Source organism: Urocitellus parryii, chromosome 5 (genome assembly GCF_045843805.1).
Source record: "Urocitellus parryii isolate mUroPar1 chromosome 5, mUroPar1.hap1, whole genome shotgun sequence".
NCBI lineage: Eukaryota > Metazoa > Chordata > Mammalia > Rodentia > Sciuridae > Urocitellus > Urocitellus parryii.
In genome coordinates, this window is record NC_135535.1 from 95,067,613 (window position 1) to 95,355,970 (window position 288,358).

At 35.3% G+C, this 288,358-nt stretch overlaps 2 protein-coding genes, 1 long non-coding RNA gene, 1 other non-coding gene and 1 pseudogene across 6 annotated transcripts; 2 read left to right on the forward strand and 3 right to left on the reverse strand.

Moving 5' to 3' along the window:
- The first annotated feature begins 39,125 nt into the window (after positions 1-39,125).
- LOC113200675 (U6 spliceosomal RNA) lies at positions 39,126-39,232 on the forward strand. Its single transcript, XR_003303075.1, has one exon. It is a non-coding gene; the product is annotated as a U6 spliceosomal RNA (small nuclear RNA).
- A 1,349-nt stretch (positions 39,233-40,581) lies between these two features.
- Positions 40,582-46,494, reverse strand: LOC144254872 (uncharacterized). The gene is made up of 5 exons (XR_013343621.1): positions 46,394-46,494; positions 44,923-44,978; positions 43,127-43,270; positions 42,074-42,220; positions 40,582-40,929 (listed from the first exon to the last, which is right to left on the reverse strand). It is a non-coding gene; the product is annotated as an uncharacterized LOC144254872 (long non-coding RNA).
- On the forward strand, positions 45,332-108,188 carry Plbd1 (phospholipase B domain containing 1). The gene is made up of 11 exons (XM_026414164.2): positions 45,332-46,340; positions 59,553-59,772; positions 75,492-75,575; positions 77,450-77,588; positions 82,506-82,646; positions 83,053-83,197; positions 100,875-101,075; positions 101,186-101,326; positions 104,816-105,001; positions 105,668-105,774; positions 107,895-108,188. The coding sequence occupies exons 1-11, from the start codon at positions 46,232-46,234 to the stop codon at positions 108,075-108,077; spliced, it is 1,656 nt and encodes a 551-aa protein (XP_026269949.1). The 5' UTR covers positions 45,332-46,231; the 3' UTR covers positions 108,078-108,188.
- A 4,589-nt stretch (positions 108,189-112,777) lies between these two features.
- Atf7ip (activating transcription factor 7 interacting protein) lies at positions 112,778-217,139 on the reverse strand. Of its 3 annotated transcripts, none has more exons than XM_026414161.2 (15): positions 217,014-217,139; positions 165,776-167,301; positions 159,558-159,641; positions 158,076-158,221; positions 155,954-156,091; positions 148,879-148,944; positions 145,497-145,570; positions 144,721-144,809; positions 139,947-140,585; positions 134,784-134,848; positions 128,777-128,855; positions 126,472-126,627; positions 124,066-124,248; positions 118,786-118,898; positions 112,778-113,479 (listed from the first exon to the last, which is right to left on the reverse strand). In XM_026414161.2, the coding sequence occupies exons 2-15, from the start codon at positions 167,292-167,294 to the stop codon at positions 113,060-113,062; spliced, it is 3,771 nt and encodes a 1,256-aa protein (XP_026269946.2). In that variant the 5' UTR covers positions 167,295-167,301; positions 217,014-217,139; the 3' UTR covers positions 112,778-113,059. The 3 variants fall into 3 exon arrangements, with proteins under 3 accessions (XP_026269946.2, XP_026269947.2, XP_026269944.2); XM_026414162.2 differs by having other exon boundaries at positions 159,558-159,644; XM_026414159.2 differs by lacking the exon at positions 217,014-217,139 and adding an exon at positions 199,229-199,283 and having other exon boundaries at positions 159,558-159,644.
- Positions 217,140-253,650: 36,511 nt separating this feature from the next.
- LOC144255014 (ragulator complex protein LAMTOR5 pseudogene) lies at positions 253,651-253,929 on the reverse strand (annotated as a pseudogene).
- Positions 253,930-288,358: the final 34,429 nt, after the last annotated feature.

Consider the following 288,358-nt stretch of genomic DNA (forward strand, 5'->3'; position numbering starts at 1 on the left):
AAAAAAAAAAAAAAAAAGTAATAATCTCTAAAGCACCTGATGTTTTTCAAAATGTAATCCCTTCATTAATTGAGGCATGATGAGTGTGTGTGTGTATGTGTGTGTGTTATAAGATATGTAGGGTAGATCAGGATGTTTCAGTGTTGAATACCTGGAGTTCTAGGAGGGAAAGCAGAGATTATAAACAGAAGGAATGGACAAATTATAGGGGGAAAAATGCTCAGAAGTGAAAAGAATACACCACCTGGAGGTGGATTTAAAAACAAAACAGACATAAGTACTTATGGAGAAACTATAGAAGATCCTAAGGGTTTCTAGACAAAGAAAAATATTTCAAAGCAATAAGAATTAGATCAGCACTAGATGTTTCAGCAAGAATACTAGATGTTAAAAGAAAATTGATCAATAGCTTCATATTTCTGAAGAAACATAGTTATTAATCCAGAATTCTCTTCACATATGCAAGAGCTCAGAAAGTTTACCATGCATAAACTCTACCTGAAAGAAGAATAAGGGCTGGGGTTGTAGCTCAGTGGTAAGAGCACTTACCTAGCATGTGTGAAACCCAGGGTTTGATTTTCAGCACTGCATAAAAATAAATAAATGTATAAAAAAGGCTTCCCATCTTTTAAAAATATATTTTTTAAAAATTGCAAAAAAAAGAAAGAAGAATAAAAGAAGTACTCTGTGAATACAAGAAATAAATTCAAGAGGAAGGCATGGATACTACAATCAATCTTCATATATTTGGTTATATATGCTATTCTTAAAAACATGCAAGGTCTGACTTTAAAATATTAAAGTAATAATGATACTAAATCAATTAGACATGTGTTTCATTTGTTTAATGCCAGATATCCAGTATCAAAAAAGTAAATAAAGAGTGTATATTGAGTGTATATTGAGGCAGGAGTATAGGGTTAAAGTTTAAGTTGGTGACTGCTAAAAAAAAAAAAAGAATGGCATGTTCTGTGCTTGAGATTAGTGGCAGGAAGACCTTCCCCAACTACAGCTATTGTTTAGAACAAAAGAAGAGAAAGCATGGAAACTGCCTAAGCAGGTTTTTAAAAAAATATTTATTTTCTAGTTGTAATTGGACACAATATATTTATTTTATTCATTTATTTTTATGTGGGGCCGAGGATGGAACCCAGAGCATCACACGTGCCAGCCGAGTGCTCTACCGCTGAGCCACAACCCCAGCCCCTGACTAAGCAGATCTAACAACAATCACAGCCATTTACCCCAAAGCAACTGATGCTCATTGAAACGCATTTAAATGCTAAAAGACATGCTGTGTATTTTCAAAATGCAATATTTAGCTTTAAATGTAAAATGACTTGGGATGTTAGAAAGACAGCTGGAGGGGAGAACAGAATGAAAAGTTACAAGCAGTTAACACAGGGTGTAAAAATTCACAGCCCCTTGACTGTGAAGGAAGAGGACCAACCTGACCAACAGAAATAAATTGTATATGTGCCCAAAGGCACTCAATCCAAAGGCAATCAATCCCAGGGAGCTCCCCTGCCCCAAGAGACCAAAGGGAGTTGGGGACAACTTTAACCAGATAGGAGACAGTATAACTTAGGAGACATTCATTCAGGAAGACTGTACACCTCATAGTACTCAGTCAATGAGGATACTGGGGAAGGATCTTATGCTCTAGAGGATAGCATGCTGGTTGTACCCCATATGAGGGTGCCTGCTCCCCTAGACACATGCTCTTACAAGACTGTCATTAAAGTAAAAATCCTTGCTTTTTCCACACCTCTTAGCCCATTCTTTGGGTTTGGACAGGTAAGCATGTTTCTCACAGTGCCCAGCAGGAAGACTTAACACAATTTTAGACACATTTTTTGTGTGCACATTAGTACAGGCACAATGACAAAATGCAACATAGTTTATGAATATATTATTTTCTAACCCAAAAACATTTATATGCTCTTTACCCCTTATCTCCTTGGTTCTCTGACTATGGATCGCTATATTAATCAGTGCAGTAAATAATTCTCATCAACCCTCTCTTTGTTAACCATGTTTGATTTCTGTCCTGCAAGAGCTAAAAGAACCACTAACCTGGAAACAAAATGAGAAAGATAAGTTTTGTCCTATTTTCCTTCCTTGTAATACTTTGAAAATCAATGGAAATAACAAATTGTAAAAGAGAAAACTCCAAATAAACAACCACCAAAAAAATGCTCAGAAATTTCAACTATAAAATCTAATGCATACCTGTTCAAAACTGACCTTTGGAATAAAACAAGAGAGGAACCTCAAATCCACATTACTTCTTCAGACCTCAGAGCAAAAAAAAAAAAAAAAAAAAAGATCCTTCAAAAGTTAATTATTCTGAAAGGTTTGTCTGTTAATCTCTGAACTGAGGTGACCAGATCTAGGCCATGCGGAAGAAAAACTATGATGACATATCATTTTTAGGTCTACAACATAACATTCTACTGGAAGGAGATGCCAGCATAAAGCAAAGAAAGGAAGGGTGAGAAGGCCCTGGTCACCATAGCAACAGATATACTGCAATTTAAAGGGCTCAGCTATGAGTTACATTAACCATTCAGCGGAGCCATTCAGTGTAGTCCACTGGAAAAATAATGTGAACCATTTCTTATCTTTTAATTCTGAAAGGCTAATACATTTATAGAAAGATGAAAAGTTTTTGGTACAGATGAGATGATGTACATTAATTTCTCCCTTCTCTTCCCCTCTAACTACAACTAGAGACCCGTGATGAAATGTAGAAACAATCAAGGTAGAATTCAGAAAGGTGGAAAGAGGAAGGCAGACTGGTTAGGGACTCCAGACTGGCACAACATTACAACAGAGGGTTTCACTTTGTTCCACCCAGCAAAAGAAGGGAAACCTGTGCGATGTCCAACAAATCCACAGAATGAATCATTTTTGGAACTTTATCAAAATCAGTTGGCCCTACAACAGTGATGATACTTTTTATGCCATTGACTTATGTGTCTATGTCTTCTCTAATGCCACATAATTTTAATTACTTGTTGCTCTATAAAAAATCTTAAAATTAGGTGGAGTGCTTTTTCCCATATTATTGTTTCTTTTCCCAAAATTTTTAGCTAGTAGAGTTTCTTTTTCTTTCTATATAAATTTTTAGAATAAGCTTGTCTATGGCTATAATAAATTGCTAGGAGATTGATATCATTTGTATCAAACCAATGTATCAGTGTGGAGAGATCTGGCATCTCTATGCTGAGTCATCCAGTCCATGAGCATGATATGTCTCACCATTTGTTCAGGTTTTCTTACACATGTGTGATTCAAATGTTAACTCTTGTACTTTTAAAAAGTCAAAATAAATAGGTAAATTATTCTAATAATGTATTTCATTAAACCAGTGTATTTAAAATATTGTCACCTCAGCATAGAATTGTTAATTAGATACCTTTATTCTTTTTATGGTGTCTTTAAAAGCAGTGCATTTTTTACACTTAATTCAAACTAGCCACATTAAAAGTGCTTGAGGTCACTTATCACTAGTCATGACTAATTATTGGACAGCTCTGCTCCAGAGCTCTGCCCCCAAATTGGGAAACACTCCTTTTTCAGGGAAGGAAAAGAAAACTATGGATTGAGTGAGAAAGTAAGAGGATCTATTTACACGCTTTAAAAAATCATATATCTATATCTATATCTATATCTATCTATCTATATATATATAGATAGATAGATAGATAGATAGATAGATAGATAGATATTACATGGACACAATGCCTTTATTTTATTTATTTATTTTTATGTGGTGCTGAGGATCGAACCCAGTGCCTCACACAGGCTAGGCAAACCCTCTACCACTGAGCTACAACTCCAGCCCCCTATTTACATTCTCAAACCAGACACAGATAAAACATGAATATCGAAATTATCTGATAGCAAATTTTAGATAACTATTGTCAAAAGCTGTAAAGGAAAGAGTAAACATTGTACAAGTTAAAATGGGCAATTTTAGCATAGAATTGAAAACAATAGGAAAAAAATAACAAATGAAATTCCTACAAATAAAAACATACTAACCAGAGATGAAGGATAACTTTAATAGGCTTATCAGCAGACTTCACACAGTTAATGAAAGGATCAATGCACATGAAGATAAGACTAAAGAAATTATGCAAGCTAACAAGAGATAAAAAAGTGAATAAAGCCAAGCAAGGCTGCTGAGGGCTGTGGGAAAATATCAAAAGGTGTCACATGTATGTAGTCAGAATCCCAGAAGATAGAACAATGCAGAAAAAAATATTTGAAGAAATAATGGCTGATAATTTGCCTAATGTAATGATGCCGAACCACAGACCCAAGAACCTCAGAGAACTCCAGGCAGGATAAGTACACAAAACCACTGTCAAGCACATTATATTCAAACTGCTAGGGGAATAAAACAAAGAAAAAGTTATGAAAGCAGTCAGAGGTTGATGAAAAGACACATTGTACATGAAGAACAAATATTAAGAATCCCTGGGTATGGCGGTGCAGACCTGTGATCCCAGCTACGCTGGAGCTGAGGCAGGAGGACTTGAAGTTTGAGGCCAGCCTGGGCAACTTAGTAAGACCCTGTTTCCCCCCTGCCAAAAAAATGTGTGTGTGTATATATATATATATATATATATATATATATATATATATGTAAAAGACAATGGAATAACATATTCATATACTAATGGAAAAAAAAATGGAATTCTATGCCCAGCAAAACATATTTCAAAATGAAGAAAAAAAAAGAAATGAGAATTTATTGCTAGTGGATCTACTGTACAATAAATGATAAATGATGATCTTTAGGCAGAAGGAAGTTAATACTAGATAGAAACCTGGGTCTATACAAAGAAATGAGAATGTGTAACGGTAAAACAAACATCTGTTCTAAAATTACTTCTGGGTTTACCCTCCTTGATTTGGATTATCTATTGAATAGTACAGACTTAGAAACCATAGATTTTTATTTTTGTTTTTTGATGCTTCACCAAAGGAGATACATAAATGCAAACCGGCTTAGGTAAAAACATTCAACACCATCAGTCAGTAGTAAGATGTTATTAAAGAAAGTCACAATGAGATAACAATGCACATTTCTTAAAAGAGCCACGATACAAAATTAACAGTATCAAGTGCTGATAAGGATACAGAGCATAGATTGTTGACAGGCATTTAAAATGCCACAAAAACTTTGGAAACTAGTTTGGCAGGATTAAAAAATAGTAAGTTAAACATACAGTTGCCACAGGACCCAATAAGATCACTCCTATCTAATTACCAAGTAAGTTGGAAACTATGGTTATACAAATATAATTCATATTCTTGAATGTTTATATCATCTTCATTCATAAGAACCAAAACTGTAAACAACTGAGATTTTTTTTTAACAGGTGAATGTGTTTCAAAGCTGGGGCCTTCTGAAAAGCCCTTGCCCCTTCAAACCCCAATTCTTGCAATCAAGTCTGAAAGATTTTAGAGACATGTCAGGAATGAGTTTATTGAAGGGATAGGAAAAGGGAGAGGGGACAATATATCAAGGGAGAGAGTGGGTCCCCTCAGAGGAGAGAGGAACAATGTGCCTCTCCTGCACTCCAATTTATTTCTTTTTTTGGTGTGTGTGTGTGTGTGTGTGTGTGTGTGCGCGCGCGCACACGCGTGTGCCAGCACGCACGTGTGCGAGCGCCCAGTGCTGGAGATTGAACTCCAGGCCTTGTGCATGTGAGGCAAGCACCCTACCAACTGAGCTATATCTCCAGCCCCACCTTCAATTTTATTGGGGACCCCAGAGAAGTTTCCGGAGAGTCCCCTCCCAGGTCCACCTCTTGACTTTTGACTGACAGAAAGGTGATATCATATTTTCAAGTCCTCACGACATGACAAGTCTATGTAACGTTGGCCCATGGTGGCCAGTTCTAACTGGATTCTTAATCATTTTTCAGGTTTTATGGTTAGGAGAAATTATCCTTATCTTCCAGAATCTGATCTGTGAAAAGGGTCACAAAAGTCTCTCCCTTCAAAGTATATACCACAAAGGAAGACTTTTACCGTAAGCAAAAAACAACCAAATGTGGATGGAACATAAGATGGAATGCAGACTGTGGCGAATGAATGTAGCTTTATTATATGAAGAAAGTGATGGAAAAAGGAGCTGACTAACTTTGGAAAATAATATTTTCCAAAATAATATTTGGGTATTATAAGGTTTTGTTTATTTGTTTATTTAAAAAAAAACATGTACAAGCAGGGCATGGTGGTATACACCTGTAATCTCAGCAACTCAGAAGGCTGAGGCAGGAGAATCACAAGCTTGATACCAGCCTTAGCAATTTAGTGAGACTCTGTCTCAAAAACTAAAAAGGCTGGTGGTAGAACACCATTGGATTTAATCCCCAGTACCAAAAAAGAAAAAGAAAAAAGCACAGTACAAGCTCTAATCTAATGTTCCACAGAAAAGCATGAGTTTAAAATTCTGAAATTACAGGTTGATAAAGTAAATATATTTTAGATACAAGCAACAGATTTATTATTATAGAGAAAAAGTTATAAATAAGCAAAGAGGGAATGCTGGAATTAACTATAAAACTGGATGAGATCAGAAATATCACTATGAATCATGTTGATTTTTGAGAAAGAGAGAAAAACCTTTTTGTGTGCACACACCACTTGCTGAGAAGATAGGAGTAAGAAATGAAATGTGTTTGAAGTTATGGAAATGACCAAAGGAAGGACTGATACCATTGATAATGGAAGAGGAAAGAGAATAAAATGGGATGTATTGATACCAGCCTTAGCAACTTAGTGAGTCTCTGTTTCAAAAACTAAAAAGGCTGGTCATAGAGCACCATTGGGTTCAATCCCCAGTACCAAAAAAAAAAAAAAAAAAAAAAAGAAAGAAAGAAAAGAGAACCACTTTTTATTTACAAGTATACTCATTCTTCATTGAATAGCAGGGATACCATGCATAACGGAAGAGGAGAGAGAATAAGATGGAATGTATTGCAAGTGAGCTTACTCTTCATCTAATAGCAGGAAATAGGTCAGATAATTTCTATGCCGATACAACAAGAAAAAATAATAGAAGCATATTGTTTCAATTCATGGCAAAGCACTCAAAGCATGAATAAAAGAAAGGGACAACCCCAGAGGAATGGGAAAGAGAAGCCATTAGGTCAGGTGACTTGCTTCTCATTGTAAATGCTAATTGTATATTTTTTTACCAGATGCATTTATTACTCAGCTTATTATTACAGAAAAAATAAAATAGATTTTCCATAAGGTTAGGGATGATTGTATTTTGTAAGATGTCCAAATAAAAAAAATTTTATTTAAATATTAAATATTTCCTATGTGTACAAAATAATTATAGAAATAAAAATTAAATCATATAAATTATTTTTCATAACTTTACCTATTGCACAAATGAAGTATTCCTGTCTTCCTGGCAGCATCTTTTCAATGATCATACAGGTTTTATTTTGTGACTAAAAAAAGAACAACAATGACAAAAGTTCATTTTGTGCCTCAGTCCCATGAATTTTTATTCGACCAGCACATGGCAGGCCTACTTTTGAATGATGTGTTCTGAAAATGTCCTTGTTCTCATAGTGGTGATGAATTAAGCAGTATAGAAATAGAATATTTTCCAATCGAGAATTCTCCTTGAGAATGGTTTTGTATTTGTTTGTAGCAATAGCATTAATGTTTTCATGTTTGCTAAAAATGCTGTTATCTTTTTTCTGTTCTTTTATAAAATATGCAGGTTCTTACATATACACAGATACCACACAATCTAACTCCAGTTTTAAAAACATCTTATTCTTTCACCTTTAAACAATAGCAGTTGGCCACGGTGTAGATTATTCCAATGTCGGGTCATGTAACAGATTAACCCAACTCTAGGGTAGATGGAGTTCATGATGAAGAAATCCGTGTCCTGACTCAGATGTGTTTAATGTTTAGACACACTGGTGACTTGCTGTTTCCTTTTGCTACAAAAACCATGAGCTATCCCTTTCAGTTCTTCATTTCTCTATTAATAAACAATATCTTGTGGCTTACAAAAGTAGACATAAAAGTGGGAATTGTACCAGAGCCTCTTGCAGCTTCTCCAGAGAACCCATACGACCCCATCATTTACACAGCTCAGGAACAAGAAGAGTGTGGAGCAGTAGTTCTCAAACTCTGAGGAAAGGTATCTTTCTTTTCTTCTCCTTGCCCCACTCCTACCCATTTCAAATCGAGAACGATATTTTTAATAAACCAGAAGATCATATGCTTGGATATTGTAGCAATTCCCGACTTCCATAAAGGTTTCCAAATGCCTATTCTCACCAAGGCAGCCCAATCCACAAACAGTATGTATTCATATCAGTAAACTTTTCAGCAAACACCACAGTGGCCGCTGCTTGACATCTATGCCCTTAGGGTCTATATGCCAGAAATCTGTCCTGGAAGAACCAAATGTTTCAACCCCGTGCCCAAACATGACTGCCTCTTCACAATATGCTCTCTTACCTGCCCCCGACCCCCACCCTGCAAAGAAATTCTACTTTAAAATCCTCTTGGGAGGAAAGCATCCATGAGATATGAAAGTAGTTTCTCTCAAGGGGCTTGAATATAAGAAGGGACAGGTTGAGGAGGATGGCAGGAAACCAAGGAAGGAAAACAACGTCATCTCTAGGTTGATAAACATGGAACTCAGAACCCTATTGTCATGGCTTATAGATGCCAGAAATTTCAGAGTAGAAACAATGGGGTTATAAGATTCTTAATGTAATCATTGCATGAATCCACTTGAATGGATTAACAGTTCAAGCTGTAGGTAGGTAAGGTGTGGTTGGAGGAGGTAGGTCATTAGGGGCTTATATTCTGTCCCTGCTGAGTAGAATGCACACTCTCTTTTTCCCTTTCTCCCTCCCTTCCTCTCCCCCTTCCTCCTTCTCTCTCTTCCCCTGTATCTCCTTCTTCGTCCTTGCTAGGTCCTGAGCTGTTTTCCTCTGCCACCCTTCTACCTTAATGTTCTGCCTCACCTGAGGCCCAGGGCGATGGAGTTGGCCATCTAGGGACTGAGACCTCTGAGACCATGAGTGCCAAATCAACTCTTCCTCCCTACCTTGTTCTTTCATCACAGTGGTGGAAAAGCTGACCAAAACACCTGTGCTAATACCTTGCCACTAGTAAGATGCTGTCTGCAGGTTGTTGCCAGGGCAGGTGGAGAGAGGAGAAGATTTCTTTGAGAGGGCTTAACACCAGTACCAGCACGGTGGCTGGACTATCGAACCTGGAGGCTCTGCTCTGCTGTTGGGTTCTTGCCTGGTCCCATGCCTAAAGATTGTGAGGCCATTGTTTGGAACCTACTGCTATCATACAGCATTGGTGAGAAGCTAAAGACTGCGTACCTGGGATGGCCTGGGACATGCTAGAGTCCTAGGCCAAGGTGGGGGTTGAGCAGGGTGATGCCCCTCTTGCATCTCCAGCATATTCCCTTTTGGTTTGAGCTATTTTGTGCATACTCCTATGCCTCCCTCCCTTCCTCCCAACTATCTGGATGGTCCCTGTTTGGGATTCAGTGTAGATTCCACTTCCTCTAAGAGCCTCTCTAGATGAAACTGATGTCTTCCTCTCCTGACTCCTGGGGCACTGTTCTTATTGTTGTGAACCACTCACTCATTGGGCACTTGGCCAACCATCTGTTGAAGCACGTTTTTGTGTGTTCATGCCATAGGCCACCAAGTAGTCTGAGTTCCCAGGGAAGAAAGAAGCCCTATAGTTCTAAAAGAAAGAAAGAAAAAACCAAACCCAAACCAATAATAATAATGACCCTGCATCTCATGTCATAATATAGGTTGATAATTCTGATTCTGATACTGACGGTGGCTCTTCTTATGCTACAGACTTGCTCCCGTGTTCCTTCTTACATTTTGAAATTCAGCTCACTCATAATCTCCTCTTGAAGGACTTCTATGACCTCTCATTTCCCATCTATGCTTAGGGTCCATCCCCTGTGACCCCCAATCCCCAAAGCAAGCTCTTATCTCTATTAGCAGGGCCATGCATGTTGAGATGAGCTATTTACCTTTAGGCCCTTCCAGACCCTGAACTTCTCAAAGACAGGAACTATAATTCACTCATCTCTATATCAAACTGAGCTAGAAAAGTGAGTAAAATATAGTAGACACTTCACATATGTTTGTTTAAATGAGACTATGGTTTAATTGACTTTTTAAAACTATCCTCTCAGTTAATGTGAACTGGGCCTGAGATTCGTTAGAAGCTCAGCTGAGCTGGGAAAGAGCTGAGCTACCAGATATGATTGAATTTGTAATTAAAGCAATAAGCCAAAAGTGGAGGAGTGCCGCCTTTTATGACTATAGTAGAAAAAGAAAGAATAAAAAACTGATATTATCTAATTTGTTTTCTTATTTAAGGATACTTAAATATAGATTGTGTGGCAGACGAGAGCAGAGAATGTGACACCACTTAGGACACTCTTACAGGGATTCAAGTGAGAGCCATTGTGATTTAGCCCAGTGTCAGCCCATTGTTGTGAGAACAGTGGTCAGATTCTGGGTGTTTTGAAGGCAGATTGAATAGACCTGACAGTTAAGATGTAGAGATGAAAGATGCCAAGACTACCCTCAGGTATTTGGCCCAGACAGCTGGACCAAAGGAGCTACCATTTACTATGAGGAAGACTGAAGGAGGAGCAGGTTGGAAACTGGGACAGAATGAATAGAGGTGCATAGTGGCGCTTGATAATGAAAGGGAAAGCTGAGGTCAAATTTGGGGACGTCTTCAATTCCAGATTTATGGATTTGGTCTGTTTATTATGAAGTCATGGTAGGTCATGATCCAAGTCACACACTGAAGTCTTGTCATTTAGGAAGATAACCTGAAAACAGCATTCCAATAAAATGGTGAGAGAATAAAAGTTTCTTCTCATTTTAACACCAATTAGAAGGAAGCCAGGTATGAGAAGCTTCAAACGTGTTATGGCAGCAATGTATATTTGAAAATCCAAATAGGAAATAGAATTTAGTGACTGACTTTATAACTAGGGTATAAGGAAATGGGTGAAGTCAAATAAAACTCAAAGGTTTTGCATTTACATAAGTGAAAGAATGTGATACACCTAGTGGAACAGAGAAGTCACAAGGTGGAACCACCTCTGCAGAGATGACATTGAACATGACTATGAGCTTTTGGAAGAAGCTTTTTGGTATCATGTAGGACCCTGATCACATGGTAGGAAACCAAAGTGTGTGTTAAATATTTTTTGAAGGATGAATAAATGAATTGGCAATGGTTGAATACACACACGAAAGTGTTCGACAGAAATGATATCAAGAGTCTTAATGTAGATTTAGAACTAATACATGCACGTAAGGCTGTGTCTCTCAAGCACATGTCCCATCAGCCCAGAAGATGGGCTTCTCACATAGCTCTGCCTGATCCCATGGTCACCTACTTTACAGAGATAAGGATCCCTTTGGGCTGAGCTCAGATATGGGACCCAGAAGGGTCTGCGCAGGGAGTGTCTCACAACTTTTTAAAACTTGGGTGCCTCATCTAAACCACAGAATGCAGCAAATTATTTGAGTGACTATTTTCTCAAACTCCCCATCTAACCCGTTTTTGATGAATGAAAGAGAACTCATTACATAGAAAGGATGCTTTGAGGCATTGGAGTGTAATCTTCATAAGAAACTGAGGGAGACCAACCTTACACGTGACTGAGTCACACTCCCCGGCTGGGTGCTGAGGCACTCAGGCACAGAAATATGGCAGAGCTTTCCCTACCCTTCTTGGGTTGGAGGGTCGGTGTCTGGGTGCATGGCTGTATCTTCCTACAGCCCCATGGGTGAAGCTACGCTCACCTGTTCCTTTGTAATAAAACCCCTTGCCCTGTTTAGGATAGAATCTTCCATGGAAGTGCCCTGTGTGTGTCCCCTTCTCTTACTGTGCCCTTGGGTGTGGCCTACCCAGGTGTCAATCAACCTGCTGACAGTGGACATCATGAAGATAGACTCAGCCCCCTGAAACCTGACCCCTTGCCTCATTTGAATAGCTTCTCCTCAATAAAAGGGGTCAGTGTGTGCTCTCGCTCTCTCTCTCTTCCTGTGGACCCTTAAGGTCAGAGGAGCCATCACAGTGACCTCAAATAAAAAGGTATTTGTGTCTCTTTTGTGTGGTTATTTTGCACAGCCCAGTCAGCCAAGTTCATCTGGAGTAACCCCTGAGCCTTTTAGTCGCAATCAGAAACCCAGCAAGAAACCTAGTTAAGAAAGACTGGAATATATCCAGGACAAAGCCTTACTCCTACTAGATAGATTTCTGTCTTAGTCCATCTTATGCTGCTATAACAGAATACCAGAAACTGAGTTATTTATTTATTTATTTTTGTACTGGGGGTTGAACCTAGGGGCACTTAACCATCGAGCCACATCCCCAGCCCTTTTTGCATTTTATTTAGAGACAGGGTCTCACTGAGTTGCTTATGATCCTGCTAAGTTACTGAAACTGAGGCTTGCTTTGAACTCATGATCCTCCTGCCTCAGCCTCCCTAGGCACTGGGATCACCGTGCCTGGCTGAAACTGAGTAATAATTATAAAGAACAGAAATTTATTTCTCATAGTCCTGGAGGCTGAAAAAAAAAAAAAAACAAGATCAAGGTATTGGCAGGTTTTGGTGTTTGATAATGGACAGATCTCTGCTTCCAATATGGCCTAAATGCTGCATCTTCCAGAGTGGAGAAATACTATTCTTCCTCCTTACATGGCAGAAAAATAGAAGAAAGAGAATTCACTCCCTGACAGTGGAATAAATCCCACAAGCCCCTTTTATAGTGGCATTAATTCATTTAAGGAGTTGAAGACTTAAAAAACCCCACCTCCCAACACTGTTGCTTTAGGGATTAAGTTCACAAGTATTGGAAGGGACAAAAATATTTGAACCATAGCAACTTTTAAATTCATTAAAAGTGAGTCCTGGCCTGGCTTGGTGGTGCATGCCTGTAATCCCAGAGGCTGAGGCAGGAGGATCAGGAGTTCAAAGCCAGCCTCAGCAAAAGCAAGATGCTAAGCAATTCAAGTTAGACCCTGTCTCTAAATAAAATACAAATTAGGGCTGGGAAGAATGTGGTTCACTGGTCGAGTGCCCCTGAGTTTAACCTCCGGTTACCCCTGACACCCACCAAAAAAAAAAAAGTGAGTCCTAAGACAGGATTCATTTATCCCATTCTGAGATCCAATGAAAACCTAATAGTCACACAATTGTTATAGAACTTCTACAGAAATTCAAAACTATCATTCTTTAATTAGCCAATGCAACTTCATTTTTCATTTAACAAAATTATAATAGTGCATACTATTATATATTTCTATAAATAATGTAGAAAATACAAATGATAAGGTCTAAATAAAATATGTGGCACACCTTGGCAGATCCTCTCTACAACTTCCCTGAGGGAAACTTGTGTGTAGATAATGAATGGCAGTATTCTGCAAGTTATGAGAAGCAGTATTTTCAGTATCACTGAGTTCTAAGTATGTTAAATTTGCTTTTGACTTCTTCTATCATCTATGAATTTTTTAGATGTGCAGACTTTTTATTTTAAAATGTTTGGGGGAGGAATTAGTTACATTTTTGCTATTTATTCTGATTTTATCGCATTATGATCTACATGTAGTCAATCTCTGGAGGTAGTAGATATCATTTATAACCTAGAACATGCTCAATTTTCATCAAGATTTTTCTGGTATAAATATTTTCAAGGCTGGCAATAGCAACGGGAGGGGCATTTAAACTATTAAAAATAGCTTCTTCCTATTTTAAGTACAAACTGAAAATAAATTTTTCTGTAAAGTATCTTGGCTCTTCCTATACTCCTCTAAACTGTCCCTTCGTCTGCTCTGCCCCAGAGTATTTCCTATCAGTCTTAACTTTTCATGTCCAACAATCATTCAGACTAAATTGCTAATAGTTATTCTAGTGTATGTGGGTGGCATTTAGTCTTTTTTCCTCTGATGTTAATTTTCCCTAACTTTATCTTAATTATATAACTGGCACGTCTTAATTACATTAAAATTTGAAGTCACAGATGGAGCAAAAAGAAAATCAGGCCAGGTGCAGTGGCTCACTCCTGTAATCCCAGCAGCTCGGCAGCTGAGGCAGGAGAATTGAGAGTTCAAAGCCAGCCTCAGCAATTTAGCAAGGCCCTAAGCAATTTAGCAAGACCCTGTCTCTAAGTAAAATATAAAAAGGGCTGGGGATGTAGCTCAGTGGTGGGGATGTAGCTCAGTGGTTAAGCACTGCTGGGGTTCAATCCCTAGGTAAAGAGAGAGAGAGAGAGAGAGAGAGAGAGAGAGAGAGAGAGAGAGAGAGAGAGAGAGAAGAAAAGAAAAAGAAAAAAAAATCAGAAACACATGTGCTCTCCTTAAGAGGAAAAACCACTGGATATTTTGTATACAATTTCATAGCTTTTCCTATGTATATACATGGGACTATATTACACAAATGAATAACGTACATAATCCTCTTAATTTATCTTAATGAAACTAGCTCTCAAACCTCCAGAGTTATCCTGCCTCCACAGCATGTGGTGCGTTAGCCTTTTGGCAGTTGCATATTCTCACGCTAATTTCTTTCCCCAGATGACTTAACACGGTCTTAGCTGCCTCAGCAAGTATTACTTGTATCTATTCCAGAACGTATTCTCATTAGATGCTTATTAGACTAAGACCTACCCTTGGTTTCAGATCTCATCTTTCAGTTAACCACAATAATGAGAATTCTGAAGCTTCTAAAATCACATAGATTGAGATTTTTGAAGAATCACAGCAGGAAATTGAGCCTCTGTTGCTCAGATCCTTGTCTGAACCAGAAAGCTGCTAACTCCTTTTGTTCTGGTTTCAGGATCCCAAGGCTCTATTAAATACACCTATGTGTAGCTAATTTACCAATTAGGATGTAACAGTGGTCTACTTTATGCTTTGGGTCTAGCCCTCGATGCTATGCCATTACAACTTATTTTTAAAATGAACATGTTTCTCTCTCTCTCTCTTCCTCCCATATCTCTTCCCCTGCCTAATCTCGGGGAGAAACAGGACCACCTTTCTTCCCCATCCTAGGCATAATTATCTGTCCTTGAGCATACCACCACAGGATCAAAGTAATTCAGACTTGGGGATGGCACCAGAAGATCTCAGAAATTATTATCTCCCATATTAACAAGCGAATTACAATTTCAACAGAGAACATGTGGAATGTAGCCTTTGAATCACCTCTTTAAAAGCCTGCTGATGGACAGAGTCACAGCCTCTGGGACAGGAGTTCCCTGTGTTTTTCCTTTCGCTAGCAAAGCAATAAGCCTTTTTCCTTTTTCTCAAAACTGTGCCCTGGTTATTGGATTGGCATCGGGGACAAGGACCTTGCATAAATTTTATAGTTATTATAAGTGAATGCACTGAAACTTATATAAACTCATTTCTTGCTTTTGATTGGTTGGTTGGTTGGTTGGTTTTGTGGTGCTGGGAATTGAACTCACACCTGAGCCTCACACATGTTAGGCAAGCACTCTGCCAGCGTGCTACATCTCTAAAGCTCATCTCCTATTTTTAAACTGATCAGTCCTCAAAATATGAGCCATCACAGAAGCGGGGCTGGGAGGAAGAGAGAGAGAGAGAGACAGATTAGCCATTTCTTACTACCTATCAACTTCCTGTACCATTCAAAGCCAAGGAGCAAAATCCTGGATCATGGTGACATTATAGGGAATTTCATCATTGGTACTAGTCTTACCTGGGCTCCCAGCCACCAGGTTCCTTAAAATATATTGTGTCACTCTGCCTACAGCAATTCCTGCTAGGTTCCACTCCCAGTGAAGAAAGATTTGCTTTATTCTTGTATCATCATGTAGTACCTTGTTCTTTACATATTCAAATAGGCCAATGGGCTTCAAGTATCTTTTTAGGACAATAATTTTTTTTTTTTAGATAAATAAAGCAGGTACTTTCAGTGCCTTTAAGTTAAACTATGTGGGGAGATAAACTGTAGTTTTCACTGTGGGCCTCCTCTCTCTGTTAATACCTACCCTCCTTAATAATCAGCTCCAGCTTCACCTGAACCAGGAAGACATCTTCAATATACTTCACACCAAACCACATGCTTCCTTCTTCGAACTCCCTAAATACTCTCTGCTTGTCAATCAGTGCCCCTACCACACAGCACTATAATTGCATGCTTCAGCCTTGACAGTCTTAAGACTGTGAGATCACTGAGCACAGAATTTCATTTTCTTCTTTGTATCCCTAATGCCTACCAAAGTTTCTGATACACTTTTTCTGAGTGAAAAAGTGAATGAGTGAATGCTCTGTCTAAAGCACTAGTCAAAGTTATAGATCAAAGAAAATTTTGAATACGTATGTTTCCATAGTTGGTGGAGCAAGCCTGCCCATATGACAAAATAATTGTGATTAGAAATATAAGACATAATATTAGACATATATCATAATGATTTTATATCTATCAATTTTTTATCCTCAAAACCACATTGTAAGATAACTTTAGTTATTTCATATTTCCAAATAAAGGAAGATCCTTGCCAAGACCACATTGTTTATATTACATAGTTCACCAAGACTAGGCAAGCATATCTTATGCATCAGCTGTGGCACCCAATCCCTTGGGTTAAACCTGGCCCCAAAGCCCAGGTACACTGTGGTGGTCTGCAGCTATCCCATGTTTTCTTCAAGCTTGTTTATTTCTCTGTGTGCACTTATGCATCCATATTAATTATCTCTATTTTTCCCCACAAAATCCCAGACTTATGACTTGAGAAATTAGATTGAACGAGAGGAAAGAAATGTAGCCATCGCCAGAAAGTAAAAAGAATTTTGCTTTTAATGTTACAACTCAATATGTATATATATTTTGAAAAGGAGAAGAGTAAAAAGAAAGGCCAACGATAGAAAACAAAAAAATAGACACTCGAAGGCATAAAACTGAATTAAGAGTAAAAAAGCTAAAAAAGAATTGAGGACCAGAAGTAAGCTAAGGGATGAATCTAGACCATGACAATAATAATATATCTCCTTCACCATAACAGACTGGAATGAAGAGATCATAAGTTCAAGTTCTTGAAGTCCTTGCACAAAGTTGATAGGGGGAAGTTGAGGGAGTCCCCACACTACGACTTCTGCTTTCTTTCTGTAGTGGAGGTGGGACATCTGCTCAGAACAAGAGCAATGATAAGGGAAGTTTGAAGACAGTGAAAAGAATTTGAAGAAGTCTTTATGGAAGTGAAAATGTGGCTGACCAAAGAAATATAAAAGCAGGCCAAGGGGAAGTTGAGGGTCTGTTTGAGACTGAGTCTTGAGAATATTTAATGGCACCAGACTTTTCTGCTTATTAGTTTCCTCCATCAGAGCTCCGGTAATGAATGAGGCACAGACAAAGCACTTACCTAAATTCATCTAAGCATTTTGTTGGCTGGGTTAAACTGATCATTACGATGCCATTATGAATGGCCTAGGTAGGTCCACAGTAGTTCCAATATTGTTGAAGCTCTAGAAACTCAAAGATATTGGTTCTGTCATATTTCAAAACAAGGCTTTTAATGTAAAGATGCTTATTTAGGAAAGTGTGAACATAAAAATGGAACCATAGTGAGCCTTCACTGAATTAAACATCACAGACAAAAAGACCTAGTTAACTTTGACATGTGTATTTTAACTTTAATTGAGACACATATGTGCTTTTATTTATCTGTAATTTATATAAAAATCTGAAACTGTCATGCTCACCAATATATCTCTATAGTTATCAGCATAGTAACTGACATGTTAAGTGTTTTAGTATTTTATAAATGGATGTTATAATAATCCATGCTTTTGCAATAATGAAAGTGTTCTTGGGAACTGTGTTCTTGCATAAAATGACTCAGCATCATAAAAATATTAACTTCCCTAAATTAACATAGCATAATCTCAATAAAAGATCAACCAAAGTTTTATGGAATTAAACCAGATTTTATTAAAATTTACAGAGAAAAAGAAATATGCAAGAATATGTAGGAAAATCCTAAAACAAATAAAAACAAAGAGAAATAGACTTGCCAAATATTAAAATACATTATAAAGCTGCAATAATTAAAACACCATGATAGGATAGTGGAATAAAACAGATAAGAAATAGATCCAAGTACCTATAGAAATTTGGATATGATAAGGATGGCATTTCAAGTCATTTGGGGAAAAGATGAACTTTTATAACAAATATGCCAGGACAACTAGTTAGCAATTTGGAAAAAAATTATATACCAGACTCATACTATACAGTAAATTCAAGTGTATTTGGAATCTAAATGTAAAAAAGGGAGCTATGCAAGTATTTGTAAAGCTTCCCAAAAGGCCAAAGACAACTATAAACTTGTTTTTTAAAAAAAGATTTGCAACACAGATAAAGATAAAATACTCCTAATGTATAACAAAATGACTAAAAATGTAATAGAAAATGGGGGGAAGATATGAATGGATAATAATTCAAACTCAGGGAAATATAAATTAAAGCAATTCTGAGATACCAATTTTCACCAATTAGATTGGCATACATTCTATTGGTAAGACATTGAGGAAGCAAGTTATTTCATACATGACAGTACACATACAAGCTGGTGCAATGCTTTTGGAAAGAAATTTTGCAAACAAGTTAGTACAACTAAACTGTATATATACTTGCCTTTTGTGTTACTTGGTTTTTCTTCACTGTGACCAAAATACCCCACAAGAACAACTTAGAGGATGAAAAGTTTATTTGGGAGGTTCACAGTTTCAGAGGTTCAGCCTATAATCAACTGGCTCCAAGGCAGAAACATCATGGTGGAAGAGCATAGTGGAGGAAGGCTGTTCTCGGCTCATGAAAGCTGGGAAAGAAGAGAGAGAGAGAGAGAGGAAAGGAGGGAGGAAGAAGCCAGGAGATATAATTTAAGATCATTACTCTAGTGACCTACTTCCTGCAGCATGGCCTCCTGTCTAATCTTAACACCCAGTAATACATGCAAATTATTAATCCATCAAATGGATTGATGCACTGATGAGTTTAAACTCATAACATAATCACTTCACCTCTCAACATTCCAGCATTGCCAAATACATGCGCTTTTTGGAAGATACCTCAAATCCAACCCGCAACACCTTTTTACCCAGAAATCCTACTTCTAGGAATTTACCTGAAGATATACTTTTAACAACATATAAAACTACACACACACGTTGCAGTTTTGTTTGTAATTGTAAAACACTGGAAACAATGCTCATACCTTGAAGAATGTTTTAAAAAATTATAAAAATCCACAAAATGCTGTAAGAAATAATGTTCTCTATGAATTTCTGTGGATATATTTTAAGAGGAAAAAAGTAGTATGAGGCCTTTTATTTAGTAAGAAAGAATGACAAACTGAAAAAGAAACAGGAAGGGAAAGAGGGCATGGGGGAAATATTGGTGGAAGGGTAGCTAATTACATTAAGGAAAATAAGGAAATAAAGAGACCTATTAGGCAACATGGTAACTCTAATTAATGCTGATGTAGTCTTGAAAAAAGAAATAGGGAAGATAAATTCAAACATAATAAGATTGGTTACCTATGTGAGGTGGGAACTGATGTGAACAGAATGTGGGAATTGAGATAGGATAAAAGAGGTGGGAATGCTTCTCTGAGTAGAACTTTTTGTGAAGTTCCAACTTTTAGAACCATGTTAGTGTTTCACTTACTCATTATTTATCTATATATCTTTTTATCTACTTACCTACCTATGTAATTGAAAGCAACCAGAATTCAAGTGGAGACTCAAAACAAAATCATGATAGAAATAAATGAAATGTGTTACAAATAAATGGCATTGTCTTTGTGTCCTCTATTCTGTACCATTGGTCTACAAGTCTATTTTGGTGCCAATACCATGCCATTTTTGTTACTATTGCTCTGTAGTATAGTTTAAGGTCTGTTATAGTGATGCCACCTGCTTCACTCTTCCTGCTAAGGGTTGCTTTGGCTATTCTGGGTGTCTTGTTTTTTCCCAGATGACTGCTTTTTCTATTTCTATAAGGAATATCATTGGGATTTTGATTGGAACTGCATTAAATCTGTATAGTGCTTTTGGCAGTATGTCATTTTGACAATATTAATTCTGCCTATCCAAGAACAAGGGAGACCTTTCCATCTTCTAAGGTCCTCTTTAATTTCTTTCTTTAGTGTTCTGTAATTTTTCATTGTAGAGATCTTTCACCTCTTTTATTAAGTTGATTCCCAGGTGTGGTTTTTTTTTTTTTTTTGAGGCTAATAAATGGGGTAGTTTTCTTAGTTTCTCTTTCAGAGATTTTTGTCATATACTCTTCAGTAGATGAATGGATAAAGAAACTGTGGTATATATACACAATTGAATATTACTCAGCATTAACAGAGAATAAAATCATAGCATTTGCAGGAAAATGGATGGAATTAAAGAATACTATGCTAAGTGAAGAAGTAAGCCAATCCCAAAAAACCAAATGCCGAATGTTTTCTCTGATATGAGGATGCTGATCCATAATGGGGACTAAGTGGGGGGAACGTGGGAGGAAACTTAAGATAGGGCAAAGGAGAGGGAGGGCAAGGGAGGGGGCAGAGGGGTAGAAGAGACTGTGGAATGAGGTGGACATCATTATTCTAAGTACATGTATGAAGACACAAATGGTATGACTCTACTTTGTGTACAACCAGACATGAAAAATTCTGCTCTATATGTGTACTATGAATTGAAATGCATTCTGCTGTCCTATATAACAAATTAGAATAAAGAAATACATTTTTTAAAAATGGCATAACCAACTGAAGTCATTAAAAAAGAAGAAAAAATTAACACACAAATGAGGGAGGAAGGAAGATAGAAAGAAAAAACATCCACCAATGTCTTGTATCACATACAAAAATTCAAAATGGTTCACAGATCTAAATGTTTAAAACTTCTAGATGAAAACTTTGAACCTCATCAAAATTAAGACCTTCCTCTCTGGTCCTTGAAAGACACTGTTAATTTAAGACAAAACTGCAGACTCAATATCTAGTTAACACCTAGGTTATATAAGGAACTCTCAAAAGTCAGTAAGTATCAACACTTAAGGATTTCAGTGTGAAGACAAAATAAAAATATCTGATCCTATTTCCACCTAGGAATACACCAATTCGGCAACAATACACAGACCATTTCCCTTCATGAGAAATTCAGAAACCACCACATGTGAATGTAAAACCTGTTACAACAGAGTAGGTAGAAAGATTTGAGACACCCACTTGCCATAATCTCTCCCTGTGCACAGCACCACACAATCAGGAGAAAACTTCAGTTCCCTTTCTAGGGAGGAAAAGACTGGACAATATATCCAATATTCAGGGCTGGGGTTGTAGCTCAGTGGGAGAGCACTTATCCTGCACATGTGAGGCACTGGGTTCAATTCTCAACACAAGGACAGACAGAGAGAGAGAGAGAGAGAGAGAGAGAGAGAGAGAGAGAGAGAGAAAATATTGTGTCCATGTACAACTAAAAAAAAAAAATCCAATATTCTGACTTTTCTGTAGGCGACTTGAGAGTCTGGTTTCTGTCTCGTTTGAATATGAACAGTGACATCAAAGAGCCCTGAGAGAGAGAACAAAGGCAACTTAGGACAAGCACAGACATTCACTATAAAGCCCTCTCCCTAGTTAATTGCCAAGTGAATAGGCAGAAACCGTCATATTCCAGCTTCTTCCTGGAGAGGGAAGCAGTTGAACTATGTAGTCATTCTTGCTGATTTTCAAGGGACTGCTGGCAGAACTGGCTTTTGTCCCAGAGTATTGGTGGGACCAGCATTCTCTAGATGCCTAGGGGCCTCTTGCAGACAAAAAGGAAAGAATTAGGGCCTAAGGCTCCAGAAAATGCAGTCAGCAAGCAGAATACCAGAGAGAAAGATATGAATTCCTGAAACAGAGAAACCACTTATCCCTCTGATCAGGAATTTGTATGCACAAGCCCAGAGAAAACACAGGTTTTGTTTTTTTGAGAAGGTTTGAGAAATTTCCTAGAATATCTGGCTTGGCTTATGGTCAGGGTCTTCTCCTGCATGAGGCCAGTCTTTGAAGAATAGAGATGTGGCAATTTTTCCTAATGCACATATTGCAACACAAAGAGTCAAGGAAAATGAAGAAATGGGGAAAGCACAGCTCAAACAAGGAAACAAGATGAATTACCAGAACAAAACTCAATAAAAAAGATCTCTATGAATAACATGATATAGAATTTTAAATAACCATTATAAAAATGCTCAAAGGTCCAGAATGAGTGAAGTTAGAATTTCTGTAACAAAGATTGAATTTTTTTAAAAGAATGAAACAAAAATCTTGGAGCTGAAGAATATAATAACTGAATTGAAAAATTCAATAGAAGGGTCAAATAACCAACTAGAGTGAGCAGAAAAAATACCAATAAATACAAAGGTAGGTTATTTGAAATTATTTAGTAGGGGAGAAAAAGGGGAAAAAATTTTAAATGAAATAAAGCTTAAGGGATTCTAATGGACACCATCAAGTGAAAAAACATCCATTATAGAGTCATAGAAAGAAAAGAGAAAAATCAGATCACAAAACTTATTCAAAGATATAATAGATAAAAACTTCCAAAATCTGGAAAGGAAATTGGACACCCAGATCCAGGAAGTCCAAAGGGCATTCATTAGGATGAATCAAAAGAAATGCACAAGAAAATACTTTATAATAAAATTATCAACAGTTAATGACAAAGGGTTTCAAAAACAACAAGAGAAGAGCAATTTGTCACATACAGTGGCAGAGAAAATCTCCACCAGACTCTAAGTGTATTTATTAGCAGAAACCTTGAAGGCCAGAAGAGAGTAAATGATATATACCAATGTGCTAAAAGATAACCCCAAATACTCTATATGATAAAACTATTCATCAAAAGGAAGGAGATATAAAACAAACAAAGGTTGAGGAAATTCATCATCAGCAGACTTGCCTTAGAAGAAATGCTTAAGGGAGTTCTTCAACTTGAAATGAAGACACTAAACAGCTGCTTAAGTACATAAGAGAGTATAAAACTCAATAAAGATAAATATGAGGTCAGTCCTCATATTTATCACATTACTATAACAATGTTAGTTAAAATACTTTTAATTCTTATCCTAAAGTTAAATGACAAAGGTATTAAAAATAACATAAGAAAATGTTGATGGGTACACCATATAAATAGACATAAATTGTGACATCAATAATGTACAGTGGGGGATAGAGAAATAAAAGCATAGAATTTTTGTAAGGTACTGAATTAAGATGTTATCAGTGAAACAAGAAGGAAGACAGTAAAAGATAAAAGAGTGATGAACAGGCTATAACACAGACAGAAAATAATTAATAAAATGTCAATAGTCAACCCTGCCCTATTAATAATACTCTAAATATGTTTTAACTCACCTGTGAAACGGCATAGAGTAGCTGGATGAAATAAAAACAAAATACAACTTTATGTTATCTGCAAGACTCTTTTTACATTTAAGGACACAAGGAGGTAAAAGTGAAGGGATAGAAAAATATATTTCGGAGAAACAGTAAACAAAAGAAAGCCAAGGTAGTTATCCTTTCAGATAAAAGTGTCAAAAGAGACAAAGGAGGACATTATATAATAATACAAGAGTAGATTAAACAGGAAGAAGTTGCACTCATAAATTATTTATGCATCCAACATCAGAGCACCTAAATATATAAAGCAAACATTGACAGAACTAAAGGTAGACATAGATAGTGATAGTAAAAAGAAAGCTTTAATACCCTGCTTTCCAAAAAAAGGAACCAACCAGACAGAAAATCAACAACAACAAAAAAAACCCATCAGATTTGAACAACACTGTAAAACAAATAAATCTAACAGACAAATATAGAACATTCACTCAATAGTAGCAGAATATACATTCTCCTGAATATATAGTCTGTTAGGTCACAAAACAAGTCTAAATAAATTTTAGAAATTTGAAATTGCACCAACTATTTTTTCCAACCACAATGAAATTTAATTAGAAACAATAGCACACAAAAAAACTGAATATTGCACAAATATGTTGAAATTAAACAACACACTGTTGAACACCAATGAGTTGAATAAAAAATAAGGAAATTAGATAATTTTTGAGACAAAAGACAAACTACCAAATTTACAGTATGTTGCAAAAGCAGTGAGAAGGAAGTTTATAGATAAATTAGAAAATAAAGATCTCAAACCTTCTCATTTTTCATTGTAGACTAGAACAATAAGATCAAACCATACAAGATTAGCAGACATGAGGAAATAATAAAGATTAGAGCAGGAATAAATGAAGTAATTTTAAACAATTTTAAAAATAAATGAAACTGACAGTTTTTCTAAAAGAGCAGCCAAATTGGTAAACATCTTCTAGACTAAGAAAAAGAGAAAATGCAAATAAAATCATAAATGAGGAGAAATTACAATTTATGGCACAGAAATAAAAAGAACTACTATGAACATTTATATATCAAAAAACTGAAAACCATAGAGGAAAAAGATAAATTCTTAGAAATATACAACCCACTCAGACTGAATCATAAAGACACAGAAAGCATGAACAGACCCATCTATAACTATGAGATTGAGTCGATCATAAAACTCTCCCAACAATCAAAAGCCCAGATCAGATAGCTTCACTGTTGAATTCTATTGAACATTTAAATGATTAACACTAAGGCTTCTTAAACACTTATCAAAGAAAATATCAAAGAAAACACTGTTAAACATTTTCGTAAAACCAGAATTATTCTGATATTAAAACAATAAAAAAGACACTATACAAGACAAAAAGAAAACTGAAGGCCAATATATCTGATAAACATAAATGCAAACAATTTGAACTGAATGTTAGCAAATTGGGATGGAGATATAGTCAATTGTAGAGCACACTTGCCTAGCATGGACAAGGCCCTAGGTTTGATTTCCAACACTTAAAAAAATAAATAAATAACAAGTCAAATTCAACAATATATTAAAAGAATTATATGCTGTGACCAAGTGGGTTTACCCCTAGGATGTGAGGATGGTTCAGTTTGTTAAAATCAGTTCATGCAATATACCATTGTACATCAAAAAGGACTGAAATCACATGATTATTTTAATAGACACTGAAAAGTGTTTAAAAAATATGACACTCTTCATGATAGAAATACTTATCAAACAAACAATAAAAAGAAAATATTTCAACATAATGAAGATACCATATAAAAACCCATAGATAATACTATATTAAATAGAGAAAAAGTGAAAGTATTGCCTCTAAGAGCAAGAACAAAGCCAGGGTATACACTTTTGGCACCTCTCTTCAACATAATATTGGAAATCCTAGCAAGGGCAATTAGACAAGAAAAAATAAATAAATAAATAAATTACATTTGAATCAGAAAAGGAGAATTAGAATGATCTCAGTTCATAGGTGATATGATCGTATATGTAGAACACCCCAATAATTCCATCAAAAGCTTGTTAGTACTAATAAATTCAGTGAAACTGCAAAATACAGAATCATTACACCAAAATCAGATGCATTTCTATACATTAGCAACAAGCCACCTGAAAAAAAAATTAAGAGAACAATCCTATATATAGTATCATCAAATGAATAAATTTTTTAGAAATAAACTAACTTAGGAAGAAAAGGACTTGTACATTGAAAAATGCAAAACATCGATGAAACAAATTAAAGAAGACACAAATAAATGTGGAGATGGCCCATGTCTGTAGATTAGAAGACTTAACATTGTTAAAATGTTGCTATAGTTTGAATCTGGAATGCTCCCCAAAGGCACGTACTTTAAAGGCTTGGTCTCCAGTTTGGTGACAACCGTAAGGTGTGGGGCCTAGTGGCTCGTCTTTAGGCCTCTCCCCATCCCCTCCTCTGCCTCTCTTTTGCTCCCTGGTCATGAGGTGAGCAGTTTTGCTCACCAAATGCTTCCCTACGATGTGCTTCTCTTGCCACAGACACAAAACAAAAGGGCCAATTAATCGTGGGCTAAAACCTCTAAAGCTATAATCCAAAAGAAACCTTTTCTCTTTACAAATCGATTAACTCTGGTATTTGTTAAAGTGGCAGAAAGCCAACAAAAACAAATGTTCCTATTACTCAAAGCATTCTGTAATTTTTTTTTTTAAGTTTTCCACTCTGCTCCTTTTTGCTACTTATTCTCACTGTAAATTAGGTTAAAAGCAGCCAATAATACTCATGCCACAGCCTGAAGGCTTTGCTCCTTGAAATCCTCTCCACTAAGTAAACCAGTCCATCATTTTTAAGTTCAGCCTCTCACCAAGTATCAGGGCATGGACAAAATACAGCCAAATTCTTTACCACAGTGTGACAGACATGATCTCTAGTCTAATTCCCAGGAAAGCCCTTATTTCCATCAGAAATCCCATCAGGGGGCTGGGGTTGTGGCTCAGTGGTAGAGCACTTGCCTAGAATGTGTGAGGCACTGGGTTCAATTCTCAGCACCACATGCAAATAAATGAATAAAATAAAGGTCCATCAACATCTAAAAAAAAAGAAAAAAGAAACCTCATCAGTATGGCCTACACATTTCTGTCTACATTTCTGTCAGCATAAGGTGTTCTAAGCCACTATCAGAATCTATGAAGCTACATTTACAACAGTTCAGCTTTATCTAGCCTCTCCAAACCTTTCCACACTCCTCTTGTAAACCACTGATGCATTCAAAGGCTCAAGAACCATAGCAGTCTCTATGCTGCACACCTATAATCTCAGCTACTCAGGGGGCTGAGGCTGGATGATCACAAGTTTGAGGCCAGCCACAGCCACCTAGCAAGAAGCCCCACCCCATCTATATAAATCACAAAGACTGAAGAACCTGAAGTCTGATAATATTCAAGGGTAAGGACAGCCACAGAGTAACACACCACGTATGATGGGAGAGCAAGTGCAAGAGAACTAGTTCCCCCTTCCTCCACTTTTTTTTAAATTATTATTCCATCTGGGCCTCTAGCCTGTTGGATGAGGCTGCATACATTCAGGGCAGGTCATCCCCACACTTCATTTAGTGACCCATACACCAATCTTCTCTGGAAACACCCTCACAGACACACCCCAATTGTGCATGACCAATTTTCTAAGTATCCCTTAATCCAGTCACGTTGACACCCACAATTAACCATCACAAAGATCTTTTCCTGATTTCAAACCATGTTACACATCTACAGTAATCAAAATAGCATGGTACTGGCATGGAGACAGAAGTACGCCAATGGAACAGATTAGAGAGCTCAGAAATAAGCTCTTCAGTACATGGTCAAATGATTACAAGGGTTCCAAGACCCTTGGAACAGTGCGTTCAACAAATGCTGTTGGGAATACGCAAAAGAATGAAGTTGAACCCTTACACCATAGGCAAAAATAATAAAATTGATTAAATAGCTAGATGAAATATCTAAAACTATAAAATTCCTAAAAGAAACCATTGGGGGGGGAAATGTCATAAAATTGGATTTGGCAATTAGTTTTTGTATATAACATTAAGAGCACAAGTAACAAAAGCAAAAAATAAACAACTGGAACTACATCAAACTTTAAAACTTCTGCACAACAAAATAACCAACAGAGTGAAAACGATAACTTAAAAAACGTGAGAAAATCATTACAAATTGTATACCTGATAAGGGATCAGTATCTAAAATATAAAAAGAACTCAACAACAACAAAACAAGCAAACCCAATTGGTATTGTTAGGTTAGTTAGCTATGAACAGGCAGGTTGAAGGGAAGGACAATGAAGGACAGACATTAGGCCCAGGTACCAAGAAGAATCCAGGAGCCCTAAAACTGAAGCTGGAGGCAAACTTGTCTCATCAGGCAAACATTAGGAAATGAGATGTGGAATGCCTAACCTTCCCCAGGCTGCAGGAGGACCATAATCCCTTGAGGAAATTATTACTTAACATCCTGAGACCCTCACTAAGATAGATAAGTATCAGAAAAGTGGAGTCTGGTACCTCAAGACCCCCCAGCTATAGCTCAAGGGACACTACAGCCTTCAGGTAAGTATCATCATTATCTCTTGCAACCAACGATGTCACAACCACCCTGTCAACCAGAATATTCAGGTCCTCACAGAGGAAGTTGCTGGGGGCTATGCAAAGGATAATAGACCAATTTAGGGGAGACAGGGCATGAACAAAATACAGCCAAATTCAAAGCAAGAACAAAGGACTCCGTCTCCTTAAAAACTGTGAGCACCCCACTGTCCTCTCTTCTGGGTGGTCCGTGTAGTCCCTGTGTTGTGCATAACCCTCTCCTTCCACTGTTTAAACTTTCACTTGCTACTCTGTGTTTTGCTCCAGTTCTTTCTGGTGAAGTCACAAGACCGGCACCGGAAGACTGTGGTGGCTGCCCCAGCTCAACCGGGTAGGCCCTCAGCTCAGTAATATTATGTGTGAATATTTGTGTCTCCCCAATATTTATATGTTGAAATCCAACCCAAAAGTGATGGTATTAGGAGCTGATCAAGTCCTAAGAGAGGCCTCCTGAATGGGATGAGTGCCCTTATAAAAGAAGCCTGAGAGACTTTCTCCCATCTGCCATGAGAGGATATAGTGAAAAGACAACTGTGCACCAACCAGGAAGCAGGCCACCACACCAAGCACTGAATTTTCTCACACTTGATTTTGGACCTCCCTGCCTCCAGAACTGTGAAACATGAACATCTGTTGTTTATAAGCCATTCTGCTTGAGGTATTTTGTTATAGTATCCCAAACAAACTAAGACACCAATTTGAAAATGGGCAAAAAAAAACACATGAATATATATTTCTCCAAATAAGACCTACCCATGGCCAACAAGCATATGAAAATACACTCAACATCAATAGTAGAGTACGGTTAAGTCAAAAACATATGATAGTACTTTACTTCCTTAAGGGTACTTTTATTTTTTAAAAAACTACACTCTCACCACACAAAAAATAACAAGTGTTGTGATACTGAACAAGAATAAATTTGGGCTAGGCATGGTGGTGCATGCCTGTAATCCCAGCACCTTGGGAGGCTCAGGCAGGAGGATCAGGTGTTCAAAGCCAGCCTCAATAAAAGCAAGGTGCTAAGCAACTCAGAGAGACCCTGTCTCTAAGTAAAATACAGAATAAACCTGGGGATGTGGCTCAGTGGTCAAGTATCCCTGAGTTCAATCCCCAGTACCCACTCTAAATAAATAAATAAATAAAGTTGGGACACTTGCACTTACAATTTCAAGACTTACTGTAAGACTACAATAATCAAGAAAGCACAATGGTGGTGGAAAAAATACAGAAATGTATCAATGGAACAGAATAGAGAGTCTAGTAATAGGCCAACATAAATATAGTCAACTGACGAGGAGCAAAAGCAATACAATGGCACAAAGACAGCACTTTTAAAAAATGGTGCAGGAACAACCGAACATTCATACATTCTATGGTTTGGATCTGGACCTGCCTCCCAAAGGCTCATGTGTTGGACACTTGGTCTCCAGTGCAGCAGTGCTCAGAGGTGGGACTTTGGGAAATAATTGAATCGTAAGGGCTCTGATTTCATTAACAGATGAATCCACGGATGGATTACAATTTTATGGCATTATTGGGAGGTCGCTGAAACTATAGGAGCTGGGAGTCTAGGTGGAGGAAGTAGGTGGCTGAGGACATGCTCTGGAAGGGTATATCCTGGGCCCCTTGCTCAGTCTTTTTCTCCCTCTGCTTTCTGCTTGCCATGAGATGAGCATCTTTCCTCTGCCTAGCCTTTATGTCATGATATTCTGTCTTGCTTCAACCTCAAAGGAACAAATCCAGACAACTACGGACTGAAACATCTCAAATTATAAGACAAAATAATTTTTTTCTTCATTGAATTGTTTTTATCATGTATTTTGTCACAGTTATGGAAAACTGACACACAAGGAAAATAATAAGACATAGACCTTACACCCTTTACAAAAATTAACTCAAAATTGATTAGGATTCTAAATGTAAAATGCAAACATATAAAATTTCTAGAAAAGAATAAGGAGAAACAAAGAAACTTTGGACATGACAATGACTTTTGAGACACATCACCAAATGTATCCAATGACTTTTGGACACATCAGTCCATTAAAAAATAATAATAATAATAATTGATGAAGTGGACTTCATTGAAACCAAAGCATCTGTGCCATTAAAAAAAATACAAAAGAGTAAAAGAAATTATCCACAGTTTGGAGAAAACATTGGTAAAAAACAACACTAATAAATTATTATCAAAATATTAATAAAGAACTCTTAAAACTCAATATAAAGAAACAACCCAATTAAAAATTGGGCCAAAGACTTTAATAGACACTCACTGAAGAAGATACACAGATGGCAAATAAGTAAATAAAAAGATGCTTCACACAATTCTAAGCAGGAAGAGTGAAACAGGTGGTATAGCGATACCACATTTTAAACTATACTACAGAGCAATAGTAACAAAAACAGCATGGCACTGGTACCAAAACAGGCAGGTGGACTAATGGTACAGAATAGAGGACACAGAGACTAATCCACAAAATTACAACTACCTTATATTAGACAAAGGTGCTAAAAGCATGCAATGGAGAAAGGATAGCATCTTCAACAAATGGTGCTGGGAGAACTGGAAATCCATATGCAACAAAATGAAATTGAATCCCTTTCTCTCACCATGAACAAAAGTTAACTCAAAATGGATCAAGGAGCTAGGAATCAGACCAGAGACTCTGCATCTAATAGAAGAAAAAGTTGGCCCTAATCTCCATCTTGTGGGGTCGGGCTCCAAATTCCTTAATAGTACGCTTATATAGCACAAGAGTTAAAATCAAGAATCAACAAATGGGACATATTCAAACTAAAAAGTTTTTTCTCAGCAAGAGAAATAATAAGTGAGGTAAATAGGGAACCTACATCCTGGGAACAAAATTTTACCCCTCACACTTCAGATAATCTCCAAAGTATACAAAGAACTCAAAAAGTTAAACAACAAAAAAACTAATAACCCAATCAACAAATGGGCCAAAGATCTAAACAGACACTTCACAGAGGAGGATATACAATCAATCAACAAGTACACAAAAAAATGCTCACCATTTCTAGCAATCAGAGAAATGCAAATTAAAACAACTCTAAGATACCATCTCACTCCAGTAAGAATGTTATGAAGTCAACCAATAAAAAGTGCTGGTGAGGATGTGGGGGAAAAGGTACACTTGTACGTTGCTGGTGGGACTGCAAATTGGTGCAGCCAATTTGGAGGGCAGTATGGAGATTCCTTGGAAAGCTGGGAATGGAACCACCATTTGACCCAGCTATTCCCCTTCTAAAAAAGAGCATACTACAGGGACACAGCTATATCAATGTTCATAGCAGCACAATTCACAATAGCTAGATTGTGGAACCAAACTAGGTGCCCTTCAACAGATGAATGGATAAAAAAAATGTTGCATTTATACACAATGGAATATTACTCAGCACTAAAAAATAACAAAATCATGGCATTTGCAGGGAAATGGATGGCACTAGAGCAGATTATGCTAAGTGAAGTTAGCCAATCTCTAAAAAACAAATGCTGAATGTCTTCTCTGATATAAGGGGGGGGTGACTCAAAATGGGATAGAGAGGAAGAGCATGAGAAGAAGATTACCACAAAACAAGGAAAAGAGGTGGGAGGGAACGGGAGGGAGAAAGGGAATTGCACGAAAGATGGAAGGAGACCCTCATGGGTTCACAAAATACATATACGATGGTGTGAGGGGGAAGGGAAGAAAAAAACAGAGAGAAAGAGAGATAAGTGTCACAGTAGAATGGGTAGAGAATAGTGATGGGAGGGGAGGGGAGGGGAAGGGAGGGCAGCAGAATACAACTGACACTAGGATTGCTGTATGTATACACATGGATGGATAAACAATGTGATCCTGCAATCTGTACATGTGGAAAAATGAGAATTCATACCCCATTTGAATCAAATGTATAATATGTCAAGATCATTGTGTTGTCTTGAGCAACTAATAAATAAAAGATGCTTCACATCATGTGTTATAAGGGAAACAAATTAAAACAATGAGATATCACTATAAACCCATTAAAATGGCTAAAATTAGAGACTGATCATAATAAGTGTTGACAAGAATATGGAGTAACTAACACTCATACCCTGCTGGGGGCAGGTTCATAAAACAAATTAATATATTTATGATATAACTGTGAAAATTTACTCCCAGATGTTTTTATAAGAAAAATGAGAGCAAATGTCCATATGAAGACATATACAAATGCTCATAGGAACTCTATTGGTGAGAGCCAAAAACTAGAAACAGTTCTACTGTAGATAAATAGATAAATTGTGGTAAATTGATCCAATGGGATATTAATCAGCAATAAAAAAAACAACATGGATGAATTTAAAGTAATTATGCTTAATGAAAGTGACCAGATGAAAAGAATACATATGGAGGAAAATTTTTCCCCTAGTACTGAAGATTGAAACCAGGGGCATTCTACCATTGAGCTATATCTTCAATCCTTTCATTTTATTTTGTGACAGGGACTTGATATATCCCCCAGGCTGGGCTTGAACTTGCTATCCTCCTGCCTCAGCTTCCTGAGTTTCTGAGATTATAGGCATGGGTCTCCACATCTAGTTAAGAATAGATAATGGGGGTTGGGGAGTAGAGCTCAGTGGTAGAATGCTTACCTAGCATGCACAAGGCCCTAGCACTGTAAAAACAAATAAACAAAACAAAAAACATAATGTATTAATCTATTTACATAAAATTCTAGAAAGTGCAAATTAATCTCAGGAAAAGAAAGCCAATTAGTAATCCAGAGTGGGAAGTGTGATGCAGTGAGAGGGAAGGATTTCTAAGGGAAAGTTAAGGTAATAGATTTTTATCTTGATTGTGGTTTCATGTTTATGCATGTATTTAAAAGCATATCAAGCGGAATGGTTTAAATGTATGCAGTTTTTTGTATCCCATACCTTAGCTTTATTTAAACAAATAAATAAATGGTGTCTCCAAGAAATAATAAGGGAGAAAAAGAGAATATAAGAATTGATAGGTTAAAATTACATAACACGTTAATGAAATATTTCATATAGACTATTTGGATCAGATAAAAAAATCTATGAGATAATTGGAGAAATTTGGAAATTGATATTAAGAAATTATCTTTTTTCATTTGTTCTAATTAGTTATACATGACAGAAGAATGCACTTTGATACATCATACGTACATGAAGTATAATTTTTCATTCTTCTGGGTGTACATGATGTAGAATCCCACTGGTGGTATAGTTATATATGCACATTCCTCTTATTGTGAATTAGCATTTGCATATCAGAGAAAACATTCAGACTTTGGTTTTAGGGGATTGGCTTATTTCACTTAGCATGGTATTCTCCAGCTCCATCCACAATTTCATTCTTCTTTAAGGCTGAGTAATATTCCCTCGTGTGTGTGTGTGTGTGTGTGTGTTTGTGTGTGTGTGTTCATTTTCTTATCCATTCATCTGTTGAAGGTCATCTACGTTGGTTCCATAATTTAGGTATTATGAATTGAGTTGTTGTAAACATTGATGTAGCTGCGTCTCTGTAATTTGCTGATTTTAAGTATCATTTTTTTACATATCATAATGGTAATTGTTATTTTAATTTCAAAAAAGAGTCTATCATTTAGAAGGAAGAAGATATGAAGTATAGATGAATATTGGCCAAATTATTGAAACTAGTGATGGGTATATGTGGTTTTTATTCCACTCGTTTAGGATTAAAACTTTCCATACTTGAAAGCTGAGCATTGTACACCTGTAATACCAACTACCTGGGAGGCTGAGGCAGGAGGGTCTTAAACTCAAAGGCCAGCTTTGGCAACTTAGATCCTGTCTTGAAATTAAAAAATAAGGGAATGGGAACGTAGCTGAGAGGTAGAATGCCGCTGGGTTTCATCCCTGGTATCACAAAAAGGAAAAAAAAATGCCTTAAGAATTTTAAATTTAGAAAAATTAACTGTTAGATTTATAAACTGTATTTTCCTTTGTTACATTTGTTTGCAATCTGAAATACAATAAAGTCACCAAAATTAAAAGTGAAAAGATGTTTTCCTAATATGATCATCAATATCAAGAACTCCTACAAAGTACGATCTCAGCAAAAAGTATGATTTACCCTCAGAAAGAGTCTTGCAAGCTTTTATGTGCACAAAATTTTGTAGAAATCAGAAATAGAAAGCCCTTTAAAAAGGTGGTGGGGGGGTAACATTTATTTAGCACATATCATATATTGCAAAATTATATAATATTTGTTATGATCATAGGTTCTTCAGATGGCCAGACACAACACAATGGTATCTGAAGAGACAAAAGATAGACTTTTTATTTCTTACAGCTCCAAACCAGAGGAGGCTGCTATGCAAAGCCACATGGGGGCATGCTTCAGGGGACAGAATAACAGCAAGCTGGAGCTGTAGGGGGAGTTTATATATGGTGGGGAGGCGGGGTGGGTAGCTTGGCTTGGCGGTTTCCTGGGGTGGAGGCTTTGAATGATTCCACAGGCCCACAGAGAAGGAGGCCAGCCGAGGGTGCTGCTCCCCGGAGGGCTCTGGCCGTTGCCTGTTGGATCTGGTAACTCAAGTTTATAACCAGAACCTGAACCTGGCAAGGGAAGTAGCTTCAGGGCAGGGCTTAGCCAACCACCCCCAAAAAGGAACTGAGAGTTTTTTTAGCTGTGACTTCAAAACCAGGTCAAGTCAGCCCTTGTGCAACAGTGCACACACACACACGGTTCACATCTCCTGAATTCTGTTCACTCACAGCACTTATATAACACCTAGGAAATGGCACCGTGATCCAGGTCAGGAACAAAGGCAGCAACACACGTCGTTACTTACTCAGGGAGCGACAAAGTGAAGATTTGAAACCACATGATTCAGTCCCAGAAACCACGAATCTTAACCACCATTTTTCACTGATCAAAATGAGGGGGTGGGGGGGGGCAAATAGGGAAATAAAAATAAACGCTCTCCTAGGCCATTAAGTCCTAGTGTCAATAAAGGGCTTTGTGTGGACAGTATAGAGAGTTCAAAGGCAGAACTCCACTGTCATCCTCCTGAGGGAACCAGGACTTCCATGGGGGAAGCTAATGAAACAAGTGATGGAGGAGGAGGGGGAGGGTCCTGGAGGTCAGAGGGCAACTCTGCTGCTTTGATTTGGTTTCATGTTTATGTGAAAAGGCCCAGTGAGCCTCTTTATTGGAGGGTGGGGTGTTTAAAGTCATCCCCCTGGAGGAGCCAGCGTAGAACAACCATCACTCAGGCTGGTGCCTAATCCCGCTGAGCTGAAAGCCAACTGCATACACCTCAGAGCCTCCACTGTTCTGGGCCGCTCTAGGGGAAGACAGTATTCATTTAACACTATCCTGATTTTCAAGGATCCAAATACCCAACTGCTGTTTTTAATCACGGAGAAGCTTTGCAGGAAAAAAAAAAAAATACAACTACAAAAATATGTTGTAACCAAACTATTTATTCAAAGTGAAAAGGCTGGCTTTGAAATGGATTTTTTTGTTTCAAACTGTACAATCACCTATTGAAAACCCCTTTTTCTAGTTATAGTCTAATTAAGTCTATTATAAGGATTTATACAATCAGAACACTTTCAAATATTTTGGTTTTGATATGTAAAATGAAATTTCCTACAGATATTCTAAAATTAAAGGTAAAAAATTTAAATGAGAAACTATCATATTATGGTCATAAAATTTTTGAAAAATATTGATGTGAGGAAAAAAAGTCATCCAAACCTCATAATACAGAGACATAATGCAGAGACATCTGATGTAATATGCTCTCACTCTTCTTTCTTTCACACAGTAAAACAAATTGGTAATAATACCCATCATTGGCTCCTATCCTCCCTTCAGCCACTATTTTTATTTCATTAACCTTGTGAAAATGTGCCCTTCCTCTTAGACTATTTACATTTTGGACTCCTATCATATGATGGGGTTTTACTGCATGCACACATTTTATCTTTACTGTATCAAAGCCATGTGGCCCTCCCTGCGGTTGTTGCTGAGTGGGAGCTATGATGACCTGGAAGGGATGGCTCTCTTCCCTGCTCCACAAGCCCTGCTGTCATCAGATGTCAGAACCATGCTCTCATGTTCCCAGGTCTAAAAACCCCTTCTTGAAATCTGCCCTTTCTCCCTCTGCCCAAATCCCCTTTTCTCTTTCAGGAACTCAAGTCACTGGGCAGGCATCTTATATGGGAAACATCATGCTTTTCTTCCCATTCTTTCCTCCATCTCGCACCCATTTTGCTTTCTCCTCAGTGCTCATACGTGAGCCTACTTCCCATGTCCTTCTTCAGTATAAATCAACTTGGATGGATACATGTGGACTCATGCATTCACCAGACACGTCCAAACATGAATCTTTAGTTCAGCCAAATATCCCATGCTCCCTTCATATCAAGGATAATACCACAGAAGGCAGGCACTAGGGAGATGGGCTTCATGACTATTAAAACAGCCATTGCTTGGTACTCACAGGGGATTAGTTCTGAATTGCCCCCAAAACAAAAATCTGCCGATGCCGAGTCCCTTCTATAAAATGGCATGGTATTTATTTATCCCCTGTGCACATTCTCCTGTATACTTTATCTCTAGATTACTTATAATACCTAATACAATGTAAATATTGTGTATATACTTGTTATACTATGTTGTTCAGGGAATAAAGACAAAGTATACATGTTCAGTAGGAATACAATTTTTGTTTTTCCCATATTTTTGATTTGAAGTTGATTGAAACCCTAGATGTGCAACCCACAAATATGAAGGGCCAACTGTATAGCATTCCTGAGTCATTTGTTTTTCCTAGATCCAGTTTTTAAAAACATGACTCATGATTCGATAGGAGTTGTCAGGATTGTACCAAACCATTGCTCAATTTATTTGGCAATAAAAATGGCCCTTATGGTTTTTATGTAACTTTGATTCTGTTATGTAATTCTTATTGACAGAGTGTTCCAACCCAGTAACTTGATAGTGATATATAGTAAAGTACCTGTTTAAGTGTTTTACCTGATCATCAACCAAAGCCAGGAGTTAATCTGAGCCTGTGGTGAAGGGTGTAGACTAAGAAATACACTTTGTATCAGCAGACAAAATGAAAGCAGAAGAAAAATATAGCCTGCTAATAGAAGCACGGAGGAGAGCAAGCTCTTCCTAGCTGCATAAGCTACCAGAGAATGTGAAACCAACTTGATTCCTGAATTTGGGGTCCAGAATTTCTAAACTGCATGAAAGATTCCCCTTTACATTTTTACATGATTTCCCTGCTCCTCAGGTCTACTTTGGGCTTGTCAGTTGATGTGTATCAAAGTAATTCTTTTACAAATGATTCTTAGAAATTTTTTGGTGTATTTTTGGTGGCTTTGAAACTTTGCCTTCACATAGAAACTAAAATTAAATGAATATAAAATTTCACATTCACAACCTTTTCCCCTGAGAAAGTCTACAGATGGAATTCCAACATCTCCTGGCATTTCACAGTGCAGAGTAGTCAAAGTCAATCTGATGTGTAGTGTTCTGCAGGTAATCCACATTCCTCCACTTCCTGTCCTCTGGAACATTCACAGTATTTCTCTTCTTCTTTGTGTAGGTGCCAATTCCAAACCTACTATTTTCTTTGTAGAAGAAACTCTATTATCCCTAAGAAGAGGCCCACCTTTGTTGAGAGAGGACTTTCAAAAGCAGCAGGTGAACTGATAGGCTTGGAAGAGCTGGGATAAGGGAACGGATATGCTGGCTGCTGAGGGGCACAGGAAGAGGCACTGAGAGCTTAGATAGCCATGGTAACTTGGAAAGGGAGATTCTGGACAAGAGGAAAGTAACCTGGGAAGCCAACGAGCTACTATCCATTAAAAGCTGCCCCCTTAAACAGTGTGGAGGGTTCTCAAAAAACTAAAAATAGAACTACCGTATGATCCAGCAATCCCAATACTAGATAAATATCCAAAGGAAATGAAATCAGTTGATTAAAGAGATAAGTGCGGGGATGTGACTCAAGTGGTAACGCGCTCGCCTGGCATTCGCAGGGCGCTGGGTTCGATCCTCAGCACCACATAAAATTAAATAAAGATGTTGTGTCCACCAAAATCTGAAAAATAAATATTAAAAAGTTCTCTCTCTCTCTCTTTAAAAAAAAAAGAGATAAGTGCACTCCCATGTTTACTGTAGTAGTTATTGTATTCACAATAGCTAAGAAATGAAATTATTATATGTCAATAAAAATATCTCTTGATGGAAAATAAAAACTATCCCCTTAAAGTTAAAAATAATTGTTGAAAGGATTAGTGTTTTTTATTGTTTTTTTTTCCATATTTATTTTCCTTCTGTCCAGCAATGCATACATTTACTTTTACCAAACCATTTGAAAACTGCAGAAATCATTACCACTTCACAAGAGCATGTGTCTTCCATGAAGACCAGGACATTCTTCTGTACCTCCCGAAAATACTATATATATTTAAAACTTTTAAATATATAATAAATACCATCTTGTACAATGTCCTTATTCGTTTAAATGTATTCAAATAACTGAGCATACTGGTGCAGTTGCATAATCCCAGAGACTTGGGAGGCTAAGGGAGGAAGAGCCAAGTTCAAGGCCAGCCTCAGCAACTTAGCAAGGTCCTGTCTCAAAAAATGAAAAGGGGTGGGGATATAGCTCAGTAGTAAAGCAACCCCAAGTTCAAACCCCAGTACCAAAATAAATAAATAATGTCTTCAAATATTCCCCAGAAAAAAAATCTCCTTCATATCACACTCTATACACACCCTACTCAGTATTTAATTAAATATCACATTGTTTCTCTTTAGTTGCCTTTAACCTAGAGAGTGCAGTGTGTGTGTGTGTGTGTGTGTGTGTGTGTGTGTGTGTGCGTGTGTGTGTGTGTTTTATGGGGAGGAGTACCCATTAAATAATGATATTTTAAAAGAATATAGAGTGCTCGCTTCGGCAGCACATATACTAAAATTGGAACGATACAGAGAAGATTAGCATGGCCCCTGCGCAAGGATGACACGCAAATTCGTGAAGCGTTCCATATTTAAAAAAAATAAAAATAAAAAAATAAAAAAAAATAAAAGAATATAGACCTGTTGCCCTGTAGAATGTCTTACGATTTGGATTTGCCAGATTCCAGAACATCTGCATAATTCGCAAGACCTACTGCAAAATGAAAAGCCACTTTGCTAAAAATTTAAGAATTTCAAGATGGTCACAGCAGACATCAAATTGAGCACAGATCCCTTCAAAGCTTGTCACATACCCATGAGTTGACCCAGCCCACTTTTGTCCTCCTGACTTGATGCAAGTTGAATGTGTTTTGCCAAGACTACCACATAGGTGACGTGTGCACCTCCCATCACAACCGTCAGGGAGAAGCACTTAGATCTGTTTCTTCAGCTTGGGAAAATTTTCTTTATAGGGTTTTGAGAGGTGCTTCTATTCTAATTAGTTCATTTCATCTCCAGGAACACATTATTCTTACATTGAATTATAATCTTTGGTATCTCTCTCTTTTTTTTTTTTTTCATCTTTAAAAAGTCTTACCCTCCTACTTTTTGGAAGATTTCAACAATCTGTCCTTCAAATTACTTCATTTTCAACATGTCAATTTCTCTTCTTAGCGATGTTAATTCTACTGCTAAACTCTTTGTTTTCTATCAACTTTCTTCTTGTCCTATCCCCATCTCCCTTTTCATTTCATGCATTTTCTTTTTAATCTTTTTCTCTTTATTATTATATTTATTATTATTTTCTACACATAACATTACCATGATCTTGGCAATTCATACATTTGTATCATTGGGGTATGATTTCTCATTTTTCTAATTGTACACAATCTGTTTCTCTTTATAAATGGTCTTTCTTAGTGAATAGAGGCCATGTTTTCTCATATGCTATGGAAGATGACTAAACGTCTTCTAAACTTTGTTTTGATCCCTAAGATTGGAAATGTTTAGAAATTAGAGATTTCAGTATTATGCCCCCTTTCTGTCATTTTGCAGTATTTTTCAGACTCCTGTCATCTGGTTCTTGTTTCTTAACACTCATCTTAAAGTTGAAAGAGCTAGCAGACAGCATGTTGCTCAACAGACGGAATGTTCAAACGCTCTTGGCCGTACACCAGACTTCCTTCTCAGATTACAATTGTGTGGAAGATTGATATGCACAGTTTCTAACTCAATTCCTCATATCCAGGAGATATTCATCTAGTTTACACAACTAGACTGAAACATAAACTTGTCCAAGAAAGAAATCTGGAGTTTTGGCCCTGGATTGCCTATAAAGGTTCATTTTTAGCCATTTTCCAAGAAATAAGTGCCCAAGATTTTTCTTCTTGTTGTCTTCATTAAATCAAGACCAGCCAGATTCATCAAATATTTATCAAGCACCTTTTATTTATTCGTTGTTATTCCAATATCATCAAGGCTTAAATTCTTTCTTAAAACCTAAAAGAACCTGGGCATAGTAGCACACACCTGTAATACCAGAGGTTTGGGAGGCTGAAGCAGGAGAATGTCAAATTCAAAGCCAGGCCCTAAGCAACCATAGCAAGTCCCTGTCTCTAAATAAAAATAAAAAGGGCTGGGGATGTGGCTCAGTGGTTAAGCACCGCTGGGTTCAATCCCTGTTACAAACAAAAATTGGAAGAAGAGCTGTGAGCATTTAACAGAGCAATATGTTGGACAGGCAAAAAGCCCAAGCCCAGGATTTCTGAGGAGTGTTCATCCTTTCTTTGGTTCTGTAGCAATACACCAAATGGTTTATTTAATTACCAATACAACTATATACACAATAAGGGGGGAAAAAAAGAACAGAAAAGGAAAAATTAATTACAGAAGTAAATATACGTAAGACTACTTAGATAGTAGTCTAAAATATTACCTAATGCATTTTTCTTCTGAAAATTTCTTGTTTAACTTAGAAACTCCCATTATTAGATTCCTTCCAAGAGGCTAAGGTATTAACTCAAAGAAGAATACTAAAATATTGGAAAATAAAAGATTAAGATGTGTGGCTTTTTGCAGAGGGACACAGAGATACTAGGGATTGAACCCAGAGTATTTATTTTTTTGTTGTTGTTGTTTTGAAGATCTAAGTTGTTTAGGGTCTTGCTAACTTGCTGAGGCTAGCCTCGAACTTGCTATCTTCCTGCCTCAGTCTCTTGAGTCATCGGAATAACAAGGGTGTGCCACCACGCCTGGCTGATTTGTGGCTTTTTGAGGTCTTATATTATAGAGACACTAGTCTTCGACAGGCACTAAAATGTACGATCCATACAATTGAGAGAAAAAAAATGTTTTAAAATATTCAAAAGCTTGGTTTGAAAAATGGAAAGACAGACTGAGATAAGATGGTATACAGTATGTTGAAGAACCATAAATTGGAATAAGAAGGTATGCTAATATTGAATTTGTTCTTATCCACAGAAGTAAAAAAGTCTAAAAAACTGGTAAGAGATGCACAGAGGATCCGTGAGAAAGCCCAGCACCAACCATCCTCTAGGGGAAGAGTCACCTACTGATGGGTGGGGCAGGGTGTGGAAATATTTAGTAATAGAAATGCCAAGTAGGTCTAGAATTATGGGAGCAGAGAAGATGATAGTTAAACCTCCCCCAGTGTAGCTCATGAACTTGCAAGTCCTTGAAAAAGAGCCCTGTGTCCCCATGGCACCAGGTGTTTAAAATGGCCAGGGGAGGTGTTTAGGGAGATGACACTTCAGGCAGACTTACTGATTGATGATCACTAGGCCAGAGTAACTTTAAGCCCCCTACTGCCACTATTTCAGGGTTCAGGAAGGGTATGAAGGTGAACCAAAAGCCCAAATAGGATCTAAGTCAGGATGGAGAGGTTGCCCAATGTGCCAGAAACGGCTAGCTGCTTACCCAAGATGTGTTCTCTTGTTCTCTTCTGTATTGAGAGGTGACATCCCAGGTGTGACAATATGTTCCGTTCTTACCGATGGAAGGTGAGTGGAATTGATTAAGAAGCAGGTGTGTTTGCTCTTTCCATACTCTTTGCCTTCTCTGTGGCTGAAAGAAAAGATTTCAAGGCCAATGGTCATGGTTCCTACATACAATTTGGCAACCACAGTGAATTCACAGAGGGTATCTAAGAATCCATCAAATATTCATAGAAAACAATAATAGCAGAACATATTACAATGAACCAAAAGGGCTCTTTGGGATACTTTTAACTTTCTCAGGGAAACACAGCTGTCTGTTGGGCACTGATCAAATCACTGCTATTAAAGTTTTTGGCCCTCAGTTTGGGAACTTCTGCCTTGGTGCCTTGGTGTATGGTGAAGCCGCAGATGAAAGGACATTGAGTTCCTAGATATCCACATGGAAGAAAGCCACTTACCAAGAAGAATGCCCACACTGCATTGCATAAACCCATTGGACACACAGAGTTCACTTATCACCGGGGATGGGGGATGGCGTTACCCTAATTAATACACAGAGCACGTGGGAATCTTAACCTTAGGTCATGGTGGTGCCGCAGACATCAACAGCAGATAACTGTGCATTGTAATTCCTGACAGCTGGAGGAGACAAACCACATCTTAGTGGAGACCAAAAGGTCAAAAGAATAATTCACTGAGCCCCTTACTTAAAACCATGTTAGTACATAAACCGCCTGAGGAAGGGGAGGAGATGGAAGAGATAAAGGATGGTAAAGATTTCCCAAGTAAGATAGAATACCCTTAAATTTGGCATGCCTTTTTTTTTTTTTAACCACCAATGGATCGTTGTTTGAATCTAAGTTAACTATACTCTTTTGGGAAAGAAACAGGTTTACATTTGGCATAGTACATAATGGAACTCTAAAAATTTCAATTCACCATATGTATGTTACAGCAAGGCAAGAAATATAGAAGCCAATGAAGTCCACTGTCCCAATTTCTACATGGTCACTTGGCTATAGATGATACTTACGACTTCTCTTTTCCACTTTCTTTCCACCTTCCCTTGCTTTGGGCGGGCATCTCAGCTGCTTGGGGTTCTTTGCTCATTGCGGTAAGGAGCCGGATTCCCCAGCAGAGCTGCCTGGGTGAGGTTTCAGCACTTCCATTACTGTTCCTAGTATATGATGACACAAGGGACTCCCCTGAATTCCCTCTAGGCTTCAGCTCCAGCTATGCAGCAGTGCTATTTATTGATAGCCAAGCTAGATTACTCTAACCAACACTAGAATCCTTTTCTTACCCATTTTTTTTTCCAGAAGAACTCAAAAAAGGATCGTGTTTTCAAATTCCAATTCAGGACACTGTATTGTGTATCATGGTGGGACCATACCTCCGTCTTTGCTCACTAAAACCTCTAAACCAGTAGAGTCCAGATTTATGAAAAGTTGGTACCAAAACTAAAGTAATGGATGACGAGTAGCCCCAAACCAGGAAGTTCATTATAGAAGTATGAGAACATTTCATAGCTGACACATTCTTTGGTCCCCTTCACCTTAGATTTAAAATGAGTGACTTTTGCTGCTCATTTCTCTCCCAGATATATAAAACGAGCACACTTTAAAGTAAAGATTTGTCATCACGACGTAATTTAGTGGTTCTCAGCTAGGGCATTTTTGCACCATAAGGGAACATTTGACAATGTCTGGAGACATTTTCAGGGGTCACAAATGGTGGGGAGTGCTACTGTCATCCAGTGGGTGAAGGGTACACAGGGAAATCCCCCAACAACAAAGACTTGTCTGATCCCAAACTGCAATGGCTTTGAAGTTGAAAGCCTCTTGATCCAGTTCATTTGTTATCTAAGTAATTGCTCCCCCTGTTGGAAGCAAGGTCTGTGACGGCATCTCTGTGCCTGGATCATGGTAGGCAACAAACATTGAATGGCTAAATAATTGATGGATGAATGCCACATAGTTGACATCAGACATGTTTATATATATATATATATATATATATATATATATATATATATATATATATATATAATTTCATCAGAATACGTTGCTCCTTGGATAATAAGGGTTAGTAGGATGAGGAGGGTGAAACATGGCACCATGGCTGAAGTATTTGGGGTGGCACAACTTCCTCAAATGTCCCAATGTAGTTCTCTTCCCTACGTGACACAACCAAAATGTTCATAATTTTCCTTCTTGTTTATTTGCTAACTTGAAGGAAAGTGTGCAATTGCTACGATGTCCTCAATTCCTTCCTTCATTACATGAATGTCAACATGATAGCAAAATTGTAACTTGCAATTTGAACAGGGATTTGATGTTCTTTTACTTGTTCTATGTTTTTCTAACAATTACAAATGTAGTTCCTTTTCTAGAAAAAGTGCTGCCTGTTGTCTCTTCCCATGATCCCTTGAATCCTCAATGAAGTTTAGAAGAAAGGCCAAGTCAAAAGTGGAGGTTGAGTGGTGGCTTGTCACCTTCTAACCGTCCCTGCTCACTCTCTCTTTTTGGTGATTAAGAGGGGTCCACTTTATGCTTTGAATGTAGCCCTTGTTGCTCTGCCACTTTGATTTATTTTTAAAATGGACATGTTTCTTTCTCTTCCTCTCTCCTTAATCTCTCAGGGAAAATAGGATTACCTTTCTTCTCCATCCTAGGCAGATTTATCTGCCCTTGAGTGCACACCTGCCATAGGAACGGAGTAATTCAGACTTTGGGGATGGTACCAAAGATGTCAGAAATGACTACTCCCAAATTAACAGGTGAATTACAGCTTCAACAGAGAACACCTGGAATGTAGCCTTTGAATTACCTTTTTAAGAGCCCCCTGTTCCTGCTGATGGAGGAGTCCCCTGTGTTTCTCCTTTGCTGGCAAAGCAATAAACCTTCTTTTTCCTTTTTCTCAAAACCATGTCTTTGTTATTGGATTGGTATGGGGACAAGGACTAAGCTTTTGTACTGGAGATTGAACCCAGGAGAGCTCACCACTGACATACACCCCCATCCCTTTCTTTTCTTTCTTTTTTTTTCCCCCTCATTTTTTCCCCATTTTATTTTGATACAGAGTGTCACTAAATTGCCCAGGCTTGTCTTGAACTTGTAATCCTCCTGCTTCAGTCTCCAGAGTTTCTGGGATCACAGCCCTGCCCACCATATCTGGCTGTCCCCACTTTCCTTTAATCATAGCTCTATTTACAGAATTAGTGGCAACTTTCACCTACCAGTTTATTCACAGGGCTTTGTCCCTTCTAGGTCTGTGGGAGGAGTTGCTCTTAACTGTCTTTGTAGCACTGGTACCAGAAGCATAAGATGGGCTCAATCAATGCTATTGAGTGAATAAAATGCCTTTTGCCTACTTCACAATGTCACCTAGGGCACCCTTTGCCAGTGTCACCCAAGACATAATTTTGCCTACTTCACAATGTCACTTTCAACTAGCCATGCAGAGAAATGGGGACACCACAGGGGATCAGGGGGTATCTAGTTTCAACCCTGCGTGAATCACACTCCAGTGGTGGCTCCAACCAAAAAAGAGAAACAAACGATCCAAAGTTTCTAGCAGCAGCAAATAATTTAGGTTAAATCGCCTGGGGCACGGGGTGCTGATCCCTGAGGAATCCCAGAACGGCAAAGCAGGAGAAGCGCGTGTGGGCAGAGTATGAGCTCTACCATGACTCTGGATGCCTCCTCCTCTGCTGGTAGCGTGGCCATCTCGGAAGCAGAGACCAGTGGCACTGTGAACTGATTCCTTCAAGCCCTGGGCCGCCAAACTGCCCGACTAGTCCTGAAAAAGCAGGGCGCAGCCTGCACGTTCCCCAGAAGTGCCGCTGAGGAACTTTCCCAGCCCTGCCCACAGGTTGCTGGAGGGTCAGACGAAAGGGATCCGCCTTCCCCAGATTGGGGCCCAGTAGGGCGAAGGTTGTTCTCAAAGCCACGTGAAGCTTTCCTCGCCCCTAAAAAGCCCCAAATAGGCAGGGCTAATGGGAGAGGAAAGTTAAGAACTCCCCAACTTCTAAGACGCAGCGCCCGCCTGCCACCCCGAGAGCTGCTCTGGCAACAGCTGCCACCGCGCGCCCCAGCGGTGCCTAGACCAGCCGAGAGGAGGTCGCGGCCGCCAAGCCATGTCCCGCCGAAGCCTCGGGCTGCGGGCGCTGCCACTGCCCCCGCCGCCGCTGCAGTTGCTGCCGCTGTTGCTGCTATTGTCGCCTTTGGCTGCCGCGCGCCAACCAGGTGAGCAGAGCCCCCCGTGCGTCCCCGCACCCCGCTGCGGATTCCCCCTGAACCTGCTTCCAGCGGGTGTCTTGTGTAGGGGTGGACGCCGAGGGAAGCAGTGCAGGGAGACTGGCGAGTATTGCTCCAGCTCTGCTGTGGCTCAGTGACGGCACTGGAGAAGGGCAGGACTTGGAGTGTGGTCTGCGAACTTGAAAAGTTTTGGCAAGATTTCTTGGCAGACAATCCGTTGGCTCCCGCGCCAACTCTTGACCCACAGAGCCTTGGCTCCTCCCGAAAACTCCAGCCAAAGGACATCTAAATATATTTATCCAGATCATAGGGAAGTATGATTCCAGGCTGTCATTTGTTTTGTTAAAAAAAAAAAAAAGACAGTGACTTTGACTTAAGAGAGTGATTACAGACTGGTATTGGCAGCTTAATACTTTGCCAGACAGCGTGCTAAAGGGTGCCGCCTTTTCACATAATGCTCACCATAATCTTAAGCAGAATTATAATGCCCTTTCTACAGATGAGAAAACTGAGACTGGGAGGAAGTCAGTAATTTGCATAAAAGATAACAGCTAGTGAAGACAGCTGGGATGTCAGAAAGTATTACCTTAACTATTTCTTTCTTAGTAAAACAGGTTTTATTCCTACAGGTATTGATGTTAATCTATATCCTTTGGGGGTGGGGGGGGGGGAAAGGCCTTGAATTCATTACTTCCATTCCCAATATGACCAAGATAGTGAAGTACAGGGACTTGAAAGACTTCAAAAATAAAGTTTAAAAAGGGTTAATTTTGTTTTATTATCTAATCCCTTTTCCATGCAGACCTTGTGCAAGAACAGGGTGGGACACACCCCAGAGGGTCCCCTTCCCAAATATCTGTTCTGATTCTTATTACACCACTTTTCCTGTAACAAGTATCTGTAGTCACCAGATTTTAAGGACTTTGCTTTCAAAACTTGCCCAATTACCACTCCTCAATATTAAATCTTTCCAGTCCACCGGGAAGTGATGCATCCAAAGACTCCTTATTCGTGATTTAGCTTTGTGGCTAAATCAGCTGAATTATGCCCCACTTTAGTACAGTGCTCATTCAGACATCCCTGGAAGACATTAGAGAAGGTCCTGGAAATGGAAATGGCTTTGTGTCTACAGAGCTGGTTGAGTCCGTCCCCCCCCCCCACCTCCCATCCCTATGGTCTGCTGAGATTAAATGCAGCTAGAGGGGCAGGTTAAGGAGTGAGGTGGAGATTTTATGAAGATGGAGCATTGTTTACTCAACAAGAAACTACATCATAAGTTGAACTGCCCAAGCAGGAGGCTGAGTTCAAGCCTGGAGGTCTGGACCAAAGCAGAAAGCGAGGGCATGTCTGCTGCAAAGTGATGATCCCAATAGCACCATGCCCAGCAATCCCAAGAGGCTTTTTATGATGGAGCTGGAAGACATCCTGTGATGCCTGCACTGGCTATTTCAAGCAGATGTGATCTCTGTTTCCTTTGTTCCACTCTTAGTTTTCCACTGCAGATTTCTGGATCTTTGTCTTAACCTTCTAGTACACTGCCAAGAGCTTGAGAATTGAGAGTAAAGAAAAGGGACTTCATTATATCTTGCTTGTCACATGTTCCCTGAAGTATCCAGTTCAGTTCTCTGAGCTTGGTAGGGACTTGATAAACACCAAAGGGACTGCATCTTCATCTCTCCAGAATGAAGTTCATATCCTCAAACATGCCTCTATTTTCCAGAAACAACTTCTTTAATTTTGAAAACCCACTTGGCAGGTTTTTTAAATTTCAGAAATTAGGAAATAATTGTATATTCATCCTGGCTGTGTCTTTCAAGCATTATACACTTTAGACATTTAATCATGTGACACTTATCTTTCTAGAATGAAAAGCCCCATACATATTTTTTGGACTCTTATTGCATAATTATATGCTTGGCACCAAGGCTCAAACCCAGGGAGGGTGTCATGCTTGCTAAGTCCATGCTGTATCACTGAGCTATATCCCCAGACTTCCTTGTATTTTTCTAAGTGGTATATATAGCGAAGTCAGGTTGTCACTGGGGGAAAAGATAGGTTGGCTACTCTGAGATGCATTGCATATACCTTGGTAAAACTGGTTCTGAATCTGGCAGTTCGTCTTGCCAGGCTAGATGACAGTCATTCATCTTCCCAGTGCTACAGATCTGCTCAGGTCCAAGGAAGCTGATTCACCCTGATATACACCCAAATCTATTCACCAGACTCATTCATTATTAATTATTCATTAGAAATATAACTGTCAAGCAGACTGGATATTTATGTAGACTGCTCCAGGCGCTTTGTCACTGTGATCCAAACTCAGGACGGTAGATAATACCAAGGATTCTAAGGCTGGAAACCTGATTCATCCGTCTATCAGTAGGCCCTGGACACTTGAATAAGCCAATAGAGTACCTGCCCCTCTGCTGGACAGTGCCAGGCTGTCACAGCTGGCCTGATGTCTGAGGCTGTCTTTTTACACTTCTGTAGCTCATCAGTGCTGGCTTGAGACTTAACAGATTTCCTCTCTAGATAGGTTGTCCCTCTAGTTGTTGAAGGGTTCACTGTCCTGGGAAGTCAATTTGATCTAATATGGCGAGGCAGACCAGTGGTTTGGACCAATCTCAGTTATTCTTTTAGCTCTGAGTGTTTTCTTATTTCCAAATTTGCTTGAGATAGGGTCTCACAGTACTTTGGGTTCATTTTATATATCTATGTATTTTATTTTTATGTGGTGCTAAGGATCAAATCCAGTGCCTCTCATGTGCCAGGCGAGCACTCTACCACTGAGCCACACTCCCAGCTCCTGGGTTCATTCTTTATATGCAAGTTATTTATTTTTGGACATAAAGTATTAGAAAAAGGTAGCATAAATTAAAAAAAAACAACAATAACAACAACAACAAAAAAAACATGGAAACTGACTACTTGTGTTCGAATCCTGACTTCAACACTTACGTGTGACCTTTGGTCAGTTATGTCATCTGTCTGTGCCTCAGGTTTCTTACCTGCAAAATGGGTATTATGCTAGTGTATACGGCACAGAGCTCGGGGTGCTGTGAGGAACGGTGCCTGGCATAGAGTGTGTGTTATATAACTGAAGGTCCATTGTTATTGGTATTGAAACAGACTGGATTTAGGGGCTCTCCTGAAATTAGGAAAACCGGATTTAGGACCCAAGAAGTCCTATCTCCTTTTGATGTGATAAGGAAGTCTCCAGGGAATCAAAACATGTTAAATACCTGAAGGAAGTGAAGGGCTGTGAACCCCACCCAACCCTGACAGGTGCCAGAGAAGCTGGGAGCAAGATTTCCCCTTGTCTCAGGCCTGACACGAGCTGGCCAAAAAAAGTCCTGCATGTATATGTCTGGATTTTGTTCTATTTCCCTGCTCACCTTCAGGGATTTTGGAGATGGAACTTTTGAAACAATGAAGTGCCTTCCATCTTCCTTCAAAGCTGCTTTCATTAAAACCTCTTTTCCTACCATTTTGACCCTGAATTTCTGGAGCATTGAGTGTTATGGCCCAACCCCTTTCCTCCCAAGGCATCTCCTAGTAACAGCATTAGAGTTGCTTCTACATGTGTTATTTGTGTCTCCCAGTAACAGTATCAGAGCTACTTTTCTCTGGAAAGGCATGGTGGATCTCTTGATGAGGCAATCAGAATTGCAGATCTCTATGCTCCCAAGTAATAACTTGTTATAAAAGCAGGATGTTTGCTTAATCATGGCCCAATATTTCAGGATTTGGGGTACACACCAGCCCATTAAGCAAATATTTCAGAAAACAGTGAGCAATACCTTAGATCACTTTCCTTGGTTATAACTGACTGAAATAACCTTTATTATTTTTTTCCTAAATGCATCTTTTCTTAAATATGCTTGCTTTAGAATTTTCCAACTCTTTTCTCTTTTCCAGAACCCAAGTCTTCCTCTCCATTATGGTAGTGTATCAGACCTGATGAAGTCAGTGCTCCCTATACTCTTGAACATTTCTGTGCTCTCCCTAGATCATTTTGTGTATAAAAATGTATATAAGTTCCAGAACAATTCCTGGCAAAAGTATCCATTTATCATTATTATTAAACTTGGTTTTCTGGTCCTTCTGGAAAACATGACTCTAGTAGAAAAGATCAAAATCTTTCTTTAGAAAACAAATTATAAAGATCCATCTTCAGCATTTAAATTGATGTCCAACGATATGTTTTTTAAAATTTTATGGAGACTTATTTTCATAATATATAAACTGAACTTTGTTTTGAAAATTTGTTCTGACATGTAGAACATAATATTTTTTTCAGACTTCCTTAGGAATTAATTTTACATCATCACTTGTTATATTTTGTTTTTGTAAAGCATTAACTATTGATCAAACAGACTGAAATTAAGAGCCCCTCTAAAATTGAGGACAATTTCCTCGTACTGAGAGTAAAAGCTGAAGAGCTGTCCTGCTGGTTTAGGGAACTTCAAGGAAGCTGTAAGTGACAGCCCCAGCCCTGGCCTGTCTATCCCAGCTAACTTAAACTATATATGTTACACATGTATATTTCCTGACTTTTGCTCCATTTTGCCACCTCTTTTAAAAGCTTTCTTTGCCCCCAAAGCTTTCTGAAGATGGTAATTCACATGAAAAAAAAGTAGTTTCTTCTTTCTTGAAAGTTGGCTTTGAATAAAACCTATTTCCCTTCCAATCTGACTCAACATTTGTGAAACTCCTGAGCTTGCAGCCTAACCTATTCCCTGGAGGTAAAAGTACCACCAGGCAACACTCACAGCAAAAGAGATCATCAGCAGCATTCATGAAATGAATCTCAAGGGATTTATTTTCTTCAACATTTTTAGCTCCTTTCATGCGCTCAAGCTTTTTTTTTTTTTTTAAATTCAGTTGCTCCTACAATTTATATTTCACAATCTTTTGAAAATTTAGTTTTAGCTAGGTGCAGTGGTGCACACCTGTAATTCCAGCAATTTGAGAGGTTGAGGCAGAAGGATTGCAAGATCAAGGCCAGCTAGGGCAACTTTGCAAGGCCCTGTCTCAAAATTTAAAAAAAAAAAAAAAATTCTTTTAAAGGGCCAGGGATATAGTTCAGTGGTAGACTTCCCTGGGTCAGTATCCCCAGTGCCAAAAAAGAAAAAGAAAGCAAATTTGGCTTTAAAATGTGGCTAGGAAATTTATCAATATTATTATGTAGCTTCTTTGTACTACTGAAAAAAAAAGGAATTTACTTAATGTGGGGAAAATGAAATAGAGGTAGTGAAATTATGAGGAAATTTTGGTGTAGAAATCGAAACTCTATGTCCACACAGACAACAGGTGTCGTGTTACAATTAAAATTGTGGAAGTCTCTTGAGAGATTTGAAAACAGAATGAGCAAATCACTGAAAGAAACCGACTTGCTCTGAAATCTATTAGCCTTGTAAATACCACATAATTGCAGCATACGTAGTATTGAGTTAATCAAGCCTGCATTCTTTTCTTTGGGATCATTTGCAAACCCAAGATATCAAAATTTTAATTCAAAATTAGAAATCAAGAATCAACACACTATGAACTTGATAGGTTTCTGCTACGCAGTGTGACCTTCCCAGCCAGTGTGAGGGTTTGGGATTTCAGTTGTCATGTGATCAATAAAGTGTTGTGCTGGGTCAAGGGAGTGGGCCCAAGGAAATATGAGATGTCACTTCTCATCCTTAAGAAGCTAAAATGTCAAGTTCATTGGACAAAGTGCACACATATAAATATGTCTAATTAGCAAGCGATAGGGATGAGGATTAAGCTAACAGTGCCCAAATCAGAGTGAGGTGAAGTTGATGTTCTGTTGTCAGAACTGTGGCAAGAATGGAGAATAGCTGGCAGTGAAGAATAGGGGTATTTCAAAGAATAGAGGAAAGGGATCATTCCAGATCCAAGCAAATCTCCAGCATTTTTCCACATGAGTGTTTCGTTGCTTTAAAGCTATTTTCGAGAGTTCTCTCTCTTTCTGCTGACCTGGTACAGCCATACATTGTGCATCCCGCCTTACATTCTTACATCCCCTTGCTTGCCTTTTATTCCAGCTTCATGCAAGTGTAACATGAGGTGCACCACCTCAGCAGCACTGTGCAGGTTTCTTGATTTCTACCTCAGAGCATCTCTGAAATTGCAATCACTTAGCACTGAAACACATGTAAACCCGGCAGTGAGGATTTCACATTCCACAGGGCAACTTTGGGCCTGTGCAGAAGGAGCAGATAAATGCTCCCTTTTCCATCCTAGGGGGTGGAGACTTTGGAAGCTCATTCCACACATCTTTTTAGGAGGTCCCATGGGAACAATGTCCAGTGTCCATGATGGAGATTCTTGAATTGAATTTCTCTCCCAGTCCCAGTTCCTCACTCTAGTTTCCTGAGAGCACTTGGTCAAAAGAATCTCCCTTTCAGCAAGAAAATTAGGCTTTATTTAGTCTTTGGAGAGAGTCGACCTGAAGCATCACCTTATAATTCTGTTGCCTCAAGATTATTTAATTCATGAATCATTTATTTGCTTAGCGCCTGATGAAGAGTCAAAGCAAATCTAAAAACCAGATAGCAATTTACCAAGAGTGCTTTCAAGAAGTGAAGCACAATGCCAAGGTGCACAGACAGAAATACCAGAGACTTGCTCAGTGAGCACAGGAAGGCAATTCAGAGATCAGAATCAGTGAATCATTAACTCTACCCCATCTGAATAGATGGTTTCAATTATATTTTTTTCTGTTTTTGCTCACATATTCTACCTGCCCTGTCTCATTTTTTTGTCTCCCTCTAACTTATGAATATAGTAGGCCATCAGTATATTGCTTAGGGTTGACAAGTACTTACTCTTTCATAAAATGAGATGCTAGGAAAATCAGTTTCCACATCAACTTGGGAGGCTGAGGCAGGAGGATCAAAAGTTCAAGGCCAAGCCTGAGAAACTTAGGGAGACTCTCTCAAAATAAAAAGTGAAAAGGACCAGGGATGTATTTCAGTGGTAGAGCCCCTGGATTCCATCCCTGGGGCGGGGAGGGGAGAAGGAAAGATTTCAAATATGAGAATATGTGAAAGAGTGATTTAAGGCACTAAAATAATGTTAGGAATTTTTTTCCAACCTAAAACAATAAACTCATAGAAAATATTAAGCATGCAAGTGCATATAAGAAATTTAATTTGGGTGTTTGATGTTTTACATAGAGATAAATATAAAAATAATTTAGAGACTATTTATAGAAGAAAAATACTTTTTAAAAATAGTGTTCCTATCTACTTAACAATATTTGTCAAGCAAGTCCATTTTGAGGACATTGCCACTAAGTGATGTTTAAATCTGATTTTTCATTTTCATAACTCCAGAGAGGCTATTGACCCATGGCACGGGCCTCTCTCGCTGACCAGATCTGAGCTGAGAGTTGGAACCCTCCTATAGGTCTGTTATCAAGCTTGTAGGCTTAATCACACGAGTTATTTTTGACAATAACTTCTGTGAATTAATGTATTGATAAACTTGCCTTTTATTGAAAGAACAACACACATTAAACTAGAGTCATCAAAGTAACATTATTTTCTCAGTACAGCGTTTTTGGACATAAAGTGGAAAGCAGACAGACCCTGTTCTCATAGAGCTTGGGTATAACTAGGTTACAATTAGAATAATGTTTTTCTACATTTTCACTATTTTACTTTTCCTACCATTTGCCTCCCAACATGGAGATTTATGCATTTTTTAAAATAAAAAGCTATGATGGGTTAAATTACTAAAGGATTAAAGAAAATCAGAGAATAGTGTGGACGATGGGAAAACCAGAAAGAGATGCTCCTTGGAAAAAAATCTCAGAGTAGGAGGACATCCTTTAGGGTTGGAGTGAGAAACTCGGTTTTGGTTTAATTCTCAAAGCATATGCCAAACTTAATTTAGTATTTAATTATCATTACTGCATGCTGAGGAATGCGTCAAGGTTTTTTCATGCATAGAGGTACCGGGTGGCAAAAAAAAAAAAATTCATATTGCAGAGGTTTATTTTTTGTGATCAGGAAATCAGGCAGTACTGTTAGAGGGCTGGGGCCTGTGACAGTGCGAAGGCCCTTCTTCAAACCTCGAGCCTTGCGAACAGGCCAGAAAGATTTCAGATATGTTCCTCAAAGTAACAGGCACGAGTTTACTAGAAGAGATAGAAAAGGGAAAAGAGGGATACTCTTAAAGGAGGTAGCGAGTCCTCTCAGAGAGGAGAGGGACAGTGTGTCTCTCTTACCCTCCAGTTCCATTGGGGACCCCAGAGAAATTTCCAGAGCGTGCCCCACTCAGGTCCACCTCTTGACTTTTGACTGATAATAGGATGACATCAGACTTTGAAGTCCCCACTGCCGTGACCACTCTAGGTCCCTTTGGCCCATGCTGAACAGTTATCATTGGAACCTGTTCTTACAGATTTTATAGTTAGGGGGAATTTTCCTTGTCTCCCTGAGTTCTGGAGTCTGGTCTGTGTAAGAATCACAAAAAGTTCCCTCCTTCAAGGTAACTAGTGGTGTTCTTACCAGCATTCTTTCAGGCCTTCATTTCTTCCACAGGTAACAAGTAGTTGGATGAGAAATGTTAACATACCATGTGGACTTCAGCCAGTCAGGACTGGAGATAAATTGCTTTTTTAAAGTGAACACTTGTGGGGGTCAGCACACGGGGCCTAGTTTATAGAATTATTCCCTTAATCTATCCCCCCGTCAGCACCCACAACAGTGAAAACACAGGGCCAAAGCACCTAGCTCACCTTGAGCAAGCCAAGGTGTATAGCAAAGAGGGGAAGGCAGAGTTGGGGGGTCGAGATGAGAAACGTCGGGGGTTAGAGAAGGAGCCAAAGCTAAAGTCACACTTTGTGGATAGCACTGACAGGGAAGAGACCAGTAGGATTACGTGCCTTCCTTTTTTCTTTTATGGTTCCTGTTTATGACTCCTCCCTTGCCGCAGCTCTTGAGGGCTCCTTTTTAGCAAACCAGCCCTGCTTCCTCAATTCCATACAAGGCTCACTGGCTGTGAGGGTGGAAGAGAGTATGTGAGAAAAGCTGGGAGAGGACTCTGCTAGGACATTTGGGGTCAGAAATAAATTTGGGAAATATATTTACTGTTTTTGAAAGCATAAGGGAAGTTTCTATGGAACCTGCCCACAATTCTCAAGTTGTGACTGGTTGGTGTCTAACAATTAGACACTTACTTGTGCAGGAAGCTTATTGACAGAGTTTCACTTCCACTTAACTTTTCTTAAAGAAAGCCTTCCATTAGGGTCAGGTTTTTATTAAGAAGTAAGTAGGCTTAGTTCTACTTCAGATTTTTTTCTTTTGGAATTGTAATTAGGATCTTTCTGAGCCTGACTACGTACCAGCCCATCACCCAGCCCCTCTGGGCTAACATACATGATTATTATGGAGCTGGGGCCTTCAAACCTCGATTCTTGCGACCAAGTCAGGAAGATTTCAGACATGTCGCTCAGAGTAACAACCATGAGTTTGTTAACAGGCTAGGGAAAAAGAAAAGGGGACACTCTCAAGGGAGAGAGTGTGTCCTCTCAGAGAAGAGAGAGGGAGTGTTCCTCTCCTGCACTCCGATTTTATTAGGGATCCCAGAGAAATTTCCAGAGAGTCCCTCTCAGGTCCACCTCTTGACTTTTGACTGACAGCAAGGTGACATCAGAACTTTCAAGTCCCCTCTGTCATGGCAACTCTAGGTTACCTTGGCCCATGCTTGACTGGTTCTAATAGGATTCTTAACCACACATTCTTATAGATTTTTATGGTTAGGAGGAACTATCCTGATCTCTCAGAGTTTCAGGATCTGACCACAAAAATCTCTTGGGTTCCTCTCATCAACATTATCTTGGGCCTGTATTTCTCTTGCAGGTAACAGGTAGTTTGCTGAGGGATGTGCTGAGGCCAGGCAGGGCTAAGGTAAATTGCTTTTTGGAAAAGACAGCATGTGGAGGTTAGCCCAGTGGGGCCATTTTACAAAATTATTCTCTTAACCTCATGTTTCCACCATTCATATCTATCTGTCCCCTAACATGATGATCTAGTGTCAAGATTTTATTTGTAGTGCTTATTTGATTGACAATCTTTGTAAAAAAAATGTTGGTTTCATTTTAAATGTCGTCAACAGATGACTCTATATAAATATTAAGTTGACACTTTCTAGCCTCCTGACCACTAAAACTCTCTATGCCAAAAACTAAATTTACATTTCCTCCCAGGCTTATTCCCAGTCTGCTTCCTCTATCAGTAAATGATACAGCATCCATCCCCTGAGTCTCAACCTAGAACCTGAGAGTCAGTCAGCCTCCTCCTACTACTTTGATGACTGGCCTGAATATAACCACAACAGATGTACAACTGGTTTCACAGAGAAAAAACAAAACAAAACAAAACAAAAAACGCACTCTATACTGTTTCCTTTCTCCATTTCTTTTTGTTCCCCCCCTCTTGTTTCTTTCCTAAGTCTTCTTTCTTTTCACAATTATTTATTGAGTACCTGTTACATACCAGGTACTTTTCCAGGTACAGAGAAAACAGTCTCTGGCCTTGAGGCATTCAGTATGGGAGCAGGGACAGACATGTCAGTTCAGTTCAGTGGGACAAGGCCTAAAGATGTACAGACAAGGCACCTTGAGCTAGTAGAGGAAGTTAGCTTCTACAAAGGGGGCGCTGCTTCCTGAGTTCTCAATAGCAATTTTGAGATGGCTATCAGAAAACACATCTCAGGCAGACCAAATAGCATATACAAATCAGAAGCATTGACCCAGCTCATGGTCTGTGGCAGAGCTATATATAATAGTTTCTGCATCACAAAGTGCACAGAGGGGTGATGACAAAGCTGTTAAGGCTGATGGAAGTCAGGTTATGAAGACCAAGAGAGTAAGGTGAAGGATTGCTATTTTGATAAGATATAGAAGCCATGAAAAATTTTAGTAGGCAAGGTGACAAAATTAGTTTGAATTTCTTTTGTGGAGGTGGTGTTGATGGGGTTTTATTTATTTATCTAGCTATTTATTTATTTTGGTACTGAGTATTGAACCCAGGGGCACTTAGCCACTGAACCACATTCACGATCCTCCCCCGGCCTTGTTTTTGTATTTTATTTTGAGACAAGGTCTCACTGTGTTGCTTAGGGCCTGACTAAGTTGCTGAGGTTGGCTTTCTCACAATCCTCCTGCCTCAGTCTCCCAAGTTGCTAGGATTACAGGCATGCACCACTGCACCTGGCCTAGTTTGCATTTTTGAAAAATTACCCTGGCAGAGAATGAAGAATGGGCTAAAGATTGAAGGTAACGAGAAAAAGACCTCTTCTATAGGAAAGGCCAGTTGTAATATACCTAAACTATCATAGAAATATAGAAAAAAAGGAAGAGACTGGTAAGAGAGATAATTCAGGAAGTTTTGATTGAATATGACTCATAAAGATGGGGAGGCAGGATGGATTTTTTTCAGATTGAGAGATGACAGATAAAAAGCAGGAAGGGGGTAGGAGGGATTATAAATTTTATTTTAATATTTTTAAATATTTTTTAGTTGTAGTTGGACATAATACCTTTGTTTTATTTATTTATTTTTATGTGGTGCTGAGGATCAAATCCAGTACCTTGCACATACTAGGCAAGTGCTCTACCACTGAGTCACAACCCTAGCCCCAACTTTCATTTTAAATATTTTGAATTTCTAGTGATCATAGAATATTCCAGATTATCTTTTCAAGTGTACTATGGAGTATACAACAGAAAAGGGAACCCATAGGGAGAATGAAGAAAAGGGCAGGGAAAGAGAATGGAATTCAGGAGAGAGGAGCATCCCAGATACCATGGGAGGAGAGAACTTTAAAAATACAATTAACTCATTGGGTCCATGTGTTCTACATCAAAGAATTCTACCAACCACAGATTGAAAATATTTAAAATAAATAATTGTTTATGTACTAAATATATACGGTAGTTTTTCTTGTCATTATTCCCTAAACAATACAGTATAACAACTATTCACATAGCATTTATTTTGTATTAGGCACTAAAAGTAACCTAGAGATGATTAAAAGCACACAGGAGAATGTGTATAAGCTAGATGCTAATGCTACACCATTTTATATAAGGAACTTGAGCATCTGTATATTCTGGAATCTGCCCGGGGGTCCTGGAAGCAATCCTCTGAGATACTAAGCAACAACTGTAAGGAGTCACCAAGGTCAAGTGCTTTTGCAAGTTCAAAAGACACCAGGATTTCATTAGTGAGCCAGGCAGGAGCAGTGCTGGTGGCATGGTGGGGATGGACGGGGAGGGGGGGCAGCAGGCTGGAGGGATTGAGGAAGTGAAGTGTGGGAGTGCATTCCTTCCAGAAGGTAGGCCTGTAACTGTGCCAGTCATGTTGGCAATTCTAGCACCAAGCACAGTCCCCAATTCAGCGGGGATACATAAAATTCATGATGATTTCATGAAGGGAGTGAGAGATCCCAACACTAGCTAAATCTGTTCACAAGATGCAGAGAAGGCTTTTGTATTTGGTTTCTTTTTATCTGTGAGATAATGGAGCATCTGTATTGTGCTAAGGGGGAAGGAGAGTGTGCTTTAGGATACAACCATGGTACAAAGTTCCTGAAGTAGGCAAGGGGGTGGCATCCAGATTAGGGTAGGACTGGGGTGAACAAGAAGGGAGAGGTGGCATGGGTGGAGGGTTTGTGAGGATGGATTCACAGAACTACCAACACCCTGATAGGTGATAGCTTAGAGTTTTTCTGCAAAATAAGGATGTCACACAGGAAGAATTGAGCAGGGAATGTAGGATAAGGAACCTAAGAATGCCTTTGGGTCCAGCTGTAGAGGAAAATGGAAAAAGTTAGTGAGTAGGGCCAAGAACCTTTTCATTGGCTGAATTAAGAAGTGAGGGAGAAAAAAAAGAAAAAGAAGTGAGAGAGCTTCAGCTCCAGTTCTACCCAGAACCTTATTCCTAAGGATGAAATTCTTAAGCCCACTTCTGTGATGCTGTAACTACACCCCTACGTTTGACCTGCCTCTTTGTGGTCTGGGCACATCCCTCTTGATTAAGGCTTTGGTTTTCCCCACTGGTAGCAAGGCAACTATATTCTAATAGAAACAAATGTGTTGAAATTGTTGGTTACATAGAAACAATATACCCAGGTTTCTATGGAGTACCGTTTTAGCAGTTTTTCCTTTTCTTCCAGAAGTCTACTATGCAACTGCATACTGGATACCTTCTGAAAAGTCGATAAAAGTCAAACACGTAATGGACAAGAGTGGGGATGCCTATGGCTATTACAATGACTCCATGGAAACCACAGGTTGGAGCATCCTGGAGATCAGAGCTGGGTATGGCTCTCAGGCTCTGAGCAATGAGATCATCATGTTTGTGGCTGGCTTTTTGGAGGGCTACCTCACTGCCCCGTAAGTACCCGAGTTCATGGAGCAATGGTCTGGCCACTTCTGTCCTTTTCTTGTTTGGCAATGAATCTTGTCTTCCTGGCATTGTGCATTAGGTCCTTTGCATGTGATTAAAAAAAAAAAAAAAGTTATCAGAATTACAATTGTGCCTGGGTGTGGTGGTGCACAACTGTAATCCCAGCAGCTTGGGAGGCTGAGGCAGGAGAATTTCGAGTTTGAAGCCAGCCTCAGCAAAAGCAAGGTGCTAAGCAACTCAGTGAGACCCTATCTCTAAATAAAATACAAAATAGGGCTGAGGATATGGCTCAGATGTTAAATGACTGAGTTCCATCCCCAGTATCCAAAAAAAAAAAAAAAAAAAAAAAGAATTACACTTGTATCCATAATCATACCTACCTAAAAGGTGCACTGGATCTCTTCAATTCTTATGGCACTTCCTTCTTAATCTTCCTTTTTAATGCAGTGGTTTTAAATGAAAGGGAGTCATTCCATTCTATTTGTCATTTGTTGTCTGGAAGAAAATAGATAAGAGGAGGAATGACTCCTTGAGAATCATAAAGCAGGAAAAAGATTAATTAAAAATAAAACGTAAGAGCATTTATTTTCAACCATCTTGAAACATCTTTAGGCAAAGAGATTTTTAAATTTAAATTAAAATCTTAATGAGTCTACTATAAATGTTCCTTCAAGTTCTATTGTTATGTGATTCTGGTGTCATTACTTTGTCTTATAAAAATAACAAGGATGTAGTTAATAATAATGCAATCAGGATATATGCTTTTTAAGAAAATAGCTCTAAGGAAAATAAAGCTGCAACTCATTTAATCCATCCTCAACACTTCTTGGATATAAAGTGTTTTTATGGCTTGACTTGGTTTCTTTTATTTTATGTGACCTAGTTATTAAGTGCACTTTCCAAAACTTATTTGGGGCTGTTACTACTGAGTCATAGTAATCGAGGTGCGGATCTTAATCTGCCTTGGAATATTACATCAGAAGTTAAGTGACTAGTTAATGGGCTCTGGCTACACTTTTTTTTTAAATTTAGGCTACAAAGTTCTGTCTTCATTTTTATACCTAATTTTTGTTCTTCTACTATGCCAGTCCTCTTAACAGCATACAACTCAAAGAGGTATAAAACTTTACAAACTGAATAAGATTCTAAAACATATTTAAAACCACATTATACCTATACAAAATCTGAACTTTTCCACTTCAGTATCCATGCTAAGTTCTGATTGTGCTATTTAACTTGAGTTGTGAGTTTGGAGAAATAATGCAGACCAAAGTCGTATGGATATAAATGGATTAGATTAACTCATTAATGACGTATACACTGGGTCATTAAGGGTCACACTGAGTTTGGAGCAGCTCTATCCTATGAAATGCTCTAAGGATGCACTTGTTCCTTGGATATTTCTTTTATTGTTTCTGCTAGAAAGAGTTCACCGGGTTTGAAACATCTCCTAATAAAGGTGGCAGTTCTGATATTCTTATGTTGTAGGAAAAAATAAGTTTTAATGTCTCAGAGCCAACGCTTTCGGGGGTGGCTTTATCATTTCACCTCCATTATTTATATAAAGCATTATCTTTGAGTAACTCTATTAGCCAAACAAACAAAGCCCATAGAAAAAGGAGCCATGTGAAGCTGGGTACGGTGACACATGTCTGTAATCCCAGTATCTCCCTAGGCTGAGACTGGAGGATCGCAAGTTCAAAGCCAGCCTCAGCAAAAGCGAGGTGCTAACCAACTCAAGGAAATCCTGTCTCTAAATAAAATACAAAACAGGGCTGATGATGTGGCTTGGTGGTCAAGTGGTGGAGTGTTGCTGTATTCAATCCCTGGTAACTCCCCTCAAAAAAAAAAAAAAAACAAAGCAAGAAAAAGAAGCCATATTATTAATAAGTTTTAAAAATACTTCATATTAACATAAAAATTACTTTTTATTTATTTAAAAAAAAAGACAGCTACCATTCCAAAACTATTCAGAGACCATTTTCTTGTTTAATTTGCCTTTTATATATTCACCAAATTTTGAAGGTTAAAACAAAAATGAAAAGCCCAAACACTTCCTGCCAATTATGGCTCAGGCTTTGACTCTGAGCCTGCCTTCCCTGCAGACAAGTGGCAACAGCTGACGGAGGATCAGGAGTGAGGGAGAGACAGGTTTGTTGGTCTGCCTAATACTGGAGTCAAGGGAAAACTCGTCCACTATTGGCAACATCGCTGCGGCAGACATAAATGCAAGAGAATTCTTTCACTGCAGTACTGCAGAGTTGAAGAGAAGAAAGCATCTAGAGGCCAGAAAAGAAGGTTTCGTGAAAGATGTGAGGCCTGGGTCTGGTGCTTGATAGGGTGAGAACCATGTGGCCAGGCTGGGAGGAGGGTGACAGAATAGAGCCCTGAAAGCAGGCCCTGAATCTGCAGTGAGTCGGTCACATTGACAATGAGCAAGGAGTGGAGGCTCCAAATGAGCAACCAGAGGACAAGAGGTTTAAAACACAAATGGCGGTAGCCTGGTGGAAGGCTTTGGATGGAGCCCTTTTCAGCAGTTACCATTCTCTGCTTCAAACACAGAGTGTGCAGAGGTTTCTTGAACTTGAAAGATGACTTCTGTGTTCACCTCTGTCTGATGTTTGTGATTGTGGTCGCTATTGGATGTGGAAAAGGAAAAACCCCAAGATAGTGTGGCCTGGGAAAAGGGAATGAGAAAGGAAGCCATACATTGATAAGCTTTCATTTCTCCCAAGATAAATCCTTCCCAGATGCTGGCTGCAGATGGGGAGAAAGTGTTTCATCAAACCTAGAATGATAGTCTCTGGGAAACACTAATCTCTTCCAAGATAACTCCTCTCCCAGTGCTGGACACGAACCACCAATCCAAAGACCCAAATTCCCCAGTACCCAAACTGACACACTCACTAAATTACTTACCTATGTAAGCTCAGTCCCCTCCTTTGTTCAGTGGCTCATTTTCTACCAGGAAAGTGGGTCCATACCCATAGATTTAGTACTGTTCCTGAATAAAAGGCTGAAATGATCCATGAATGATGCATCCAGCCCCATCTCTTTGTGCTAACAGTAGCACTCCCTGCTTTCTCAAGAATGGACTTCCCGTGCACAGGGCACCAAGAGCTGGAGAGGACTTCCATTCTGAAGAAGCTTTGATATAGCTCACTGGACAGGAGATGTTGGTAAACAGCAGCATGATAAGAAGTGAATGGGGTGGATGGAATAGAGAAGTCGATATGTAAATTAGAAGAAGGAGGAAGAGGAGGAGAAAGCCAAGGAGAGGATAAGGGAAGGCAGGAAGGAGGGAAAGAAGAAAGGAAAGAAGGAAGGAAGGAAGGAAGGAAGGAAGGAAGGAAGGAAGGAAGGAAGGAAATTAGGTCATGGAGAAAGAAGAACCGTAGTCAAAAACCATCTTTAGAAAAGTCCCATGAGATGCTATTCAAAGGTTGTCGTTCTAGTCTGAAAGGCAGATGTGGAGGGGAATTTCTGAAACAGCTTACACTTAAAGGCCCTGCTTTGTGCTTAGTTCAGAGCTAGGAACGCTGAAATGACCACTAATGACCAAGCATGCTTCTAACAGATCTCTGGCAATGGGTCGGGAAGGAGGCTATTCATTTCTTCTTCCTCCCCTAGGGTGGTCCAAGATACTAAGGCTCATTATACATTCTGATGTCCAAGTTTATTTCAAAGAAAGGGATATTCCCAGTGAAGTAGGCACACAGGGCTCACAGGGCCAATAGTTCCAGCAGAGACACAACAGAGGAGATGCTACGATTCACAGGATTGCAACAACCAGACCCAAGGCACCACCAAACACTGTGACGGTCAACACCAGAGCCCACTGTATGCCGTCCCAGCTGAGCAGCTGGAAGCAGCGTGACTCCCTCTGAGCAAAGTTATCCAGCACTCTGAAGCAAAGCAGAGGAGCTTAAAATGCCAACCACAAGAAAGCGAAAGCTATCACCACAAACCAGTAGTAGAGAAGGAATCCTGGTCACGGGCTAGGTGTTGTCATTGTTTATCCTGCTACACACAGGCAGTAGTGTACGAGTAGCAGTAGCATCTTCATAAACAAACATCGTTTATCAACTTCAAACGTGTACCGCCGGGGGCTGCTTTGCAAGGAATAATCTTCACACGCTAAAACACAGCCTTAGAGCAAGGGTGTCTGAGCCTGGGCTGGGAAGGTGAGTTTGCATGTGGGGACCAAAAGTAAGAGCCTTCTCTTCTCATTTTTCCCTCAGCTTTCACAATAGCACGTGCAGCCACCAAGAGCAGAGAGCAGTTTAGAACTTGCACATTTGTTCATTTTTTATTCTTGAGAAAAAGGAAAAAGGAGGTTTATTGCTTTGCTAGCAAAAAAGAAACACAGAAGACTCCTGTCCCAGAGGCTGTGATTCTGCCCATCAGCAGGAACAGAGGGCTTTTAAAGAGGCGATTCAAAGGCTACATTCCATGTGTTCTCTGTTGGAGTTGTAATTCACTTGCTGATTTTGGAGACAGTCATTTCTGAGATCTTCTGGTGCCATCCCCAAAGTCTAGATTATTTCCTTTCTATAGTGGGTGTATGCTCAAGGACAGATAAAGCTGCCTAAAATGGAAGAAAGGGAATTCTGTTTCTCCTGAGATTAGGGAAGAGCCGGGAGAGGAAGAGAAGCATGTCTATTTTAAAAATTAGTTGCACTGGTAGAGCAGCAAGGGCTACATTCAATGCATAAAGGGGGTTACTGTTACATTTCCTCCACAGTCAATTTCTACATTCCATTTCTATGGAAAAATGGGCAACAACATCTCCACGTTGCTTCCTGCTAAGAGAAGGCGAAGTTGGGGGATGTAACCCAAAGTAGGACTGCCACGTTTTAAAATGGCTTTAAATGCAGCACATTCCCACCTCTAAAATGGCTTTCTTTCTATATTGTCACTTTGGAGGCAGGAGATGTGTGAGAAAATGGATATTGTGGGATGGACAACCAAGATGCTCAGATAAGAGGAGGATTGGTTGATCACCTTGAAAGAGATCATTTGCTCCTTGCAACTTATGAAATAGTCGAGATACCAACTATAAAAATGCAAATAAATATCATCACACCTTCTTAAGTATTTCCCCTGGAGTATGCAATAACTTTTTGCTTCCTTGAATTGTTACAACACTCCCAGATAACAATTGGGTCCTGGCCTGACCCTCTAGGGTTCATCATGATGCTAAGGCCATCTTCCTGTGTCTGCCCCTGCAGAATCATCATCATGCAGCAGCAACAGTAGCCAGAACCAGCTAGGGCCACAACTTAGAGTAGGGACTAGATATTTTAGGGCCTTCTCTCACTGTCTTGCTCTTCTCTTCCCCTCTTCCTTTCTCCCTATTCTTCAACTGTTCCCTCCCCCAGAATCACTCAGTGCAGGATGTTGGCATTACCATGGAAACATCCCCCTCACATGGGCTCATGAGCCATGCTATAATACCCATCTGTTCCAGGTGACCACAGACTGAGTGCATGGTGGCTTCTGACCCCAGACCTTTCATACATCTCCATCCCCCCTTCCCTAGCATCTCTAAGAACTAGGATTTCTGACAGCCAGATGCTGCCTCCCTTAACTCCGCTATTGAACAACTGCTCATCCTCCAAGTCCCTTTCAAATTTTGTCTTCTTGATAAAGCTCTTTATGATTCTGTTCCCACTGGGTTAGCACTCCTTCTCTCTCCTCCACCATCAGTTCGTGTCTTGAGGGCAGGGTCCCTATCTTAGTCATGTTTATAGACCTCAAATACTTGGCACGGTGCTTCGCCCCCAGCATTTACTTAATTACATGTTTATTAAGTTTAATTGAATCCTGTTGTTGCAATTCTATTAGAGGTGAATCAGAAGGATGAGGTATATATTGCCATGGAATACAGCACGGTAGCAGCCCTGGCCAAATTGAGCATCTTCCTTTGTTTTTCAACTCTGTGGGGCGGCTTCCCTAGAGTTGCAAATTCACTTTCTGACGTCTCACTGATGATGTTAATGTTGATAAATAGTCATGGATTGATTTTTAATAAAATGAGGCATGAAACCTTTCTGGAAAACAGGGTGATACGGGTATGGAGAACTGGGATGCTCTAGTTTATATAGAAATGGCAAGGAAAGTTTTTCATAAGTACATTCTTCAAAGGAGACTTTTAAAAGTAAGAATATTGAGATAACAGTTGCTAAGACTATGAGGAAGAGATGTTCTGAGAGGACTACTGCACAGAAAAAGTAAACATGATACCTCTTTTATGTTTGTGCTACCAAGAATCTCCCTCCACACCCCCAGCTCACTCCTTCTGATGTTAGAAACTGAACATACTTCTAAGTCAAGGCTGTGGGCTAAGCAAAGACACTCAAAAATAACAAATGATCTATCAACTAGTAACTATTTGGAGTGTAACATAGATCACAAAATAATGATGATGATGACGACGATTCCAGCTAGTACTTAGTTTGGCATTTACAACATGCCAGGCACTAGTCAAATCATTTTACATATGTTGAATTATTTAATCCACAACAATACAATAATGTGCGTGGCATTGTTATTCTATTAGTAATGTGAAGACTTGGGCAAAGAGAAATAATTATGTAGCTGAAAATCATAGCTAGTCAGTAGGAGCCAGGACTAGGCCGTCTAGCTACAACATTTGCCCACACATGCAAACACACAAGTGGGTTAGTCACCATGGGAAATACTAAAGAAGCCCAATGTAATCCGTTGCCCAGGGTGTCAAAACAAATAGAAAAGAGTAGGAGAGAGTAAATGACAAGTGCTGAGTGACGTCATATCAAAATAATGCAAAAAATATTCAGGAGAAGGTGGGCATACATGTGTCTTTATGACTCCCAACACACGCCTGGATGTGACAGGTATAAAGGTGAATCTCATCACCTTTAGGAGGGAACTTCCTGCCCTTGCACTCCACAGGAGATGCAACTAACCCTAATATATCCATGAAGTGGATGCTGATGTGGTGTCTGTTGATGAGGTCCAGAAGCAGGAGGAGTTAGGAATCTTGCTCTTCGTCATGTAGTCCAGAGGAAATGGAGTCACGTTTTGAACTCGAAATTCATTCTGTGCCCTTCAATGTTATACTCTGTAGCTCCACCACACAGAAGTGTGTTGTCTCAAGCCAGGGATCAGAGAAGAGCCTCATCCTAAAGAGAACGCAGGTGGGGGTTCCCCTCAGATCCCTTGAATGTGGAAGGATCAATGGATGGCACCACTTCTCACCTCAAGGTAGAGGTGTCTTCTCCCCTGCTGTGATTGTCAGAATCAAAAATCTGGTCTCAAAAAATATCTTTTTAATAATTACCTCAGTTTCCCTCTCATATTTCCATCTGTCTTGTCCACTGCGATGTAGATATCCTCAGCAGTCACCCCCAGGTCAAGATCAATGTTCCTCTGCTTCAGGATTTCTCTACCCCAGTGCTGCTGACATGATAGGTTGAATTACTTTTTGTTCATTATAGGACATTTAGCAGCATCCTCAGCCTTTACCTGTTAGATGCCAGTTGCACATCTTCCCTCAGTGTGACAACAAAAACTGGCTCCAGAAATACTCCCTAGAGGGCCAAATCACTCCAGTAAAAAAAAAAAAAAAAAAAGACCCATCTTATTTTTAAATGGACTGAAAATGGGGGAGATCTGGAACTCTGGATAGAGTTAGGCAGGGTTCAGTGATACAGGCTTGGGGAAAAAAGGTATGAACCTTTTGTGTCCTTTTCTGTATGGGCATTGTACATCAATAGACAATAATCTATTTTTTCTGAGAAATAAAACTTTATATTCACATAACTTGCTTTAATCCTAAGAGCTCATTTCTCCTGAGGCAAAGGTATTACAATATAGTCATTTCCACAAAAACAGAATAACATGTCATTTAAACTGAGTCAATTCACAATGTTCCACTCCTCCTCCAACCAGATTTCCCTATGATGGGTCAGTGTTACAGAGGCATTTGGAGGGAGGGGAGATGTTTAATTGATGGTTGTCCTGTGTCTTCTTTCAGCATCCACCAATGTAGAACCATCTCATTTAGTCTTTGGTTTGGGTGCCAAAGACATCTGATGAGATTTCCATGGTCTCCTTGGTCTCTGGATAAATAATCACTGACAACTGAGGTTGCTATGTTCATTGCCTCCAACAGGCCTATGGACTCTCATGTCTACTCACTCCACCCTAAGCACACAAGCAATATTTGGCTATTCCTGAAATTTGTTAAGGTGTGTAGGGGTGTCACATTTTCTCAGAGGCCCACGCAATTCAGGCAGCATCTCTACTTTTCCATGAATGGGAAACTGAAGGGTTGTTGCCTCTCTGAGCAACTAACTAACCCTACGTAGGGTTCTGTGCTGGTCAGTTTTCCATTACTGTGACAAAATACCTGAGATAATCGACTTTTTTGACTCATGGTTTCAGTACATGGTTACTTGATCCTCTTGCTTTGAACCTTGGTGAGATGCCCTTTGCCTCATTGTGACTGAGGAACAGATGGGCATTATGATCCCAATATCCCCTTCAAGGTCACAGTCTAATTTTCTTCCATAAGGTCTCACCTCCTAAAAGTTCAATCACATCCCAATAGCACCATAAGCTGGTGACCAAGCCTTTAACACAAGGGCCTTTGGGGACATTTCACAGGCCAACTGTAGCAGGTTCATTTACCTGAAATGTGAGGCCAACACGGAGAGTCCCTTTATTGTGAAACCACATATCTGTTCAGCTCTATTCTTCTTCTTTCTCTTATTTGTAAGGGGGTAGAAATGGAAAAGTGACCAACCATATAATAGAAAAGGTCAGATGACATAAAAAAATGCAAATAAAAGTTATATGTGATGGTTCAATTTAAAAATAAATGTACAAATAATTTGAAGGAAAAATTCTTCATGAGATAAAGTTTACTAAATATAAAGACCATAATATAAAATATTTCAAAGGACTTTAATGTCGTTTACCTAACTAGCAATAAAACTGTATTTTTGCTTTATTAGCTTTGGTTCTGAAAACTACTAGGTAAAGAATATTTAAAGTATATTGGGGACAAATTCCGGTTCTTGGAATGAGTCAACTCTTGCTTCCAGCTCTACTCTCTGGATCAGTAAAAAATCATTAAAAAAAAAAAAAACAGATTATAACTTTAGGGAAATTTTCAGTCCATAGGGTACAGAGAGCTCACAATCTGATACATCCACTCTGCTCTAAACTTGTAGCAGGTGATAGATAAAATATATGGAAAGAAAGCATCATAGTAATGTAACTGGACCTCCAAAACAAGAAAAGCATCTCTTGGACCAAAAAATGGAGTAGCATGTGGTAAGGTGAGACATCACATCTTAAGCCAGGAAGGAGGAGGAGAGAGGGAGAGAGGGATAGAAAGAAGTGGGAACTGGGTCCCGTGTCCCTTTTGATATACACCCCCAGAGGCTGGGGTTGTGGCTCAGCCGTAGAGTGTTCACCTAGCATGTGTGAGGCACTGGGTTCGATCCTCAGCACCATATAAAATAAATAAAATAAAGGACTTGGAAAAGTAACTTTAAAAGAGAGAGAGAGAGAGAGAGAGAGAGAGAGAGAGAGAGAGAGAACTCCCTTAATGAACAAAGGATCTTCCATAAGGTGTAACTTCTTAAGGGCCCTTAGTACCTCCTAATACTGCCACACTGGAAACAAGTCTTTACATGTGGACAATTTGGGAGCTTTTTATCCAAACCATAGCATTGTAGCCTATAGATATATAAGAAGCCATGAGCATTTGCAAGTGGGGAGAACAAGGGTGGGAGGCAACCAAAAATAAAATCAGCCTGGTGTGGTGGCACATGCCTGCAATCTCAGGAGGTTCAGGCGGGAGAATCCATCCTAAGTTTGAAGCCAGCCTCCCTCACTGGAATGACCCTAAGTAACTTAGCAAGCCCCTGTCTCAAAATAAAAGATAAAAAGGGCTGGGAATGTGGTTCAATGGTAAAGAGCCCATGGGTTCGATCCACAATACCAAAAAACAAAATCAAAAAATGGAATCATCCATATGCTGGCTCAGTTACAATTTCTGCAATATTCCATAGGTAAAGTCCTCAGAAAAGTTCTATGAGACCTGATTCCCAGAACTCAGATGCAGGTACAGGGGGAAATGAGAGGAGAGAGAGATATATAAACAAACAGACAAACCAGCACACCAGAGTTCCAAAACACACACACACACACACACACACACACACACACACACACACACACAAATTGAATGCTAAGAAAAACAGTCAACTAAATCAATGATTATATAATGAATATACTCCAGATTAATTTGTGGAATAGTTTAACAAAGACTTAACTTATTTTAAGTTATTTTGATGTTTTAAATTTTATGTTATTTATTTTTAATTTTCACGACTTGAGCCCAGGGGTCTTGCACATGTTAGGCAAGCACTCCCACATTGACCTACAATACCCCCAGCACTTTTTATTTTATCTTAAGACAGGATCCTGTTACTTTGCTCAGGCTGACTTCAAACTTGTCATCCTCCTTCCTCAGCTTTCAGAGTAATGGATTATAGGTGTGTGCCACCACATTTGGCTTTAACAAAAACTTTCAATTTGCTTAGGATGCTTTAAGTTATAAACAAACAAAAAAACTTGAGGGAGAATGTATGGGCCAAAAGGGAGAAATAAGAAGACAGATATTTTATTTATTTGTGTTTGATCTTTCTAGATAAATATGACACTCGAGTGTATTTTGACATATTATAAATACATAGGATAAGTAGAACTTGTTCCAGTGAGGATCCCATTGTTGTGGTTATATAGGCTGTGGAGTTACATTGGCCATGTATTCATATGTAAGGATAGGTACAATATGTCTGATTCATTCTACTGTCTGTCCTTTTCCCATCCCATCTCCCTTCCCTTTATTCCCCTTTTGTCTAATCCAAGAAGAGGCTACCTTTTCTCCAATGTATGTTTATGGCACCTTTGAGAAGACAAATATTTTTATTTATTTTTTTAATTAATTTATTTTTTTTATTATTGGTTGTTCAAAACATTACAAAGCTCTTGACATATCATATTTCATACATTTGATTCAAGTGGGTTATGAACTCCCATTTTTACCCCATATACAGATTGCAGAATCACATCAGTTACACATCCACGTTTTTACATACTGCCATACTAGTGACTGTTGTATTCTGCTGCCTTTCCTATCCTCTACTATCCCCCCTCCCTTCCCCTCCCATCTTCTCTCTCTACCCCATCTACTGTAATTCATTTCTCTCCCTTGTTTTTTTTTTCCCTTTCCTCTCACATCCTCTTATATGTAATTTTGTATAACAATGAGGGTCTCCTTCCATTTCCATGCAATTTCCCTTATTTTTAAATGCCCTTTTAGAAAAATGATAAAAGGGGCTGGGGTTGTAGTTCAATGGTAGAGCGCTTGCCTAGCACATGTGAGGCACTGGGTTCAATCCTCAGTACAACATAAAAATAAATAAGTAAAATAAAAGTAATGTGTCCTTCTACAACTAAAAAGATTTAGAAAGAAATTAGAAAAGCAAATTATAGAGGGAAAGTGACTAGGTCCAGTCTACATAGAGGGGAAGGAATGGCATACCCGAAGCAGGGGTCACTGGAGGCATTTCTAGAGGACTGGTCACCACACCTCCCTTTTACTTCTACATTATTTTGAGGCAATTCTCAGATATCATGTCATCTCTTCTGTAAATTTTTCAATGTGTATCCCTAAAGGGTAAGACTCTTTAAAAATATAGAGCAAACATACCACTGTTACATTTAAAATTTAGTGATTATCCTCGAATATTTATATATTCAATCTGTATTTGACTTTTCAGTAGTCTCATGAATATCACAATATGGTCAGTCTGATTGGTATATTTCTTTTTTATTATGTTTAAGTCACTTTTAATCTATTATTTCCCTCTTCTTTCTCATAATTTATTTGTTGAAGAAACTGTTTAACCTATAATTTGCTGCAGTCTGGGGTTTGCTTATCTATGTGGTATTAAATCAACAGATCTTTTAAATTTCCTTATAGACAGTCATTGATTTTTAAGATAGCATTTTTTCACAAAACAAAATCAGGGTGAATCTTGTCATCAAGACATTGAATACTTTTTAAGGTGATAGTTATAACAGTATGGTCATTGCTCAGAGTATGCAAACTCATCTTGCCTATTAATATTGTTATCACTTCAGTTATGTATCTCATCTGGAGGTGCTGGGGATTGAACCTAGGGGTGCTTTATCACTGAACTACATCCCCCATTTTTCTTATTTTTAAATTTGAGACAGGGTCTCTCTAAGTTGCTGAGACTGGCCTTAAACTTGCAATCCTCCTGCCTCAGCCTCTGAAGTAGCTAGAAATACAGGTGTGCACCACTTTAGCAAAAACTTTAAATTTGCTTAGATTGCTTTAAAGTTATAAGCAAAATAAAACTTGAGGAAGAATTTATGGAACAACAAGGAAGAAAAAGAATACAGGTAAATATTTTTGAATGACTTATTATAAATATTATAAAAACTTATAGAAAGCCATTTTTAAAATCTCACTAATAGGCAAACTGTGGACTAGACACAGAAAAAAAAATGAGAAATTTATATAATATACACCCCAGAGATATAAAAAGGGTAAAATACTAAAAGCCTGTTAATTAGACATAGCAATTGGATTAAGAAATTCCAACATTGGCCTTTTAGGAGTACCAAAAAATTGACTGAAGGGAATTTCAGATAAGAAGTAATTGATAGGGTAATAGCTAAGAATTTATCAAAATTGAGAAAAAACAAATGCCACTTCCTTAGTTGGAAGACACAATCTATTAAATTGCTACAACACTGTGAATGAAACTACAGAAAATTGAGGGTAAAGAGAATAATCTTAAAAGCTATCATAAAGACATTAACTATAAAGGAATCCCAACTACATAGCATACTTCTCATCACAAATAATAGAGTCATAAAATATTTACTGAGAAAAAATATCTAACTAGCATTTTATAACTATTTAAACTATCCAGGTAAGATCAAAATAAGGATATGTTCATACATATAAATTGAAACAAATTACCATTCTTCTATTAAATTATTAAAGGATATACTTTAGTTAGAATAATAGGAAGGAAATTTTGAAATGTAAGAAACAATAGTTATAATATAAGAAACAAAAAAAATTAACAAAAATCTTGATTTTGAAAATTAAAAAATAAAAATAATTTTAAACATATAGTTTTACATTCAAAAGGTAAAACTAAATCTCTGAACAAAAACATGATGGAAAGAGTCCACAGCTAAGACTTACAAAAATATACTTCACATTTGGATGAAAAGAGAATTATAAAATTCATTTAGATTTTATAAGAAAATATGTAGTTATGAGTGGCTTCTAAAATAATTATATGAATAGAAGATGGATGACAGTGTTATCTAAATAAAGAAAGCCTAAAAAAGCAGATGAAGAAAGGGATAAGAAATAGAAAGCAAAAGCTTATAAAGCCAAATCCAATAATATTAAAATCATAGGAAGTATAAATAGATTATTTTCATCAACTAAAAATATTTACTCTAAGCATTTGAGACATTTTTATTTTTAATTTTTAATTAATTTATTTGTTCTAATTAGTTATACATGACTGCCGCAGTCTGGCTGGGCACAATTCACCAGCCACTTATCAAGCAGAGACGAACTTTGTTTTTAGAACACATTCTGCACCACATGAGCTCTTCAGAAATTCCCTCAGAGCCCAACTGTCACCACCGGCTTCCCACAAGCCTCTCAACCCCCACGCCACACACACACTCCTCCTGCTCTTGAGGCCGATTGGCTGGGTCACATGGGCGGAGCCAAAAGAGTCCCCCAATGAGCAGCTCCGTGGTCTGAAAGGGAGGGAAACAGCCCAATGAGCATCACCACAGAGAAGCCAATCAGCTGGCAGCTGGAAGTTTGCTGGGGCCACAGTGAGCCAATCAGCTGGAAGTTTGCTGGGGCCCCTTTGGCTGTGGCTCTCAACACATGACAGCAGAATGCATTTAGATTCATAGCACACAAATGGAGCACAATTTTTCATGTCTCTGGTTGTACACGAAGTAGAGTCACACCATTCATGTCCTCATACATGTACCTAGGTAATCATGTACATCTCATTCCATCATCTTTCCTACCCTCATGCCCCCTCTCCCTTTTCCTCCCTCCCCTTTGCCCTATCCAAAGTTCCTCCATTCCTCCCATGTCCCACCCCCATTATGGATCAGCATCCACTTATCAGAGAAAACATTCGGCCTTTCCTTTTGGGGGATTGGCTTACTTAGCATGATATTCTCCTGTACCATCCATTTACCAGGAAATGCCATAATTTTATTCTCTTTTATCGCTGAATAATATTCCATTGTGTATATATACCACAGTTTCTTTATCCATTCATCTATTGAAGAGCATCTAGGTTGGTTCCACAGTTTAGCTATTGTGAATTATGCTGCTATAAGCATTGATGTCATTTCTAACTTTTAAGTTTTAACATAAAGAATCTCAAATACCCAATAATTCTGTGAGGAATGGAAATTAAATGGAGAAATTATTTAAACCTAACAAATTGTTGAAAATCAAAGTCTGACAATACCAAGTGATGGTGAGGTGGTAGAGGAAGAGGTCTGAGAATATAAATTGGTAAATCTGTGTGGTGAACAATTAGCAATAACTAATAATTTTATGTATAAAAGTCCATAAATATATGCATAACATAAAATATACATATAAAAAATTAATAGATATTGACAAATATTTATATGATGTGTCATATATATGATATTCATCCCAGTAGTGATTTTGTGTGTGTGTGTGTGTGTGTGTGTGTGTACATGTGTGTATCAATTTAATATATGTAGGTGGTGGATCCTTGAGTATTTATAAATTTACCAATAAAGTCTATGCTTTTCTATATCCTGGAAATATTTCCCAATTTTATACACACACATACACACATACATTCTAAAAGAACAGGCAAATGTGTAAAAAAAAAAAAAAAAAGACACAACAATTCTTAAAATTGCATTACAATATTGAAAAATTAGTTACTAATTAAATATCCGAGAGGAATGCATACATGAATTGGTGCATAGTCATACTATGCAATATCATCAGCAGTGGAAAAGAATGAATTTAATGGGCAGATGGTAACTTAGGTATTTCTCTAAAATTTATGTTAAGAGAAACAAATCAAGTTCAATTTTTGTTCATATTTTGTTCTTCAGCATGATAACATTCATTTAACCCTAAACATTATGTTTAGGGTTTAAATATGTATAGTGATTATATAAAAATATACATGGGAAACAATATCAGATTTAAGGTTGCAGTTACCACTGGGGAGAAAGGAGGGAATTAATGTCAGGAAGGTGTATACGGGGACTTCAGTCTTTCTAATATTTTGTTTTATGTCTTAAAATATAGATGGAAAATATGACAAAATATAATGATCTAATAAGTGGTGAATACTTGGTTGTTTGCTATATTCTATACCTTCCATGTGTTAGAAATATTTTTTTAATTTAAATTGTGTGTTTAGTTTATTTTAAAAAATGTAGTACAGAAGATTTGTAATTGGAGGCACACTATTTAACCAAAAAGTTGGGTAAATTGCCATGATGAAGAAATTCAACAAGAAATCTAGGAATCTAACAGTTCTCTCATCTGTCGTTTCAGACACATGAATGACCACTTCATAAATCTCTACCCACAGCTGATCAAGAAACCTTCCCTTGTGGATAAAGTGAAGGATTTTATGGAGTATGTATAAAAGCTTTCCTCTTTTCATTGTTGTTAAGACTAAAGGGCGGGCTGGGGATGTGGCTCAAGCGGTAGCATGCTTGCCTGGCCCGGGTTGGATCCTCAGCACCACATACAGACAGGGATATTGTGCTCGTCGATAACTAAAAAATAAATATTAAAAAATTCTCTCTCTCTCTACCTCCCTCTCTCTTAAAAAAAAAAAAAAAAAAAGACTAAATGGCCTGAAACTGTCATTTCAAAGAGCGATTATTCCTTTGCCAATTTCCTTTTCCCTCTCTGTAGCAGGATTCTGGAATCGTTCTAGAACAACTCTAGGGCATCGCATTTTTTTTTTTTTATGATGGCATGAAAACTGGTTTAAGAAAACATATCCTCCAATTTCTGCTGTTTCAAAGGTCAAGTTAAATGTCACAGTGTCGGTTGCTAACACTGCTAGAGGACACCATCAGTGTGCAGCTGGCAAAGCTAAATCCCTGAATCCCTTTTGCATGGGTGCCTTGCTGCTTCCTGCAGGGAGCCTTTCTGCTCCCTCCTTGTTTCTTTTTCTTGGGTCTGGTGGATACCCAGGCTGGATATCAGCTAATACCTAAAGTCATCATTCTCAACATCCTATTAGAATATTTTCATTTTAATAAAGCTTCTGAAGACTAAAATTTTAGATATGATTAAATTTGTGGAATGACAAGAGATTCATTTGCGGATAGAAAGGGTCTTGGTTTAGCCTTCCAAATCACACACTAAGCAAAGTCTTCTTGAAATGCTACAAGTCCTGCAGGGCATCAGTTAAAAACCATGAGGCTAGATCCTGTTAGGCAATGACATTGTATTATTTTAAGAGTTATCTAGCAATAGCCTGAACAAACAAAATAGCTCTCTGTATACAAAGTTATATCAGATCATCCCAGATAGAACTGAAAGAAAAAAGAATAAAAGGATTATTTTTTAAAGTAAGTTTTTTTTTTTTTTTGCATATTCTCAATTGTTTGGGAAGAATCTAAGAGTGGACCTAAGCCCTGTGCCTTGCTTTCTGGATGGAGTTTTGGGGTGTTAACCCATGTTAACAAGAGGGCTTCATTGGGGTAACTAAAGCCAAATGTATATATGTCAATCTGAGTTGAGCTGAACACTGTACTTTATTTGGATCACACATAAAGATCTAACACTTGTTAGTTACCTTAATAAAGGAGAAATTAATAACCTAAGTAAAAAAAAAAAGAGGTTTTTGCTAATCCTGTTGAGAAGGGAACACTGAGACGCACATTAATAACAATTGAAATGGGATGAACCACCGGGGGAGGGAAGGAAGGGAAAGGGAAAGTGCTATAAAATGATATTGGCCAATTGTGTGCATGTATAAATATGTAATAGTGAATTTCACCATTATGTACAACTATAATGCACCAATTAAAATATGGAAAAAAGAAATGAGATGAATCATAAGCTGTGAAAATGATCTGAGAGAGAAGCATAAAATCTAGAAATCACCTTGTCTTTATGAGTTTTATTTCTTGTGGTCTAACTTTACCATTTCTACATACAGATGTAATTCAACTTGTTCTTATTGACTTATTGACATATCATATTTTATATGAAATGCATTTGTGTTTGGTATCACTTCTTGGTATCACAGGTAGGTTAATATTGCACATGTGTTTTGGTTCTAGATGAGCCAGAAAATCCATTAAAGAGGAGGGAGAAATTAACATAGATTTAAGGTTTGTTCTGAAATCTTTTGAGTAACTGTAATGTTATAAGATCCAGAACTCAAATTATTTTAGCATCAGCATCTGTCATCTCTAAATGCCTGGTTTGATTTAGTTTTGGATGAGCCACCACTGAGACCTCTAGTACAAATATGATTTCTCTTCCAGAAAGCAAAATCAGTGGACTCGGAAAAACATCAAAGAATTCAAGAATGACTCATTTTGGAGACATACAGGCTATATTGTGGCACAATTGGATGGGCTATATGTAGGAGCAATGAAGAGGGCTATGGCAGAAGGAACAAAGGTATGACTTTTAAGAAGCTGCTCAATTTATATGTCAAAATATTGAGAAGTAACATTCCAGTTTAGAAGCAGATCAAATTAGGACACGAGTATAAATTCCTTGTGGATAAGCACTATTATTTTATCTGTCATATTCTAGTACCTAACTCACTGTTTGACACAAAATTTAAGTTCAAAACACAAATAAACAACTTGTTTCTGTATTTTTCCACTCTTTCATACAACTGTGTTAGGATGAAATTTTAAAACATGATGTGAACATAGTGGTTTTTTAACTAACCTGGTAAAGATTTTAGTGTTTTAAACTATAGGCTAATTAAGACAAATATCTAGGGATAAAGTTCTGATTTCCACAATCCACAACATCCATATAAACACATACACATAGTAATTCTAGGGGAAACTACTGAATCATTGAGGCTTCCAAGGTACCATTGGATATTTTCCAAAAATTATTGTGGGCATTTTGTTTTCTGGAGGTAATATGTATGTAGGTATGTGTGTGTGTGTGTGTGTGTGAGAGAGAGAGAGAGAGAGAGAGAGAGTGTATGTGTGTGTGGTGTGCATATATATATATATATATACCCCATCACAGAAAAATGATGCACATGATTGTTAATCATATGAGCTCAGCCCTGCTCGTAAGATTAGAAATATAAATTAAATCCATACTGGTAAATATTTTCTCACCAGTTTGGCAAAAATTCCAAAATGTTAAAGTGCCCCTGTTGGCAAGGCTATGGGAAAAGAAAGCATTCTCCTAAAATCCTGGTGGGAATGCAAACTGGTGTGTTCACTGTGAATGGGAACTTTTGTCACTTTGTATCCAAATCATATATTTACATTTGATTTTTACCCAGCAATCCCACTTCCAGTATTATCACAAAGATACACACTTTTGCACTGCAAAAATACGATATGACAAATTTATAAGTGTATTCATGGCAGATAATTTATTATAGCAAAAGACTGAAAGCAGTCAGATACATAGAGGGCTGGCTGTGTCAATAATGTAGCTGTGAACAAAGATGAGGTAGACCTCCAAATGCTGTTAGGGAATGACCTTTGGGATTTGTTATTAAGTGTAAAAATATAAGATGAAGAACAGGGTGTATTGTGGGCTGTCTTTCATATAAAAAATGAAAATGAGTTTAATTCTTTAGAATAAATACCAAGGAGTGATGGTGTAAGCTGGGTCACATGGTGATTCCATCTCTAGTCTTTTTTCAGGAACCTCCATACTGATTTCCACGGTGGTTGTACTAATTTATAATCCCAACAACAGTGTAAAGAATGTTTTTTGCCCCCTACATTATTATTATATTATTTGTATGCTTGATGGCTGCCATTCTGACCGGAGAAATACATTTACACCCATGTTTATAGCAGCACAATTCATAATAGGCAAATTATGGAACTAGGAGTTTTATTCAGCCATAAAGAAAAATGAAATTATGAAATTATGTTATTTGCAGGAAAACAGATGGAACTTGAGAGCATTATGTTAAGCAAAATAAGCCATACTCAGAAAAATCAAGGGCCGTATGTTTTCTCTCATATGTGGAAGCTAGAGAGGAAAAGGGAGGGCAGGGGAGTTGGGGTATATTTATCTTATGAAAATAGAAGGGAGACCAATAGAATAGAGGAAGGTGTCAAGGGGGAAAGTAGAAGGGAGGAAAATGGGACATATTGGGGAACAATATTAACCAAATTATAATTTTATAGCATGCATATACAAATATGGAAAAAGTTTTATTATTATGTATAATTATAATGCACCAATTATAAAAGTAAACAAGGAAGACATGCACAAAACAATGAGGAGTGGCTTGAAAACAGTTGAGACAGGGTCTCCCTAATTGCTCAGGACCTCATTAAGTTGCTGAGACTGGCTTTGAGCTCATGATCCTCCTGCCTTAGCCTTGCCAGCCCCTGGGATTACAGGTATGGGCTACTATACCCAGCGATAATTAATTACCTTTTGAAGAGGGAATAAAAGAGAATGGAGAGAAGAGGAATGAAAGCAACATTTCTCTGAATGTACCTTTTTTATAGTTTTGACTCAGGAGCCATATAAATGTTGTTCTTGAATTGTAAAATGCATTTAATCACAGAGAAGAAAAGCAGTCCCTAAAATTGAAAACAAATTGAAACAAATGTATCTAACTATGTAACAAGTGATATCATAACTACACAGAGAACTATTATTTCAAGTGACATTGAAATTGTTGTTGCTGTACATCTTTAGTGGAATAGACCCTAGGGACAAGAAAGACCACCAAAAATAAACAATAGTAACAACAAAGGGCCAGAATGTAGCACAGTGGCAAAGCATCTGCCTCATTCCCAAAGCCCTGGTTCAACCCCCAGTTCTAAAAAGAAGCCCCCCCCCCCAAAAAAAACCAAACAACAACAAAAACAAAAACCTTCTTAAACTGTATGTGATAATCTCACCTTAGTAATAGTATTAGTATTGGTATTTGGAAATTTGATAGATCTGGATGAATGGATAAATAAAGTAAAAAAAGGCAAATAAGTAATTATGTCAGACACCAGAATTTTCAGCATTGGAAAAATTAATGAAGTAAAGACCTTGCAGTCTTTTAAACTTGAAATATAGGTAACTGCCTCAAAAAATACTTATTCCCTCAAAGTAACCTTTGATCATTCTTCAGAATATGACTTAAGGTAGACAATGGTGTCTTAAGACACAGAAGCACTACAATGAAGGAAAAGATTGATAAGCTCAGCTGGATTTATCAATAAAAATTATTCTTTTAATCAAAAGATATCATATGGGGCTTGGGTTGTGGCTCAGTAGTAGAGCACTTGCCTAGCACTCATGAGAATTATTAGCATGTGTGAGAATGGATCAATTCTCAGCACCATATATAAAAAAATGAATAAAATAAAGGTCCATCAACAAATAAAAATACGTGTAAAAATAATTTTTTAAATAGTCATTATATAGAAAGTGAAAGATAAGCTATAAACTAAAGAAGATATTTGCAATACATTTAACTAACAAGATTTTTTATCCAAAATACATATGGAATAAAAATAGAAAATACTCAATGGAAAAATTGGTTAAAAAACCCAGAATTTTATAGAAGAGGAAATGCAATGACTCATAAATATTAAGAAATGTTCAGTTTCAGGGAAATGCATATTAAAACCTCACTGAGATCCTACCACACACTAAAATTGTGTGTGGCAAATTACAAACCAGAAAGATAATCTTGCTAATTATTTAAAGAGCTCCTAAAAGTCAAGGGGGAAAAAAAACAACAACCCAGTAGAAAAATGAAATATATGAAGAGTTTACAGAAAACAAACTCTAAAGAGATATGCTCAAACTTACCTAAATCAAACAAACAAAAAATACAAATTCAAATTACTATGGGATAGAGTTTTCACTTATTAGATTGGAAATAAACTAAATATTTAAAATGTTATTGAAGCTGGAAGGGTGTAAATTGAAACAACTCCTCTAGAACAATCTGGCAATATCAATTAAAATCAAAATCATTTCCAGGAAATCTTCTACCCATAGACTCAAATGCATCCATAATTAATTATTGTTTATAATAGCACAAGTATTATAATAGTATTGTTTATAATAGCAAAAGGCTAGAACAAACCTGAAAGTCCATCAACAAAACAGTAGCTAAAAGTATTATAATACAACCATACATTGAAATGCTACTTAAAAGAATGGGTGGGATTTTTATACCCAATATGAAAAGACCCCAGATATGAACGAAAAAAAAACAAGGTGAAAGGTAGTTCATATAGAACACTACCATTTGTGTTAAAAAAATGTATTTATATGTCATTTTAAAAAATTTGCAGATACACAAAAGAAATTAGTAGAAATGATAAATGAGATAGAATGAAATTAAAGCAAATGGAGAATAAGAGACTATCCAATAAAGACCTTCTTATGATTGTTTAATTCTTGAATAATGAATGTATTACTTATTCAAAAAAGCAAAACTAAGAGAATATTTATGTAAATAAGTTATCAGGTTTGGGGGTTTTGCTTTTATTTTACTTTTTTGTTAAAATGTCATTTGTATTCATTCGTCTCCCCACCTCTATTAAGCCAGTTTGTTTATAGATGCCCAGCCTAGAGATATGCTGGTAGATTGCACTTTGCTGGAGCTGTGAACTCTAAAACGTTCACACTCAAGTGCGATCTGACAGCTACTTCAGGGTTAGCGCCTTCTGATCAGTTCATTCTATGTTAAGCACACAATCAAAATCAGAACCATTATACTGAAATTTTTGCTGTAAAAGTTTTTTTGTTGGGGTGATTTCTGCCTTGGCAATGTCTGGAGGAGATATTTTTGGTTGTCAAAACTTGAAAGTTGGCTGGGTGCAGCAGCTCAGGAAGCTGAGGCAGGAGAATTGGGGGTTCAAAGCCAGCTTCAACAAAGCAAGGTGCTAAACCACTCAGTGAAACCCTGTCTCAGTGGTTGAGTGCCCCTGAGTTCAATCCCTGGTACCCCAAAACCAAAACCAAAAATAAAAAACCTAGAAGGCTGCTACGAAAAACCAGAGGGTAGAGGTCAGGGGTACTACTAAACATCTTACAGGACACAGCCCCCCAAAATAAAGAATTACCTGCCTTACAATATAACTAATGCCAAGGTTGAGAAAACCTGTTATAGAGAAAAGCAAACAGAAAGCTCTGTTTTCTAAGAAGACATTCCAAATATCTGTGGATATCAGACATGCTAACACATCTCTTCTAATTTATAAAGCCAAAAGAATTATTTTGTTAAGTTAAAAAATCCAGGACATTTGTTACTTAAGAGACTCTTCACAATAGGATAATTTAATGGTGCCTTAACAAAAGGAAAACTAGAAAATGACATGTGTCACAAAGTAATGCTAAGTCTGTGTTCTCTCCCAGCCCATGACCATGTTCCAGATTCAGTTCCTAAATGCTGTTGGAGATCTACTGGATCTGATTCCCTCTTTTTCTCCCACAAAAAGCAACAACATGAAGGTTTTCAAGAGATGGGATATGGGACATTGTTCTGCTCTTATCAAGGTAAGACATAGAAGCTCCTATCTTTTCCCTGGTTCACACAGAGTTTTCTGTATGGCACCCAAGAATGGCAACATCTCATCACCCCTGGCTGAATATCAGTTGATGATGTATCAGTTCATGAGTTCCTGGTATTCTTCCTGATATGGCAAAAGTTGAGAACTGGAAGGAACTTTGATGGAGGGAATTGGAAGTTGAAGCTATTTCCTCTGCTTCCCTTTCATTTGGAATGTTAAGATATCTGTTTTGTGCACAGTAAAGTTAATGTTCAACTCCTTGGCCATATTTTTTAATGATAAAGATAACAGTAAACACCTAAATTGACACATCTTCTCCATGCTTCCTACACTTACTATTGAAGTCAGTTATCCATCTGTCTTTGTGTCACTCACTATGATTCTGGCTACAGGTTCTTCCTGGATTTGAGAACATCTTTTTTGCTCACTCAAGCTGGTACACTTACGCAGCCATGCTCAGGATATATAAACACTGGGACTTCAACATCAAAGATAATGACACCAGCAGTAGTCGCCTCTCTTTCAGCAGTTACCCAGGTAAGTAAATTCAGAGGTATATCTGAGTACTTTTTCAAAATAAAAACTTGGTGATTTAGAGTTAACTGAAAGGGAGAAGACATGTTTAGTGCTCAGTATACATTCTGATTTTAGTGTGCCTTTTGAATGAATATATCTCTAATACTTATTTAATAGAATGACACAGATAGGATAATGGAGTTGCCAGGAAGTAGACGCTTTGTAAATGTGAACGAATGCATCTCAATTCATTTCAACAAATTCCAGCTGAACACTTATTAAGTACATGACATTTTCCCCAGGTCCTGCAGAGGAAGTGAAAAGAAGCACGACAGGTCCTTCACTCAGAACCTGTGCTTGTTTCTCTTATTCATTACTATATCTGCAGCACTTACTCTAGTGTGTAGTACCTAGGACTTTCTACATTTTTTTGTTTAATGAGTGGATGAATGAATATGTAGGCTTCCATTATAGTCAGGAGACCAAGATAAGTACAGTGCAGATGATGATGATGATGATGATGATGATAGTACTGGATACTGAATATGCTACAGAAGTGTAACAGAAGTCATGAGTATTGCAAAGAGGGAGGACTCACTTCTGACTGTTGGGGAAAGGAAAGAGGTTGACATTTCAGATAGACCATGACTGATGGCTGAATTTGAACAAGTAGAGATGGATAGGAGGATAGTCTCTGTAGAGAAGGGCCTGCAAGATCCTATACCTAAAGGAAAGGAGTTTGAAAAGAAGCAGACCTTAGAAAAGTGGAAACAATTGACACAAACACATGACCCCTTGAAAGGGGCGACCGCTCAGCTCCCACCAATGGTTGTCATCAGGAATGTGGAAACCAGTGTTTCCAGATCCTACAGCTTCTTGACATGGGAATAAAGATTTAAAAAACAGAACTCACCCTGAGAACCCAGTGAAGCATGTCTGCTACCTGAAGTTGGCCCCTCAATTGCGGGTTTGCAACCTCCTCAGGAAATGTCATGAGCAAAGACAAGGGGGACACGTTACCAAACGTCTGAGTGTCCAACGTGGGAGGAGCTTGGACAGTTTTAACTTGTAATGACACACCTGTAACTTGTAGGGTGGTCATACCAACTACCTGTCGTATCTGTTTACCTTTGTCAGCGTACGATTGCCCTTCCTGGTATTTCCTTGACAGTACTAACACCAACTTAGCAGGAATTCTACCCAGTAGGTTTCTGTCCTTCTGTCTCGATCCTTGGTTTGATTTCATGTCTATTTTAGTTTGCATAATTTTCTTAGTGCAGAGGGAGACTGAGGATTCTCTCCAAGTTTGACTGTGTTTTGCTTTTTTTTTTTTAATGTTCTATAGACTGACATGTAAGGACTGCAAGAGACTGAGATAGTCTGATAGACTTACTCTTCCTCTTATTTGTGATTCAGTGCATTTCTCAGAGGTTACCTGCACTGCTTGAAATCTCTGTGGAGTCTAGTGTTCTCCAGTAGACTTTCAGTCCTAGGTCGCAATGGAGGAGGACACGGAGGATTTTCTATGAAACTCCTGACATTTGCATATTAATCTTTCAAGATTAGAAACATAGGTCAATAATATAGACAATATAAAGAACTTTTTGGAACAATCCAATCTACAAGAGAACAAAAGACATGTTTATATCCCAGATTTTTTATAGGATTTTTATAGAACAAGGTGATTAATATTTTCTCTAGATAGTTTTGCTCTCAAGAGAAAACATGAAAAACATACAGAGTCTTATTTATATTACAAATATTGAAAGGGATCAGCCAACTGGATTCATCCAATAAACATGGCTCTAAGCTTTGTTGTGAAGTTCATGTCACATGCATTGTTGAACCGAGAACAAAGCTCAGAGTCTTGTTGGCTTTTCTTTGGTGGAGAAGCGATATGGTAGATTGAGTGGGAGAGGAGTAAGGAGAGGTGGGTTTTTTGTTTTGTTTTGTTTTGAAGGCTTCTTCATTATCTAGGGTGTTAAGAATTTCTGAGTCAATGATAATAATGTTTTGTGTTTTTGATAGTGGTTAAGAATAGATCTTAATTTTCCTCACCATAAAATAGTAACTAAATACAGTGTTAGATAAGTTAATTGGCTTGATTGTAGTTAAAATTTCACAATGTATTTGTATATCAAAACATCATGTTGTAAACTTTTTAAGATACACAATTTTAGTTGCTGATTCTGTTTCAATGCAGCTGGGAAAAGGGATGAAAGTGAAGTTAATTGAGAAATGAGAAAATGCTCTGTGTTAAGATTGGTTTGTATGTTTATGTTAAAGTTAAACAAAGGCAATATAAAAATTAAAAAAAAAACCCAAAACTTCTAAGTAACTTCTAAAAGAGAGTCAAATTTAAGTTGAGACATAAAGACAATTTCAATCAGGCCAGTGAGGATAAGGTGGTGGCAGAATGTTCCATGTGGAACAGACACTAGGTAAGTCAAGAGAAAGTGTAGAGAGGCCATTAAGGGAGAATAAAGATCAATACAAGATGATTAAAATGACAAGTGGAAGAGACAGTGTATAGATTTTCATTTTGTAATGATCTGGCCCATGAAACATGGAGGGCAAGAGAGGCTGCCACCGAACCTTTTGAAGGTTGGGTGCAAAATAATTCAGGTGATTCCGACCACTATAATGTTTTATACATGGTTAATCAGTGTGTGGAGAAAAGATGGACATCCACTTTCAAGAAGAAAACAAAATGTCAAAAATTACTGATAAATTACTGTAGCACACCACAACTTTCTGTGTGCTCCTTGTCCTAGCCAGAATCCTTAAGGGATAATGGCCTAACAAGAATTGTCAGAAGGCACTCTCCAAATTGTATTCCAGCACAGGAGAGTAGAAGGAGCTGTAGTAATCATGTTACGGAAAGCTTGGTCCTTGTCCCCAATATCAATCCAATAACGAGGACACAGTTTTGAGAAAAAGAAGAAAGAAGGTTTATTCCTTTGCTAACAAAGGAGAAGCACAGGGGACTCCAGTTCTAGAGGCTGTGGTTTCGCCCATCAGGGAAGACAGGGCTTTAAAGGAAGTTCTTCAGAGACTGCATTCAGGGAGTGCCCTGACAGGGGTCCCAGGTGCACCCTGATGGTGTGCGAAATTCACCTGCTAATTTGAGAGATAGTCTCTTCCTAGATCTTCCAGTGACATCTCCTTCCTGTGGTGGGTTGTGTGCTCAAGGACAGATAACTTGGTCTAGGATGGGAAAAGGTAATCTTGTTCCCCATTCCCAGGTTAGGGAGCCAGGAGAGGGAGAAAAGAAAAATATATCCCTCTGGGTTGGGGATATAGCTCAGTTGATAGAGTGCTTGCCTTGCATGCATAAGGCCCTGGGTTCAATCCCCAGCACTGCCAAAAGAAAAAGTTCCTTTTAAAATAGGCCTCTGAGCAGCCAGGGATATATTCAAAATTGACTACTGTTACAACCAATCATCATTACTACAAAAGGACCCGCTGCCTCTACTGCAAGTGAACTTGTTGAAGCCAATCTCATTTTCTGTGTTCACCAGAACCTCAGTTAACTTCATAAAAACAGACAAGGTTATGTGTATTTGGCTGGGAAGGGTTGATTTTTAAATTCCAAAGCCTTATCAGTTTGTTGGGCAAAACAGACCAGGGCTCTTCTTGTGAGGAATGAAAAACTTCTAGAACAAAGTTGTTCAAAAGCCATCTTCTCTGGAGTATCTGAAACCTTGGGCAAGTATTTTCTTGTAGGGTCATTGTCTATGTAAACAACTTGGTTTCAATAATTATTACAAAATTCATGGTCCCTTATAAGATATAGTAATTTACCAATGGAGGTTAGAATAAGAGGCAGAGAAGGAACTGATATGTCTTTAATCAAATCAGCACATGTGAAGATTTTTTTTATAGCATCTATGTACCATTTCTGGTAATTTCCTATCCCTGGCTAATTTGCTATTCCCTCCACCCTACCCCCATGAGAAAAATGTAGCAACACTGTTATTACTCTTAAAGCCCTGGCTGTCTGGAACCTGTTTGTCCTGAAACAGCGTCCATCTCCTTGCCTCTGTAGTTCTCTAACACCATTTATGTACTGACTCCTAAATGTCCATCTTGCCACCTGTGAGTACTGACTTCTAATGACTCACAGATCCTTATGATGCTTCATTAACATTGAGCACAAATGCAAATCTTCCCACAGTGTTATGAATAATGTGAACGATAATTTGTTTTCCAGCTACTAAAGTTATATTTGGAATTTTATAGTGAAAATGTAGATCAGCCCAGTCTTCTCTAGAGCCTATAATTACTGCCTTCTTGGAAAGAGATCACTTTGCATGCTGATCATTCCCTCAGCCTTCCATGCCACCACCAGTGGAACAGATAGGCGAGAAGCCTGTGGACAGAACTGGAAGAGTTGTCTCAAACTCAGAAGGAAAAATCCACCAGTTTACGTTGGTCCATGAGAGTAGGATGTCACCTCATCAACTGGAGGCAAGGGAACTATTACAAAGGGCTGTTCCTGTTACAGAGCAAGGTTCTCCAAAAACCCCAGAGGGGCAGGCCAGCCCTCCACAGAGGGGATACCACATGGCCCAGAGCCTACAGGGGTGAGAGGTGCAGCTCTCAAAGTGGAGTTCTCTTGTCTCCTCTGGATTACACTCAGATATAGTAGAAGGGATATGGCTCTGCACGAAAACAGACCGGTGAAAGGCCACACAGAGCCCAGTACATGCTGGAGCCCAAGGGCAGGAGGTGATTTTTGGTAACCTAGAGCCCTGAACATAAGAGTTACTTCAAATCATCTTGTTGCCACTATTTTGACAACTCAACCGTGCATCATCCTGCAAAAACTTTACTGAGAGCCTGCTGAGGAGATCTGCTCTCAGGACCAAGCCATAGGCTTGAGTCCCAGAGCTGCTCCTGGCATCTTGTTGAACCCATGTGTGAATGGGGGCTGAGGGAAGGAGCTCCCAGAAACAGCCATGAGGCAGGGGCCCACATGGGTCCCTTTCTGGGCTCAGAGAGCCTGACCCAGATGGCTGTGCTATCTTGGTCAGTCTTGGTCAGGAGAAGGGGATTTATAAATTTTTGAAGAGGAGGTTTATAAGATGGACTGATATTGTCAGCCTGACTAGTTTCAGGGTGCTAGAGGGGGACTTAGACATTTTTTGGTCAGTTTATTTATTTTACTTTTTCATATATATTAAATATATATATGAATATATATATATACGTATATATCTATACATATATATGAATATGTATATTGTTGGTGGGGGACTTAGACAATTTTGAGGAAGGCATTTAAAAGCTAAGTAGAGAAAGTCCCTAGCCCAGAGCTGAGGTTGGTATTGAAGTCATCAGCACCCAGTACACTTTGCTACACTTTTGATTATCTCAGGGCATTGCATGTTAACTTGTTTTGATGAAATAATTTTCTCAGGAGTTAAGGAAAAATTCTACCGTTTTTTTAGAACAGACTTTAAAAAATCAAATCTGTTAAGCACCCAATTTACCTTGAATCCTTCTGTTTCTTTGTCATGTGTATATTTCTCTATTTAGGTCTTAACCTTGAGCAATATTTTATAGTTTTTAGTATACAGAATTTTCACATTAGTCAGCTTTTCATCACTATAACAAAGTACCTGATGGTCTACTTATGAAGAAGAGGTTTTTCAATTCCTAGTTTTGGAGGTTCAAGGACCTGGTGTTGGCATCAGTTCAGTTTGTAGCTCTGTCATATCAGGGTGTATAACTATGACAAGAGTACTGTCAGGGAGCAATCTCAGCTCAAACCAGGAACAGAGAGGAACAGGGGATGGGTTCTGTGAGACCTGCCTTCAGAGGGCTTGCTCTCCCGTGACTAAGGATCTCTCTCAAGGGTCCCTCTTCTTCCCAATAAGAGCACCTTGCAGAACAAGCTTTCAATCCCAATAGACCCTTTTGGGACACTAAACCATATTTGAATCATACCTTTAATTAAACAATTTCCTAAATAATGTTTGATGCTTCTGTAATCTGAATTGGTTTTTATTCCTATTTCTAATTGTTCATTGCTTTATAAATGTATTAGTTAACCCACTGCTATGTAAAAATTATCTTAAAAGTTAATGACTTGAAACAATAATCATCATTGAATATCAGTATCCTATGATCTGTGTGGGTCAGAAATTTAGATAGGGCAGAGGGAGTATGGATGGTTTGTTTCTACTCCATGATGTTTGCGGCCTTAGATAGAAGACTTGGGGACTAAGGACTGAGGAGCAAAAGGGCTGAGATCTCTGACAGCTTGACTGAAGCTGGAGGAAATTCCAAAGACACTCACGTGTTTGAGAGGATGGTTCCTCTTCGCTGGAGCCTCTCCTTCAAATTGTTTAAGTATGCTTGTGACGAAGGACCTGGCTTCCAACAGATTGAGTGGTCCAAAAGAACAAGCCAGGAACAGTAATGCCTATTATGACCTAGTGTCAGAAGTCACAGGCTGTCACTTGCACTACATTCTATTCATGAGAAGTAAGGTCTTCTGACTAGCCTACATTCAAGGGGAAAGAAAAATATGGACTCACTTTTTCAAGAAAAAAATGTGCCAAAGTATTTGTGAAAATTTAAAAATCACCACAGTACAGGCCAGGGTGGTGGCTCAGTGGTAAAGCGCTTGCCTAGCATGTGTGAGGCACTGGGTTCAATTCTCAGCACCACATATAAACAAATGAAGAAAATAAAGGTCCATCAACATCTAAAAAAAAAAATGTTTTTTTTAAATCACCACAATTTAGAGAGATGACTTTTGTGTTTATTTATCCTGAGAGCTCTCTAAATTAATTTATTAATTCTCATTACTTTTGTGTAGATTCCTTGGATTTTTCCTCCAATAATGACATCTCTGAATAAAGCAAGTTTTATTTCTTCCTTCCCTTGTAGAAGCTTTGGTTATTCTCTTGCATGATTGCACTGGATAACATCTTCATGATGGCTTAGATGTCAAGTGGTGGGCATGGAAATCTTGCCTCATTCCTGATCTTAGGAGGGAAGTATTCAGTATTTTCAGCCTTAAGAATGATATTAGCTGTAGGCTTTTTGCAGATGCCCTTTATAATGTTTAGAAAGGTCTTTTTTTCTTCCTACTGTGACTCCCCGCCCCCCCCCCCCTCAATACTAGGGATTGAATCCAGGGCCTTGTGCATGCTAGGCAAATACTCTGCCATTAAGCTACATTCCCAGTCTCTTTTATTTTCTTTTGAGGCAAGGACTTGATAAATTGCCTAGGCTGGTCTCCGACCTTCCTGCCTCAGTCTCCCGAGTAGCTGGGTTGACAGCCACAAGCCACCATGCCCTGCTGCTTAATGTTTTGTTTTGTTTTGTTTTTTAATCACTAAGTGATTTTTGTATTTCGCCAAGTTCTTTCTCAGCATCTATTGATATATACGTAAAATGATAAGGTGAGCTACACTGATTGATTTTCATGTGAAACCAGTTGGGGAATTCCTAGGTTAATCCCACTTAGTTATGATATATTATTCTTATTTGTTTATTTATTCAATTTTCTAATATTTTGTTAAGGGTTTTTTTCACCTACATTCATGAAAGACATTGGTCTGTGATTTCCTTTTATTCTGTTGGTTTGGGTATCTGCATAAGCTTATCCTTACATCTTGAATATGGAATTATTTCTTTTTTCTAAGTTTTCTGAAAGAGTTTGTATAAAACAGGTATTATTTTCTCCCTCAAGTGTTTTACAGAATTAACCAGTGAAGGCTTCTGGTTATGGAGTTTTATTTATTGAAAAGTTCTTAATTAAAAATTTAATTTCCTTCATTGACATAGGATCCAGTTTACTAATTCTTGAATTTTTGGTTTTGAAAATATGTGCTCAATGGGTGCAGTGGCACACACCTGTAATCCTGAAGGCTCGGGAGGCTGAGACAGGAGGATCTGTGAGTTCAAGATTAGCCTCAACAACTTTGCAAGGCCCTAAACAATTCAGGGAGACCTTGTCTGTAAATAAGATACAAAAAAGGAGCTGGGGATGTGGCTGAGTGGCTGAGTGATTAAGCACCCCTGGATTCAATCCTCGGTACCAAAAATAATTTGTCTTTCGAGGAATTTGACCATTTCATTCAAGTAGTGTTTTACATATTTTTGACATGAGTTACAGTATTTTTCTTAACTTCTTAATGTTTATAGTATATACAGTTAAGTCCCCTTTACCATTCATGATATTATATCTCCTTCCTTGCTTCACAATAGGTTTTTCTTGCTGGTTTCAGCCTAGCTAAGATTATATTAATTTTATTGGTATTTTCTAAAAACCACATTTTGGTTCCATTGATTGGTTTCCTATTGTTATTCATTTTTCTTCTTCATTGATTTCAACTTTTATCATTATTATTTTCTTTCTTCTATTTACTTTGCATTTAATCTGCACCTTTTTTTCTAGCTTCTTAAAATAGAAACTTAGATAACTGATTTTTATATTTCTATTAAAAGCAAAGAAAACTCTAAATCTCATCTGCCAAATTTTGATTTTTTTCTCATTTTCATTCAGTTTAGAATATTGTCTAATTTTTTTATATGATTCCTTCAATACACAGAAATTGGAGGTTTTTTATATATCTTTTTCTCATTGTCTTCTAATTTAATTTTCCAATTAATTTTATTGTGACCAGACAGGATACTTTGTATAATTTTTTTTTTCTTTTGTTACTGAGGATTAAACCTAGGGACACTTAACCACTGAGCTGCATCCCCAACCCTTTTTATTTTTTAGCTTGAGACAAAGTCTCACTGAGTTGCTTAGGGCCTCTCTAAATTGCTTTGGTTATCTTTGTAGTTGGAATCCTCCTAAGCCTCTGGGATTAGAGGCATGCAACACTGCCTGATATCAAATTTTTACCTTTATTGAGATCTGCTTTATGGCTCAGCTTGGGTCTCTCTTAGTGATTGTTCATTATGCAGTAGAATAAGTATCGTATCTATCAGGTCAAATTCACTGAGAATGTGGTTCAAGTCCTCTGTGTCCTAAATTATTTCCTGTCTACTTTTTCTGTCATTTACTAAGAGAGAAATATTTGTCTCCCACCAGAATTATTAATTTGTCTTCTTCTTATTTTCTTTCTGGAACTTTTGCTTCATGCCTTTTGATGATCTGTCATTCAGCACTTAGATATTTATAAATATCTCATATTCCTATTACACTGAACATTTTATCATTATGAAATGTCTTTCTTTTGTTTCTGGTATATTCCTTGTCTTAAAAATCTATACTGTTTGATATTAATATAGCCACTCCAGCCATCTTGTGTGCTTATTGTTTGCATCTTGTACTTTATCCATTTGCATTCAACCTGTTTGTAACTTTGTACTTAATGTAGGTCTCCTGCAGACACTAAGTAGATGGGTTTGGGTTCTTCTTTTTTCATGCTTGACTAATTCTGACTTCTGATGGAAGTGCTTAGTCCACTTGCATTTAGTGTAAATATTTATACATTTGGATTTAAGTCTGCCATTTTGCTATTTGGTTTCATTATTTCATCTGTTTTCTCTGTACCTCTTTTCCTGTCTTCTTCTGTGTTACACATTTTAACACAGTATTCTAAAAATGAATTATGTATCTTAATGCCTCAGTTAACTTTCTATACATTTCTTTCCATTTTGTTTTTGTTATTGTTATTGATCACTCTAAGGATTATAATATGCATCTTTAATTCATCATAATTTACATAGAGCTAATTATTTAATTATGTCTATTTATAAATACAGGAATCTTAGGATAGTAACAATCCTAGTAGTGCCCTCTATTCTTTGTGCTAATGTTGTCAGATCTATGTTATATCTAAATGTTATAAATTCATCAACAGGATGTTATAATTTTAAGCATTTTCATATTCTAAAGAAATTAAGATTATATATTGCAAATACATCTATACACACACTTATACATACATATATAGAAGTAAACTGTATTATAGTTGGCTTTAAGAATAATAAATAGGATTTATAAATAATAAATAGGATTTATAAATCCTATTAGCTCAACAAACCCCAAGTAGAATAAATACAATAATATTATTTATAAATCCTATTTATTATTTATTAAATTTGATGTTTTTCATCAAATTTAAGAACTTTTCCCCAGTTAAAACTTTACATGTTTTTTTTTATCCTTTTTTGTCTTTTCTGTCCCTCTGCAACTCCAATTACTTATCTGTCAAATGTAGATAATTTTTTCGTGTTCCATATTCATGTCTGAGTCCCACAGAGACAGGGCCAGCCCAGAATCTTCCACATTAAAATCATTGAACCAATGGGAAGAAAGGAATGCCGTATTCCTTTTTGTATTGCTATAACAAAATGCCAGAAATTGGATGATTCACAAGGAAAAGAGATTTATTTGTCTCACAGTTGTAGAGGTCCAGGAGCGAGCATGGTACCAGCAGTGAGCATGGTACCAGCAGTGGCTTCTAATGAGGGCCTCATGGCAGGTGGTGTCACAAGGTAGAAGCATCTACAGAAACCACATGGTGAAAAAGAGGAAACAAGAGACCAATGAAGGGCTAGACTCATTCCCATATAACAAGCTGCTCTCGTAGGAACTAATCCACCCCTGAGTCCTGACCCCCTCCACATGGCCAGCATTAATCCCTCACAAGAGTAGTCAGGACCTAATCACCTCTTCTGGGTGCCACCTCTTTAAAGTCCCACTTCCTTTCTCTACCACTGCACGAGGGATAAAGCTTCCAACTGTGGACTTTTGAGGAACAAACCATATCCAAACACTAGCAGGGCAGGAAAAATGGACAGGAAAGAGGTACACATTGTGGGTGACCCACTCTGAGGTAGACGTGACAGAAATTGCAAGGAAAAAAGAGAGGTAAATAAAGTGAGAGGCATGGATGAGGGTTGCCTGAGAGATCATAGCTTCTGCTGTAGCCTCAAGGCTTTCTGTTCACATGGCCCTTTCTTTTATATGCTTGATTTGAAAGCAGGAGTACAAGAGGTCCAGGTATTGGACCTTTCAGGTGTAAATCTTTGTTTTCAGCACAGAGTAATATCTTGAAACTAATCTTTTGTAGCTACTTTAATGATAAGTGCATGGAGGGGACCTGTCTGTTTTTACAGGAATTAGGCAGCACTCAAGTTTTTAAATAAATTACTACAAATTTGTTTGCACTCAGCTTGCTATCAGACAAAAAGGAAAACAAAAATCTCTAAATTGGTTTATTCCCTTCAATGTGCCTGGCTCTGTGACTGACACTATACTAAACATTGATTTTATTATGTCACTCAATTTTTGTAAAAACTAACAGGGGACTGGGTGCAATGGTCATGTCACACAACTCAGCATTGAGGACTGGGTTTGAATGCAATACACTTGACTATAAATACCCACTGTTCTTTCAGGAGTGGTTCAGTTTGCATTTAAGTTAAAACTGAAAGAGTCATGGACTCCAAGGGCCTCCTGGCACGCCAGATGGGTGGAGCTTTTGTGTGGGAACAAAAACTGGAATCTATTCAAAGTACTTTTAATTGAGGATTCCAGTAATGATGATCCCTATGAGGCTGAAGCTTCAAATTTAATTATCTATAAGTAAGGCTCCCTGGAATGCACTGAGTGTGTTTCATGAAGCATGCATTGTTTCTATTTGGCATTGTGTCCAGATAACCTGTTACCTCCCACATGTGTGTATACGGATCTTTAAACTTAAATGTTCTCATATTTTCCTTGGATCTTGCAAAAAAAAAATGCAGATTCCACAGTACCATTCATAAAATTCTTTATTTCTTATTTCAAACTTGGGTGTTTGTAACAAGTACCCAGGCTGATTCTAGCATACTGGGTCCAGAACCCAGTCTTTGAGACTGTGGGAGCCTTTGTGGTTGATGTAGCAAAAACTTTGCTGAGACTTTTTTTAATTTCAGGTTTATGCACTTTGAAAGTAGGTGCACATGAAGATAAAATAGGCTCAAGTTTCCAGGAAAATTCATTGTCAGCTCATAGTCCTGAATGTGATTACTCCCGTAGATTGTTGAATGACCTATTTAATAAATGTATGGATTATAAACATCTTTAATATGCTATAATTGCTTTTATTATTTTCATGTTATCTCTTTGATCTTTGAGAATTTGGTCATAAAAATGAAATACATACAAGTGAACATGAATCAAAATTGGTGTCCACTGCTTTGAAAAACAAAAACCAAGAAAAAGAAAAAAAATAAAAGCAGAACCAGGGCACATAGTCCAAAGGATTATGGATAAATTCAGTAATCTGTTTTCTAAGTAGCTTTCTTTTGTTTGTTACCTCCCCTTGGGCACCACCCAGGACATGGATGTCTTCTGCCAGCTCACACCTGTCTCAATCATCTTTCACCACCTCGCTCAAGACACTTCCTCCCTGCCGTCCTTCCAGATCCTACCTAATTTTCCATACTTTTCTTGATTAACTGGTCATTAGGTGATTCCCCCAACTCCACCCTGTCTGAACATGAAACTCCTCATGACTCATTCTTCTTCATTGTTTCTAATGTACTTGTTCCATTATTGTTTCATTATGTGTGTTGAATTAATGTTGTCACAGTTTTGATGATGAAGTATCTGTCCCCATCACATCCATCAGGTGTGTGTAAAGTGGAAAAGATGTGTGTGTTTTTTAAAAAAATCTTTATTTTTATTTATTTATTTTTATGTGGTGCTAAGGATTTAACCCAGGGCCTCACGCGTACAAGGCAAGCGCTCTACCACTGAGCTACAACCCCAGTCCAGAAAAGATGTGTTTAACGTTAGACTTAGGTTTATTCTTCTTGAGGTCTATTAGTTTCAAATAGTTTGAACAGTTTATCTAAGCTCTTTTCTTAAAGGTCAGATGATAGTATCCATCCTCCTAAAGCAAGGGATCCAGTATGTAGTAGACGTCTAGTAAATGTTGGTTAACACTGTCTTCTTTTTCTTCCTTAGATTGCATAATTATTTATTGAGCACCTATCACATGTTAAACCCCTTTCCTGGCTCTGAAATGAATAAGCACCAGTTAACAAGGCAAAAGAAGTCCCTTCCCTCCCTGATGGAGTGTACATTCTATGGAGTGGATAGAAAAGAAAAAAGGAAATAAATCATACAATTGAAATTAGGATAATTTATTTTTGAAGAAAAGCAAATTTCATTTTGATAGGGATCAGGATAACAGAATGCAGATCGAATGCAAATGTACCTTTTAAAATATCTACTCTATAAAAACTTTAAGAGACTTTTTAATTCTTTTATGTGGGCACTGCAAGATATGTAGTCTTCACAGTAAACCTGCAGAAGCCTGAATCCTCCATTGGCCACATTCCTACTGCAGGATTAGGCAGAAATGTGCTCAGTAACTACTTACATGATTAATACTGGGAAGAAGTAGAAGTTGATTGTTATCAGGATTTTAGCAGGCAGAGAAGCAGGTAAATACCATTTTGGTGAGAAGGTCAAGCCCATTGTGGAGCAGCAAAATAAAGAGCTGCAGGAATTTTGTGTCTTGGAATGGCAGGGAGCCAGTCATGGACTTCTTTCCTTGGAATGAGTGAGCAGAGTTACGAACAGCAACCTATGATCAGAGGGTCTGCTGGACTCAGAGGAGAGCAAAGGGAGGTAAGGGTGGGTGCTTGGGCATAAGCCTTTTGAAGAAGCTATGAGGGAATTCTGACTCAGTCTGTGGGTTGGGATCAGTGTTTGGCATATGAGAGGTGTTTCATAAACATTTGTTGACTGACTATTGCACTGGCTCAAAGACATAGGATAGCTGAGGCCAGGTGGTGCTTTCCACAGTTAGGAGAAATAATATTGTCCCTCCACAGCTGAGGGAAGGAGCTGAACAGAAAGACTGAATATGGCTCAAATAGGGCTTAAAAAAAGAAAAGAGATTTCTAATGTGTTTCAGCCATGTTAAAATCAAATGGCAGACAGACAATAAAAAGCAAAATGTACTAACTGAATTAATATTACTGTGTCAGTTAGTTATGGCTGCATAAAAAGAATAATGCTCCCAATTTCATGGCTAAAAGCAATATGTATTACTTATGAGTGCACAGATCTGTTGAGTGGTGCCTTCTCCATATCTCAGTAGGGCACATTCATGTATTTGGAATGAGCTGTGGGATGGGTGGGCAGCTCTGTGGGCCTGGGGCCCTGGATACACTCTCTTGCATGTTAGGGGTTGGCTGAGGTAACTGGGTCTCCTTTCGTGTGGTTTTTCATCTTAGAGACCAGGATAGACTGGGTTTGTCTACAAAGCCGCAACAAGGTCCAAGAGTGAGCAGAAGTATGCTTGGTCTCTTGAGGCCTCAACTCAGCACCAGCAGATGCTTGTGAGCTGCAGCAAGTGCCAAACCCAGCCCAGATTTAAGAGGTGGGGACACCAGCAACACTGCTGGATGGGAGACACTGCAAAGTCACATTGCCCAGAACGTGGACAGAGTGAGGGGTGAACAAAAGGCAGCACAGTTTTTGCAGCCATGACTCCTATGACAGGCCCTGAATTATACACTGACAGTCATCCCTTATGTTTTCCAAAATCCCCCATGGGTGTCTGAAACTGAAGGTACTACTGAAATCTGTACTTTTTCTCTGTTTTTCCTATCAAATACAACTTCAACAGAGTTTAACTTATAAATTTAGGGCCCAGTGTGAGATTAACAATGATAAGAAAAGTGATGACAGTGTACCGTAATAAAGTTATGAATTGTGTATTCCTGAAAATTTCCATTTAATATCTTCAGACCACTGTTGGCCTCAGGTAAGGGAAACCCTGGAAAGTGAAACCAAGGCTGGGATCACGGTTGTATGTGATTTTTTGTCCTTGTCTGACTCTTGCGGACTATTCTAGAAGGAAGCAGTGTGTTTGGTCTGCACCATTTGCGCTTATGGAGCAGCCGAAGTGTTCAATGTGCAAGTGAGAACATGGTAAACATACTTCATAGGATAATCAGAGTACATCTTTGTGGTGTGAAGTAAGCAATAAGTCTAAATGGCATCTGGTAGTGGTTCCTGTTTATCTTTGTGATTCAAGTGTTTTTATGAGTCTTAAAATATGCTTTATTAACCAAAGACCCCCTCCCCTCCTTTTTAAGTTTCAGCCAGTAGCTTACCAGACATTGTTCGCAGGCTGGCGTTCACAAACACTGTGTGTCTCACTTCGCCTGATCTCTGTAGCTTTCTAAAGTTGCTAATGACGCATGAGTGCAAGATTATACTTTTATATAGTTAAAGAACATTTTTTTTCTCTTATAGGCCAATCTGTTTGTCCCCTCTTTGGGCCTTTTATTTTGAACTTTAAAATATAGACTTAGTTTCCTCAATGATAGTTTTTGCCAACCAAGTCATGTTTTGTGTTCTAGAACTCTGGGCGACTTATATTTTTTCTATCTTCCAGTCATTTCTTAAATATTAGTGTTAGTCATTCACTTACACGTTTTAAAGAATGCCTGCCCTCTTGTGTCCAGAGAGGCTGCTACAGTAAGGAGTGAACTAGCAAACTGAACCGTGCCAGAAAAAGGGTATTCTAAACTAAGGGGATTTTTCTACCAAAAAGCTTGCTCAACGTTGCCAAGCATGGTTGTACATGTGAGCACTGTAAAAGAAAAACAGACCAAGAAATGAATAGTTATTGAATACTCCTACACTCTGCCAAGCTAGATATACTCTTCAAGTCCAGACTGTGTCTTCCCAGAGAGGACACTCACTAAAATTTCATTCAAGGGTGTCATTGTACCACCTTGTACCACCTGGAGTGTGCAACTGTCCCTAGTTTACACAAACCTCTAAATAGCCTATTGGCTGCCTTGTGAAGAAGCTCTTTAAGTTAGTTGGACACTCCTGCCATCATGTGAATTTCATGGAAATTTTCAGAAATTTCCAGAAGTTATACATTGTTAGAGCTGAGTGGCATCACTTAGTCCCAGGCTATCAGAGGAAGGGAATAGGAACAGAGGCAGAATGAGACTTGTCCCACTCATTAGGGGCAGTGCAGGTAATTAAAATGCAAGCTTCTGACTCTCAGTCCAAGCTTTCAAGTCTTTAACCAAGTGATCTATTACTTGAACTCACCTACCTATTTTATTCCAGAACTATTGCGTAGAGTGCTATTGAAATGATTTTAGGTGACACAGGGACAAATATTTTTTGCACATTAGTAGAAATGTATTTGTTTTAATGTGTTTTATGGGAAAAAACCCAAAACATTAAACCTGTAGTTCCTTAGACATTATTGTATATGACAAGGCTAAGTTTTAAAACGGAGTTAATATAAAGAAAAATATTAAGTAATGTATATGTTAAAGAACTCGAATTAGCTTTTCACAATTGTGTACACATTTGTTAAAATGTCATGCTATAGGTCATAAAACTGTGAAAATTTTACTTTTTAATTAAAAAAATGAAAATATCAACAACAATTTAGATAGTTCTCAGATATGACAAAAATGACCAAAGTGGTGTAAAAATGATGGAAGTTTGGGACTACTATTGGGAAGTTTGGTGGAAGTTTTGGGGCTACTCCGTCTATTCTGACTGCTATAACAAAATACCTTAGGTTGGGTAATTTATAAACTATTGAAATTTACTGTGTGAAGACCTAGGTTCTAGCTCCAGCACTAGGAAAAAAAAAAATTGCTCACAGTTCTCAAGACTGGGATATCCAAAATAAGATACCAGCAGATTCCATGTCAGCGAGTGCCCTTTCCCATAGATGGTGCCTATTTCTGTGTCCTCCTAAGGCTAAAGGGGAGTTAGCAAGCTCCTGGAGCCTCTCTTATAGTAGCATTAATCCCATTCATAAAAGATGCACCAGAAGACTGTATTACAAAAAGCCCCTCATTGGGGCCTTTCCTGACATTTCTTTAACATCGTTAGCTTGTCCACTTGATGTCAGTTACTGATGACAATGTATCCTTTCACTGTTACAGCTGCACTTGATCTATGTCTTCCACACTCAGCCCAATATAAACCACAAAATAGGTATTCAGAAAAGACTTGTTGAGGGCTGGGGATATAGCTCAGTTGTCAGAGTGCTTTTGCCTTGCATGCACAAGGCCCTGGGTTCAATCCTCAGCACTACCTACCTACACACACACACACACACACACACACACACACACACACACAAACACACAAAGGTAAAGACTTGTGGCTTCACCAATTTTCCAGTGTTGTCCCAACATTGACCCAGAGTATTAAGTATCCTAATTTCAAAACCATGTTCACATTTACTCATGTAGACGTTTTCCACTTATAAAAATCATGTAGACTCATAAAATTGTAAAATACAGAAAAGTAGAGAGAGAAGAAAAAAGACATTTATTTTCTTAATTCTTAATTGTGCAAAAATGAGCCCTGATAATATCCTCCCTAATTAAAAGTTAGCTTGAAGAATCCTAGCGAGTTGGGCTCTACTTCTGTGTATCATTTTGGAAATTTGGATTTCTCCTGATTTAAAATATTTGTATCACCCCAAATCATAAAATCAAACAATGGAGAATCTAGGGATAGAGGTCTATGGCCACCTCCTTAAGCAGCAGTTGGGTAGCTGCCCCAGAGGTAAGTCAAAGCTGGGAGAGTCTCCTGTGGATCAAGGAAAATAATAGCTGATAGTTTGTAAAGTGCATTGGCTATGTAAAATTATGCACTAAAAGTGATAGTAAAATATTCCATATATACATATGCTGATTTGTGTATTTGTCTTTTCTGTAGGGTTTTTGGAGTCCCTGGATGACTTTTACATTCTTAGCAGTGGTTTGGTATTGCTGCAGACCACAAATAGTGTATATAATAAAACTCTACTGAAAGAGGTGATTCCTGAGTCTCTCCTGGCCTGGCAACGGGTCCGTGTGGCAAATATGATGGCATCTGATGGCAAGATGTGGGCAGATATCTTTTCAAAATACAACTCTGGTAAGTGGCCTTGCAGAATAGCTTTTAGGCACATATATATGTTTAACTTTAGAGTTGTTAACCAGTAAAGCCACATCCACACTATGTCTTTGTATCTCCCAATATTTTAGGCACCTATAATAATCAGTACATGGTCCTGGACCTGAAGAAGGTAAAGCTGAATAACAGCCTTGGCAAAGGCACTCTGTATGTTGTGGAGCAAATTCCTACATATGTAGAATATTCTGAACAAACTAATGTTCTACGGAAAGGTACCTTCTTCATGCTGTGTCTGAAAGTTTGATGAGTATGGGCATGCGAATATTTATATGCTTGGCATGTTTATGGTGTGTGAACAGATGATGGGCAAGAAAAGATGGGGATGCCATTGCTAGTTACACTGGGAAAAAATTAACAAGTTCAACACAACTGGTAAACCTATACCTCAGTTCATAAAGGACCATGGGCAGACTGGGATACAGGTCAGGCATTCATAAACCTGACTTTTTGTGGTGCTAATATTGCCTTCTCTCCTGGATTTCTGGTTAAAGTTTTACATTCAATTCAGCAAGTATTGATGGAGTACTACTTTGGCTCAGGCTGAAAAAGCCTGCCCATAAAGAGCTCAGTTGTTTAGTATAGAAGGTTTGTCTCCATACACTTCACTTCTATGCTAGACTGAAGAATCTAGGATAAACTATTTGCATTGCTTGATTTGAATCTTGACTCCTCAAAACCATGGTCAAATTATCCTACCTCTCCAAGCCTCAATTTCTTCATCTGTAAAACAGGACAGTCTTGGAGTAGATCCACAATCATTTATTTGTGATTTTTGAAATCCCAAAATTGTAGAACCAAAAACTTTGTTGTTTTTGGTCTTGGCTCACTTGGTAGCAAACTATTACATGATCTGAACTCATTTACGAGTTAAGAAGGGTTGCATAGGCCCCGTGGTGGGTACTGATTGGCAGGGTGAGTAAGGAATGGTGAGCGGACACTGTGTCCAGCAGGGATTGGTCGAGAAAACTTTTCAATTTGGCGCCCTTCGGAGAGGAGGGGGAGGGGTAAGGGATTACGTGATGTTCTCACGAGATGGAAACAACTTCAGTGGGGAGTCTCCCACACACCCAACAATTATTTCCTCTTAAAGATTTATCTTATAATTAGGTTGTAAAAATATGAACATTTTTCATTATGAGATGTTCCCCAAAGAAAATGTCATACATATGTACTCCATGCTATACTAGAATCTGGAAAACAACAACAAAAACCCTCAATTCTGAAACTTATTTGGCTCCTGATAATTTTTGGATGTAAGAATATAGATCTTTACAATTTCACAGGGTAGTCATGAAAATTGAGAGAGGTAGTAGTGGGAGAAAATGTTAGCCTCATAAATCTATAAAGCAGTATAACCTTTTTGTGTAGGAAATGAGAGTTTTTGGCATGGGAAAACAGACTAAACATTGTAGAGGAGAAAGGAGACTAGTTATGAGACCATGAGACTAGTTAAAAGATGACTATAATGGATTATCAGCTGATAGATGAGTAGGAACAAAACCAAGACAAAGTGTGGTCCCTGGGGATCAGGACCTGGTCCTCAGTTTCCCAGGTCACATTTTGTAATGATTTCTGGAGTGAGGCATCTCAGCATAGAGTGATTCACACCAACTAAATGCTCATAAGACTTATGCATAAAGCAATTTTTTAAGGTGGGGGTTTCAACTGCATGCAGTTCATATCCTACAAAGCAGGAGACCTTTCTCCTTCATTATAGGGAAAAATAGTAAGAAGCCAAATAATTAAATAGTTACTTGGCTAACACAGCAGTTCAAAACTGAGAATCTAGCTGTCCAACCACAGCTCCTAAAAGTATCCCTCAAGAGAAAGATGCTTGCTCAAAGTCGCATTTCATCTTTGCACTATATACATATACATTATATTTTTTTTTGTGTGTATACATACACACATATGGGAGGGATATATTTTTGGATACATAATTATTTGGCTTCTTACAATTTTTCCATATAATATATATATCAGCATCAACTCTTTTTAGTCTTAGGGAATTTTCATGGGGTTTAAGAAGGGGATTGGAAAGAACCTAAATGCACCATTCTATCAGCAATAATGCAAAGAAAAAAAATGCTACTTTGATCAAGCATCTCTCTCTTGAGGCACACTCTTAGGAGCTGACTGCACCAGCTTGAAGTTTGAACAGCTAGGTTCTTGGTTTTGATTTGCTCTGTTAGCCAATAAAATAATAATTGTGTATCACCAGGTTGTTGTAAGACTAAAGTTGCTTTATTTTAAATGCTTTTGTAAATCATGAAGCTTTATGAAAATGTAAAATAGCAGTCATTTTCTATTACTCATTTGAGCTGGTCTCATAAAAAGAAATATAATAGTTATTATTCATCTAATGTTTACCAAGTATTAGACAATACCGTAAACACATTTGAATGCATCTCACCCATTTTGTCCCTATGTTCTAGATACAGAACACCTATAAAAGCTAAAATATAGTATATAATATATAATTGTAATACATTAATATTAATAGTTAACATTTTACTGTAAATCTTAGAAACATGATGCACTCAAATAAGTGATGTTGTATAGTTAATACAATATATAAGCTTTAGATTATGATTTCTTATCTATTTTAAGGTACCTGTGTCAAATTTTTTAGAATTCTTGCAGGATTGAAACTTGGAACTTAATGGGCTAATGCTCACAATAACCCTTGTAAGGCAAATAATGTCACTGTTTACATTATAAAAATGAAGAAACTGAGGCACAGGTAGAGTAGGTAATTTGTCCAAGGTCACATAGCTAATAATGGCTGAACCAGACTTCAAATTCAGGCATATTAACTCTTGAATCTATATAACCTAGATACATTCTAGCAACAAATGTGTTTTTTGTTTTTTTTTTAATCCTAAAATGTCAGTGTCATTCTTATCTCTTTCTTCCTGATGCTCTGTCCCAGAATTAGCAAGGTTAAAATAACTCCTTCTTGTCTAGGAGATCCCATACAACAATATAATGGAGACAGGCAAACAAAGGCCAAGAATATAGAGGTGATAAATTATTCCTTGAATGGTAGACACATTCTTATTTTGAATGACTGCCCTCTTTGCAATAACCCAGGCCAGTGTTATTTAGGATGTTCCTAAAATGCTTCTACGAGTTGTGTCATACGTTTGGTGCTAAATGACTAACGAACTGTGTGGCTGTGGCATACTATGAATATTTGAATGAAGCTGAGGTTTTATAGATGTTTGTAGTCGAAGGAGTTAAAAAGTCTACTGGAATATTAAAAGCCATCCCCAGCTCCCTCACATTGTAGGCTTCCTCTTTCCCTCCCACTCTTTCACAGAAGAAAAAAAAATTTGAGGCTAATTGCCTACGTTCTATTCATCCATCCCTGAGCCTAGAATTTAGGTGTTTAGTTTTCTTATCCCCAACACTGTGTTTTAGGTGTTTAGTTTTCTTATCCCCAATCACTATCCATGATTAACAATTGAAGTCTCCCTTTTGGGGCCACATTGTGAACCATCTTTTGGCATTTCTGTAGCTGTATCACTTAAGTGAGCTCCCATACACTTTGCATTATATGTTGTTTTGCTTTACAGATAATAGGTCATTTTCTGGTTTACATATTCAAGAATTTGGGGATAAAGACAAAGAATTCTAATGTTGTTCTTCCCCTAACAAAATAATATAGAGGTATACCAATCTCTTCCATTCTAAATTAGGATATTGGCCTTCCTACAACATTCCTTTCCATGAAAAAATCTACAACTGGAGTGGCTACCAACTGCTAGTTCAGAAGCTGGGTTTGGACTATTCTTATGATTTAGCTCCACGAGCCAAAATCTTCCGGCGTGACCAAGGCAAAGTGACTGATATGGCATCCATGAAATATATTCTGCGATACAACAGTACGTAGCACATTTCTCAAGAATCATTCTTCAAAACTCCTTTTCTTCCCCATGGATAAAGAATCCATGTAAGTTTAACATCTGTGTACTAGAAGGAATTTTAAGAAGTTATTTAAGTATTTAGTATTCAATTAAAACTTCACATTTTTTATACTCAGCAAACAGAATTTTGGTCTCCTTTATAATATAATAGGGAAGATTCTACTTGAAAAAAACATATGTAAAACACACAGAAAAAATAAGCTATACAGGCTTATTTTTTTATACAGGATATCCCTCTATCCCCCAAACATAGGTTTCCTTCCAAGGGCAAAAACAACTAATAAAAACAAAATATTCATTACTGATTTTTGGAAAATAGTATCAAAATCAAATTTGTATTTCTTTTATTAGAAAAAAAATAATGCACATTTATCTTCTATTATTTCTCTTCCATCCACTCTTCACTGTGCAAGGTTCTTGAGGCAGGATAGGCCTTGTGCAGAGGATTTGCAGTTAATTGCTCCTAACATAAGCCAAGAGATGTCTGTATCTGGGAGCAAGCTAAGCTTTCAGGCTTTAATATGTCTCTACATCTAGTATTAACAAGTCCAGAAATCTTACAATGGACAAGTGTATCTCAGAATAGCCAATACTCACTCTTTTCCCCAATATTTTGTTTTCTAGATTATAAGAAGGACCCTTATAGTAAGGGTGATCCCTGTAATACCATTTGCTGCCGTGAGGACCTGAACTCAGTTAACCCAAGTCCAGGAGGTTGCTATGACACAAAGGTAACATACAGTTGGCTCTTGAATTTAATGTCAATCAATAAGTAGGCCGAAGGCAAAGTTGAAGAGGTTGTCTTAGCATAAAGAATAATGTCCCTAAACATAAACTAAATTCAGGAATCAGCTTTTTCAGAGATTCTGGCAGTGGATCCCATTGCCTAACTACAAGTCTCCTCTGCCACTTAATAGGAAATCTCACAATTTTGTAATGTTTTCATTGCCTAACTTGTAAAGTGAAAACAACAGTACTTACCTCTTAGTGTCTTGTGAACAAACTTTTAATATCCATAAAATGTTTTGTACAGGAAGTAGTTATTTACAAATGTACATAATCATGATGGTGATAAGTTTTACCAGACCTACTCCCAAATCCAAAGAACATATTATTGAGAGCAGTGTTATTTCACATTAAACATAACTGAATTTAGTTGAAGGAACAAGAATACTGGACCAGGTGCCCAAAGCACTAAAGGGTTTCCACCATGTTAGAATTGATAAGTATTGTAATAGGCCTCAAATTATAGGTAATAAATAGGTTTGCAGTAGTGTGCTGAAGTCCACTCATATGGTATGCCAGAACTAATTGTTAGTTGATATACTGATGGCTTAAAATCTGATGGCAGATTTACACCATGGAAATCAGCAAACATTAAAATCCAGGGTTTTTTCCATCAGAGCTGCTTGCTACTTGACCTATGGTTTATGGATGTCCTAGAGGACAAGTTAACAGGTTGATGGACATAATCATTCTACTACATCTTTTTGTACTTTTAGCTTCTATATGTTGTCTTTTCACTTGCATCACCTGTCCTAAATTGTGGAAGAAAACTTTTACTTTTTTTAAAGAGTGAACTATTCTTCATTGGCTTAGAAAATCATGGGACTGCTGGTATTGTTTACACATTTATTTTTCTATCTGCCTAATTCTTAAACAGGAAATGCATTTAGTAGTTGAGTTCCAGCTCAACCTTCTTTTACACTACGTGAGGATTGAAAGGTTTGGTCTTGATGCTCAATTTTTGTGTAACTAAAAAAAAAAAAAAAAGGTAGTGGTGGTAGTGGGGGAGGAATGTAGAAAGCCAGGCACCCATGAAGCCCCAACAAATGTTTGTATTTCATAGTATTTGCAAACATTGAGCAATGAAGTGTTATATTTGTCCCAGAATAGACCCCCCCACACACACACAAAATCACCTTTGCTGTCTTGCCTGCAAGAATCCAGCCTAGCTTCCATCTTCAAATTCTGTCAAAGGATATGTTAAAAATATAATTCTCTTTTTGCTGGGTGTGGTGGCACATGTCTGTAATCCTAGCAGCTCAGGGGGAGGATCACAAGTTCAAAGCCAGCCTCAGCAATGTAGTGAGGCCCTAAACAACTCAGTAAGGCCCTGTCTCTAAAATATAAAAAGGACTAGGGATGTGGCTCAGGGGCTACGTGGCCCTGGGTTCAAACCTCGGCACCAAAAAAAAAAAAAAAAACCTAAAAAAATAAACAAGCCAATTCACTTAAAAAACAAAAAACAACTTAGTTGTAGATGGGATACAATACCTTTATTTATTTTTATGTGGTGCTGAGGCTTGAACCCACTACACCACTGAGCTAGTCTCAGCCCCTAATTCTTTTTATAGCCATTTTGAGCACAGGATTTTTTTTTCCTGTATTACCTGGTGTTTGCAAGAACCATGGACCTCATTTTTTGATAATCAGTTCCTTCTACTTAAAAACTAATTACTGACCTGATAATAACTGTGAGGACTTTATTGTCTATGGTTTGCTCTAAGTATTTCTTTAATTAAATCTCATGAAAATTCTGTGAAATAACAGGGTTATTAGCTCATTTTGCAAATGAAAAAACTGAGTCATGGAGGGGTTAAGTGCTTTCTAAATAAGTTTTGAAGGTAGAATTCTGAATATGAGTAAGAATGTAGACCTCATTTCTTCTATCAGTCAATACATACTTGAAAGTGAAATGGATATAGAAGAGTATATTACAGGAAATTTTAATCTTAAAGTCCAATATTGTGACTTTGGAAAGAGAAAAGTGAAAATAAAGGCCATGCACTTAGTCAAGGTTTTTTCCCCAAATGGTTTTCTAAAATGCTCTCTTCCCCTCTCTTTGCAGGTGTCAGATATATACCTTGCATCTCAGTACACAGCCTATGCCATTAGTGGTCCCACAGTACAAGGTGGCCTCCCTGTCTTTCGTTGGAACCGTTTCAACACAACTCTGCATCAGGGCATGCCTGAAGCCTATAACTTTGATTTTATTACCATGAAACCAGTTTTGAAAATTGACATAAAATGAAGGTGGTACATGAGGGAATAGAACATTGCAAACAAGATACCAAAGGTTCTATTTTAGCTGTTTTTCCCATCAGAACTATTCTTAATAAAATATATTAAATTCAGTTTGTCATTTTAATTGTACAATGATTCATTTTTTGTTGTTTTTTTTTAGCAAGCATTCACTTGTTTGGAACGCTTTAGAAGAAACATTATATATGACATAATACTAGGCTTCAGTGTACAAACTAACACAAAATAGTATAGCAAAAACTACTATTCGTTTACCAAAATCCATTATTCTTCTTTTATGCCTGCAGAGACCAGACTACATCTCCCAGACTCCTTGGGCAGTTGTGCCACATGACTAAATTCTAGTCAATCAAACCTGAGATGAGTGCCACTTCCAGGCTACTAAGAACTTGTACTCCTCCCATGTTCTCTTTCTCCTGGCTGAATATGCTTAATGACAAAGCCTTAGAGGATGGTGAAGCTGTTGGTGATTTCTCTGTTCATCAATAGGCATTAGTTGAGTCTTTGTGGTACAGGCTAGGAATACAATACAGCAAACCTCACTGTTGTCTCGAATTAAAAGCATTGTATCCCATTTGACAGCAATTCTGCATAGCAAATTTTCTTTTTGAGTGAATATACAGTGTACAACAGGGTGATTAAAAAATAAGATGGGAGATTTTCAAAAGAAAAAAAACTACAAGGGCTGATAATAATCAGAATGAATCAGTACTCAGAATGTTAAAAACCCAGTCATTTATTTCAAAGTATAAATTTCAGGCTTGTTGGACAAAACCCCACTACAGTTAACACTTAAAACAGACGCCACTCTATTGTACATTTAAGAAAAAAAGGAAAAAAAAAAAAAAGACACAGAAACCTTCAAAACCTAATAAAAACAGGGCAACTTTCTACAGCCCAGTTAATATTAGGCATTAGGAAGGTCTTACATGGTCTTATTATTTACACTTTCAACTGCAATTAACAAAAATCAGGATGCAAGCTTCCTACAAAAGGATTTATACTTATATATAGTTTTGAAATGGTTGTTTAAAATACTAAAGCCAGGATCCCCAAAGGTGTTTGATTGCCCAGTTACCTTATTTACAAAAAAAAAAAAAAAAAAAAAAAAGAGACAACAGCATTTAAATGTAAATGACAGGTATTTAGTTGACTCTACAAATAAAAAACTAAGAAAGTTTATTTTGACATGATAAGATCATGTGAGGGTGAGAATATAAAAACATGTATTGTATTATCCTATACCCTCCCCTTTTTCACTGGCTGAGGGGATAATGAGTTTCAAGAATTAGGTAAGTTTGCCATACTAACAAATGCCCCAGGATGATTACTGGTTGTTGTTGTTGTTTTGTGTGTATCTCAGAAAAACCAAACCAATGAACAAGAAACAGCATTTGCCCAGTAAATAGTTACAAAAAGCAGAATCATATATTGGTTTTAGATAATTATTTGCAATAATCTAATACTGGGACATGGTTTTTCTGGAAATTAGAATAAAGTAGGCCAACAACAGTTCAGTAATAACAACAAAAATCATAAGATACTGAGGATATTGACATGGCCCAAGAAGGAAAGTTAGGGAGAATACTTGGAAGGTATCTAAAGGACCCTATTGTGCTGAGATCACAGTATACATAAATGAGAGATACCATAGATATTATTTTGTTATCTTTTTACAGTACTGGAGAACTCATGGAACAAGATAAATGCCTATCATGGAATACTGACACTAACCTTGCTGCAAAAATGATAATTTGGAGAATACTTAGAGCAAAAAAACCAAGTAACAAAAACTAAGTTAACACTTAGACAATGCTGTGAGACTTCTGCAGAGAGATGCACCTAAGTAAGATTTTAGGTTCCTTGAAGGTTGCTTTTTTTCCAAGGTATTTATTTTAGGGCAATGGGAATGGGTGTGGGAGTGGGGAACACCTCTCTGTGAGGCAAATGGTATCCAAATATTCACTGTTCATGGAAGAAAGCTTTCCACTTCTCTTATAAAATTAAATACTGTGTGAAACAGTACAATGTATTCTGCATATTTTAAAAAGTGAGTCCAGACAAATGGAGGGATATAGATACCTTATAAAGTTAATTAACACATGTTGTCTTTGTATGCCATTTATATATTTACTAGCAAGAACATAATTTTAAAAAGAGGTTTGCTCACACTTAAAACAGGTGAAAATTACTCTGACAAGGTTCAAAGTAGAGAGTAATAAACATTACTGTTGCCATATAATCATTCCTACATTTCAGGTTGAAATATCAGAAGTTTCCAGGATTTCCAATAAGGCAATACCTATACAAGTATTGTCAGGCTAAAAATGTAGCAAACTTGCATTCCCAAAATGGGATAATTGAGCTTATTTAAAATACTTTGTGAAAAGATACCATGAAATAAAAAAGATAACCATGGAGTATGAACTGCTACTAAAAAGTTCATTATCATTAGCTATTTCTAGTTGAGTCCTCCATTCTCTCTTCCAAAGTACTCAAACAAAAAGCACTCATCAACATTTAAACCTGCCCCAAATAAAAGCCTAGCATTCTAACTTAGTCCCTTTCAGTAAATCCAGTGTGGCTATTGTACATTAATCCCATGGCAGGTTAATTTGAGGAGACCATCTTATAATAAATATACTTTTTTTTTTCTTTAAATAATTACAATCTCTCTTTATACCTTCCTTCCACCATCTGGAATAAAATAAGTTTTAGGAAATTATTTTCTGTAGTAAATCTGGTTTTAGAATTACTATTTGAGAACTTAGCTTTTCTTTGACAGAAAACACCAAATATAGGCTAAAATAATTAAACATTTTCATTCTACTGGGCTTTCTTCACCTGCTTAATAATACTATGAAAACTTAAAATAAGATTAGTAAATATAAATACAAATATTCATCAAGGGAACCTTTTGTAGGCAGGATAAGCAAATTGTTGACCAAAATACTCATGACCATAAAACCAGTCAATAAAGAACAATTTTGAACATGGGCTTTCTGTTCTGCAGACAGGAATGATCTTGAACACATCATCAACATTGCAACCACTTTAGGTAAAAACATATAAACATGCAGATATAGATAGTTGCTCATATACATCTAGAAAACAATTAAGTTTCCTCCTGTTGAAATCTTTATTGCCATAACATTGGCAACTTCATTAACATCATCATTTGCCCTAGAATGAGTAATATCTACATAGTTGGATGGCAAATTTGACTTGTGGAAAATTCTAATTCTCATTGTGGTCTCATTTTCTGAGAGTGAAAGGAAGGTTAGGAGCATTTACATTTTGGCAACCTATAGGCTTTCTTCATCACCAAACTTCATATTTAAGATGACAGTACAATGACCAGTGCAGTCTCTAAAGAAAATTTCTTTACAACTATAATACTTTCTATTTTAAGCCATCAAAGTTGTAAACAAAACAATATTAATAAAAATGATAGCTCCCTCCTATTAATTCCAGGAAAAATAAATGACCAATTTATTTTGAGAAGGTAAAAATATGAATTCAAATATCACAAGAAGACTTGAAAAGTGATTTCACAAACTCCATAAATACTTTTAAAAATATTTCCAGTTGCACTCTCATCAACCCAGACCTCTTATCCTAAAAACTATCTACTCGCAAAACACTAACCTGATACCAGTATAGCTGACACTCATAATGACAATCCATGACCTAAGTTGAATTTCACTAATTTTAAAGAGAATGGAGATAACAAAATGTTATATTTCATTATTATAGAGAATGACCCAAAATAATACTTTCAATTTTATCCAAAGCTGATAAACGCTAATCAGATTAAACTTGGCACCATCAAACAAAAGGTTAAAACAGGAAGGATGACATGAAAATAAAGAGGAAATGGAACTTTCCTCTTAATATATTAGCTCATTGTATTTGGTGAATCTTACTGTTCATTTCCTTTGAAAGGCAACTGTACCATGGGTGGTTAAGTATACTAGAACTGCTTTCATAGTGTCTAACACAGTGTGCAACATAAAACAGGTCTGATGGCAAACTTTCTTAAACAATGTTTTTCTCTTGGTCCATTTTTTGAAGTTAAATAATGACTCAAAAGCATCTATACCCTTAGAAGAAACCAGCAAGTCAAGTTTTTAAAGTTAAATGATGATGCCACAGATGAGAAAAAAAAAAGTTATACGTGTGTGTGTGTGTGTACACACACATATATGTACATATAAAGGCCTTGGTGTGAACTTACTTGAGGGGGTGTGTGTGCTATATTTTGTGGAGATGATGGAGGAATAAAGGTTGAAAAGCTAAGAGCAAAGAGTAACAACAGTGGACATATGGCCATGTTTATTTCTATAGTAAATCTGTAAGGCACAAAATAAACATAAAAGCCAGGTTAAGAAACGGGAGGGTGTCACTGCAGATGTTTTTCATTTAATTAACAACTTAAGAAACAAAAAATGTACAAATTTTTTCCTGTGTTCAAATTAACCTATTTTAAACTAGTCATTTTGCTTTTTATTTCTTTGGGTTTTGTTTAGATTTAGTTTAAATCACTTAACTCTGATACTATAGATTCCTTGCAGATATTTAACCTACTTCATATGAAACAGAGGTAAATGTGAGAACAAAAATGGGAGTTTCCACTGCAATAAACATAGAAACAAAATGAAGCCCCCCCCCCAACCAAAAAAAAAAAAAAAAAAAAAAAAAGTCACACACACACACGTTCCTAGCCTCAAAACTAAAGCAAGGTACACACATATACATTTCAAAACCCTGAAGCTGAATTGTCTGGGAGAAGATTCTTGCTTTATGGGCTGAGTTTATTTTACTTCTGGTTATAAACAAATGTAGTGTATACACACATCTGTCCAAGAAATCTTGCACAATGTGGATTTTACATTAGGTATCATGCACAAGATTAAAAACAAGACCAAAAGGTGAAACTTTTAAAAGAGGAAAAGATAAAGGCTCCAAGGTTTAATTGCTCTGGGAAGAAGAGATCACATCCGTTGACTGAGGATCACAAAAAGGTCCAAAACGTCCATAAATATCCTTGGCTCGTACTGCAAAATAGTATTTGCTGCCAGAAACAAACTGGGTGAGAGTACAAGCCATGGGCAAGGGAAGAGCCTTTACTTCCCCAATCTTTTTCCATTGTGAGGGCACAGTGGCACTGGGTTCCTCGTGGTAAGCATAGAGATGGTAACTTTCCACAGTAGCACAGCTTCGATCCACCTCCAAGACACTCCATGACAGTACAATGCCATTTTGACTCTGAACTCGTGCTAACTTCAAGTGTGGCTTCTGAGGCAGAGAGGTGCTGGCAGCTTCTGGGGGCAGACGCTGTGGTTGTGGGGCTTCTGGTAAGGGTGCAGGGTGCACGGGGCGTGGGGGCTCCTAACAAAAGAAAAATCACATTCTTTACAGTGATCACAGAAAGAATTATTATAGAATGCTAGAATTAAGACACCCTAGAGATTACATATAGAGCTATCATTTTCCATAAATTGGTGTGGGATACCACACTAAGTTTCAAAAGTTCTATTTGGTATTTTGTAACCAATCATGTTTTGGGAACAACGGTGTTAAGGGTACTTCTACTAATACTCCTGAGACCTAAAATATTGAAGTTTTTCTTGATAAATAAAATGTTCTTGCTGATAGAATATCATTTTTTAAGAGACAGTAAGCCAGATGCAGTGCCACATGCCTGTAATCTCAGTAGCTCGAGAGGCTGAGGCAGGAGGATTGCAAGTTCAAAGCCAGCCTCAGCAACTTAGTGAGGTCCTAAGCAACTCAGTGAGAACTTGTCTCTAAATAAAATACAAAAAAAAAAAAAAAAAGGGGGGAGCTGGGGATGTGGCTCAGTGGTTAAGTGCCCCTGGATTTCAATCTCCAGTAACAAAAGAAAAAGAGACACTGTAAAAGTAGAAATCATATACCTCTAAAAAATTAATATCTGATTTAAGTAACTATTCTATAGATTCTCACTTGAACATAACATTCTTTAAAATCATGTTTGAAAGTTTATCATATGAAATTGAAGTATACATTATATTTTCATTTTGAAGCTGTTTTGCCAATAAAGACAGTATCGTATTCTTATAAATAAGTATATTTAAAGTTGAATGCATATTATGTCCTTGGTAAGCTTGCAATTGGTGATTGGTGATATTTAAATTGCACCATGAAAAATAGGACTTAAAGAGATGCAGAAATAGTTATGTACCTTTCAGTCAATAGGTAAAGCATAAGCAAAATCATGGGGATACTAAAGTGAGAGGGTTTACAGGCCAGAAAACCTTTTTCTTAGCCATAGGGTTATGTGAATGGAAATAAATAAATAATAGATAGATAGATAAATAAATAAATAAAAATTTGGGAAGGTAGGTTAAGGCTACATAATGAAAAAGCAGGATACTAACTTTAAAAAACCCTCTTGACAGATAATATCTAAAACTGGAACAATGTCATTATTGTAAATATTATTGTTATATCTGGGTGTTAGGTAACAATGAGAATAATTTCTTCAAAAATGATTTAGTTGAGAACCAGAAAAAAAGGTGTATGAGTGATTTTTTTTTTCCTCCAAGTGGAACATATCATTGGTTCACTGACTTTATACTGGAAGTCACATAACAAACAATTAATTGCCTTAATTGAAATTCACTTAACAAATATTATATATAGTTAAGGCTGGGGTGTAGCTCCGAGCATACTTAACAAGAAGGGGGCTGCAAGTTAAATTCCCAGCACCATTTTGTTATGTGAATAATTTGTATAAACTAAATATTAAATACTAAAGATCTAATAAGATCTTTTTATATTTCCGTGGCAGGCTAGTGATGTGGCTAAGTGGTAGAGTGCCTGCTAGCATGCATGAGGCCCAGGGGGTCAATCCCCAGTACCACAAAACAAACAAATATATGCCTCATAGAGTCAAGCTGTCTAAAGTATAAGAAAAAGTATTCTAAAATTCTCAAGAGAAACTTCAAGTCATATTTAAGGGTATCCCCACTGAACTAATAGCAGATTTGTTAACAGAAACCAGGATGTCTAGGAAGGAATGGAATAATGCAATCCAAGCCCCGAAAGAAAATTACTTCCAAGCAAGATTACTAGACTTAGCAAACCTATCCTTCAGAATGAAGAATAAAGGCCTTGAGACAAGCAAAAATTGGAAGGAATTCACAACAGCCTGACAAAAACATATTTTAAGGGAGTCTTATATCCAAAAGTGAAAGATTATTATCATCATAAAAGCATATGAAAATATAAATCCCACTAGAGGAGGAGAAACACAAAGGAGAAACATTAAAGAATAAAACGTTTTCAATATAGTACACTATCAAAACACAAAGATGAATAAGGAAGAAAAATAATTAGAATATAATCAATAACAGTAATATTATTATTACCAATAATAATTATTGAATGTAAACTAAAATCTCCAAATAAAAGATTTATACTGCTTAAATGGATAAAATGCCAAAACCCACAATATGCTGTCTACAAGAAAGTTGCTTTACCAGTAAAGACACATACAACCTGAAATAAAAGATAGAAATGGAAACCCAAGCTAGCAGGAATAGCTATACTTCTATTTGACAAAATAAGACTTTAAAAAGACAAAAACTAAAGAGATGAAGAAGGTCACTATATAATGTTCAAGGGATCAATTCAGTAAGAGATAACATAAAAATTATAGATCTATATGTACCTAATGTCAGAGCATTCAATTTTATAAATAAAAAAAGCCTTTTTGACCTACAAGAATAGATAGATTCCAATTCAATAATAGGAATGCTCACATTGTACTTTCATCAATGGAGAGGTAATCCAGACAGAAAAGTCAACAAAACAAAGTTAAAACTCTACTACAGATCAAAGAGACTTAACATATGCCTAGAAACTATTTCATACAATACCTCTGGAATACAATCATTTTCATCAGCCAATAAAACTTTCTCTAGACTAGACAACATATCAATCAGGCCACCAAAAAGAAAAAAAAAATCTTAACAAATGTAAAAAACTGAAACCATAGCCTTTTATCTTTTCTGATAACAATGGAATAAAACCAGAAGTCAACAACAAAGGACATTTTAGAAAGTATACCAATCAATTAACAACTGAACAACACACTTTTGAACCAACAATGAGCCACTGAGTCAGGATTTCTCACTGCAAATGAACATGGAAATATATCAAAACTATGGAATTCAGCAATAGTAGTACTGAGGTAAGTTTATAACAATGAATGCCTACATCACAAAAATAGAGAGATTTCTTTAAAACAACCTAATGATATATCTCAAGGGCTCAGAAAGCAAGAACAAACCAAAACCCAAATTTAAAGGAAAGAATAACAAAGATTGTAATAGAAATAAACCTAGACTTAAAAGGGAAGGTGAATTTGATCGGTACATGTGATATCCATGTATGGAAATATCATACTAAATCCTATTAATATGTCCAGTTAGTTACTAATGTATATGAAAAAATATAACTCCATGCAAAGCTTAGTACTGTGATGTGCATACAGTAAGAATGCATAAAAAATATGCTAACTAATACACGAAAAACTGAAGTAGAATTGATATGAGTATTGGTCAAGTTGCTATATTTCCTCTAAAGTTCTCTCTTTTCCTAAAGCGACTTAATCACTTCAGTAAAAAGCATTAAATAAACATATAGCTAGCCTTTGACTGGAGGGATCACAGAGTTTTACGTGTTTGATAATAGCTGAAATGGCCTATAAAATCAACTTTTATGATTCTGAATCTGCTCAGACCTCACAACTAGTTAAGTCAAATGAGTATTTATTTTTGCCACTGCAGTGGAGTTTTGTTTTGATTTTTTTTTTTTTTAAGTCACAGAAGGACACAATATCTTAATTTTATTTATTTTTATGTGGTGCTGAGGATCAAACCAGTGCCTCACATGCTAGGCAAGTACTCTACCAGTGAGCTACAACCCCAGCTCCTGCAGTGGAGGTTTTAACTGAAGTTTTACAGAAACATATAACATCAGTGCTTTGCTCAAAAATAATTGAGCATATGCCTGAGTATAAACAGATGGGTGGCAATATGGATGAAATAAAGTTGGTCATGTGCTGATAACTGTCAAAATAGGGTTATCAGTACTGAAGGAATGGTTATACTGTTTTTTCTTTCATATATGTTTGAAAACAGCTATCTCAAAAGTATTTTAAAAATTGCATTAAAATTAAAAGAAATGTCTATTTCTCTGGTGAGATACAGTTCATTTTAAGATAATACACAAGAAATTATTCACTTAAAATTTTTTTTAATTTTGTAAAAAGCTCTGATGGGTTATAAAATTTGCAAAGAATACTATAAATGACATTTTTGCTGTGTTTTTTAAAGAAATATTTGATGAAAACTTATTTGTAACTGCAAACAACAGAAATAACCTATTTGTCACATACCCAAATACAGCCAGAGTTGAAGTATTGTGAATATACTCTAGAGGTCCTAAGATTAGGCCATTTCTGGTTCTGGCTCTGACTAGCTTAAGTAATGATACTGAGGAATCATTTAACAACTTGTGACACAGCACACCATTTTCTTCCCAAAAGGAGAATAATAATTTTATTCCTCATAGGACTGTGAAGATTAAACAATACATATGAAATATTTCATAAAGTACCTAACATATATTGAATGCTCCACTGATATTACTTTTTCCACTACAGTGAAATAATAAAAATCATTACTAAAAGACTATAGAACAAAGACTATAGAGCTAGATTCAAGGATCTCTAGGAGGTATGACCTTAAGTTGGTTAACAAACTTGGTGAACATGGACCACATCTATAACAAAAAAGGGGAGGAAGAGGGGAATACTGGAGATTAAACTCAGGGGCATTCAACCACTGACCCACATCCTTAGCCATATTTTGGAGACAGGGTCTCACTGAGTTGCTTAGCACCTTGCTTTTGCTGAGGCTGGCTTTGAACTTGCAATACTCCTGCCTCAGCCCCTGGAGCCACTGGAATTATGGCGTGCACTACCACACCTGACTGTAACAAAAAAATTTTAAAAGTCCTTTAGGTAGCAGTCCCAAAGAACTCCTGGATTAGGACTAAGTATACTAACAATGCAGGGAATATGTTAAACACTCATAAATGCTAGGCATTATTATTAGTATTTACAAAGAGATGTTCTCCTAGGAAATAAGTAATATCAAACCCAATCTCTTGTCTTCCTCTCATAAAGCAAGCATACCAATTTTCATGATATTCCATTCCAATCAATGCTATCATATTCATGTCACAGAATGATGTGACACTGTTTTAGAGGTTAAATCTAATGATAAAGCTTTGGTTTTCTCCGCCTTAACAAATGAATTTCCTAAACCAGTGGATTATTTAAAACAATAAATTAATAATAATATAGTAGTTAGGACTGATATAAGATTTTGAGGAAAAGAGTAAAGTTAGAACATAAAAAAATTAAAAATACCATTTGTATGCCATAAGCAAACTCAATGATCATTACCTCAATGATCATTATTCATAATGGTAAGACCAACTTTCTTAAATAAACTCCTACTGGAAGAGCAGAAAGACCTGTCATTTCCCTTTAGTATTACTACTTGAAAGAAAAAATTCTAGCTACAATAATATTTAACAGTTGTATAGTTGAGAATTTTATAAAGCCAAGCATCAACATTTACAGTATGCACTTGTGGTGGTCGGTGATGCACTGTGAGCTGAGGACCTGCTGATCCCAGAGTTAATCCATTGTTAACAACATATGTGGTTGTTTGAGGCACTCGAACTGTAACACCTATAAAAAAAAAAATTAAGGAATAACATCAGAATTCTGTAAATTTAGTAGAACACTGATTTAACACTTGATGATAGTGAAGCAATATTTTTAGAATGCAGAAAAAAAAATTTCCAAACTAGAAGTTTATACTTGGCCAAACTATCAGTTAAGCATGAGGAAATCTTCATAATATGCAAGCACTCAAAAAATACAAAAAATACAGAAGATAATTAGAAATTATTTTGAAACCCTATACTCTAATAAAATAGAGGATAGTGAAGGCATCGATAAATTCCTTAAGGCATATGAGCTACCCAGATTGAGTCAGGATGATATAAACAACCTAAACAGACCAATATCAAGTGAGAAAATAGAAGAAGCCATCAAAAGACTACCAACCAAGAAAAGCCCAGGACCAGACGGATATACAGCAGTGTTTTACAAGAGCTTTAAAGAAGAACTAATACCAATTCTCTACAATCTATTTCAGGATATAGAAAAAGAGGGAGTACTTTCAAATTCATTCTGAGGCCAATATCACCCTGATTCCAAAACCACATAAAGACACTTCAAAGAAAGAAAACTTCAGACCAATATCCCTAATGAATTTAAATGCAAAAATCCTCAATAAAATTCTGGCAAATCGGATACAAAAGTATATCAAAAAGATCATGCGCCATAATCAAGTGGGATTCATCCCTGGGATGCAAGGATGGTTCAATATACGGAAATCAATAAATGTAATTCACCACATCAATAGACTTAAAGATAAGAACTATATGATCATCTCCATAGATGCTGAAAAAGCATTCGACAAAATACAGCATCCCTTTATGTTCAAAACTCTAGAAAAATTAGGGATAACAGGAAATCACCTCAAAATGGTAAAAGCTATATTCGCTAAGCCTCAGGCCAGCATCATTCTAAATGGAGAAAAATTGAAGGCATTCCCTTTAAAATCTGGAACAAGACAGGGATGCCCTCTTCTCTCACCACTTCTATTCAACATAGTTCTTGAAACACTAGCCAGAGCAATTAGACAGACGAAAGAAATTAAAGGCATAAATATAGGAAAAGAAGAACTTAAATTAGCACTATTTGCCGATGACATGATCCTATACCTAGCAGACCTAAAAAATTCAACCAAGAAACTTCTAGAACTAGTAAATGAATTCAGCAAAGTGACAGGACATAAAATCAATACCAATAAATCAAAGGCATTCCTGTATATCAGTGACAAATTCTCTGAAATGGAAATGAGGACAACTACTCCATTCGCAATATCCTCAAAAAAAAAAAAAAATTCCTGGGAATCAACTTAATAAGAGGTGAAAGCTATACAATGAAAACTACAGAACCCTGAAGAAAGAAATAGAAGATCTTAGAAGATAGAAGGATTTACTTTGCTCATGGATTTGTAGAATTAATATTATTAAGATGGCCATACTACCAAAAGCACTTTACAGATTCAATGCAATTCCCATCAAAATCCCAATGACATTCCTTGCAGAAATAGAAAAAGCAATCATGAAATTCATCTGGAAAAACAAGAGACCCAGAATAGCTAAAGTAATTCTAAGCAGGAAGAGTGAAATTGGTGGTATCGAGATACCAGATTTTAAACTATACTATAGAGCAATAGTAACAAAAACAGCATGGTACTGGCACCAAAATAGGCTGGTAGACCAATGGTACAAACTAGAAGACACAGAGACAAATCCATAAAATTACAACTACCTTATATTAGACAAAGGTGCTAAAAGCATGCAATGGAGAAAGGATAGCATCTTCAACAAATGGTGCTGGGAGAACTGGAAATCCATATGCAACAAAATGAAATTGAATCCCTTTCTCTCACCATGCACAAAAGTCAACTCAAAATGGATCAAGGAGCTAGGAATCAGACCAGGGACTTTGCGTCTAATAGAAGATAAAGTTGGTCCTAATCTTCATCACGTGGGGGCAGGCCCCAAATTTCTTAATAAGACACCTATAGCACAAGAGTTAAAATCAAGAATCAACAAATGGGACGAATTCAAACTAAAAAGTTTTTTCTCAGCAAGAGAAATAATATGCGAGGTGAATAGGTAGCCTACATCCTGGGAACAAATTTTTACCCCTCAAACATCAGATAGAGCTCTAATCTCTAGAGTACACAAAGAACTCAAAAAGTTAGGGCTGGAGATGTGGCTCAGCGGTAGCGCGCTCGCCTGGCATGCGTGCGGCCCGGGTTCGATCCTCAGCACCACATACCAACAAAGATGTTGTGTCCGCCGAGAACTAAGAAATAAATATTAAAAAAAAAAAAATTCTCTCTCTCTCTCTCTCTCCTCTCTCACTCTCTCTTTAAAAAAAAAAAAAAAAAAAAGTTAAACAACAAAAAAGCAAATAACCCAATCAACAAATGGGCCAAGGACTTGAACAGAAACTTCTCAGAAGAGGATATACATTCAATCAACAAATACATGAAAAAATGCTCACCATCTCTAGCAATCAGAGAAATGCAAATTAAAATCACTCTAAGATACCATCTCACTCCCATAAGAATATTATGAAGTCAAACAATAAAAAGTGCTGGCGAGGATGTGGGGGAAATGGTACACTTGTACAATGCTGGTAGGACTGCAAATTGGTGCAGCCAATTTGGAGGGCAGTATGGAGATTCCTTGGAAAGCTGGGAATAGAACCACCATTTGACCCAGCTATTCCTCTTCTCAGACTATACCCAAAGACTTAAAAAGAGCATGCTACAGGGACACAGCTACATCAATGTTCATAGCAGCACAATTCACAATAGCTAGATTGTGGAACCAACCTAGGTGCCCTTCAACAGATGAATGGATAAAAAAAAATGTTGCATTTATACACAATGGAATATTACTCAGCACTAAAAAATAACAAAATCATGGCATTTGCAGGGAAATGGATGGCACTAGAGCAGATTATGCTAAGTGAAGTTAGCCAATCCCTAAAAAACAAATGCCAAATGTCTCCTCTGATATAAGGGGGGTGATTCAAAATGGGATAGGGAGGAAGAGCATGAGAAGAAGACTACCACTAAATAGGGAAGAGAGGTGAGAGGGAAAAATAAGGAGAAGGGGAGTTGCATGGAAGTTGGAAGGAGAACCTCACTGTTATACAGAATACATTTATGATGTTGTAATGAGAAAAAGAAAAAAAAAGTGTGTCACATTAGATTGGATAGAGAGAAAGGATGGGAGAGGAGGGGAGGAGTGGGGGTAGGAAGGGCAGCAGAATAGAATAGACAATATGATTGATGTATATACATTCCATGTATGTATTATATGTCAAAATACATTCTGCCGTCATGTATGACTAAAAAAAATTAAAATAAAAAAAATACAAACTTCTGGGAACCCCTTCTCAAGTACCCACTGAATTATATGTCACTGATATGAGAAAAAAAAAAAAAAAAAGAAGAAGAAGAAAGGAAGACATAAGAAAAGGATATCCAGCACAGAAAGAAATACATGTATTCTCACTAGGAGGACTACAAACAAAAATCCCAGAACACTGGTTCTGTGCCAAACAAGAAGAAGGCAAACAAACTACAATGAAATAGTGACTCAAAAGACAAACTGAAGTTGTCTTTATAAAGATTCCTGTCTTCTTTCACATTTCTAACTAGAACAGAAAGCTTCAAGAACGGTCATCCTTGCCTTGTGTAAATTAGGTTTTTCTCTTTTTCTTCATGTCCCACGGATCAATGGAGGAAACTATTTATTTTATCCACAAATGACATTTCTAAGATACACCCCAGGGCAACAGAAGTACAGAACAGAGACATATACTGTCTCAATCATATTTCAGTCATATATTCAGTAGCTGGCTCATATCATAGTTCTGCCAGAAGGTGCCCTGGTGAATCTAGTTTCCCAAACCTCATTTTTATGCAACTGATTTTCCCAGAGAAGGCTCTTAACAACTTGAGAAAGTTAAAGCCAGACAATGAAAAAGTGACTCTCATAGCTATCATATATAATAATGACATTATTATAGTTTCTTTAAACACCTATATTTATCTTTGCTATTAAATTTTTCAAAAGTTTCATACACACACACACACGTATGTTATTTATGTATGTATACAAGTGTGCATTTATTATATGGATAACTATATGGGTGACAAAACCTTTAAAGCCGAATGACCAAGAGAAAAGCAAGGACAGTAAAAGAAAAGGGATCGGGATACAATAGGGAAAGGCATACTGGAGGGCGTATAGGTTACTGGTTAAACTTATTTCATAATCTAGTAAGTTCATAGGTAATTTACTTTATTATTTTTCTTTAAACTTTAAATAAACCTCTTACACAACTTGAATTCATATGCTATATTCTACTACTAAAACATATAAAGTATTTTTAATATAATAAATAATAAATAATAAATATAGCTACTATAATTTGTAAATTATATACATAGTTATATATATATATATATATATATATATATATATATCAGTAATATATAACATATGTATAGGAAAGTAAAAGTTTCCTTATTTTCCCTTCTTTTATTTCTCAAGCACCTTAGTACTTTACAGAGTTTCTCAATGAAATCTATCTTTTACAATGATTTCAATCATCTGGACTAAACCAAAATTGAACATATCCACTTTAATTAGGCACTGATGTTTCTTTAACAGAATGGAATATAGCTATACATCAAATAAGGCACTATATAAAGATATAGGCAATAAATAAGTGACGTCAAATTGAAAACAACACACATAGCACAAATCATATAGTGTACATATCCAACCTTCTCTGGTGAATTTTCCTAAGGATAAAAAAGTAAATTAGTAATAATTTTTTTTGGCCACTTAAAAAATTTTTAATTGAAAAACTATATACTTGTGGTGTGTGGTATGTTTTGAAATATGTATACACTGTGGAATAGTTAAATCAAGCTAATTAATAGGCATTACCCTCAAATACTTAATTTCTATCACCAATTTTCAAGTATACAATAAATACATAGTTATCAATTATACTATAGAACTATGTTGTACAACAGATGTTTTGAATTTATAATAATTATTTTAATATGATATTATACACACTTTTGGCAAAATCTAATGTCAATCAATATAAGCCACTCCAACTAAATGCGGAAAAGGGAACTACATAAACTTCAGAGCCATATACAAGAAAAGAGACTTACTGTTTTGAGGGTTGACCTGACGAACGGCAGGAGCCTGCATAACAGTTCCTCGGAGGGGAGCCTGAGGTGGTGGTGCTGGGAGAGTTGTATAAACCACCTGATGGTTTCCAGGAGCTCTTGGTACAGGGAGTCTTGTAGTCACCTGAGTTATTGGACGATGTGTTACATTCACGGTGGTTGGAGCTAATGGAAGGGAAAAAAGATATTAAGAATGCAGCATATTCTGTTAAGCAAACCATATTACATGATAATTATCTCTATATAAAATGTAAAAAACTATAAGATAAATAGAGATAAAAGTGTCCTTTATGAACTTGCAAGGTAAAAGTGATAAAGCCAACCAAAATTAAGTGTAATATTAAAATCCAAGCTTTAGAGAACAACTCAATTTCACTCTTTGGTTTGACTACATAATAGAACTTGATTAAGAATATGTTTTGCTATGGGAATGTCTTTAAAGAATAATTTGTCCCTCCTGAATACTAAAGTATTCCCTAAAATTGCAGGCCCTATAGTGTCTTCTAACAAGGAGGTATAGATCTAAAAGAATATCTTTATATTTCAGTTCATCAAAGTGCTTGCTATTATAATTCATATTTTTATTTGTATCAAGTGAACCAACCTATGTTTTTGGCCAGTTATTACATTCACATTTTCTTCTTCCTTTACTCCAGTAACCCCACCTCAAGAGAACATTAACACACCTTGAGTAATGTTGACAGTTATCAAAAAATGAGTCTCAATTCACTCACACAACGGAAATACAATAATGTGTTCTATTTAAAAGATAGGGTGTCTCAGGGTTTCACTATTTTGTCTAGGATGACCTCAAACACCTGGACTGAAGTGATTCTCTTGCCTCAGTCTCACTGAGAGCTGGGACTACAGATACCTGTCACTAGCCTGACAAAATGGTGATTCTGAAGTTAACATTTTCTTGTTAATAACTCTGTGAATTAGAATCACATTTTAGAAATGATCATGTAGTAACAAAACATCACAAAATCTACTTTCACATCAAAAAATGGGTTTCATAATTCAATAAGTTTGAAGAAGAGTTACACATAAAAAAAGAAAGGTTTTCTTACTAAGACAACTCAGGCTAACATGCAGCTCATGGTAGAGTGAGTATTGCAGAGCATACATAAAGTGCTGGGTTTGATTTCCAGTCAGCCAAAAATAAAACACAAATGAGCACACACACACACACACACACACACACACACACGTGCGCGCGCGCAAACAAACAAAAAACAGGTAAAGACCCCTTGGTCTTTACATATCTTCAACTTTCAATGTGAACTTTCAAAAAAAGAAACTAAATAATATAAGAAAGACTTCTCTTTTTATTATCTATGCTGTCTATGTATTTGCATAATGACATTTCCTTCTAAAATATCTAAATTGGGTAATAGTTAAAATTTTGTATAAACATAGAAACACAGGTAACTTACCAGCTTTTAAGGTTGAATTAATAATAACTGCCTCTTTAGATGAAACAGTGGTATTTAAATATGAGAACCAATATAAAACTTCACCAGAAATAAAGTCTTACATAAGCACTCACTGTTTTCTGCAAGTCAATACGCAAGGCCAAAAAGGTAAAATGTAGTTTAACTGATAGGAAATTCTCGTTAAGCATCTAGAATTCTGAAATCTACACAGCAATAACTACACTAAACCACACTGCACTTACTATAACAAAAATAATTTCATAATTCAAAGATTAGTTAATGAATGGGTTTGCTAAATCTCTAGAAAATATCCCTTCTCCTACAAATTATTCAGGTATTCTAAGTATAAATTTCATTGGATAAAATCCCATTTTCACTGGATGTTTTCCTTAGTAAGCAATTGTAATAAGTACTTTGCAGATAAATTTCCAAGCAATAGACTTATTAAAAGGAGATAAATTGTCTTGAATGGCTTCTGAACAGTGTAAGGTGATACAGATTATATCTTGAAAATGTCTGATTTATGGTTTCTTGAACTGCAGAAAGTAGAATATTAGCATATAAGTCCTGATGGTGTGTGAGGAGAGTTTAAGTTAAGAACCACTCAAAAAAATTCTTGCTTGAGAAGTCAATGATTATATCTTGGATTTACTCAGAACATAATTATTATAACTGGGCCTTCCAGAGAAACTATGTCATCCATGTTCTTTAAAGTGGCAAATGACAAAGATATATAGATTAAGTAAGTCCTCTTTATAATCACTCTCTGCCAGTACTGTTACTTGAGACAGTCAGCAACACTAAATTACACTGTATTAAAAAAGACATATCACCTTCAAAATAACAGTGAAAATTATTCTTAATTTTCTATGTAATCTTTCATCTCAATTCCACGGTCATACTTCTCTACAGGCAAAACTACAGGTTCTGCTCAGTGCTTCAGCAAATTTACCTGTAGGTAGTAAGTGTATTGTTGTTTGAGATGGTCCACTTGTTGGCACCCCTGATGCCTGAAGAGGTGGTGCTGGTTGTATGGGTTGCAATGGTCGAGACATAGGCTGAGAAGAACCCATGGCTGACACAGGAGTGTGATTTAGCTTTTTGGGGTCTGTTAATTAAAAGTGACACGTTAGGAATAATGATAGAAAAATTAGAAAATACATAACTTTCCTTTATTGATGAGTTTTAATTTTCATTTTCCATTGGAATGTCACTTTTACCCACTTCTCCGAGAACGACCCCCCCCCCTTTTTTTTTGGTACCAAGGATTGAACTCAGGGGTACTCAACCACTGAGCCACATTCCCAGTCCTATTTTTTTTTTTAAATTAGAAACAGGGTCTCACTGAGTTCCTTAGTGACTCTCTTTTGCTGAAGCTTTGAACTTGTGATCCTCCTGTCTTAGCCTCCTGAGCTGCTGGGATTACAAGCATGCTCCACTGGGCCCGGCAACTTCTTTATTTTTTAATTATGTGTATTTTTGAGGATTTGAAAGCCAAGTCAGGAGCTATTTAAATAATTCACTATTGCTTCTGAAAGCAATTCTACCTCACATTTTTAAGAAGTTGGTTTGTTTTATTATTTTAGTGGAAGTATCTTCTGGATTCAATAGTTATCATGTCAACCAGAATAATTTCATTGCAAGAATACTTATCTATGTACATACATACCTGTATCAAGGAAATTTTCCTAAACAAATACTATAAAGTGATGGGTTTGTCAGTATGACTTTGAATTCCAATTGCTCAAGGTTGTTTAGGTTCTTCTGTTTGTCAATACAAATGGAGGCTTATCATCACTACCTGGTCTTTAAAATAAAATACGTACACAATATCTAGTTTCCAAAAAAGGTCTCAATATCCTAGAAAATAAATGTCTGCACCTCAGACAAGTTTCTTAAGAATAGGAATCCACTATATAATGTAATATGAGGAGTACAAGCTAAAAGCTTTTCTATATAAAATGATCCTTATCTATCTTGACTCTAAATAAAATTTAAGGCTTTAGCAACTGATACTTTAATGTTACAGGAGAATAATGTATTTTAGAATGGGGGAATTCAAGACATACCTAAAGGTAGAACAATGCAAAGGGACCCCAAGAAGCAATGGATGTTAGAAAGTGAAATGGCAAGAGCACTAAATCAAACTTTGCTTATTTTATATTTTAATCTGTAATCAGCCCTACCTGTATCATCTCAAAATAGCCTACATTTATTTTTGTCCTCTACAGATCCATTATAGTCAAATCTGTCCATTAAAAAAAAAAGTGAAAGCAATACAGATAATTTGAAACTCTAACAAAAAGATTGTACTGGTATGCAGTCAACCATGATGAAAGAATGGTTTTATTTCAACTGTTCTTCAGTTTTATAAGAAAAAAATAACTTTGTTGTCATATACTCAACTGTATAGTTATTTAATTTTACTTCTCTAAAACCAAGTAAAATATCTTATTCCCTAAAATATGACTCAGGTTTTTTTTTAAAGTTTCACTTCTTTAAGATAGTAATAATTAACTTAGCATCTGATCTTACTAGATTTTCCACATGCATTCATATCACCAGAGTTTTACAGAAATATCTGTGAACCAAATTATTTTCTACAAGTTTGAGAAATACTTTTATATCATGAATTAAGATTTACATTCTAAGTTAGCTAAGTAAAGACTTAAAGAAGTTTACATTAAGGAAAAGACCCACTGAACTCTAATTCAGCATTTCCCAAGCTTTTTTAACCATGAATCATTTTATTTATAGAACATCTATTAACACTTCAAAAAAATAACAGGAAATATGCTTTAATATACATACAATTTAGTTCCTAAATATCATAAGTCATTATAATATTATAATTATTAAGGATTTTAGATGTGAATGTGGCTTGTCCTAAGTCCAATGAATTCTTTCAACTCTAAAATGAGTATGACTAGGTTATTACAAGGATCAAGTGAAATAACAGACACAAATACAGAGACGCTAATAAATTAAATACACTGCTAGATGCTATTTTCCTCTAGGTCTTGTTCATATTCATTCAAAATTTGATTTCTAATTTTTAACTCAATTTTTAAAACTCTCATTCTCAAAGGGATACAAATACACCAAACATAATGTTGGAGAGATGTCTTCACAGGATATTAGTGTAACAGGAGGAAAAAATAGAGATATGTCTTCATAGAATATTAGTATAACAGGAGGAAAAAATATATATAACAGTAGGAAAAAGGCATTCTTCACTATTATTACTATTGAAGTACCTTGTAAAGCTCCAGTCTCTTCATCATCCATTGTGAGATCAATGACACCACTTGAATCATTGCCAGTGGCTTTTCCACTCTGAAAAATAAAACTGCATTTCTCAAAGGAAACTGGCAGGTATACAGGAAAAATGTAGTAATAATGAAGAGAAAGAGTGATAAGGAGTTGTCTGGTTCAATATGGGTCCTTAAATGGCTTTACCTCAAGAAAAACAGTTTGTCATAGATATGCCCCAGTGTAGTCATGAGTTAAACTCTTACCATATAATTTACAAAAAAAAAATTTACAAAAAAAATTCCCGAAGTTTTTTTAGAAATGAAGCTGTCCACTGCAGAGACCTTTAAAGTGATTAAATGCTTTAAGTACTAAGTATTAAATTAAGTATTAAAGTATTAAGTATTAAATATAAACCATTCATTTTCTGACATCCAAAATGATCAATTCTACTGCAAATCACCAATTATTAATTTAACAAAACACCAAAGCCAATTATTAAAAGTCAGAATTAAGTTACAGAAAGAATCTAATTGAAATCTGTTTTCCCCTCTAAAAAACAGAAATTGTAACTCTAATCATGTAATATCTATCCATGCCATTAGTCTTTCTATAAACTACCTGAGAACATGATTGCATAGTATTGTACACAGCTGTATGCCCTTTTTAGTACCATGCTTTCAAAGAAACTCAATTTTTAAAAAAATAAATCAATCACTTAATGCTTAATATAAACCTACAATGTAAGGTTTATATTAAATAAGGGTTCAAAAAAATGGATACCTTGAAAAATCTATGTGCATTATAGTTTTTGATCTTGTCATGAATTTCAAAGCCAATGATTCTATTTTCATTTTCAAAAGAAAAAAATTCAAAGAACCAGACTAGAAATAATTTAAAATTTTTCTTTCCCCTTTTCAATAGTGGAAGACTTTCTAAGTTGTATCTATGTTGATGAGATATGTACGTATATGTATGTATGTTGTGATATATATATACACACACATACATGTACATATACTACAATATACACATTTTACACAAATATCATATATGCATGAATGAATCTATTGATATATATATACACATACTCCCTGCACATGGACACACATATCCACACATGTTCCTTAAGGAGCAAATTATAAAACACTTGCAATTTAAGCTTATTGTATTCTAGAGGTGAAGACTATTTGAATACAAGATTATATTATCTAGTGGATTAAAAGAGAAACTAAAGACTTTGGACTAAGGCAGGATCAAAGACTCTCGTCTAATTCTTTCATTATCAGAAAGACCTTTTAAACTGGAAAAAAAAAGAGGTATGATATGGTATGTTATGCCATTTTGACCAATTTTTAATTATAATTAAGACCAAAACAAACAAAAAAATCCACCTTTAAAAATCATATGACAATGACCAAAAAAAATGGAGGGTAGGACAACATAGATAGTTACTGAGTCAGGATTCTTAAGTCAGAAGGACTGATTACATCTTAAAGCTCAACTCAGCTATGTGAAAAAGGTAATTTCCTTAAGTTCTAAAATGTGCATACTTGGTAATTTTGGGTTAAATTTCAAAACTAAGTAAAACTTGAAAACTAGATCTTCTAGATAATATTGTAGTGCATCTTTTACATTCTTTGAGAATTGTTAGGAACTTTTAATTCTGTATTTAGCTGATTTATGTTTATATTTGCACATGACATTTTAAAAATATGTCATATTTATAAATATGTCATATAAATATGTCAAGTATGTACCCAAAATGCTTAACACTACACAAGTCGCATGGCTAACTGTTTAATAAATGGTAATCATAATTTACTTTGACACATCATACTGAGAGCAACTCCAAATAATAGGGTCTTTGTCTACAAAACTCAAAACTTCATAAAATTAAAGAAAATGATTTCTTAACTTTACAAAATTCAGGCCTGATCCCAAGACAGTAACATTATTCTAAAATCTTATAACTGGAAATCTATGAAAATGATCTCACTAAAAATGATATATTTTACATAACCATAAATCAGTAAAATGAAAAATTAATATTTCCTAACAATTCTCAAAGAATGTCAAAGAAATCATACACTACATACTTCTAGAGAAGGTCTAGTTTTAAAAATTTACTTAGTTTTGAAATTTAACCAAAATTATCAAACATGAAAGACCATTGAGTGGAATCCAATTTAGAATAAAAAATAAGTCAGACACTGACTCTAAGTGGAGCCAGATGTTACATTAAGCAAATAAAGACTACAAAATAGCTATTAGAAATGTGTTCGAAGAATTGAAGGAAAATATGAAGGCACAAATAGAATATATCAAAAAAGTCAAATTTGAAAGACAAAAAGAAAAATAGTAAAGGTGAAAAGAACGATTATTAAAATAAAAATTATCTAGGCAGGCTCAAAAGCAGATTATAGGACAAAGGGGGAAAAAAAAAAAAACTCTGTGAAATTGGTAACAGATCACCAGAAGTTTTCCAATCCAAAAAAATAAAGAGAAAAAGCACAAGGAAATAAGAGAAGAACCTGACACCTATGCAATAATGAGAAATATTTCAGTAAAAACCAGAGGAAATGAAAGAGTTAAAAAATTATCTGAAGCAATAATAACTAACAACTCCCCAAATTTGGTGGAAAAACATTAGTTTACAAATCTAAGAGGTTCAATGAACCTCAATTGGGACAAACACTAAAAAAAATACTACTATATATATTTCGCAATCAAACTACTGAAACCAACAACAACAAAAAAAACCTGTTAAAACCAACCAGAGAAAATTATATTTTACAAAGGAGCAAAAACTAATGCTTTTGTTCAAACTACGAAAGCAAGAAGACTGAAGAACATATCCAAAGTGCTGTTATCTTTTTTAAAAAAGAATTCTAAATCCAATGAAGTTCTCCCCAAGGAAAAAAGACAACACACAAAAGCACATGTTTGGGATATTAAAAAAGAAAAGAAACTCATCCTGAGCAAATCTATATATAGAAAAACACAAGAAAATTCTTCAGTTTGAAAGGAAATATCAATTTGAATTTTTAGAAAGAAAAAGAAGACCAGAAAATATAAACACAAGGATAAGTTTTAAAGTCTAAATATATTTTCCATTCTTAATTTCTTTAAAATTTACAGGGCAATTTAAAAATAATATATTTGTAAATTTATAACACGTAGATGTTATAAATGTGGAATGTGTGAAGATATGCAAAAGAATGTAGTATATGTAAAGATTAAACCACTATATGAAAATAGAAATGTAACATGCAGAAAGCAAGAACATTAAAGGAATAGCTGTAAGGTTCCTATAATTTATCTAAATAATTCAATCAACTCTAAGTATAGTGGTATAAGTTAACCAGTAGTATAACTCAGATACATATTGTAAACCCTAGAGTACCCCTCTTTAAAAAAACCAAAACATATAGTACACAAAGCCAATAGAGGAATGAAGATAAAGAACTTAAATAAAGCAGGAAAGAAGGCACAAATGGAAAACTTAAAAACAAACAGCAAAATAGGAGACTTAAGCATAAATATATCCATATTTACATTAAGTATAAACGGACTAAATAATCCTATCAAAATGCAGACACTGTCAGAAGGGTTAACACAGCAAGGAACCAGAAAATAACTAATTTTTTGTCTTGTAGGAATTCACTTTAAAATATAAAGATACAAATGAGTCAATAGTAAAAGGCTGATAAAAAAATAACAAGCATATAGTAAGCACAAAAATACTGCTGTGCCTATTAATATAAAGTTGAAAACTTTATGATAAAAGGGACAATGTTTCAGGAAGGTACAACATGATTATATATTATACATTATAGAAAACCATATAGTTTTAATAGAGCATCAAAACGTATGAAGCAAAACTGACAAAATTACAAGGAAAAACAGAAACACTCATAGTCATGTTGGAGACTAATATACCACTCTTGGTAAAAGAAGGGAGAAAAAAACATTACACCAAAACAAAACAACCCAGTAAACACATAGAAAATCCAAAGTACATTATCAACCACACTATTTTAATTGATATTTATAGAACTATACCACTATACCCAACAGCAAAATACATACTCTTTTGAAGTGTAATGATACATTCACCAATATATACCATGCACTGGGCTTTATAACACAGTCTAATATACTCAGGTACTGAAATCATACAGAGGATATTTTCTAAATACAACAACACTGAATGAGAAATCAGCCAAAAGATACTTTCAAAATCTCCAAATACCATGGAATTTAAAAACAGGCTAAGCAACCTAGGATCCAAAAAGAAATAACAAGAAAATAAATGATATGAAATTGGGACATTATAAAAATTTATGAAATGCAGCTAAAGAAGTGTTCAGAGAAAATCTTACATCATTAAAATCTTCTATAGGATAAGAAAAAAAGATCTATAATTAATGATCTAAGTTATCAAACTATATTTTTTACTGCTCACAATATGACTGATAAATATGCACTACAGAGAGTTTGCTGGCTAGATTCTCTTTCTGAGAAATACAATTGGTAATTCTTTCTATAGTTATTAAACATTTATTTCTAATATTTATAGTCTCTACTTATATTTATTAGCATATTTAAACCTATGAAGTAGTAACATTAGTTCCATTTTATAGGTGAAATATCTAAAAAAGACACCATGTTTATATCTATCCTTACATTACTGAACCTTCTAGTTTGAAGCCATCAAATATTGATTTTATCAATTATTTTTACCACTCAGAACTAAAAAGTTAGCTAATAATGTGTCAGTCTTATAAGGTCAACACTTAAAAAAAAATGAGAGCACAGATATTGGCTTTTTTTAAAAAATTGTGGTAATAAATACAAAATAAAGAACATATCTGAAAGACTAGAGAGCAGGGCACTTTAGCAATTAGGAAGAAAGAACTAACACAAAAGATCTAGTTGCTTACCACCTGTACATCTCTCTAAAGGAACCTACAACCATAACTGAAGCTTGGTCAGCTACCAGGAATGTGGCCCTTGGAAAGTCATGTTAATGATTAATAATTTTCTAATAATACTCTCTCATTTTCTATACTACATGTCTTCTAGAAAGTATTCATTAACCATTATGAATTTATTAACACCTCATGCGATTTGACAACACTTTGATCTTCAAAATCAGAGATTGCTAAAGTTCATAAGAAATAAAATCTTTTTAAAGTTTTAATTTGATCTGTGAACACTTGTGCATATTTAACTTGAGTCAAAAATTCATCATTTTAAAGGAGGATACTCATAATTAAAGATCACTATAACCTTGTTTTAAAATTCTTATAATATACTTGTGTCTGATACTCAAGACCAGGAATAATATGACTTTCTTGAAATGATTAAAAGGAAGAAAATAAACAACTTCATGACTATCAACAACCTATAGACAATCTATCAACAACCTAATAACTCCACTATAAATTCATTACACCTACAGTAATATAGAAGAATTGGGAACAACACTATTAATACAAGAAAGAAGTAGTTACTCCACTGCTGAGAAATTAAGATTTAACATGGAAAAAAGCTATCTGAAAGACAAAAGAGACTTTCTTCCCCCAAAAGATTACTTTAAAGAAATCACAATGGTGGTGAAAAGGGAGTGAGTGGGGAAGAGTAGTACAGGTTGAGGATAAGTCAGCTAAGATCCTCTCAAAAAGAAGAGCCTAGAATAATACATGTGGTGCAGACTGAATCTTTACAGCATATAAAGGCAAATAAACTTGACTTTCAAATGTATAATCCAACCAGTTACAGATTAATATTATAGATTAATAGATTAATATTATTTCTTAGAGAATTGCTAAGCAAAGAAACTCAACTCTTTATTAAACATTACAGAAAAACTGTGAAAAAAATATTTGGACAGTTGTAAAAACCAGACTTAAGATTAGTTTTCTTTTATATCAGAGAATATTGATGGAAATTCCACTCTCCTGTGAAATTAGAATTTTACTTTGAAGTAGAAGGAAAAAATCTTACCTGTGATGTGCTATCAGCAGCTTTTTTATTAACAGAAGCATCTACTGTTTTGTTGGTTTGGTTTTCTGAGAAGAAAGAAAAAGGACAATTTTTTAAAATATCTATGATATGCAAAAGTTTACATTGCTTTAAATACAATAATTCATGAAATTTTCTCCAACTATTTTTTGTAAACATGCCAGATAAATAGATCATTTGAGAGATCAGTGATACAGTATTTTTTCAGAAAAAGGAAAAATTCATAATACAGATTTTTAAAAAAAGACATCTACTCATTGACCATTGACCCATCAGTTTATTTATTCATTTATTTTTAATATAATATTTATTTTTTAGTTTTCGGCGGATACAACATCCCTGTTTGTATGTGGTGCTGAGGATCAAACCCGGGCCGCACGCATGCCAGGCGAGCGCGCCACCGCTTGAGCCACATCCCCAGCCCAACCCATCAATTTAAACTTTATCCTAAGGAATACCTTGGAAAAAGATATACATGACTTAAATGTTCTAACATGAGGAATATGTTAAAATATAGTTTATACTATTGTCTTATGGAGGAAAAACTTTTATGATATGTCAAAAATACTAAAAATAAATTCAATAGAGTAAGTTTAAGTGATTATACCTACACATTTCTCAGTTCTATAACAGATTACTTTTCAGTTATTTGTTTTTCAACTAGCTTATATGGAGTTTTGGTGGAAAAAAAAATGTTGTGTATGAAAATTACTTACAGAACAACAATAAAAAATAAACCAAGTAAGTTTTTGCCTTAATTTCTGAAGGGGGTGGAAGAAGGTATTAAATTTTATCATATTTGCTCATAAAAAGAGGGTAAAAAGTAAAAACAAAGCCCTTACAATTTTTTCCTACCCTATCTAAATTATTTAACTTATTTTTATAGAAAGAATATATTAATATGGTACTTATTGTTAAAAACAATTTAATATGAATGAGTATCTGTTTTAGACTGTGAAGTTTCTGAAAGACTATTTAACATAAAACTAATTTTAGGTTACTCATCCTACATGCCTGAATATTAAGATATGCTGGTAACATTATCAAAACATTAATTTGTTAATATACTATGTTAAAATATGTTCAGTTGGAATTGAAATGCACTTCCATTTTCAAAACAAAATAAAAGGTAACTTTACAAAAATTTTAAATGAGTGAATTATATTTTCTGTTATAATTCATATAAAAATTCCTCAAAGTTCAGATTGCTTTAAAAAATGTTACATACAAACACTTTTTTAAAACAATAACTATGGTTCATTACCCAGACTGATTCTCTCTTGGACTTCACTGTTTTAGGGCAATAAGTTAATTATTCACAGAATTACAATAATATTCCTTATTCTACATTCTCAATTAATATTCCCCATCCCTTTATTACTGACTTTCCCCCTTGACCTTTAATGTATCACTTTACAGTTTCACTGTATCTTTTTTACTTTTTTCCCACTACAATATCTTTCTTAGATGACCTCTGAAAGTAAAAAGTTATAATAAATCAATTTATCAATCAACAAAACTGGTCAGGGTTTGAAATAAAATTGTAGCTTAAAATCCTTTCATATTTTTAGAGCTGGGGTTGTGGTTCAGTGGCAGAGCATCTGCCTAGCATGTGTGAGGCACTGAGTTTGATCCTCAGCACCACATTTAAAAAATAAATAAAACCCTTTCAATATTTATCTTAAAAAATATTTCATGTAACCATTGGTCACTTTTAACCAACATTGCATTTTTACCACAGTCATAAAAGTACTTTACAAAGGTGTATACTGGCAGTATTCCCTGAGTAAGTCTATATAATTGTTGTATGAACACAAATAGAAGGCAAAATCTTCAAACATTTAACTCGGTCCTGGAAGAAACTAAAACAATTAGAGTTGAAAAAGTGATTGTCTTTTATTTTATTTAAACTTTAGTTTTCTTATACTCTTAGAATAAGAAATGTTTAGTAAAATCTGAAAATTATAAATGAATTCTATTTTACTAGATAATTCTCCAAATCAACTTTCTTTAATGTCTATAGCTTATTAAATGGCACTAATATGTAACAGTCTTAGAAACCAAAGTCATCTCTGAGTGTAACATTTCTCACCATCAAATCTTTTATCAATAATTTATAAGTTATGCCTGACAATTCTAACTTGAATAGCTTTTAAATCTTTTTGTTTTTTAATAATACACCTTTCACATCTAGTTCACTACAAGAGCCTCCAAATTGATTTTCCTACTAATTCTATTATTATCCCCTCTAAACCATTCTCCACTTGTCATACCATGCTATAAAAACCCTTGAACTTCATTTTCCCCATTAGTCTGTTCATTATCTCATAGCTTTCCAGATCTCCCATGTTCTCTTATGTCTTCTCAAAGAAAATGGAGTTAAAATACACTCATTACATTCATAATTAAATACTTATTTAATGGCCAGGTTCCCTCTAGACTAAGTTTGGTGAGAAGAGGGATTATTTTGTACATTTCTGTGTATCTGCAGGGCCTTGGAACAATACAGACATCTAGCATTTCATCGATGAATGAAAATTAACTTTAATTTGAGCCCTAAGTTTCCAGATAGCTCCTAATGGACTTTACTATAAACAGAAAATACTGACTTTAAATCCATAAGGATATAATAAAGTATAATGAGATATATACAAATGTATACATAATAATATACCATATGTTTTTATCAGGCAAGTAAATAATATCTACATAAGTAAGGGACTTACAAAGTTTCAATTATAAAACCTAACTGATTTATCACAATAGGGATATAAAGCTTGGACTTGATTTTTATATTTAGCAAAAAATTGCTATTAGGCTTCAGTGTCAGTTTCAGGAAGCCCAAATGATTACTTTAGTGTGATTTCTGGCACCTCTGAAATTAGGGAGGCATGATCAAAAAATACATCGTCTTATAGGTTTTTTTTGTTGGTGGTTTTTTTTTTTTTTTTTTGGTGTTGCTAGGGACCAAACTAAACACTTGTGAATGCTATGTGAACACTTTACTACTGAGATACACCCCCAGTCATCTTACAGGATCATTTTCTAGTGATGTTCCACATTTTTTTTTTTAAAGAGAGAGTGAGAGATATATATAGAGAATTTTTAATATTTATTTTTTAGTTCTCAGCGGACACAACATCTTTGTTGGTAGGTGGTGCTGAGGATCGAACCCGGGCCGCACGCATGCCAGGCGAGCGCACTACCGCTTGAGCCACATCCCCAGCATTTTCTAATTAACATTATGAAAATAACATAAAGTCGGCACTCACGTTTATTTATAGTTAATATCTAGCAATTCATTTTATTTATAGTTAAACAGAACTTGAAATAAAAATCTCCTTAATAGAGTTTATACACAAAGTGTACATAAGTAAACACATGTGCTAAAATATAAAAATTTATGTTTAAGTATAAATGTAAATTAATCTCAAAAGTATGATGGACCAATGACATAAAAACTATAAATTTCATATGCAAAAAATTAACATAAGTAAAATAAATCAGAAACAGACACATTACTCCTAATAGAGTATATCAGCTACATAATTTTGGCATTTACCCTTTTTGTCTACCAAATGTTCATAAAATTTTGAGAGAACAGAATAATAAATATAATTCTGATACTATAGAAGTGTTTAGGTTCCAAACATAGCTCTAGCAAAGTACTTTTCTAAGTTTTTTTTTTTTTTCTTACTGGCCATGATCTTCCAGGAAAAGTTCTATATTAAGAAAAATATCTCATCTAGTGACCATGAATCAATAACGTCAACTTTGCCTCAAAATTTCATAAAGAAGATAAATTCTAAAATTATATAAATAATGTTCATCATAAATTATACATTACATTAAAAATACTAAAAATTTTTACCCCAAAATCTGAGGTCTCCTGACCTCAACTGAAAGTAAACATCTTTTTAAATCTCACAAACATAGGTGTCTACTTGTTGATGTCTACTCATTCTTGCTTATCTTTCCAAAAGTAGTGGGGATAAATGTAAAGTCAGAAATGAAAAGCAAGTCTGAGAATGCATACAAACCGTATGCTTTCTAGAAACAAAGACACAGAGTTTTGCAAAAAGAAAAAAAATACAGGTACCATGAAGTTCTTTTTTTGCAATATTTCTAAGTAAAATACAAACGTAATTATGTGTCTTATGGAAAAAGAAAAACAAAAAGGAATCGAACATTATGTAGTATATGAAGAAGGAAGAACCTATTTTTAAATTGTTCAAATTTGGATACAGTGAGTGATAAAATGCACAAAGAATTTTCCCAAATGGGCAGGGATACATTTTTTATTGTTCTATCCCAAGCAGATGTCAATAAGAAACTTACTAACAAAAGTATTATAAAAGCACTTCACAGTGCTTGTTACAAAGCCTAAATTAAAAACTTACTAAAATATAAATTCTAACTTCTTATTCAAAATAACCCCATTCTCAGACTGGGGAGAAAAAGGAAAGGAAGGAAGGAAAGAAGTTCAATAAAGGACACCAAAACACAGATAGGAGATATTATTTCTGATAGTTTTAACCAATAATTTAGGGTAGTATGCATTCTATCCCTTTAAACGTTAGTTGTTTTTATGTGTTGGGAATGTTGTACTCTTCTAGTCATTTTGAGATATTATAGACTATCTATGATGTATCTCAAAATGACTAGAAGAGTACAACATTCCCAACGCATAAAAACAACTAACGTTTAAAGAGATAGAATGCATACTACCTCAAAATGACTAGAAGAGTACAACATTCCCAACACATAAAAACTAACGTTTAAAGAGATAGAATGCATACTACCCTAATTCATCATACACTGTGTACATGTATCAAACTATCACACTGCATTTCATAAAAATGAACAAATATTGTACCTCAATAAAAATAACCCCCTCCCAACACCCACTTTTATAATATCATTTCTCCTGGAGGTATCTAGAAAATTACTAAAAACAATCTCAGCGAAATTCTATTTAATCTGCTCTTCTAACAATGTTATCTGGGTTTTTTTTTTTTTTTTTTTTTTTTTGGTATTTAAGTTTTGGTAAAAATGTTACCAATTAACAACAACAACAAAAAGTTTAGTCATCTAAAGGCCATTAACATTCTTACATTTCTTTTACTAAACAACAGAGTGACTTACCAATCCTTGGGGTGGTAGTGCTGTTTTGTTCTGTAGAAGATGACGTACTAAAAGCAGAAATTGGAATTTTCATCTGTATAGGACCACGATTATTTGATGGACTATAGAGTCCTGATGGGCCTACTGTAGGTAAAGAAGTCCTTGTGGCTTGTACGATAGAGTGTGCTGTGGGAACAGCCTGTACAGCAAGTGTTGTTCCTAATGGTGCAGCACTGGCAGGAGAGTTCCTTTGAATACTAGGACTGGGCACAGAAGGACCATTGTTTGGTTTAGTGGGATTTGGCAAGGATGGCAAGGATACTGGATTTTTGGTAAGACCACTCACTGTAGAAGGGCTTTGCACAGAAATGAATTCAACGTTGCCGGATGGTTGGTTGGTCACTAAAGTCCCTGGATGGCTCTGTAGAAGCTGAGGCTGGGAGGATACTGCAACAGGTACATGCAAAATCACTGGCAAAGGTTGTATAGAGATTGTAGGTTGAGGATTTCCATTAGGCACCTGAGTAGTAGCAACTACTGTAGCTGTATTGGGTGCAGGAAGAACTGATGCTGCTGTCAGAGAACCTGAGGTCACTGGAGTCTGCAGCTTAGGTTGACTACTGACAACTGCTGGAGGAGTGACAAGATTGGTTGAAGACACTACAGAAAGAAAACAGAAGTATTAGTTTAAATAGCCATCTTAATTTATCAGTTACAAATTCAATACATTGTATGGCATGGAGTAAAGTCTTTCATAGTAAAAAATTATCTAGATTTCAATTCTGGAAATTCTTAAAATTAACTTTTTGAAATATTTTATATATATATATATATAATTAGTATATTATAAAAAACAACACGTAATATTCATAGAGGACTCGGTATCAAAACATTATTTAAATGTAGTGTCAACACTCCAACATAGACATAGGCAACAGCTTTCTCATTAAGCCTCCTAAAGCTCAGGAAATAATGCCAGGAGTTAATAAGTGGGATGGCATTGAATTTAAAAGTTTTGGAAAAAAAGGAAAAAAAAAAAAATGTGGAGAGAACCTACAAAATGGGAGAAAATCTGCTAGCTATTCACCCGACAGAGGATTAATATCCAAAATATATTAAGAACTCAAAAAATTTAAAACACCAAAAAAAGCCCAAATAACCCAATTAATAAATGGAAAAATGAACTAAAAAGACATCTCTCAAAAGAAAGAATACAAATAGCCAACAAATATATTTAAAAATTTCAACATCATTAGAAACTAGGGAAGTGTGAATTAAAACTACACAGAGATTTTATCTCACTCCAGTCAAAATGTCAGCCATCAAGAATATAAACAATAATGAATGCTAGAGAGGATGTAGAGAAAAAAGAACATTTTTACAGTGTTGATAAGACTGTAAATTAGTACAACCTATGGAAACCAGTATGGAGGCTCCTCAAAAGACTAGGAATACAATTACCATATGACCAAGCTATACCACTCCTTAGTATTTAATCCTGAAGAATTGAAGTCATCAAACTACAGTGATACATTTTTATAGCAGCAAAATTCATAATAGCCCAAGTATGGAACCAACTTAGGTGTTCATCAATAGAAGAATCAATAAAGAAAATATTGTTAAGTATAGACGATGGAATTTACTCAGCCATAAAGAAAAACAAAATTATGTCATTTGCAGAAAAATGGATGGAACTTGAGAGCATTATGTTAAGCAAAATGAGCCAAACTCAGAAGGTCAAGGTTCACATCAGGGTACCTAATTAGAAAAAAACAACTAAAGAACCCTGAAAACGAAGTAAAAATATACAGATATTTTTGAAACTACACTAAAAATATTAAAAATGCCTTATAACAGCAGCAATATAAAAAAATAAATAGGAAATTTAGAAAGAACCATGACCATTAATAAGTAACAGGTAAACCTGGTCCATATTTTATAATTTGAATCATGTAAAACCTGTATATATATTTTAAATTCCCTAGGAAAGAAACACATCAGAGGAGAATCCCTCTACTGGCACTCTACTGAGATTAATTGATACAGAAAATAGCACTGAGTGGAGAATGTAGTGAATTAAGAAACAGTAGAGAAAATCTGGTCATTAGAGATTATAGTAATTTTGGTACTTGTTTTTAATCTAATTGGAACAGGTTTGAAGTACATAACTAAATATATTTCTGATCAGTTTCTAGTTTTCCAAAATCACAGGTACACTAGAGCAATAATTCTCAAGAGTATGGTCCAGGGGGACATGAGGTTTCTGAGATTGTTTAAGGAATTTTGCAATGTCAAAACTCTTGTCATAATAAAAATGAAACATTGAGTTTTTCACTTTATGGACATTTGTACTGATAAAACAAAAGATGGTGAATAGAAATGCTGATGCAATTCTAGTTTTCCTTATCTGTTAGAGAAATGTTCCAAGATTCCCAGTAACAAACCCTATATATACCATATCTTCTTGCATACAATCATGTGTTACATAACAACAGGGATATATTCTGAGAGACATATCCTTAGGTGATTTCACTGCTGTGTAAGTGTATTTACAGAAACCTAGATGTTAGTTCAATTATTCAACATGGTCCTTAGATGCAAATCATGAGACATAGCAAACATGAATTATATTAGTCTACTACTAGCATAACACAGAATATTGTTTTATAGTAAACTATTTAAAAGAAGAAATGTACTCTAAAATAACAACAAAAGGTATAGCCCAAAAAATACATAAACCAATAACAGTTATTTATTATCATTACCAAGTATGATATATTATATGCAATTCTATGTGCTATATACTTTTATACAACTTATAGTATTGTTGCTTTGTTTACACTAGCATCACCATAAACTCAGGAATAATAAGTAATGTTGAAATGGTAATAAAAATTATTGAACTCCATTATAATCTTATGGAACAACTATCTTATGCAGTCCAGCATTGATAAAATGTTTTTATATCATTCATAACTAAATAAATATTCCTATGATACAGTTTCATTTATAAATTAGGTATAGTAAGAGATTCACAACAGTCAAATAAAAAAACAGACACTACAGTAAAAATTAGAAATTATTCTTGGAATTTAATATTTATAGATCATAGATACCAGAAAACCATGGTAAATAAAACCACGGATCAGGAAAACCACTACATAAAAATCAAAGTAATACAGTGTTACCAAAATGTCACTATATTTTTCATTATTAAATGTTTACAGTAAAAAAAGAAGAGGGAAAAAAGTCAGTTTTACTTAGGTATATCCATAATAGTGAAAATTATTTTATTATATTCAATCTTTGAACTAGAGTTCTTAATATTTTGTGTGAAAAAATAATAGTACACATAAAATAATACTGCTGCAGGCCAAAATGGAATGCATGACTCAAGAAAAAATACTTGGGTAATTGAGAAGTAGGCTAAATTAGCAGTCCTTTTCATGGAAAACCATTTTTACTTGAAAGAATAACTCAGAAAAAAAAAAATAGTAAGTTAGAAGAGTTCATTAACATGTTTCTGATTCCAGTATGCACCAACCTTAAAGAAAACTACCACTTGACAGTGTCAAAAAAAGAAGTTATCTAAAAGAGCCAACCCTATCTGCATGCATAAATATATAACAAAGTATACCATAATTATACTGCACCAAGAAATAATTTTTTAAAAAGGGCCAGCCTTTTCCATCTTCATATTTGTATGAGCTGAATATCCTCCATATACATCAGCCAAATCAACATACTGAAATAGATTATAAGCAGATGTAGACATAAGAATCCAGATATCTTCAGCTGGCTTAATATGTTAAGCAAAACATTAAAATGAAAGGCAATAATACTCTTTTGACTGTTAAAATTTATTTTCACTAAAAAAAAATCCTCAATAAATAGTTTTAAGAAGGTTTTAATTTCAATTGAGATTATTAAGTGAACAAAAGTTCTTTGGAGTTCTTAGTAATTTTTTTAAGCTTACAAAGGGATGTAGAGACCAGAAAGTTTGGAATGTACTTCGTTAGAAATGTATATATCTATATTTTTATGTATATTTATTTATTATCCTTAATTTTCAGTAATATTTTGTACTTAGACCAATGTCACCCTTTTTCTAGTTCATTTCAACCTCAAAAGAATGTAAGAATAAGCCAAACTCAGAATGTCAAGGGTCATATGTTTTTTCCTCAAATATGGAAGCTAAATAGGAAAAAGGAAAATAAAGGTAGGGGATGGGGATCTCTTGAAAATCAAGAGGAGATGAGCAGAAGAAAGGGACCAGGATCCAAAATATGGAACCAGCCTAGGTACCCAACAATGGATGAATGGGTAAGAAAAAATGTATATGTATATATATACACAAAGAAGTTGAATACAGCCATAAAGAAAAATGAAATTATGTTATTTGCAGGAAAATGGATGGAACTAGAAGCCATTATGTTAAGCAAAATGTTCTCTCTGATGTGTGAAAGCTAGAGAGGAAAAAGGAAGAGAGAGGTGGGAGGCAAGATAATTTCATGAAAATTTCATGAAAATCAAAAGGAGATCAGTAGAAGAAAGGGATCAGAGTGTAAGGGGTAGGAAGGAAAGAGGAAGCGCTAGGAGTGATAATGGCCAAATTATATTGTTATATTGTGTGAGTGTATGAAAATATAACAATAAATCTCATCAGTAGGCACAACTATAATACTAAAAAATGTGGAAAGAGAAAAACAAAGTTTATAAATGAGAAAAAAAATCTAAGAAAAGACAACCAAAGACTTTCATTTGTAAGAAAATGTTTTTGGTGTTAAAATGTTACCTGTATTTACAGGAGTTTGAAAGGTTGATGGTGTACTCTCGCTTACATTTCTTTTGGACTCCAGCATCTGTCTCACCGTGCCTGCATTTCTATGAAATTTATAAAAACATATAAATAGTCAATGGATATACCATTCTAGGGGAAACCACTTGATGCATAGAAAAAAAGCATTGGCCAGTTAGGGAAACGTGTGCCAAGATTTGGGTTTTGCAACCTAAACCACAAGCAAACACACCCAGGTACAGCTGGCATGTGTACTTCTAAATACTGGGGTCTGTGTATTAGAGAAGAATCTTTCTCTTATTTCTAATATCATCAATACTTAACCTGAAGACTAAATGTAAGTTCTAATAAACACACACACACACACACACACACACACACACACACACAAGTATATGTAGAGAGACAGAGAGACAGACACATTACTCTATCTCACCCCTGATCAAAGCATTTCAATTACTTGAGAATACTACTAATGGCATGTGGTTGAAGAAATATATAGTGACATGTGTACATGTACAAATGTACAACTGTAATAAACCAATAAAAATGTGCAATGAAAAAAAGTGTGCAGTGATAAAAGAAAGTCTTCTAGCAAAAGTTATATCTCCAGATGAACAATGTAACAAAGCAGGAAAAAGAAAATATTATTATTCAATATTTATCTCTACATAAATACATATGCTTACATTCAAATATTTTTCTACCAAAGAAAGAAAATCAGAACCTTGCTCTGTTATTTAAAAACTAGATAAATAGACTATAGTTCTCACCTGTAGGGTATGTTATTATTGCTATTGACATCACTTGCAGACTTTCCTGGTGATACAGGTGGGTTTGGTGGATTCTGGGGGGAAAATACCAAAGCAAAAATAAGACTAGAGATAAAGAAAATATCTTTAAAAATAAGATTTTTTAAATGCTTTCTCAACATATGACCTGTTTCTTGTATAATGTGGGAAACATTACTAGTTTAGACAAGAATTTGGATTTTGGTGTTGCCACTGGTTTCCTAATTCTTAATCAAATCTTTTTCTTCATTAAAGACAACTGCTTATCATTTGAAAGACTAATATAATAATTCCTATACCTTGGTGTTCTTGTGACAATTATATAAAACATAAAAATGTGAAAATGGTCCATACAGGCATCACATCAGAACCAGAAATTCAATAAAATGGTGTCCAAGTTCTCAAAAAATCAAAAATTTCCAAATCAAATTTATTTTTAAAATTTCATTTTAAGTACTACTTGCCAGTACAAAATTTCAATAATTTCATAAAAAGTTGACACAACAGTAAAAAATATTTCAGACTCTTCCTCCGCAAACCAAGAAATATACAAATGGAATTTGAATACTTACATATTGATTACAATTATTTAGGCCTCCATCATTAATGATAGTATATCATCATTTACTTCTTAAAATGAGAATAATAAATAACTTCACTCAAACTAAATGGAGTATAAAAATAACATATTAAACTAAATGTAACTAAGTTCTGAGAATACATAGAGACTATGCCATTAAGCACTCTTCACAACAACAAATACATTTTACTATTTTGTGTATGTTAAAGAGTAATTTTAACCTACAAGTATAGTATTGCATTAGGTTTGTGTAGAAGGCAAAAGAATTAATACAATCTTTTCTATAAAGGTAATTAAATTTGGCTGTTAAGATAAATACACATGAAACAAATAGAAAAGCAAATTTAAAAAACAGATTAATACCAAAGGAATTTTTTTAAAAATTAAAGTTCTGGGAGAAAAGAATGCATCTTCAAACAGGTCTTTGAATAATTACTATATTCCCAAAAGGTTAAGATAAAGGAAAAAAAATGTTAAGAGAAAAACAGGAAAAAGAAGAGCGAAAGCAGAGAATAAACAACTGGTTTAGAATATGGAAAGGGGTCATATTGTGGAGTTGTGGGATTAGCAAGATGATAGAATAAAAATCCCCAGGCCCTCCTTCCTTAATGGAGACAATTACTTAACAATGTGAAGATCAGAATGCCTTTGTGAGAATTCTAGAAATGAGTAGACACATTAAAGCACCCTAGGCAAATACAAGGCCAAAAGGAGGTAAATTGAAAAGAGTAACAAAGTATACTGCATTTACCTACTATATCCCAACAACCTCCCACACAGCACAGCACAGAACAGCACAATCAAGGCTTCTCCATCAAGAAGGAAGGAGAAGGGTGGAACTTACATCCAACTAATTGACAGGATGCTTAAGGCACATGTTTTTATTTAGCCCATGCAGAAACCTGACTTGGAATGCAGAGTGTGGCTGTGGTACAATTGCTGCCCTGGTACCTCAAAGACTATTGGCAAGGACCTCAGCTTGCCTATGGCCTGAAAGAGGTTACATTAATGCAGACAGACAATAAATGCTTTAAATGCAAATGGATAAAACACCTTAAATCAAAAGACATCAGGATGGCTTAAAATATAAAATACAGATTTTATCCAACCGTATGCTGTCTACAGAAGACTCACTTTAAACCTAAGGACATATACAAGGATGAAAGTGAAAACAGAAGAAACAATTATTTTGTGCAACTGGTAATGAAAATAGGGTGGCTGAACTTAACACTTTAAGTCAGCACTGTCAAAACAGGTAACAAAAATCATTATATAATGATAAAAGGGTCAATTCATCAGGTAAAACAATCATTTAAGTATATATGCTCCTAACATCAGAGCCCTCAAATAACATCAAACACTGAAAGAACTGAAAGTAGATGGCCACATAGTAATAGTGGAAATTTTAATGAGGTATATAACATCTAAACAAAAAAACTAATAAGGTAATAGGACTTAATATACTAGTGAACAACTGGACCTAATGAACACATACAGAACACTATATCTTACAACAACAGAAAACACATTCTTCTTAAATGCACACGGAACATTCTTAAGAACATGTTAACAGTCACAAAACAAATCTAAACAAACTTAAGAAGAATGAAATCATGCTAAAAATCTATTCTGGTCACAATGGGATAAAACCTGTCATCAACAGCAGAAGGCCAATAGGAAAGTCACAAATACATGTAAATTAAACACATTCTTTGAAAACCCAACAGGTAAAAGAAGAAATCATGATGAAGTAAAAATATCTTGAGACAAGTGAAAACATAACAGAACAAAGTTTGTGAAGTGAAAGCAGGGAAGGGAACAGCAGTAAATAGAAGAAGTATCTCAGATTAAAAAAAAAAAATCAACCTAACACTTCAAAGAATTGGAAGAACAATAATTAGAAGCAGGAAATAAAGAATGAAGATTAAGTAGAATTAAATGAAATGTGCAGAAGTATATGAAATAGAGAATAGAAAAAGTCAATCAAAATAAGAGTTGGGTTTTTTAAAATAAAGATCAAAAGAACTAGCCAGGCACGGTGGCATTCACCTGTAATTCCAGTGGCTTGGGAGGCTGAGGCTGGAGGACAGAGAGTTCAAAGCCAGCCTCAGCAAAATATGAGGCACGAAGCAACTCAATGAGACCCTGTCTCTAAATAAAAATATAAAAAATAGGATTGGGGATGTGGCTCAGTGGTCAGGTGACCCTGAGTTCAATCCCTGGTACCGCCCCCCAAAAAAGTGAATAATAAAGAAAATGGAATAATAAATAAATGATATTAAGAAAACAACAAAAAGTAAAAGCCACACTATAGTGGACAAATACTATGCTAATGATGTTTAGACTTAACTGTCTACTCAAAAAAATATTCAAAGTGTTTATGGCAACAAAATGACTCAATATTTTACAATAATAATATAACAGATGACTACAAGGGGAAGATAAGAAGAGAAGAGTTACTAGAGGAAGTGGAATACTAAAATACTTCAGGAAAAATGATAAAAAAACTAAAACAAGAATGTTTAAAAAAGGCAAAGTAATTTTAACAATAGAAAATACAGCTTTAAGAATGCTATATCATCGGACAAATTAACATAAAATTTGACATATCACAATATTGAAAGAGTTTATTAGTATTAGAGCTTCAGCTTCAGAAATAACATAATGTATACCTTAAAAACAAATTTAATACTGGTAGAAAAGAAAAAGTTTCATCCCAACTTAGCATTTCCTGAGATTACCACTTGGAGCTAAGCAGTATTTATGCAAGAATGAAACTCTTACTTCTTGTCTTTTCTTAAGATCTTCTTTGGCTGCTCCAAAGCGTTTGGTTAACCTGGCTATCTTGGCCTGAAAGAAAACAAAAATAAAAAGAAATCAAGTGGCAATATGCCATAAAAAAGAACCCATGCATATACAACAATAACAACAAAAAAACAAAACCCACAGATAACAGGAACCTCAATAAGACAGTTAAGAGCAAAGTAAAGCAAGCTGATTGTAAAATACATACTTGAAAAATACAGATAATTATATGAAAACTAGTGAACCCTGAACCAGATGCAAATACTCTTCATTAGAAGATTAATTGGTTTACTCTCAGAACTAGGGGTGTTTGCTCACACACCAGTATGTTTCCAAACAGGAAACCTTGTGTTTTGTGTTATTTTTCAACACAGTTGCAACCATATGCAATTTACTTACTGAGAATGACATTCTGGGCATATATGTGAGTCATAAAAGATCCCTTGCCAAAACTACTTGGATATATGTACAGTGTACTGAATCACATGCTCTTTTCCACTGGGTAGGTTGAAGGTTTCTCAATGTTCTGTCATTATCAAATACACTAATAATTTCATTCTCACTTCAGACTATTTCTTTAGAACATACAAAAGTGGAATTGGAGGGGCTAGAATATATTCTTAAGAATTTTGTCTAAATGTTTTTTAGAAAGGCTTTATTAATTGATACTTTCAATAGCAGTTTAGATGAGGGCTCATATTTGCTCTTGGAAACAATTTACATTCTATTAATGTTTAAAAATCTGATGATGTTAACTTGTTAGTATTAACATTAATTATTGTTTGTTCTGCTTATAAAATTGCCTTATTACATATTTTTCCCAAATATATATCCAAAAGAAATATGGGGGGGGGGGGCAGGGCATGAAACAGAAAAAGAAAGAAAGGGAGGAAGGAAGGGAGCATGAGAGGAAGGAAGGAAGGAAGATGGGTGGGTAGGTTGGTTGATCAGTTATATCACCACATGAATATTTGGGAGTAATTCCTTTCAGCCTTTCACTAAGACATAGATGTGGTATTCATTTGCATCTGTTTTTGCTGTTGCTGCTAATGCTGGCATTTTATACTCAAGACACTTTCAAGAATATTAAAATTAACTTCTAGGATCATGAGGGCTGTATAAGAATTTTTTTATCCAATATTTTATTCGTATCATTAAACAGTGCTATTTACTTTAAAGGTTTCTTTCAAAAAGTAGTAGTCACTTATAGTCTACAAATAAGGTCTAGACAATTAATTATCCCTGACTCTCAAAGGTGTCTCTCTTCAGGACTTATTTATGAATATTATTAAAGCTAGGAACATGCTGTCTGATTTCATATCCTTAATGTGGATTTGCCTTTCTAAATATTTCTTAAAATATTTCAAGTAATTTTTTTCTAAGCATATATGTTGGAAGGTATTTACCCCAACTTATGCAAAATAGCTTTCATTTTTTTTTCTTTAGTCAGGTTATCTGAGTGGACATTCCATAAACTATAGTATGTAAACTATTATTATTCTATTTTTACTAAAACATGAAAGCAAATCATTTATATATGTCACATAGATGGAAAAAGTATAGAAAAACATGCCAAAGTTAAAAGTGGTTACCTCTATAAGCCACAAATGGAAGAAAGTGGGGGAGAAGGTAAAGAGAAAGACTTTGCTTTCATATATGTAATATGTACTCACATTCTTAAATGTATCTGTATCTGTAGTATTCAAATTATTTAAAAAACTATTAGAAAATATTATTGGTAGTAGAGTGAAAAAAAATCAAAATATAGACACTGATTTACTGTCTTCTGACAATATAAAAAGGAAATTAAAGGGCAGATGTTTGTTATTATATAGAAAACTGAACAATTCCTTTTTATTATTATTATAATTCAAAATATCTGACAATGTGTCTAAGACTAGGATATCTATTTTGGCAAGTATTCTGTGAAACTTTCAAAATGTATAAAAATTCATATTTGTAAATTTAGCAAAGTAATATTCTATTATTATGTACTTTATGTTTTTTTGGGGGATCCTCAATATGTAGCCCAGGCTGTTATCAATCTCCTGGGTGGGCTCTAGTGATCCTCCTGCTTAAGCTCCTAAGTAGCTGGGACTATAAGTATGTACCACTGCACCCAGCATATTATAGTCTTTGGTTATTAATTCTATTTCATTTTTTCTTGAATTCTTTCTTAGGTATACATATACTTTTTTTGTGTAATGAAACAATGGTAGTTGTTTAAATATAGGGCACATCAACTGCTGGGAGTCACATAAATGGTAATTTCCTTGCATATTTTACCAAGCAACCTTTTAGAAAACAACTGTCTAAAAAGAGTTAATTGTGCATTTAGTTTGGCCTGATAATAAAACACAGTACTTTTTAAAAAGCTAGTGAACAAACAGACATGTTATCTATTATTCAAAATTGTCCCCTGCATTAATTAGGCCACCTAGGTTCACTTCGTTGATCAGGGAAGGGATCAAAAAGAAGAGTAAAGTAACTATTTTCAGTTAAAACTACTTAAAATGATATTTTTCTAAGCCATAACCAATGAAATATTAACAGCTTTTCCATTTCCCTAAGAAATCAGGTTGAAATTTTGAATTTGTATGCTGATTTGCGAAGAACCAAGCACTGCTAGCTATCTATGAACTTGGTGTATCACAACTGACTCATGTTTTCTTTTACTGTTTTCTTCAACAGAATCTTGAATTTTTTTTAGGTTTATGTTTAAGTACTTTCATGAAACAACTACTATATGTGAAACCTTTCCCTCATATTTTTAAATCAGTTATTACTAATGTATAGGAAAACTATGTTGTCCTTATATCAAGTAGATTCTAAATTTCCTTCTTCATCCAATAGTTTACACCAAGTTAATTCCACCAGGTTCCTATTTTAACCAAATTACTTATTTCTTTTTCCTGTCTCATTGCATTGCCCAAAGACTTCCAATAAAGCTCTAAATAGTAACATATGTTACCAATCCTTTTCTCATTCTCAATGTAAGTGAAAAATGTTTCCAATGATCCACTATTAATATGTGATAATAACTTTTTGAAAGAGGGTGGGGGAAAAGGTTAAGAGCTCTTGAATATAAGAGGAAATATAAAAAATCATACATATGCCCAAAGTAGGATGCAGAATTCAGTGGAGGTCTAAAAGGATTCTAAGCTTTCACCTTTGTCTAGCCTTTAGATTGAAAATAAATTGATAGTAAAATTTCAGGCATGTTCAAAAAACGAAGTTATTAAGGTTCCACTAAGCACTGAAGGGTAACTGTCAAAATACCACCTGACCCCTAAGATAATGAAATACAGACTTCAGTGGCCATATACAACTAATACATATTTTTAAGCAGTTGGAAAGTAAGTTTCAACAAGTTAATAAACAAACAGTAATTCATAATAATAAATAAAACAAAACCTAGGAAGGAGGAAAAAAATTTGATTTCCAGAGTTGCTAATATTATGTGTGTATGTGTGTGTACACATATATCTCCATATAATGGGAAATCATTTAGTCATAAAAAGGGATAAAACACTAATGTATACTGCAACATTATATTAGGAAAATATTATCCTAAGTGAAAGAAGACAGATACAAAGGTCACATACTATATGATTCTCTCATATAAAATATACAAAATAGATATATCAATAGAGACAGAAAACAGATTAGTGCTTAGGGGCAGAAAGCAGATTAGGGGCAGGGGAAATGAGAAGTACCTGTTTAATGGACACAAAGTTTTGTTGTAAGCTGACAAAATGATTTGGACCTAGAGATGGATACAATGATGTGAATATACTATATCCCAATGATTGTACACTTTGAAATAGGGGTTTTATCATATGAATTTTAATTCTATAAAAAAGCTTAATATTATGAAAACACAGAAAGAGATGACAACTAAATTTAGCTTGTTAACATTTAATAAAATAGCATGGTGAGGGCAGATCATTAAGGGTGATTGAATAAGGGAAATCATGAAGTGGAGTTTGCTTTTTGGTACTGGGGATTGAACCCATGGGTGCTTTACCACTGAGCTACATCCCAGCCCATTTTATTTAAATTTTAAGACAGGGTCTCACTAAGTTGCACAGGGCCTCACTAAGTTGCTGACGCTAGTCTGAACTTGCGATCCTCCTACCTCAGCCTCCAGAGTTGCTGGGATTCAGCCGTTTGCCATCATACCCAGCAAAAACTATGAAGTTGAAAACTTGAAATAAAAATTCTATGGACATTAACATTCTCAGGACAGTAAAGCAATGGGTGAGTATTAAGAAAATTGGATCAAAAACTATGAGATTGAGATTAAAAACCAAATGAATATTACATTGAGTGGTACACAATTGAGGAAAATTATGACACCAAAAAGTGAAGAAAGCAGTATTTTAGAAAGACTAGCATAATGTTTTGGAAGTACCAGCCAAAACTCAAAAACTAGTAATCAATCAAGGAATTTACTACTTATGGCCTAATAGAAAATGACAGTTTACTAAAGGAAAAACCAAATAAAACCTCTATTTTCACTTGCTTTTAGTTAACTTTTAAAAATTGTGAATTTTGGTGGTCACACAGCAATACATTATTTGTCTCCTGCTGGCTTGGGTGTAGGTGACACCTCTGAAGTTATCCAGTAGGTTAAAAATATTGCTTTTTGCTATCTCCCCTATTCTCCAGCAAAAGATGCTTTTTGTATCTTAATGATCAACTACAAGGTTAGCCATTCCTGGGAAAGGTACTAAAAAGACATGAATCCTAAAACTTAATTAATCAGTAAATTTACTCTAGATTTACAGAACCAAGAACATCTAATGGTCTTCAGATAACATCAAAATATGGGCCAATGAACTGTTAATCTTGTTTAATTAAAAGTGGAATAATGTGGGCTGGGGCTGTATGTAGCTCAGTGGCAGAGCACTTGTGAGGCACTGGGATCGATCCTTAGCACCACATAAAAATAAACAAAATAAAGACATGCTGTCCACCTACAACTACAAAACAATTTTTTTTTTAAGTAGAATAATGTTTAGCTTGGAGGAAAAATAATGTTTGTTCCCCTGTCCTAAATTATAGTGACTAGCCTAGGAGATAAAGGTGGATTACTATCCCAAGGATGTTCTGGCAGAAAAACAATGAAAAAAAACACGCTGAATGACAGAGATACTGATTGAGCCTGGATGTAGGACTCAATGCATATAAGTCTTCTGCCCATTATCCTTTGCTCCTTCTTTCCCTTCCTATGAAAGTGCTTTGTGTCCCTAAGTTCTTGATAGACTATGATAACAATAGCCCTTCTACCTTATTCCCTTGTATTATTCCCTTATTCCCTTGAATAAAACTGATTTCTTTCCTACTAACTTCATCTACCCGAGTGTTGGTTTTTGAATGTTGAGTAGCCACACCTAAATATAGTAACAGAGACACAGATCTTTTAGGAAATAAAAACTGGAAATTTGGCAATTCAATGTATACGTAAAATGACAAAGAGGAGTTGGCTTCCAAGAACTGAAGGACTGCCAATAAGAACCATAATGGGAAGATGTTCCTTCAAACTTTTTCTAAGAATTAAAAAACTGTCACCCAGAAGAACAAAGAGAAAGGGAATGCATTTGTGGAGAAAATGGTTTGGTGTTGGAAATATTCAGAGTCTGAGGCTACAAAGAAACACTGAAGTGCAAAAAAACATTAAGTTAAGAGATTTGGACTTGCATCTTAAATGAACAAGAAAGAAATTAAAAACTAAGGTTTTAAAAACACAAAATAACTGCAACCAGGGGACTTCTGAGAAACAAAGAATTATTTTAAATCTTCACACATTTTCAGTTTTAATTCAAAATTCTCAACAAGCAAAATGGAGTTTAATAATTAGACCATACTATTTCTATAGAAAAACCTGATAAAGGTAAAAGACCAGGACTATTGCTCTAAATGATCCATTACAAAATTATCACAAAGACTTCATTACTAGTTAATAATAAAGATTATTACTACTAAAGTCTTATACAAAACAAACAAAAAATCCAGTATGAAACCAAGGAAATAACTTTTAGCCTAGAAGCTATAACACATCTAAATTTTACTCATATTTAGCTGCAACCATGAGACTTCTGATTGATTTTTAACTGAAAAAGAGATTTAACTTTCAGGGATCACTTCTCCCTCATTTGTAAGATAAGGCCCTGTGGTTTACAAATCAAAATTCTTTAGACTATGCTCACACTTAAAATAGGATAATAGAAACCATATTTTTACTTATGACAGAATGAATATACTGATTAAATTTTCTAATTTCTTAGCTTTGGAATGAAACAAACTACTATAGCATTTCACTATGTATTCATTTCACTTACCAGAAGCCAAAAGTAGTAATTATTAATTATTAATGGATATAGATTAGTAAACTCATACATTAAAACATAAGATCCACACAGAACATAGAAAGAATACTCTACAAATAATTAGTATATATTATGGCATGCTAGATGCTAGCCTTTCCTCAATGACAAAAAAATTAAAAGTTAAAAAAAAACAAGTTAGATAACTATGGTTTAACTAAAGGAACTCCCCCTACATTAAAGTCTGAACCTCTAGAAACTCAGGGTCACTGCAGAGAAAATTAGTTAAGATAAAGTCTAACTGAAGTGGGGAGGACCTCTATTTAATACAACTGGTGTCTTTAAAAAGAGAGAAATTTGGACAAACATACAGAGATGTATGTTTACCAAGAAAAGATATAGCCAGAGACTGAGGTAATGCCACCACAAGACAAGCAACATTAAAGACTGTTAGCAAGCCAACAAAAACCAGAGGAAAGGACTTCTATCCTCCAGAATAGAATGTTACACATTACATGTGAGGTTATACATTACCGTTGATAAAGTCACCCAATTTATGGTACTGTTTTCACAGAAGCCCTAGCAAAGTAATACAGACTACTTTTATTTCTTATATTTAGAATTTAAAAGAACAAATGTAAGTTGAGTAAAATAGTCAACTTCAAATATATATTTCAGAAGACAAATTATAAAAATGATGATATAATTAAAGTCAGCATACAAACCTGGAGTTCAGTAAGAACTGTTTTATGCCTTTTGTTACATTCAATCTTTTCTACTCGTGTCTTGAGTTCTGCCAAAGTCTTATCAAATACAGCACACTGTAATGCACACAATTTTTCTTCCAGCAACCATTGTATCACCTAAAGAAACACATATTCCTTTGTTACACAAAGGCAATTCAACAAGCCCAGAACAATGAAAGTACTAATAATAATGTATTAGCTAAATAGAATAAAACATGCTTAACTAATTTAATGAATAAAATCCGAAAATCAATGCTATCTAATGAAATTCTCTACTTCCATATATATAAAGTTATCTAACTAATGGGGGGGCATATACTAAAAATAGAAAATTTCTAGAGGGTGAAATCTTGAAAATGAAAGTTGAGCATTTTCTTCTCATATCCCATTACCATGCTCAAACCACTTACTGAAAACTAGTTAAAGATCAGTTTAAAAACTGTATAGTCTAGGGCTGGGGATGTAGCTCAGTGGTAAAGCACTTAACAGGCATGCACAAAGCCTGAGTTCAATTCTTATTATCTCTTTGGAAAAAAAAAAAAGAAAAAATTCTAGTTGTTACAGACTGATATTTCTGTGATATATACTAGGAATAATAATTCAACATCATATTCTATAAAACTCTGCTAAATGTATTCAAAATTCCCACATTAAATCATTATGGACCCACAACAAAAAGGACACTGTGATACCTGAGTTAGCACTATTCTAAAGGAGTAAACTCCCAGTGAACATGTAAGTTTTTAAACTTCTTTCGTGCATCTATCTTTTTTTAATATTTTATTTGTTCTTTTTATTATTATTTATTCTAATTTGTTATACACAATGGCACAATGCAATTCATTTTATATTACACATATGCAGCACAATTTTTCAACTCACTGATTGTACAGTAAGTATTTCACACCATTAGTGTGTTCATACATGTACAGAGGGTATTGATGTCTAACTTATTCCACCATCATTCTTATTCTGTTGCCCTCATTCTTCCCCTCCCTTCCCTTTGCCCTATTTAAAATTCCTCCATTCCTCCCATGCTACCCCTCCATTACCATTATGAGTCAGCATCTTCCTATCAAAGAAAACATCCGGCCTTTGGTTTTGGGGGATTGGCTTATTTCACTTAGCATTATATTCTCTGACTCCATCCATTTACCTATGAATGCTATGATTTTATTCTCTTTTAATGTTGAGTAATGTTCCATCGTGTATATATACACCAAAGTTTCCCTATCCATTCATCTACTGAAGGGCATCTGGGTTGGTTCCACAATGTATCATGCATTTAACTTTAGTATTATTATTATATAGGCCAAAGAAAAAGAAACTGGAGACAAAGATACCACTATCACTTTTCTCTCATTGCCTCTTTCTGGAAAGTGTAGTTATTTGTACTGTATCTTAGAGGAATAACTGTGATTTATAATTTCACTATATATATATATGAATGAATATGAGAGAGAGAGATCTGGGAAAAATAGTATCATCTGAATTTCATACACCGCTCTACAAAATGCACTTGTTATAAAGGTTTATGAACATATTTTGAAAAATACAGAAAGTACTCAATATTTTCATTATTTCTATCTCTGTCATAACAGATCTAGGGGGAGGTTTCCAAAATCTTTATATATTCCCTTTCCACAGTCTCTCCCAACCATTCTTAATATTAATCTTAACATACATGACAAAGATTTTAGTAAGTATAGACCTATAACCACCAAACAAGCATATTATAAAGATTAAAATATTAATACAAAAAACTCTTGTTTCCTTTTAGTATAAAATTAATTTCAATATGGGAAGAAAAAAGAAAATCTCGAACATTATTCAGTTTTGTTACAAAAGCAAATAAAGAAATGTCATCATATCTACCTTTCATTTTGATAATCACTACCATCTCTTAAAAAAATCATGTGGTCAGTCAGAAGGAATTTTAAATTTATCAAGCAAAATCATAAACTCCATAACCACTTTCTTCAAGTTCTCTGTTTCTATGATAAACTGGATGTATAACTAAAACACACAATGCTATAATGTAAAAAATTTAGAATAAAGACAGTGGTACTTTTTATTCAATATGGTTTATTATTTACAATACCTTTTGAAGCTTCTGGTTAATGTCTCCTTTGGCTGTAATCTTTACTTGAAATTCTGCTTCATATTCTTCTTCAATATATCGACGACGTTTGGACTGTACATTGTCCATGTCCTCTGACTTAGAACGTTTTCTTCTAGAACATTCATCTGAGAACAAAAACACAATGATGGGTCAACTGTTTTTATTACAGAACTAAAGCCTTTTCCATTTGCAGCAAAATACTGTTTTTATCACAATAGCATTCTCAACCAATTATTTTATGAATTGTTTTGAGATCAGAAAAGCAGGTATGTACCTTCTAGCTTTAAACTTGAAATGAGTTTCACTATGCTAAATAAGAACTTTCTAATGGATAAACTAAACATGGATACTGTAAACACAAAACACTCTTTCCTTGAAATTTTCATATTAATATGGAAAACTACCTAACAACTGTGTCATGAAGAAGGTAGAAGTCATTTTACATTTATTCCCTTTGCTATATTTCATAGTGAAATGAATTCTCTGGAAAAATACAGTATTCATTCTCGTGCCAAATTCTATCAACAGCTCGAATTATGTAATTCATCCTCTTCAGTAAACATAAGAAAAATTCTTAATCATTGGCCTTAGGAAAATAATATTGTAATAGTTATTTTTAATATATCCTAATGAATTTCAAATATATAAAAATTAATGTCATTATAAAGGTACATTTGTAAAGAACAGATATTAAAGATCTTCACATGGAAAATTCCTACTTCAAATACTGTTAACATTCATGATTTCATAAGCAAATTTTGTTGATTTATTTTTCAATATCTAAAAAAATGAAAACACTAAAATTCCACCCTTTGAGGCAAATACTCTTATATGATTATCCAAAGCCTCTCCTCCTTACTCTATACCCATAATGAGTGTGCCTATTTTTAAAATACATTTCTGTTCTATAACTTTATATATTATATAGTAATAACTTGCCCAGAGTCATACATGGAGAGCAGCATGGCAGGAAGAATTATAGAACCCAGGTTTCCTGATATCTAGCTCAGTAATCTTTCTAGAAACCTCATCCCATCACTTCCCTTCCCATGAAGCTTAAGAAAATGAAGACTTAAAAATATACTAATATCATCAAATTATTTAATTATTTAGATTGTCTCAACTTAAATCTAAAACAATTTCCCTCAAGACACACAGATACTACCTTAAGTTGTAAGCCTATATCTTTTCTTTTGAAACAATGAATGATACTAACTCAAGTTGTACGCTTAAATCTTTTTGTGAACTATTAAAAATGTAAATACTACATTCAAGTATAAAATAATACATTCAAAGATCCTTGAGTTGGTCATCACCAAAATAGATTCACTATGTCTTACTTAAATTACAAAAATTTACAACCATATCATGGGCAAAAAAATAATATTACATTTTTTCTAAAATCAGAAACAATGAATTATTATTTTTCAAAGTAGTTCAAGTTTATTTGTATATTCATACTTTTCTCAGAAGGTCTTTCATTTTCTTCATCTATCACTTGCTCTTCTTCCTCAGGTTTGCTGTCCTTTTCATTACTTTCTATTTCTGCTGGAACAAAAGTAGAAAAGAAAATTTTGTTTCTATTAGAATTCATAACAGCCCATTTATATTTTTTATTAACTATTCAGTAAAATTTTGGGAATAAAATTATAACACATACTGATAGAAATAAATGACCAAGTCCACATTCAACTGTTCTACAATCAAAATAAACTCTACCTGAAAAAAAAAAAGTACAGATTTTAAAACAAGTAAACTTACTCAGTATTTCCCATCACCAATAACATTAATAAAATCTGAAAACTACTGTAAAACATTTAGATTCCTTTGCTACTATTAAAACTAAATAATTTGCGATTTCCCTAAAAATCACAAAAAAATATTAGAAACTACTGATAAAGTCAAAACAACTAATATTTTTACTAGAAAGGTAGAATCATTAAGTTATTTTAACGGTTACAGGATAGTTCATAAACAATGAAATGTAAAGGCTATCCTTATTATAATTTGTTAAAAAACTTTACTGAGAAATGGTACTATTATATTTGATAGCAATGTCAGCAACCAAGCTTGGTGCTTGACATGTATTAGTCATAGCTTCAATATAATCCTATACTATAAGCAGTATTTTTGCCATCATACAGGTGAGGAAAGTAATGTTTGGGAAGGTTAAGTAATTTTCAAAAGAGGCATATAAAATGTAACAAATAGTGCTATCAAAAAATATTACTAACAATGTTTATACAATTATATTGTGTTAACAACAAATAAAATCCAAGAGGTACCAGAAACCACCTTTGGTCAATCTATGTATACTCAACTAACTTAAGTGGGAAATAAAGGAGAAAAATAAATCATTATTTTGGACTTCTTTTCCCCTGACTTTACTGAAGTGGTCCTTTGGTGGCTTTAATAAAACATATCATGCTTTATCATATTCTACAACTAAAATTAAATAAGCAATCACAAGGTATATAAGCATTATAAAAGAGTATGAGGAGACTTTTTTTCTTCAAAGAATCAGAGTTTTAATCACGACAGTCTTAATGGTAGAAGTCAAGGTTAAAACATTTAAAAAGACCTTTTAGGTGAAAGTAAACAAAGATGAGGATCATTAATGAACTTATTAAAGCTCAAAAAAATTTTTTCCTCATTAAAGCAGGGTCTCACTAAAGGTAATACTATACATAAATACCACTAAAACTATTTTTGAACTTTAATGAGTAGTAAAAAATTGATTTTCCCTTTACTACCCTTTGTTTATTATAAATGTTTTAGGATCTCTTTTCTTAACTCATTTCAGTGAAATAAAAATTTGTTTTTTGCATTCTTGTAGATGGATTACAAACTCATTACAACACATTTTTCTCTATATTTTTCCAAATCTTCCTGATTTTTAATTCTAAAGGCTGGTAATTTCTCCTAAGCTTTCTAGGCACTAGAGTTTTCAAAGATACAAAGTAATTGAGATAAAAGGTTTAATTACATAGTCTTCATTTGGCAAATCCTCACATCACCAAAGGCACAAAATTAGCTATGGCTCCAACCAATTAGGATAACTAGAAGCTAGAGAATCTAGAACACAGAATTAAACTGGCATTGTCTGGTCTTCCTCTTTTATGTATACATTAGCGCTCTCTCCTCTTATATATGTAAGTTTTAAATTGAGATTCTTTTACTTTACTCAAAAATCTCCTCCTATCACCCAATTCCCTTTTTCCAGATATGCCCATAAGATATTACCAGAAACATTCACTGACATTTCAGAAAAGATTAATAGGATTAAACTTTATGCTAGAATTATGTGTCAAAGAAAGAACTTGGGTGAGAAAAATGGTATTAACAGATTTGGTGGGGGAGGGGGCAGGAATGGGCATTGAACCCAGGGGCAATCTACCATTGAGCACATTTCCAGTCTTTTTGAGACAATCTCATTATGAGGATGGTGTTCAACTTGTGATCCTCCTGCCTCATCTTCCCCAAGATGTTGGGATCACAAGTCATGCACAACTATGCCAGGCCAACAGATTTTTAAAAGAAGGGTAAGGCTCATCTTTCATTTAACAGTTTTGTCCACAAGGTCTTTAGAGAACTGGAAGTGGCCTTTTTTCAAACATTTTAATAATCAAAGGCCCTGGTACAAAATTTTATACCCAATTGCAACAGTTTCCTAGGGCTTCTAAAACTCATCCAAATATAGTATTTATGTTAAGAAAGTATTTTTAGAACTTGTCCTATGGACATGTTTCTCTTATAACTCTTCCGGTTTGCTTCAGTAAAGCCTCATCATGAGTGGGAAAGTTCTCTTAGTTGCATGTTCCATGAACATAGCTCTATAATCTTTTTAACCATACTAGACAGTAAGGTTATTATAGGAAGGGACCAGATCTTGTGATTTTGGTAACAGTAAATACTCTGACAAAGAGCTAAGATAAATTGAATGTTAAATACTTATCTGATAACTATTATCTTTAGTAAGGTTTCAGTAAATTAAGATGAAAAAAAGTATGTTAGGAATTAAGGTATAGAATTTACATTAGGGGATTTAGTTTCCCATTATCAGAACTATATTTTATAGAACCTCATTTCAAGGAAACAATGGATAAAACTATTGCCTTTGATCAGAGGTCTACAAATTATTTTTGTAAATGGCCAAAAAAATATTTTCAGTCTTGGGGTCACTTGGACTCTGATACAACTACTTACTTTTCAGGAATCAGCAATAAAAAATACACAATACATAAACAGCCCTGGCCATGTTCCAGTAAAACTTAACTTAAAAAACACATGGGACCCATAGGCCACACTTCTAGAATACTAAAATCTCTTTTAAATTTTCTTCCTATAACAGCTGTTCTTTCTTGGTCTCTTTTGCTGATTCTCCCTAATCTCTAGACACTGAAATGTCAAAAGCTCAGTTCTTACAAATCTGCTCTCTTCTCCATTTATAATCACTCTGAGATTATATAATCTTATCACTCAACTCCAACTAATGTCCAGAAGCTATTCTACTCCTAAATTTTTCTAAATTTTCTTCCCAAACCCCCTTTCATCATTTCCCTTAATACAGAAAACTTCCAGTTGTAATTTATGCACCACTGTATATGACTATAAGGCTTCACAAAGAAATGCTAATTACATAATAAATAGCTAAATATAAATGGAGTTGAGACAAAAACAATTTAAGCTTAATACAACAGTGACAACAAATCATTAGTAAATTTTAACTGGCTAAATCATGCCAATTCTATCATTACTAACCTAAAGCAAAAAGAGAAGGAAACTCCAAATTCTATTCATTTTGTGTTCATCTACCTTTTTTTTTTTTTTTAATTCTTTGGCATTCATAGTTTATTTAGTTTATCTTAAAGATCAAATGAAAAGGGAAGGGGGGAAAAGAAAGGAAGTGGAGAAATGCTATCTTCCTATTTCTCCACAAGAAATAAAAGGATCAAAAAGAGGTGAGTGGGATGAGCACAGTAGCCCAAAAGCTTAGGAGAGTATGAAGTTTGAAGGGCCATCATTAAAAGGCCATCCAAGAATAAAAAGGAAAGACAAAGAAAAATGTCCTTGGAGTTAACAATATAAGTATCAACGTCACTTCCCTGGGAACTAGGAAGAGGCCCAGCAAGACAGAAATCAAAAACTTTTCCAGAGAGAGAAATCTTTATTTTGCTAGTGGTCTTAAACAGACCATGATTTTAATGATTTAATAACAGCTATTGAATAGTACTATGCAACAATTCAACAGTATCTCCAGACCTATTAAGGTACACCTGCAATATGTTGTTAGTTTTCTCTTATTTTTGTAAAATCAAAATAGCTCTTCTATTTGCTTTCTAACATCTTTCACTATTTTTCGATGCTGGTCACACACATTATAACTGCTGCATGTAAAACAAACTTGCTAAACAAGTGCCTAAAAATGACAGGTTTGTATTGTTTTCCTATTAGTATACCACATAAACATCAGTAGCTGGAAAAGGAACTGAAGTCAGACTTTAGTACCTCAGTTTATCATTTTGTGTTTTGATGACATTAAAAATCAGTCAAAAACAAACAAATTGATGCAAGTAATGCCTCAGCGGGTACACACCATGACATGTAGGAGAGTCTGCTGCCATACAAAGAGTGTAGATTAAGAACCAATGAAAAAACTACTTAAACTTACAATAAACAAAATCAGAGAGGGTAGGGGAAGACACAAAATTAAAGTTCAGTTACTAGCTAAGAAATGAAATCTGCCATTAAAACATACCCAACTAAAAGCATAGAATCAGATTACACTCTAAAGGCAAATAAAAATAAACCCAACACTGAAATTTTAAAGTATGCAATGTGATGGCTTATTTTTCATTCTTTGAATTTAACAGCACTATATGGATGGTCTCCAACATCAAGATTTTGACATAGATAAAATGTACAGACTCATTAAATTACAAGCTATAATTGCTGATTTTTTTCTTTACAAAGACTACCATAATGCTTTCTGAAATACTTGTCCCAGTGCTGTATTTTGTATAAATACCTACTGAATGGATTAATAAATTTCACCACACTATTGCCTATTATCTTTCCAAAATATAAATTATACTTGAAACTCTTCAAGAGCCCCTCTATTGCCATCATAATGCTTTTAGCATTGTAACCAAGGTCCCCCATGATAAGCTTCTCTGACATTATCAATTATTCATTTACTTTACAAATATTTACTGAGCACTTACGGTGTACCAGGCAACATTATAGCCTGATGTTGGTGGCTCAGAGCAGGGGTGATAACAATTATGGGCTGGACTTCAGACCCATTCCAAAGACAGTACCAACAGGATTTCCTAATGGATTGTATCTGAGATACAGGAGAGGAAAAAAAATGGTTCCAAATTTTCTCCTGAGTAAGATGACACTGCTATTACAAGGAGTAAAACCTATGGTATGCATACAACAAAAGGCAAGCCTTCCTTGAACTCATCTGTGCACTCATAAAGTTACCCTCCCCTACCCTCCCAGAAAACCAATGTAACATTATCACTGTATTTCCAGCCTTGGTCTGTGATTAAATTCTTATCTGCATCTTGGGGGTATCTTTAAATCCTTAGAACCAAGAAGAGCCTACCTAACCTCTCTACATAAGTTCTTTGGAAATGAAGTCATCTTATAATGATCAAAAAAAAAAAAAAAAACTCTACCTCCAAAACCTAAAATGATATATTAAAGTTTTCCTCTTTGTCTACTAGTCTCACCTCCCTGTTTTCACTTTAAACAAAGGTTTTCTAGCTGACATTCTGTTTTATTGAGCAAGATTCCTCCTGGGATCTCTAAGAGAATGTCATACTATAGGAACAGAAAAGTATTCATGGTAGTCTGAGGGAGATTAATGTTTTATATAGGAATAATGCTTCCAAGAGTTTGATCACAAAAGCAGTTAGCCTTAAAAAAAAGAAGAAGAAGAAGAAGAAGGTTTTACCAGATGGAAAATGTAGGTGTTGATCAAATCATGAAGTTTCTATCACTTTTGATAAGTAATTTGGAATTAAGCTAAAAGTAACAGGAACCTCATGAAAGGGAAGGAGATCATTCAGAAGATAAAAAGGAAGAGAGTAGCTTGGGTAGAATCAAGAGGGCTGAGGAAACAAATGAGTAAAAAGTCTTTGTTGAATGGATAATCGAGTTTCAAGAGTTTTGGCTTCGAACAATGGTAGTATTGTTGCCTGGTCAAAAAAATATATATATTTAAAAATAAGATTTTACTGGGAAGAGTAATTGAAAACATGATGTTACAATTGAAGGAAATAAACTAGTAGACTGTTAGATTGTAATCTGTTCATTAAGTGATACCCAGAAACAATTGCTAGGACTTTGATCAATTATGTACTTATTTAGATTTTCAAAGTGGTATATTGGTCCATCTTATCTCTGTTCCTAGACTAGAAGTCACTTGTGAACAGGTTATATTTTCTACCTATCTATATACCCTTTTCCAGAATTTACCATGATGTTGCTCACAGAGAGAGCATTTCATAATTATGAATTCTGTGAATACATTAAGAGATCCTTCTATAGAGTCACCACCATTCTCAACGTCCTCTGAAACTAATATAAACTTAAAACTTTACCAGAATGTTTTATCAAACAGTTGCAAAAGCTAATAAAAATCTTTAAAACTTATATAATCTGCTAACCTGGTGAGCATGTCTCATTTTGTGATATAACTTCAGACTCCTCTTTTTCACATGGAATATCCTCTTCATCAGAGAGGACCAAAAAAGCTTCTTTTGGTAAACTCTCACTACTTTCTTGTTTAGATGGAGATCCAAAAGAACCTTCCATTTTCTCCTCCAAATCTGGATTTGTCTCGTCATTTGAAAGGAGAGAAGTTTTAGAAAAGCAAGCAAGTTCATCTTCAGCAGGAGCAAGTTTTTCCAAAATAGGGATGATTTCATCTGTCTCCATAGAATCTGCACTTTCTAAGATATTCTCATTTTTGTGGTCTTTTTTAACATTTTCATGAATGCTTTCTACAAGGTCTGTAGAATTCTCATCTTCATTCTTTTCACCATGGTCAATTTCCATACTGCTGGATATAGCCTCTTCTCCTAAAGCAAGCTCTGTAATAGGATCTTCCTCTACCTTCTTTTCATTTTCATGAAGTAGATCTGAACAAATAATTGTATTATCTGTTTCTGCAGCTTCTTCACTGCCACCAATATTACTATCACCTTTTTTTTCCTGATCAAATGAATCTTTACACTGAATTTGATCTAACTTTTCATCATCATCTTTTTTTTCAAGAAAATCATCATCTTTTTTGCTACTCTGTCCTGTACTGTCAGTTTCAGTAATTGGTTCACAAACTGGTACAGAACTTGGTTCAAAGGTGGCTTCAAAGGTGGCTTCAAAGGTTGATTCAGAAGTCAGTTCAGAGGCCAATTCACCAGAGGCCAGTTTACCAGAGGCCAGTTTACCAGAGGCCAGATCATCAGAGGCCAATTCGCTACAAGCAGGATCACCAGAAGATAGTTCACCAGGAGCTAGATCACCAGAGGCTGAATTATCAGAAGCAGGATCACCAGAACCTATTTCACCAGAGGCAGTTTCGCCAGAAACTGGCTCACCAGAAATCACTTGAGTAGAAACCGGTTCACCAGAAGTGGAATCACCAGAGCTAAGATCACCAGAGACAGGCTCCCTGGAGGAGGGATCAGCAGAGGAGGGATCAGCAGAGGAGGGATCAACAGATAGATCACCAGAGGCAGGATCTATAGAGGCTAGTTCTTCAGAGTCTGGATCTACAGTGGCTGGATCACCAGAAGCTGGTTCAGTGGTCAGTTTAGAGGCTGATTCAGGAGTTATATTCTTAGGAGACAAAGGTTCACAACTTAAATTATCATCCTGCTTGTTTTTTACATTAACATTTAGGATACAGGACATTTCTTTCCATTCTGTTTTACTTTCTTCAGGATCAAAACAAATCTCTTCAATACCATTCACTTCCTCCTTATCTTTAATATAATCTATATTTTCCAAAGGTGAGGTTGGGTCCAAATCTCCATTTTCATGGTTGCCATTTAATAGCTTGACATCAGTTTTTAACAGTTCTTCTTTGACTTTGTACACAGCTTCAAGTTGTTGACGATCACTCACTCTCATTGTTTTTCGAGCTTTGAAGACTTTTTTCTGAGGTTCTTCTATACTATCCATTTTGAATCTTTAAAAAAAAGAAAAAGAAACTAGTTTAATAATTTAAACAGAAGTTATCTAATTACTGACTTACTACAAACTGATAGTACAAATTGATAAATGAATAAAAGCTTACATCATATGATTTTGAAATAACAAACCAAAAAATTAATCCTTGCTGTGTACTGATTTTCATATTTACTAGATTTACGTACTACAAAAGTGACAATGTACTACTGGGTGCAGTGGCGCACCCCTGTAATACTAATACCAGGGGCTTGGGGGGCTGAGACCCTAAGCAACTTAAGGAGTCCCTGTATAAAAACAAACTATAAAAGGGCTGGGGGTATGGATCAGTGGTTAAGCCACCCTGGGGGGGTTCAATCCCTGTTACCCCCCCAAAAAGAGTGACAATGTGAACAGTTCATACTAGAACATTAATTTACTAGGAAAAAAACAGAAATAAAAAGACCAGTTTTCATTCTCCACGTGAGATATATAGAACCTAAAGGAGATACAGGAAAATAAAAAAGCAGATGAAGAAAATTAGGAAAAAAAAGTATAAAAATGAAAACAGAAGGGGATGGAAAAGACATAAAGGAAGAATTAAAGAACATATAAGGAAAGATTATATGTGAATCAAGCCTAACTATAAATTAACAGAAGTTTTTAATGTTAACAAGGCATTTGCCATCAAAAAAGACATTGTCAATTAAAAATTTTAAATATTTTTTAAAAAGAAAGTGAAGACAATTCACACAATGGGAGAAAACATTTGCAAATTCTATATTGATAAGAGACATATATAAAATGTATATATGTGTGTATGTATGTATGTATCCACACACCCATATCCACAAACTAAATAGACCAATTTAAAAACAAACAAAGGTCTTGAATAGACTTGTCTACAAAATAGCTCAGTAAGTGAATACTCTATAAGGAATAAACATGAAAAGGATGCTGAACACCATATGTCATCAGGAAAATGCAAATCAAAACCACAATGAGATAACACATACCAGGATAGCTGTAACAAAAGATAATTCTGAATTCTGGAAAGGATGTAGAAAAATTTGAACCTTTAAACAATACTGGTGGGACTGTAAAATGGTGCAGCTGCTTTGAAAAACAGGCAGTTCCTCACCATGATAAACAGAGTTGCCATATGACTCTGCAGTTCTTACTCTTAGGAATACACCCAAAAGAAACAAAAAGATTAAGTCCATACAAAAACTTACCCACAAATGCTTACAGCAAGTAGCATTACCCATAATAACCCAAAATTGAGAAACCTAAATATTCAGAAACCAATGAATAGATAAATAAAAATGTAGTATGTCCATACAATGGGAAATTATGCAGTCTTATAAGGAAAAAAATAATGACATATGCTACAACACAGATTAATCTTGAAAATACATTGAGAGAAAGAAATCAGTCACAAAAGACTACATACTAAATGACTTCAGTTATATGATTTGTTCAGAATAGGCAAATCTATAGAGATGGGAAGTAAATCAGTGATTGCCTAGGGCAGAGGGTTTGGGAAGAAATGGTAGCTGCTAAAAGGTATAGGATTTCCTTATGGAGTAATGAAGATGTTCTAACACTGACTGAGGTCATGCTATATAACTCTGTGAACATGCTATAAAAACAGTAAACTGTATATTTTTATGGGTGAGCTGTATGTATGTAATTATAACAGAAAAGTTGTTAGCAAAAAAGGTTGGGTTTGTGTGTATTTGTGTGTTGTATTTTATCTTGGCTAATATTTCTGTTTTACATCTGCTTTCTAGTTTCATTTGTTATTCTTTTACTTTTTTGAGCAGGTTGAATTTACCACCTTTTTACTTGAGGTTCAAGTTTAATCAGTTTTTAATCTTTTCTCATTTATAATGTATATGCAGATACTATAAATTTCTAAGAGCTGATTTAGTTGCAGCTCACATTTTGATGTCATACTTCCATTATTACTCTATTAAAAAAATACCACTATGATATCTTTTTAAATCTAGGAGTTACTCAGCAGGGTTTCTTAAAAATGCATTTCTTAAAACAATAATACCTTACTACCAAGTGAAGCTCATTAAAAAAAAAAAATCTAGATTGATTTCACACCCAAATATTAAGTAATACTGATCAAGAGCAAGTCATAAGCATTTGGCTTCAGTTCACACCCACCAAGGTGCACAACAGATGAACGTCTGGTACCAGATTCTTATTGCTTGAATTGTGCAAACACATACACACACCCAGAGTCCTAAACCCCGATACCAGAGAATGTGATTTAATCTGGATAATGTTTTTAACCAAAGTAATTAAGTTAAAATAAGGTTATAGCATGAGCCTATCTAACAGACTTCAGAGACTGCCTTGACTTAATTCACAATAACACACACAAACACACACACACACACACACATTTTTTCAAGAATGAAATGTACAGAAGGCAGAACAAATCCTTGCTTAGTATCTTCAGAGGGAGCATGGCCCTGACAACACCTTGATTTTAAACTTCTAACTTAAGAGAATTGTGGGACAACAAATTTGCTGTTTAACGAGAAAAACATGAGTTTGTGTGTTTGCAGAGCACTTCACCACAAACATAATAGTCGAAGAAAATAAAAAAAATCATTTCAAAATATTCATTTGACAAAAACTCAAGACACTGACTCAAAATTTTCAAGAAATTAAGAAAACACTCAAATTTGATAAAGGTTGTCTATACAAACATTATAGATATTATATTAATGGTGAAATAAGAATTAAGACAAAGATGTTCTGTTATCAGCATTTTTATGTTAACACATGCCAATACAAATAAAAGAGGGTAGAGGTTATCAATCAATAGGGGATGTGTGGTTATCTTAGACAATTATCAAAATCCTGTCTCAAAATAAAACTTTATTTTTTTAAAAAAGAGAGAGAGAGAGAGAGAATTTTTATTTATTTTTTAGTTTTAGGCGGACACAACATCTTTGTTTGTATGTGGTGCTGAGGATCAAACCCGGGCCGCACGAATGCCAGGCAAGCACGCTACCGCTTGAGCCACATCCCCAGCCCTCAAAATAAAACTTTAAAGAAGGGCTGGGGATGAAGCACAATGCTAAAGCACTTGTCTACCATGCATGAGGCCTTGACTTAATTCACAATAACACACACACATACACATTTTTTAAAGAATGAAATGTACAGAAGGCAAAAATGCTTTCACATTGGTTATCTTTCACCATTATCTGCAGGAACGACTTGCTTTGGTCTGAGAGGGGATATATATATATTTCATTCATTATGTATTTATTTATTTGTATCGGGGATTAGAGAGAGGGGCGTTTACCACTGAGATACATCCTCAGCCCTTTTTTGTATTTTATTTAGAAACAAGGTCTCACTGACTTGTTTAGGCTGGCTTTGAACTCACAATCCTCCTGTCTTAGATGCCCAAGCCACTAGGATTAACAGGCCTGTCTCATTGTACTTGGCCGTGGCCTGAGAAAAAGGAAAGAAAAAAGAAAAAGCAGTCTCTGAAATCTAGAAACCTAACTGATGCTACTCACAGTTAGGCCTCAATGTCATTAAACACCAATCTGATGCTTTTAGCTAAGCCATTCTGGTTTATTACTGAACAATAAAAACACCTTAAAAAACCTGCAAGACAGACAAGACCACTATGTATCCCACAGAATACCAAATAACCCCTTCTCTCACTATATGAGTGACGGCTACTTCTTTATCAACTATAGCTTCAGACTCAGTATAAACAGTATACTCCTTCACAGCTAAGATTTATTGAGATTTACTTCCCAACATTACCCAATCCAAAGTGAGGCTCTATACATTTTTTTTCCTTAAATTCTCCCCCAAATAGCCTAACATATACTATAACCAAATCCTGTAATAATTTCTTTCCCCCCTACCATCCTGATGTACCTTATAGATTCCCTATGTAAGCACTCTTCCCTCCCTACAATAAATAGTAATCCTTAACTTGTTCAATAACAAGTGTATTCCTTGTGGTCTTTGGTAAAAGTATAAAACAAGAAGCCTGGCCTATTTTCTGGAGGAACCTGACACTTTAACATAACACTTTCTAGGTTGTGGTATATATTCTGCATTTATTCTCTCAGTTTAAGTCAATAACGCAAAACATAATTTTTAGTCTTCCTAGCCTGTTAATTTAAATTATAGAACAGATTTAAGTTATTTGGAAAAAATTGTTCAATTAAACAGACACCTTAATTCGAAATTATCACAGGCATTATTTTAGGTCTTAGAATTTAAACTTCAAGGTTTTTCCTTCCCCATCCATTCCAAAGTCATGTAAATCACAAAATTTCCTGGAAAGAAGTTACAATATGACTTTTGTATTCAACTTTCCTTGCTAACTCCAAAGATATAAAATAATTAAATATATAACATAAGTTGCATGGTTACCCTTTAAATATTTTCAAATACTGAGAACCTCATAATGTCCACATTCTTCAAATGTTATATGGCTAGCTACAATTATCCTGAGTTTCACTAAAAGTAAACAATCCTTTTAAAAAATGTTCTTTGTAACTTTTAGTAACCCAATTAAGAAAATGAAATATACATAGATTCATGGATTTAAATTTCAGTTCAGTATTTATGATGTGACACTGAGCAAGTTATCTATAATTTCAATTTCTTAGTTTTAATTATATTAAAAAGGAAATAATATCAATACCTGCCAAAGAGGCTTCAGTGAGGGCTGAGATCAAACTAGTTATCACTAAAATTAATTAACTAGCACTAATTAATAATAAAAACTGGCACTTAGAGTAGCAAACACTCAATAATTATTATCATCATTGTCTATGAATATTCAGGATAATGTTTTAAGGCATACACTTTTAGAGTCTGAGGCAAATTTTTCCTAAGTACTTCTGGCATTTTTATTTATTAGAAAAATCCATCATATAAGCCTAGTATTTAATATTAAATTGCCATGACCAAATAACATCTAATAAAAATAGTTCTAATCTAAGGCAAGTTAATTGTATCAAAAAACTGCCATTAAACTCATCAATAATAAAATGTAATAGAATAACTACCATCCATACCCACAAGAGAGCACACTATAGCTATTTACCACGTCTTTTATGAATTCTAAATATAATTTTAAAATAGACAAAGCAATAAGTAACATAAGCAACCAGTTCAAACCAGTTCAGTCATATCTGCACAAACCAATCAGTAGTCTGCTTTTAGAAATCTATTTTGCATAAGCACTGCACATTTAAGAAAGACACACATTAAAGAAGGATGTGTTACTAGCAAACAAGTCTCCATAGTTTATTACCAGAACATTTCTGAAGATCATTTTAAATACTGTCATCTGGATCTAAGATGTCATTCATAAAATTATTTTGCAGAATAAATGCTACATTTAAGGTGGCAACACTAACTCATGAAGCTTTCATGTGGATGTAGCTTGTTTCCACAGAAAAAACAGATGTAAAAGCAGAAAATACCTGCCATATCTAGAAATAACTGCAAGACAAAATGAACTAGTTTCTCCTGGAAGTACTTTTGTCATGAAAGAAGTCCAAACAAATGTTTTTAATTCCCTATTCTGTATATTTGGATTCAAGAACTTTGGGGAAATACTAACAGTAATAAATCCCTTTCTACAAAAAAATAAAAATAATATAGAAATATAACCAGAGAAGGATGTGTTACCTACAAATATGTCTTTATGGCTTACATATTTTTCTTCAATTTTTGGTAAACTATTTTTAAGGAAATCCAATGAGCCTCTTCTGTAAGTGAAAACATTATTTGTTTCTCTGCTTCATCCCCTTTCACCCACTCCTTTCATTCTTTCTAGCAAATAGATCATAGCTATGAAATAACAAAGGGAAGCTGTTTTGTCTTAGCCTACAATCTGCCTGCTGAAAAAGCTCAAGAATTTAAGTGGCTGTTCAAGAGCAGCTGATGGATTCAGCCAATCAGCATCCAGCATTCTGATTCCTGCCCAGCAACAGGAGACTGATAATAAAATCAGGGAAACATAGTTTAAAAAGATCTGGATCTTCTTTGTCTGAAATAAGTAATCTAGAACATAGCTTGCATAATATCCTAAATCCATATTATATGCACTAAGCATATAAATAAGTAAATAAGATTTATTTCTTTTATGATACTTTATCTTGCTTTAATAAATGTCCATGAATGATTCTAGAAAATTTCTGAGGAATGAGTTTAATATGGATAATAGAAAAGAGTATACTTTCTACACAATGAGTTAGAATCTGCAAAAATCAAATGTAAATTTCCAAGAATTCATAGATCTTATATGGATAAACATAACTAAAACTGACAAATTTTAAATGCAAATAACAAGATTATTTTCATACCCACCTGCCATTATTATCATATATTTCTGATTCCAAAAATAAATAGTACTCTGTATCAAAAGGATTACTGTGGAGAGCACGGTAAAATGTTCTGATGTCTACTGCACTAAACTGATTCAGTTTAATTCATGAGATTAAAACATCTGGTTCTTGCTGATAGGTTTTAAGTGGTAATATAATTACTATATCCTTTTCTCCTTAACTGCTTTTCACAGCTAGTTACAAAAAGGTAATATGAGCTTTCCTTTTGAAGCAATAAGATGTGTAGATTACAAAGTAAATATTCACAGAAACTGAAAGGAAATTTTTCTTATATTACATTAATTTACAGCTTTTAAATATAACATTATGAAATACAAAATAGAAAATCTGTGGTCAGAATAAATTTTTTCTCAAATTCCCTACGCATTAGATTTTTCTGAATAAACAACTTTTAAAAATAAACAACTTTTTAAAATTTCCCTTTCCTTACAGATGAATCTTGTAATTTTTCAAACATACTCAAAAGGGAGCTTGCTGCAGCCATACTCTTAGTTTATATAATCTCCCCATAGGAAAGTAAATCAACAGCTGCTTCAATGCTCCATTCCTGTGAGAGAACTGAAATTCACTGTCTGATTGGCTCAAAGCCACAGATGTCTAATACCAATCAGACAGCAGTATCACAAACCTTGCCCAGAAACAAGGGAAACAGATGAGGGCAAATGACCTATCAAAAATCCAATGTGGGGGCTGGGGATGTGGCTCAAGTGGTAGCGCGCTCGCCTGGCATGCATGCAGCCCGGGTTCGATCCTCAGCACCACAAACAAACAAAGATGTTGTGTCCACCGAAAACTAAAGAATAAATGTTAAAAAAAAAATCTCTCTCTCTCTCTCCCTCCCTCTCTCTTTAAAAAAAAAAAAAAAAATCCAATGGGTGTGAAAATATAGATGAATAATGAAATTGAAACGTATTAGTACTGTAAACCCAGATGCTTTAAGTAAGAAGTCTTTGGTATTTTCTCTTTAATTAAATAGAGTTTGTACTGGTCCCCTCTCCCCCGACAAAAAAGGCCTTCAGAAAGTACCAACATTACTGGGTCAAATCTCATATACACACAAGCATGATATTAATTCAAAGTAATGCATACCTGATGCAGTATACTTAAAAATAAAACTTAAGGAAAAACTTAGAAAATATGAATAAAACAATTTAAGTCAATATATCACTTTTATCTTCAAAAGCACTTCAGTTATATTCATGCTGTTAAATGACATTAGTATAACTTTTTTCCGAATGGGATGCTGAAAAACAATTATTATTCAAATTTGGTTTTGTTAAATGGCTTAACTAAATATGATTCAACAAGCCTCATGATCACTTCCTCTTAAAATAACTGAGAAAAAGCCTTCATCCATGATTCCTAATCTCTTAATAAATGCCAAGTATTCCTGGACTCTTTAAAAATCCCAATTCTTAATTGAGAACTCTTCTGATTTTATTTTGCACTTCTAAATTTTGCTTGAGAATTAGTAATACTACTGAAAAAGAATCAAAGAATAATCAGTGTGTTGTATAATAAATAATAATAATCTGCTTTACTGTTTAATTGCCCATTAATTAGAATGATCAACCTAACAATGCAATGGTTTACCCACTACGACCTTACCCACTCCAATTTAGTATATATACACACTTTTAAATTTTATTTTAAACACTAGGTATCTTGTCATTTTTGTTTAAAATTAATTATTTTTCTAAAGTAATTAAAACATAGTACTACTTTCACTATTTCTGTTAAAAATCCCACAAAATTTTTTCATCATGTATCCTTTTTAACACTACCAGATAGCATGCTCCTCCTTCCTCATCCTTTTCTCCCAAACACAAAGGAGACTCTTGAATTTGGTGTTTATTATTCCTAAGCCTGCCTTATACTTTTTCTATCTAATAAATTCCCCCTTTAATTAAACTACATATCTTGAAAGGAGAAAAAAGAAACTGATGCTTATCAAAGGACAATTATATGTCACACACTATACTAAGGCTTTTTCTCTGTTATTAAAGAGACAATTTCTAAAAGCTGAATTTCACAAATTATCAATAACCATACTACTTGGTTAGGCCTATCTATAAAGTAGATCATCATCAGTATTACCAACAGCCTTCCAAAACATGTCATTTTAAAAACTACCTTATGCTAAATTCAATATGGCAATTAATAGCAGAATTCACTCAACAAACTAGTAATAAAAGGAAAATTACTCAACCTGATAAAAGGCACCCGAAGGAAAAAACTCACAGCCATGATACATAATAGTAAAAGACTGAAAACTTTTACTCTAGGATCAGGAACAAGAAAAGCTTCCTCAAACATAAAACTGAAGAGGTTAGACCAGACACTTGGAAAGGTCCATTCTATCTTACGTTTTACGTTTTTAAAATTAAATGTCTGGCTATCCTGAGCAGAAAATGTCTGCTCTCAATTCTTCTATTCTCAAACTGAAGGTTCCTATGAGAACAATTAAGCTAGAAAATGAAATAAAATCATACAATGTGGGCAGGGGGTAAAACGATCTCCATTTGCAGATGACAAAATCTTGCACATAAAAAATAGTTAGGAAATTTAAAAATTATTAGAGTCAGTAAGAGTTCAACAGGTTGCAGGATATAAAATCAACATAAAAATCTGTTGTATTTCGATATCCTTGCAACAAACAATGCAAAAATAAAATTGAGAAAGCAACTGCACGGTTGCACTGTAGAGGGCTTGCCTAGCATGCACAAGGCCCTGGGTTCAATCCCCAGCACTGAAGGGAAAAAAAAAAAAAATGTCACCTTAGAAAACAATTCGGCTGGGTGCCCCATACCCTGTAGGAGGAAAATGGCTTGAGCTCACTAATTCCAGGCCAATCGACTTAGTTGAGACCTCATTTCAAATGAAGGGAAGGATTCCACTTATAAGAGCATTAAGAATGATACATTTAGCAAAAGAAATACAAAACTTAGCTCTAAAAACTATAGAACATCACTGAAGAAATTAAAGAGCTAAATAAGTGGAGAGACATCTCATGTCCTTGAATTAGAAGGTCAGTATTATTAAGATATCATGCTCTTCAAATTGAGCTAAAGATTCAAGGCAATCCCTTATCAAAATCCCAGCTATCTTCTTGGAAGAAACTGACAAACTGATCCTAAAAAATCTCATGAAAATGCAAGTGACCCAGAATTACCAAAACAATCTTAGAAAAACAAACAAATCTGGAGGACTCACACTTCCGATTTTCAAAACTTTATTACAAAGTTATAGTAATCCAAACAGCAGCAAAAGGACAGATATTTACATTAATGGAACAGAAGTAAACCTTCACATTTATACTTAATTGATTTTAGATAAGAGCTGCCAGACCATTCAATGGGGAAAGAACAGTATTTTTAACAAAAAGTGCTGAGACAACTGTATAGGTACAAGCAAAAGAATGATGCTGGATCTTAAGTCTCTGGCCATATACAAAAATTAATTCCTAATGGATCAAAGATCTAAATTAAACACTAAAACTTAAAAATCTTAGAAGAAAACACAAACATAAAATGTTATGGTCCTGGAATAGGTAATGTTTTCTTAGATATGACCCCAAAAGAACAAGCAACAGAAGGGGGAAAAAAAACAAGCTTTAACCAGACTTCATCAAAATTATTTCTGTGCTACAAAGGAGACCATTAAAAAAAAAAATCACACAATGGAAAAAAATTATAAATCATATATCTGTTAAGATATTTCTGTTATATAAGAACTGTTACAATAATGAAAACTTTAACAGCCCAACTTTCAAATGAACAAAGATCTTGAATAGACATGCCTGCAAACAGACCAAAAGGCCAACAGCCCATAAGCAATAAACATGAAAAGATATTCAACAGGAAATTTTAAATTCAAATTACAATGAGACAACACTACACACACACCATGACAGCTGTAATCAAAAAGAATAAGTTCTGGCCAAGCATATGAGGAAATCTGAACCCTCACATGATTCTGGTGGGATTATAAATTGGTGCAGCTGCTCTAGAAAACATGCAGTTCCTCAACATATTAAACACAAGAGTTGTCATATGACTCCACAATTCTACTCTTAGGAACATATTAATATATCCAAAAGAAACAAAAAGATATGTCCATACAACCTTGTCCACAAATGCTCATAGCAGCATTACTCTTAACAGCCCAAAATTGAGAAATCTAAATGTCCTGCAACCAATGAATGGACAAATAAAAATATGGTATGTCCATACAATGAAATATTATTCAGCCATAAAAAGGAAAAAAGTACTGATATATGCTATGACAAGGATGAACCTTGAAAATATCCTGAGGGAAATGAACCAGGCACACAAGGCTATATACTGAATGACTCCGTTTGCATATGTTCAGAATAGTCAAATCTATAAGATATAAGTAGAACAGTGACTGCCAAAGGTTGGAGGATTTAATGAGGGTTGGCTACTAAAAGATATAAGATTTCTTTATGGAGTAATGAAAATATTCTGAGATTGATTATGGTGAAGGTGCTGAGCATGACATAACTTTCTGAGTATGCTAAAAGCCACTAAACTGAACAATGTAAACAGATGAACTGTATAACATGAATTATATCTCAATAAATCTGAAATTGTTTTTAAAAGAATAGCAGAACTTCAGTTGTTGTTGTTAGCTTATTTTTAACCTAACCCTCTTTGCTGGGGCATACTTCCAACAGAGAAAAAAAAACTCACAAGAAAACTACATGTTGATCTATACTTTTCAGGGAGTATACACTTCTAGACTAATAAGAGTATTGTGTAATTTTACTTATGACAAAATGCAGTATATGTAAAACTGCACCAGCATCATTTTCTTAGGTGTTCATCTTAGATAATCCAGTTATTCATTTTGTCTTAAATGTGACATAAACATACTTGTTTTGCAGGATGGTAGTATGATGCATGAGACACCACACAACAGAATAAAACAAGTTTCAAAAAGAGGTACTGAGCATGACACGGGTGAACACTTTAAGTACAATTATTAATCATCTTTTACACATGGAAAATACAATTAACTATCTTTTACCAGAAGGACCAGAAAGTCTTCAGTGAAGAAGAAACATTGTCTTCCATTACAAACTGGTTGAGGCAAAAAACTGTACACTTTACATGTAATCAATGCTGATAAATTTTAAAATGAGGTATATTTCTTGAACTTTCTGGAGTTACATATAGCTTTGTTACACTTTATCAATATTTTCTTTTATTCATATAATATATCTTGCCACTACTTACTATATTTGCCAATAAATTAAAGGATTCTTTACAACTAATCACTAAAACGGAACTTAATGTATTAAATGAAACACTTTGGTACTTTCCATCAGATATCTAATAAAAGATTAATGCATTTTATGCATCCAAATCTATGCTAGGATTCATACTAGCATATTGTTTCTATCCAAAGCTTTGATGTCAGAAAACATTCTAAACTAGCTGATATCATTGTGATATGCTTCTGAATTCATTCCATAAAAGTGTGAAAAAAATGAAATAATTATTCTGATATTACAATAATGAAGGGGACACACGGGATACACTTATTAAATAATGACTGAAAGAATGATGCGCTGTATACATATAACTGACACCTAAAATAATTCTTAAAGGAAAAAACCTATTCTGTGAGAAAGTACAGGTAGTAATCTAGAACATTTTAACAGACTTGTAAATGAACATGCTGGCATATTCACCTATAAAAAGTAGTAAAATATGCCCACTTACACACTGTCTAACAGAGGCAAAACATAGCACCATTAAATTAATAAAATCTGACACTCAAGCCATTTTTCAGCCTTACAAAGCCTGCTTAGTTTAAAAAATACTTCTTTAAAATAAATCTACGTTTGTTTATTGCTACATAATGATGAAAACCCTCTTTAAAATAAACATACCCCAAAAGGAGCCCCTTGCAGCCATCTTATCATTTCTCTCACAAAAACAGAAACTGAAATACAATTTGCATAGTCACTGTGGTTGGCTAATGAAAGCAGAGTCATGTAACCAATCAGGAAGCCAGAAACTGTGCTTCCATAACAGGAGAAATTTTAAATCTGCCTGGCAACAGCCTAAAAATAGAAACAATATGCTAGTATGAATCCTAGCATAAATTTGAGTATAATAGCAAAACTACTAGCTAAAATTCTTTATTTTCTTGGAGAAAAATATGGGCCTTGATTTTATCATTCAACATATCATCTGACACCTTTTCACATTAGGTGCCAATTAAAAGAAAAATGAATGTTAAGGTAAATAAAGGGCCACTTCCAAATAACATGGTATTGCTTATATTACTTGTGTACTACGTGTATATATGTTCGTGTGCACACATATACATTCATACATCATACTGAAGTGCTTCCCCCTCCCCCAAATAATGCGGCACTTGATCACAGTTAAAATTAATTCAAGGCTCTCTAAAAATCTCAAAATTTGAATAGGTACTATATATTTCTCTAGTACTTTTTACTCCAATTATTTTGAAATCTTTTTAAAAAAAAATTTAGCATTCATTAAAAGTACAAAGTTCAAATAACTCATCAATACAATAGACATGTGCCTTCAAAACAAACTTCTCCTAGCACACAGTAAACAGGGTGTCATACACACAGTAAATAGATTACTATCAGTAAGGGAAGTAAATTATCTAACTGCTCATATGAAGTAAAAGCTAAATTTCATGTGTGAACATATAACCTGTACAATACTGTTTCGGACTTTTCAATTATGCTTAGAGTAATTTTAAAGTTGATAATGCTTAAAATTCTTATGTTATCCAGAAAACAGAATGTATGTCATCATTCTAACTTTTCAACCTAATAATGCTTAACATGCATGTTTCTGTGTATATTACAAATTTATTCTAGAGTAGATTTTAATCCCTAAAGATACTAAACAAATTTCAGTCTAGTGTAACAATTATGAAAATTATGAGCTAGTAAAAGATGACCAAACCAAAAAAAAAAGGAAGGGAAGAAATAAAACGAGGAAACAAGAAAAGGACATTTAAAAAAAAAAAAATCAAGACTTTAGATTAAATTTGAATGCTAATGAAACAAAAGGCTAAAGTACCATGTTCTAAGTTATATTTATTATCTCAAATCTTCCATCAATGAGTTTTTATGTGGTGGCAAAATTTTAAAATGTCTACTTCACTGCTAAATGTGAAATGAATTTGTATATTTGCACTATGAAAGTTTAAACATTTAATGTGAAACTTATTACATAAAGGACTTATTTTAATCATGTATAAAGCTTGGAAAGAATACTTTTAAAGCACAAAGGAACACAGGACAGTTCTAAGTATCCAAAGTTCCATGAGCAATATATACCAATACTTTTTTTTTTTTACTATTTATTTTTTAGTTATAGGTAGACAATATCTTTATTTTATTTTTATGTGGTGCTGAGGATCAAACCAAGTGCCTCATGCATACTAGGCAAGCACTCTATCTCTGAGTCACAGCCTCAGCCCCCTAACTAACACTTTTTAATCTACATATTCAACAGTGGCTAGATTTTAAAATGAAGTTTCACCAAGCTTTTAAAAATAAATATTCTTGGGGCTGGGGCTGTAGTTCAGTGGTAAAGTGCTTGCCTCACATGTGTGAGGCACTGGGTTTGATCCTCAGCACCACATAAAAAATAAATAAAGATACTGTGTGTTCTTTTACAACTAAAAAAAAAATATTTTTTTTTTAAAAATCTTATTTTAAACAATAGTGCACATGAAGAGTAGCTTGGCATTTCATTATTATTAACATTATGTTCAAGTACAAAAGATATCCAAAATCTAGATATAATTGTATCTTATAACATCTTAGGGGCATGGTATGGTGGCAAAGACCTGTAATCCCAGTGACTTGGGAAACTGAGGATCACAAATTCAAAGCCTGCTTCAGCAATTTAGGGAGTCCCTAAGCAACTTAGTAAGACCCTGTCTCCAAAAAATAAAAATAAAAAGGGCTGGGTTCGAATCCCCAGTGCAAAAATAAATAAAAATCTTAGGGCTGGGGGCATAACTCAGTGGTAGAGCATGCCCAAAATCCTTGTTAAATAACTAGCACCCCAATAGTTAAAAAATAAATATTCCAAATGTAGTATGTACATAGATTTTGTTTACTTATCTGGCATAAACTATTAGCCTCATCCCAAAGGAAATCAGTTATTAATTAACCTATGAGTTACAATTAGTGGAAGAGTATTTCATTTAAGAAATTCTTTGATAATCCCAGATTATCAATATTTCATATTTTTCTAAGTAGTATTGAAAGCAGTTGTAATACAGTTTTCAAATTTTTTACTTATATTGGCCAGTTTATTTCAAGAAAACCAAAACAGCATAAAGTTTGTAGAACATTATTCAAAATAGTCACAATGTGGGGGTAACTGAAGATTCAAGCAAATTTAGAACAATTAGCATAATAACTATAATGCCCAAGAAGTTTTAGACAGTTCCAGAAACTTCATCCTGGATCAAGTCATTAATCTAGTCACTCCTATTCCTAACCCTGCTAAAAACTCATAGAAACTTAAATAGCTGCTGAAAATCAGATTGTTCTCTAATCCCAGTTTCTATGTACAGAAGTCTAACTTTAGTAACAGCTATAACTAAATAACAAACCTTAAAATTCCTCTTTGTACCAATTATTTTTCACTTCCATATAAAAGCAATATTGTCCATTTTCCTTACTTGTAGATGTAATTAAAATTATTTTTACCATAATTTTCTACCAATTCTACTTATAAATCTATATCTTTGTTCAAAAGGTGCAGATTGTTTAAAAAAATTTTGATAGCAATATTTATACCAGGCATATAACAAAGAATGAACCAACAACTTCCCTGTAAACAAAAAAAAAATTTTAATTCCCATTCTGAAATTTTCTATTAACAATGTATAAGGATAAAATCTATTGCATGCTGATTATGTTCCTTTGAACCTTAGTTTCATAGGTTGGGCTGTTAGGAGCTATTATCGAAAGTTGATATTCTAGGCACTGGGTGGGCTGGCGCATGCCTGTAATCCCAGAGGATTGGGAGGCACAGGCAGGAGGATTGCGAGTTTTTGAACTGATGATGCTGATGCCAGCATCAGCAAAGGCAAGGCACTAAACAAGTCTCTAATAAAATACAAAACAGGGCTGCGATGTGGCTCAGTGGTCAAGTGTCCCTGAGTTCAATCCCTGATATCTTCAGCCCCACCAACCAAAAAAAAAAAGTTTATATTTTTTTAAAATACAGAATTTCTTTATCCAATTTGAAACCTTAAAAAAAAAAAAAAACTGTAGTGATCGAACAAAAACAGTTACTATACTTTGAACACTAAAATAATCTCTCTCTAATCATCATCATCAATAAGCTTATCCATTAAATGCATTAACTGGTATTCAGAAATACACTGAGACTTGTGCTATTCACACTTAAATCTATACATGAGCTGTTTGTCTTACTGAATTCAGTTATAAATTTTTATTATAAATTATAGAATTCAGTTAAATTTTGAGTAAACTGATGAAATATGAGTGCAAAAGCAAAAAAACAAACAAACAAAAAAAACACTTCTATATATGCATCAGTAAGAGAGATCAATGCAATACAGAAAAAACACATCCCCAAGTATGGGAGATATTAGGCAAATCATTTAACACCTCTAAAGTTTCCCACCCAAAACATGCGGAAATTAAACTAGAGACCTTAAAAGATCCTTCAAGCTTTGATTCTCTGTTAACATTTTAATAAATTGTACTCTAGAATATATTGCCCTTTAAGCAATGATAAAAAATAGGTTGGCTTTGTTCATGTACATGAACATTCATCAGGGTCATTATTTTAAGGATGATTTTAGGACTCTGTAAAGAAATGACAATTAAAAGTACAAAAGTACAGCTCCATATGAAATGTTACTACATATAGATTTAAGTTTATATCTGGAACAGAATCAGGCAGTAATTACAGCGCATTAGGTATTTTTCTAGGTGTACAACCCTCAAAATTAGAAGTGCTCTAGTTTCCATGAACTGCCATGTCTCCATTATAGACTTTTAATTCTAATAATCAAAAACAGCCTTTCAAATGTGAAATTATAGACCTCTACAGAACCCTGACTTTCTGACAGGGTCTAAGATTTCTGAAAACTGACTCTGTATTAAAAATCACTCAAATTCAAATGGAAAGATAGAAAAAGGAGTAAGCCTTTCTTTTCAATCTCAATTTCAATTGCACTTCTGCTTATAACCCTATTTATAATTCAGTTATAGCCACAAGACTTCAGAAGCAGTTGCTAAGCAACAGCAGCATGCTCAGTTCAGGGCTATTGGAAACCTGGCTCTCTGCCAGATGAAAATATTTAAACTGAGTCTAGAGCCTCCAGAATTTAAAAAAGGAGAGGAAGAGGAGGAAGAGGAGGACAAAGAGAAAAGAACAGAGGAAAAGGAAAGGAAAGGGGTAAAGGAGAGAAAGCAAAACAACAATCAAGGACATGTGATGATAAATGTAATAAACCAAGTACTTAAACTCTTCTCAAGGGTTCACAAATTCAGACCAAGGACCTTATTTTGGTATCTCCAAATACTTATTCTATTTTTCTTCAAAATTTTTATCATCTTTTCTATGTTAAGATAAGGATTCTCAAGCCATTCTTCTGTAAACAAACAAAAAATATTTTTTGATACGCCACATCACTGTTAACAGCATGCAGTCAAATTCAATAAATATGTGCTGTACAAAAACAGTCCTTGGAAACAGTAGGATGGCACTCTGAAGGAACTGACTGAAACTTTAAGGCCTTTAAGGCTAACCTTAAGGTCTTTAAGGCTAAGAGACAAGAAATTACATTTTCCTAAAATTCCTTTATCCCTCCAGGCCTGGTTAAGATGAAATAACTTTTATATCCTAGACTGCACTATTTTTTCAATTTAAATACTTTTAATAATTTAAAATATAAGTATATTATGAAATTTACTAACAACCTAAAATGGTTTCAAAAAAATAACTGTTATTTCTCAACAAAAACTGAAAAACACCCAGTATGTTTCAATATTCGTTAATTTAAAAAAAATTAAACACTGAAAACATTTTTAAAAAGTAATATATATAATGGGAAAAAATGTCCAAAATAGAGGAAAATCTTTTGAAAAATAAAGATTTTCAAAATTTATTTTGAAAATCAAAATAAAAAATGATTTGTCCTCTTAGATTTGACAGCATATGATAAAGCAATAATTACTATCACAATTCTAAAAGAGTACAACAGAATAATTATCCAAAAGATAAAACAAGCAATAATAAATGTAACATGACACAGAAAGCATCACAAATTAACAGAGAAAAGGTAGGTTTTAAAATGAATGGTTGATTTTGAAGAACCAATAATTTAAAAAATGCAAAAAAAAAAAAAAAGTAAAATGAATGGTTGAGAATGGATTCAAACAGTTGATAAATGAAATGTAATAGCAAAATACGCTAGGGATTTAAAAAATGGAAAACTTTAAGGACTCAGAAGGTATTATAAGTAACCATAAATTTTGAGAAATACATAAGAAAAAGCAGCACAGTGATATAGGATTAGCATTCCATAATAAAAAAGAGTAAATAAAAAGGACAAATGATTCAGAAAAAGTTAACATAAAATAGGCAACTTTTAAACAAGTATATTCAATTTCACTAATAATCAGTGAGAAAAGAAAAATAGGTTTTTATAGTTCAGTTTGACAACTATATTGTTTAGCATTAATGTACACGAGTGGTCCAATACTATTAGCAGAAGAGTTAACCATCACAACGATTCTTAAATATATAAATAAACACAAACTGTGCGTCAACTTTGACAAAGCAAAGCTACTTAGAGATATGTATCTTAAGATATATTAAAAGTTTTAAAAAGGTGGTACATGCATGTAATCATAGGGGCTTGGGAGGCTGAGGCAAAAGGATTGCAAGTTCAAAGCCAGCCCCAGCAAAAGCAAGGCATTAAGTAAATCAGTAAGACCCTGTCTCTAAATAAAAATACAAAATAGGGCTAGGGATGTGGCTCAGTGGTGGAGTGCCCCTGAGTTCAATTCCCAATACCCCCTCCCCCGAAAAAAAAACATTTAAAAAGGGAATGCCTAATAATAACAAAATGCACTTAATAACAAAAAACAGTTCGCTAAGAAAATAGTTTTAAAAAATACTAGTATACACTAAGGAGTTTAAAAGAATATGGTAGATCCTTCACAGGTGTGAAAAGATCTTTGTGAATGTATTAAGTGAACTAAAAAAGCACTGCAGAATTCTTTAGTAATAAATATGCAAACCCTTGGGCCAGACATACCTATGTAATACTGGCACCCATTCTTTCAGGGTTAGGTTACCTATCCAAGAAATATTTCCTTTCCTTGCCCCAGTATCCTCATCCCTGAAACTGAGAATATAATAATGTCTAACCTTACAGAAATTTTAGGTGAATTAAATGAAACAATAAAAAGTTCTTTGATATCAAAAGCAGTCAGTTAACTGTTTTCCTGTTTTTATGCCATTACATTTTAAAACACACACACACACACACACACACACACACACACACACACACCTAAACTTGTATAAAGGCATGTAGATGGTATTTTAAAAGTCTGGAAGAAATGCCAAATTAATTAAATCAGCTTACTTGGGGAGAAACAAGAAAATATTAACTTGGATCTAATACACTACTGAATTTTTTTTTAAGAGAGAAAAGAGAGAGAGAGAGAATTTTTTAATATTTATTTTTTAGTTTTCGGTGGACACAACATCTTTATTTTATTTTTATGTGATGCGGAGGATCGAACCCAGCGACCCACGCATGCCAGGCGAGCACATTACCGCTTGAGCAACATCCCCAGCCCACTACGGAATCTTCATATGAAAATATATTTGTATAATTTGTATTCGAATGATTAAGCTCCTCCTACTTTTTCTCTTCCATGTTAGTACTAAGAAAGGGCAGCAGTGACATTTATGACTGTGGTTAGAAAGTGACAGAGACACTAAACCCCAGAGGAGATAAGGAAGTCATCTTTCAAAAGAAATTACAGAGCTGGGGGTATAACTCAGTGATAGAATGTTTGCCTAGCATGCATAGGGCCCAAGATTCAATCCCTAGCACCTGCAAATTTTTTTTTTTTAAATAAACAAAAAGATAAACTATCCCATGTGGAGCAAGTAACACTTCCCCAACCTTTACAGTCACCTGAGTAATCAAGCATCTACCCAAAGTAAAAAGGAACATCTTAAATACACAGAGAGAATAAAAAATGTAAAAACCAGGAGCCAAACCTTACAAAACCAACAAACTAACAAAAATCTAGCTAATCAGTAACAGAATCAACACAGTATACTTTAAAATAGTATATCAAAACATCCTCAGGGTATATAAGATATTACTTAATTCTAAGAACAAGCAATAGGAAATCAATCTGAAACCTCAGAAATTCAAAATACAAGCTGCATGAACATAGCTGAAGTGACCTTGTTGATTAATACAAGATGATCAACTAGGAAAAGAAAAAGTAAAGAAAAACAATAAAGCTAAGATATACTGGGGGAGGTGCATTCAGAAGCAACAATTTTCAATGAAGATTTTTAAAAAACAAAAAGGTGGAAAGAAAGAAAATAAGAAAAAATTCATAGAGCTGAAGAAATGTACACATTTTTCAATAATTAAGGCCTACTAAATACCAAAAGACTAAATTAAAACAAGCAAGATAAAATTTTTAATATCTAGATATTTGTGATAAGATTTCAGAAAACCAAGTGAGAAATATTAAAAATTTAGAGTAATAAAAAAATCACTGAACTACAAAGAAATAAAAATTAAACTGACATCAGACTTGTCATCATCAATACTAATATTGAAAGAAACAATACCCTCAAAGTTCAGGGTAAAAGTTATTTTCATCCTGGAATTCTTTACCGCCAGGCAAAGTATCAATCAGAAAGAGACAGAAATAAAGATATTACTTCTAAGCAAGGAAATGAGAAAACAGCTGGGCCTGGTAGCACACACCTATAATCCCTGCAGCTCTGGATGCTGAGGCAGGAGGATCACAAGTTCAAAGCCAGACTCTGTTACTTAGCAAGGCCCTAAGCAACTCACAGAGACCCTGTCTCAAAATAAAATATAAAAAGGACTAGAGATGTGGTTCAGTGGTTAATTGTCTCTGGTTCATTACAGGTACAAGACAGCAACAGATCCTTAAAAAAAAGAAAAAACTCAGATGAGAAAATCAGCAGTGCTCAAAAAATGGGCAACCTGAAATAACTGAGGATTCATCACCTTAAAAATAAATATTCTGAACTAAAATCATAGATAATTACAACATGGGAGCTAGCAAATTTAGGGGTTGCAGAATATGGCAGAAATAAAGAAAACTATTAATTGGGGGAAATCTAGCTAGGTTTCAAGCTGCTTAAATGATAAAAAATATCATTAGGTAGTTAGTATATACAGGACACAAAACTTACAATAATGCACCATAGAAAAGCTAAAAATTGAAGGATAAAAAATGATACACTTGGTAAATACTAACCACCACAAAAGATAGGCATATAACCTATGTAACATATGTAATAGGTTCACAACATATAAAAAAGAACAACCTGAAAATCAAATCGAGTATTGGGAAAAAAAAAAAAATCATGTCCTATTGATAAAAGACATGTCACTAGAAATGTGTATTTTTGATGTACCTAAATAACATCATTTCAAATCATGTAAAGTAGAAACAGTTCTAAAAGTTCAGAAAGAAACTAATAAATCCACAAGCAGAGTTATACATACCTCTTTCTAAAATCTACAAATGAACAAAATAAAAGCAATAAGAATGCATTTCCTAATTAACATGTTAGAATACCCAATAAACCCAAATTTAAATTTCTCACAAATACATCCAATAAATATCAATATTGATCCTGCATGTGGCAACAAGGAAATCTTAATAAATTCAAAGGCAAATAAAACAAATCACACAAGGCCATATTCTTTGGCTAAAATATAATAAAGTTAGATATACTAACAAGATGAGAGGGAAATTTTCTCCTTATAAATTAAAAAAAAATAGAGGAAATCAGTGGAAAAATAAATCACTAACAATATAACCTAAGAAACTCAACTAAAATGATATTCATATGAAGACTGACAGTCATATTTTCACATGCTAATTAAAAACCCACCAACTCAAAACCACTAGTCAAGGCAGAAAGATATAATACCAAAACAAGCATTTAAAATAAAAGCAAAATTATAATAGAAGAACTCAAAAAACTAGTCAGTAGCCAATGAAACCAATGCCAGTTCTTTGAAAAGTCTATTATAAAGGGGTAAATATAGCAAAGAAGATCCAGAGAAAGCATAATGAACATAATAAACAATACTAGAAATCATGAAAGAAACCAGGAGTGGTGTTGCAAACCCATAATCTCAGTGTTGTGGAGGCTGAAGCAGGAGGATTGCAAGTTTGAGGCCAGGCTCAGCAACTTAAGAGACACTGTCTCAAAATAAAAAGAATTTTTTTAAAAGAGACATAAAGACAACTACTTGGCTTAAATATTCAAATATAAAAGACTAAGGAGTTTTTAACTTACTGTACAAAAAAATTCAACAGCACAAGTGGCGGCCAAAACTACTACTACAAAGTTAAAATTGCAGAATACAGTCAAGGAGAAGGGGGAGGGGGACATTTTTCGAGTATTGTTTGGATCACAGAGACTTTTAATAATTGAAAGTAAACAAGAGGATGATCATTCATCAAGAATGATCCTGAACAACATGTTTGAAGAACAGTTAGAATAAGAGAAGGATATTTAGCATAGAAAACACAAGGAAATTTTCATGGCTTCAGAGGTAGACAGAGACAGAAAGCAGATGGGCATTGGGAGTGAAGGCAAAAAGCAACTTTGTCTCAAAAATGTTAATTTATCAGATGTCCAAGAAAAAGAAGGAATTGCCTTTTGAATCAGAGATGCTTCCTTCTTGTCATTAAAAATGCTAAAGCCAATAACTAGATAACTTACCTGCCAGAAATATTAAACAGTAGATTTCTGTCCAAAGTGTAATTCTGGTTCATTTTACTTCAAAGATTTTGTGATTCTAGATTGCTTGCTACATGAATTTAATTGCCTAAGAGGAACACAAGAAGTAAAAACTCATACTTTTATCCCCCAGATTTTGGATTGCTTACACTCAATTTGAATACTATCAAAAATTATAGCACTCTTATTCTCATGACTTTTATCTTTTCTTCCATGCTTCCTTTTAGGTTTGTCTATTCAGAATACTCCTAGAGCCTATTCCCCTTATTTTTCTTTGCTTATGAGCCCCTATTATAACAGCATTCAATAAATGCCTCATTTTCATTTAACAATTCCCCTTTTCTATTTCTCTCTAAAAAAAGGCAGACCATCTCAAACACCTTCCCAGACCAACATTCTTCCAAATTATGGTTCTAGAGAAGTTTGAAAACATTTCCCAACTGTTTCAGATGTGCGATGTCCTCCACACCAAGAAGAATGACCTTCCCATCCAATCTAAACACAGTAATCAAAATGGGTATCTTTCTATTATCATCATTTTGTCAATCATAATGAAACTGTTTATTAAGATGAAACACACACACCAAAAAAAAAAAACCCATAAATTTCTATGTTTTTTTAAAACCTTTAATAGACTACGTATTATTTTTTTTAACTCTAGGCAAAAATGTCAAAAGGCAACAGGTTCATGCCCCTGGAACGTGTGACTTCTATCATAGCAGACCTCTAGATTTAAGAGCACTACCACACAGTAGTAAATGACCAGTTACCTTTCAGAAGCTAGAGAAATAAAGTCCCACCTAAAACTAACATTAATTTAAGATTGTAGAAAGAGAATGTTGTTTAACTTCTAGAGAGGAGGCAAAGAGTAGACAGAACTGCTTAATATATTTCCTTTCTTCCACTTCTCTAAGCTAACCTCATTTCCGCTTTCCACTTTATCCTTACGCCCATTCCCCCCAAATAATTATATCAGAAATATTTTATCTGTAGCCATACTAATATTAACAGACATACATATTTACATTTCTTGATAAAAATATACCTTCATATATTTATAGTAATGGCAACATAGTCTTTGTTTTATATAGTTAATTTAAAATAGGATTTCGTTTTTCTGTATACAATACTTAAGGCAAACCAAAAACAAAAACAAACACCTGTGTACTCTTTACCCAGCTTAAGAATAAAATATTTGATTCAATGGAATTTCTAATTAATACTATTATTTTAGTTTTAGATTCTTACATTCACTTTGTTAAAACTGTGATAAACTTAAATATATGGAAGTGGAATAAAGGTCAAACTGAAGAACTTGTTATATTTTTATAAATACATATTATCTAATGCATGTCAATGAGCCAAATGTGAAAGCATAAGCAGCCTTATTTGTAAGGGTAAATTCCAAGTGGTAAATTTACACTAAAACTCTAATTAAGTAATGTTACAAAATGTCATCTCTCTGCATGTACCAGTTGGTGTCAGTGCAACTGAGAACATAGTAACAGACTATAATAAAAAGAGATCTAAAACTGATTTATATGTAATATGAACATACTATATATAAGAGTAATGTTCATATGTGAAACCCACTGTTAGTTCATTTCAATTCAAATTGAAATGAGAAAATTTTGAAAAGAGGAAAATAACATTTTTTAAAGACCAAATCCAAATTTGACACTCAAAATATCCTGAAATATTAACATTAAACAATCTACCAATCCTGTTACTACTAAAACTAAAAACAAACAAAATCCTTCCCAATGGTGAGAGAAAGATGCAAGCTTGGGGGAGGAAGATTAGGGGAATGTCACAGAAAAAGGACCTGAATCTCTTACCTGTGGGCAGCTTGATACTGGGAAAAGAACTTCCTCTTCTGTAAATCACTGCTACTTAGTTCATTTGTATTAATATTAAAATCTAATGCAGACTTCTAGGTCAGCCTTGTTGAGTCTAAATTTTCTTGTTTGATTCATATTCATGAAAAAACAGGAATACAGTATGTTGGCTACATATTAAAATTCCTTTCAAATAGTGGTTCACATCTGTTATGTAGTTTGTGCAGCAAACATCCCATTAACCACAAAAGCCAAAAACGTCATTCAACATGTCAATGAAGCTCACAGAACAAACAAAGTATATCTTCAAAATGACTATTTCAAGTGAAAATGCCCAGAATCAGAATTCTTTGTACTGCTTTCTATGCTGTCAACTATTGGGTCTGCAGCAACTGTGTGCAGTTAAGTACCTCCCACATATTACCCAATAGTATCAATAGGCATAAACCTATAAAAGCAGAACTAAAAGCTTAAAAGGCTTATAGCTTCTCACTACTTCACATATTTACTGTCAATTGTGAAGGTCTCACTCTGTTATTCTAATGCAACAACTCTGTTCTTCCAGTCCAAAAGGCTAAATTCTTATTCATTCCAACAGAAAATCCATGACACATATTATTTGCTGCCCTAGCACAGCCAGACTGCAGTTACAGCTAGCTGGCGCCAGTAAGAACAATTTACATAAAGCAGTCCTCATTTTAAGCCCAAACTAAAGGAGAGTACTGCTGTGTAAACCCTCCCCATTTGTTCCCCAACAGGCCCTAACTGGTTCTAGAATATATCTGGCATCTATTTACTAATAAAATTCAAATCCAGGCAATAAAAGAACACCAACTTACACTTCTTATATAACTGAAATTACATCCCCATCACATGAAAAATATTTTAACCCCCCCAGATATTATTAAAAAGTCTTAGCTTACCAAAGCTAAGTAACCAGACTACTAATTACTTAAAATTCAATGGTTGCTATTTTTAACAATCATTGAAAGTATAAGTTACAATTTACATTACCAAAAATGTATCCTTGTTCCACACTCTACAACCACTTTTCAAATCTCATTAATTTATCAATTAAATAGTAAATATCATTTAATAATTTGCTATAAGAACAATATTGTATAATGGTGCCCAAACACATCTTCAGGTACCACTGTTATGATGTTAAATAATCCAACACATTTGCCACTAATTAATATTATTAAAGCATGTGCTCAGTATAAAAACCCAGGCATGTCAAATACAAATATCCTCATAAGAACATATTTTGCAGGGCCACATTTTTTAAAAAAACTGTTATCACTGATGTACCATTTTTACTGCCCAGATTTAACCGGACAAGAGTTGAGTTAATACCTATGGAGATCCTTTGTTGAAAAAAAAAAAATATGTATAGTTACTTTATGATTTACTATTATGTAATTTTATATCTCCACTTCTATTTTTCAACTTATTTTGTTAAGAGTAGAGATACCTTAAAGTTTATTTTCAAATAACAATCCAGAAACTAGTTTAGTGGCACATCTGAAAGGATAATAAAATGAAAAATTACTTAAAATGCTACTTAGGGGTTATCCAAAATATTTTATTATTTTAATCTTATTTTTAGCTGTCTTAAAACACACTTAAGTTACCCATATTGCATAATAAACATAATGAGGTAAATTTCCTATAATAATCATATGACCTAGGTAATCTACAAATAAGAAATGATTTCCTAAAACAACTATACTCTCTCAGAATCTGTACCCCACCAGCAGCAGATTTAGTGATGTAAACATACGATGATATAATTTCATATGGTATAAGCCATACAATTAATACTTGGTGGGCGGTAAGGTAATATAACAAGAGCTAAGTACCTTATATTGATCATAAAACCTCAGAGTTGGAAAAGATCTTAGAAATTATCTAGGTACTGTATTCCTTCCTAGTTTTTGAAGTATTGTAGTATTCCTTCCTAGTTTTAGTTTTTTAGATGCTTCCTCTTTTTTTTCTACTTGTATATGCATCCAACTTTTAAGCAGAAGTACTTAAAATTCAAAAGTCCTGAAATCATTTTTTTCAGAATAAAATACAATAAATAACAAGCATTTAAACATTATTTTTAAAGTCAAATACACTAATTACCTGACGTGAATTAATTAATCAAAAGAAGCAAAATCTCTGCAAACTGCTTATAAAAATATCAAAAATAGAAGTTGTTGATCTAGCTCACAGCTTCTTAAATTAATAACTACAAAGGACTGGTATCTTCTAATTCATAACAGACCAATGTTATATAAGATAAAATCAAAATGAGTTATTTGAAAAATAAAATTAAAAAGGCAAAATTATGAGCCTCTATTTTATTATTGTTTGATGAAACTGACATAAAATTAGCTATCATATTTGATATTAAAATTCAATTTCCACTCATATGTCATGGAAGCCCAGAAACAAACAATTCTTGAACTAAGTGCAGACCACATTCACAATCCCTCAGTATTTGTCACCTTGTCCAGTATTTTCTGTGTCTTCCCCACTCCTCCCAAAAAATGTTTTGGATATAAGGGCAGGAATCTTGTATACCAAGCATCAAGACAATTTGTTGAGTCACTTGATTACAATTCACTTTGTTTTTATAAAACTCTACCATGATGCCTTATCCCAAATAAGAATTCTTGTTTTGTCCCATTTAGGCTCCTTAAAAGTCTACACTGTGAGATTTTAAACACCTTGATCTCTAGCATTTTTACTATAAATCAGCCACACTCTTTAACAAAGTCCTCACCTCTAAATATCTTTTTCTAAAGTACCTAGTAACTCAGACTTCACTCTAAATCCATTCTTCCTAAAATAATGATTGGGAAAATAAAATTCTGTGCTAAAGGTAACCCTGTGAAACAAAAACAACCAATATTTAACTCACGCTTATTTTGTGTCAGACTCTGCACCAGGTGCTTTACATTTGTTATCCTCATTTAAATCCCAATATAAACTCTGTATGATAAAATTATTCCCATTTTAAAAATAAGAAAAACCGAGATTCTGAAAATAAGTAACTTGCCTCATCCCATAAAAATACCAGACATATGGAACACGTACTACAAATAGGTATGGAATCTAAGCAGTATGTACACATTTTTCATTTAATCTTTAACTATCCAATGGAAGCACATGGATTCACTCTGAATCTAACTGTTGAGTTGGTGTAGAAAGAGGTTAAGTAATTTATCCCAAACTATACAATTAACAGCAGCACCAGACCAGGAATAATCTTTCTATACTTCCATATTAATGCTATCCACCACACATCAGTTCCTTCTATATCCAGCAAAGGAAAGCACCAGTCAGATTTCTACTGGCAGCTGAATCCAGCTTATTTCAGAAAGGAAAAACAGACACCCTCAGACAAATGCAGAAGTAACTCCTCAGACATCTTCGTGGTGTTAAACTCCCTCTTTCATTGCCTAGATTCACCAGGCAATACTGTTTGCACCATTTCCATATGCCTATGTTCATGACTAATAACAGACTGCCACAAATCACCAACAGAGGATACTTGGTGAAAGTTCTAAAATGAACGTTTAAAAAAAAAACACTTATCTGAATATATGTTAGTGTCTTTCTCACCAAATCACTCTATTTTCGGAGTGTGAGTAGTAGCAAAGCAGGGATTCCACATTTCCTATGCAGTTAACCATATTTTCAATTTTTATGAAAGTTTTACCTTTAAATGCAAAGCTATTTTTCAAAAAGGAATAATGTTGTTTTGTTTTGTTTTTAGCACTTGCTTAGCATTACCAACATCCTGGTATTTTACAAATGTTAAGAAGTTGGCTTTCACTCTGGAAAAGGCAGAATTCAAATTTAAGACCAAGATTATAAACTATCATCTTTTGTGCAACAAAAATAATCTTCACAGTGTTGATGTGGTTTATCATGTGGTTTATCTAGTTAAGAAACATCCTACTAGGAAACATTTGCAGTTAAGAAAATTTTCTTAACCCTTACTCATTATTTTGTCTAAATTTCTTAGCTCAATCAGTTGGGGAGGAGGCACAAAAAACATCTTTTATAAAATGTTATTTTATTGACCTAATTCAAAAAACTGCATATCTAAAAGACAGTTTAACTTTTTCTTATTTGGTATCATTATTAAGAACACCAACTTGATAGACAGTGATGTCTCTAATACAGTGATAATCCACACACATTAAGACCTCAGACAATCTGTTTCTAATGAGCATTCTTTAATCCCTTCATTTTCAACCGATTGTCACTTTTTGTGGATATTCTTCATCTGGTCCCATTGTACTCAATATAAAAATTATAACAAAGTGAAAAGTTAACAAATGTGCCCTATCTTCTAGAGAATGAACTAATTTTTACTTGTGCTAGAACTCTCCTACCAGTTTACTTTGTTCCGCATTAGATATATTTTAGGAAGTTAAGGCTGCCAATACTTCATTAAATAAACAGTATGGGGATTTAAGATGACCAACCTACAGAGACCTGGTAAGTAATGTGAATCAGCTAAAAAGGACTATATGTGAGCAAGAATATGAAGGAGACAGTATCTACTCAAGTTAGATTACTGTTCTTAAACAGAAATGCATGCCTAACATTGACCTATCTTTTCAAAAAGTGAGACATCTTGATTTTCTTCTGAAATTTAACTTTAAATGTCAACAACTGGAAAAACACAGGAACGGCTAAAAGACAATAAATAAATAAATAAATAAGTCTGGTGGCTGCCAGTTTGTGTTCACTGAAAGAGAATGTTATTGTTCTTAAAAGGACTCTTATTTATACTGAAACAGGAAAAACTAGGCCCTGAGTTCAAGTCATCTTTTTAGAGAATTCATTTTCTTACACTATGTTTGGAGGATTCACCCAGACCAGAACTGAAACATTGCTCCTACTACTCTTAATTCTATAATGCCAACTTTTTATATTGGCTTTACTTAATAAATATATGTCATTACCCACACACAGCAAAAGATGGCTGGCTAATTTATTTAACAGAGTAGTACAAACATAAATATATAACACTACAAAGTGGACATACTGAATGTTAGCTAGCAACTTCTCACTTCTGAGCATGAGTTATATGAAAATTTTCCACACTTTTTCAAAATACTCCGATCTAGTGACACTTGATAAAGTAAAGGACATCTGAGCAACAAACTGAAAGCATGCAAAACTTACTGGCAAAATGAGAATGTCTGATATACATAGATTATTTCATGGTACTATTTAGAAATATGCAAACTGATTCTCAGCATATGGTTGCCAAACAGGAATTTTTACCCATTTTGTAGATGAAGAAACAAGAATCAGAAAATAGAATGAGCTGGTCAATATCAGAAACCAGTAGTCAAAATGTGATTCAAATTCAGATTTGAACTCTTGGTCAGTGTGCTTTCCAACACTCCCACATTTCCCTTAAAAAATTTATGTTAATGAAATGGCTTATAAAAAGAAGATAAACAAAAGGGACAAAAAAAAGGTGACAATAAACAATCCCAATTATCCAGCTCTCAGATATATTATGCCCTCAATTGTCCAACATAATAACTAACCTGTAATTAAGCATAGAAAATTTGAAAACTGCCCCCAACCCCAAAGTAATCACAGTGAAATATAGTTTATATTTATAGTTGCAAAAATACAACACAGCAGTGAAAGCATTAGCAATAATACCCTATGTAACCAGAGTGCTAGTGTTTCCCCAAGTACAAGTAATAATCTTATGAAAGGTGGGAGCAAATTTTATAGTCAGCAATAGAAGGCAAAAGAAATGGATCACTAAAATTTCCCTATGTCCCACTCTGAAAACTAACATAAATTGCTCTGTAATTTTAGCCTAGTCAGAGTTTCTCTAGCATTAGAGAATACCAAACCAAGAAGGTCACTTGCATTATGTAATTTTTAAAATATACATATTTTAAATACTAAAATTTATATTTCCTTCCCTCCACCTCTGCAACTAAGACAGTAAGCTATTGATACTATAAGCATGAAAATGAAAGTGATTAAGGTCACAGAATATTTATGTTTCAAACACACTACAGGGCAAGACTTTACTGAAAGAATGAACAGGCTACCTTACATATATTGAATTTTTTATTCTTAGTTTTCTCTAACAATTAAAAGAACTAACAAGTAACAATAAAAAAAAAAAAAAGTTTGTGATAAGGCAGCAACCTTAACCTATTAAGTCTTATAAATATAGTCTGCCTTCATGAAAATCAAAACAGAACATAGATAGTCTGATTTTCAAACTGAATTTCCACAGTGAATTACTAATAAACGAGTTAAATGGAACTATCAATGTTATAATTATCATATATGATCTAATTTGAAGTGTTTTCATAACTGTGTAACTATCTTCATTTTATTAAATATACTTATGATGTTACAAATTTATACAATAAAAGAAAAGTACAACAAGAAAATATCACATTAACCCTTTTTTATTTATTGGGGTCCTCTGTAAGAACTTAATTTGCAAAATGTTGTTTTTAGAAAGTTGCTCTATCTTGAAAGTTCAGACTTACTGTTCTATGTCATATTAGTCAGGGATATATTCATAATAATCCACTGACAATGTCACAGGAGAATACTATACTATTTGAATTAACAGAAAAAAATCTAGTAAATACTGTGATTTAAGCACTGCTTAAAGTATAAATGTTCTGCTATATGAAATATTACATGAATAAGAATTTCGTTCTCCCACCTTTTTGGGTAACCACAGCACCTTGGAGTAAGTATCTCAATAAATGGTTCTACTTCAGAACAATACTGAGAATGCTTTCTGAAACTTCTGAAACCACATTTACAAAATTACTGAATTATAGTACTTTTAAATAGGCATAATATCATCAGTTAATTAAAACAATTATTTACTCCAGCTATAATGGCATTAAAATACACTACACATAAAGTAAAAAGGTATCCAGGCTTAGATGTAACCTTATTCCTAAATTCTAAATCTGAATCTAAATGTCAATTAAATCAAAAAGTACTATGAAGAAAAAAGTGAAGCACTATTAAGAATGTGAAGAGAGTTGGATCTCAGAGGAGACAGTATGATAAGAAAGATTTGGGACCCATAATGAAGTTTTTTCAAAACGATTTAAGAGTATTAAAATATTTTTCTAAGATTTATATAGAGAATAACCATTCTTCCTGAAAGCTTCCAAGCAATAACCCCCACATACACAGGGGAAAAAAAAAAAAAAGAGCAGAAAAGTTATACCCTTTGCATGGTTTATTTAGACTTCTGATTTTTAAAAACCTGTTCAGATAATATATTGTTTCAATTTCTACAAATAAATATCAAACTAACCAAAATATCCAATATAGGAGAATTAAGTTAATCAGGCCAAAAAGCACTACTACGGTAATTAAATGTTCTGACAATGACAGAATATAAAATTGTAGGAAATTATAGGAATTTAACCTTTGACCTCACCATCCTATGTAATGTTTCCATAATATAGGCTTATAGTTCTAGTAAACATTTCAACTTTTTAGCAAGCAAGCTGTAAGTTTGCCTTCCTATATAAATTCATTTAAATTCAAATGATTTTTAATTAGACTGTTTAAAGAAAAGAGTAATTGGTTCTTACCTCTGGTCCTGATGTATGTGACAAGTCTCCTCACTGACATACTTGCTGCCTAAGCAGCTACAAAGACTAGGTTAGCAGCCATTTTGAGACAGCTGCACAGTCTCAGTTGCACAAAAGTGTAATTAAGATGGCTGCAATGTGCACTCAAGAACTCACAGTGAAAACCCAGCTATGTATCAAACAAAGCCCCTCCCACTTTGTCAGTCTGCAGGAAACTGAACACACACAACAGGCAATGCATATACTGCAACAAACAATGCAGCTATTCAGGACACAGAAAATGAAAACAGAGGCAGCAAGCCAGGTTTGTAACATACTGTCTGTGAATCCGGGCTTGCAACACAGACTTTGTGCACATCCAGATCCCAAACAACCTGAAGTCCATGCCACATATTAGCAGTTACAGAGATAGAGCCAAATCACACAGAGCAAACATCAGGGAATACGCCTGAAAGAAAGCCTCCATTTCAGTCCAGAAAAAAAAAAAAAAAAAAAAAAAGTCAAACCCTGCTCAAGGCCCCCCACCTTTAAAAAAAAAAAAAAAAATCTTTTATGTTCTTTAATCATAAAGAGTTTCAATTTTATAATTTCTGAAAAATCAAGTTCTTTAAACCCTAATAATCATTTGATCAAGTTAATTTCAATTTATAGAAAGCAAATTAAAAAGATTTCTCCACAGAATCTAAAGCCTCAGGTGCTCAAATCCAGCAGAATGGCTAGATCTTACGATCAAATTTTTGAAATCTTGTCAATAGAGTCTTTAGAACTAAGATGGAAACAAAAGTTTATTTTGAATAATGTACCATAAGAATAAAAATGTCTTCTCTTTGGTAGTCTAGATGATCATAAATATATCCCCAGGTTAAGTGTTTGGTCCCAAGGCAAATTATATTTCATGCCCTGCCACAGACCTTCCAACATTTTAATGCTAGGGAAAAGCAAACAGAATATAGACACTAAGAAGAAAAAACAGGGAGCACAAAAGGGTAAAAGCCAGTCTGAATGTGAGAACATTAACAGGCAAATTTGAAAGCGTCCTCAAAATTGTGGCTTGGCAGTAACATAGCCATCAAGAAAAGGCCAAATTCACTGAAAAAAACCTGTTTGTTTGACAGTTCCCATCAGCTATGGAATCCGCATTTTCCTTCATTCTTCCTTGGTCTATCTTCCTGAAATTTAGCCATCCTGTGTAATTTTATACATCATTAAATGTATACATCACTAAAACTTTCTAAGAATATAGTTAAGAGTGATAGGAATATAGCAAAAAGGAGACTGGCCCCATGAAATGATAAATCATTCAAACTCAGTGACAGGCACATTATTCCACTCTATTTCTGTATTTGGAAGCTTCCATAATAAAAGGGTTTTTTTTGTTGTTGTTTTTTTTTTGTTTTTAAAAATAACTCAGTTTTAGGGCTGGGGATATAGCACTGTCCTAGCATGCACAAGGCCTTGGGTTTGAAGGATCCCCAATATCTTTCCCCCCACAAAAAAAAAAAAAAAAGAAATAAAGAAACCAAATAAATCACTAAGCTTTAAAAAGTCTTTATTCATTTTCCATGAGGCAAACTGGATAATAAATGTAAGAACTATTTTAAGGACCATATAGGGGAAAAAAAGTTATACTTGATATAAGCCAAATTAATTCTTCAAAAATATGACTGATTCTCTGAGGATAGCTTAAGCAAAATCTATTCACTAAAAGTAAACGTTGATAAAAGGGGAAAGATCTGAACAGATAAATATTACTGTAGCATTGGAATATGAATTTAATTGAGGGGCAGGACTGTTATAAACTCCCAAAATATTTAGAGCTACATGATGAACACATTTTATAAACACTATGTCAATTCTCATACCAATCCTAACAGGTTTAATCACCAATTAGTGGTAGCAGAAACGCTATGAGACTAGCTTCAAAAAACAACTAAAAGCTGAAATATAATACAGACTACAGTCAGACCCAACCCAGAGTTATCTACCTGGTCATATGTTGGTTCTGTTTCTGTCTTATGGTAACAAGAAGAGAAAATGGTAGGTTGCTATTCAGGTGACTGGTGCCAGTGCCAACACTTTTCACACTCTGTTCCAAAGAAAACTATCCTAGTTCACCTAGTAAATCCTATTAATGATTCAACCTAAATTATCACTAACATTCCTCTTCTTGTTCCTTACTATGACCACTCCACAAACCAGGTTCTCTCAAAATTGTTTATTCATACCACACTTACCACATTAAAATTACTTACATCTTTCTTTAAGAACAGAAATCATATCTTTATCCAATCTCTGGTCACAGTGTGAACGAGTATTTGCTCAATAGGTGGAAAATTGAAATTAATTCACAGTGCTTTTGTTTCTACCACAAAAATCTCAGAAATTTCTACATTTTAAAAAAATTTTTGTTGTTGTTGTAAATGGATACAACACCTTTATTTTACTTATTTTAAGTGGTGCTAAGGATCGAACTCAGTGCCTCACATGTGCTAGGCAAGCACTACCGCTGAGCTATAAACCCAGTCCTACATTTTTAAGAATCTTCATTTTTAGAGTCTGTGTTCTTATATTTATATAGTAGTCAAATAAGTTTTTAGTTATGATATAAAAGCCTCCATACTACAGAATCCAAAATACCTTTTGTAGAGCACTTTTCAGTTTTTAGTGTTTTTATAGGCACTACACTGGAGCACCTATGTGCATAAAATAGTTAATCTCTGAAGAGTCTATGGAATACTATAAAAATATAATTACCTACTTTTAAACTTTACTATTTATAAACCTTGATCATATAATACCACAAATAATCTTTATCAGAAATTTTAGATTAGGACTATTGTTATAAGCCCAATCATTTCATTTGTAAAAACATACATATTTGGAAAAAAAATTCTCATGTTAGGTAAACATTTCCAAGATTATCCAATGTTTTATCTCTTCCTAATTAAAAACTAGTGTGTTTCACATTTCTTTTCCAAAAACCATGTTGAAGATAGAGTGCTACAATCTCTAATTTCTATATCCAAAGAATACTCATTTGCCAAGAGTACATATGTAGTAATGAGGAAAAAAGAAAACCACAAGAAGGGAATTAATTCTAGTCAAGTACTACATTTTTTATATACCACTCTAGAAAACTATACATATGCAAATTACTGAAAATTCCATAGAACCTAAAGAAAATTTCACTACATTTGATAGACATACATTTGGTAAATACAAGTTTCATTTGTTTAGTTAGGACATCTACCTGGATCATCTCATAGAAAATTTCAAAACTGCTGAACTTAGATATTCCACTCAACTTTTTAGTCTTCCACATTACATTATGCAATCAGCAAAGGAAGAAAGCCACTGAGAAAAGTGTGTAATGTGGAGGGCAGACAAAAAAAAAATTTTAAATAAAATACATGAGAGGAAAAAAAAAAAAACTTCAATAAACATTAATAGATAAAAATGTTGTACCCCAGTTAAGAACAGAGTACTATAGACAAGAAATAAAAAATAGAAATTGATAGAGAAACATGATAACAGAAATGAAAAACTCAACAGAACTACATCATAAAGTTGAAATGTGCCCGAACAAAAAGAGAAAAATAGGAGGAAAATATAGAGTTGGAGGGTCCAAACCATCAAACTGGAATGACAGAATGGCAGAAGAAAAAACATTACCAATGAAATCACAAGAAAACATTTCAGGACCTGTGAAGTAGCTAAGAAAACATGTCAGGACCGATGAAGTAGCTCAGCAGAGCACTTGCTTACTGCAGGTGAGGCCCCCAGCAAACAAAAAAAGAAAAAAGGACACAAGGAAGGGAGAGACCAGTAAAGTCCAATAAATATCAGGAAATGGCAATAAATCCAAACTAGGACATGCTACAATGAAATTTCAGAACATAAGAGGTAATTAATAAATTCTCAAACTTCCACTAAAGGAGAGAAATCAGAAATAGTAGTAGATTGCAATTTCTTGATAGTGATAACAGACAGAAGAAAATGATGTAGCAGTGCCTTTAAAATTCTGAAGGAAATTTATTTCAACCTAATGTTCTATACCCAGCCAAACTATCAGTCAAGTATAACACATACAATGACATTTTTCAGACACACATGTCTTAAAAACATACTTCCCATGTACCTTTCTCCAAATGCTATTAAAGAATATGAACCTTTTTCCCCCAAGAGGCAGAAAAAGTCAATAAAGGCACATGGGTATGGAAAGCAACTGTTCTGCGAAAGCAGTAAAGGACATCCCAATTAAAGGTGAATAAAATTCTAAAACAATAGTTGTACACAAGACACAGAGAACAAAGAAGCTACACTGGAGCAATGAGAACAAATAAACACAATATTCTTGATGTTACTGTACCTGAAGGAAAAAAATATGTCTTCTAAATAAACACTGAACATTCTCAGTTAAGAACTATACTAAAAAGGTCTGGGGGTGTAGCTCAGTGGTACAGTGCTTGTTTAGCATGAATTAAGTCCTGGGCTTGACCTCAACGTACATCGAAAAAAAAAAAGAACTACATCAAACCATCATAACTAATTCATGATGCCAGCAGGCATTTTGGTATAAAGCTGGAGTTACCTTTATGAATAAATATCTGTAATAATTGCATCAAGGGAATAGGTCAGAATTTTCCTGATTCTATTATACAGAGCAGAAAACTTTGTGTACGCAGTTATTTAACCCAAGATCAGCAAAACAAGAATTATCAAGTGCTAACTGAACTGATTTAACTGTAGTTAATAATTTTAATGGTCTTAAGAGAAAAATATATTCTTCTTAATCTATCTCTAACCCACAATTAAAAATATACATTGTATAAATAGTAATTTAAGTTATATCTTAATCCATCACCCTCAGAATTCAAGGGGAAAAATATCCTGTGAAAGTTCCTAATATAGGTATTAAGTTAACCAGAAACATTTTAGAATGATTCTATAGAAAAATACTGAATATACTGATTAGCATTGTCTAGCAACTGCTTATGGCGATGATTATATACTGATAAAGTATATTTTTTTTTACTTTTTATGAATCAGTTTATACAGTTTTAATGTTTTCCTCCCTACCATTATAAAATTTGGATAAATTAAATCTGTAACATGGCCACACTAGAAACACTTTAAAACAAATCTCTTAAATTAGGTATAACAGAAACAAGAACTCCATCTCAAATGTAGAAATGATGCTTACAAAATCTTCACAGGAAATCAATTCAGTATTTCTTCTAGAATCTAAGCTTTAAAGGTAATAAACAATATCAGTTCCTTTCAAGACAGGAACATGTTAATACAAGAATATGTAAATACAAGAATCTTGGAGAACCATGATACCAGACTATCATAGTTACAGCACATTAAAACTCACTGAGATAAATTAGAAAACTCTCAGATCCTGATCAAGTAAAACAAGCTGATATATAATACTTTACAAAATATCCAGACAGAAGTTTACTCTGAAGTTATCACTGCATTTAGACCTATGTATATAATTAAATGATCAATAAAACACCAAAATAAAATCAGAAACCAACTAATAAATTTATATGGCCAAATCTGTGCATTAAGGGCAGAAGCCTGATCCCAAGGGTGGCTATGGGAAAAATAATAATTTTGTTTGACTTCAATTTTATCTATCTATCTATCTATCTATCTATCTATCTATCTATCTATCTTATCTATCTATCTATCTTTGAGTAAGGATTTACTAGGAATTGAACCCAGGAGCACTTATCCACTAAGCCACATCTCCTGTGGGAAGCCATTCTAACACGTGATCGGGTGACTCCCGTTAAGGGCCTGAGGCACTTTGGCAAAGTCGAAGTTTTCCGGACCCTTTCCTGATGAGAGAGCCCATCCGTGTGGGGGTGTGCCTGACCACTGACCCCGGGGACCCAATCGCTGACCCTGACCTTGGAGCGCAGCCCCCCCTCAACCTTCATTGGATGGAATTCTCCCCTGAATCTCTTGTTCCCCAATAAAAGGCTGGTCCCCAGCGTGCTCACTCTCTCTCTCCTGCTAGCCCGGAGTAATCCTTGCTGCCCTGCTGGGCGGTTAGAGGAGGGAACCAGAGAGGTGAGCGGTCTAGGACCTAGCAATAGAAATAAGGTAAATGAGTCTGTGTTTTTATTTCGATCTCTTCTAACTAACTTTAATGAAACCATTGCACAGGCTGCGTGGTAGAATCTCCAACCCTTTTTATTTTTTATTTTAAGTCAGGGTCTCACTACATTGCTTAGGGACTTGCTAAGTTGCTGAGGCTGGCTTTGAACTTATGATCCTCCTGCCTCAGCATCCTAAGCCACTGAGATCACAGTGTGCACCACTGCACCAGGCTCATTTTTAAGAGGTGGAGGCTAGAGATGTAGCTCAGTGGTATACTTGCCTAACACGTTTGAGGTCCCAAGCTCAAGCCCCTGCACTGAAAAAGCTTTTAATTAAAATAAGTGAGAAAGAGAGATGAGGTCTTACTATGTTGCACAGCTTGGTCCCCAATTCCTGGCTCAAGCAATCCTCCTGCCTCAGACGCCTAAGTAGTTGGGACTATGGGTGCTTGAGCTCTCTCCTCCAATTTGCCTCAGTTTTTTTTTTTTTTTTTTCTCCTTTTGGTACCAGGGACTGAACCCAGGGGTACTTAGCCACATTCCCAGTCCTTTTTTATGTTTTCTTAGAGACAGGGTCTCACAGAGCTGCTTAGAGCCTCACTAAGTTGCTGAGGCTGGCTTTGAACTCATGATCCTCCTGCCTCAGCCTCCAGAGTAACTGGGATTACAGGTTTACGCCACAGCACCGGGCTCAATTTGCCTCAATTTTGATTGAACATGTCCAGCAAGTTCTATAACTGAAGTTGAAGAAAGGGAAGTATTCTGCACACTGAGATATTCGGTCAGGGGCATATAGCTGTGTGGATCTAGTCCTCAAAATTAATGATTTCATCCCTAATTTTAGCAATGACAACCATCTGAAGAAATGTGACTAATCTTGCAGATCTAATTAATGTGAGAAAAAAAAAAAAAAGGGATGTTTTTTCACCATGAAGAGATTTGCTATAAATTCAGTGACCTTAGTAATCTTTGGGTTTTTTCTTTAAATTCTTGTTTCTTTTTTTATTTAATAAGTCAGTCCTAAAACAGGACTCCTTCACAAAACTGCCTAAATACTTATACTCCTTACTAGAGGATGGTATTATCAAATCTGTTTTTCTAAACTAATTGTAAAAAATATTTAAAGCTTAGCTCTAGAAATTTTCTGTAAATCAGCCTGTATAGCAGGTCTCTCTGAACACAGCTGCCTCTTAAGAAATACTCATGAATGACTAATTGATCCAAAAAGAAACGAAGCAAGAAAAAAGGAATGTGTCAAGTACAAACGCTAAGCATTCTATACATGAAAGCTCATTTAATCCTCACAACATTACAAAGTAGAGTTAAACCCATTTTGATAAAGATTACTACGGGGAGATATTTATTCTTTCTACTTCACTATATTACTAACTTGCTTTAAGAAAACTCTTTGCCTTTTCTTTTTTTTCCCTTCCTTTCTTTGTTCATTTATTTTCCAATTTTAAATCACTTAAATCTGGTAGGGGAAGGAAAGAATCATAGAAATTTAAAATAAAATATATTTTTCCATCTTTTCTGCAAATTCAGATTAATTTGAATCAATGATTTTCAGAGTCATATTTTAGGAACCTAATAAGAAAAAGGATTTTCTTGTTTTCTTCATTTTCTTCTATTTCTGAAGTTACTGAAGGTTTTTTCCCCCAAAAGTGGATTTACATTTAAATTTATAAACTTATTATTTATAATTTTTACATGTAAACTGCCTGTCAAATCTTTTGGTAATTCATCAGTTGAACAATGCCACTCAAGTAAATTACTTGTTTGACTACTTTTAAGTTCTGACTTCTGTGGATAATGAGTTAAATGTAAAAAAAAAGAATCAGAACATCCTACTTCCTGTTTTTGCACCTCCACCTAAAACTAAGAAATTCTATTTCAATGAGCAACATTTATTGACTATTAAGGTAGGCATAGTAAAAAGCAATTTTAACTTTTAATAGAGATCTTATTATAATGAATTAGAATCTGCCTTTAAAATATGGCAATTGTCAGGTAAATCAATAAAATATTATTCCTAATCTCAAAAAACTGACAAAGTACACAAACAGACATAAAAGTGGAAATTAAAAAATGTCTTTAAAAGAGATATAAAGTAAAGCAAAGAAAGTTATAAAACTGAACTGAGAAAAACAACATCCTTTGTTAGGCATATTATAAAGGTACAATGATTCTTATTTAAAAATCAAGGATTTATATCAAAGAGAGCTGTTTAGTGTTATTTTGGGTTTTAAATTTGTACAGTTCTATTCTCCCTCGAGATTCAAACTATGTAGACTTCTCCTACCCTCTTTCTCACATCTGAAAATCATGTGCAATTTCCATCCTTTACTGGTAATATTATTCTAATTCATTCCTTAAAATAAAATTCCTCTAAGATTTCCTTGATTCCCTCCTACAGAATTCCACTTTCTCGGCCCTATACAAATTACTATGGTTCACTTACATTCCACAGAAAGCTTCCGTGTTTTTGTTTGTTTCTTGGTTGGTTGGTTGATTTTTCCTTGCCCCCAGACCTGGGGATTGAGAGCCCACAGACGCGCTACCACTGACCCTTTTTTATTTTTTATTTTAAGACAAGGTCTTGCTAAATTGCCCAGACCACCCCTGAACTTGTGATCCTCCAGTCCTGCCTCCACCTCTGGAGGAGCTGGGATTACAGGCACCTGGTTAATCCTTCCTTTTAAATTAAGTTAAAGGTTCATAAATACTAAATTGAATTTTTAAAATTAAACATTTCAATTCTCGTGCAACTCAGTGATATGTGCTTAGTATACATACAGGTTCTAGGTTCAATTCTTAGCTCCAAATAAATAAATCCCAGTTCTTGGAAAACTAACTGATCATTATTTAATGTTTCTAAAGGCTGGCAGAGAGGGTTGAGAGTTCTATCAAATAACATAAATATTTATAATAGCTGGGATTTCAGCACAAATTAAAAAAACAAAGTTCAAAAAAATACCATTACAAAGGAAGTTATACAATGTTACATTGTAACTGAACCTAACTCAAAACAGAGAACTAGTTTTTTGTATCAAATTATGAATTACTTTGAGAGACCACTTTCCCAGCTTCCATAGGTAGCACTAAATGCTAGTTGTTCACTAATATGGGGTTTTCCTTTTTATCTAATTTAGCTGAGCACATGATCATCCAGCTAGAGAGTTTCAAGCCTCTCTTTCCTAGCTAAATATGTTTCAATGAGTAAATTATCAGACATAAAACCTGAGTCAAAGTGAAATGTGCCACTTCTATATCATGTTCTCTAATGAATGATATGCACTCCTACTGCCCTTTCTCCCTTACTACTAGTAAATGTGCAAAAGCCATGTTAAATGATGAAAGCCATATGCTAAGACAAAAGATATCTATATACTATAGACTTATTCTGTATTGTTACAGTGAAAAATAACCAATAGTAACATAGTCCCTTATAGTAATTTGGCCTTCAATCCAATTTATTCTGACAACATTTACCACCATTAAAGATCAAAGTTCAAAAGTGGTCTTATCCTTTCTATGCTTTTCTACATTTCTTTCTTAAGGCATTCTATCTAATAAGGGTAAAAAGACAGAAAAAAACTCTTAAATTCCAAACCTCAGTTGCAATGAATTGAAGCATTCAAATTATTCATTATTCCATCAAATTCTTTTTCTCCTGGTCCTCAAAATTAGACTCCCTTCTCATTTTCTGGGTTTACATTTCCTCAAAATGGAGGGCATTATCTTTCAGAATTACTCACCTAAGGACAGATCCTTTTATAGTTTTGATAGTTCTGGGAATCACTATTCTAACAAGACAATTCAATTTTCTTATTAGAATATAAAAGTACCATGGAATGATGGACATATAATTCCTAAGTATCAACGAAGACAGTAGTTCCTGGAAGTAGCACAGGGCTACACAAATAAAGGGGGGAAGATCACATAAACATAAATACTACTATCACATATCACCATCACACAAATGGCTTCTCTTCCTAACTAAAGTGTCTACAGCCAGTTATTCTCAGGTATTAGACACAAAATAGAACAATTATTATAATATTCTGAACAATGAAACTAAAGGCTTGAATAAGTGAATATTTCAGAATGCAAAGTTAATATATTATCCTCATTTCCCACAGTTTCACATTTATATAGATATAATTGAAAAGATTCTCAGGAAAAAGCACTATCTGTGTGTACCCTTAGAACTTCCACATGTTTTTCCCCCACATCCTCTCCAACACTTATTGTCCTTTGTATGCATAATAGCTGCCATTCTGACAGGAATGAGATAAAATCTCAAAGTGGTTTTAATTTGCATTTCTCTAATTGCTAGTGATAATGAACATTTTTTCATGTATTTGTTGATTGATTGTACATCATCACCTGAGAAGTGTCTGTTCAGGTCCTTGACCCATTTATTGATTGGGTTATTCGTTATTTTGGGTGTTAACTTTTTGGGTTCTTTATATACCCTAAAGATTAGTGTTCTATCTGATGTGTGAGGGGTAAAGATTTTATATAAGGAGTCTGATTCATAGTGGGATAGGGAGTGGAAGCATGAGAGGAACAGATGAACTCTAGATAGAGCAGAGGGGTTAGAGAGGAAGGGAGGGGGCATGGGGTTATTAATGATGGTGGAATGTGATGATCATTATTATCCAAAGTACAGGTATAAAGACACAAATTGGTGTGAATATACTGTGTATTCAACCAGAGATATGAAAAATTGTGCTCTATATGTGTGATAATAATTGTAATGCATTCCAATGTTATATATAAATAAAAAGAAAGAAAGAAAAAGAACTTTCATATGATTTTGAAATGTGGCCAACAAGATGCTTCAATCATTCTCTTGAAGACACAAAAATCCAAATGTCAAAAATTCAAAACTAGAAACACTCATAAGCACTAGTAGTCCTGGTCCACTCATTCTTAAACAGAAAATGCTTCCTCGCATTCACTCTGTCTCCACTAAGAAAAGTTTAATTTTGTGTAATTCACTTCTGTTTTGAACAAACTAAAATGCCAGAAATAAACTAAAATGCCTTATTTACTCTGTGTACTGCAGCACAATCTAAGAAATACTACATGGTAATCCTGTGCACTGGCCCTGACTGGTTGGGCCACCAGTTTCTCTCCTGACTCTGGTGGCCCTCATCCATTCCAGGGGGATGTCCTCTCGCCAATCTTCACATACACACCTTTGCTGAATTAAAGTTTATAAATAAAAGGTTTTAAAGATAAAAAAGAGAAGAAAGAAACAATACTACAAAATAATTTTTAAGGTCTTGGGCTCTCTAAGAAAACATCAGAGGGTCAAATGGGTAAGGATTATGAAACAGAAGCTCCACTAATGGTTGGGTAACCTCTGAGTTTTCTAGGAAAGAGAAAAGAACTATAGCTTCCCAGAGCTAATTAATGATATTTTAGAAATCTGTTCAAATAGTGTTAAAACATCACCTAATTTTTATTTATGATATGCCCACAACTGTTAGGAACTCAAAGGCCTTAAACTTCTTCCTACATTTGAAAAACTAGGTTTGCCAATATGTGAATTTTCCATAGGCCTCACAACACTTAAAACAGCAACAACAAAAACACCTCAACAAAATTATACACTACTTTGCTTCTAAATAGGTTGAACTTAACTAAATATTCTCTGTGATTCACAATCATTAATAAGATAATCAACTGCCACATTGAACATGTTATGAATACTAATCCAGCTCTGGAAATACTAATTCCCAAATTGCCTCACAACTAAATTTATAACATTCTTGCTAAATTTATAACATTTGAAACATGATCCTCTTTTACTGGCATGATACTAGCCATCATCTTGCCCCTATACCCATAAGTATTTATCTAGTAGTACTGTCTCTAATTTGCTACTTCTCTTCTATGTCTGAAAAATAAAGAATTATAATTTCCCAGAACTTGGAAAAGTTTTCAACTAAGGCCAAAGGTCACATAAAAAAGTAAAACATCCAAATCTTTATAATTAAATTTGCATGAAAAGACCCAAAGATAGGAATTTTTCATTAAAAAGAAGTAAATGCTTAAGAAAAACCAATATCTTGACATTTGATATATATCCACAGGATTCATTTTCTTGAAGCCAATAATATTTTACATTTGAGTTCTATCTTTATTTCCTTGATTTCTTCTTTTCAAGATTTCATTAATTTTCAAGTTAACAATAAAATAAAACTGGTATTTTGGCAATAATCTGACTTTTTTTCTTTTTCTCCCTTGTTACCAGTGATTGGATATAGGGCCTCACTAAGATACATAATCATTAATAATATCATCAATTGCCATAATGAACATGCTATAAATACTGATTCAGCTCTGAAAATACTAATTCCTAAATTAGGCAAGCACTCTACTACTAAGCGACATCCTCAACACAATAACCTGACTCTTTCCATTCTGATACAACAGTAGAATTACAAATAAAATACATCACTACTAATCAAGAATAATATTTGTAGCTGGTCACATGGCACATGTGTAATCCCAGATGCTCCAAAGGCTGAGGCAGGGAGATCGAAAATTCAAGACTAGCCTGGGCAACTTAGTGAGATACTGTCACAAAATAAATTTGAAAGGGCCAAGGATATAACTCAATGGTAGAGCACTTGCCTAGCATGTGTGAAGTCCTTGGTTCAATCCCCCATACTGCCAAAATAATAATAGTCCCTGCAATCAATATAGAGATTTAATGGAGAATGAATTCATGCTAATTAGGGAATGATCCTTATGAGAAAAATGTAACAATTAAATGCTGTCAAAGAAAGTAAAATAATTTTTATCTTTATTGTGAGATTAGACCCCATCTTGGCCAGAAAGGAATCAGATAACATCAAAATTCCTCCACTATTAAAAAAAAAAAAAAATCTGTTAAACAAAGATTATGGTTCAAATATTCTATTATACTTCATTTTAAAAACTATTTTTCTAAATTCTAACTTCATACTGGTATTATTTTCATGTCACATCGTCTTAAATTCAGATTTCAAACAAATATAGACCTAATGGCCCCACATAACTCATCCCTATTAACATATCAGCACCAGGAAAACAGTAAATTAATATTAAAAAATCATAGATAGTAGCCCAGGATGGTGGTGGCACACACCTGTAATCCCAGCAACTGGCTGAGGCAGGAGGATCACAAGTTCGAGGACAGGCTCAGCAACTTATCAAGGCCCAAAGCAACTTAGTGAGACCCTGTCTCAAAATTTTAAAAGATAAAAAGGACTGGGGATAATTGGCCCATGGTTAGGTGCCCCTGGGTTTAAAAAAAAAAAAAAAAAAAAAAGTCATAGGTATCACAAATTTTTCCAACACTCCTATAAACAGTACATTTGGGGGGAAGGGGTTATAGGAAGTATACCATATTCCTGAATAAAGAAAATAATATAATATAAAATAAATATAAAGATTTATCCCAATTTAGAATTAATAAATTCTGTTGTTATTGTTTTGGTTTTGGTTTTTTGGTGGTGCTGAGGATTGAACCCAAGGTCTCATACGTGCTACACAAGCATTCTACTACTGAGCCTCATCCCAGCCTATAGATGTAATGTAATTCTGGACAAAATCATTAACTGGCATTTTAAAAATTTTAACCAAATGAATCTAAAACTCATCTGTAAAGCCAAACACATAAGATTAGCTAAGAAAATTGTGAAGAGGAATTGTGAGTGAATATGAATATGTATTGCATATAGCATCACAAACACATAGTTATATAATGCATAGTCCATTGCAAATTTTTAAAAAATGCAATCCTGCTTTAAGAATAAGTTCTTGAAGCATTGGTTGTTAATCTGTTTTTAGATTTTATATTACATATTCCTTTGAAAAGCTAACTTTTTACCCAGAAAAATGCACATATCACACTCACATAAAATGGCATACAGCAAGGAATCTGGGAAACTCTCTAGTATCTACAGAATCCCCAAGGGCCAATGGACCTCAAGTAAAAATGAACATACTTGTTCACTCAAACATAATACATAAGTTATGATCAGAGAAGCAACCAAAGCAAGTGATAAATCAACAACATAAAATTTGGAGAAAACTGGACATTTTTAAAAAATAGTTCCTAGCAATCCACCTTAATACACAATACATGAAAATACACACACACATATATATACATATATATATATATATGTATATATATGTCCATTAAGTTCCAGAAGTAATTAACAAAATAAAGGAATATTTACTTCATCTCACAATAAGTAACATTTTATTTACACAGCAGTTCTGAAAGAAGTCATAAATGAAAAAGGCAGTGAATTTTACTAAATAGAAATGTAAAACTTTATGTGTAAAACTTTATTAGTAAAATAAAAATGTTGGGGCTGGGGATGTGGCTCAAGCGGTAGCATGCTCGCCTGGCATGCATGCGGCCCAGGTCCTCAACACCACAAACAAACAAAGATGTTGTGTCTGCCAAAAACTAAAAAATAAATACTAAAAAATTCTCTCTCTCCCTCTCCCCACCCCCTCTCTCTTTAAAATAAATAAATAAAATAAAAATGTAAAACACATAAAATCAAAAATAACTTAAAAGGTGAAAAACTAAAGGAATTTTAAAAATTACTGCAACAAATACAAAAAGTTGAGGGCTAACATTCATAAACAGCTGTTCCAACAATAACAACAATAAAAAAGCATTAACAACCACCATAGTGGGGGGGGGGAGATCGAAAGTGGCTAATTGACAAAAAATAAGAAAATACAAATATAAAATATTTAAAAGGTCAACCTTATTACTTGTACTAAAAAAAAAAAAAAGTTAGTAAGCTACTACTATGTTTTTCACCTGCCTAACTGATAGAGATATGGGAAACACTTGTGCAAAGGGATTTATCAATTTGTAATGTCAAAGAAATATTCTAAGTTACAGAATATGACTCATGTAGAAGGATGTTCACTATAGCATTATTTATAATAGAAAAATGAGCAACAAAATGGACAAAAAAGGTAAAAGCTTAATAAATCACAGTAGATTCTTATTAAATTTATAATAACATGTGGCCATTTGTAAACATGTCTGAAAGAATATTTGGTAATTTGGGGGATTTTCACAATATGGTATTATCATGAGAACATTTTAGAAAACAGTAAAATGGGGAAATACTCATAGAACTAAATTAAAACAACAGGAATTGGGGGGCTATGGTAGAACTCAGTGGTAAAGTGTGTGCTTAGTACATGCATGGCCCAACACTGCACAAAAAAAAAAAAAAAAAAAAAAAAAGTAGGAATTAAATTATGGTCCCAATGAAAAGCTAAGTGACATTCATAGGTTGATCAACCATGCAAAAAGCAGTCCTCAAAATCACCAGACTATTTAGAGTGCTTATTTCCAAATGTTACTATTTTTAACATTTCCCAAATGTTCCATAATAACTACATTAAAAATATTTATACACATCACATTCAAATCATAAAGAAAAATACAATTTTAATGGTTTACGGCTGAATCATTCAAATCTGTTTTTTCTAAACTATTTTATGCATAAAATTTATAAAACTGCATGAGATTTTTAAGTAACTTCCCTAGCTAAGTGTTCATTCCTCAAGGAAGCTAATCTAAACATTTATATATTCTTTATATGTCAAAATCTTGTGGCATCATAACCACAAAACTGATTTCAAAATATGCTTGGTTTCTGACAGTATTAAAGAACAAATAGTTGATCTTCAGACAATTCATTAATCTTACTACAGTAATAGTTATATATGCCTTCTAAGAAACATGAGCAAAACTGTCCTATCAATATTTACCTTGTATACGTTCTTCAAGTACCCCTTATGACCTTCGATATAAACTCAAGATGCAATCATCTGTATATTCAAAAGAAAACATAAGCTTAAATACATAAACCAAAGAATTTCATTTTTGTGGAAGTGAAAAACTATACCTTTGCCCTAAGATCAAAGTTATTTTCTTAATCTATTATGTATACATACACAGACACAGAAAACACACATACTTTCAACTCTAAAACACTTGAAATAACATGCATGTAGGGAGTGGAAGTTAACCACCTCAGAAGCATAAAAGAGTGAAGAATGCCTTCATTTTGTGTAGAAAACAACAGAGGTCCAGGAATTACATCAGAACAAATTAAGATTCTGTTGAGAAAAAAGAAAAATCTCTTCTATTACTCCATTCCATCTCATGTGACATCATTAAAAAAAATCTACCAACCAAAAGTACTCCTTTCAATTACATCTAATTAATACTTCAGATATTTGTTCTGGGTAATAAAGATGCATTTAACAAACCAAGAGTATAAAGCCATAACCACTTCTTTTGCCAGTAGAATGATTCAAACTTAGCTCATGTAACGAACCAAGAAACCAAATGCTGTACATATGAACCACAAATGAAATTTATGAAACTGTAAGTTTTTAGCCTAATAAGCAGCAATTTACACTAAGGGGGAAACATATCAAAGCTTATATAACTTCCCCCAGGTGTGTTATATAAGATCTAAATATAGTGACACTACCATTTTAAACTAGAACCAGTGGCACTTAAAAATTATCTTAAGAAACAAACAAAAAAAAAGACAGAAGCACATCTACAATTTAAAAAATCAAACACGACTATATCTCAGAAGCATATATACAGTACTGTTGATATGTTTAAAATCGACATTTTTTTTTGATGGTCCACTCAATTTCTTCATTAAGGCCACAATAACTGGATATTCTTTGTAAAATTCTTAATCACCAAAATTTACCAAGTATTATGGCTTACATATCATGCAAACAAAATGTAAAGAATATGAACTAATTTCAAGAGTTAACAATAATTAACTGAAACAGTAATGGACAACTGATCAAAGGTACTGAAAACATGTAAAATTTAGATGTTCAGCATACAAATATTCAAATTAAAACTTCATAGGATCAAATTTTTTAAAAAACAAAAAATTGAGCAATTGAGATTTCACTTTAAACTACTTTCTATATTCCTTCACTGTCCCAATATTTCCAAAATTAAAATTCTATTTCGTAAATAGTGCACAATCCTTGATAACCAAACTGGTAAAAACAGGGTTAAAAATGTATTTGCAAAAATGCAGTTCAAATAAATGCACTTCCCGTGAGAACACCACTAGGTGCCGATCTTTATCTCCCTAAACGTAAACTTTAGTCCTACAATACCCTAATCGTGAAATTCAACCGAGAACCACAAGTGACAATTTTCACATAAAATTTAATACACAGCGTCTCAGAATCAAGTAAAAAGAGAGGGGTTGAAGGCCGGTATAAGAGTACAACATAACTGAACGTTTTCCTTGAAACTGTAGGAATTGGAGAGTAACAAAACGAAACCCCTCAAGAATGAAGAAAATTAAATCTAGAACCCAAATGGCGTCCAACAAGAACATTAGATCTGGAAAATGAATATTGCGCTTGCGCAGCCACCGCCCCGCCAGCTGCACAACTGCAGCTAGAGCCCGACCCCGCAAGATCACGTGCTCCCATGCAGCGCCCGCCCGCAGCTCCGCAACCGCGCAGGCGCAAACACAACTCCCGCAGCCGCCATAATGCGGTCTTGAGTCTTCAGAAATACAATAGTAATTTAAGAAAATGTTCTTAGAACAGCCCTTGGGATTCACATATACCTTGGGGGGCGGGAGTTGAGGGAGGGGGCAACCACGTTCCTTCCTACAGAGCCGTCCGGAGCAGCCGTCCCCAGCGCTGCCGCCTCAATCTCGCGCGCTTCAGTCGCCGCGCCGCCGCTGCCACTGCCGCCGCCTCCGCAGATTCAAAAACAAACCCGCTTCTCCCTTGCACGCGCCGGGGCCGTTATGCAAATTAATGTAGGCGGAGCTCCGGGATCGTAATATGTACCCCGCCCACTGTGCTATTAGCCAATAAGCGCAAGGACTGGTCATTCCCCATGCAAATCTCCTAGTTTTTTATTTGAATGAGGGACTTTAGCCCCGCCTCCTGTCGTGGAAAAGAGAATTAAGTCTGAGATGGTGGCGCTGTGCCTTTTAGTTGCACTGTGAGGAGAGTTTTTGAGTGGAGCTTCCTCTATCAGTGAGTAGCACTTGGTGAGCGCCCTCTATGAGGCTTCCGAAGGGAAGGAATGAAGTAGGTGAGAGTTGAAAAGTGGAAAGAATTTCAAAAGAGGCTGGGGTACATTGATTTATTCATGTTTTTTTTTTTAATTCACAAAATATACTTGAACTGTGTTAATAACCAGGGAATGGAGGAGGCACCCTTATTTTCAGATATTCTGTGAGGGAGTGAGTACTTCAACTCATACCTTGCCACACTGGAAGTTGTATCCATCCCTTTCAATTATATGGGAGGCTGGGGACCAACCCCTAACCAAGAGCACAGGATAAGTCGCTACCCTAATGGTCGAGAGATCTGGATTTATTTCCAAGCACTGCGCTTCTTGCCTCTTCTTCAGAATAGTGAGTTACTCAGTTTTCTCATCTCTAAAATGGTGATAAAAATTATAATTCAACTCGATTCAATGGGCTAATAAACATAAATGTGTTTCAAGCCAAAAGGGGACTGAAAAATATTAGATCGTAATCAATTTCAATGTAATTCTTTATTATATTAATGTATTTGTTCATTATTTAGCAAACACTGTGATCCAAAACTCTGACAGGTGCCTGTCCTCAAGAAATCTGTACTCTGAACTGACATGGTAGCTCATACCAGTTATCCCAATTACTCTGGAAGCTTAAGCAGAAGAATAGAGAATTAAAGGCCAGCCTGCGAAACGTGGTGAGACCTATCTCAAAAAAAAAAAAAAAAAAAAGAAGTAGAAAAAAAAATTCTATACTTTGGTGAAGGAGACAGAAGAGCAAACAGGAAATTTTTGTACCTAAGAAAAAATTAGCACCAAGTGGTTAATACTTTTTTTTTTTCATAATTTAGGCCTTTCAATTGCTTGAAATATAGGGTGGCTTTCAAGAGTATCACCTAATCTGGACTTGAAAAATCAGAAAAGCCTTTCTAGAAGAAGTTACCTTACATAAATTTGTTGCCTAAAATCTGAACTTTATCTTGAGAGCATTTAAGTCCAGAAATAACACAAATAGATTTGCATTGCTTAATTGCTGAACTTTGTAAAGTACTTAGTATAGAACATAGTATATAGGTGCTCAAGAAATAATAGATGCTCAGTTATACTAAATTATCATTTATTATCATTTGTTTAGTACATGGGTACTCAATAGTAAAAGAATCACTCTACAATAAAAAGAAAAATGGGATTGGTTTCCCTTGGTATGTCTTCTGTAAGCAAATTTAAAAAATCATTTTTATAATAGTCTGTTCTCAATTGTCTGTGCTAATAGCAAAGGGAAAAATAACTATCAGTTTTGTTAGATATGCTTATATTGGAGACTTATCTCTCAAAGATTCCAAATAAACAATTTTACTGGCTTTGAGTTTTCCCAGATGTCCTTAACCACACATTTCCATTCTCTTCAGATATACTACCTGCTGATGGATCTAACCATTTTTTCACTGACAATAATAGTATTAATAATGCAGTCACACATTCTAGGTGCTGGAGATACCCAGAGTAAATGATGGTGCCTCCAATAGGGAAGGAGTTATATATATACACACATACACACACACACAAACACTTTGAGATCATTAATATCATGGAAGTATGTATTAAATATAAGAATATATAAAACAAGAGGACTTAAATCTTTCTCATAGTATGTTGGAAACTTCACAGAGTGTAGCTCAGTGGCAGAAAGGCTTGTCTACTACTATTCACAAGGCCCTGGGTTCAGTCCTCAGGAACTGGCCCCATACACATACACACCAGATTTCACAGAGATGATAGTTGAACTGTCTTTATGCTGCAAAATTTTTAAAAGCTGCCAGACTACATAAAAAAGAAAGATAATTCAAGTTAGGTAAAACAAAAGGTACAAAGTAATAAAGAATGAAAAACGCTTGACTTTGACTTATAGGTAGGATACTCAAAATGTTTATCAATCCTTACTAGGCACTTCCCAATAAAAATGAAAGAAGTCTTGAAGATACCTTATTTTGTCAGATGTTAATCCTTTAGTTGTAGGATTGTGGGGGTGTCCAAAGTTCTTCAGTTGTAGATTGAGGCAGATAAGGGGAAGAAGACATATTCAGGAATGGGGCAGCTACTTACCAATCAGTACAGAAGGATTTCAATATTTTATCTACAATTATGTTCTTATTACATCAGGCCAAATACCATTCTTCTTGAAAAAAGATGCTAGAATAAATTGAGACCATAGAACCTCACAGAAAGAAAAAAGATGAAAATAATAAATGTAAAACCAAACTTTTCAGTTGTAGAAATTTTTTTAAAAGAGAGAACTTTTTTTTTTTTTTTTAGAGAGAGGGAGAGAGAGAGAGAATTTTAATATTTATTTTTTAGTATTTGGCAGACACAACATCTTTGTTTGTATGTGGTGCTGAGGATCGAACCTGGGCCGCACGCATGCCAGGCGGGCGCGCTACCGCTTGAGCCACATCCCCAGCCCAAAACAGAGAACTTTCAAAAAAAAAAAAAAAAGTATAATCTCCAAAAATGAAACAGATGAAGAGAAAAACTGAAGTTTCTAAACAAAGTCTTGAACCACATAACATTTCTGTCAACAGACCAAATTTATAGTTGTACACATATGCGATTATAATGGAACCGAAGATTGTTTGTCACCTATGACATAGACATCTGAACATCATAACACAATGCATTACTCGTGTTTGTGGTGATGCAGGTGTAAACAAATCTGTGCTGCCAGTCATATAAAAGTATAGCTCATATAATTATATGTAATAATACTTGATAATGAAAAAGAAATGACTTAATGGTCTATGTATTTATTATACTCTACTTGTTATCATTATTTTACAGTACTAGTGTTCAAAAAAGGATTTACTATAAAAGTCTGCCCTTTAATACCAGCAGCAGCCTCATCCATTTCTATCTTGTGTTTATCTTGATTGCATCAAGAGGTCACAATAAGTGACCTCTACCATTTAGATTAGTGTAAATATATTGTGATGTTCACAAAGTGGTAATTTTATGATAACATGTTTCTGAGAATTTATATCATCATGAAGTAATGCAAGACTGCTATAAAATAAGGCCTAAACTAATGCTTTCCGGTCTCTGAAGTCTTACTACCTAAACTGGAATTCTTTCTCTGCTTCTTACTTGGTTTGTTTTCTGAAATTCTTTATACAAATAATATTTCCTTATATATAAATGGGGATGATAAAAATAACCCTGATCTGGTAAAGTTATGATGAAGATTAAATTCCAAAAAATGTTTGGAATTATACTGGATATATAGTAATAGCTCAACAAATATTAGCTAAGAGTGATTATGACAGTAGTTGTATTACTTACAGGAGTAGTAATAACTAAGCTTGCACAATTTGTATCTGCATTTTCCTTACTCTGATGAGGGGATATAGCCTAGTAGTAGAGTGTTTATCCAGCATATATAACTCCCTGAATTGCATCCCCAGTACCATATATACATAGAAATCAAAAAGGAGAATTCCTTTGCTGGGCCTGGTAGCACACACCTATAATCACAGGTATTCTGGAGGCTAAGGCTGGTCATGACCAGCCGGAGCAACTTAAACTAAAAACAAACAAACAAAAAAATCAGGATGTAGGTCAGTCAGTGTGTTCACCTAGCATGTATGAGGCCCTGGGTTCAATCCCCACTACCACCAAAGAAAAAGCAAAACAAAGAAGATGAATCAACCACAACCTAATAATTTCTATTATTGTACTCTAATTTACAGAGAAGTTCACTGAGGTATTAAGCAGGCAAACTTGGGACTACTCAAGAAACAACTCTTGAGAATAGGGTTGTCGGAATTCTGAGATGACACATATGACTCTTACCATTAGGTATTCACACCCTACATAATTCTATCCCCTTAAATGTGGACTTGCTTTTAGCCAAGAGAACATGACAAAAATGAATGAATTTTGCAAATGCAATTAAAATCCTAAATACATTGATTTTGAGCAAACCAAAAAAAGTGATTATCTTGGGCACACCTGACTTGATCTGATTGAAAAATACTTTAAAAAGGAACTGGACTCTTCCCAAGGAGGAAGATTTTACTTGCTGGCTTAAAGAAAGCAACCATGTTGAATAAGACCACGAAGAAAGTTACTACAGGTGGCCTATCAGTTCTTCAGGTGACTTCTAAGACCTGAGAGCAGACTGCGCCAACAGCCAGGAAAAATACCAGGGCTCTCAGTCACATTTGTAGTCATGAGGAAATAAGTTCTGCCAACAAATTAAAAGACTTAGAATCAGATTCATCACCTATCAGCCTTCAGATGAAAATGCAGCTCAGATGCTGTAATTTAAATGTGTGTTGGAAAGTTAACCTTCAGTGCAACAGCATTAAGAGGTGGGATCTTAGCCAAGCATAGTGGTGCATGCCTGTAATCCCAGCGATTTGGGAAGCTGAGACAGGAAGATCACAAGTTCTAGGCCTGTCTCAGCAATTTAGGGAGACTCTGTCTCAAAATAAAAAATAAAAAATATCTTTAAGAGGTAATTAGTCATGTGACTCAAGCTTCATAAATGGATTAATGTCATTATCTCAGGATTGGGGTCATTATAAGCAAGACTGGGTCTGTTATAAAATTGAATTTAGTTTCCTCTTGCTGTTTGGCATGCTTTTGCTATATGATACCTTCTGCTATGCTTGACACAGCAGGAAGTCCTTCACAAGATGCTAGCCCCTCCCCAGACATGGTGGCACATGCTTGTAATCCCAGCAACTCAGCAGGCTGAGGAAGGAGGACTGCAAGTTCAAAGCCAGCCTCAGTAATTTAGTGAGGTCCTAAGCAACTTAGCAAGACCCTTCCTCAAAATAAGAAAAAAGGATTTGGTATGTGACTCAATGGTTAAACACTCCTGGATTCTATCCCCAGAACCAAAAAAAGATGCTAGCCCCTCAATCTTGGACTTGGCAACCTCCAGAACTACAAGAAATAAATCTCTGCTCTATATTTATTACCTTGTGTTGGGCATGCTGTTACAGCAGCATAAAACAGATTAAGATATCCAGTACACCTTATAGCCTTGTGAGACCTTGAGCTGAAGATCCTTGACCCAGAAGCCCATATAAGATAGGACCAAACTCCAAACCCACAAAAACTATAAGATAATAAATGTGTGTTGTCTTGATACTAAATTTGTAGTAATTTGTTAATCAGCAATAGAAAACTAATATAAGAAGTCACCAGAAAAGGGGAAAATCTGCTGTAGTCCGGCTGGGTTAAATAACCTAGAGGTGACAAGCAACTTGAAGGTTGAAGTGGGAACTACTTTATTTTGAGTGAACTCAGCAGGAACTGAGCGAGAACTCAAAGTAGCCGGCACCCGAGGTAGCAGGAGCCGCTTCTCTGCCAGACAGCAGAGGTACATATACCCAACTAATTACACACAGCTTAACTCAATTAACATCATTTAGATACAGCAGTCAGTCATTAAGGAATCTTCATCATCTTAATGGTTCCCTAGCATTGCTTCACAAACCACTCCTCCTGGCAAACTGCCAGGCACTATCTTGACTTGTTTTGCATCCCCAACAAAAATCCATCATAACAATCTTCCAAATTGACAGGCCACATACATGGCTGAAATGGTTCATATTAAATAATGTTTAACTAGGGTTCACTGAAAAGGAAAGATCCAGTATTGCAATTATACCTGGGCAGTATTTTAAAGGACCCCTATGTAAACATACATTTAAAAGAAGAAATTGATTCCTTTGTTTGCTCAGACACTCAACCTTACCATAATGGGAACTGGGACCTTAAACATCTGCTCTTCTAATATCATTCTCTCCATACCTTCCCTAGGGGAATGCTTTGTACTTCTGTGTCCTCGAAACAAAAGGCAACCATCAGAATGTTGTGAAGATCAATGAGTTGAGATACACACAGCTTTAAAGTATGTAAAGATTTGAGCAGCAGAGTGACTTAGATAAGAAAAAAGGCAAATGAATTTCTCATATTCTTTCTGTTAGCAAAGATTCAAAGGATTTTTACACACCAAAGTCATTTTCTAGTAATACCAAGAATACATTTCTTACTGTATGCATATTCCAGTTTATGGTTCTATGAGTACTCTTGAGTTATTGCAGTATTCACAATATTTGTATTGGAATATGGCTACTGGAAAAAAATTTGAAATATTAAGTAATTCATATTGTATCTGACCATACATGTAAATGTTGATGTAACATATATGAAACATGATATTTAATTTTTAAATTGATAGCTAATGACATTGAGTTCTAGTAATTTTATTTAAGTGAAAATATTTCATGACTACTAAATTTAAGAATACTACTCAGATGTATTTAAATAATTTTGATTTAAAAATTTAATATCACAGTTTTTACTCTCTCACTTGTTACATTTTTTAAAATATATTTTTTAGTTGTAGATGGACATAATACCTTTATTTCACTTATTTATTTATTTTTTATGTGGTGCTAAGGATTGAACCCAGTGCCTCACACTTGCTAGACAAGCACTCTACCACTGAGCCACAACCCCAACCAGCCACTTAGTTAGATTTTTGAGTAATTTAAAAGAAAAACAAGTTTTAAGAAATACATAAGCAATTTCAATCATGATATTTTTGGAGATTTTTATAAAAATATATTTGAATTTTATATTCTTTGAAAATAATTTCATTTTGTTGGAGTTTTTTCCCTGTTAATCCCTTAATAATAACTACAGGTTGAGTGGACCTCTGAAAAGAAAAAGAGGTCTGGAGATGTAGTTCAATGGCAGGTCTTGCCTAGCATATGTGAAGCAGGGAATGGAGGGAGAAGGAATCTTTATAGAAGTATTATTTAATGAAAAATTACTGATTAAAACATAGAAATGAGAAAAGATAATCCCATCCAATCTTCAACAGTTTAAATTCTTACAACCTCATATTATTTATTAAATATAGCTGATTATTGATTGACAAACATAATTTGCACACGATAAAGCATACAGGCAATTAATAGGACAGTGCAACACATTACTTTTTTAAAAAACAAAATAAAAAGGAAAACTTGAAAGAATCTAAGAAATTCTATACGGATCTAAATTTTGTTTTAAGAGATTATGAAAATATTACTGTGATGGTTATTGGTGAAATTATTTTATGATATTTCAGAGAGAATAACATCATAGTATGAACATGATATGTTAAGATCTTGTTTAGTTTTTTTTTAAGATCTAAATCTCTCAAGAATTTATTGATAATTCAGTTGAGTGCAATGGCACACATCCATAATTCCGTAATTCAGAAAGCTGAGGTAGGAGAGGCCAGCCTCTGCAACCTACCAAAACCCTGTCTCAAATACCAAAAAAAAAAAAAAAAAAGAATTTTATTGATAATTTTTAGTAATTAAGCAGAATGAAGTTGCCTAATTAGACTATATATTTTTTTCTTCTTTTTTTTTTAGAGATGGGGTTTTGATATGGTCTCCAGGCTAATCTGAACTCCTGGGTTCATATGATCTTGCCACCTCAGCTCCCAAGTAGCTGGAACTACAGGAATGTTCCACAGCACCTGGATTTTGCTATACTATTTTTAGTAGTGATACAAATGTAATCATATATTATGTGCTGGGAAAAAATAAATGGGCAGGAGGAAATAAAGGGATAAATTTGAAGAAAGTATATTCCTTGGATATTGTACCCATGGAAAAAAAGAACAAAATGCTATTTTAAAAGGAAGAGAGGTTTACAATGGCATCAAAGTGAATATAATACTTAGGAATAAGTTTAACTGAAAAGGCAAAAGACTTATACACTGAAAATTTTAAAAGTGCTGAAAGATTTAAATTTAGGCATAAATAAATGAAAAGGCACTCCTGTTTATAGACTGGAAAACTTCATATTGTAAAGATGGCAATACTACCCCAAATCTACAAATTCACAACAATCCCTGCCAAAATCCCAATGAAGTTATCCGAATAAATTTTTAAAACTCACCTTAAAACTCATATGCAATCTCAATATGTAATATAAAAAGCCAAAACAAATCTTGTAAAAGAACAAAGTTGGAAGATTTATTCCTCCTGATTTCAAAACTTAAAAAGCTACATAGCACACAGCATAAGTACTGGCATAAGAATAGACACATGGATCAATTGAATAGCACCCACAAACAAATCTTTATATTTGCAGCCAGTTGATTTTTCTACAAGGATCTAAAGACAATTTAATCGGGAAAGGACAGTCTTTTCAACAAATGGTATTAAGAAAACAATATTCACATGCCAAAGAAGGAAGTTGGACCCCTACCTTGTACTATGTGAAAGGACACTTGCAGAGTCCATGCAAAGTCCAAAGACCATGTCACACACCAGAATCTCATGCAAGAGATTTATACTCAGTACCACAAGGCAAACTGACAAGGTTGTCCCTCCAAGGAAAGCAGCAGCATGTCGGCACTCACAGAGCAGCTTCATAGCCCACAAGTTGAATCTTATAAGCTTCGTAGGAGTTATATCATAAGCTTGGGTGGGGTTGATCATTTAGCAGGCACATGTTCTTATGGGAAGTTAAGCAGCATCCCTCAGAATTGAAACTTTGGAGGCTCTAGATAAAATGGCTCCTGACCTAAAATGGCAAATCTGATGCCAATATTGAGCTGATGCCAATACTATATACAAAAATTATCTCAAAATGAATCAAGACCTAAACTTATGAGCTTAAACTTTAAAATTCTTAGAAGAAAACATAGGGGGAAATCTTCAGACTGCTGGATTTGGCAATGATTTCTCAGATATTATTTCAATAGCACAAGCAACAAGAGAAATAAGCTGAACATCAACATCAAAAACTTGTGCATCAAGGGCATTATCAAAGGAGTAAAGACAGCCCACAAAATACAATAAAATAGTTATATATCTGAAATAATATCCAGAATCATAAAGAATTCCTACAACTTGCCAATGATCTCTGTGATTCCTCTTACTCTGTACCAGTTGAGGATGTAGGCAAGAAGGTGGCTATCTGCAAGCTAAGAATAGAACCATCATCAGAACTGGACCATGTTCAACCTTAATATAGGCCATCCAGTCTCCGAAGTGATGGAGATTAAAATACTGCCCCAGGATGCTTATTATGAAGACTAAACCGCATAGGAGATGAAGACACAAAGCCACAGAGAGATGAAGTAAATTGCCCACGGGTGTGCTGATAGGAAATAATGGAGCTGGCATTTGAACTGCAGAGGGTGGGCAGAGGGTGACCAGTTGCTTTTCCATCCCTCAATTCCTTGAAAGCAATGTAAGAGACAACTATGGCTCCTTGTTTGGACTAAAACCAGTTCATTCCACCACTCACATATTCTCTCAATGAAGGTCTAGCAGGTGCCACAACAAAACAAAAAATCCTGCCACTTAAATAAAAATAACAATTAAAACATGGAAAAATGACTTATATAGATACATCTCCAAAGAAGATATATAAGCACCTGAAACAATGATCAATGTTATAGGAAAATGCATATCCATACCTTTTGCAGAGGTATCAGAAAAAAAGAAAAATAATAAGTGTTAGTAAGGATAAGGATGATCTAGTAATTCTACTCCTAGGAATATACCCAAAAGAATTGAAAACTGGGGCTCAAATGGTCACTTATACACCAATGTTCACATCAACATTATTCACAATAGCCAAAAGTAGAAACAAACTGTTTTAGTCTATTTGTGTTATTATAACAGAACACCACAATCTGGGTAATTTATAAAGACAATAAATTTATTTCTTAAAGTTCTAGAGACTGGGAAGTGCAATATCAAAGTGCCAGCATCTGACAAAGGCCTTCTTGTTGCATTAATATGGCATGGAGGAAGGAAGAAGGTGAAAGAGGGATAGCAAGAAATCAAATTCACAGTTTCAAACCCTTTCCTAATTGTCATGAATCCATTCATGAGAGTGAGGCCCTCATAACCTGAACACTTCCCATCAGCCCCAACTCCTGGCAGTGTTGCGTTAGGGATCATTTCCAACAGAAGCTTTGGAAGCAACTCATTCAAACCACAGCACAACCAAAGTGTCTATCAAAAGATTAATAAATAAAGAGAATATTGTATATCCATACAATGAAATATTATTATCTCATAAAAAAGGAATGAAATTCTGATACATATTGGTGAACTTTGAAAACAATGTACTAAGTGAAGTTAACCAGACTCAAAAGGACAAATATCTTATGACTACACTTATATAAGAACCAAGACTAGTCAAATTCACAGAGACAAAAAGTAAGTTAATAAGTAAATAGGTGAAAATAAAGATAGTGATATATACATGTCACATTGAAATAGGTAATCAAAAAATTAGAGCTTAATAATTTAACATGGTTGCTCTTGGAAGAGGTGGGGTAAGGAGAGGAGGGACAATAGAGCACAATTTTTATTATAAGATTTTTAATAAGAGAGTTCATGTAAAATAGCATAATTGGGCTTGAACATACTTTATATACAGAGTTATGAAAAATTGTGCTGTGAATGGATAATTATGATTGTAATGCATTCCACTATTGTCATGTATGTAAGAAATAAAATAAATAAATAAATAAATTAAATAAAGACTTTTAGCCCTACTGTATTTTAACTACATACATGTATTAGTTTGATAAAAAAGAATACTTTTAATAAATAATTTCATCAAATAAAAGGATAAATATACAAAGAATTAATTATTAAATGTTTAAATTGTTATGAAGAATTATGGAGTTTCTGTTATCACTGGTAGGTAGCATTGATCTAAAATTATATATGTAGCATACTCTCTTGTTTGGAGGAATTTCTTACTATGGAAACTTTATAGTTCATTTCTTTTACATGCATTGAGTAAGGTACCTCCCTAATTGTTGTGTTCTGAGTTGAAGAATATAGAATAATTGGATAGGGTGTAAAATATCTGGAATTAAATTGCAGAGTCTAAATAGCCACAGCATCAAATGGTGTCAATAAAAGAACTGTAACAAAATGGCATCAAAACACTTTGTATGATTTGCATATGGTAGCTCTTATCCATGTATTTTGATAAAATCACTTTGGTATCTATCCAAGGTAAATAAATGCTTAGATCTTGTTCTTTTCTCCCTTTCTTCAAATTTCAGGTTACCTATTTATCCTGTAGTCATAGTTATCTGCTGAATTCAGGAAAAGTAACTTACTTTTCCAGTTTATTTTTCTTGTTGTAAAACTTGAGGCCAAGAATGGCCTTTTGGAGACTTAGTTATGGAACCATATGGGTTTCAAAGCTTTGTAGAATTGAGATAATATCCTCCAACTTGCAGTATATATTCCTCTGTTTCCTTTTGTGCAATACTGGATATTGAACCCAGGGCCTTAACACATACTACACAAAGCTCTACAACTGAACAATACTTCCAACCCTTTTTAATTCTATTTTGAGACAGAATCTTTCTTTCCCAGGCTGGTCTCAAACTTGCAATCTTCTTGCCTTAGCCTCCCAAATAGCAGGGATTATAGGCATACACCACCATACCTGGCCTGCAGTTTTTATTCTGATTTGGTGATAGATTTTTGATTCATGAGCCACACAATCAAAGACTGAAGTACCCCTTATTGCAATTACAAAACTTAATGTTCCACAGGTGAATTTTTTTCTTCCTATCCTACAACTTTGGGATCTGTTGGTCTGGAGGAATTCGTTCCCAAGGGAAGAATACTCCAACCGGGATGCATACTAATTCTGTTAAACGGAAATCACCTGAATTTGTGGGTGCTATATGCTAATGAACCAACAGGCAAAAGGAAATTACTGGACTGATGAAGTAATTTATATTCTTAAGAGGAAATGAGGTTGTTCCTACATAATGCATTGAAGGAGAAGTACATCTGAAACATGAAATGCTATCACTAAAAAAGTAAAAGAACAACCAGGCATAGTGGTGCATGCCCCAGACACTTGGGAAGTTGAGGCAGGAGGATTTCAAATTCTAGGACAGCCTCAGCAACTTAGTGAGGCCCTAAGCAACTTAATGAGACCCTGTCTCAAAATCAAAATTAAAAAGGGCTGAGGATGCATCTCAGTGATAAAGTGCCCCTGAGTTCAATCCCCAACACCAAAAAGAAAGAAGAAAGGAAGGAAGGAAAGAAGGAAAGAAAGAACAATACAAGAAACTAATAGTGTTAGTTAAGACTGTTAATGGCAAACTCCAGAAATATTTTTGGATCATTGCATCAAGTAAAAAAATAAACCCAGCTAAAGATAATGATACTAAGTAATGTGAAGTAAAAGAGGAAGTTTTAAACACCATTTGCAACCATATGACCAGTTATAGAAACAAGGACCATTATAGAATTATAGAAACAAGAAGTATTTCTTCCTTACTTGAATATGAATTATTGTCTTTTTTTCTTATTCCCATTTACCTAATATCTAACATAGAATATGCTAATAAAAGTAGAGTGTGATTCAGCTGGAAGACAAATGAACATCTTAAAAAATGAATATAGTGACTTCATATTCTGTTTGGGGGAAGGGATCGCATGTTTTTGGTTATAGAAAGGATTATTGTATCATGCTAGCAGAAGCACTATGTTGTTATGTATTAAGAAATTAAATATAGTTTTAAAATGATATGTATGAATGCCAAGTTGACCTGGACTAGACTTAGTAAAGTTTACTCTGTCACCATAGTTAATATGCAATTTTACTTTCCATTCTGAAGGAAAGTGGTAAGGGGAAAGGTTTAAAAAGTCAATAAAAATTTTCTCAAATCAAAACTTTTGTAGAGTAGTTTATTGCCAGTGGAACTATTCTACAGGAAAAATATTTTTTAAACAGAAAATTCCTCAGAGCCTCCAGGCCCACTGTACCAGTGACTCTGGAGGCTGAAGCTGAAAGATTGCAAGTTGGAGGATAGCCTGGGCAATTTAGCACAACCCTACTTCAAAATAAAAAACAAGAAGAACTGCTCATGGTAGCTCATCCCTGGGTTCAATCCTGAGTACTGGGGGTGGGGGTAATTCTCCAGGGAGAAAGACTGTTATGTAGGTTAGAAATGTGGACCTTTGCAAAGATATGAAGAGTATTCAAAAAATATTTTAATTGCTTTAAAAGATAACATAGTGTATAAAGCAAGATGTCATTCTGTCATTCCATTAATACAGTTATTTCACGTAACGGGGAACACAGTAAGCCTAGTGAACTCCATGCACATATTGTATTAACACAATTATATTAACACAATTCATTTGCTATAAAATGAGTTCCATAGGTTGTGATGGTTTTGGCAGAAGCATTGCAGATAGAGAAGGCAAATAAGCAAATAGACTTCCAAAGTAATAATCTGTTCCCATGGGAACAAAGTTTATCCTTTGAATGATGAAGTGATATTGATGTAATGGAATCAATCTGCTCATTGGCTTACTCTCTCGGGAATAATGCTAAATCAGAGATTTGTTGTTGAACACTGCTGTTGCATTGGTTTTGATCAGTGAACATCTATGTTGCTAAATCCATGCATAACCTCTATTCCTTCCCAAATGACTACTTTGGTGTTTTTTTCATATTTTTTATTCATGCATTACAATTATACATAATTATGGGATTTGTTGTTACATTTCCATTCATTCACACAACATAACAATATAATTTGCCCAATATTATTCCCAGTACTTACCACATAACTACTTTGCAGAAAAGCCTATTGCACAAGGACAGGAATGCCCCGGGAAGGTGATACCTGATATCCACAGCACTTTTTAATCTTATCTTTTCTAGATTCTTTTAAAGATCCTTCTTGACTTGAGGCTGCTCTTTGGTGACTTTCACCTGGGACACAAATAGTTATCTCCACATCTTCTGCCTTTTTGGAGAGCTCTAACCACATACCTCCATCCCTGACCACCAATTTTCTTCTTTCCATGTCCCTGACTATCCAGCAAAATATCAGCAAATGCCCATGAATCAATATAGATCCATGTTTATGACTCTTTGTTCCAGATACAGTGGACACTTAAATGTGTCATTTGAATTCTGCTTGCTTGAGAGGATTTTCCTTCACAGTATTCATCATTACCATCCCAGAGTAGGGGGACTGTGGTACCACAGCCACCAACTTCAGGTAACACTAAAATAGATTGCAAAACCATGCCCAATTATTTTTTTTCCTTAGCCATAGGAATTCTGTGGTATAAGTTGAGAAAGGAGGCAGTGTAGCAAGAGTTAAAGCCATTCTTATACAACTGACTTTTTCCTATAGGAATTTCTCAAGGCTAATTAAATTAGAGTGCTACTGTACATACTTGGTTTTATGGCTTGATAAGTCAGAAAACACTCAGTTCACATTGAGCAGCTTATGTCACAGGGCAACTTGGTAACCTAAAGACAAGTTTGTATTAAGGCAAATAGCAAAAGACAAACCATGATTTAAAAGAACAACAGAAATCTTCAAAGGATGACATAGCTTTGCTTCAAAATTCTACAGGAGCCAGGCATGGTGGTGCACACCTAAAATCCCAGCAGCTCAGGAGGCTGAGGCAGGAGGATCACTAGTCAAAGCCAAGCCTCACCAACAGCAACAGCGAGGCACTGAGCAACTTAGTGAGACATTATCTCTAAATAATGCAAAATAGGGTTGGGGATGTGGCTCAGTGGTTGAGTGCTCCTGAGTGCCGGGTTTCCTGTTCTCACGACTAGAAGGCTCAGTTCACTCCAGTTGAACTGGGCTAACTGGGCTGCACAAAATAACCACACAAGAGACACAAATACCTTTTTCTTTGGGGTCGCTGTGACGGCTCCTCCGACCTGAAGGATCTGCAGAAAGAGAGAGAGCAAGAGCACACTGACCCCTTTTATTGAGGAGAAGCTATTCAAATGAGGCAAGGGGTCAGGTTTCAGGGGGCTGAGTCTATCTTCATGATGTCCACTGTCAGCAGGTTGACTGACACCTGGGTAGGCCACACCCAAGGGCACAGTAAGAGAAGGGGACACAGACAGGCACTTCCATGGAAGATTCTATCCTAAACAGGGCAAGGGGTTGTATTACAAAGGAACAGGTGAGCAAGCATAGCTTCACCCATGGGGCTGTAGCAAGACACAGCCATGCACAAGACACCAACCCTCGAACCCAATAAGGATGGGGAAAGCTCTGCCACATTTCTGTGACTGAGCGCCTCAACAACTATCTGGGGAGTGTGACTTAGTCACGTGTAAGGTTGCTCTCCAACACCTGAGTTCATCTCCAGTACTAGAAAAAAAAAATTCTATAGGAGACTGCTAAAGTCTCTCTACAGTAACCATACCAAATATAATACAAACATAATCAGATCTGCTAGATTATATGGCCTAAGTGGCAGAGCAGACTGTGCAGCAGCCTTATCTATTGCTGAGAGTCCTCTTCCTCTGGAATCCTCCACACCAAACCATTTAGGTTATTTAATCTTTAAGGTTATTCAGTACATGTATCATAGTGGTATGTGTAATACATTGCTGCTAAAATCCAAAGAAGCCCCATCCATAGTCATTGTATCTTTCTCTGAGACTAGGGATTGGATGGAACAACTTGGAAGAAGTCCATACCCTGTATCACTGGACCCTACAAAGCAACTAGCCTTAGACAAGAAAATCTGTTTCATAGACACAAACAGAACACAAGAGACTATTTCTACTACAAAAGATGCTGGGTAAAATTTGGAAATTCATTGTCCTTAGCTTTAGTGGAATCTTGCCTATGTTCCCACCCCAATTCTTTTACTTCTTCCTAATCAGTGAGACTGTAATGTTATTAATTAATTTGCATTGTACCTTACCCATCCACATAGCCAGACTCTGCATTTTTTCAGAAATATTTCTACCCTGCAGTTAAAACAAATAGTTTATTTTAGAGCAAAGAAGACACCTGGTTTCTTACCTGGATCTAGAGATAGAAACTTGAAATCCTGAACTCATGAATTTCTTTCTCCAAATTCACCAATATACCAGGAAACAAGCAAGTGACCCTATTTTTTTAATATTTCCTCAAAAATAATCTATGGTAACAACTATTTTTATAGTTACTTCATTGCTGATTCTATGGTTCTAATATTTTAATTGACAAGAATTGTATTTCTCATATATGACATGATGTTTTAAAATATGTATACATGTGGAATGACTAAATTGAGCTAATTAACATATGCATTACCTCACATACTTAGATTTTGGTAGAGGGGAATGCTTAAAATCTACTCTCAACAATTTTCAAGAATACAATGTATTATTTTAACTCTAGTCATCAAGATGTATAATAAAGTTTTTAAACTAACTCCTCCCATATGATTGAAGTTTTGGATTTTTGACCAACATCTCCCAAATTTCCCTATTCCTTCTCTCATTAATCAACATTTTACTCTACTTTTATAAGTTCATTTTTTAGATTCTGCATGTAAGTGAGATGATGTCTTTTTGCATCTGGTTTATTTCACTTAACCTAGTGTCCTCTAGGTTCATCTATATCATGAAAAATGATAGGACTTACTTCTTTAAAAAGGCTGAACAGTACAGGTACTTGAAAAATTTGTCAAAACATTGTAATTGCAGACTGTGGATATTCCACTGAAGATCTCTACTACATATAATAGCTCACTAGTAAAGGTGTGTGTGTGTGTGTGTGTGTGTGTGTGTGTGTGTGTGTGTGTTATGGGGATCAAACCCAGGGCTCTCTGCATGGTAAGCAAGCACTCTACCTCTGACCTTCCTTCTCAGCCCCTGTTATTTCTACTTTTTATTTTGTAGAAACCACATAATGTTTCCCATAATGCTGTAGGTAATTTAAATTCCAACTAACAATAAGCAAGGGTTCCTTTTTTCCACATATTATCATTCATCTTTTTGTTGTTGTTGTTGTTTTTGCTGTTGTTTTCAGTATTGGGGATTCAATCCCCCACTTTATTTATTTATTTAATTTTGAGCTAGGGTCTTGATAAATTGCTAAGGGTCTCACTGAGTTGCAGAGGCTAGCCTTGAAATTGTTATCTTTGTGCCTCAGCTGATTCACTGGAATTATAGGCATGTGCTACTGCCCTAGGCTATCTTTCATCTTTTTGATGAAGCCATTCTAATAGTGGTGAGGTGATGGTTCATTTTAGTTTTAATTTTCATTTCTTAAATGTTGCTCTGTTAATTATTTTTTCATACACACGTTGGTCATTTGTCTGTATTAAAAAGTATCTATTCAGGTCCATTGCTCACTTTTAAATCAGGTTACTTGTTTTCTTCCCACTGAATTGTTCAGCATGTATATATTTCTTTATATATTTTGGATATTCCTTTTGTCAGATTCATGGTTTGCAAATATTTTCTCCACTCTGTAGGTTGTCTCTTCGCTGTATTTATTATTTAAACTGTGCTATGTAGAAGCTATTCAATTTGATGTAGTTCAACTTACTTTGTTTTCATTGTTTGTGTCATTTTTATCTATGAATTCATTGCCAAGGCCAAAGTTGTAAAGGTTTCCCTATATTTCCTTTTAGTTGTTTTATAGCTTCAGATCTTACATTTAAGTCTTTAATCCATTTTTAGTTGATTTTTTAATATAATGTCAGATAAGGGTCTGATTTTACTTTTTTCCATATATATATCCAGTTTTCCACTTACAATTTATGTAACTATTTTGCCACTTCATGCAATGGATTATTGCCATATTACTATTAGCAAAGTATCACTAATCTTTTAAATTTAGGCAGATCAGATAACCACCATCATGTTTCTGTTCCCCTGTACCCACTTCCTATACTAATAATGGTTAGCTAGGGTTTGGTAACAGAAGTGGAAACCCTAATAAATCCTATCAGATAAGAGACTTATAGAATTTAAACCTTCTACACTTGCAGTTAGAGCTGATGAAATGATAATCCAAGAGGGTTAGTTGGAGGAACAGAGGAGTCATCAACTAATGAATCTGAAACATCTGGTACACAAACTAAGTGGGGATGCAAAGAAAATATTATTGCCTCAAACATTTATTGGTGGGCCTTGGTTCATTGTTGATCAACAGATTTCGTAAATAGCAAGATGAGATAAAGGTGAGTGAAAGAGAGTGAAGGAAATCTGGAATTTGCCAGTCTCTTTGTTACCACATCTAACTAGGATGACCTTCAGAGGGTAATGGCCAGTGTTTCATTTCTTTGAAGTTACACGAGATCTTCACATTTGGCCAATACGAGCACAAAACGATATAGAAGAAGAAATTATAAAAAAAATATTAAATACAGATTAATCAAATTGAACATGGTTCAAACACAACAAGTAGGGGCTGGGGTTGTGGCTCAGAGGTAGAGTGCTCACCTAGCATGTATGAGATGCTAGGTTCAATCGTCAGTACCACATAAAAATGAATAAATAAAATAAAGGTATTGTGTCCAACCACAATTAAATATATATCTATATCTATCTATCTATCTATCTATCTATATATATATATATATATATATATTAAACCCCACAACAAGAGACTTTCATTTCCTTTGAGGGTACTACAAGTCCCCATTCTTAGCCTAAGAGGTTCATATTGACCTGATCTCACCACCCGATTTAGGCCTTAACATGTGAAGCATACCTATCTAGCTCTAGTCATATGTCTTATTTTTCAACAGACATATAATACATCTTGGTCCTGAAACTTCTTGAATCTACAAGAGAAACAGTTTTCTCTCCACAGGCATTAATAAAAAATGTATGATCAGTGTTGCCCATGACAATCTTATAGTAGCCTGGAAATAAAAACAGCAGAAAAAGCTAAAAAATAGATAGTGATAAACACCTAATGTTATTCTCTAAACAACCGGATTCAAATGAAATCTTTTCTATCCCTGGATTTTTCAATATATGAGAAGAGTGCCTAAAATATAGTAGACAGACAATAAGTATTTGATGAATGCTTGAGTAAGTAGTCAATAATTGTTTTTTATGGTTAAGCAAATTTGAATGAAATACCTACTTCTTACACGCAAAAGATTAATATACTATTTGATTCAAACTCTTTTTGAAAAGACAGTTCTTTAGGGACCATGTCCACATTTAAGCTCTCCACTCAAACATATGACTGACACCAGAATTGGGAACTTAATCCATTTGGATGACCAGTGATTCATTGATAGATAACAACTGAAATAAATAGATGAGCTAGGCCACAACAGCAAATGTAGCAGAAGGCAAGAAATAATTAAAATCAGAGCAGAAACCAATGAAATTGAAACACAAGAAACTATTGAAAAAATTAACAAAACTAAAAGTTGGTTCTTTGAAAAAATAAATAAGATCGACAGACCTTTAGCCATGCTAACGAAGAGAAGAAGAGAGAGAACTCAAATTACTAACATACGGGATGAAAAAGGCAATATCACAACAGATACTACAGAAATACAGAAGACAATTAGAAATTATTTTGAAAACCTATATTCCAATAAAATAGAAGATAGTGAAGACATCAATAAATTTCTTAAGTCATATGATTTGCCCAGACTGAGTCAGGAGGATAGACACAATTTGAACAGACCAATATCAATGGATGAAATTGAAGAAGCAATCAAAAGACTACCAACCAAGAAAAGCCCAGGACCGGATGGGTATACAGCGGAGTTTTACAAAACCTTTAAAGAAGAATTAATACCAATACTTTTCAAGTTATTTCAGGAAATAGAAGAAGAGGGAGCTGTTCTAAATTCATTCTATGAGGCCAACATCACCCTGGTTCCGAAACCAGACAAAGACACCTCAAAGAAAAAAAACTACAAACCAATATCTCTAATGAACCTAGATGCAAAAATCCTCAATAAAATTCTGGCGAATTGAATACAAAAACATATCAAAAAAATTGTGCACCATGATCAAGTAGGATTCATCCCTGGGATGCAAGGATGGTTCAATATACGAAATCAATAAATGTTATTCACCACATCAATAGACTTAAAGATAAGAACCATATGATCATCTCGATAGACGCAGAAAAAGCATTCGACAAAGTCCAGCATCCCTTTATGTTCAAAACATTAGAAAAACTAGGGATAACAGGAACTTACCTCGACATTGTAAAAGCTATCTATGCTAAGCCTCAGGCTAGCATCATTCTGAATGGAGAAAAATTGAAGGCATTCCCTCTAAAATCTGGAACAAGACAGGGATGCCCTCTATCACCACTTCTATTCAATATAGTTCTCGAAACACTGGCCAGAGCAATTAGACAGATGAAAGAAATTAAAGGCATAAAAATAGGAAAAGAAGAACTTAAATTATCACTATTTGCGGACGACATGATTCTATACCTAGAAGACCCAAAAGAGTCTACAAAGAAACTACTAGAACTAATAAATGAATTCAGCAAAGTGGCAGGATATAAAATCAACACGCATAAATCAAAGGCATTTCTGTATATCAGCAACAAAACTTCTGAAACGGAAATGAGGAAAAACACTCCATTCACAATATCCTCAAAAAAAATAAAATACTTGGTAATCAACCTAACAAAAGAGGTGAAAGATTTATACAATGAAAACTACAGAACCCTAAAGAGAGAAGTAGAAGAAGATCTTAGAGGATGGAAAAATATACCCTGTTCATGGATAGGCAGAACTATGGCGATATTGCCAAAAGTTCTCTATAGGTTTAATGCAATGCCAATCAAAATCCCAATGGCATTTCTTGTAGAAATAGAGAAAGCAATTATGAAATTCATATGGAAAAATAAAAGACCCAGAATAGCAAAAGCAATTCTAAGCAGGAAGTGTGAATCAGGCGGTATAGCGATACCAGATTTCAAACTATATTACAGGGCAATAGTGACAAAAACAGCATGGTACTGGTACCAAAACAGGCGGGTGGACCAATGGTACAGAATAGAGGACACAGAGACTAATCCACAAAGTTACAACTATCTTATATTTGATAAAGGGGCTAAAAGCATGCAATGGAGTAAGGATAGCATCTTCAACAAATGGTGTTGGGAAAACTGGAAATCCATATGCAACAAAATGAAACTGAATCCCCTCCTCTCGCCATGCACAAAAGTTAACTCAAAATGGATCAAGGAGCTTGATATCAAATCAGAGACTCTGCGTCTGATAGAAGAAAATGTTGGCTCTGATCTACATATTGTGGGGTCAGGCTCCAAATTCCTTAATAGGACACCCATAGCACAAGAGTTAATAACTAGAATCAACAAATGGGACTTACTTAAACTAAAAAGTTTTTTCTCATCGAGAGAAACAATAAGAGAGGTAAATAGGGAGCCTACATCATGGGAACAAATTTTACTCCTCACACTTCAGATAGAGCCCTAATATCCAGAGTATACAAAGAACTCAAAAAATTAGACAATAAGAAAACAAATAACCCAATCAACAAATGGGCCAAGGACCTGAACAGACACTTCTCAGAGGAGGATATACAATCAATCAACAAGTACATGAAAAAATGCTCACCATCTCTAGCAGTCAGAGAAATGCAAATCAAAACCACCCTAAGATACCATCTCACTCCAGTAAGATTGGCAACCACTATGAAGTCAAACAACAATAAGTGCTGGTGAGGATGTGGGGAAAAGGGTACACTTGTACATTGCTGGTGGGACTGCAAACTGGTGCAGCCAATTTGGAAAGCAGTATGAAGATTCCTGGGAAAGCTGGGAATGGAACCACCATTTGACCCAGCTATTGCCCTTCTCAGACTATTCCCTGAAGACCTTAAAAGAGCATACTACAGGGATACTGCCACATCGATGTTCATAGCAGCACAATTCACAATAGCTAGACTGTGGAACCAACCCAGATGCCCTTCAATAGATGAATGGATATAAAAAATGTGGCATTTATACACCATGGAATATTACGCAGCACTAAAAAATGACAAAATCATGGAATTTGCAGGGAAATGGATGGCACTAGAGCAGATTATGCTTAGTGAAGCTAGCCAATCCCTTAAAAACAAATACCAAATGTCTTCTTTGATATAATGAGAGCAACTATGAACAGAGCAGGGAGGAAGAACAGGAAGAAAATATTAACATTAAACAGAGAAATGAGATGGGAGGGAAAGGGAGAGAAAAGGGAAATTGCATGGAAATGAAGGGAGACCCTCATTGCTATACAAAATTATATATAAGAGGTTGTGAGGGGAATGGGAAAATAAACAAGGAGAGAAATGAATTACAGTAGATGGGGTAGACAGAGAAGATGGGAGGGAAGGGGAGGGGGGATAGTAGGGGATAGGAAAGGTAGCAGAATACAATAGTTACTAATAGGGCATTATGTAAAATTGTGGATGTGTAACCGACGTGATTCTGCAATCTGCATTTGGGGTAAAAATTGGAAGTTCGTAACCCACTTCAATCTAATGTATGAAATATGATATGTCAAGAGCTTTGTAATGTTGTGAACAACCAATAAAAAAAAATTAAATATATATATATTTTTAAATTTAAATATATATATATTTTTAATTTAAATATATATATATATGTATGTATGTATATATTGTTGTTTATATATAAACAACAATAAAAAAAGCCCTAAATGGCAAAGTTATCCACAGTGGTAAAGTTTGAAGAATGCCATAGAGTTAGTTGGGTCTGTATGTAAACTATGAAAGAGCAGTATGAAATACATAAAATGCATAGAAAATAAAATGAAAGAATACACCAATTGAAAGTTGGGACTAGCTGGCACAGTAGTGCATGCCTATGATCCCAATTTGGGAGGCTAAAGCAGGAGGATTGAAAGTTCAAAGCCAATCGGGGCTCAGTGACCCATGCCTGTAATCCCAGCAGTTTGGGAAGCGGAGGCAGGAGGATTATGAGTCAAAGCCAGCCTCAGCAAATTAATGAAGTCCTATGCAACCCTGTCTCTGAATAAAAAATAAAAAGAGCTGGGGATGTGGCTCAGTGGTTAAACACTCCTAAATTCAATCCTCCATATCCTCCCCCCCCCCAAGAAAAAAAAGTTGGGACCAGAATAAAGTAGATATAGTGGGTAAACAGAGAGACAATGTAAGGAGAGCATATGGCCTAGGAGCAAGCAAGCAGTAGAAATAACTTAGAGCAAAATCAGTAGGATTTCCCGTTGTTTCAGCCATGCATATCCTAAAAAGAAATCATTTTTCTTGAAGAAAATAGAATATCTCTCTGTTCTTTGTAATTAAAAAAATATCATTTTAAAGGCCATGACTTTTTTTTTCCATTTTTTTTTTTTTTTGGTACTGAGAATTGAACCCAGGGGTGTTTTACCACTGAACTACATCCCCAGTCCTTTTTATTTTGAGAATCTAAATTGCTGAGGCTAGCCTTGAATTTACAATCCTCCTGCCTCACCCTCCCAAATCACTGTGATTATAGGCATGAGCTACTTTCCAGGCAACTTTCTCAATTAAGCATATAGCTATAAAGAAAAAAGCTATTGAAAAAAGGTATAAGGGACCAAATGACCTAAATCTTTTTGGCAAAACAAAGCTATAAAGAAGTTACAGGGGCTGACCTTAGGCAGTTTATTAACAATTTATTAAGATTCAGGAAAAAGTATGTTCTTTCTTTGTTTTTGTTTTTGTTTTTGTGGTTCAGGGCAAGCACTCTGGAGAACGTATATTCTTAAAGGCCTAGATAAACACAACATAATATTTTCATATAGTTTCTAAAATGGTATTTATTAGTTCAAAAGCATTTAGAATGCATACATGTATATATATTTGATTTTTAACACATTGTGATATTACAATTTGAAGTTTAGAGTAATTTGGTTTGTGGTTGTAACTGCAGAGCAGGCTTTACTATGCAGATCCAAATAAGCTGCACATTATTGGCTATATTTGATAACTTAATATTTATTTTCAATATCATCTACCAAATTTGGAATACATATTATGAATAATATGTATTGATAAGTATCAATAAGATGTTAATGCAAATTAATTAGAAATCATTGCATTTTTATATTTTTAACTGATATATTAGGCACATTAAATTCCCTTATTTAGAAGATTTTTAAATAGGCTAAATAATTTTATTTGCATGTTTTTTATTTATAAAAATGAGCATTTTTAAAGATTACAGCCATTGTTTTTAGCAATAAAATCACACAAAACAATAATGGTCATACATTCATTTTTTTAAATTTATTTTTTAATTTTTTTTATTGGTTGCTCAAAACATCACAATGATCTTGACATATCATATTTCATACATTTGATTCAAGTGGGTTATGAATTCTTATTTTTACCACCTGTACAGATTGCAGGATCACATTGGTTATACATCCACATTTATACGTACTTCCATACTAGTGTCTGTTGTATTCTGCTGCCTTTCTATCCCTCCTCCCCTCCCCTCCCCTCCCCTCCCATCTTCTCTCTCTACCCCATCTACTGTAATTCATTTCTCTCTCTTTTTTTTTATGCCTGTCAATAGATGAGTGGATTAAAAAATGTGGCATTTGTACACAATGGAATATTACTCAGCACTAAAACATAACAAAATTATGGCATTTGCAGGGAAATGGATGGCATTAGAGCAGATTATGCTAAGTGAAGCTAGCCAATCCCTAAAAAACAAATGCCAAATGTCTTCTTTGATATAAGGAGGGCAACTCAAAACAGAGTAGGGAGGAAGAGCATGAGAAGAAGATTACCATTAAGCAGGGACAAGAAGTGGGAGGGAATGGGAAAGAGAAGGGGAATTGCTTGGAAATGGAAGGAGACCCTCATTGTTATACAAAATTACATATAAAAGGATGTGAGGGGAAAGGGGAAAAAAAGAGAGAAATGAATTACATACATTCATTTTTAACATGCTCTTTCCATAGCACATTTCTTTCAAAATACTGTTATATTCGTCATTATTTTAAAAGTTGCATCTTACTCTAAGGACAGATTAATATATTTCTTTTTAAAAATATAACCAAGAAGCAACCTTCTAATGGCCATTTATTATGGAAAGTTCAGCAAATCTAAAATTCTTGTCTTTTTGTAAAATAAAAGTGTATGATTTATCCTAAAGTAAATTGTTTCTATTAGTATTTGCTATGAATAACAAGGAATCCTCTGGATATTACAGAAGATTTTCATTGTCACTCTCTACCTGCTATGGTTTGAATGCTATTTCTCATCCTTCTACCCCCAAATCCTGCAAGAGTTTAATCCCCAGTCATATGTTAATGGTAGTAGGAGGGTAAAAACTTAATCTGAGAACTGTATTTAGAGGTAGGATTTTTGGAAAGTAATTAGGTTTAAAGTTATTAGGTAGAGTACCCATGGTTGAATTCTGATGACTTCATGTGAAGAGGGACAGAGCATATATACAGACAGATATTTATGTTCTTGTTTCTTGCCATGTGCCACTTTGGAACTCTGCCAGTGAGATGACCATCACCAGAACTGAGCTGATATCAGTGCCATGCCCTTGAACCCCAAACTGTGATCTGAAATAAAATCTTTTTAAAATAAAGATTAGTCTGCCTCAGGTATTTTATTATAATAATGAAAACCTAACTAATATGCCATCTAATTGCAGTGTTTTGTTTTGTTTTGTTTAAATCAAACATGTTGAGGCTGGGTTATGGCTCATTGCAGAGTGCTTTCCCTAGCATACACAAGGCCTTTGCTTCAATCTCAGCACCACAAAAAATAAATAAAGAAATAAATGTCTACAATATTAACTACAATAAAGATATCCTGTTGAGCTCAATTCCCCTCTAGTTTAAATTTCTTTCCTTCATGATAGATACAGTAAATAAAAAAAGATCTCAATTGGAGATACAAACTTTGTAGTTTTGGGCATAGTTGGTCTTTGAAACCAAGTTTATCCTCTGAGGGTATTGAGCATAATAAAAACAGAGGTCAGGGTACACCTTGGGGGAATACCAATATTTATGAACTAGTAGGAAGAAGAAAAAGAATAGTTAATTGAATTTTATTTGCCTTTATTTAATTTTTACCTTTTTGCTAAACACTTTAAGAGAATTGTTTCATTTAATCTTCATAACAACTTCTACAAAGGAGAAACTACTACTCTCCTTATTTTCTCTCTTGCCCAAGGTAGAGTTAAAGTAAGAAAGTAAGTCTGCTCCAGAGTACTGTATCATCAAAATTAAATGAGCATAAAAGTCTATCACAGAATGATATAGAAGACAGATGTCAGTTTGGTAAGGTTCTCTGTGTAACTTAGTTTTCCCCCCTGAACCTAGTATGCATTTCTCAAGGGCTTTCAATTAAATGCCTCCTATGTTAACTTGGCTCTTTTCTGTAAAGTTCTAAATTCTAATCCTTATCTCTTTGGTATCATAGACTGAAAAACATCTCATACTTGTTTTCAGAAGCATTCTACTTTGTTTGCTTCTTGTCCTGCACAGCTTAAGAATCGCACAGTTTAAGAATTTAGCATGTCTTTAGAATGTCTTTAAGCAAAAACTTTTTGCATGACAACCTCCATTTTTTATTCCTTTCTTCTCACTGATATTTAAGCTCATCAAGCCCGCCCCCATTTTTGTTATTCTAGCAAAAAGCAGCTATAAAACTGTTTCTCTGTTCTCCTGCAGCAAATCTTTGGGTAAGTTGTGGAATACCAGCTTCTTGCACTATGTCCAGAAAAGGAAAATCCCTCCAGAGTAAAAGCAGCCAGAATCACTGATCTATAGTAAGATACTGTGTACTCTAACCTAAGAATAATACAAAGTTATTTTATAAATAACTTATACAATATACAAAATTTTTATTTAAAGCAGAGGAGTAACATCAGATTCATATTTTAATATTTTATAACCCCTAATGGAATGATCACTTCAAAGACTAATCATTGATTGATACTAAATTCATTAGCTTAGCAGTTCTCCAACTTTTTGTCTTAAGGAATTTTTATACTTTTAAAAATTGTTGAGAACCACAAAGAGGTTTTTGTTTGTTTATTTATTTTTTTATTGTGATTTAGGTTATATTTTTTAGTGTTAACCACACTAGAAATTAAAACGAGAAAAATTTAAAACATGAGAATTTTATGTAACCTATTGAAAACTCTGCTGAACATTTCTGAGAGAATAAAGAGATAAGACAAATGATGTGTACTAAATTATTTTGAAATAATTTGGACCATGAGAATTCTCTGGAAGAATTTCAGAGATCTCCAGAGGTCATGGACTTCAGGTGAAAAACTGCCATAATCTAAAACATTGTTGGAAAACTTAATGAATTAGGTGAGTAATATTAATCAACACAGTAAGAAAGACATTTTTGACTCACTGTGATAATATATGAAGTATATGACATCATCTCTGAAACATTCTTGCCAAAAAAAAAAATTGAACCTCAATTTAATAAAATCTCTAGATTAAACAAATTCAAAGGAAATAAAAAAGATAAAAGAACATGTTTTTACATAACAAAATCTATAATATGGAAAATTCTGCATGGCAAATCCACTTTTTCAAACAAATGACAAAGCAGATAAAAAGAAGGCAGGATTATAAATTTTTAAAATTATGGACATGATAAATCAAAGGAGTGTGGTCCCTATTTGGATCCTATTTTAAACAGACCAACTCTTCAATACATTTTTTAAGTGGCATAAGAAAATTTAACAGATGGGTGCAGTGGCGCACACCTATAATCTCAGTGGCTCAGGAAGCTGAAGTAGAGGATTGCAAGTTCAAGGCCAGACTCAATAATTTAGCAAGGTCCTAAGCAACTCGGGGAGACACTGTTTCAAAATAAAAAATAAAAAAAGAACTGGGGATGTGACTCAGTTGGTTAAGCACCTCTGAGTTCAATTCCTGATACCAAAAATAAATAAATAAATAATAGTGACAATACTTGTTTATATAAAGAAATTATATCATGCCTGCTTCTTTCAATTAAGACAATGTAGTAGGACTGGGCGCTATGGCACACTCCTGTAATCCTAGGGATTTGGGAGACTAAGCAGGAGTATCACAAGTTCAAAGCCAGTCTCAACAATTTTGTAAGACCCTAAGCAACTTAGCAAGATCCTGTCTCAAAATCTAAAAAATTTTAAAAAGTGCTGGGTATGTAACTCAGTGATAAAGTACCCTGGTTTCAATTAGTGCCCACCCCCCAAAAAAATCTAGTAAAGAAAAGGAGGGGGTAATATAAATATATGGAACAGTATGCCCACATGTTAATTTTTGAAGTTTGGTTATACAATCCATGGGATTTCATTATATAATACTTAGCAATTTTTCCTACTTTGGTAATTGTTTGCGATTTCCATGATGAAATATATTTTTTAAAATCATCAAAATAGTTTAAGAAAGTTAATTATAGTTGTAAAACAAATGTAAGAAAATAATATTTAGGAATAGCTTAGTTAATTTTAAAAATAGTAAAGGAAATAGACTGCCTTCTTAGTATAATATATGCAGTTGCAGTAATAAAAGCTGTATTATACTGACACAGGAATAGACTAATATAGCTATACCTCAAAATAAAGGTTCCAAAACTAGAAAATGTGCTCATAAAAGAGAATTTGATAAAGAGTAGGTATTGCATCAGGATTCAGTTGATAGGGGGAAGTCATTTAAAAGAAAATACTTTCATGAAAATTATTCATTATAAAGACAAGAATATTTGAATTAATACCTTGTACCATAAAAAATAAAATCACAAGAGTTCAATACTTAAATGTATAAAAAAACTGTTAGGATACTTAAAGAAAATGTTGAAGAATTTATGACAGTGAAGATGAGGGGAATTCTTAAAATCAAAAAGTATTGATTATTTAGGAGAAATGTTGAACTTTTTTATCAAAACTTAATCAACAAAAGTACTACCCAAAAAGTTAACAGAGGCAGGACTTATGAATAAAAAATTTACCAATGATTAAAACTAATAAGGGATTAGTAGGTAGAATACACAAAAAACTGTTAGCAATCAATAAGAAAATGACAGAAACTCCAATAGAAAAATTGATAAAAGACCATATACAGGTAATTCACAGAGGAAAAATGTTCAACAGCATTAATAGAGAAAACAAATTTTAGAAATGGAAAGTCTGTATAGGTAAGTCCTTAAGAGAACTCCAAACCAAGATAGTATCACTGATTAATTCCATTACACAGTTAAAGAGGAAATAACACTAATATTATACAAATATGTTGAGAAAACAGAAGTGTACTTTCCAATTCAACAGACCAGAATAACTTTAATACCAAAACCTGCTAAATACATTGAAAAAAGTTTACAAATTGCAAAATATAGATGCAAAAATTCTTTAACAAAAATTACCAAATCAAATGTAACATTGTATAAAGTGGATATGATAAAGTAGGACAAATAACTGTATTTTTCCAAAACAAAAAATTAATGAAAGAATGCCATTGTTTTACATTTTGGCAAATCTCTTTATTTAACAAATAATAGCTGGGTTCTCACATCTGCTTCCACATTCAGTCTTGTGATATAACATATCATGTAGCCCTTGGAGAATTTTTCTATTTGTGAGAAAATGAGAATAAGAGAAGAAAATAAAATTTTAGTTTTGTTAAGAAATAGTTGGACCTCAGGAGAAGTCCACCTGATCCCTAATCACAGACTTTGGGAAACACTCATGTAAGAAATACCAATTTTAGTGAAAGGTAGGGAATGGGGTATGATAGAGTTAGTTAAGAAATAGCAAGTATATCAGAACTTTAGATTTTTTTGTATCAATGCTTCTGTTTAAAAGAGGGAGGGGAATGTTAAAGAATGATAGCTGAAGGTAAGTGTAGCCAAAGGGAAGCTTCTTTTGTCTTTTTAAAGGTGGGAGGATACTGAAGAGAAGGATCCAGTTTATAGCAAGATATTGAAAATTCAGGAGAGAGAAAATAGTGGGATCACAGTTTTGAAGAAAGTAGATGGTGGGAAAAATTGGAAACAAGAGTAAGAAGCAGTTTTGGTTAAGAGAAGGGACACCTCCCAGGGCCAGAACTAGGGTGAGGCAAGCAAGATCCCCAAGGTCCAAAATTTAGGAATGAATTCACTCTCAGGGTCATGCAAGTGTTCAGGACCAGCAAAGTAAATGAATGCCTTCATACATTTGTGCCCTAGTCCTGGCCCTGCCTCTTCATTAGTTACATAGGGAAAAAAGGATGACATTTTATTAGGTTTGTGGATAGGTGATAGGAAATATTCAATGCTCCTATTGTTTTTTCTATTTTACACATTAAGCAGATGCTAATTTGGCATAGGAGGAGAAGGAGTATGGGAGTATGAAGTTTGAAGAGATGAGGCAAGATTTAGAATGTATTTATTTAACTCTAAGATAATTTTTATTTTTTGAGATCGGTTATTATTGTGTTGCCCAGGCTGGCCTCGAACTCCTAGGCTGAAATCATCCTCCTGCCTCAGCCTCTCAAGTAGCTGGAATTACAGGCTTTCATTCACCACTTCAGAGGTACTTTTTAAAAAAGTTAACATTACTAAAACCAGGATGTTTCTTATAACTGTATATGTTTAGTATGGTCATGTTATAACTTTCCTCCAAATATTCTATTACTGAAAAAGCATTAAAGATGATGTATTGGAAGTATGGTAACAAGGGTAAGGAAGCTGTATGGTTTGGATTTTAAGTGTCTCCCAAGGGCTCATGTGTTGAAAACTTGGCACCCACCTGCTAACACTATTAGGAACTGGTGGAACCTTTAAGACATGGGACCTGGTAGAAGGATGTTAGTCACTGGCAATATTCCCTTGAATTGGAATATTGGGAGTCTAGACCCTCTTCTCTCTCTCTTTGCTTCTTGGCTGGCATGAAGTGAGAAGTTTTGCTCCATCACATGCTTCCTGCAATGAAACACAGGCCCAAAGCAATAGTGCCAAGCAACCATGGACTGAAACCTGAAACCATGGGCCAAAATAAATCCTTCCTCCTTTTAAATTGATTTTTTTTCCTGGGTTTTGTCATAGCAATAGAAAGCTGTCTATCACAAAAACTAATTAGAAAAACATGGTAGGGCTGTTGAACTATATTAAAGGCACAGTTAAGGCAGGAATCCACTCATTGGAAGCAGTACAATCTGCTTGAATAAATGATTTTTCTGTAGCAAACAGCAGCCCAAGTGCAAACACAGAGAATGAAATAGGGAATTCTTGTAAGTTTTTGTGAATTAACAATAACATAGAGGACAAAGAAGTCAGGGTACATCCATGACTTACATACATTTCACTGATTTTTAAAATAAAATGACAAATAGCCAAAAAGCATATGAAAAAATGTTCAACATCAACAATCATTGGGGAATACATATCAAAACCATAATGAAATATCACTTCATACTATTTAGAATGGCCACTATCCCAAAACAATAAGTGTTGGCCAAGATTTGCAGAAATTTGAACCTTTAGGAACTGTTGGTAGAAATGTAAAATGGTACAGACATGTGGAAATCATATGAAAATTTCTTTTAAACATTTAAAATAGGACTAGTATATGATTTAGTAATCCTTTTCTCTGTATATATCTGTCTTGGTTTGGATATTATGGGATGTCTCTGAAAAGCTCATGTTGGTCAATACAATATTGCTCAGAGATTAAGAGATCAGATTACTGGATGTCACTTAATCAGTGGATTAATCCATTTGATGGATTAATAATTTGAAAGAAGAGGGTGGTAACGATAGGCAAGTGGGAGCAGCCAGAAGACCTTGGTCATAGGGGGTATGTCTTTGGGGTTTATATTTTGTCCCTGGTGCTTTGATTAATCTCTCTCTCTGCTTCCTGGCCACCATGAGCTGAATAGTTTTCCTCTGCCACAATATTCTGTCTCACTTTAGGACTAGAGCACTAGATCTGGCTTATCATGTACTAAACCTCTGAAACCATTAGCCAAAATAAACATTTCCTCCTCTAAGTTGTTCTTTTCAGATATTTTGGTCACTATAATGGAAAATTGACTAACACAATATCCAAAAAACTTGAAAGCAGAACTTTGAAGAGATCCACACCTTTATGTTCATTGCAGTATTATTCACAGTACCCAAAGGTGAAGCAACCCAAATGTCCATTGAATGATGGATGGTTAAAGAAAATGTGCTTTATACATACAATGCAATATAATTCTGCCTTGAAAAAAAAGAGAAAATCCTGCCACATGTCACAATACAGAATGCTAAGGGAAATAAACTACTCACAAAAAGACAAATACTATGTGATTTTACTTACATGATTTAAATTAATCAAAGTCATGAAAAAAGAAAGTAGATAATAGTTGCCAGAGACTGGGGAGGAAGAAATAAGAGATGTTGTTCAATGTGTGTACGATTTGTTTTACAGAATGAAAAAAAATCTAGAGATCTATTGCCTAATTATGTAAATATACTTAACACTATTGAACTATATACTTTAAATGGTAAATTTTATGCTTTATTTTACCACACATTAACAAATACATAAATAAAGTGATGAGTAAAATAATATTTACAAATACAAAGATGGTGTTGTTGCTTTTTAAAAAGTTTTAAATTTCTAACTGAATTGTTTTATTCTAAAAGAAACTTGATGCAAATATTTATTTTTCTTGTTGCAGTATATTCTAATTTTACTTTCCAGAACTTGTAAGTTTCTATAGTTGTGTATGTGTGTGCATGCATGTGCACATGTGTAGATGTGTTACATAAAATAAAAACTGGGAAGATTCAATTAATGTCAAAGAGGGACTCAAAGCAAGCTGCTATGTCAATTGAAATTAAAACAGAATTGAAAAAAAAAAAGAGTTTAGAAGTCTTTGAGGCAAGCCACATTGGAAATCTGGTGAAACTCTTTTTTTCCAGTAATAGAGTAAATGGAAAAATAATATGGGCAGTGATTGTAACTCTTTTTTTAAATATTTATTTTTTAGGTGTAGATGGACACAACACAATGCCTTTATTTTTATGTGGTGCTGAGAATCGAACCCGGGTCCCACCCATGCTAGGGGAGCGCTCTACCGCTGAGCCACAATCCCAGCCCTGGTAAATGAAATTTTTTACTTATTTCTTTATTTTTATAAATCTTCTTTAAGTGTCTTAATATAAAAAAGAAAAAACTTAACAGATATTTTGTTTTCTTGTAAGAAAATATACTTTTTCAAGAAGACTTAATTATGTTTTATTTTTCAGGTACTTAACCAAATGCAGTCATTCTTCCATATCTGCAGTTTTCACATCAGCAGATTCAATCAATTGCAGATAGAAAATATTTAGGGGAAATAAATCTGAACAAATACAGGCTTTTCAACCCTGTAATTACTTCCTTAACAATGCAGTATGACAATTATTTGCATAGTATTTACATTATGTTATGAATTATCAGTAATCCAGAGGTGACTTGATATATAAGATGTATGCAAGATTATATGCAAATAATTTATCATTTCACATGAAGAATTTGAGTGATTTGAGTATCCAGGGGTTTTGGTATCCACAATGGGTCCTATAACTAATTCTCCAGGATACTGGGAGACAACTATAGTTAAAGAATTAGCAAAACAATCTTTTATCATTATTTCCTAAATAATTTTTCTAGAGAAAAGGAAAGTAAAAGGAGATAAAGAAAATTGTTAGCTGGAATGAACAATTAAAGCTAGGACCACCACTAGCCTGTGGGGTTGAAATAAAGAAATTATGTTTGATATTTTACCACAGTTCAGCTAATATAAAGAAAGTTTTATATATTTGGTATTCATTTAATTTCTTAAAATGTATTTGTATTAAATGTATATCACTGTATATATAAAAAATAAATATGTCTATTAGATATATTTAGAAGTGAGATGCTAGATTGCTTAATGAAAAAGGCTTTAAGAAGAAAAATGGAGATATCTAAACAGTTTCACAAAAGAGGGACTATGCTTAAAATTTTAGTTTTTAAGGGAATGAAATGAAGTTCTTTGTGCCTAATGTGAGGGACAATTTTAAAAGTGATTTCCTAGTAAATGTTAGTATAATTTTTATTTAAATTATTTTCTATTTATATTTCATTTTAATCAAGCACTTATATATGGAATTGAAGGAGGCATTTGTTCTGAATAGGCCCTCAAATTTCATGAGTAGAAATTGATCCAGCTCCATCTTTGTTTGGGCCATCAGGTAATACAGTATCCTAACTTGGTGGATTACAGCCCACTGCAAGGGAAATGATGAGTGCAAGATGGCCACACATCACAAATTCTTTTGTTGAACTGTGTTTGGTCAGAGACTCGGTCTTGAAAGTGCTTAATGTGAAGTCCCTGATAGGTTTTGTGGAAATACACAAACAAACACAATAAAATGAGCCAATATTTGGCATCACGACATTTTGTAAAAAGTTTACAAAAATTTCTCCACTTGGAAATCTAACAGTTCTACCCTATCTCTGACAATGTAAATTTTTAAGGTCTTTCCTTTTAGTTGCTGTTGTCATGTTGCTTTCTCAGGTTTGTTTGATTTAACTCTATCTTCCATAGTGTTTATTAGGAATTTAACCTATCATTTTAGCTGTGTATTATTATTAACATTTTATTCTATTGCTCTTGTTAAAATGTTGTCTAACCTTTGAGTATTTTTAGTTCACAAAATTATTATTTTTCAACAATACACATATCCAGTTACATCAGTAACCCAAATAGCGTGTTAGTTAGGCAATAAGGACAAATCTAGAGCTTTCTCCTATACTCTGGCTACCTCTGAAGTGACTTTTGATGCTGGATTAGACAAATACCCTTTCCCATTACATGAAAATGGTCTTGTTCTTTTTAAAGTCAATTAGGACTGACCTATAATATTGTTATTATATATAATTAAGAAATATCCCAGTGGGACCAGAACATTGGGCCTGTAATCTACTGATGGTCAGAAATGCAAATTTATATCCAGAAATATGGAGGTTAGCCCTCCAGTTTCTTTGAGGACCTAGACCTGTATCTCTGTTTTACTCATTATCATTTTTGGGGGGAAGGGAGGTGTGGATACTGGGGATTGAACCCAAGTGCTCTTTACTATTGAGGTATATCCCAATCATTAGGATAATCCTGCATCAGATCCCAAGTAGCTGGGATTACAGGGCTGTGTCACGTGCTGGGCCTTCTTTAATGTGGGAATTAAAATACTTAATGTAAACAGCATGAATATTCTTTGTTGACCAGTGGTTTAAAATATTGGTGGCAAAAGAATACCCAAGAAGGCTTATCACCAGTAAAAATCCCTTGACTGCATTACAGACTTCAGAGTAGCATCTAAGAAATTATGTTTTTGACAAGTAGATAAGTTATTTAAAATAGTGGAGATAACATGAAATTTTAATTCATCAAGTAGAGTTAAGTTCAGAAAATCAACAATAATATTGGCTTTTAAAAGATAGATGTTAATTTCTCTCAAAATCAATATATTTCTCATTATAAGAGATAGCCAAAGCTAGGCTATTCAGAACTGTCACAACCCTTCCTTATGTAGGGAACTTGGATTCCCTCTAAATTGTTTCTTTATCTTTCTTACTGCTCCTTCATCTTCAATGAGGATGAACCTCATGGGTCCCAGATGGGTGTTTGAATGACAGTCACTACATTAACATTTGTCATGTGGGAAATTATCTTCATGCTATAATAGCCTCTAAGTATACTCCCATATAAGTGGGGTGTGGTGACACATACCTGTGATCTCAGTGACTCAGGAAGTTGAACCAGGAGGATCACAAGCTTGAGGCCAGCCTCAGTAACTGTCTCAAAATTTTAAAAAATAAAATAAAAAGGGCTGGGATATAGCTCAGGAGTAAACCATCCCTGGGTCTAACAGGGGTTTGGGGGCAGGGGGAATTCCTAGTTTATGTGGTTAATTAAATAAAATTAAAACAGTGAAATCATACTGAATGGTGGGACTGAAAATTGGTGCAACCACTCTGGAAATCAGTATGGAGATTCTTCAGAAAACTTGGAATGGAACCACCATTTGACACAGTAATCACACTTCTCAGTTTTACCCAAAGGACCTAAAATCAGCATAGCCACATCAATGTTTTATTTTATTTTGTTTTTTTTTCCCTCCAAGCAGATTTATTTAACCTAACAAAATTTTATATACAAAGTGACCTGGACATGCTGCTTCAAAACATGATCCTTTTTTATTAATATCCTGAGAGGTTGGTTAAAAAGCAACTCACTCTAAAATAAATAGAAAATTACCTAATGCACATTTAATGAATGGCTTAATCACTGCAACATAAATAGTTTTATAAGATAATTAACATAGATAATTATGAAAGGCTGCTAGAGAACTGATGAGAGACATCAAGAGGCTACTTTGTGCACTGCCATTATGATGCCATCCTGCTTTTGTATCATAACATTCCCATTATCTGATTCTAGGAACACCACAGGATTATCAGTGGGATCAGAGGTTAGTTTATCTGCTTGCTGGGCTAGAACAGATATCACCTTAGTATCTTCATCTGACAGGGTCCTGCAACAGCCCAGATAAAGTCCTTGTGAATCTATGCACTAGACTCCAACAATGGATGGATTCTTCATTGTGTCCTCCAAGTGCTGCTCCAAACTCTCCTCCTTCATACTAAAAGCTCACCCCAGGGGCTGGGGATGTGGCTCAAGTGGTAGCGCGCTCGACTCGCATGCGTGCAGCCCGGGTTCGATCCTCAGCACCACATACAAAGATGTTGTGTCCGCTGAAAACTAATAAAATATTAAAATTAAAAAAAAAAAAGCTCACCCCAGCACAAGCCACATCAATGTTTATAGCAGCACAATTCACAATAGCTAAGCTATGGAACCAAACTAGATGACCTTCAACAGATGAATAAATAAAGAAAATGTAGTAAATATACACAATGGAATATTACTCAGTCATAAAGAAGAATGTTATTGAAGCATTTGCCAGTAAATGGATGGAACTAGAGATAATAAGGCTAAGTGAAATAAGCCAGTCCCAAAAAACCAAAGGCCTAATGTTTTATATGATATGTGGATATTAATACACAATAGAATTTCATTGGATTAGACAAAGGGATAAAGAGAAGGGGAAGGGAATGGGAACAGGAAAGAACGAATTGAACATAACTTTCCTGTGTTCATATATGAATACGCAGTCAGTATAACTCCATATTATGTAGAATCACAAGAATGGAATCCTAATTAGAATAAGTTCTACTCCATATATGTGTGATATATCAAAATAACTCTACTGTCATGTATATCTAAGAAGAGCAAACAAGAAGATCACTAGAGACCTGAGAAGGCCTGCCCCACCATGTGCCCACCTTGCCAGAAACTGGAGAGGGCCACCACCACACTTGCACAGAGATATCCACAGCATGCTGCAATTCCCTATCAACAAATGTGTGGCTCCACCCAAAGCACCTTCATCTTGGGACACTACAGCCACACCATAGCTCTCCCCACATGGTAATTTCCACTGTGGAATAATAGACAGGACCACGAGGCAGCTGCCTGCTGCAGCACTGCATGCCACAGTGCAGCATCACTGAACAGGCCAACTAAGGCTGTTGCACATCCCATCCTTCCAGCAGTTGCCTCCATATTGGGACACCTCCACTACCATCTTGGGTTAACTTTGCTGCCACCTCTGCCATCTTTAATTGCGGTAGCTTCCATCTTAGGACACTGACTAAGGCCTTGAAGCCCAACATCAAGGTACAGGCTTGATGCTACTGCCTACACCATAGGGACATGGATGGTTTCATCTAGGGAACAACAAACAGGAACTGGAAGACCATTACCAAGGTCCCTATGGGCCCAGTTGCACCAGAGTTATCCCTAATAGGTGTGCTAACAGTCACCATCCTGTGGCAGAGGCAAAAGAGAATCCTGCATGGGGTCACATCTTTCTCTTTTATCTCCTGCTAACAACTTCTTTTGAGTCCCTGTTCACTCATCCTAAAATCTAATACCTCTATATTCTCACATCCTATCTCATAAACATCACATCCTAGCCCCACCCCCATTCTTTCTTTGTTCACCATTAGAAATAATTGTAAACCCTTAGATAAACCTACTAGCTATATGGTAGATGATAACCAAACTCATCATTCTGTTTATCATGACAAAACTGTAAATGTTCAAATAGGAGATAATCGATTTATGGCTGTACATTGGTTGCATTGGGTGCTACAAACATTGATCTCCCCCTTAAAGGTGAGGTATAAGTAACCTGCAGGGACACTACAAGATTTTAGCGTAGAAACTGCAATATCTCAGCTCCACACTGCAAGAGAGGAAGACACATAGACAACATGAAAAAACAAGGGAAGAAAGTGCCCCAAATAGAATCCATTGACAGTGCAGTATATGGAATATCAGAGGAGATTAGAATGTACATAATTAAAATGATCTGTGAATTAAAGAATGACATAAGAGAGCAAAAGGCAAAAATTCATCTTCCAACAAAGCAGTAAGAAAGCAAATATAGGCAAAAGTTGATCACTCCAATAGAAAGAGAACAAATACAGGGACCAAAAGATTACTTCAAAAAAGAGAGATTCTGGAAAACAAAAACAGAAACCCTTGAAAGGAAGGAAACAATAAACCAAATAAAAAAACTCAAAAGAAAGCATCACCAACAGACTAGATTATTTGGAAGACAGAACCTCAGACAATGAAGACAAAATACAATCTTGAAAATAAAGTTGACCACACAGTAAAGATGGTAAGAAACCATGAAGAGAACATCCAAGAATTATGGGATAATATCAAAAGATCAAATCTAAGATTTATCAGGATAGAGGAAGGTACAGATTCAAACCAAAGCAATGCACAATCTCTTCAATGAAATAAAATCAAAAAAATTTCCCAAAGAAGAAGAATGAATTGGAAAATCAAATACAAGAGGCTTACAGGGCACCAAATGTACAAAATTACAACAGTGCCACACCAAGGCACAGTATAATGAAAATGCCTAGCATACAGAATAAGGATAGAATTTTAAAGGTGGCAAGAGAGAGGAATTATATTCCATATAGGGGGAGACCAATTTGGATCTCAGCAGATTTGTCAACCCAGAACCTCAAAGCTAGGAGATCCTGGAACAACATATACCAAGCTCTGAAAGAAAATGGATGCCAACCAATAACTTATATCCAGCAAAATTAAGCTTCAGAGTTGATGATGAAATTAAAACCTTCCATGAGAAAAGTTAAAAGAATTTATAGTGAGAAAGCCTGCACTACAGAACATTCTCAGCAAAATAGTCCATGAGTAGGAAATGAAAAACAACAATGAAAATCAGCAAAGGGAGGAACTGCATTAAAGGAAAGGTCAACCAAAAGAGAAACCAAGTCAGATTAAAAACCAAAAATAAACCAAAAGGACCAGGAATACAAAACATATTTCAATAATAACCCAGAATGCGAGTGTCCTAAACTCATCAATTAAAAGACATAGAAAGGAAGATTGGATTATATATAAAAGACCCAATAATATGCTGCCTTCAAAAGACTCATCTCACAGGAAAAGACTGAAGGTGAAAGGATGGGGAAAAACATGTCTCTCATATGGACCATGTAAATAATCAGGGGTTTCCGTTCTCATATCACATAAAATCGACTTCAAGGTCAGTCAGAAGGGATAAAGAAGGACATTTCATATTGCTTAAGGAAATCATACATCAATAAGACATAACAATCGTAAATATTTATGCCCCCAAACAATGGGGTGTATATGTATATCAAACAAACCCTTCTCAAGTACAAGAATCAAATAGACCACAATGCAGTAATACTGAGTGACTTTAATACACCTCACTCACCACTGAATAGACCTTCCAAACAAAACTAAACAAAGAAACTATAGAACTCAATAAAACAATATTTTAGACTTAACAGACATTTATGCAATATTCTATCCATCAATGAGTGGATAGACTTTTTTCTCAGCAACACATGGATTGTTCTCCAAAAGAGACCATATGTTATGTCACAAAGCAAGCCTTAGCAAATACAAAAAAATAGAGATACTGTCTTGCATTCTGTCTGACCATAATGGAATGAAATTACAAATCAATGATAAAATGAAAAATAGAAGCTACTCCAACACCTGGAGCCTAAATAGTATGCTATTGAATGATGCATGGATACCAGAAGACATCAAGGAGAAGATAAAAAATTCTTAGAGGTAAATGAGAACACCAATACAATATATAAAAATCTCTGGGTCACCATGAAGGCAGTGCTAAGAGGAAAATTCATTGCATTGAGCTCATTCATTAAAAGAATAAAAAGTCAACAAATAAATGACCTGACATTACATCTCAAAGCCCTAGAAAGAGAAGAATAAACCAACACCAAAAGTACTAGAAGATGAGAAGTAATTAAAATTAAAATCAGGGTTGAAATCAATGAAATTGAAACAAAATAAATAATTGAAAAAATTGACAAAAACAAAAGCTTGTTCATTGAAAAAATAAATAAAATTGACAAACCCTTAGCCACCTAATGAAAAGGAGAGAGAAAACTCAAATTACTAAAATTTGTGATGAAAAAGGAAATATCATGACAGACACAATTTAAATACAGATGACAATTAAAAACTATTTTGAAAACTTATACTCCAGCAAAAATAGAAAACCTCTAAGACACTGACAAATTTCTAGAGGCATATGATCTACCCAAACTGAATCAGAAGGACATACATAATTTAAACAGATCAATTTCAAGCAAGGAAATAGAAGATGCCATCAAAAGCCTCCTAACCAAGAAAAGCTCGGGACCATACAGAATCTCAGCTGAGTTCTATGAGACCTACAAAGAAGAATCAATACCAATACTCCTCAAATTATTCCATGAAATAGAAAAGAAGGGAACCCTTCCAAACTCATTCTATGAGGCTGGTATCATCCAGGTACCAAAACCAGACAGACACACATCAAGGAAAGAAAATTTCAGACCAATAACCCTGATGAACATAGAATCAAAAATTCTTAATAAAATTTTGGCAAATTGCATACAAAAACACTATGATCAAGTGGGGTTCATTCCAGGGATACAAGTTTGGTTAAACATATGGGAATCAATAAATGTAATTCATCACATCAATAGACTTAGAGATAAGAATCATGTGATTATATTAATTGATGCAGAGAGAGCATTTGACAAAATACAGCACCCTTTCATGTTCAAAACACTAGAAAAACTAAAAATAGAAGGAACATATCTCAACATTGTAAAGCTATCTATTCTAAACTCAAGGCCAACATCATTCTAAATGGAGAAAAATTGGAAGCATTCCCTCTAAAAACTGGAACAAAACAGGAATGACCTCTTTCATCACTTCTATTCAACATAGTCCTTGAAACTCTAGCCAGACCAATTAGACAGATGAAAGAAATTAAAGGGATACGAATAGGAAAAGAAGAACTCAAAACTATCATTATTTGCTGACAACATGATTCTATACTTAGAGGATCCAAAAAATTCCACCAGAAAACTTATAGAACTAATAAATAAACTCAGCAAAGTAGCAGGATATAAAATCAATACCCATAAATCAAATGAATTTCTATACATTAGAGATGAATCCTCTGAAAGAAAAATTAGAAAACTACTCCATTGATAGTAGCCTCAAAAAAACAAAAAACAAACAAAAAAACAACCTTGGGTATCAATTTGAAAAAAGAGGTGAAAGACCTCTACAATGAAAACTACAGAACTCTAAAGAAAGAAATTGAAGAAGATCTTAGAAGATGGAAAGATTTCCCATCCTCTTGGATAGGCAGAATTAATATTGTCAAAATGGCCATACTACCAAAAGCGCTATACCAATTCAGTGTGACTCCAATTAAAATCTCAATGTCATTCCTTATAGAAATAGAAAAAGCAATCATAAAATTCATTTGGAAAAAAATTGGAGGCCCAGAATAGCCAAAGTAATCCTTAGCAAGAAAAGTGAAATAGGAGGCATCGCAATACCAGATCTTAAACTATACTACAAAGCAATAGTAACAAAAATGGCATGGAATTGGCACCAAAATAGACATGTAGACTAATGGTACAGAATAGAAGACACAGAGACAAACTCACATAAATACACTTATCTCATACTAAAAAAAAAAAAAAAATGCCACACACATTGGAGAAAGGATAGCCTCTTCAACAAATAGCGCTAGGAAAACTGGAAATTCATATGCAACAAAATGAAACTAAACCCCTATTTCTCACCATGCACAAAACTCAACTCAAAATAGATCAAGGACGTATGAATTAGACCAGAGACCCTACACCTAATATAAGAAAAAGTAGACCCTAATCTTCATCATGTCAGATTAGGCCCCAACTTCTTTAGCAAGACTCCTAAAGTGCAAGAAATAAATAAAGTGCAAGAATCAATAAATGGGATGGATTCAAACTAAAAAGCTTTTTCTCAGCAAAAGAAACAATCAATGATGTGAAGAGAAAGCCTACATTTGGGGAGCAAATTTTGCCACACACTTCAGATAAAGCAGGATATATAAAGAACTCAAAAAATTTAACATTAAAAAAAAAACAACCCAAACAATAAATGAGCTAAGGAGCTGAACAGACACTTCTCAGAAGAAGATATACAACAGATCACAAATGTATAAGAAAATGTCCAACATCTCTAGTAATTAGAGAAATGCAAATCAAAACTACTCTAAGATTTCTTCTCTAGGCAGAATGGTAATTATCAAGAATAAAAGCAATGATAAGTGTTGGCAAGGATATAGGGAAAAAGGCACACTCATACATTGCTGATGGTACTGCAAATTGATGCAACCAACCTGAAAAGCAGTGTGGAGATTCCTTAGAAAACTTGGAATGGACCCACTATTTGACCCTCTCCTCAGTCTATACCCAAAGGATTTAAAAACAGCATACTACAGTGACACAGCCACTTCAATGTTTATAGCAGCACAATTCACAATAGCTAAATTGTGGAACCAACCTAGAGGCCCTTCAATAAGTGAATGGATAAAGAAACTGTGGTATACACACACAGTGGAATATTACTGAGCATTAAAAGAGAATAAAATTATGGCAGGTAAATGGATGGAGTTGGAGTATATCATGCTAAGTGAAATAAACCAATCCAAAAAAACAGGGACTGAAAGTTTTCTCTGATAAGTGGATGCTAATTCATAATGGAGGCTGGGGGCATGGGATGAGTGGAGCAACTGTGGATGGGGCAAATGGGAGGTGGGGAGGGACATGAGGGTAGGAAAGATGGTGGAATGAGATACACATCATTACCTTAGGTACATGTATGATTGCATGAATGGTGTGACTTTACTTCATGTGCAACCACAGAAGTGAAAAATTCTGCTCCATTTGTGTACAATGAATTAAAGAGCTTTCTGCTGTCATACATAACTGATTAGAACTAATAAAAAATTGTGCACCAATCATTTGTTTAAAATCATAATAAAATAATATATACCAAATATTAATAAAGGTGATATTTTAATTATTAAAAGAAAAAGGAACAAAGAAATTGGATTACAAATAAAGATACTTACGATGCAAGTAGAATAGAAAGATTATACCACTTGAATCCTGGGTTCAAATATTTATGTTTCCTATCTTTCTGCCACATCACTCCTTCCCCTTTCGTGGCATGATTATGAAGAGCAGAACTGGAATTTGGACAAGGAAGCTTGGCAGACAGAAAGTATCTGGAGCCAACACAATTTGCTCCATCAGCAAGAAGCAAGGGCAAGTATGCCTGGTATACTTATAGATCCCTAATTTTTCTCCTGAAGAGCTGTGGGTGCTATCCATGAATACATGTAAGGCTAGAATAGGACCACAATGAATATTCCTAGTGAGGAGCATTATTTGTTTCCTATTACCTAATTACCACAATCTTAGCAGCTTAACGCAGTACCCATTCATAATTCATAGTTCTGTAGGTTAGAAATCTGGCATTGCATGACTGGATTCTCTGCTCATCACAAGGCTGAAATCAAGGTTCAGGTGGGTTGAGTTTTTGTCTGAGGAAAAAAAGTCTACTTCCAAGCTCATTCTTCTTGGCAGAGTTTAATTTCTTGAAGTTGTAAGACTGACGTCCTGTTTCTGTGGTATCTCTCAGCTCATGGCTGCCTTCAGCTTCTAGAGGCTGCTCACATTCCTTGCTATATGCCCCCCTCTGTCTTCAAGTCCTTTTATGCTTTAAATGTCTGTCTCTGATCTCTGGACTTGATATAAGGGCTTTTCTGGGTATTTTAGGCTTACCTGAACAATGTCCATAACTTAAAACCAGTGACTTGGGGATTGAGGATGTAGCTCAGTGGTAGAGTACTTATCTAGCATACATGAGGCCCTAGGTTCCATCCCCAGTACTGCAAAATGTGGTTAAAAAAAAAAAAAGAAACTTGGGATCTTAAATACATTTGCAATATGTAAATCAGTGTTTGACTAAATAACTGAGAAAAGATGTATATAAACCAGGGGCCTAAATATGGGAGTGGGGGTTTTATAATTCTGCCTATCCTAGTTAATTTAGGGATGACAGCTGTCAGGGTAGAGGTGACCTATACTTTGTGATTTGATCTTCCCCCTCCTTTTACATCTAAATAGAATTTTTTTTTTGTCTATTAATAGTTTGGGTCTGAATTATCTCCTAAAGTCCCACATATTAAATAAAGGCTTGTTCAACTGCCTGTGCTGCTGTTGAGAGGTGATAAAACCTTTTGCAGGTTGGGCCCAGTGGAAGGAAATTATGTCACTGGAGGCATTGGTCCTTTCCTATCTTCCACTTTCTTTGCTTCCTGGCTTCTATAAGGTGAGCAGCTCTTCTGCCATGCACTCCCCCACAAGACATATTACATCCTCACAGGTCCTAAACAACAGGACCAAGCAACCATGGGCTGAAACCTTTAAAACTTTGAGCCAGCTGGGTGCAGTGGCACATGCCTATAATCCCAGCAACTCTGGAAGCTGAGACAAAAGGATTGTAAATTCAAGACCAACATCAGCAATTTAGGGAGGCCCTAAGGACCTAGTGAAACCCTGTCCGAAAAATAAAACACTACTGGGTGTGGTGGTGGAGGCCTCTAATCCCAGAAGCCTGGGAGGCTGAGGCAGGAGGATCACAAGTTCAAAGCCAGCCACAGCAATAGTGAGATGCTAAACAACTCAGCGAGACCCTGTCTCTAAATAAAATACAAAATAGGGCTAGGGATGTGGCTCAGTGTTTGAGTGTCCCTTTGTTCAATCTCCAGTACCAAAACAAAACAAAAAATAATTTAAAAGGACTGGACTCCTTATAAATAATTTGTCTCAGATATTTTGTCACAGCAGTAGGAAGTTGACTAAAACAAACTGTCCCATCAGATACTCTGATTATTATATCTAATTTCAACATGTCTTACAAGTTACTAACTCACAATTTGTATTTAGCACATTTTTTATGAATTCTGCCTATGACTCACAAGCAACTTGTTTACATGTTATCTTCACTTAACACATTCAATGAGTTTCACCCATAAAATAGAAAATATAAGCTGTGTGCATAACTGGTATATAGGCTTGATACTTTTTATAAGTTTGAAATATTTCATTTATTTGGAAGAAATTAATATTATCAAATAATACAGCAAACATTGCAATGTTTCAGTCAGCAAAGAAGGGACAAAGTGAAAATGGTATGTTCCACCTCTGCTTCCCATGCTCTTAAAGGACTTTCACAAACAAGATTTTTTATATTCTAGTGGTCAGAACTTAGTTGCATGGCCATTCCTAATTTAAAAAGAGATAATGAAAAGCAGTCTTTATTTGGGTGGTCATGTTCCTAGATAAAAATTGTATATTCTGTTACAAAGGAAGAAGGGGAGAAAGAGATGCAATTAGTTAAAAAGCCAAAAATAGCAATGATAATAATTTTAAGTAGATACTGGGCTAACACCATCATTTCTGTAGCTGGTAATGAGGCAATAGCTAGTATTTATGATTTATAACTGACCTTTCCCTTTTCCTAGATTGTTCCTTGTGTTCAGGTGGCACTTTAGCTTATGATTTTACTCTTCTCCCTTTCCTTTCCTCACTTTCCTATTCATCCCATCCTCAACAGAGTGACTTAAACTTTCAATACTATGATTGATGTATCATTTTTTATATTTTCTACACAGTTTTTATGGTACTCTGACAACACTAGATGATAGTAGAAAGAGAGTTTCCGAGGATTCTTGCTATACCTGTCATTTCATCTATATAATAACATTCATAGTACAACTAAAGTCATCACGTCTTTTTAACGCCTTTTGTTTTGATGGTATAGAGTCTGAAATAGGTGGAAATAGGTGGAAATTTCTACCTCAAGTCTATTTCCACTATCACCACATTCCATTTCTTAAAACTCTCCCTGAGAGTGTAGAGCTTCAAATCTGTGGTTACTAGTTCTGGGGATAAAATTCTAAAAGCAGGTTATTAAATTTGATCATGAGCATTGCCACTCCCAAATATACTGCTAGTTTCCTAGAATCTTATTCCTTACTATAGAAGAGAAGTGTCATTGCTGGTGACTGGTTCAGAATATGTATCATATTCTACAAGTCAGGACTATAACACTACAAAATGAAGTTCCAAATCTGAAACTTCGGTTGAATTTTCAATAAAATGTTTCTCTTTCTCATGTGGCTGACTTGTATGCAAAGAGCATATGATAATAAATACTATAGGCTTCAGACTCATTTATTTGGTTTTTCTTAAAGTATGAATGGGCTTTCTGTTTTCTGGACCCAGTGTCTTACCAATTAAAACTTTAAGAAATGTAAAGTTAACCTGGGTGAAGTAAAGTCTGGGTAATAAAATTGTAATAACTTCCTTCACTGCCTCCTGGCTGCTTTGCTCTTTGGTCTCTTGAGCAAGAACTAGGTCAAGAATGATAAACAATGCAAGTCGTACCATCCAACTATTCAGCCATTATATTTAAGCAAGGTCAATATGAAATCTAAGAATGAGGTCAGAATTAGATTGGGCCAACTGTGCAACAAGTTTATATTAGAGTATCAAATATTTTATGATATTTCTAAGCCCCTGTTCTTTTTTTAATATTATTATTATTATTTTAGGTGTGGATGGACACAACACAATGCCTTTATTTTTAATGGTGCTGAGGATTGAACCTGGGTCCTGCCCATGCTAGGCGAGCGCTCTACCGCTGAGCCACAATCCCAGCCCTAAGCCCCTGTTCTAACTAGCAGAATTAGTGGTATCCTGGGATCTGAGCATTAGGGATGTTAGATTATTATCAGTATCAAATAGTTCATAAAAAGTTTTGTGGTACAGCATTTGTCTAGAATGTGCAAGGTCCTGGGTTTGAATCCTAGTACTGGGGGAAAAAAAGTTTTGTTATACCCATTGTGTGATATTGTATCATTTTCTCTGTGGGGTTCCACATCTCCCATTCACTTAAATATTGCACATTTATAAACTCATTAATGTCAGAGAACTGAGTAGGAGCTTTTCATTTTATTATGATAGTTTAAGCTATTCTTTGTTAGGTGTGTTTCCTAAAATAAACATCAAACAACAGCTTAGTAAGCTTGTTGTCATTTTTTTCTTGCAAATTTCACTGTTTGGAAACTAAAACCATTAATATCTGGAGTGGGGCATCTTTGGCAATATTTAGATTATTGTGCGTAATTAGCTGCTGCTTTTCCTTTAACCTCTACAACTGCTATGCTTGAATCACCACATTCATTTTATCTACCTAATAGCTACCACTTGATCCAAACCAATCCCAAATCTTTCTTTTTAATGACAGCATTTGCTATCAATAACCCCATTTTGGTTTCTGCCTCTATACGAACTAATATGAAAAACTTGATTTCAATTTCTAGTCTCAAAAATATGTTCTAAGGATCCCATGAATAAAAATTCCCTGGGAGGTCTGGGTAAAAATGCCAACTCCTGAGCTAACTTCAGTTGAATAGAATCAAATATCTGAATACAAAGCCAAGAGTCTTCATTTTAACAAGTTTATTACATAAACACAAGAACCACTATCTATCTGGATAGCTTATTAATTGACTCATCATAGCTAGAGAGATGAATGAAATATTGAACCCTGATCAATGAATCTGGTAGGACAGTGAAAGAACAAGTAGAGTATTCCTTCATGGAGAAAGCTTTTCCTTTTCATCATAGGCTAAATATATATGTCTTCTGATATTCATATGTTGGTATCTAAATCTCAAAGTGATTGTATTTGGAGAGGAAACTTTGGAAGGAAATTAGGTCATGAGTATGGAACGCTGATGAACAGGATTAGTGCCCTTGTAAGAAAAGTTTGAGCTAAGCTTGCTCTTTTTCCACCATGTGATAACAACCAGGAGTTGGGCCTTTATCTGAACCCAACCATATTTATACTCTGCTCTGAGGATTTCAACTTCAGGACTGTGAGAAATATATTTCTGTTATTTATATCCAATTAATTGTGCTTTGTTATAGCACCCCAAAAGACACGTTTCCACATAAAATCAAGTAAAGACAGTGAGACAAAAAAGGTTAATATACTATCCAAGATCATAGAGCTAGAACCAAGTATACTCAGGAGGCTGAGACAGGAGTTTCACCTGGACAAGATTAATCTGGGTTACATAACAAGACCTGTCTTAAAAAATAAAAAAATCACAGAACTAGAAGATTTGACCTGAGATGTGGTACCACTGCTTCCTCAACCACGGTTCTATGCTTAAATACATAGGATCATGGCATACACTAGAGAATAAATACTTCTAAACATGCAAATAAACTGTAATTGAGAACAGCCAAAGATAAATTTTGCTTATGATCAGATATAAACAAATATAAAAGAATTATTCATATTTATTGTGGGAAAGAGTGAAAACACAGGAGTTGTCTGAGACCCTAATCTATTTGAAACTTCATTTTTCTATTTTTAGAAACTCAGATAAAAGTGTTTCCATAGGAGGAAACACTGACATCTGCCTAAAAAGAAATCAGAGGAATTAGAATTCTTGCCTTTGCAAACAAACTAAAGGTAAATTCTTAGTAAAAGCAATTTTAATTGGCCTGCAAGTTTTATCTGATGTGAGATCCCAGCAATCTGCAAAACTGTGGCAAAAGTAACTAAGAAATAAATGAAAGTCTAGAGAAGAAAGAATTTACCCTGGTTCTCTCTCCTATTGAGAAAAATTATTAAAAACTTGGAACTAAGGCAAGAAGATGATTGCATGTCCTTTCAGTGTTATATTTCAGCCTCTTAATTGTATCTCTCTAGTTCTAGGATTATTTCATTACTCTGTTTAGTACAGTAATGATATGTATCACCTGGTTGATTTTTTTCTTTGAGAGTTGCAAATAATTAATATTCAGTAGAAAAGATAATATTAAGTTATAGCAGTATTAATCAGTAGAGTATTAACAACTTTTGTATAAAACTTAACTAATTTAGCTGATTGTGGTGGTACACATCTTTAATCCCAGCCATTTGGGAGGCTTAGGCAAGATAAGTTTGAGGCCAGCCTAGGCAATTTAGTAAAATCCTATTTCAAAATAAAAAATAATAATAGTAAAAAAGGATGCTGGGGATATAGCTTGGTAGTAGAGCACCCTGGGTTCAATCCCCAGAACCATACACACACACACACACACACACACACACACACACACACAAGTAATAAAACCTAAATAGATTTTTAAAATTTAAAAAATAAAATTTTTATTAGTTGTTGATGGCTCTTATTTTATATTTATATTATTTTATTTATATTCTCAGAATTGAACCCAGTGCCTCGTACATGCTAGGCAAGCACTCTATCACTAAACCACAACCCCAGCCCATATAAATAGATTTTAACAAATTTATTTCAGTATGTCTTTTCTGATGGTTTGCTGGATAATCCTTAATTTCTGTAGTTCTTTAAATCAGCTTTACAATCTTATTTCTTCCACTAATGAAATAAATAAATGATTGAAGTTCATTCTATGTATATTTGGGTCATTTTTAGCTTTTTAGAAATAAAATTATACTATTAAAGTTATGGAAGTTGTACCATCATGCTTGCTGGAGCCACTAAACCACATTCATGTTCTAAGACATACATTATCTTGTCTTAATGAAGTGGCCAAATTTCCTAGGATAATTTTTTATTTTTTCTTCTCAAGATTAGAATTTAAATTCAGGGGAAAAAAATCAAGATGATTTTTATACACCCATTATCTTTGGGGTTTAGTAGAGACTCCCATGGCAATCACAAAGATTTGCTTTTTTGTTTTGTTTTATTTTTATAACAAACAGTAATTTATTTCTCACAAATATAAAGGCTCAAAAATCCAAGATCAGGAAAGACTTATTATTTTACCTTGATAAAAGATTAGAAAACTAAAATCAAAGTTTGATATACTCCACATTTTGTAATTTTTAGCACTATTTTAAGAGGCACGTACTAAGAACTGTTAAATCAAAATATAAGTATAACTGCGTTGGGTGATGTTGAACAAGTAAAGTATCATTAACATTGCAATGTTTCAGATGCTGTGTTACATTTTATACGAAAGGAGAATTGTTAATGCTCTTCTTGCCCCTAATCAATTCTTAGTTTTAGGAAGACATTAATCAGCATTTAATTAAATTATTATATATTTTACACTATAAAGAATTTTATTCTCCATTCTGATTTTATTGGCTGCAGATACTAATGAAAGACTTTATGTCTTGTCACTAATATGTGGTTTTTGCTTTCCTTTCATGCTTGCCTAAGGATTCTGACACATGCTATAAGTAAAAATTGGGTCTTTAATAAAGGACAGTGTTTTAATCAGCTTTTGTATCACTGTGACTAAAATACCAAACAAGAACAACTTAGAGGAGGGAAAGTTTATTTTAGCTCATAGCATGAGAGATATCAGTGCAGTATGATAAACCTAACATGGAGGAATAAAAATGGTTCTTAGTCTGTGGAGCCAATACACATAAATGAATCAGTTTAGAATACCATCAGCCTAGCTTCTAGAAATATATGTACGTAAGGCTAATATCCAGAATTGTTTTTTAAGATTAAAAGAGGTACTGTTGAGAAAATTATCCAAAGTCAGAAACAAGACTAAGAAAAAAATCATTGCATGTTTTTCTATTGTCTAACAAATCCATCCAAGGATTGTTTTATTTTCTAGGAAAGGTATTTTTGTGTAACTTCGTATTTACTATTGATTTGGGCCTATATATTATATATTCAGATTAAGTCATAATTTTTTTTTTCAGGGAGAGATGCAAAAGATTTCTTTCCTATAGAAAAAGTACCTCCAAATTTTTATCTCAAACCTGGAAAATGAACTATCGTATGTCCTTATTTCTTCAATTCTTCTTTACATATATTCATTCTATGTTTTAATATAAAACTGAGACTTTCTCTAATAGCTTCTCTGATTTCCCTATTCTAATCTAACCTACATATTGCTGTCAGTCTGGCCTGCCTAAAATATGGCTTGTGTCACTTAGTCTCTTTCTTGCTGAAAGATGTTATCAGTAAGATAAATTTTCAAAAATTATTATTCTGGCATTTGCAATCCTTCACTGTTGAGCTCCAAGTGGCCTTAGCACCTTATCTTTCACATAAACTCTCATTTTAGCTAAACAAAATACTGTATTTGTTTTATTTTGAACAGTTTGTCATATTAAAACAAACAAAACACTCCGAATTTCTTCCTCTATTTTTTCCCTCTTTTAGAATTTCTTTTCCCTTAAGCTGGGTCATTTTATCTTAGCCAGTAGTCCCCCATGGCAAATGAGTGTCTGAATTCTTACAGCATTTAATACAATATGAAGATGTATTATAGTGGGGCTGGGGTTGTGGTTCAGTGGTAGAGTATTTGCCTAGCATGTGTGAGGCACTGGGTTCAGTTCTCAGCACCACAAATAAATAAATGAATAAAATAAAGGTCTATTAAGTACTTAAAATATTTTTTTAAAAAAGATATAATATAGTATAATAAAGAATTATCTGGTCTTTTTTTTTCCAGTTTCTACCACAGAGCTTCAAAAGCTTTTGAACTTCCATAGTGAGAGGAGTTTCTTTTTATGATACTGGGGTGACTTAGATAACTTACAGATAGGTCTGATCGTGAGAAAGATCAACCATGTGATTAGAGGATTACATGGTTGGGACTTTGAGCCAGTCTAACCTTTAGGGAGGTGAGCAAGGCTGAAGATGTGGCCAATGATGTATTCAAACAATCATGACTATGTACTGAACATCAGGTAAAAAGTCTGGATTCCAAAGCTCAATGAAGATTCCTGGTTGGTGAATACATTGATGTGCCAAGAAGACAACTAATCTGTATTCCACGAAGAGAGGGCACAGAAGCTCTATATTCCCTCCCAGATGTTGCCCTACATATGTCTTCAAATGACTTCCTATGTATGCTTTATGATAAAAGTAACCATGAATATAGTTTTCTTTAGTGTTGTAGCTAATTATCAAATCTGAGTAGGTTATGAGAACACCAAATGTGTAGCCAAGTTGGTCAGATATATGAGTGACCTAAGAAACCTCTGGAATTTGCAGATAGCATCTGAAGGGAAGTCTTGTGGGGTTCTGAATCTTTAACTTGTGGTATCTGCACTAACTCTGGGTGGTTAGTGTATTGTTTCAGTTGAAACAGAGTATATATCTAACAGTGTATTATGTTAATAGCTTACATTTTATGGAAAAAACATGTTACTCTATTTATTTGCTTTATTCAGCCTTCTTCTTAGGAATTTTCTCCCACAGCACTCAACTATGTGATTTTTATTTCCTGAGCATGGGTGATCGGAATGGATATATAATCCAGGTGAGCCATTAAGAGTCTACAAAGCAATTCTTAGTAAATACAAACAAAAAGTTGATATAATTCCTTGCATCTTATCAAATCATAATGGAAAGAAATTTGAAGTTAACACAACAAAGCCCTACTATATAAACACATGGAGATTGAACAATACACTTTTAAATGATGAATGGGTGATAGAAGAAATCAAGGGAGAAATTAAATAATTCTTAGACTGAAATGAGAATAGTGACATGACACACCAGAACCTCTGGGACACTATGAAGTTAATTCTAAGAGGAAAGCTTGTAGCTATGAGTACCTACAGAGGAAAATCAGAAAGATCCCTAAATATATCTCAAGGCCCTTATTAAAAGAACAAACCAATTCTAAAACCAGTAAAAGGAAGAAAATAACTAAGATCAGAGCTAAAATTAATGAACTTGAGACTAAGATAATACAAAGGATCAATGAAACAAAGTGTTAGTTCTTTGAAAAGATAAACAAGATAGATAACCCCTTAGCCAAACCAACCAAAAGAAAAAGACCCAAATTAAAAAAAAATAAGAGATGAAAAAAGAGAAATCACCACAGACATCACAGAAATCCAGCAGATCATTAGGGACTATTTTGAAAACCATTCTCAAATAAATTGGAAAATCTGGAAGAAATGTGTATGGTTCTAGACACATACAATCTACCAAAATTATATCAAGAAGGCATAGAAAACCTAAACAGACCAATAACTTATAATGCAATAACAGCAATAAAAATCCTTTCAACAGAGAAAAGCCCAGGACCAGATGGATTCTCAGCTGAATTCTACTAGACCTTTAAACAACTAATGCCAATACTCCTCAAATTATTCCATGAAATAGAAAGGGATGGGACACTTCCAAATTCATTCTGTGACACCAGCATCACACTCATACCAAAACCAGATTAAGACATGTTGAGGAAAGAAAACTACAGACCAGTATCCCAATGAACTTAGATGCAAAAATACTTATTAAAATATTAGCAAATCAGGTTCAACAACATATTAGGAAAATTGTACATCCCAACAAAGTTGATTTTGTTACAAAGATACAAAGATGGCTTACTGTACACAAAATCAATAAATTTAATTCATCATATAAATAGAACTAAGAAAAAAATCATCTAATCATTTCAATAGATGCAGATAAGGCCTTCAACAAAATTCAGCACCCATTCATGATAAAAACACTAAGAAAAACTAGGGGTAGAAGGAACATACTTCTATATCATAAAGGCTATATATAAGAAACTCAAAGAAAACCACATAGTAAATGGGGAAAAAACTGAAAGCCTTCCCTTTAATATCTGGAACAAGACAAGAATGTATAGTCTTACCACCCCTATTGTGCTAATACAGTGTTAGAAATCCTAGCCAGAGCAATTAGGCAAGAGAAGGGAAAAAAAGAGATAAAAATATGAAAGGAAGAAATCAAATTATTACTGCAGATGATAAGATCCTACACTTAGAAGATCCAAAAAAAACTCTACCAAATGACTGCTAGAGCTAATGAACAAATTCAGCAGAGTAGTAGGTTAGAAAAGTAACATGTGAAAATCAATAGCTTTTCTATATACCAACAATAAATGTGCTGAGCAAGAAATCAAGAAAACTATTCCATTCCCAGTAGCTTCAAAATAAAATAATATAAAATACCTAGAAATAAATCTAACCAAAGAGATAAAACACCTCTACAGTGAAAACTATAGAATTTAGAAGAAAGAAATTGAAGAAGATCTCAGGAGATGGAAAGACTTTTCCTGTTGATACATAGGCAGATTAATATTGTTAAAATGGCCATATTACCAAAAGCAATGTACAGATTCAATGCAATACCCATCAAAATACCAATGACAATCTTCACAATACTAGAAAAAATGGTCCTAAAATTCATTTGGAAGAATAAAAGACCCAGAATAACCAAAGCAATTCTAAGCCAAAAAAGGGATCACAATACCTGACATCAAATTATACTACAGAGCTATAGTAACAAAAATTGCATGGTACTGGCATAAAAACAGATACATAGACCAATGGTAAATAATAGAAGACCAACTACAGTCTTCTGATCCTTGACAAAGGTGGCCAAAAGCATACATTGGAGAAAAGATAGCCTTTTAAACAAATGGATCCTGGGAAAACTGGTTATCCATATGTGGCAGAATGAAATTAGCCTCTTATCTCTCATCCTGCACAAAAATCAACTCACAATGGATCAAACTTCTAGGAATTAGACCAAAAACTATGCAACTCCTAGAAGAAAACATAGGATCAACACTCTAGTATATAAACACAGGCAATGACTTTTTCAATAGGACCGCTAAAGCTGAGAAAAGAGTTAATAATTGGATGGCATCAAATTAAAAAAAAAAAAAAAAAAACTTCTGCACAGCAAAATAAATAATTACAAATGTAAAGAGAAAACCTACAGATTGGAAAAAATAAGTTTGCTAGCTACTCTTCTGACAGAGGATTAATATCTAGAATATGAAGAACTCAAAAAGCCCAGTGCAGTGCACACACCTGTATTCCAGCAGCTTGGGAGGCTGAGGCAGGAGGATCCCAAGTTCAAAGCCAGCCTCAGCAACTTAGCAAGGTACTAAGCAACTCAGTGAGATCCTCTCTCTAAATAAAATATAAAAAAGGGTTGAGGATGTGGCTCAGTGGTTGAGTGTCCCTGAGATCAATCCCTGGTACTCCCCTTAAAAAATTCAAATAACAATAAATGATAGAGAGGATGTGCAGAAAAAGGAACATTGAACAGTTGGTGGGATTGCAAATTAGTACAACCACTATGGAAATCAGTATAGAGTTTCCTCAAAAGACTAGGCATGGAACCACCATATGACCCAGCTATATCACTCTTCAGCATTTATCCTAAATAGTTAGTCATTATTATTATAGTATACAATAATATCATATTATTATAGCATATATGCATCACTATACATATATACCCATGTTTTTAGCAGCACAAGTCACAATAGCCAAACTATGGACCAGCCTAGGTGTCCATTAATGGATGAATGGATAAAGAAAAGGTCACACACACACACACACACAAACACATATGTAGCACTTTTATTCAGCCATAAAGAAAAATTAAATTATGTCATTTGTAGGAAAATGGATGGAACTAGGGATCATTATGTTAAGCAAAATAAGCCAAACTCAGGTCAACGGTCATATAATCTCTTATATGTGGAAGCTAGAGAGGAAAAAGGAAAAGTAGTTGTAGGTGGGGGACAGGATCTCATGAAAATCATTAGAGGAAAGGGCACAGGGGATAGGACAGGGGAAGGGAGGGGGAAAGTGTTGGGAAGTAATATTGACCAAGTGATATTGTTATATTGTATGTATATTCAAATATATAATAACAAATCCCATTGTTATATACAATTAGAAAGCACCAATAAAAAAAGTCTGCCTTCCAATGATGTATATGGAAACATTGAAATGTTAATCTATTGTCTGGATGCTAGAGCAAGAGAAATCTAGCATAGTAAGTACAAAATAGATTTTGTTATTGTTGTTGTTGTTGAATGAATAAGTGAAAACAAAGTTTCTATAATTTTAGGGCTGTGATGGTCATTCTCCCATATGTATTGGAAAAGCAGAAAAAAAATCAGTATTCTGAAAGAGAGAATGAAGTATGCTATGGTCTTAATGTCTGAGCCCCTCCCCTCAAATTACATGTTGAAACTTAATCAACAATGCAATAGTATTGAGAGATGGGACCTTTAGGAGATGATCAATGTACTAGTGTCCTTATAAATGAGGCTTAAGGGATTTTGTTTAATCCTTTCTGCCACATGAGGACACATAGTTGCCACACATATGAGTCAGAAAGCCTTCACTAGACACTGACTCTGCTAGTGGCTTATCTTAGACTTCCCAGCCTCCAAAACTGTGATCAATACATTTCTATTGCACATAAATTACTCATCCTTAGCTAAATATGGTAGTGCATGCCAGTAATTCCAGCTACTCAAGAGGTTGAGCCAATAGGATCACAAACTGGAGGCCAGCCTTGACAATTTAACAAGAACCTGGTTCAAAATCAAAAGTTAAAATAAAAGGACTGGGGAGGTGGCAAAGTGGTAAAATGCCCCTGGATTCAACCCCTAGAACCAGAAAAATTTTTTTTTTATTAAAGAAAAAAATTATCTGAACTAAGGCATTTTGTTATAGTAGTTCCAAGACAAAGACGGTGCAAAGTGAAAATCAGGGTGGGAGTGCATGGCAGAGGAAGATGCTTGCTTCATGGCAGCCAGAAAGCAAAGAAAGAAGAGGAGGGGCAAGAGCTCCAGTATGCCCTTCTAGAGAATACATCTAGCAACATAACTTCCTTCCACTATGCCCCATCTTTTAAAGATTCTACCACCTCTCAATAGTGCCTTAGGTTAGAGAACAAATCTTCAATGTATGGGCCTTGGGGAGGAGGGGGAGAATTTATCCAAACCATAGTACTTTGTGTGAGAAAATAATTCCCTTCATGAAAAATCTACATAGGTACAAAGAGAAATTTAAAAATAAGTAATTAATATTAAAAATCACTGCTACTATAAAGATTGCATCAACCCTGGCAACCAAAGAATAATGGAACTCCTTGAATCCAATCTTCCTAGCCAGATTCTAAGCCATTCAAACATACGAAACTTGCCTTATGCCTAACTTATCTTCATAAAGTATATTGTAAAAAGTGAGGTTAAAGAAATATTTCCTAATTGGCTGTTGAAGTTAGCAAATTGAAACAAGAAATTTGTGACCCTGTTTGAAGATTAAAAACGTTGACTAAATAACAACACAAATTAAAAAACAAGTACTCTTCCTAGTCTATAGTGAGAAATAGAAAGCGCAGATTCCTGTGATTTAATAAAGGAGTGCCAATGAACTCATTATCAAATGAAATCATTATCAAATAAGTTGATCATCTCATTGTAAAATATTTCATAATCATATTTAGGAACATTTAAAATCTCTATAAAACATAACCAACTATACAATAAACATCTGTTATATTTTTTATATCTGTAAAAAGAAGATGCCTGTAAAAAGTAGAAATTTTCATGTACACAATGCTAGGGGAAAATGGGTTGATTCTATCATTTCTGTTCTTTTTCTAATTCCTCCCCCAACATCCTTGGAAATCTACTGCTAAATGAAAGGATAAAAGAGAACTGATAGTATCATTTTTTAAATATCTTTATTTTTTATTTATTTATGTGGTGCTGAGGATCAAACCTAGGACCTCGCATGCGCTAGGCGAGCGCTCTACTGCTGAGCCACCATCCCAGCCCCTGATAGTATCATTTTTCAAGGTTTATTTATACAGCTAATAATGAGACCTTGAGAAATGAAGGAGGAATTCTTCTGGGCAGCTGACCATTGAGGTCAGAAAAGTGTGTCTCCACAAGATTAGGTTTGAGAGAAGAGGCCAGTCACTGACCATGGTTATCCCACCTTGAGCTTCATGAATGTATGGGCACACTTGAGGAGATAAAAGTCAAGACTGAGGCTGTACAAGATCAATTCAGAATGTTATAACAGCTAGTTAGAAGCCCCCGTGTGCCTTAGGACTGCTCAGCCAAGGACCCCCTCGGGGCAGACTATGTTTTTCCTTCCTTGCTCTTATAGCCACCACATATGTAACTCCCAGTGGTTTTCTCTCCTGATCTAAAAACAGTCTCCCTGAAGGAAGTCAGAACACATCACTCCCAAATATGCTTCTCTGACATTCAAGCTATTTTTGAGCTGAAGGCAATTAAGCAGCAGCAAATGGATGTACATGTTTCCTGTCTTTTGCCATATAATTCCCTGTGTCCCCTCAAGACTGCCAGCAAGAAGGCCACCCCCAGATATGAGCTCTTGAAACTCCAGAACTCCTCAGATATTTTGTCATAGCAACTGAAAATGGACTAACGTAATAAGGAACTGAATTCCGCCAACAACCAGGAAGCCAGGAGGGAGACTTGAGCCTCAGATGAATTTATTCATAACCCAGCCCATACCTTGTTTTCCCTGATGGGATCTTAAGTAGAAGACCCAACTAACTGATGCCCAGACACTACCCACAGAAGCTGTAAGATGCATGTGGTATCATTTAAAAGAACAAGGAGAAAGAGAAAAAAGAAAAGGCAAATGGAGAAAAAGCTCTTTCTGTTCTACTTTGCTGTCAAAGACAGGATATAAATTCTCCTTGATTGGATACAACTTTAGATTTCTGTTAGTCTAGAGACAGCCCCAGAAGAATCTACAAATGAAACTTATTCTATTAGATTCTTGTCATTCTTTCTTGCCCTTGGAAAGCAAAACCTGCTTCCCCATATCCAGTTATTTCTCTATAAATGTATTGTTCTTTGTAGAGATGCTACGTAAGTTGAGTTTTAAGCTACCATTTTGAGTTAATTCTATTGAAATTTCTCCCTCATGATGTGTCCTGCATATATTAATAAACTGTTTATCTTTTGTTAATCTTTTTATTGTTACAGGAGTTGTTACAGCTAAGCCTAATAAGAGTTGAGAAAAAAAATTTTTTTTCCTCCCTTTCAGCTCCATCCCTCACATTTCTTTCAGGCTTTACAGACAAACCAATGATGACAGGCATTTTGTTCCTCTTTAAGAGTCTTTTTTGTGCCAGGTGTGGTGACAAATGCCTATAATCCCAGTGGCTCTGGAGACTAAGTAGGAGGATAGCAAGTTCCAGGCCAGCCTTAGCAATTTATCAAGGCCCTGTCTCAAAATAAAATATAAAAAACGGCTGGGGATGGCAGTGGTTGAGCTCCCCTGGGCTCAATCCCTGGTACCAAAAAAATAAATAAATAAAATTAAAAATAAGAGTTTTGTTTTGTTTTGTTTTGTTGTTGATGATGTTAATCATCATCAGGAACTAAACCACTGTGAAAAACCATGACCAAAAAAAAAGAAAAAAAAAGAAAGAAAAAAGTGGTGGCGGGAACTACAGGATTTTCACAGCAAACTACTTTCCAAATTAGTTACAAGTATAAAATAATTTTAGAATTTTTTTTCTTATAGTTTTATTTCTCCACCAAGGTGGTAGGTGGAATCATCCCCCTGTTTCAACAATAAGCAATTTACATGTTTTGGAACCCTCTAGAACTTTTCCATGACCCTGCAAAATCTGTTCTGCAAAATTAAGACCAACATAATCTCAAGTTAATTAGTTACCTCCTTTTGGAAAGAAAGGAAGAATCTCAGTGCTGATGAAATTTGAAATTATAAATTTTATTTAAAAGTCAGAAAGGAAAGAAGAAAGGAGGGAAGGGCAGAAAAGAAGAAAAAAATTCTTTCTAAATTGAGGTGAAGTTGGGTTTGAAGTAACTAATCAGATCATTTCCAATTAGGACAAAGAAGACTCTTTGGGTTGGAGTCAGAGAAGTCCTTATTCTTCTATGACTTAAAGACATTATTCTGGTATTGTTAGGGATAATATATGATATTTGAATAGCATAAAAACCATGTTTTGTGTGATTCTGTAGCGACATAAATTTAGTAATTCAAGACCAAAACTTAATTACAATTGTTATTGGTTCACTTTATAGAAATTGTGTTGTCTTTTCTTTCCTTTTTTCTCTTTTAAAAATAGATGGGTGTGGTGGCATACACCTGTAATCTCAGAGACTCAGGAGGCTGAAGTAGGAGGATCACAAGTTCAAATCAGCCTGAGCAAGGCCCTAAGCAAATAATTGAGACCCAGTCTCAAAATAAAAAGTGTAAACGGCTGGGAATGTGGGTCAGTGATTAAGAACCCCTGGGTTAAATCCTTGGTGCAAAAAAAAAAAAAAAAAAATACACACACACACACACACACACACACACACACACACACACACACACCAGGATCTATTATCAGAGGTAGAACCTGCATATTGACTGAAACTTATTCATTTTATTCTACCACACCCAAAGTTAACTGCATTTGTCTCAACAAACTTGATCACCTATATTTCTGCTCTTCATTCAGACTAGACTGAACAAAATAATACTGATTTACGTCAAATGAAATCTGGATAGTCTAATTCTAAAAGAATCCTCACATACTCAGCAGAGACAGTTGGATGCCATCATCTTGTGCTGAGCACCAAATGCATATGTGGATCACTTCTTATAAACTCAATGCTTACACAGTTGATAAACCCAGCAATCAGTAACCAATGACATCATTCAGAGAGTTTGCTTCCTTAATACAAAACATAGTTTATCATATTTTGATTTAAAGACTCCAATTTTATCTCCCCAAAGTCTGGAGCCCACTTGGAGTGCTTAAATGAACTCCCTGTTTGGCAGTAACTTTTCCACGAAGCTCTAAATGTTTGGTCTGTAATGGTCTATGTATGTATGTATGTATGTATGTATGTATGTATGTATGTATTTTTAGGTGAACCCAGAGGTGCTTTACCACTGAACCACATCCCCACCCCTTTTTAGTTTTTACTTTGAGACAGAGTCTCACTAAGTTGCTTAGGGCCTTGCTAAGTTGCTGAGGCTGGCCTCAATCTTGCAATGTTCCTGCCTTAGCCTCCCAGCGTGCATCACTATGCCCAGCTCAAGAAAATGTTTTAACGCTTGAGACCAGCAGACTACCGAGGGAGGCCCAGATCTACCCACACTGGCCCCGTGCAGGATCCAGGCTCTCAGCAGGCTCGGTTCACCCCTCCCCATGGCAGAGCAGACACCGCCAGAGCCTAGCCTCTGGTGCAGGACCGCCCCTTCCGACCGACCAGCAGACTACCACGGGAGGTCCAGCCCAGCAGCCCAGATCCACCCACTCCAATTTATGCAGGACCCAGACCCAGGATGCAGTAGCATTCATTGAGGGACACCAGCAGGATCTGGAAGCCCAACATCAAGGTGAGGTACAGACAATCTGCATGGGTACTACAAGAATACAAGGAAAAAACTGTAGTATCTCAGATTCACACTGCAAGAAAGGAAGACACACAGACAACATGAAAGAACAAGGGAGGAAAGTGCCCCAAACAAACCAGGACACTATAATTACTGAACCCATGGACAGGGACGTTGATGAAATGTCAGAGAAGGAGTTCAGAAGGTTCATAATTAAAATGATCTGTGAATTAAAGAATGACCTAAATGAGCAAATACAGGCAAAAATTGATCACTCCAACAATGAGACCAAATACAGGTAGCAAAAGATTACTTCAAGAGAGAGAGATGGAGACCCTGAAAAAGAAAATGTCTTAATATCTTGATATTCCTTATTATTTTCATATTTTTTTCTTTTTTGGGTACAGGGGACTAAACTCAGGGTACTTTACCAGTACTGTACATCCCAACCATTTTATATTTTGAGACAAGTTTATACTAAATTGCTGAGGCTGTCCTTGAACTTGCATTCTCTTGTCTCAGCTTCTCAAGTAGCTGGGATCACAGGTGTACGTAACTGCACCGGGCTTCTGTTTTTCTTTAACATCTTTGTGAAATGAAGTCTTTATTTCTTTTCAAAGAAATGTCAGGTGGAGTAGTGAGTAGGATAACCATTCCATGGCCCCTGAAATACTACTTGTCTGACCCCTGAGGTTAAACCCAGTGAAGAGTCACTAAATCTTATTTTACCATTATCAAATAATTGACCAACTCCAATGGCATTCTTTGTGTTGTTAAAGCAAAGACAACTTTTATTTGCTTTCCAAATAATCATGATATAGAATATAGAAAAAGAGCTCTCATACAGTTGTTCCTTGGTATACTCAGGGGATTGTTTCCAGCCACCCTCCCCACAAGGACACCAAAATCTGAGGATGCTCAAGTCCCTTATATAAGATGGCCTTGTATTTGATATAACCTAAGTATATTCTCATATATTTTAATAATCTCCAGATTGTTTGTAATACTTAATACAATGTAGATGCTGTGTAAATAGTTGTTATTCTGAATTGTTTAGGGGCTAATGACAAGAAAAATATGTGTACATGTTCTGACATTTTAAATATTTTTGATCTGGAGTTGGTTGAAGTCACAGATATGGAACCTGCAGATATGGAGGGCCAACAGTCATACTCATTCACACTCTACACACCCTCGGAAGTCTAACAAATATACTGTTGACCTTGGCTTTTATCATTTAACTTTGATGAAATATGGTAACAATACAAACTTAAGAAAGCACAGAGAACATTGATTTTCTTCCTTAAAAATTCACTCTGTTTTTTCTTAATAATATAGTTTACACCCTATGATTTCTTTAAGTCATGATAAAGTAGCTTCATACTCAAAATATCAGCAGAGTGTGTGCTAGTTAAGTCAGTGAAGCAGTATTAAGAAGTAGGAGTTTAGGTTTCACTTCTGTGTGGTGAGTATAAAAAGTTATCCACCAAAGGTGGAGAGACTATGTGTTCACGAGGGCGAGTGATATGTGGGAACTCTTTGTACTTTTCACTCAATTTTGCTGTGAACCCAAAACTGTTTTTAAAATAAGAGTCTTTTTAAGAAAACTTATTTGAGTTAGAGTGGATCAACAAGAAAATGACTATGTAGGGTCTTCTCTGGGCCACATTTTGACATAAATAACAGTTAACTTTTCCCCCTGCTTTTATAATCTATTTATTTATTTTTTGTTGTTAGAGCACTAGAAATATAGTAGTTGGGTTCATTTTGCTAAAATCACATATGCACAGAATTAAATTTATTCCAATTCAGTTCCCATTTCTCCCCATTTTCAATTTCCCTCCCCTTCCCTCCCGCTATTCTCCTTCTTCTCCTCTACTAATCTTCCTTTTCACTCATTTATTTATTTTTGATTGGTGCTTTCTACATATGCAAAAAGATGGAATTCTCTGTAGTATTTTTATAATGTGCATAACATGTAAATATATTTTAATATATTTTAATTATGAATTGTTAAATTCATTCTGCATTTCTTCCCTTTTCCCATCCCTCCTCCCTCCCTTTCAATCTCTTTCTTCTACTCCACTGATCTTCCCTATATCTTTATGATATCTGATGTCACCCTCCCCTGCCTTTTTTCCTATAGGTTCCACATATGAGAGAAACATTCAACACTTCACTGAGTCTGACTTATTTCACTTACCATGATGTTCTCCATTTCCATCCAGTTACCAACAAATGCCATCATTTCATTTTTGTTAAACAAAATTTTAGTTTTAGATGGATGCAATACCTTTATTTTTTTATTATTTATTTTTAAATGGTGTTGAGGATCGAACCCAGTGCCCACATACTAGGCAAGCGTGCTACAACTGAGCTACAACCATAGTTCATACAACCATTTCATTCTAGCTTATGACTCAAATAATAATACTCTAGTGTGTATTTATGCCACATTTTATTAATCCATTCATCTATTGACAGACATCTGGGATCATTTCATAATTTGACTACTGTGAATTGTACTGCTGTAAACATTGATTTGATGTGTTATTATATTATGCCTATTTTTGTTCTTTTGTATAAACACCCAGAAGTGGGATAGCTGGGTTATATGGGGTTACATTTCTAGTTTTTTGAAGAATCTCCAACTGCTTTCCAGAGTGGTTGTACTAATTTCTAGTCCCACCAACAATGTATGAGTGTACCTTTTCCCCCACATCCTTATCAACATTTATTATTATTTATTTATGGTACCAGGGATTGAACCCAGGGGCACTTAAACAGTGAGCCACATCACCAGGTCTTTTTTATGTTTTGAGATAGGGTCTCACTAAGGGACATGATAATTGCTGAGGCTGGCTTTGAACTTGTGATCCTCCTACCTCAGCCTCCCAAGTCACTAGGATTACAAGTATGTGCCACTATCAACATTTATTATCATTTGTATTCTTGATAATTTCCATACTGACTGGAGTGAGATGAAATCTTAGTGTACTTTTGGCTTTCATTTCCTTGGTTGCTAGAGATATTGAACATTTTTCATTTATTTGTTGGTCATTTGTGTTTCTTCTTTTGAGAAATGTCTGTTTAGTTCTATTGATTGGGTTATTTTGTTTTTTGGTATTAACTTTTTTGAGTTCTTTATATATTCTGGATATTAATCCCCTGTCAGAGGAGTAGCTGGCAAATATTTTCTCCCATTCTATAAGCTCTCTCATCATACTCTTAATTATTTCCTTTGCTGTACTACTTTTTAATTTGAAGGCACACCATTTATTAATTTTTGGTTTTATTTCTTGAGCTTTAGGGATCTGATGAAGGAACTCAGTACCTGCACCAACATGATAAAGTATTGACCCTATTTTATGGTCTAATTCCTATTGGTACATCTTTTTTTTTTTTTTTTTTTTTTTTTGCTGGGAGGGGGTGGGGTGGCACAAGGAATTGAACCCAGAGGTGCTTTTTCTTAAAATTTTTTTCTTGGTATTGGGGTTTAAACCCAGGAGCACTTTACCTCTGAGCTACATTCCCAGTCCCTTTTATTTTTAATTTTTTTCTTAGTTGTTGATAGATCTTTATTTATTTATACATGGTGCCGAGAATTGAACCCAGTGCCCCACACATGCCAAGCGAGTGCACTAGCGCTGAGCCATAGTCCCAGGCCCCAGAGGTGCTTTTCCACTGAGCCGTATTCTTATCCCTTTTTATTTGAGAAAGATTTTACTAAATTGTTGAGACTGACCTCAAATTTTCAATCCTCCTGCCTTAGCCTCCTGAGTCACTGGGATTACAGGCATTGTACCAGCATGCCCAACATATGATCCACTTTGATTTGACTATTGTGCAAGGTTAGATATAGGGATCTAATTTCATTCTTGTATATATGGGTATCAGTTTTCCCAGCACTATAGGTTAAAAAAGCTATCTTTTCTTCAATATATATATATATTTTTGGCCCCTTTGTCAAATACCATATGACTATAAGTATGTAGGTTTGTCTCTGTGTCTTCTATTCTATCCCATTGCTCTTCATGTCTGTTTTGATGTGAATATCATTCTGATTTTGTTGCAGTAGGTTTGTAGTATAAATCTGAGTTTAGGTATTCTGATGCCTCCTGCATTGCTCTCCTTGCTCAGGATTGCTTTGGCTCTTCTGGGTTTCTGATTCTTCTACTTCTGTGAAGAATACCATTGGTATTTTGATAGGGATTGCATTGAATCTATATATTGATTTTCATAGTAAGACCATTTTAGCTTAATTCTGCCTATCCAAGAACATGGGAGGTCTTTCTGTCTTCTAAGGTCTTCAGTTTCTTTCCTCGGTGTTGTATAATTTTTACTGTAGAGATCTTTCACCTCCTTGGGTAAATTAACTTCCAATTCTTTCTTTCTTTCAGTTTTTTTTTTTTTTCATAGTTTTCCTGATTTGTTTCTCAGCAAAATTGTTGTTTGAGTACAGGAAGCTTTATTTATTTATTTATTTTTGTAATACTTTAGAGTGAATCAAGGGCCTCACACATGCCAGGAGAGTACTCTGCCACTGAGCTACATCCTTAGCCCAACATTTAACATATTATTGAGTTGTTAACAATATGATAGATTCTTTGCTATGTGATTTCACCTGCTAGACCCAAGACTAATTTGTGTTAACAAATATCTGTTCTTGTCTCCTGATTAGTTGCAAGTCCTTCTGGACAGGCCTGCCTGTAAACCCAATGGCTCAGGAGCCTGAGGCAGGAGGATTGCAAGTTTGAGGCTAGCCTCAGCAACCTAGAGAGGGCCCTTAGTAACTTAGTAACCCTGTCTCAAAATAAAAAATAAAAAGTGCTTGGATATACTTCAGTGCTAAAGCACTCCTGGATTCAATCCTCATTACATACAAAATAGTAATGAAACCCTCACTTTTTAGTTGGGCATTTGGCTTCCTAGTATGAACCCTTAATTTTTAACACTCTTATAGATAGGTGTGCCACGTGACTAAATTTCTGAAACAGAAATAGGGGCACAACTGAAACTGTTATTTTTTTTCTGGAAAGTGTGGGGAGAGAGGTATCTTTTCTTTTTCTTTTTCTTTTTTTTTGTGAAAGAGAGAGAATTTTTAATTTTTTAAAAATTTTTCGGTGGACACAACATCTTTATTTTATTTTTTTATGTGGTGCTGAGGATCGAAACCAGCGCCCCACACATGCCAGGCGAGTACACCATCGCTTGAGCCACATCCCCAGCCCAAGAGAGGTATCTTTTATTTACACTTTCTTCCTACTAGCTTGGCAATGAAACTATATTCCCATAAAAGCAGCCCCTTCAGCAACATGTGGCCATGGAACTAATTTCTAACCAATAGCAAGAGGAAAAGTAGGATTGCAGAACTATTTTCAGGTCATGCTTTATCTACTTCAAAGTTAACATATGTAAAAGATTATTCTTGGTATGGGTGGAGGCACAAGTCTGTAACCCCAGCTACTTAGAAAGCTAAGGCAAGAGGATCTGAGATCCTGTCTCAAAATAAAAAAACAAAAAAGGTTGAGGCTAAAACTGCAAGGCAAAGTGCCTGTGGGTTCAATCCCAGGGGAAAATACAAAACATAACAAAGCAAAACAAAACCAACCCCTTCCAGCAGGGTATGGTGGCATATGCTTATAATCCCAGTGGCTCAGGCAGATGAAGCAGGAGGATTGAAAGTTCAAAGATAGCTTGAGCAATTTAGTGAGGCCCTAAGTAACTTAGTGACATCCTGTTGCAAAATAAAAAATAAAATAAAATAAAAAGGGCAGGGGATGTTGCACAGTGGATAAGCACCCCTGGATTCAATCCCTGGTACAAAAACAAAACAAAACAAAACAAAAACCTTCCATATTGTTTTAATATCTGGGCTTTTGTTTTAGGTTTCTGTGTTTTGTACTGATTTTTTTTTCTTATGTTTTTTTATTTTACTTTTTTTCTTTCTTGTGTGTTTTGTGTGTGTGTGTGTGTGTGTGTGTGTGTGTGTGTGTGTGTGTTTTGCTAGGAATTGAAGCCAGGGCCTCAAATGTACTTACCACACACTCTACTGCTGAGCTACACTCCAGGCCCTGTCACAAAAATAAAATAAAATAAAATAAAATGAAGTCCTAATAATTATGGATTAAGTACCCGGAAGTAGGAGACTATACCTCATGAAAAACTAAAATATGGTACTAGACTTAGAAGTTGGACAGCAAGTGGTATAGGCTCAATATCACAATACTATAACTTTGGTGACAAATATTTTTCTGCTTTAGCTTAAAAAGGAGACCACATGCTGATTGATGTTGTAGCTTTAGGGGAAATGATAGAAAAGATTAATGATTTTTTTTATTATGTATTGGCTTCTTCTTAATACTCTCAGAAGGTCTTCCAAGCTAGAAAAAGGCAACACAGAAGCAGAGAGGAAGGTACTACAGCTTTGCTAAAAGAGCTACTTAAGGCCTACACTTGAAATTGATAATTTGCACCTTTGCCAAGATGAAAGGACAACTGCTTTTTTAACCGAATCTCAACCAGTTGTTAATAGTGGCTAAAAATCTGCAAATTTTAACAGGCCTGGTAATGCCTGCCTATAATCCCAACTTCTCAGGAGTCTAAGGCAGGTGGATCAAAGTCTAAGATTGACGGGAAAGTGAAGAACAAGAGATGGAGACCAGGCAAAGATACATATGAGAGTTTATGTATCAGAGCTGACAAATAAAGGCCATCTCTCTATAGGAGAGAGAGGCAAAACAGGCTTGGGTTCTGGGATTTTTATAGGGCAAGCTCAGGAATCAGATCTGGGCGGATCCTAATGCAGGTGATTAAGGGTTGAGTTGGTTTGAGGGAGTGCTGAGCCTTTCTCAGAAAGGCCCTTGGGAGGGAAAGCGAAAGGCCAGTGACTCACCCAAGACAGAAATTCAACCAAGAGATTTTATTGGGGGGCTGCCGAAAGGGGAAGAAAAGGAGAGGAAGAGAGGGCAGCAGTGTTAGCCTGCAAGCTTTGGCTTAAGAAGGGTTGCTTTGGGCTGGGGATGTGGCTCAAGCGGTAGCGCTCGCCTGGCATGCGTGCGGCCCGGGTTCGATCCTCAGCACCACATACCAACAAAGATGTTGTGTCCACCAAAAACTAAAAAATAAATATTAAAAAATTCTCTCTCTCTCACTCTCTCTTTAAAAAAAAAAAAAAAAAAAAAAAAAAAAGAAGGCTTGCTTTGGCGATGTGGCGGGTGCTCATTGGCAGGGTGACTCAGGAACAGGCGAGCAGACACTGTGTCCCCCGGGATTGGTCAAGAAAACTTTTGACTTTGGCGCCCTTTAGAGAGGAGGGAAACGGGTAAGGGATTACATGATGTTATTCCTGAGAGATGAAAACATAACTTCAGCCGGGAGAAACCAGATGGGGGAAATAAAACCAAAAGACAAGGTCTCCCACACACCCAACACTGTCACTTAAGATGGCCATTCAGACGCTAAACAAGGACCTTATATTCCCCCTTTTTTTGTTTTTTATTGGGCCCCTTAGGGAATAGGGACATAGGTCAATCTTCTATAACTGCTTCCTGCTGGGAAGGGGTGGGTTTGAATCATTGCAACAAGGATGACAGAGGTTGAGTGGTGGTGGAATGCTGTACCTGGCGGCCCAGTTTTGGTGAGGGTTTGGTATTCCTTCAGCAGAGGAGAACTGTTGTTTCCCACGTTCAAGGTCCTGCTGGAGTTGTTTTACCTTGTTCTTTACTATACCAGATTCACTGACATAAAAATAGCATTCCTCCTATAGGTACAAAGTCCGCCTTTTTTCTCCATAAGAAGATCAAGGCCCCTTCAATTCTGCCACACCAGCTAAGGAATCTAGCTGGGATTGCATAATTAATATGGCTTGAGCAAGTTGCTATAAATTTCCTTGAAATCAGAAGGATAATCCCTGGCAGTAGTACCCCTGGGAGGTGAGTGCAGAATGAGGGAGGAGGGCAAAAATGAAAAAGGGAAGGATGGTACTCATGGTTCTGCAGTGTCCTTGTGCTCCTCAGAGACCTAAGGAAGATTGGAGGTTCTGGCCTTGGAGAAATGCAGCTTGAGAGGGCCTGTGGGTCTCACTGTATAATAGGGCATAGAGGACTGTTTTAAATGGGAGTTATGAACCCAATAGGATGCCCTCAAGGCGGACTGCCAAAGGAGTTGTAAGAATGACCCGATAGAGTCCATTTTATGGGGAGTTGAGAGGAGCAGGGGGTTCTGTTGGGAGGGTTAAAAAGTACCAGGTTGCTAGGAGACAGAGTGGGAGAAGGGGAAGAGGCAGAACTAGGCTTTGCCAGAATAGTATCACTGTATTGCCAAAGAAGGTTTCTGATATATGCAAGAAGGGGCCAGAAAAGATGAGGAGCAGGGGGTAGTGGAGAATCAGAAGGTGGTGAGCTGAGCAGGGAGATAGGCCATCCATTCAGAAGCTCAAAAGGGGAGATGTTGAGTGGCTTCTTTGGAAGGGCCTGTAACCTAAGAAGAGCCAAAGGAAGGAGTTTAGTTCAATCTAAATGTAATTCAAGGGATAGTAGATATTAAGGGAGGCTCCCTTTGCCAAAGTGAAGCTCTGATGAGGGCAACAAGGTCAGCCTGTGATTGGATGTATTATTGGGGAAGGGAGCCACTTCCACAACCAAGGTTAGAGAGACTATAGCATAGCCTGCCTGAAGAAAGGAAGAGCCATCTGTGAACCATGTGTATGTTGCCTGGAGCAAGGGGCCTTCCTGTATGTGGGAGGGATACAGAAGATGCTCCTCTAGAATTTCAAAGCATGAATGGGCAAGAGAAGAGGTGGAAGACTCCTGAGGAGTGGGGAGGAGAGTAGCAGGGTTTAAAGGTGAACACGTGTGGAAAGTGTAAAGGTAAAATTTCTAAGCTGATTCTAAGCCGCAAAGCCTGAGTTAAAAAGTAAAAGACTAGGTATTGTTAAAATTCCTCTGCTACCCCCAGAACCTGTAATCCCTGTAGCTGTTAGGACAATACCCGAACTGCCCAGTAAATATTTCCACTGATTCCCTGGTTGTTTAATAGCTAAGGGCTCTGAGTAGCTCAGCACGTAGGCATCCAGGCCCCAAAATCAATCAGTTTAAATGTGTACCCTGCTTAGGAGTGACCAATCACCCCTGCCCAGCCTGTTCCCGCCAATGAAGGTACTAATCATGTCTCAGAGTTGTTGTTCAATTTTCCCGTGCCTCATAGTGATTTGTTCTGATGTATGCAAAGCCCCCCGCCCTCCCCAAAAAGTGTACTTAAGCTCGGCTTGACCTCTGCTCTGGGCTCTGGGCTGCTCTATCTTCCTGAGTGAGCCTGGAACCTCAGCATGCTGAAT

What these genes read in the sequence shown, in the direction of transcription:
- Plbd1 (XM_026414164.2), top strand. Translation starts at nt 46,232, where the DNA reads ATGTCCCGCCGAAGCCTCGGGCTGCGGGCGCTGCCACTGCCCCCGCCG. An exon ending in GAGGGCTACCTCACTGCCCC is followed by an intron (nt 59,773 to 75,491) that starts GTAAGTACCCGA and finishes CTGTCGTTTCAG; the next exon opens with ACACATGAATGACCACTTCA. An exon ending in AAAGTGAAGGATTTTATGGA is followed by an intron (nt 75,576 to 77,449) that starts GTATGTATAAAA and finishes TTTCTCTTCCAG; the next exon opens with AAAGCAAAATCAGTGGACTC.
- Atf7ip (XM_026414162.2), bottom strand. Translation starts at nt 167,294, where the DNA reads ATGGATAGTATAGAAGAACCTCAGAAAAAAGTCTTCAAAGCTCGAAAA. An exon ending in TTAACCAGAAGCTTCAAAAG is followed by an intron (nt 156,092 to 158,075) that starts GTATTGTAAATA and finishes GTGTTTCTTTAG; the next exon opens with GTGATACAATGGTTGCTGGA. An exon ending in AATACACTTACTACCTACAG is followed by an intron (nt 124,249 to 126,471) that starts GTAAATTTGCTG and finishes CCCTTCCATTAG; the next exon opens with CTCCAACCACCGTGAATGTA.